General features: G+C 49.0%; 3 long non-coding RNA genes across 8 annotated transcripts; all 3 read right to left on the minus strand.

Annotated features, from left to right (window-relative positions):
• Positions 1–38028: 38028 nt before the first annotated feature.
• Positions 38029–41439, minus strand: LOC148138415 (uncharacterized). Of its 2 annotated transcripts, none has more exons than XR_015753875.1 (2): positions 40482–41439; positions 38029–39234 (listed from the first exon to the last, which is right to left on the minus strand). It is a non-coding gene; the product is annotated as an uncharacterized LOC148138415 (long non-coding RNA). The 2 variants fall into 2 exon arrangements; XR_015753874.1 differs by having other exon boundaries at positions 39990–41439.
• A 170-nt stretch (positions 41440–41609) lies between these two features.
• On the minus strand, positions 41610–195920 carry LOC122546097 (uncharacterized). 5 transcript variants are annotated; one of them, XR_015753871.1, is made up of 4 exons: positions 195751–195920; positions 46522–46581; positions 45409–45548; positions 41610–43987 (listed from the first exon to the last, which is right to left on the minus strand). It is a non-coding gene; the product is annotated as an uncharacterized LOC122546097 (long non-coding RNA). The 5 variants fall into 5 exon arrangements; XR_015753872.1 differs by lacking the exon at positions 195751–195920 and adding an exon at positions 192483–192496; XR_015753870.1 differs by lacking the exon at positions 195751–195920 and having other exon boundaries at positions 41611–43987; positions 46522–46796.
• Positions 47148–138874, minus strand: LOC148138416 (uncharacterized). The gene is made up of 2 exons (XR_015753873.1): positions 137682–138874; positions 47148–50178 (listed from the first exon to the last, which is right to left on the minus strand). It is a non-coding gene; the product is annotated as an uncharacterized LOC148138416 (long non-coding RNA).
• Positions 195921–288358: the final 92438 nt, after the last annotated feature.

Consider the following 288358-nt stretch of genomic DNA (forward strand, 5'->3'; position numbering starts at 1 on the left):
TTATGGTTGGCCACCTCCAGCCACCATCGAAATTGGGCAGTGAATTCCAGTTGCACCATCACCTTCTGAATGAAAGAGTCAACATCATTTCCTCGATAATCCTCACATCATTACATAACACCATTCTTATAAATCTATTACATACTCTTCTCAGTGCAATTCTGTCCTCACTACTTACTGATGACCAGCACTGTGCACTGAACAGCATTCGTAATCCACCCAGTGTCTTCGGGTAAGTTAAAGTATTCTGTATCCGGTTCTCTTTTGTTTGTGTTTCATTCGGTAATCTGCAAATACATTCTGTTTTATTTAAAACCAAGGAATAATGACCAGTTCATCACTTGTGGAATATCCACAGTGCACCTTCTCAAAATAAGTCGAAAGGTAAGGGTCTTCCCGACCACCTTGACATGTTTTGAGAGGCTCTTGCCTGGCCCATAATAATTGTATTAAAAGTAGAAACGTGTTGGTTCCCGATTGGAAAGGAAATCAAAGATATGGGGAAAAGGCAGGAGAATGGAATTAAAAAAATAAATCCATCACGATCAAATGTCAGAGCTCATTCGATAGGTTGAACGGTTTAATTCTGCTCCAACATTCTATTGAGGTATGATGCAAAATGTAACAATATTTAAATATGGATGCAAACATCTTCAGCAGGGAAATAATGCATCCGTGGTTCAAACATAGACGGAAGAACAAGAATTTTGCACTTCTTTCAATATTCCCTGTTTTGTTTCTTCATTAGATGTAGGACTTCGAACTGAAGTAACAGTTCAGTTATCAGGGTGCTAGAGGTACAGTTACAGATAGTTTAATATTTCCCAGGTTGCTGAAATACGCAATTGAGAGCACTCTGTGTGCTATAGAGTTCATCTGTCCGTTTTCATCAGGAGAGTGAGTTTCATGATCAGACATAGACAGAACCACACAAAGAGGGTTACAGAAACACACCCACACCCTAACACGTAAATACACATACACACAGAAACACATCCAATCACAGAAATAAAGTCAAAGTAAGATTTAGGAACATACTGACAAAAAAGCCCACACACACACATATACGCAGAAACAAATCCACACACTCTCACACACAAATGCACAAACATGCAGAAGCACACCCTCACGTAGAAATAAAGTGAGATACTGGAACATACTGATAAACAAAAACACACTGCACGCACACAAACAACTGACACTCATGCACACACGCATAATAATACAGTCAAATTGAAATGTGGGAACACACATACACAAAGACAACAGAAGGAATTTTCACACACTCACAACACGCAGGAGCACAATCAGAGCGCAGAAGGGGTCGAACTTACGTACACATGTGCGTGTGCTCACTGCAGCCCCCCAAAAAACAGACTTATTGAAACATAAAGGAAATCACCTATGCAGGAACATACGTCAACAAACCCAGAAATGCAGTCATACTGAGAGAGAGGAACAAATCTACACACACACACATAAACACCCGCACACATACGTGCATGCACACACAAAACACACACAACCACACAGACAGACACAGACAGACACCTACCCCCACACAAACACCTCCCCCATACACATAAATACAGACATACTGATAGAGAAAGGAACACACCGATATATACCGAATGCACACATATCCATGCACAAAGAAATGCAGTCATACTGAGATGTAGGACCACGCCTCTACACAGACATATAATCATAACCAGACCTCCACACACATATATAAATCAACTCAAATTAAGAGACAGTGCACACCGACCTGCAAGAACTGACATAAACCTCTTGCACACACACGCATATTCAAACATAGTGACTGAGCCGCAACCTCAATGACATATAGGCAGAGAGTGACACTCAAAAACAAACAGACACACACCGATAGAGAGGCCTAGAGAGATCCTACTGGGAGCACAAAAAGATCTTGACAAACGGACAGACAACCAACATAGTCTGAACAACACATTCACCTGCTTAAAGAGCACTGCCAGGCACAACCACATCACGCACTCCCACAATAATAAAATCAAACTCAGAAACACACATACATGGAGCCACAGAATGTTCATGATATGCTGACAGTAAAACCCACATACAACACACGTCCCCACCATCACACAGTCATCGGACTGCAACTCCACAAACAGTTAGTATACAGGCACAAACACAACAGATGCACACCGTGCAAAGCAGACACAGATGCACATTCATGCACACACAGTACCACAGACCTACATTAAAACGGTCACTTTCACAGTAAGACTCTCATACAGAGTGAATAACACTCCGAAGCACATAAACACATGAATATGTAGTCACAGAAATACTTCCCAACACACACAAAGGGAAGCCCAAACTCAGAAGCATAAACATTCATAATTTGTCACAATCAGAGACAACAAAACTGAGGGGCACACGCACCGAATGAGATCCCCTCAATAGCAATGAAGTCTCCCCATCCCCCCACCCCACGCCATACAGACAGACACGCAAATATTTACACACACTGAAAGGGAAACACATGAGCACACCTCCCGCACAGCGACAGAGAAAGGAAAGCGAAATGATCAATGTTCAGCAGACTTGCTTACACTAATATGGCAAGGTATTGCTGGCTCTATGGAGGCACATTGTACTTTGCAAAATGACTGCGTCAGGAAAGGTCAGTGTATGAAAGGATCAGGAAGGGTCAATTAGAGAAAAATGCGCAGAGAGCGAGGGAGGAACACACACACACGGAAAGACAAACAAAGAAGGATATGCATAGAGGCTGACAGAAAGGAGACTGACAGACAAATGAACAGGTAGAGAGACAGAGAACAATATTCACGGGGTGGGGGGAGAGAAGTTATCTCTGTCCAACATCTCCTCTTCAGGTTCATGCAGCAAATGGCTACAAAACGACCACATGTCAAAAAGAAAGTGAACCAGATGGAACAGTCTGTGAGTGCATGAATTAAGATAAAGACATCACTGCACACAGGGGTGAGATCCAGGAAACACCCTCCGTAGTAAAGCTCTTTCAATCGCTCTGATCTCAAAGAGAAAGAACAGTAGATGCTTCAGTGCCATAATCAACAGGCAGCATGTTGCACATTAGAGAGGTTGCACTTTCCCCTTGAAAGAATCAAAATCAGCAGGAAATTAACTGAAAGTGACAGAATATTAGATCCAAAACGAAAGTTACTATCAAACATTCGACATGTCTTCCCAGACAACAATGCGAAGATCTCTGTATCTAACTAGGGCAGGTAATTGACAGATGTAAAAAAGGCATAGTTTTTAAGGTGGATAATAAAAGGTTTGGAAGGTTTTTTTTTTGGAAAACGCTTTCACTCAGAGGGTTGTATGCGCTTTGATAATTCATTGGGCATCCAGTGTAGAGGTTCTGCCCTGATTTTCTGTTCCAAATGCAGCACCTCGCTTTTATCTAAATTAAACTCCATCTGCAACTCCTCGGCCCATTGGCCTGTCTGATAAAGATTCGATTTTACACTGAGGCAACTTTCTTCGCTGTCTCCTGCACTTCAAAGTTTGGTGGTATTTGGAAACTTACTAACTATACCTTCCATATTCACCTCGAAATCATTCATATAATTGATTAAAAAACTGTAATGCAGCACCAATCCTTGTGGTACATCATTGGTCATGGGCCTTCGTTTTGAAAAACAACCATCCACTACCACTCCCTGTCTTCGACTTTTGAGTCAGTTCTGTATTCAATTAGCTAGTTCGCCTCTATTCCATTTGGTCTAACTTTGCTAACTAGTCTACCGTGGGGAACCTTGTCAAACTCCTCACTAAACTCCATTTAGACCACGTCCATTACTCTGCCCTCATCAACCCTGTTAATTACTACTTCAAAAATCTCAATGTTTAGACATGATTTCCCACGTACAAAGCCATATTGACAATTACTAACGAGCCCTCACCTATCCAAATACAGGCTACATATAAATCCTGTCGCTCAGGATCTCCCTCCAACAACGTACCTACCAACAATGCCAGGATCACTTGCGTAAAGTTTGCTGGGGTTTCGTTACCACCTTTCTTAAATAGTGGCACATATGAAGCATCCCCCAGTCTTCTGACCCCTCTCCCGTGATGATCGTTTTTTTCAAGTATTTCAATAAGAGTCCAGCAATAACTTCCCCAGCTTCCCAAAGATCAGGTCCTGGGGATATATCTAACTTTATGCATTATTTGACTTCCAACACATCCTGCTCTGTAACATGGACATTTTCAAGATGTCACCATGTATTTCCCCACATTACATATTTTCCAGTTCTTTCTCCACAGTAAACAACGATACACAATACTCATTTAGTGTCTCATCGCCTCCACCCACACTTTAAGCAGTTGCACATATCGGCTGCCATGCTGACCTTTCAGGGGTCTTCTTCTGTCCTTAGATACCCTTTCATCCTCAATGTGTTTATGATTTCCCTCTGGATTCTGCATAACCATATTTGCCAAAGCTATATTATGACTACTTTTTGTACTCCTGATTTCCCTCTAAAGTACCGTCCGATTGTTTTTATATCATGCTCAGGATTCACGCAATCTCTGCGTCTGTACTTGATATCTGCTTCCTTCTTGTTCTGAACCAAGTTCAGTATCAATCAGCCTTGCTTTACGCCTGAACAGGAGCATAAACATTCTAGAGTCTCATTATCCCATTTCTGAACGCTTCGAATATTCCAGCTGCACATTTACCTGAAAACATCCGCCCCGAATCAACCTTTGAAAAATCTTGCCTCGTTGCCATCCTCCAATTTAGAACTTTGACTTTTAAATGTGATCTGTCTTTTTCCATTTCTATTTTAAACTAACAGTATTGAAGTCTCTGCCCCAAAATGCTCCCCTAACTGGCCCTCAGTCACCTGCCTTGCCTTCTTTCCTAAAAGTAGTTCAGATATTTCAGGTTCTCTCGTGGTAAATTCACATACTGAAATAGAAATGTTTGATATGCACACTTAACAAATTCAACTACATCCCAACTCTTAATAATGGGGCTGTCCCAGTCTATATTTGGAAAATTAACACCCCCTACCATTACCACACTACCATTTTTCCAAACAACTGAGATCCCCTTACAAAGTTGTTTCCCAATTTCCCACTGATGAGTGTGGAATCTTTAGGACCATCCCAATACGGTAATCAGTCCTTTTTTCATTCTCAGTTCCACCCCAAATACCTTCCCCGCATGATTTCCCAAAAATACCCACCCCAAAGCATAGCTGTAATGTTAATCCTTATCAACAAGACTACTCCCACTCTTATCTTGGCCCTTTTCCTTCCTTCCTCCAGCATTTCTATCCTTCGACTTTACGCTGCCAGTCCTATCCATCCCTGAACTACATCTGTGCAATTGCTGTGATATCACAGTCCGATGCTCCTAACCATGTCCCCAGATCACCTGCCTTCCTTGTTGGGAATCTTGTATAGAAATAAATGCAACTTAATTTGTCAGTCCTGCCTCATTCTCTGCTTTGAACTTGCCTGTCCAGACCATTGGACTTACTCCTTTTTCCCAACTGTATCAGTCTCAGACTGATTTCTTTCCTCACTATCACTTTAGCTACACCACCCAACCGTCTTCACCCACCGTATCCGTACCCCCCAGTCCAATCTCATTCGCTTCAATATTACTGAGAATCTCAAGCTATTCTCAGTGGCAGTCAATTAGTTTTCTTCCAATTCAAGTGCAAATTTGTTCTCGTTATACTGGCCACTTCTAGTCCATGAAATATTGCAGTGATCCAAAAAAAGTTAACCCTTCAGTCCCGCACCAGCTGCTCAGCCACGCATTCATCTGCTCTATCCTCCTATTCCGACATTTGCTAGCTCGTGGCGCTGAGAGTGATCCAGAGTTTACGACACGCAAGGGCGTTATTTCTAATTCCTGTCAAATCTCTCGCATTCGCCCTTAAGAATTTCATCCTTTTTCCTTCCAATGTCGTTAGTTCAAACATACACAATGTCCTCCTGCTGCTCCTACTCCCCTTGGACAATATTCTGCACCCTGTCTGAGATATCCTTGATCCTGGCACTAGCGAGGCAACAGTCGCTCTTAGCTTCAGATTAAATCTATCCATGCCTGTAATGAATGAGTCCCCTATCACAACTGATCGTTGATACGTGACGTGACCCGCATTACATTGGAGCCAGTCTTGGTACCAGAAACGTGGCTGTTTCTGCTCTCTTCCTCTAAACGTCCATCACCAGCTACATTTTCCAAATTAACATGCCTTTTTCAAATGGAGATAGCTTCAGGAGGCATCTGCACTACTATCGACCTCGCCTGCCTTTCCTGAAGGTAAAATCACCTACCTGGTTGTGTCTGTTTTTGTTCTCTCTTCCTATAGCTGCTATCCATAACACCCACAGCTCCTGAGAATTGATCATTGTGTATAAATGCTGCCCCAACCGATTCAGGTGATCTGATATGATTTTCAAACCAATACAGCAGCTCATAAAACAAGAATTATTCTTCCAGGGTTTTGTGGAAGTCAGCACTGACACCAACAATATCTCAAAAAAGGAACAGCTCTCACAGCCACAATCTTTTCCCGCCCTCCATTTCGGATTACCAAGAATCGTCAGGTCACTACATTACAAATCACATGATTTGTTGCACTTGAGAAAATGTAATTGGTTGACGAATAATGCTAACAGAGATAAGAAATTTTCATGTCATTATTAAAGGTGCAAGACGCGATCAGAGTACTCTCTGTGACGATAAACTGAGGATATGATAACTCACTGAATCCCTCATAGTGTGTTTTGGAAAGAGAACAATTCCTTGTCAAGTTTAGCAATGCTCTAATGTGGCTGACATTCAGTCAGCAAATAATGCAATGTGCAAGTAGGGAGATGTGACTTTTTTTTGCATTCTCTGCATTATCTGACTCAAAGAGTTTTGCAATTTGTCTGTTGATATTCTATGAATGCAATACACAATACAGAAGAAAATAGTGAATTCACTACTGCAACTACGGAATGTGGCAGCTCCAATCCAATGCATAATAATAAAATATGACATGATAAAAAAAATCAGGTCTCTCTGACTCTCTATTGTTTTATAATCATGTCATGGACAATTCGCATGTAAATTGATAATCCGAATATTCTGCAGTCCATAGGTAATATACGATTTCAAAATGCTTCTTTTAAAAAATCTTTACATTATAATAAAATAACTAAACAAAGTTAGCAATTTCACCCTAATGAATTGGCAAATTATTATGCTCTAACCTTAGTTAACATTATTCCTCCCCACGTAAAATTGCTTTATGCATTATGCAAATTTTGAAGCGACAAAAACTTTTTCAGTGAAAAACTGGAAGGTAGCACTCTTCTATTCAATTTTCCACTCTCCAAATTTCCAGTGTTGGAAATGGACAACACAGAAAAAGGCCATTTAACCTACCAAGTGAATACATTTCAACTCTCCTCAGTCTTTCTGCAAAACCAGAGGAATGCACGAAATTTGTGGCACTGAAAGAAGTCATTCATATCTGCATCAACTAAATCAACCTGCTCAGATCCCATTTTTCAGCACCTGGTCGACAGCACTGAGGTTTTCTGCACTTCATGTGCAGATCTAAGTTTCCCTTATATGAGTTAAAGTTAGTCACCTCAAGCCACCATCAAAACTGGGCAGTGAATTCCAGTCACACTATCATCTTCCGAATGAAATGGTAGACATCATGTCCTTAATAATTCTCCCACCAATGTTTCTCACTCTCTGCCTCCTTGTTAATTGGTTCTCCGTTGAGGGAGTCATGTATTCAATCAACACCCTGATTAATTTGTAATCCCAGTCACGTCAAATCTCATTCGCCTCTGTTTAGGGAAGATGACACGACCCTATGCATCTTTCCTCAATACTGCAGTAATTTCCCCAAACTAACACCATTCTGGGAAATCTCTGTTGCACTCTCCACAGATCAATTCTGTCCTCACTGCTCGTTGATGACCAGTACTATGCACAAAACTGCATGTATGTGAGCCACCCTGTGTCTTGTATCATTTCAGTGTTACAGGTTTGGCAGGGAGTGAGGGATTTTTGTATTGTATTGGCTGTGCTGTAGAGTAAAAGAGGAGTAACTTTGGGATGGGTAATATGGAATTACAACTCATTGCAGATGTCTGATATCGGATCTGCGATATGTAATTGATCTGCATGGATGTAGTTCGGCCCAATTTGTTTGAAGTGTGGCTCCGTTTGTCTGTTCTTCAGGTGTCAGTCGAAGCCTTTAATCGCCTCAGTTCTATTCTGATGCCAGCTGATTAATTACAGAACAAGCCAGACCCGAGACAGAAATCCAGATTGATGAGTGATAACCTTATTTACATTAATTAGCAAACTGATCTCTTGCTGAATCACAAACACATAATGCTGAAAACATTCTTTTTCACACCAAAACAGACGTTTATTGCAAAAGAAATTACAATAATTTAGAATAAATCAAATTACTTACTTATAACGTAGACTCAAACAGAACGAATACAAAGTAAATGTATAATTCTTATTAACTTCAAAACAATGCATCAATGAAACAAAATGACACGACTTTTATATATTCAACAAAACAGACTCCTAATGCAGTTCAAAACAAAACAACCCTCATATAATAGTCATATTAAAATCCCTGTTTGTATCATTTGGTTAAATGACTTGTGACTACGACTTCTATCTAGACTGGGACTGCATTTGGTTTCTTCCTGGAGCTACCACATATATGAGTGTCAATGTACGTGGAATTAAACATTATCTTCAGAGCTTATGTCTCGTCACAACACTTCTGTCTGGGACCAATACAGCACTTTCATTCCAAGACAATGTATTTTAATCAGACTCTCATCTCATTCACGTGAGCACAGAGCTATGCATCCACTCATTTCCAGGTTCTTACAGGATTGAAAATAAATTACAAAAAAAAAATGATTGAAGTGAAAGTAAAGATTTCTCATTTATGGGTTTCTTCCTTAATCACAAATACCGGAACTAGCCAACAAATCATTCAGACTCCATTAATGCCATGCTGGATTGCAAGCATGAAAACTATACAAAGGTTCATTGGTTGACCAAGCCATTCAGCCCGTGGACAAATCTCAAACGTAACTATTAAAACGAATTGCTGTGAAAACAGAAATGCACTCACGTTGACGATTTGTTTCAAATGCAGTCAAGTCCACTGCTTATTCACTCAAAAAGCAGAACCAAACGAAAATTAAATATTATTGCAGTCTCTACATAAAAATACCACCGCTTATATTTTAACAAATAAACTCCTTTTGTTAATTCCACCGAAATTCCCCGTCGTCCCGATTGAAATGGAGATTTCTGAAAGGTTCCCAGAAGTGGTGAATAATCCCCCAGGCAGGTCCTGTGGAATCTGCGGTGGTGGGGATTCCACGAGGTGTCTGTAACCTGAGATTAAATTTTTGATCGTCTGCCACTGTGTGATTTACAGGCAAAACATGTTCATGTACCATTGTTAGTGGCAGAGTGAACGCGCAGATAATTCTCACGCAGATTCACACAAACTCAATGCTGCAGGCTCTTACCAGGAATTGTTGCAAATGGAAGAATCGTGTAAAATATCGTCTACACATGATAAAATGAAAACGTCATTTTCTGCCCGAATCTCTTTGCGCAGGCAATCTGTCTGCACTCAATACCGAGGTGATGCAATCACAAGGCCTTTCATTTATACCTGCTGTCATCGCCTGGAGGATTCTTGCATTACAATGTGGTTCGATGCATTTATTTAAGAATTTTAACAAGCAATTCACAGTGGTGAGTTAACTCCCACTTGTGTTGGAGTATTTTTAGAATTGAGGATTACTGGATGATACAAATCTTAATCGGTCAATAGCAAACTTTGGAAAATGCATGTGGAATAAAATCATAGAATGCATACAATGTGGAAGAGGGTCAATGGGCCCTTCGAAACCAAAACGACCCTGAAAAGAGTATCGCACCCAAATCCACGCGCGGGCAGCCGGGATAATCACTGAACCACCATGCCACCCTATATATCAGCATTGATGCTCCAACACTATCTATCACACTTTGCAATCTTATTTTATTTCAATGTCATCATTTCCTTGCCTTTGACCATTTAGAAAATTTATTCTAGTTGTTGAGTGTCTCTCAAAGAAATGTGCTCCTCAACACTGAGCTGTAGTTTCCCTGGTTATTTGCGGCTATTCTGTGAAGTGATGATAGTTGGTGAATGGAAACTACACATTTTTTTTTTAGTAAATCCAACATCCCAACAGAATTCCTCACTTTGCATGGGTACAGTTTCTGAATCGAATATAACTTCTCCAATTAAGACAATAATTGAATTACGTAAACCAACTGAGTGAAAAATACACTTTACGGTTACATAAGCTCCAATCAGTACAGATTATCCTACCAGGATAAGACTGTTCTGGACATGTTTCAGACCTGACTCTGAGGCACGGACAATCTGAACAGCAGCGCATGGGGATGAATTAATTAATATTCCCTGCAGTGTGCTGCACATGTACAGAAAAGAAACCTGAAACATCTGACTGATGATGAGCTGCAACTGCTCCAAGTGAGATGGTGGAGTGACGGCAGGGAGGGATTTGTGCACATAAGGGTGCAGTAATGTCAAATTCTGGAAATGTTTGAGTGTGTCACTGTTGTCCATGACGTCTGTAGTGATGGGGAAATGTGACTTATTGTGAAAAATGATAAAGGACAGAGAGAAGGAATAAATGTGCCATTTTCATGTTGTCAGGCTGGTATTAGTGAGTCCCACAAGGATGATTACTCCACAAACAATCATTTATAATCTCTAGCAATGACTGTGATGATAGGAGCATGTGCAACGTCTGTTGATAGCACAATGGTAGGTGGAACAGTTAAAGACAAGGAGGACACAGGAGCGCTGATAAAGGGAAGGACAGGTTCATTGAGTGAATAAGCATAGAACTCCGAGGTGTTCTTCATTCATTTCAGTCTTAGACAGACTTCAAGCCATCTATAAACTATTAGATGCTTATCCTAGTCTTACATTAAGAGATATCAGATAGCCTTTCCGTCAATTCATTGCCAGCAGTTTCCATTATTCTCTTGAAAACTGTACTCATCTCAGAACCTCCTAAATTTGAAGAATTCAGACATGTGTGTGCATCATTTCAGTCCCTCATTAGTGAACGCTTGCTGACTGAGCGAATCTACCAGAACCATCAGTCCTGACTAAGCAGAATGCAGGGTGGTGTATTGTCTCAACAGTGCCTCGGGTCGAGAACGTGACAGAACAACATCAGGTAATATTGGGGTGTGGGGTTTTCTGGGGTGGGACAGCAGCAGGAGCGGGAAAGTGTGGAAAGTGAAGAACCCATGGTCCGAGTGCATATTTACACCGACAAATTCTGGGATCGAAATCACTCTCCAGAGGACAGCATCATGTAATTAATCATTCGCTATTTGCAAATGCATCGCTTTTCACAGGAGTCTTCTTCTGTGTCAGCTATTTGGCATCTCACTATCCCTGAAATTCATCTTTCTTTTAAATTTCAGACAGGGCTACCTGATTGGATCAGGTTCGCAGCCCTAATTTGGGAACTCATACCCTATGATATCCAGCTGGCTAATCCCAGGGCAATAACAGGCAGCTATGAATCTTCATCAGTAAAATGCAGAATATCGGGCAAGAAATTGAAAAGCTGATCCCCCATTACGCTGAGTACACATTAGGTCCATGAACATGTGGCTGAAAGCATTGGTTCCAGGAAGAAGGGTTTTAGATGTCTCGATGTTTGGCGAGGTTTCTCGGCCTGGTGTGATCTGAATACATTGGAAACATGGGTTTTGATTTAATTGGATGGCGAATGATACTCTTTTGGGGAAACATACTCCCGCTATTGTGAAATATTTGTTCAATCTTGTCAGAGTTTTGGGAACTTGAAAAAAAAAGCACAGTTAGCAGGGAAATGGCCACTTGAAGGAGGAAATCTGTGAGTGAAAGAGAAAGGCCAGAAAAAGACATTCTGGATCGATGAAGACGTTCTCTTTCAGAATTCCAATCTACAGGTCAAACCCTCCTCTTACATGCCTCACAAATTCAGGGACAGAGTTCTTTCTGATGTCTTACTTTCTCATTTTTAGGATATCCCAAGATTGTATCCAATAAGTCATACACATCCTGTCAACGTCCCACATTTTTTTGTTATTTGTGATTATGCTTGCTTCACGTGGACAGAAATAGATCATTTTAAGGACTAACCCATTCCATCTCACAAGTTTGAATTGATGTGCAACAAGTTAATTTACTTTCTCTAAAACGTACAGACACAATGCAGTAGTATGAATTTACAATATTAATACAGAGGGAAGATTGATTTTAAAATGCTTGAATTGTATATTAAAGTGGAGAATGAAGAATTGGACTCTAAAATTCGGATGCTGAATCTAAATAATGAAGTAATGGATTGAGGAACCTTAGAGAAGAGGTTCTCGTTATATTGATATCTGCTAAAAAGGAAGCAATTCCTGAATGGTTTGCAGCACTGATTCAGCTGCCTCCAGGTCAACAATGTTACAGGAAAGGCGATGGGAGCAGCCCTGCCTGACTATCGATTAATGAAGAAGCTTTCTGTTTCCCACCCATTGATTGAGGCTGCACGAATAATGCTGGTGGACAGCAGTCGGATTCATTGGTGGAATCCCTCCACAAAGCCTAACTTTGAGAGAATATCCTTCAAGAATGTGTGAGAGATCCTGTCAAGGACATCCTTATGCAGGCTGATGAGGCGGGTTTCTGACTCCCCTGTCCTGCATGGAGGCGATTCTGAACTTAAGAATTGTGAGGCTGCCCGTACAGATCAGATCTGTTCGGGGTGAATCACTGACCCCAAAGCAGAACTGAGCCGGTTGGTGATGACCTTATTCAAGAAATTTTAATTTACATTGAGCAATGAAGTGGGTCGTCAGTCGTCCTCTCCCCCTTCTGATTGTAGGTGAGGGGGATGACACCTGTCCTCATGGGTTCACACTGACTACCTGTCAGAAGCCTACTGTTGTCCACTTCAAGCAGGTCCTGGCCAAGCAGGTCTGACACAGTTTAAACAACTAAGTTGGTAAGCTGTCACTTCCTGGTGTCTTACTCGTTTTTAAGGACTCAAGGGTCTTGGTCAGCACATCCAGAAATAACGGTTGCAGCAACCTCCCCCATGTGCTTTCGTCTAAGACCTACATGACAGGGAGCAATGACCGGGAGGTTGCACTCTCTGTGGGCTTCGTGCCATGCAGTCTGACATAAAAGGATTTGCTGATCCTCAGGATTCAGGCTCAGATAACGCTACAGATCCATCTTCTCCCTTCAGGCTCTGAGCACATAGCTCTCTCTGTGCAACCATTCAAAGACCAAACGTGACCACGCCTCCTCCTGCTCCACAATGTGAACCCTGGACTTAGAAAGCATCTTGGAGGCGTCTGAGATAAAGGGTGAGGGTTCCTGGCTGTCCACTTCCTGAATACCTTCCATGACATCAACCTCTATCGTCTACATGATATGAAGATTCTGCAAACGTTTCTGGAGTTTTTACATTCTCCCCGTTTCTCTCTCACCTTCAGAAGACTTTCGACAGAAAGGTCCTCCAGATGTTCCGCTTGACGGTTTCCCATAAGTCAAAGGGTGACTCAAACTGGGGCTTCACGTTTCTCCAGCCGATGGTAACCCTGTTGAATCCTCCATATTTTCTGGGATCAGCAGTTTCACATTCAGTTTCCACGTTCCATTGTAGAGCAGTGGTCAGTGAAGAACACCAGCTTGGCATTGTTGAATTTGTCCGAAACCAATCCCAGCCTCTCTAGTCTCACTTGACGTGTGAATCACTCTAGTCCTGGTGAACCTCGCTCGTAAAATTCTTCCTGAATTTTGTTTTAAGAAGGCTGCATTGGCAAGCTCCTGAGTCCATTTTATTCGAATCACCAGGCCGGGCACATCCTTCTTTTCCCTTGGCTAATCTTCATCATCAACTTCTGCTCCTGTGGCGGCGAACTTGGAGGAATATGGCATCAATAGTATCTGCAGCAGCAGCATTGCGGACCTGGAACAGGAATCTCGGCATCGGTAGTCACTATGGTAGACCTTGGTTCATTATCCAAAATTTTCTTGATTGATTACATTGAACTGGTCTTAATGAAACCATGGAACTGAGATATAAACCGAGGAAGCACTGCCAAATTCAATCAGGCCAGACAGATGCACACGCCTTCAACTTGATTGAACGTGGAATAGGTTGTTGATGAGACATTGCTCCAATATTTTAAGTATCCAATACAGTTTTACATTATATTCTTCCTGCGATAGAAACTAAATTTAACTTAAGCTAATTACATTGTTATGTCAAACAGCTGCTACGCCACTGCTATCAGAAATTACCTGGATAACTGACGAGAAGAAGGTCAGAAATCAAACAAAAGTTTCTGATTTCAAGTAAACTGATTGGACGACAACCTGGTGTTGTGTGACTTGGGACTTAGCCATCCAGGTTCAACGCCAGCACCTCCACATCAAAGATAAATAAGCCACTTAAGTCAGACAGATCTCACACAATCTCCAGACAATATCAGGACAAAGAAGCAGGAAGCTTGGGAGTATAAGGAAAAGCCACAAGTCCAGTTTGATGAGTTATAATTGGGAATTTTAAATAAGGGTGTGGGCATAGACATTTCAGCCTGGCATGTTGCTGGGGATAGTGGAGGAAAAGACTGATTTTTAAAGGTTTTGTGTGTGTGTGTATATGTATATATAAAATATATATATATTATATATATATAAAACCACGTCTCACTCTTAGTGTAAAATAAGGTCCACCAAGCAAGTAGATCAGTCCATTCTGATATGGAGGTGTAGGTACATACTCTTCCTTTAAGGGAGACTGTAACTTTAAGAGACACTGGAAGCTGGCATGGACTTAGAGTGGCACTGGTTGTGCTAATAATTTAAAATGTAACATTTGACTGTGAAACCAATGATTCTGTTCAGTTGCCATGGTATGCAACAAATATTAATTTGGTCAATCAGTTTACATTATGCCCCAAGATACCAAACTTAAATCCAAATTGAATTTAGTGTTTTTATGGCATCAAACCAATGAAATGATCTGATGCTTTGGAGTATAAAACCGGGTTTTTGAATATTTGGGAGAGAACAGAACAGAAAAGAACAGGCGCAAGCACCAAAAGACTGCGAGCTGAATAACTCTCTGAAAGGTACCTGTTCATAAGAAATTTGTGCAGCAAAACACCAAAGCTGATCTAGAGAATTCGACAAATAAATTTCGATATCCAAAGAAGTCAACTGCAATTAAAAGTGATTTGCCATAAGGTTATAATACATTTATTAGACCATTACAGAGGAGTGGGAGGTAAAATGTAGGTTTAAGAGAATGGAGTTCTAAATAGTCTTTTTAATGTTTTGTGTCAGACTTAAAGAATAAAATTGTTAATTTTTACTTGGAGTAGTGAAATCTGGGATAGATGTTTGCCTCTCGAACTTGAACACATTATGGTGCGAGGTGAGCTTCTCTGTGTGTCGGCTTTACATTAGCACAAGGGTTTAGCTCATGTCGTAACAATACAGAAATGAAACGTAAAATGGATATTGTCAATGTTTACAGACAAATGTCCAACATATTGATTAATCATTTTGCCTTAGCATTTTCGAGGAAAATAAAATCAACAAAATTTTCAGTCATGTTCTTTTGGGAAGTAAATTGTCATCCTTATCTAGTCTAGCCTATGTGTAACTCTGGACCGACAGCAATGTGGTTGACTCTTGACTGCTGTCAGGGTTGGGCAAAAAACGTCTGAGACAGACGTTACACTGCAGTTGTACAAAGGGTCGGTTTTCACTTGGAGAACTGTGAGCAGATTCAGGCACAACACCTTAAAAAGGACATATTGGCCTTTGATAGGGTATGATGTCCATTTACAAGAATTATACCTATAGTTTAGGAGCTCAGTTATAGACTGATACTGGACAATTTAGTGTCTTGTTTCTTAACAATTGAGCAGAGAGTGTGTTTAGAGGTAAACTATTTCCACTGTTTGGGGTTTCGAACACAACGGACATACTCTGAGAAATAGGGCCATTGTGTTGCGGAGAGATGTTTGGTAGCACTTCCACACAAAAAAGGTGGGGGATGTTGAGTCCTTTCTTCCACGAAAGACAGTAGGTGCTGGATTCATTATTTATTTTCACTCTGCGACAGATTTGTTTTTTCGTTAAACATAGATAATAAGGGATAAGGTTCAAATACAGGTGAATGGAGTTAGACTACAGAACAGCCATTGAATGTCAGAACAAGCTCACGGGGGTTGAATGGCCTGCTGTTATTTTCCTATTCATCTCCTCCTACAGCCTACCCAAGGCATTGATATCCTTCCTAAAGTGTGGTGTTCAGGAGTGCGCAGACCTCAATTTTAACGCAATACGAGCCATTCGCTTTTCAAGAGTACAATTCCTATCTGTTTCTCCCAACTGTGACTAAAACGGTGAATTATAAAGGTGTGATAGCATTTCCCTTCCCTTTATATTCTAATTCGGTTTTGTAAAGATTATTTTAGACAAACCTGCTCAACCAATCAATTTCCGAAAAGAAATGTTCACCTCCAAGTCTTGATGTTATCATCTCCCCTCCAGAATTGAGTCAGTTAACTTGTATTGCCTTCCTTTATCAAAAAGAATAAAGCTTTCACACTCCCTTCATTATCTGCCATTTGCCTGCCCGTTTTACAGTTTAGTGATATAAAGTTTATCTAGAAATATCCAACGAATGGACAGTGAATAGTTGCAATATCTGGAATACTGCACGGTGCCTTCATTTAAAATATTGCTCAGCGGGGAGGACAGAAAGGCAGAGACGTAATAAATTTCACTGACATTTTATTATTATTTTTATTTCAAAGGACGAAGCATTGCTTAGTTTTCAATGATGGAATGAGTGTGCTATTGGCATAGGTATACCCAGCAACGCTGGAAAAGGAGAACGGTGGAACAGGTGGCTATTCAACTCTGATTTCTCTCTACAAATGCTGTTTGGAATGCTGAGGTTTTCCAGGAATTTCTGCTTTGTTTCTGGTTGAGAGCATCCGTAGTTCTTCCAGTTTTTATTCAGTTCCTTCTCCAGCCTTCCACACAGCAGGAGATCATTGAGCAGTTGGAGGTGATGGCCGAGTGGGATTCTCACTGTACTACTCATCCAACCAACCAAGCCATCTTCTTGGGGCATGGTTTCAAATCGCACTGTCGTAGATGATGGAATTTGAATTCAATGAATGTCCGCAATTTAAGAGTCCAATGGTGAACTCAAGTCGCTTGTCTGTTCGGTAAAGCCTTTTCAAGAGGGAAACGACCATCCTTACCTGGTCAGGAATGCATCTGACTCCAGAACTTCAACCATGTGGTTGACACTTAACAGCTTCGAGGCAATTATGGATAGGCAATAATAAATACTGGCAGCAGACATCCCAATATCACCTCTCACCGAAATTGAGTAAAGCTGGAAATAGTCTCCATTACCCTGTATTTATTCATTTCTAACGTCTTCTATTTGTTCCACTCCATTTCCCTGAATTTAAGCGTTTATGTTTCCCTGTATGCAAATCTTTCCCTGTTCATCGTACTCTGATAACTTTTATGTAACCATACTCCTCATTCTCTCCACATTTCTGTGTCTTTCAACTTCTTTCTCTCTGTATTTAAGCCTCTCCCTGTTAGCCTGTATTTAAGCCATTGTCATAAATCATTCCTCTCTAATCGCTGCCCTGTCTTTAACCCTCTTCCTATTACTCTGTAATTAGTAAATAATAGAATGCCTACATTGTGAAAACACGCCCTTCAGCCCAACAAATTCTCACCAACCCTCTGAAGAGCATCAAACCCAAATCCATTTCACTGCCCTTTTACACAACATTTACCCTGATTAATGTACCTCACGAACACATCCCTGAATACCATGTGTAAATTAGCATGGCCCATTTATCTAAACTGCACAGCTTTGTATTATGGGCGGAAACTGGAACATCTGGAGGGAACGCACTCAGACAGGGGGAGAATGTGAAAATTCCACATAGGCAGTCGCCCGAGTCTGGGTTCGCATCCGGCTTCCGGGAGCTATGAAGGCAACACTGGAAAACTCTGAGCCACCCTGCATCCTATCCTATTCCTCTTTAATAATCCTGTCATTATCCGCTCTTGCTCCTAGCCTGTATTTAACCACCTCTCTCTCACCCTGTTTTCCATCCTCTTCCTGTTAATATCTATTTAATCAGCCCATATTATTCTACACGACTACACTCCACTGAGCCTGCTCCATTTAAACCCCACCCATCACAATATTTAACCATCTCTGTATTCAGCTTTCTCCCCATTGTTCTCTGATTAGCCCACTCACTATTACTTTCTACTTAATGCCCTCAATTATCCTATTCAAACCTCGTCTCATTAGTCTGTTCATATTATTTTCTGCTACTCTGTATTAACTCCCTTCCCTTTCCCCTGCACTTAGCTGTCACCCTGCTCGACGATATTCAACACCCTCCCTATTATTTTCTATTTTCTCCTCTCCCTTTTACTCTGTTAAACTCTCTTCCCTTCCACGTAAGCGAACTCACCCTGCAGTTACTCATACATAGTATGTCACCCTGACCTAGCTGGTTACTGGAGTGTGCTGAAACCCTCACATTCCTCTGTATATCTCTCAGCCAGGACTCCTCAGTGGGCTTGGTTAACAGTCCTAATCAAGGAACTCATATTCAATGAGATCTACCTCACTGCAATTCCCACAGCTTCCACTGTATTTGCTCTCTCTCCGTGCCCCTGCAATCAACACACTTCCTTCACCTCTATGTTCTTCTCCTCCATTACTTTGTATTAAATCCTTTCCCTTTTCTGTCTTCAACTCTCTCCCAGTTACCCTGTTTTCAATGTTCGCGTATTACCCTTATGGGATTTGAAGGCATGCATTATACCTTGGAGAGAAAGAAAAAGCTTTTGAGGTGGCAAGACTTTACAGACACCTGTTAAGTGAATATTTCGCATTATCAGAGTATACTGGAAAATTAGAGGTATGTTACATCTGGCTGCTATGTTAAAATTTAACCAAGAAGTGTTCATGATGCCCAAGAATTACAAACCCCAATCGATTTTGAATGTTACGGTTTTGACAACATTGAACCAATGACAAGATGGATGCCTGGGGTATAAACAAGCCGGAATTTTGGACAGTTAGCCAGAGAGAGCGACCATCCGCCATCATCAGAGTATCTGGTTGCAAAATACTCTCTATCAAAAGTTCCTTTTCATATGAAGCAGCTTTGCCTCAAAAGACCGAAGAAGATGCATGGAATTTTTCAGCTGAAAGAAGATAGACACAGACGGCTGCTGTCTGACTTCGAAGATTAGGTTGACACAATTTAAAGAGGGACTTTTATTTGATCAAAATATTGTCACAGATTTGAAGGTAATTCACAGGCTTTTAACAGAAAGGAGGCTTAGACTTGTATATAGTTGTGTAGAATTCACTTTTAGAGGTAAATGATAAAATTGATATTTTTCTTTAATTCGTGGAATTTGGGACATTCTCTGTCACTCATACATTAACTGCTTATGAGGCGAGGTGACCTTTTTCTCTGTGTTGGCTTAATTAGCAGAAGGGTTCACCACTGTATCATAAAACTCTCCATTCCATCGTCTCTATTCCCTTGTATTGAACTCTCTTCAAGTTACTCTCTGGTTAATACTCTCCGTGCTTTTGGTATTAAATCGTTTCCGTTTCCCCATAGTTAACACTTTCCTCACTCAATTACAAACCATCTTGTTCCAATAAAACTCAATTTAAGCATTTCTCTGTGAGTTTGCATTCAATCCCATCCCGTTATGCTTTATTTTACCCTCTCGCTATTACTTTCTCTTTAAACTTTCTATTATTATTATTGCCTATTTAATCCGATGACTATCATTCTGCATTGAATTCTCTCCCTGTCACAATCTTTAGTCCCTTCTATAACTCTCTCTATCTTCCCGTGATGCTTTTCAATTTTTGTTTTCCTTTCCAGAATGTGTGTTCCCCACACAATAACCAGAGATCGAGTGTCCCTGCTAAATCATTTATCATAACTGCTAACAGGTGATCGCCGCTGCTGTGTGTTACCGCCTCTCTGGCTGGCGCTGGAATTGAAAATGTTCCCAAAGCACCGGAGGGGCTCAGCAGCAAACCACACGTCAGACAACATGTTGCTGATCGGGATGAGGCAGGCATGACTTCAACATATACTATTATTTACATAATAAAAGCAACTGCTCTGATATACAACAAAAATTATGTGCAAAGTGGAACAGTCACAATACAAAGTAATATTCATGGAAATAAACTGAAACAGTTCCAATTCACAACTTCTATATACAAAATGAAACAGCTCCAGTACATTTCAATATTTACATCTCGATATGAACCGGTCCACTCTGCAATATTAAAATATGAACACGAACAGTTCGAATGCACAGCTGTTATACACAATATGAACCATTTTATAACAGCTTCAAGACTGATGTATAAACGTAAATGCTTCAGAAACACAAAATTATTTAAATATAAACATGTGCAGCTGCAACACACATCAATGATTATATATAATAGAAAATACAAAATTGTTTGTTCAGAGATAAACCAATACGTATATACAAGCATGAACAGCTCAGAAACCAAATAGGAATTGAATACGAAGATGAATGCTTTTCAGACACAACTACATTTATCTTTACAAATGAGTAAATATCTTAAATATATTTACATATAAATTGGAACAGCTCAAATCATACAAAAAGTAGTCGATCAGCACAGAAAAAGTTACACTGCACAGAGTAAGAGATATTACACACCAACCTGCAAGAACTGGCAGACACCTTTTATACATATACACAAAACCCCTTAAAAACAGTTACTGAACCATAACCACAATGAGGTATAGACAGGGAACAACACTCAGAAACAAACAGAGACAAAACCATAGAGGAACACAGAGAAATCTGCTGGGGGTAGGAAGATATTGACACATGGACAAACAGCCAAGCACAGTCTGAACAACACACTCACCTGTTTAAACAAGAGCACAGACAGACAGAGCCACACCTTCCATTCCTCAATAATACACCAACAGTCAGAGATTCTCCCACATACAGTCAAGGAACCACCGTGTCATGCTGACGTTAACACACACACACAACTCGAGACACAGACAGAGAGTGACGTCGCCACAAAAAGCAATAAAACATGCCTGAAGAACATGCCTGAATAAAACATTCCTGAAGAAGGGCCTGTGCCCGAAACGTCGAATCTCCTGTTCCCTGGATGCTGCCTGACCTGCTGTGCTGTTCCAGCAATAAAGTTTCAGAATAAAACATGCCCACATATATTGACCCTCACACATCAGAAGTGAAACACAAAAACACGAACTCCCAATCAGTATCAAGTAGAGAGAGAGGGAGATAATAAAAGTGCATGACATGGAGGGGATGTTCATTCACTGAAAGGTAATTAGTATTACGTCAAGGTATTGCTGGTTGTGTTTGTGAATTTTGTGTTTTGCAAGAATCACCTCATCGGGTAAAATCAGTGAATGAAGAAATGTGGAAGTGATTTCAGTCAATTCATTTGAGAAAGTGTTAAACTGAAACTCTACTTATCTGATGTGGAGGAAGTGAGGACTGCAGATTCTGGAGATCAGAATTGACAGTGTGGTATTTGAAAAGCATAGCAGGTCAGGCATCATCCGAGGAACAGGAGAATCGACGGTTCCGACATAAACCCTTCATCAGGAAAAGGGCCTGATGTAGTCAATTTGAGAAAACGAAACAGAGGGTGAGGAATAGATAGGAAGATAAAGCACGAGATAGAGACAAAGGCAGATAGAGAGACAAAGCTAGAGGGAGACAGAAACAGAGGTACTGACAACAAGGACCTTAGAGATAGGGAGAGATAGTGACATTGCGAAAATAGGGAGAGACGGAGGAAGGGCGGACAGAGACAGCAACATGGAGAAAGAGGCAGAGAGACAGAAGGCAATGCCCTTGTAATGGAAATGTACAGGATGAAAACTCAAGAAACAAGGTCAAAACTGAAAACAAAAACGTGCATTAAACAATAACCATATTAGATGAGGGGATCATCAAAACCCAGAGACTTTCTCTTTTGGTAATAAACTGTTTATTGAGAGCTGAACAGAAAGATTCTGGCAGTGATCAGATTGTATCTGTTTTTGTCCCTCACCCTCCTCCTGTGCAGGGTCAATGCAGAGACCCCTCTTAACGGTCTTCAATACTCATCCATAGGACAGTCCAAGATCCCAACGTTCCAGCTGAACCCATCACTCACAGCCAGTCTGTCATTTCCAATCACTGCTGCAGCTTCTTTCCATCCTACCCTGCCCCTGACCGTCACCTCTTCCCCATTTCATGCTGTCCCTTTGTCACGTCCTTCAATGTTTCTAAAGGTGGAGGTGGATAGGATATTGTTAAGCTTGTTAGGTGGTGATCTTTATCAGGGCACAGACAAAAAATGCGGATAAACTTTAGAACTGGATGAGCCACGATCTTCTGGAATGGTCGGCGGACCAAACTCGAAGGGTTGAATGGCTTCCTGCTGCTCATTGTCTGTGTGTCCCATGTTTCACAATCCGTCAGTCAATCAGGGCTAGCAGCGTGTTCCTGTGATGGCGAATGGTGACCCATCCTGTTTCCCCCGCTCCATCCACCGTTGAGTGCTATACTCAGATCCATGTCATTGTGCTGATAGAATCCTGGCTGTACATTTGCAATTCCAGCAGTGGGAACACTGAGGCTGCCTCTGCAGCTCTCTCAGTTATTTTGCTGATTTATTAAGTGAAGAATTTACGTGACCATTTGGTGCACCGCATTCCTGAAATTCGCTCTGAACTTGAGTATAGTTGCTGCATAAAATGTTTGTGCTGCAGCTGAAACCCTTCAGCATTTCTACACTGAACACAAACTTATTTGTAGAACGACTGTACTTTCCAGCAGTTGTGCAGTTAATACTGTAATATAAGAAATTTGCACCGTCCACTAACAACAGAATTATGAAGCTGATGGATAGGGCGAAGAGAGAAATCACTGACTTCCTCCAGCTCCACATCCCTGTGCCTTTGTGACTCTCTCCCTTCCTCTGTCCTCTCAGGCTCTTGCGGACTAGACTGGCCACTGAAATGTACCTGAGGATTTCCTCAAACACCTTGCCCACCAACGACATAAACTCACCAGCCCATAGTTCTCTGGCTCTTCCTTAGCTTCTTTCTTATATAGTCGCAACACTTGAGCCAACCTCCAGCTTTCTGGCAGCTCACCTGTGACCAGCAATGATAAAAGTATCTCAGCGAGTTTCCCAGCAATTACTTCCCTCGCTTCCAAAAGAGTTCACCACAGCAAACTGTAGAATTTGAACTATGAATAAGTCCGAAATTAAAGATGTGAATGATGACCACAAATCCAATGTTGATCGTCGGTTCATTTCTGTAGTTTAGAGAGGGAAAACTCCATCCTTAAGTGGGCAAGAGATGCGGGATTGCAGACCGACGGATATGTGATAGTGAATTGCCCTCCACGCAATTAGGGATGGGCAATAAATATTGGTGCCAGCCTGTGATACCATCTTCCAGTGATTGAATAAAAAGAGTCCATTTCTGAGACCGATGCAAAGGAAGTGGAAGAGGCAATTTAACTAAAGTTTAGATTGTAAAGAGGAATAGCTGAAGGCCAATCATCCCCTCCCATGTGTAAACAGAAACATCAGATGGGCAATACGTCAGAAGGGAAAGGGAAGTTCTCGTGAGTTGGGCATGTGTGAAGTTCAATGTCAATTGGATTGGGAATGAGACAGTAGTCGGTGAGGTGGACACAGGTGATCTTGGGATGCAAAGAACGTCAGAGTCAACTAATGTTGGCAATGACGAAAGGAGAGCCAAGTCTCAATATTGAGGGTTTGAAAATTGAAGGGATGACACCTTATTGTGGTTGCTCATCAGAAAACGATGCCTGCTCCCCCCACCAATTCTCACTTAAGCCTGAAATCATTTATGTTGCCATATATGTAATCCTTCCACAATTCTAAAAATTAATTCTGAGAGGGAGTTTGTGAAGTGATACATTTTCATGAAATAAATCAAAGGCTGTGGATACTGAAAATATGAAACAGAAACAGTAATAACTGACGAAACTCAATAGGTATGGTATCGCCTGTGGAGAGAGAAACAGGTTTGATGCAATCATTCTTCTTCAGAGCACCTTCCTCTCAAAACATCATCTCGGTGTTGTCCTCTCACAAGGCGCTTACTGCAAATAAAGAACAGGGATTGATTTCCAAAATGAAATTAAGATTCAGAGTGTTCATATTAATCTACTATGAAACATTTGTTTGACAGATCTTAGCAGACTGAGCTTGGTTGGAGTCATTGAGATATAGAGCATGGAAACAGTCCCTTTGGTCCAAATCGTCCATGCCGATCAGATATTCGAACATCATCTATCACTATTTGCCCCCAGAACCCCATAAATCTTTCCACTTTCATTTACTCATCCAGTTGCTTTTTAAATGTTGTAATTGTACCATCTTTCTTAATTTTCTGTGGCAGTTCAATTCCATACATGCACTAGTCTTAGCTTTTAACTCTTTCCACTCTCACCCTCAATCTATGCTCTCTCTCTGGTCTCTCATAGACCAGGGAATGTACCCTGTCTGTGTACCTTATCTATGACCCTCATGATTTTTTCAATCTCTATAATATCACCCCTAGCTCCAACGTCCCATTAAAAACTGAACTATTCAGTCTCTCACTGAAGCTCAAACCCTCCAATCCTGGTAATATCCTTGTGAATCGTTTCTGAACATTTTCATGTTTCACACCATCCTTGCTTTCAGAGTGAGACTAGAATGTTTCACGTTTTTTCCCAAAAGAGGACTAAGCGATGTCTTGTACAGCTGCAACATGACCTCACAACTCCGCTAATCAATGGTCTGACCAATCAAGGACCACATACCAAGCGTCTTCCTCACTGTCCTACCTACCGGAGACTCCACTTCTAAGGAACAATGAAACTGCACTCCAAGGTATCTTTGTTCAGTAACACTCCCCAGGATCTTATGATTAAGTGTACCGGTCTAGCCCTGATTTGCCATTCCAATCTGCAGCACCTCACATTTATCTAATTTGAATTCCGTCCACTTTTCCTCGGCCATTGGTCCATTTGATAAAGGTCCCATTGTACTCTGAGGTAACCTTCTTCGCTGACTACTACAGTTTCAAATTTATCTAACCCTTCTCTGTTATGATAAACTAGGGACTTGTCAACACCTAACACCATAATGTAAATATCCTCTTTTCTCTCTGTGCAATTCTGTCTGCACTACTCAGCATTGAGCAGTAGTGTGCACTAAACCACAGCTGTGAGCGATACAATTTCTCATGTATCCCACTGTGACCAATCTGGCAGGAGGTGAGAGAATTTGTCTTGCGTTGGTCGTGGTACAGAGTAAGAGAAGAATAACATTATGGGGTAATATGGAATTGCATATTTGTGGATATCTGATCAGGGTCTGTGGCATATAATGGACGTAAACAGATAGAGTTGGATTCTAATCTTTTTGAAATGTGGGGTTAGTTTTTCAGCTCCTCAGCAGTTCGTATAAGTGTTTAATAGCCTCACTTCTCTTCTGACACCAGCTTTTAAATTACAGAACAAGCCAAATCCTCAATAGAAATACAACTTGATGGATCATAACCTTATTTATTTTGATTTAACAAAGTGGTCTCTTGCTGAATCGCACACGATGCTGCAAATATTGCTTCACAAAAAAAGAAGATTATTCCAAAAGTAATAACGATAAAATGGAATAAACGAATCCATGAAGGTATAACACAGATTCAAAGCTAATCAACATGCAGCCAATGTACTACTCTCATTAACTCAGAACAACGCATAAATAAAACAAAAGGACAGGACTTTTATATATCATACAAAACATGACTCTCAGTGCCATTCCAAAGAAAACAACCTCATATAATAGTCACACCAGATTCCTTGTGTCTGCCAATTCTAAACTGGAACTGCTGTAAATTTCTTCCCAGAGATACCTCATCCCTGAGATTCAGTGTACTCAGCTTAAAACAATTTGTTCAGAGCTTTACCTTGTCCCAACACTTCTGTCTGGGTCTAATATAGCAATGTAATTTACTAAGACTCTCAGTTCCTACGCATGAGCATAAATTTATACATTCACTCAGTTCCAAGCTATTACTGGAACTAAAAGAAATGACAAGAATGATGGAAGGTAAACTACTGCTTTGTCAGTTGAGGGTTTCTTCTTTAATTGCAAATTCTAGAACTCTTCAACCAATCAATGAAGGTAAGCATGCAGGAACAGCTGGTAGTGAAGAAGACCAATAGCATGCTTGCCTTCATCACAAGAGGGACTGAGTATAGAAGCAAAGAGGTTCCTCTGCAGCTGTACAGGACCCTGGTGAGACCACACCTGGAATGTTGTGTGCAGTTCTGGTCTCCAAATTTGAGGAAAGACATTCTGGCTATTGCAGAAGTGCAGCGTAGGTTCACGAGGTCAATTCTTGGAATGGCGGGACTACCTTACGCTGAAAGACTGGAGCAACTGGGCTTGTAAACGCTTGAGTTTAGAAGACTGAGAGGGAATCTGATTGAGACATATAAGATTATTCAAGGATTGGACAGTCTGGAGGAAGGAAACATGTTTCCGCTGATGGGTGAGCGCCGAACCAGGGGACACAACTTAAAAATACGGGCAGACCATTTAGGACAGAGATGAGGAGAAACTTCTTCACCCAGAGAGTGGTGGCTGTGTGGAATGCTCTGCCACAGAGGGCAGTGGAGACCCAGTCTCTGGATTCATTTAAGAAAGAGTTGGATAGAGCTCTCAAGGACAGTGGAATCAAGGGTAATGGAGATAAGGCAGGAACAGGATACTGATTAAGGATTATCAGCCATGATCATAATGAATGGTGGTGCAGGCGTTAAGGGCAGAATGGCCTACTCCTGCACCTATCGTCTATAATCTTTCAGTCTCCCTTTTAACCACGCTGAGTTGCAACCATCGAAGGTTCATTTGTACACAAAGCCATTCAGCCTGTAGCTAAACCTCAAACGCAATTTTTAAAACAATTTCTAAAACTCCAAGTGATATAATTTGGAGTTATCTTACTGATATAATTCCAAGTTAACTATTAACTTCAGATGTGCAGAGAAGCACACAGCTTCTTCACTCAATAGACCAGAGCCAAACTCAAATTAAATAATTTTGCTCTCTCTGCATCAAAATACCAACGCTCATACCTTTCCAAAGTGATTCAGTTTCTTAATTCCAACGAAATTCTCTTCAGCCTCAGTTGGAAATGTAGATTTCTGGAAGGTTCCCAGAAGAGATTAATTCCTGCGGAACTTGCGATGATGGGGATTCCACAGGATGTCTGTAACTTCAAACTAAATTACTGATCGTCTGTCACTGTGTGTGACCTTTGGGCAAAACTTGCCCATGTACCATTCTCAGTGGTCGAGTGACCCCGCAAAGAATCCTCATACAGATTCACACAAATTCAATGGTACAAGGCACCTACCAGGAATTGTTACATTTGGAAGGGTCCTGTAAAATATTCTCTGCATATGATGAATTGAGAACGTCATTTTCTGCCTGAATATCTTTGTGCAGGTAATCTCTCTGCACTAAATGCCCAGGTGATACAATCTCAAAGCCTTTCGTTTATACCTGCTGTCATTGCCGGGGGGACTGCTCCATTATAATGTGGTTCAATTCATTTATTTAAGAATTTTAACGAACAGGTGAAAGTGGTGAGTTAACACCCAGTTGTGACAAAGTATTTTGAGAACTGCATTTTATTGAATCTTAGAAATCTCAATCGGTCAATAGCAAACATTGGAAAATGTATATTAAACAAAGTGAGATAATCCTTACAATATGGAACCAGACCAATGGACCCATCGAGTCCACACCGACGCTGCAAAGAGTATTCCACGCAGACGCACCTGCTGGCCCAGTCAGGCAACAGGGCTAGTCACTGAGCGCCTGTGCCACTCCACATACTATTGCCACCCAACACCATCTATCCAACCTTGAACTTAAATTTTATTTCAGCGTCATCCTTCCCTTGCCTTTGACCATTTGGAAATTAAATTCCGATTGATGAGTGTATCTCTGAGAAATGTTCTCCTCAACACTGGGATGCTGGAAAAGCGCAGCAGGTCAGGCAGCATCCAAGGAGAAGGAGAATCGACATTTCGGGCATAAGTCCTTCTTCAGGAATGCCTGCTTGGCACACCCTCCTCATTCCTGAAGAAGGCCTTATGCCAGAAATGTCGATTCTCCTTCTCCTTGGATGCTGCCTGACCTGTTGCGCTTTTCCAGCAACAGATTTTTAAGCTCTGATCTCCAGCATCTGCAGTCCTCACTTTCTCCTAACACTGGGATGCGGCTTACGTAATTATCAGTGGCTGCTCTATGAAGGAATGATAGTTGGTGATTGGAGGTGCCACATTGTAGGTTTTAATAAATCCAACATCACAGTAGAATACAGTTTCTGAATCAAAAATACCTTTTTCCCAATCAAGGTAATAATTGAAGCAAGTAAAGTAACTCATTAAAAATACCCGACAAGTTATACAAGCTCCAGTCAATACAGGTCCTCCTACCAGGATACGAGTCTCCTTTACATGTTTCAGAGCTGACACAGAGACAAACACGCGATCTATGCAGCAGTACATGGGGATGAGCTATTCCCGATTCCCTGCAGTGAACTGCACATGTATGGAGAAGAAACCCAAAGCATCTGATTGATGATTAGATGGAACAGTTTCAAGCGAGATGATACAGTAAGTTCAGGGAGGGATTTTCATACACAAGGATGCATAAGTGACAAATTCTGGGAATAACATCTGGAAGGCAATGCTGTCAATGAGGCCTATAGTGATGGGGAATGGGACTTGGTGCGAGGAATGATAAAGGTCAGAAATCAGACAGCAGAAATAAATATGGTATGTTCATGTTGTCAGACTGATATTAGTGAGTGCCACAAGGATCATTTCTCCATGCACATCCATTTATAATCTCGTGATGAAGGGCTTTTGCCCGAAGACTCCATTTTCCTGCTGTTCGGATGTTGTCTGACCTGCTGTGTTTTTCCAACACCACTCTAATCTTGACTCTAATCTCCAGCATCTGCAGTACCCACTTCTGCCCAATTATACTCTCCGCCAAAAACATAGATGATGGGATCATGTGTGACGTTGCTGACAGCACAATGTTAGGTGGGACAGTAAAACACAAGGAGTACATAGGAACATTGGAAAGGTCAGGGGCAGGTTCACTGTGAATGATCACAAAATACTCCATGCAATATAATGTCGAGAAATGTGAGGCACTGTTCATTAATCTCAGCCTTGCAATGATTTTAGTCCATTCAATAAAGTTTTAGATGTAAATCCTAGTCCTAAATCAAAAGGCGACAAGACGCCTTTCTGCCCATTTAGTGCCAGGGGTTTCCATCATTCTCTTGAAAGTTTTACTCATCCCAGACCCTTCTAACTTTGAGGAATTCAACCTTGGGTTTGTGTCATTTCACTTCCTCAGCATTGAACCCTTGCTGTCCAGCTATCATACTGGTCAATCGATGCTGCACCGAATGGGCATGGACTCTCAACGTCCCAGTGTATTTCTTATTTTTCCCTATTTATAAAGTCAGTTTGGAGTATTGTTAAAATCAAATCGCAGCAGTGAAGAGAGGTAAAATGAATGACTGATGTTTTCAGAACCATCCGTGCTGAATTGACAGAGTCCGGGATGGTATCTTCTCTAAAAGGTGGCTCGGGGTAAAAACGTCACAGAACAACTTCAGCAAGTCTTGGGAATTGTGGTTTTCTAGAGTGGCACAGCAGCAGGAGCGGGATTGTGTGTAAAGTAAAGAGTCCGTGGTCCTGGTCCAGACTGGCACCGACAATGTCTGGGAGGGAAATCACTCTTCAGAGGCGGGCATCCTTTGTTTCTGAATGCATCGCCTTTGAGAACAGCCTCTCATTCATTCAGACATTCCGCATCTCAATATCCCTGAAATCCATCCTTTTATTTCAGACAGGTTCCCAGAAGCGATCAGCTTCACAGATCCAATCAGGGAACTGATATCTAATGAGGTTTAGCTGGCTGACTTCATGAAAATAATGACAGAAACAGCGATGAATTGCCATCAGTAAAAAGTAGTAAATCGGGCAAGAAATTCAAAAGTTGTTTTCTCCTGTTAGTCTGAGTAAACACCGTGCCGATGAACATGTGGCTGGGAGCATTGATTTCAGTAAGAAGGGCTTTGGACGTATCGATGGTCAATGAGGTTTCTGGGTTTGGTGCAATCTGAATACATTGGAAACGTGGGTTTTGCTTTAATTGGATGGGGATTGCTACTCTTCTGGGGGAACACAACCGCCATGATGGAATATATATGCAATCTTATAATAGAGTGATGGGAACCTGGAATAATGTTCAGTTAGCAGGGAATGAAGCTGGCCACTTGAAGTAGTAAATCTGTAAGTGAAGGAGGAAAGCAACAAAAATACATTCTTGTCCATGAAGATGTTGTGCTGCAGAATCCTAATCTTCAGGATCAACCCCTTCCTCATGCCTCTCAGATTCAGGACAGAGCTCTTTCTGAAGCATTACTTTCTCATTTTAGGGATATCCACAATAGTGTATCCGTTATGTTATACAGTTACTGTTGAAATCTCTCCTTTCTTTATTATTTATGATGATGCTTTCGCTATTTGGACAGAAATAATACATAAAAGAGTAACTCACTTCGAGGGACAAGATGTGCATGCATTTGGAAAGGCAAAAACTGATTAGGGATTCTCAACATGGCTTTATGCGTGGTATATAATGTTTCACAAACTTGATTGCGTATTTTGAAGTTGTCACAAAGAGGATTGAGGAGGGTAGGATGGCAGACGTGATCTATATGGATTTCAGTAAAACGTTTGACAATGAACCTCAAGGGAGACTGATTAGCAAGGTTAGGTTACATGGAATACGGGGAAAACTAGTAAGTAGTAGACAGATTGGGTTGGTGGAGGGTTGTTTTTCAGACTTGAGGCCTGTGACCAGTGGAGTGCCACAAGGATAGGGGCTGGGTTCACTAGTTTTCAACATTTATATAAATGATTTGGATGTGAGTATGAGAGGTATAGTTAGTAAGTTTGCAGATGACGTCAAAATACGTGATGTAGTCGACGGTGAAGACGATTACTCCAGATTACAACGGGATCTTGATCAGATGGGCCAATGGTTTGAGAAGTGGTAGATGAAGTTTAAATTAGATAAAGGCGAGGTGCTACATTTTGGAAAAGCAAATCTTCGCTGGACATACACACTTATTTGTAAGGTCCTAGGGAGTGTTGATGAAAAAAAAGACTTTGAAATACTGGTTCATAGCTCTTGGAAAGTGGGTCTCAGGTAGATAGGATAGTGAAGAAGGCGTTTTGTATGCTTTCCCTTATTGGTTAGAGTACTGAGTACTGGAGTTGGGAGGACATGTTGCAGCTGTACAGGACAATTTGTACAGTCTGAGAGAGACTCAAAATGGGGCTTTGCATTTCTACAAACTGTGGAACCCCTTTTGAGCGAGTGGATGGTTTCTGGGATCAGCACTTTCACATTCAGATTACACGTTCCCTTGCTGACCAGCAGGAGGCAATGGTCAGAGAAGAACACTAGTTTGACATTGTTGAATTTGACCGAAACCAATCCCAGACCCTCGAGTCTCACTTCACAGGTGTAACACACGAGCCCTTGTGAACTTCCCTCGTAAGTTTCCTCGTGATATTATTAGTTTTAATATGGCGGCGGTGACAGGCTCCTGCTCCCATTTGATTCTGATTACCATTTCAGTCACATCAATCTTTCATCTTTGCTGTTTCATCTTCAACTTGGTCTTCTGTTCCTTGTGCCTGTGACGGTGAAGGAAGATGGCATCAGTGTTGTCGATAGCAGCACTGTTGTGAACCTGGATCAGGTATTCTGATGTCGGTAGTGGTGACAGCGTGGTATGCCCATGTATGCAATCCCATTATTTTGATCGATTACATTGAACCGGTGTCAATGAGACAGTGGAACTGAGGTATTAAACTGGGAATCTTGCAGCATTCACCGTCAAATTCAATCAAGTCAGACAGATGTGCAAGCCTTCACCTTGATTGAACATTGAATGGGTTGTTGATGAGATATTGCCACAAAGCTTTAAATACCTAACACTATTTCCTGTAATATCCTTCCTGGGATAAAAAACTAAAGTTAAATCTGCTGCCAAGCTACTGCGTTCGGAAATGACCTGGGCAACTAATTAAAAGTAGGTTAAGAGTCACATAAAATTTTCTGATCTCAAGTGAACCATTTGGATCATAACCTCATGTCGTGTGACTTCAGACTTTTCCCACCCCAGTTCAACACTGGCATCCGCACATCAAGGGTAAACAAGCGACGTAATGCAGAGAGATCGTACACACTCTCCAGAGAACATCATGACAAAGAAGCATGTGCCTTGGTGGTAGGAAGAAAGCCCCAACTCCAGTTCTGTGAGCTGTAATTGGAAATTTTAAACAAGTGCGTGGGCAAAGACGTTTGAGACTAGCCGGTTACAGGGGACAGCAGAGGAAAAACCTGATTTTTTTAAAGGTTGGATTTTTTATATATTGCTTTTCAAAGATAATTAACAACTTCACATTATTAGTGTAAAACGAGTGCCACTAACTAAGCACGGAGATCTGTCAATACTCGTATGAAGGTGTAGGTGCGTACTTTACTTTTTAGAGAGACTGTACCTTTAAGCAACACTGAACAATGACATTGACTTAGAGTGGCACAGGGTGTGCTGAGAGAAATCAACTTACAATATTTGACAGTGAAACCAATAGTTCAGTTGAGTTGCGATGGTACACAATAAATTCAAATTTAGCCATTTAGTTTAAATGATGTCCCAAAATACCAAAATTAAATCAAATTTGAATTTAATGTTTTGATGACATCAAACAAATGATGTTTTGGGGTACAAAGCAGGACATTTTGAACAGTTAGGGAGAAAACAGAAAAGAACAGCCCCAAGCACCAACAGACTCTCAACAAAATTACTCTTTGAAAGGTACATATCTATTAGAAATTTGTGCAGCAGAACATCAAAGCAGACCTAGACAAATCTGCAAAGAAAGTTCGACATCCGAAGATGTCAACGGCAATTGAAAGCGATTTGAGATAAATTTACGAGGGAAGTTATTGGACCAGTAACGTGCAGTTAGATGTAAAAGGTAGATTTAAGAGAATGGAGTTCTAAATAGCGGTTTGAATGTTCTTTTTTGGACGTAAATAATAGAATTATTAACTTTACTTTAAATAGTGAAATATAGGATAAGCCTTTGCCTTTCAAACTTTAACAGATTACGGTGGGAGGTGAGATATTCTGTACGCCGGGTTTAAATCAGCAGAAGGGTTTACCCAAGTTGCAACAATCCGAAAATGAAATGTACATTGGATATTGTCAATGATTACAGAGAAATAACCAACACATTGATTCGGAATTTTGCCTCAGTAATTTCGAGGAAAATAACATCAACAAGAACAGTTTCTCTTATGCCCTTTCGGGAAGGAAATTGCCATCCTTTTCTGGTCTGACCTAATGTGATTTTAAACCGACAGTAATGCGGTTTACTCTTGACTGCTGCCTGGGATGGGCCAATAATGATGTCCGAGCCAATACTGCTCTCATCCCATTTCAGGCCGCAGACGTTATGCTGCTTTTATATAGAACCTGGTTTGTTCGCCCTTGGGAATGAGGGAGCAATCGGTGAGATGGAGAGGGCTGTTCCCAGGACTCAGCGCAACATGGAGGCAACTAATTGCGGGGCTCGACGTGGTGAGAGCCACCGCTCAATGTTAATGTCTGGAAATTTGAAAAGAAGGTAATGCCCAACACCACCTCTCACACAAATTGATTAAAGCTGGAAATAGTCTCGATTTCCCTGTATTTATTCCACTCCATTTACCTGCATTTCAGCGTTTATGTTTCCCTGTATGCAAACTTCCCTGTTAATCGTATCTCTGATACCTTGTGTGTAACCCATATTCTTCCCAAATGTTTCATTCTCAGCTGATTGCTGCGTCATTCACCTTATCTCTCTCTCTGTATTTAAGCCTCTCCCTTTTACCCTGTATTTCAGCTATTCTTGTAATTCAATCCACCCTATTCATTTCCCAGTATTTAATTCTGTTATTATTAGTCTGTAATTAGTAAATCACAGTTTCCATACATTGTGGAAATTGGCCCTTCGCCCCAACAAGTTCACACCAACCCTACAAAGAGTATCACTTTCAAACCCATTTCACTACCCTATTAACTACGTTTACCCCCGACTAATGTGCCTAGCCTACACATTCCTGAAAACTATGCGTAAATTAGCATGGCAAAATCACTGAACCTGCATACATATAAGTTATGGAAGGAAGCTGGAGCACCCATGGCGATCCCAAGTAAACACAACGAGAACGTGCAAACTCCACACAGACAGTCGCCCAAGGCTGGAATCGAATCCGGATTTCTCGCACTGTTTGGCAGCAGTGGAAAACAGTGAACTACCGTCCATGCTACCTTACTACTCTTTAATTAATTCTGTCTTTATCTGCATTCAATATTCTCTATTCTCCTGTATTTAACCATTTCTCTCTTACTCTGTTTTCATTCCTCTTCCTGTTACTCTCTATTAAATCGTCTCAAATCTATGCTCCAATGTACCCGTTACATTTAATCCTAATCCATCTCAATCATTAACCACTTCTGTGTTCAGTTTTCTCCCCATTGCTCTCTAATTAGCTCTCTCGCTATTACTTTATATATATTCCTTTCCACTGTCCTCTTGCCCTTTAGTTAATCCGCTTCCTGTTCTCCTGTATTCAAAAATCACCGAATTAATTGATTGTTTGATTAACCTTTTTATTTAGTTATTTTCGTAATCTATTTATTCTTTTTCCATTTCTCTGCATTAACTCCACTCCCTTTCCACTATACTTAACACTCGCGCTGCTCCACTCCAACAGGCTCCCTGTTATTCTGTGTTTACTTGTCTCCAGATTAAACTGTTGAACTCTCTCCCCTTCCACGTAAGCTGGCTTGCCATTCCAACACACATTCCTGCTCCCATGCTCACAGGTCTGTCTTTGGCATGCTACAATGTTTCAGTGAAGCTCAACGCAAACTGGAGGTACAGCATCTCATCTCCCCACTAGGCACATTACGGCCTGCCGATCTCAACAGTGAGTTCAACAACTTCAGATGATTATCCCATCTCGACCCCTCTGCTTTCATTCTGCTCCGTAATTTTATTTATTTATTTATTTATCTTTTTAATATATTTTCACTGTTCTGTACATCTTATTTCTTGATTGTCTCTCTTTCTCTCGCTCCCCACTCTCTCATCAACTTTTCCCTCTCTTCTTCCCCCTTTTCTACTCTTCTCCACTGTTTTCCATTTTGCCTCTGCTTCACTCTTCCTCCCCCCCCCCCCCCCCCTCCCCATCCCCCACATATTTTGTCACATAGCACTGGCTTCAGCCTTGGTCATTCACATCTCCTAATCTCCCTGTAATCTCCCTATAGACTAGGAGAAAGTGACGACTGCAGATGCTGGAGATCAGAGCTGAAAAATGTGTTGCTGGAAAAGCCGAGCAGGCAGCATCCAAGGTGCAAGAGAATCGAAGTTTCGAGCAGAAGCCTTCTTCAGGAATCTTGAAGAAGGACTTATGCCTGAAACGTTGATACTCCAGCTCCTTGGATGCTGCCTGACCTGCTGCGCTTTTCCAGCAACACATTTTTCAGCTCTCTCTACGCACTGCCATTATCACCTCTGCTTCTGTAGCCATGACTCAACTTCTTTCAGCCTAGTATAAACACCTCCATATTTCTCCCTTTTTTAGCTTTGACAAAGGGTCAGTTGGACTCGAAACAACAGCTCTTTTCTCCCCTGACAGATTCTGCCAGACCTGCTGACATTTCCAGCATTTTCTCTTTCCGTTTCATATTCCAGCATCTGCTGTAATTTACTTTTATCCCATCACCAACTCACGCTGCAGTTACACGTGCATAGTACATCACACTGACCAAGCCGATTCCTGGAGTGAGCTGAAACCCTGACATTACTGTTGATATCTATCACTTCCATGGACCTGGTTAACATTCCCAATCAGGGAACTCATGTTCACTGAGATCCACCTCATTACAATTCCTGCAGGTTTCCCTGTATTTCCCCTCTCCCTGTGCCCCTGCAATCAACACACTTCTTCTTACTCTGCATGCAATTCTCCCCTATTACTTTATATTAAATATTTCCCTTTCCTCTTTTCAACCCACTCCCAGTTATCCTGTTTTCAATTTTCTCCCTATTACTCTTGTTATGAGAGTTGAAGATCTATACTGTACCTTTTAAGAGGGAGCGAACGCTTTTATGGCAATGAGACTTTGTAGATACGTGTCATGTGACTGACTAGCGGTCTCAGAATATATTGGAAAATTGTAAGTATGTAACATTTAGCTGCTCCGTTCACATTTAATCAGTTCAGATTTAATCATGCAGTTTACATGATGCCCCAGTATCTAAACCCCAACGATTTTGAATTTTACTGCTTTGACAACATTGAACCATCAGAAATGCCGATGTTTGAGCTATAAACAAGCTGGCATTTTATTCAATTACCAGAGGGAGCGACCAACTGCCATCATCAGAGCATATGCTCACAACATACGCTCTATTCAAGGTACTTTTTCAAATGAAGCATCTTTGCAGAAAAAGATTGAAGATGACCCATGGAAATCTTCAACAGAAAGAAGACACCAAAGACAACAGACAGCAGTTTTGAACATTAATTGATGCAAATTCAAAAGACTTTTATTGGATCAATATATTGTCATAGAGTTGAAGGTAGACAACAGACCACGAAGAGAAAGGAGGCTTAGACATGTAAATAGTTGATGTTTAATATTACCTTTAGAGTTAAAGAATAAAATTGATGTTTTTCTTTGAATAGTGGAATTTGCGGAGTTCTCTGTCACTCATACTTTTAACAGATTATGAGCCGAATTGAGCTGCTCCCTGCGTTTGGTTTAATTAGCAGAACGGTTCACCACTATGACGTAACACTCTCCATTCCACCATCTGTATTCCCTTATATTGAAATTTCTTCACGTTACTCTCTGCCTAATCCACTTCGTGCTACTTGACATAAACTCCTGGCTTTTCCCCGTAGTCAACCCTTTCCTCGCTCAATTAACTTGAAACTTCTTCCAATAAAATTCCATTTACAACTTTCCTTATTATTTTGCATGAAATTCCATCCCATTATCGAGTATTCAACGCTCTCCCTATTACTCTCCATTTAACCTTCTCATTATTGTTATCTATTTAATCCTATCACCATTGTTCTGAATTGTATTCGCTCTCTGTTACAATCATTAGTCCCCTCTCTAACTCTGTCTGTCTTCCTCTGATGCTCTTCAATTTTGGTTCCCTGTTCCAGAATACGTGTTCCCACCACAAGAACCAGAGTCTCGGAGTCATTACCAAATCACTCATCACAACTGCTAACACGTGAACGTCGCTGTTCTGTGTTGCCGACCCTGTGGCCGGCCCTGGAATTGCAACTTCATTCCAAAGGACTGGAGGGGCTCAGCAGCTGAACCACATGTTAGACACTATATTGCTGATCGGGAGGAGGCAGGCATAACTTCAATATACACTTATATTTACATATAATCAGCAACAGTTCCAATACACAACAATATTTATGTGCAAACTGGAACAGCTCCAATACAAAGTACAATTTATAGACATCAACTGGAACAGTTCAAATTCACAGCTTTTATGTATAACTGAACAGCTCCAGTACACTTCAATATTTACATATAAACATGAACAGTTCTAATATACAATATTTAGATATGAACACAAACAGTTGTAATGCACAATTGTCAAACACAAATATGAACAGTTTCAATACTGTTTCAATATACCACAAGATTTTTATATAAACGTAAATACTTAGCAAATGAAAAATTGTTTACATATAAATATGTGTAGCTGCAACACACAAGTGTTTGTACAAAATAGAGAACAGTTCTGAGATACAACAATACTTATATACAAGCATGAACAGCTCCGAAAAAAAAAAGAAATTGAATACTAAAATGAATATTGTCTAGATCCAACAATACTTATATTTACAAATGAGCAGTTCTAATACTGAATCATATTTATATATAAGCTGGAACTGCCGCAATGCAAAAGAATATTTAGATGTAAACATAAACAGTTACAATGCACAATAATATTTGCATGTAAGCATGATCTGTTCCTTCACACAGCAATATTTGGACAGACACAAACAGCGCTAACATATAATAATCCATAATACTGTGTATCCAATACCTATAAAGATGTAGTACAGTGTATGTGAATGATATAGAGAAAGGAAGTGAACGCGCTGTTGCCAGGTTTGCAGAAGACACATAAATAGTTGGGAGGGCAAGTTCTGTCAGATTCTGAGAATGTCAATGACCCTGAAGCGTTAAATCTGATTTCTCTTCATGTTTGCTGACAGACCTGCTATGATTTTCCAGCAATTTCTTTTATTTTTAGCTGATAAATACATCGTTGCTTCAAACATGGACAAATCGCTGGATTCCAGAAGTGAGGTGAGAGTGACGTCCATGTGGCCCTGACAAAATGACAATCAACACACACTCCCCATGAGTTGATGTCATATCTAGCACATAGGAAGATGGTTGTGCTTGTTGTAGGTAAGTCATTTCAGCTCCAGCCTACCTCAGAGTAGTCTCCTAGGCCCAATCAACTTCAGTGGCTTTGTCAATATCTATCTGTTCATAGTGAATTTAAACATTATTGCTTCAAGAGCAGGTCAGAGGCGAGGAATACGACTCCTGACTCTCCAAAATTCAGAAGATAAAATTCAGAATTTTCATGGAATACTTCACACTTGCCTGGAAGAATGCAGCTCCATCAACGATTAAGAAGCTTGACACAATCCCTAAAAAAAAAGCATCCCCAGTTTGAGTGGCATCACATCCACAATCATCCATTCCCTCAAACACTGACAGGAGCAGAAATATGTCCGTTCTACCAGATACACGGGAGAAAACCATCAAGGCTTTTTAGTCAGTATCAATGCTAAATGCATCAGCTCTGCTGAAAACAATGTGCTTTCTCCAATAATCAGAGGAGACTCATGTTCTTTTTTTGTAGGGAACCATTTTTTGGATACTTACTTACTCAGGATTATCTCACTCTTACCCAGTTGACCTGTTCCCCATATTAAACGCTGTCACTCCTCCCACCTCTCATCAGCATTTTGAAGATTGATGTGTTTATGTGAGTGTTTAAATTCCTATCATGTGTTGACCATAATTGTACACAGTACTTCAGCTAGATCCTCAGCAAAATCCTGCAAAACGCCAACAAACACTCCCTGCTCCTTTCATCTGCAGCACGACTGATCAAGGTATGTAGTGTACACTTTTCCTTCTTAACTACTCTATTAATCTATCATGCTACCATTAGGGATCTGTGGATAAGCATTCTAAGATCCCATTGTTCCTCTGAGCTTCATGGTGCCTTGCCTCTTGTTGAATATCCCCAAGTCTTATTTCACTCATTAGAAAATAGGTCTTTGAAACAAACTAACAGTTGACGTTTCAACACATCCACCCTCACACAAATATACACACAAAAACAGAAACACACCCACATGTACAAATATAGTCAAATTGAGGCATAGGAACTTACTGTTAAACAGAAACCGGAACACGTCCGATCACCCACCTCAACACGTCAACACACAGCTTCAAAACTAAGATATGGGGGGAAATACTGCACACCGACATAGAAACATTCACTCGCTCACACACATACAGAGGAATACAATCAGATTGCAGTGTGTGGCCACACCTACACACAGATACATTAGCAGACTCACACTTCACACACACACTGTCATACTGAAATGCAGGAATAGACCAAATTACAGACAAGGAACACACAGATAGACACATAAAAGTCATCCTGCAATAAAGAAAAACACATTTACACACAGACACAGAATCACACCCACATCCCCACACACATACAGAACTGAATTCATACTGATACGCATTGCACATCAACATGCAAGAACTTACAGAAACGTTCGTATAAACACACATGAGCACACTTAAACAAAGTTACAAAGCCACACATACAATTAGATACAGTCATAGCGTGATACTCAGAGAGACATACCCACAGAGAGGCACAGAGAGATCCTGCTGTGGACACGGAACAATCTTGACCCATGAACAGACAGCCAAATACAGTCTGAACAGCACATTCACCTGTTGAAACAGTAGCACAGCCAGGCAGAGACACACACAGCATTCCATAATAATACACTGACAGTTAGGGACGCACCTATATACAGTCATGGAAACATCATGACATGCTGACGCTCAGAAACACACACACACACACACACACAGTCAGAGGAATGTAACCACGCACACACTGCCTACACAAACATAACAGATGTCGCTGTCAAAACTCACACAGATGCACATTCACATTGGCACATAACAAACAGAAACACAAAGAGACTCACTGGCAACGAACCATTCCCACACAGACTGAATAACATACCCAAATGCATAATTACCGCAATATGTAGTCATAAAATAATTTCCAAAACACAAACACATACACATGCACAGACAATCAGACAGACACGGAAACCAAAACTCAGAAGCAGAAATGCACTCATAATGTGTCAAGGAACATATTTAAAAAAGAGCCGTACACAGAGTGACTTCCCATGAAAGGCAATGAAACATACTCACATACACAGACCCTCATAGACCGAAATTGAAACACAGAATCACAAACTCCCTCACAGAGACAGGGAGAGAGAGAGAGAGAGAGAGAGCGACATTCAAAGTGCAGGAGATGGAGGGATATTTCGTTTACAGAAATGCAACTAAAATTACGTCAAGGTATTGCTGGTTGTGTTTGTGAATTTTTTATTTTGCAAGGACCACCTCGTCAGGTAAAATCAGTGAATGAAGTGATATGGATGTGTTTTCAACCAATTCATGTGAGCAAACTTTAAACTGAAGCAACATGTGTCTGATGTGGAGAAATTGAGTGCAGACACTGAAGATCAAAGTCGACAGTGTGGTGCTGGAAAAGCACAGCACGTCAGGCAGCATCTGAGGACAGGAGAATCGATGTTTTGTAAGCCCTTCGTCAGGAAAAGGGACTGATGTGGTCAGTTTGATCAAAGGATACAGGGTGAGGCGCAGAAAGAGATAGAGATAGAGACTAAGACAATCAGATAAATAGAGATAAAGGGAGATAAATACACACAGAGAGAGAGAGACTGACAGCAAGAACCTTAGAGCTGGGGGCAGTGATACGCAGATATTGTGAAATAAGGGGGAGGGAGATAGAGAAGAGAGGGACAGAGATAATGACATGGAGAAAGAGGCAGAGGAACAGAAGGCAATATCATTGTGATATAAGTATACAGGAGTTGGTCTCATGAAACACGGTCAAAACTGAAAACAAAAACAAATACGCGTGAAATAATAAGCATACTAGATGAGAGGATCATCAGCAACCGGAAACTTTCTCTTGTTGTAATAAAATGTTTATTGAGAGTTGAAGAGACAGAATCTTACAATCATCAGATTGTTTCTGTTTCTGCCCATCCTCCTGCTCCCCTGCAGCGGAAATATGGGACCCGTCCTGTTGGTTTTTAATACTCATTCATGGGGAAGTCAGTGAAGATCCAATGTTCCAGCTGAAAACATCACTTGCAGCCAGTCCGTCATTGCTAATCACTTCTGCAGCCTCATTCGAACCTCCCCTGCCGCAGACAGTTAACTCTTCCCTCCTTACCTGCTGTCCCTTTTCATACCTGTCAATGTTTCTTCAGTTGAAGGTGGATAGATTAATGTTAAGCCTGAGCACTATCGGGGGCAGACAGAAATGTGGATTACACTTTAGAATTGCATGAACTGTGATCTTCTGAAATGGCGGGCGGACCAAACTAGAATGGCTGAATGGCTTCCTGCTGCTCATTGTTTGTGCGTCCCCTTGTGTGTCAATCCGTCAGTCAATCGGAGATAGAAGTATGTTCCTGAGTGTGGTGAAAGGTGACCCATACTGTTAATACACACCCTACCCATTAACTGCCGTGAGTTATACATAAATCCATGTGTTTGTGCTGCTTGAATCTTCGCCGTAGATATGCAATTTCTGCACTGGGAAAACTGTGGCTGCCTCTTGAGCTCTTTCAGTTGTTTTGCTGAGTCATTAAGTGAAGAAGCTATCTGACCAATTGGTGCACTGCATTCCTGAACTTCCCTCTGAACTTGCGCAGAGTCACTGCATAAAATAATGTGTTTGTGCTGCAGCTGACACCCTTCAGCATTTTTGCACCGAACACAAAATTCTTTCGAAAACGAATGTACTTGGCAGCAATTGTTCCATTAATGCTGCAATATAAGAAATTTGCACACTGCACGACCAACAGAAGTATGAAGCTGATGGAAATAAGGAACGAAAAATTACCGACTTCCACTGGCTCTCTACACCTGCATCTTTGTGACTCTCTCCCTTTCTCTGTCCCCTGAGGTTCTTGTGCACTCGACTGGCCACTAAAATGCACTACACGATCAGAGTGTACATCAACAGAATTAACTCGAATTGGATGAACGATGTTGAAATATTATGAGACTGGTTTCATTCCAGCTAACTGGGATCAGTCAAATAATTTGAATTAGTTCTATCGTACCACAGAATATTATCAATTATTATTCTAGGTTTGAAGCAAAAATACAATAGAATGTTTATGTTTAACAGCGCATAATGCCGATTGCAGCCATAGCAACAGCCAAGGCTTTTTCTGTCCAATATTTTCTCTTCATTCTCAGACAGCAAAGGATCAAAGGAGGAAAGAACAGTGAACCAGATGGAACAGTGTGCAGCTGTATGAGGCAGAGCATACAAAGCACTCCACACAGGGCTGAGGTCCAGCAAACCCTTGGAGAATTAAAAGTATTTGAGTTGTCACAGTATGATCTTCATGACAATGAACATTAGATCCGATGTTGCCATAGCCAAAAGGCAGTGCATTGTGCATTTGACAGGTTCCATTTAACACGTGCAAGGACCAAAGTCAGCAAGAAATTCCCTGAAAGTGACACGATGTGAAATGCAAATCGGAAATTAATTATCAAACGTTCTCCGCATCAGACCAGAGAGCAATGGAAGATCTTAATTGGGGCCATTTGAAGGGTTCAGATGTCGAGTTTGAACATGTCAGCTCCAATGGGCTGACCCATTTCGAAGCTCCTCAATCCTGGCTTTGACTAAACGTGGGCAGGCAATCAAGAGATGGCAGGAGGAAATCATTTTTAGGATGAAAGGGAAAGGTTTTAGCGGGGATCCGAGCAAGAGGTTTTCAGCCAGAGAGTGGTGGGGCCTGGTAAATCAGTGCCTGGGAGAATGGTGGAAGCAGGAAACCTCATAAACGTGAAAAACTGCCGAGATGAAAACTTGAAGGAGCACAGCATTCAGGACTACGAGTACAGTTCTTTAAGCTGGAATGAGTGTAGATTTTGTGTCGCTTTAACAGCACAAACTGGATGGACGGAAGGGTCTCTTCTGTACTGTCTGATTCTCTCATTCTTAGAATTCCTCTGTGAGGCAGGTTTGGAAGTGAAGTATTTTAATGAAATAATAAAAGGGATCTATGAAACATAAAAACATGAAACATAATCAGATGTAACTGGAAAAACCCAACAGGTACGGCAATATCTGTGGGGAGAGAAACAGAGTTAATGAAGTAACTCTTCATCAGAACATTTTCATGTGAACATGATTCACTGAACTCAAAACACCATCTTAGGATTCCCACCGCACAAGACCCTATCATTGCAACCAATTCACAAGGATTCATTTCTATCAGGGACCTGAGATTTAAAAAGTTGACATTCACATCTTGATGGAACATTTGTTCAACTGCTCTTCACACACCGGACATAGTTGGAGTAATAGAGATATACAGCATCGAAACAGACCCGTTAGCCTGAATCATCCGTATCGACCAGATATCCTAAATAAATCTGGTCCCATAGGCCCCCATTTCCCTCTCAACCCTTTCTATTCAATTAACAAATCAGCTATCGTCTAAATACTGTAAAGGCCCAGCATCCAACATTCCTTCTGGCAGTTCATTCCATACACAAGCCATCCTCTGCATGAAATTTATAACCCTTACGTGCCTTATAAAAATTTCCCATTTCATCTTAAACCTATGCCCTCTTGTTATGGACTCTCCCACCACAGGGAAAAGACCTTGTCTATTTACTCTGTCCGTGCCCCTCCTGTTTTTATAAAACTCCATAAGATCACCCCTCATCATCCAACTGTCCAGGGAAAACAGTCCCAGCCTGTTCATCCTGTCCATTTCGCCCCAACTCTCCAATCTTGTCAACATCCTTTCTTTTATGCAACCCTTCGAAGTTGCACAACATCCTCCTTCCACAAGTGAGACCACAAATAAAGTCGTAGAGTCACAGAGTTGTACAGCAGAGCAACAGACATTTCGGTTCAAACTCTTCCATGTTGACCAGATATTCCTACCCAATTTCGTTCCATCTGCCAGCACAGGGCACATATGCGTCCATACTCTTCCTGTTGTTATATCCATCCAGATGTCTTTTAAACATTGCAACAGTATTAGCCTCCACCATTGCCACTGGCAGCTCATTCCATACACGTTCCACCCTTTGTGTTAAAACGCTGCCTCTTAGGTGTCTTTTATACAATTCCCTCTCACCAAAACTATGCACTCCAGTTCTGCATTCCCCCGCCCCAGGGAGGAGGTTTTGTCTCTTTATCCTTTCCACGACTTCACGATTTTATAAACCTCTAATGCAAAAGACGCCTCACTAATGTCCTGCATAGTCACAACATGACGTCTCAATTCCTACACACAATGCTCTGACCAATAAAGGGGAGCATACCAAACCTCTTCTTTGAGATGTGATTTTCAACGACTATTAACCTTCATTACAAGGTATCTTTGTTCAGCAAAACTTTCCACTTACCATTACGTGGACACGTCCTGCCCTGATTTGCCTTTCCAAATTGCAGCACCTCAACTTACCTAAATAAAACTCCATCTACGACTCCACGGCCATTGGCCCATCTGATCAAATTCCTTTGTACCGTGAGGTAATCTTCACTGTCCACTGGTTTCATTTGCAAACTGAAAATACCTCCTATGTTCACATCCAAATCATTGATCTAAATGATGAAAGATAGTTGTGATTATGGTGGGTGAGTCACCTCAGCTCCAGGAGATCTCTGCAGGAGTTTGTTAGGCAAGTGTCCGAGGCCCAACACACTTCAGTTGCTTCATTAATGATTTTCTTTCTGTCATTAGGTCAGAAGTGGAGATGTTTGCCGATGTTCTGCACAGTGTTCAGAACAATTCCGGACTCGTCAGATACTGATGCAGTCCATGCTCAATTGCAACATATTCTGGACAATATTCAGGTTTGGGCGAACAAGTGACAAATAACATTCGGCCACACAAAGGCCAGACAATGACCGTGACCAGGAATAGACACTCTAAACACTGCCCCTTGACATTCAACGGTATGACAATCACTGAGTCCCCCACTGTCAAGAATCTTTGGGTTACCATTGACCAGCAACTCGACTGGACCCACCAGATAAACACAATAGCTGCAAGACCAGGTCAGAGACTGGGGATACTGCTGTGAGTAACCCAACTCCTGACATCCCAATGTCTATCCACCATCTACAAAGTACAAGTTAAGAATGTGATGGAACATTCCCCATTTGCCTGTATGGGTGCAAGAAGCTTGATACTATCCAGGACACATCAACCTGCTTGATTGGAATCACATCTATAAACAGTCAATCCCCACCACTGGCGCTCAGTAGAAGCAGCGTGTACTCTCTACAAGATGCACTGCAGAAATTCGCCAAAGATTTTCAGATATCACCTTTCAAACCCGTGACCACTTCCATCTAGAAGGACAAGGACATCAAGTACTTGGGAACGTCACTCCTGAAAGTTCCCCTCCACGCCACTCACCATTCGGATGTGTAAATATGCTGCTGTTCCTTCCCAGTCATTGGATCAAAATGAAGATCCACAACAGAGCAACAGCTTCAAAAACAATAATTACTGTTCTCAGAATTAGAGGAAATCAGCTCTAACACCTAAGATAGCTCAGAAAAGACGCACCTGTTGCAGCCACATTGATTTTCCGTCCTCTTTCTAGGATTACCGACTGTCATCTGGTCACTATATTATAAGAAACATGAGTTATTACATTTGAGAGGATGTAATTGTTCGATGGAGAATTCTAACAGAGCTAAGAAAGGTTTGTTTCATCAATAAAATCACAAGCCACCATTTAAACTCTCTTTGTGATGATAATCTGAGGAACTCTTAACTCAATGAGTCTCTCATAATTTGGTTTGGAAAGTTAACAATTCCTTATCATGTTTCGCACATGTTCTAATTTTACATGTACAACAAAGAAACCAAAGAAACCAAAATGTAAAGAATACAATAAAAACATTACATTTGTAATGTTTTTATTGTATTCTTTACATTGTCTGAATCAAATTGTTTTGGAATGTGCGTGTTGGTATTTCATGAATAAACCACATAATTCAAAACAAAACAGTTCAATACTGCAATCATTGATCACGGCTGCTGCATTCCATGAACAACCCATTATGATATACTGAACATCAGGTTTCTCTGACTCTCTGTTGTGCTCTGGTCATGTCAGGTGCATCTAATACTTAAACTGATCATGTGAATACGTAGCAGGTCATAAACAATACAAGCCTTCACAACTCTTCTTTAAAGGAAAACACTTTATTTTACGATGAGAGTAACAAGTTAAGTAATATTAACCTAATAATCTACTTTACAAATTTTCACATTGTAATCTTCGTTTCAATTATTCCTCCATATGCAACATTACTTTGTGCATTGAAGAAATGTTGACTCCACAAACATTTCTTCGGGAAACACTAGAACGTAGTCACTGTCCTCTGGAATTCACTTTAACACTACACATTATTCCAATGATTCTTTAGAATTGATGGAAACGCGCAGCACAGAAACAGACCATTTAGATCACCAAGTGAATCCACTCTAATCACTTTAGTCTTTCTGAAAAAACGAAGGTGTTTTTTAAAGACTGCATCAACTGAAGATACAAGCTTCTGTTCTTATCGCACTTTCCAGCAACTGTTCCACAAGTTTGAGAGTTACTTCATTTTAGTTGCAGATTACGGTTCCCTTTAAATGTGTTATGCATTGCCAACTCACACACCAACCAAAATGGGACGTGAATTCCAGACGTACCATGAATGAAAGGGTTAGCCCTCATGTCCCTGATAATCCTTCCATGTATTTTTTCTCGCTCTGCATCTCCTGGTAAATGTGTCCTGGATTCTGGATGAGATCTTCATCCAAGACTCTGAATATTTTGGACACATCAAAACAATACCTCTCATTCTGCTCTTTCCTGGAGAAAATGACCCTATCCATCTTTTCGCAGTAACGAAGTAATTCCCAGACACTCTTGTAAATCCCTTTTATTCTCTTCTCAGAGCAATTCTATCCCCATTATGGGGTGATGAACATTACTGTGCACAAAACCTGTGAGCCACTCAGTGTCTCATGTTGTTCCACTATTACAAGACTGGCAGGGGGCGAGGGAATTTGTGTTGCATTGGTTCTGTGCAGAGTGGAAGAGCAGTAACGTTATGAAAAGTAATATGGAATTATGTCTCAGTGTGGATGTCTGATCAGGGTCTGCAGCATATATTGGATGTAGAGGGCTATAGTTGGGGAATCGCCTGAATGAAGAGTGGGGTTAGTTTATCAGTTCCTTACGTGTTGTACTATTTTTTTCACAGCCTCACGTCTGTTCAGATACTAGGTGATTAATTCCAGAATAAGCCAATACCCAGAAGTAAATCTATCTTGCTGGATCATAAACAATATTCTTTTGATTTAACAAATTGATCTCTTGCTGAGCCGGAAAGAACAATGCCTCAAATATTCCTTACACTTCATTACAGAAGTTTATGAATAATGAAATGATGATAAAATTACTTAACTCAACTTGTGTACTTATAACACAGATTCAAAGGCAATGAATACACAGTAAATGCATAACCTCATCAATGTCAAAACAACACATGAAGGAAATGAAAGAAAACGACTTGTACGTATTACACACTCCCAGTACCATTCCAAAGAAAACACCCCTGGAATAATATTCAAAAAATGTAACATTTGGATGAAGACTTGTGACTGCCACTTTTAAACTGTAACTGCAGTGAGCTTCTTCCAAGAGCTACCACACAGCTTCGTGTCAATGTACTCAGCTTTATCTATTCCCTTTAGAGCTTTATATTTATCCAAACACTTTTGTCTGGCATCAAAGCAATTTTTACACCAAGTTAATATAATTGTCTAACAATCTCATTCCCTTCTCATCAGTACAGATCTATACAATCACTCAGTACCAGGTTTTACAAGGACGAACAAACGACAAAAATAAAACGAGAAGTTTATCAGTTAAGGGATTTTCCCTCACCCTCAGTTTTCATAACTTTGAAACAAACTAATGCACTAAACCAAGTGCGAAAAGGAGAGTTATGAATGAATGAATAGAGTTGAAATACAGTAAACAAAGAGTGATGATTCGAGTTATAGGTATGAATGAATGAATGCAATTTTGTTTAACTGCGTTAATGAGAATATTCAGTTTCCTTTGCGAGAGTTCTACAATGCAATATAGTAGTGCACGAGATATATGGAAAATATAAAACTTAGGGGTCGACTTCCACATGAGTTTGATCGATTCATGGCATAAACACGCGTCTATTCATTAATTCCATCAAAACTTTCTGGAGTCTCCAATTGAAATGGAGATTACTGAAAGGTTGCCAGAAGAGGTGAATAATTATGCAATCGAAAATTTAACTTCCCAGGCATTTCTTTTGGAATCTGCAATGATAGGTATTCCACAAGATCTCTGTAGTCTGAGACTAAATCACGAATCGGCTGCGTGACTGTGGCCTCAACCTGCCCAACAATTATTGTCAATTTCAGAGGGAAATCATAGATAACCCTCAGGCAGATTCACACAATTTCAAATCTTCAAGGCAGTCACCAGGAATTGTCACAAGAATTGTGCGAAACATTTTCTCCATCTGATATAATAAAGAATATACTTTCTGCATGAATCTCGACGTGCAGAAATCTCTCCGCACGAAATGCCGATGTGATATCATCACAAAGTTTTCATTTATACCCGATTGGTATCACGTGGGGGGACTGTTCCATTATAACATGGATCAATTTATTCATTTAAAAATTGAACGAACAGGTGACAACGGTAAGTTAACTCCCACGTGACAAAGTACGTTCAGGACTGGGGATGGTTGGATAATACAAATAGGAAACATTAGAAAATGCATTTGAGTAAAATCATAAAATCCTTGCAGTGAAGAAAAAGAACAATTGGTCCATCGAGTCCATTCCGACCCTGCACAGGCATTCCACGCAAGCCTGTCCTTTGGCTCTATGAGTCAGCAGGTTTCTTGTATATTGGAACTTTTCCTACTGATATATCAACACTGTATTAGTTCATATTGAAGATATGCTGTCTCCAGAACATTAGCAAAGGTGTCTATGACCATGTGCAGCAGCTGCTGAGCTTCTCCAGTACTTTGTGATAGATGTGCAGTCTCAGCACTGGCCAGATGAGTGGCAGCACAGAGCAGCGAAAGTCACGTGTTAGCGGTTGTTGGGAATGATTTAGCCGAGATACCCAGTCTCTGGTTATTGTGTGGCGGAACATACATTCTGGAAGAGTCAGATAGTAAATGTCAAGCACGAGGGGAAGAAAAATTATTAAATATAGACAGGGAGATGGTTAAAGTTTGCAATAGGGAGAGAATTCAATGGAGAATAAGGGGCAGAGCATTAAATACACAAGTGGAGAGGGTTAAGTCGAGAGTAACATGGAGAGAGAGCTAAATACATACTGATCTTACTGGGGGGTCACACACTGATCTCACTGAGGGGGGTCACACACTGATCTTACTGAGGTGGGGTCACACACTGATCTTACTGAGGTGGGGTCACACACTGATCTCACAGAGGGGGGTCACACGCTGATCTCACTGAGGGGGGGGACACACACACTGATCTCACTGGGGGGTCACACACTGATCTTACTGAGGGGAGGCACACACTGATCACACTGAGGGGGGGTCACACACTGATCTTACTGGGGGGAATCACACACTTATCTCACTGAGTGGGGTCACACACTGATCTTACTGAGGGGGGTCACACACTGATCTCACTGAGGGGGGGTCACACACTGATCTCACCGAGGGGGGACACACACTGATCTTACAGAGGGGGGTCACACACTGATCTTACTGAGGTGGGGTCACACACTGATCTCACTGAGGGGAGGTCACACACTGATCACACTGAGGGGGGTCACACACTGATCTTACTGAGGTGGGGTCACACACTGATCACACTGAGGGGGGGTCACACACTGATCTTACTGAGGTGGGGTCACACACTGATCTCACTGAGGGGGGATCACACTGAGCACAATGGGGGGGTCACACACTGATCTCAGTGAGGGGGGATGACACTGATCACAATGGGGGGGTCACACACTGATCTCACTGTGGGGGGTCACACTGATCTCACTGGGCGGGGTCATACACTGATCACACTGAGGGGGGTTACACACAGATCGCACTGAGGGGGGTTCACACACTGATCACACTGAGGGGGGTCACACACTGATCTCACGGGGGGTCACACACTGATCACACTGAGGGGGGTCACACACTGATCTCACTGAGGGGGGGTTACACACTGATCTCACTGGGGGGTCACACACTGATCACACTGAGGGGGGGGTCACACACTGATCTCACTGGGGGGGTCACACACTGATCACACTGAGGGGGGACAAACACAGATCTCACTGCGGGGATCACACACTGAAAACACTGAGGGGGGTCACACAATGATATCACTGAGAGGGGTCACACACTGATCTTACTGGGGGGGTCACACACTGATCTCACTGAGGGGGGTCACACGCTGATCTTACTGTGGGGTTCACACACTGATCATACTGGGGGGTCACACACTGATCTCACTGAGGGGGGTCACACACTGATCTTACTGAGGGGGGTCACACACTGATCTCGCTGGGGGGGGGGGTCACACACTGATCTCACTGAGGGGGGTCACACGCTGATCTCACTGAGGGGGGGTCACACACTGATCACACTGAGGGGGTCACACACTGATCACAATGGGGTGTCACACACTGATCTTAATGAGGGGAGTCACACACTGTTCACACTGGGGGTGTCACACACTGATCACACTGAGGGGTGTCACACACTGATCTTACTGAGGGGGGTCACACACACATCTCACTGAGGCGGGGTCACACACTGACCTCACTGAGGGGGGTCACACACTGATCTTACTGAGGGGGACACACACTGATCACACTGAGGGGGGTCACACACTGATCACACTGAGGGGGGTCACACTGAGGAGGGGTCACACACTGATCTCACTGGGGGGTCACACACTGATCACACTGAGGGGGGGGGTCACACACTGATCACACTGAGGGGGGTCACACACTGATCACACTGATGGGGGGGTCACACACTGATCTCACTGGGGGGTCACACACTGATCACACTGAGGGGGTCACACACAGATCTCACTGCGGGGATTACACACTGAAAACACTGAGGGGGGGGGTCACACACTGATCTCACTGAGGGGGGTCACACAATGATCTTATTGAGGTGAGGTCACACACTGATCACACTGAGGGGGTAACACACTGATCTTACTGAGGTGGGGTCACACACTGATCTCACTGAGGGGGGGATCACACTGATCACACGGGGGGGGGGTCACACACTGATCTCACTGAGAGGTGTCACACACTGATTACACTGGAGGGTCACACACTGCTCTCACTGAGAGGGGTCACACACTAATCACACTGAGGGGGGGTTACACACTGATCTCACTGAGGGGGTCACACACTGATCTCACTGAGGGGGGTCACAGACTGATCTTACTGAGGGGGGTCACACACTGATCTCACTGAGGGGGGTCACACACTGATCTCACTGAGGGAGCGTCACCCACTGATCACACTGAGGGGGGTCACACACTGATCACACTGAGGGGGGTCACACACTGATCTTACTGAGGTGGGGTCACACACTAATCACACTGAGGGGGGTCACAGACTGATCTTACTGAGGGGGGTCACACACTGATCTCACTGAGGGGGGTCACACACTGATCTCACTGAGGGGGGGTCAAACACTGATCACACTGAGGGCGTCACACACTGATCTTACTGAGGGGGGTGACACACTGATCACACTGAGGTGTTCACACACTGATCTCACTGAGGGAGGGTCATACACTGATCTCACTGGGGGTTCACACTATGATCACACTGACCGGGGTCACACACTGATCTCACGGGGGTCACACACTGCTCACACTGAGGGGGGTCACAAACTGATCTCACTGAGGCGGGGTCACACACTGATCTCACTGGGGGTCACACACTGATCACACTGAGGGGGGGGTCACACACTGATCACACTGAGGGGGGACACACACTGATCTCACTGAGGGGGGGTCACACACTGATCTCACTGAGAGGGGTCACACACTGATCTTACTGGGGGGTCACACACTGATCACACTGAGGGGGGTCACACACTGATCTTACTGAGGTGGGGTCACACACTGATCTCACTGAGGGGGGATGACACTGATCACAATGGGGGGGTCACACACTGATATCACTGTGGGGGGGTCACACACTGATCTCACTGAGGGGGGGTCATACACTGATCACACTGAGGGGGGTTACACACAGATCGCACTGAGGGGGGTCACACTGATCTCACTGAGGGGGGGTCACACACTGATCTCACTGAGAGGGGTCACACACTGATCTTACTTGGGGGCGTCACACACTGAACTCACTGAGGGGGGTCACACGCTGATCTTACTGGAGGGGTCACACACTGATATTACTGGGGTGGTCACACACTGATTACACTGGGGGGGTCACACACTGATCTTACTGAGCGGGGGTCAAACACTGATCTCACTGAGGGGGTTCACACGCTGATCTCACTGAAGGGGGTCACACACTGATCACACTGAGGGGGTCACACACTGATCTCACTGGTGGGTCACACACTGATCTTACTGAGGGGGGTCACACACTGATCTCACTGAGGGGGTCACACACTGATCTTACTGGGGTGGGGTCACGCACTGATCACACTGAGGGGGGTCACACACTGATCACAATGAGGGGGGTCACACACTGACCTTACTGAAGGGGGTCACACACTGATCTCACTGAGGGGGTCACACACTGATCTTACTGAGGGAGTGTCACACACTAATCTCATGGGGGGGTCACACACTGATCACACTGGGGGTGTCACACTGATCAAACTGGGGTGGTCACACACTGATCTCACTGAGGGGGGTCACACACTGATCTCACTGAGAGGGATCACATACTGATCTCACTGAGGGGGGTCACACACTGATCTCACTGAGGGGGGTCATACACTGATCACACTGAGGGGGGTTACACAAACATCTCACTGGGGGGAGTCACACACTGATCACACTGAGGGGGGTCACACACTGATCTCACGGGGGGTCACTCACTGATCACACTGAGGGGGGTCCCACAATGATCTCACTGAGGGGGGGTCACACACTGATCTCACTGGGGGGTCACACACTGATCACACTGAGGGGGGTCACACACAGATCTCACTGCGGGGATCACACACTGAAAACCCTGAGGGGGGTCACACACTGATCTCACTGAGAGGGGTCACAGACTGATCTTACTGGGGGGGTCACACACTGATCTCAGTGAGGGGGGTCACACGCTGATCTTACTGGGGGGGACACACACTGAGGGGGTCACACACTGATCTCACTGAGGGGGGTCACACGCAGATCTTACTGAGGGGGGTCACACACTGATCTCACTGAGGGGGGTCACACGTTGATCTCACTGAGGGGGGTTCACACACTGATCACACTGAGGGGGTTCACACACTGATCTCACTGAGGGGGGGTTACACACTGATCTCACTGGGTGGTCACACACTGATCACACTGAGGGGGGGGTCACACACTGATCTCACTGGGGGGGTCACACACTGATCACACTGAGGGGGGACAAACACAGATCTCACTGCGGGGATCACACTCTGAAAACACTGAGGGGGGTCACACAATGATATCACTGAGAGGGGTCACACACTGATCTTACTGGGGGGTCACACACTGATCTCACTGAGGGGGGTCACACGCTGATCTTACTGTGGGGTTCACACACTGATCATACTGGGGGGTCACACACTGATCTCACTGAGGGGGGTCACACACTGATCTTACTGAGGGGTGTCACACACTGATCTCACTGAGGGGGGGTCACACACTGATCTCACTGAGGGGGGTCACACGCTGATCTCACTGAGGGGGGGTCACACACTGATCACACTGAGGGGGTCACACACTGATCACAATGGGGTGCCACACACTGATCTTAATGAGGGGAGTCACACACTGTTCACACTGGGGGTGTCACACACTGATCTTACTGGGGGGGTCACACACTGATCACACTGAGGGGTGTCACATACTGATCTTACTGAGGGGGGTCACACACAGATCTCACTGAGGCGGGGTCACACACTGACCTCACTGAGGGGGGTCACACACTGACCTCACTGAGGGGGGTCACACACTGATCACACTGAGGGGGGTCACACACTGATCACACTGAGGGGGGTCACACTGAGGAGGGGTCACACACTGATCTCACTGGGGGGTCACACACTGATCACACTGAGGGGGGGTCACACACTGATCACACTGAGGGGGGTCACACACTGATCACACTGATGGGGGGGTCACACACTGATCTCACTGGGGGGTCACACACTGATCACACTGAGGGGGTCACACACAGATCTCACTGCGGGGATTACACACTGATCACACTGAGGGGGGTCACACAATGATCTTACTGAGGTGAGGTCACACACTGATCACACTGAGGGGGGTAACACACTGATCTTACTGAGGTGGGGTCACACACTGATCTCACTGAGGGGGGATCACACTGATCACACGGGGGGGGGTCACACACTGATCTCACTGAGAGGTGTCACACACTGATTACACTGGAGGGTCACACACTGCTCTCACTGAGAGGCGTCACACACTAATCACACTGAGTGGGGGTTACACACTGATCTCACTGAGGGGGTCACACACTGATCTCACTCAGAGGGGTCACACACTGATCTCACTGGGGAGTCACACACTGATCACACTGAGGGGGGTCACACACTGATCTTACTGAGGTGGGGTCACACACTAATCACACTGAGGGGGGTCACAGACTGATCTTACTGAGGGGGGGTCACACACTGATCTCACTGAGGGGGGTCACACACTGATCTCACTGAGGGGGGGTCAAACACTGATCACACTGAGGGCGTCACACACTGATCTTACTGAGGGGGGTCACACACTGATCACACTGAGGGGTTCACACACTGATCTCACTGAGGGAGGGTCACACACTGATCTCACTGTGGGTTCACACTATGATCACACTGACCGGGGTCACACACTGATCTCACGGGGGTCACACACTGCTCACACTGAGGGGGGTCACAAACTGATCTCACTGAGGGGGGGTCACACACTGATCTCACTGGGGGTCACACACTGATCACACTGAGGGGGGGGTCACACACTGATCACACTGAGGGGGGTCACACACTGATCTCACTGAGGGGGGTCACACACTGATCTCACTGAGAGGGGTCACACACTGATCTTACTGGGGGGTCACACACTGATCACACTGAGGGGGGTCACACACTGATCTTACTGAGGTGGGGTCACACACTGATCTCACTGAGGGGGGATGACACTGATCACAATGGGGGGTCACACACTGATATCACTGTGGGGGGGTCACACACTGATCTCACTGAGGGGGGGTCATACACTGATCACACTGAGGGGGGTTACACACAGATCGCACTGAGGGGGGTCACACTGATCTCACTGAGGGGGGGTCACACACTGATCTCACTGAGAGGGGTCACACACTGATCTTACTTGGGGGCGTCACACACTGAACTCACTGAGGGGGCGTCACACGCTGTTCTTACTGGAGGGGTCACACACTGATATTACTGGGGTGGTCACACACTGATTACACTGGGGGGGTCACACACTGATCTTACTGAGCGGGGGTCAAACACTGATCTCACTGAGGGGGTTCACACGCTGATCTCACTGAAGGGGGTCACACACTGATCACACTGAGGGGGTCACACACTGATCTCACTGGTGGGTCACACACTGATCTTACTGAGGGGGGTCACACACTGATCTCACTGAGGGGGTCACACTGATCTTACAGGGGTGGGGTCACGCACTGATCACACTGAGGGGGGTCACACACTGATCACAATGAGGGGGGTCACACACTGATCACACTGATGAGGGGTCACACACTAATCACACTGAGGGGGGTCACAGACTGACCATACTGAGGGGGGTCACAGACTGACCATACTGAGGGGGGTCACACACTGATCACACTGGGGGTGTCACACTGATCAAACTGGGGTGGTCACACACTGATCTCACTGAGGGGGGTCACACACTGATCTCACTGAGAGGGATCACATACTGATCTCACTGAGGGGGGTCACACACAGATCTCACTGAGGGGTGGTCATACACTGATCACACTGAGGGGGGTTACACAAACATCTCACTGGGGGGAGTCACACACTGATCACACTGAGGGGGGTCACACACTGATCTCACGGGGGGTCACTCACTGATCACACTGAGTGGGGTGCCACAATGATCTCACTGAGGGGGGGTCACACACTGATCTCACTGGGGGGTCACACACTGATCACACTGAGGGGGGTGACACACTGGTCACACTGAGGGCGGGGTCACACACTGATCTCACTGGGGGGGTCACACACTGATCACACTGAGGGGGGTCACACACAGATCTCACTGCGGGGATCACACACTGAAAACCCTGAGGGGGGTCACACACTGATCTCACTGAGAGGGGTCACAGACTGATCTTACTGGGGGGGTCACACACTGATCTCAGTGAGGGGGGTCACACGCTGATCTTACTGGGGGGGGTCACACACTGAGGGGGTCACACACTGATCTCACTGAGGGGGGTCACACGCAGATCTTACTGAGGGGGGTCACACACTGATCTCACTGAGGGGGGTCACTCGTTGATCTCACTGAGGGGGGTTCACACACTGATCACACTGAGGGGGTCACACACTGATCTTACTGAGGGGGGTCACACACAGATCTCACTGAGACGGGGTCACACACTGACCTCACTGAGGGGGGTCACACACTGATCTTACTGAGGGGGGTCACACACTGATCACACTGAGGGGGGTCACACACTGATCACACTGAGGTGGGTCACACTGAGGAGGGGTCACACACTGATCTCACTGGGGGGTCACACACTGATCACACTGAGGGGGGGTCACACACTGATCACATTGAGGGGGGTCACACACTGATCACACTGATGGGGGGGTCACACACTGATCTCACTGGGGGGTCACACACTGATCACACTGGGGGGGGGGGTCACATACTGATCTCACTGAGGGGGGTCACACACTGATCACACTGGGGGGGTCACACACTGCTCTCACTGAGGGGGGTCACACACTGATCACATTGAGGGGGGTTACACACTGATCACACTGAGGGGGGTCACACACTGATCTCACTAAGAGGGTCACACACTGATCTTACTGAGGGGGGTCACACACTGATCTCACTGAGGGGGGTCACACACTGATCTTACTGGGGTGGGGTCACGCACTGATCACACTGAGGGGGGTCACACACTGATCACAATGAGGGGTGTCACACACTGATGAGGGGTCACACACTAATCACACTGAGGGGGGTCACAGACTGACCTTACTGAGGGGGGTCACACACTGATCTCACTGAGGGGGTCACACACTGATCTCACTGGGGGGGTCACACACTGATCTCATTGGGGGATCACACATTGATCTCATTGAGGGGGGTCACACACTGATCTCACTGGGGGGGTCACACACTGATCTCATTGGGGGATCACACACTGATCTCACTGAGGGGGGGCACACACTGATCTTACTGGTGGTGTCACACACTGATCACACTGAGGGGGGCGTCACGCACTGATCTGACTGAGGGGGATCACACACTGATCTCTCTGAGGGGGGGTCACACACTGATCTCACTGGGGGGGTCACACACTGATCACACGGAGGGGGGTCACACACGGATCGCACTGCGGGGGTCACACACTGATATCACTGGGGGGGTCACACGCTGATCACACTGAGGGTGGTCACACACTGATCACACTGAGGGGGGGTCACACACTGATCTCACTGGGGGGGTCACACACTGAAAACACTGAGGGGGGTCACACACTGATCTCACTGAGAGGGGTCACACACTGATCTTACTGGGGATTCACACACTGATCTCACTGAGGGGGCTCACACGCTGATCTTACTGGGGGGGTCACACAGTGATCTTACTAGGGGGTCACACACTGATCTCACTGAGGGAGGCCACACACTGATAGTACTGAGGGGGGATCACACACTGATCTCACTGAGGGGGTTCACACACTGATCTCACTGAGGGGGGTCACACGCTGATCTCACTGAGGGGGGGTCACACACTGATCACACTGAGGGGGTCACTCACTGATCTCAGTGGGGGGTCACACACTGATCTTACTGAGGGGAGTCACACACTGTTCACACTAAGGGGGGTCACACACTGATCTTACTGGGGGGGCATCACACACTGATCTCACTGAGGGGGGTCACACACTGATCTTACTGAGGGGGGGTCACACACAGATCTTACTGAGGGGGTGTCACAAACAGATCTCACTGAGGGGGGTCACACACTGATCTTACTGAGATGGGGTCACACACTGATCTCACTGAGGGGGGATCACACTGATCACACTGGGGGGGGTCACATACTAATCTCACTGAGGGGGGTCACACACTGATCACACTGGGGGGTCACACACTGATCTCACTGGGGGGGTCACACATTGATCTCATTGAGGGGGGTCACACACTGATCTCACTGGGGATTCACACACTGATCACACTGAGGGGGGTCACAGACTGATTTCACTGAGGGGGGTCACACACTGATCTCACTGAGAGGGGTCACACACTGATCTTACTGGGGGGGTCACACACTGATCTCACTGGGGGGGTCACACATTGATCTCATTGAGGGGGGTCACACACCGATCTCACTGGGGGTTCACACACTGATCACACTGAGGGGGGTCACACACTGATCTCACTGAGGGGGGCACACACTGATCTCACTGGGGGGGTCACACACTAATCACACTGAGGGGGGCGTCACACACTGATCTTACTGAGGGGGTCACACACTGAGGGGGTCACACACTGATCTTACTGAGGGGGTTCACACAATGATCACACTGAGGGGGGTCACACACTGATCACACTGAGGGAGGGTCACACACCGATCACACTGAGGGGGGTCACACACTGATCTCAACGAGGCGGGGGCACACACTGATCTCACCGTGAGGGGTGAAACACTGATCACACTGAGGGGGGGGTCACACACTGATCACACTGAGTAGGGTCACACACTGATCACACTAAGGGAGGGTCACACACTGATCTCACTGAGAGGGGTCAAACACTGAACTCACTGGGAGGGGGTCACACACTGATCACACTGAGGGGGTCACACACTGTCTGATCACACTGAGGGGGTCACACACTGATCACACGGGGGGTCACACACTGATCACACTGAGGGGGGTCACGCATGATCTCACTGAGGGGGGATCGCACACTGATCACACTGGGGTGGTCACACACTGATCACACTGATGGGGGGGTCACACACTGATCACACTGAGGGGGGTCACACACTGATCTCACTGCGGGGGTCACACACTGATCACACTAAGGGAGGGTCACATAATGAAAACACTGAGGGGGGGTCACACACTGATCTCACTCAGCGGGGTCACACACTGATCTTACTGGGGGGGTCACACGCTGATCTTACTGGGGGGGTCACACGCTGATCTTACTGGGGGGGTCACACACTGATCTTACTGGGGGGTCACATACTGATCTCAGTGAGGGGGGTCACACACTGGTCTTATTGAGGGCTGTCACACACTGATCTCACTGAGGGGGTCACACACTGTTCACACTGAGTGGGGTCACACACTGATATTACTGGGGGGGTCACACACTGATCTCACTGGGGGGGTCACACACTGATCTTACTGAGGGGGGTCACACACAGATCGCACTGAGGAGGGTCACAAACAGATCTCACTGAGGGGGGTCACACACTGATCTTACTGAGGGGGGTCACACACTGATCACACTGAGGGGGGTCACACACTGATCTTACTGAGGTGAGGGCACACACTGATCACACTGAGGGGGGTCACACACTGATCTTACTGAGGTGTGGTCACACACTGATCTCACTGATGGGGGATCACACTGACCACACTGGAAGGGTCACATACTGATCTTACTGAGGGGGATCACACACTGATCACACTGGGGGGGTCACACACTGGTCTCACTGAGGGGGGTCACACACTATTCACACTGAGGGGGGGTTACACACTGATCTCACTGAGGGGGGTCACACAATGATCTCACTGAGAGGGGTCACACACTGATCTCACAGGTGGTGTCACACACTGATCTCACTGGGGGGGTCACACATTGATCTCATTGAGGGGGGTCACACACTGATCTCACTGGGGGGTCACACACTGATCTTACTGAGGGGGATCACACACTGATCTCACTGAGGGGGTTCACACACTGATCTCACTGGGTGGGTCACACACTGATCACACTGAGGCGGGTCACACACTGATCTCACTGAGAGGCGTCACACACTGATCTTACTGGGGGGCGTCACACACTGATCTCACTGAGGGGGGTCACACGCTGATCTTACTGTGGGGGTCACACACTGATCTTACTGGGGGGGTCACACACTGATCTCACTGATGGTGGTAACACACTGATCTCACTGTGGGGGGTCACACGCTGATCTCACTGAGGGGGGGTCACACACTGATCACACTGAGGGGGTCACACACTGAGTGGATCACACACTGATCTCACTGGGGGGTCACACACTGATCTTTCTGAGGGTGGTCACACACTGATCACATTGAGGGAGGGTCACACACTGATCACACTGGGGGGGGGGGGGGGGTCACACACTGATCTCACCGAGGATGGGGTCACACACTGATCACACTGATGGGGGGTCACACATTGATCTCACTGAGTGGGGTAACACACTGATCACACTGAGGGAGGGTCACACACTGATCTCACTGAGAGGGGTCAAACACTGATCTCACTGGGGGGGTCATACACTGATCACACTGAGGGGGTCACACACTGTCTGATCACACTGGGGGGTCACACACTCATCACACTGAGGGGGGTCAAACACTGATCACACTGGGGGGGTCACACTGATCACACTGGGGGGTCACACTGATCACACTGGGGGGGTCACACACTGATCTCACTGAGGGGGGTCACACTGATCTCACTGAGAAGGGTCACACACTGATCTCACTGGGGGGGTCAACACTGATCTCACTGAGGGGGGTCACACACTGATCTCACTGAGGGGGGTCACACACTGATCACACTGAGGGGGGTCACACACTGATCACACTGAGGGGGGTCACACATTGATCTCACTGAGGGGGGGTCACACACTGATTACACTGAGCGGGGACACACACTTATCTCACAGAGGGTCACAGACTGATTTAGCTGAGAGGGGTCACACACTGATCTTACTGATGGGGTCACACACTGATCTCACTGAGGGGGGTCACACGCTGATCTCACTGTAGGGGGTCACACACTGATCACACTGAGGGGGTCACACACTGATCTCACTGGGCGGTCACACACTGATCCTACTGAGGGGGGTCACACACTGAGGGGGGGTCACACACTGATCTTACTGGGGGGGTCACACAGTGATCTCATTTAGGGGGGTCACACACTGATCACACTGAGGGGGGTCACACACCGATCTCAGTGAGGAGGGTCAAACACTGATCTCACTGAGAGGGGTCACACACTGATCTCACTGGGCGGGTCACACACTGATCTCACTGGGGGGGTCATACACTGATCTCACAGAGGGGGCTCACGCACTGATCTCAGTGGTCGGTCACACACTGATCACACTGAGTGGGGGCACACACTGATCTCACTGGGGGGGTCACACACTGATCACACTGAGGCGGGGTCACACAATGATCTTACTGAGGGGGAATCACACACTGATCTCACTGAGGGGGGGTCACACACTGATCTCACTGGTGGGGTCACACACTGATCACACTGAGGGGGTCACACACTGATCTCACTGAGAGGGTCCACACACTGATCATCATGGGGGGCGTCACACACTGATCTCACTGAGGGGTGTCACACGCTGATCTTACTAGGGGGGGTCACACACTGATCTTACTGGGGGATCACACAATGATCTCACTGAGGGGGGTCACAAACTGATCTCACTGAGGGGGGTCACACACTGATCACACTGAGGGGGTCACACACTGATCACACTGAGGGGGGGTCACACACTGATCACACTGGGGGGGGTCACACACTGATCTCATCGAGGGGGGGTGTCACACACTGATCTCACTGAGAGGGTTCAAACACTGATCTCACTGAGTGGGGTCACACACTGATCACACTGATGGGGGGGTCACACACTGATCTCACTGAGAGGGGTCAAACACTGATCTCACTGGGGGGGTCACACACTGATCACACTGAGGGGGTCACACACTGTCTGATCACACTGAGGGGGTCACACACTGTGGGCGGCACGGTGGCACAGTGGTTAGCACTGTAATCACGGTGGCACGGCAGCACAGTGGTTAGCACTGCTGCCTCGCAGCGCCAGAGACCCGGGCTCAATTCCCGCCTCAGGCGACTGACTGTGTGGAGTTTGCACGTTCTCCCCGTGTCTGCGTGGGTTTCCTCCGGGTGCTCCGGTTTCCTCCCACAGTCCAAAGATGTGCAGGCCAGGTGAATTGGCCATGCTAAATTGCCCGTAGTGTTAGGTAAAAGGGGTAAATGTAGGGGTATGGGTGGGTTACGCTTCGGCGGGTCAGTGTGGACTTGTTGGGCCGAAGGGCCTGTTTCCACACTGTAAGTAATCTAATCTAATCTATCTCACGGGGGGTCACACACTGAGGGGGGTCACGCATTATCTCACTGAGGGGGGGTCACACACTGATCTCACTGGGGTGGTCACACACTGATCACACTGATGGGGGGGTCACACACTGATCACACTGAGGGGGGTCACACACTGATCACACTGAGGGGGGTCACACACTGATCTCACTGTGGGGGTCACACACTGATCACACTGAGGGGGGTCACACACAGATCTCACTGTGGGGATCACATAATGAAAACACTGAGGGGGGGGGTCACACACTGATCTCACTCAGAGGGGTCACACACTGATCTTACTGGGGGGGTCACACACTGATCTCACTGAGGGGGGTCACACGCTGATCTTACTGGGGGGGTCACACACTGATCTTACTGGGGGGTCACATACTGATCTCACTGAGGGGGGTCACACACTGGTCTTACTGAGGGGGGTCACACACAGATCTCACTGAGGAGGGTCACAAACAGATCTCACTGAGGGGGTCACACACTGATCTTACTGAGGGGGGTCACACACTGATCACACTGAGGGGGGTCACACACTGATCACACTGAGGGGGGTCACAAACTGATCTTACTGAGGTGAGGGCACACACTGATCTCACTGAGGGGGGATCACACTGATCACACTGGAAGGGTCACATACTGATCTTACTGAGGGGGATCACACACTGATCACACTGGGGGGGTCACACACTGATCACACTGAGGGGGGGGGTTACACACTGATCTCACTGGGGGGTCAAACACTGATCTTTCTGAGGGTGGTCACACACTGATCACACTGAGGGTGGTCACACACTGATCACATTGAGGGAGGGTCACACACTGATCACACTGGGGGGGGTCACACACTGATCTCACCGAGGAGGGGGTCACACACTGATCACACTGATGGGGGGGTCACACATTGATCTCACTGAGTGGGGTCACACACTGATCACACTGAGGGAGGGTCACACACTGATCTCACTGAGAGGGGTCAAACACTGATCTCACTGGGGGGGTCTCACACTGATCACACTGAGGGGGTCACACACTGTCTGATCAACTGGGGGGTCACACACTCATCACACTGAGGGGGGTCAAACACTGATCACACTGGGGGGTCACACTGATCACACTGGGGGGGGTCACACACTGATCTCACTGAGGGGGGTCACACACTGACCTCACTGAGAAGGGTCACACACTGATCTCACTGGGGGGGTCAACACTGATCTCACTGAGGGGGGTCACACACTGATCTCACTGAGGGGGGTCACACACTGATCACACTGAGGGGGGTCACACATTGATTTCACTGAGGGGGGGTCACACACTGATTACACTGAGCGGGGACACACACTGATCTCACTGGCGTGGGTCACACACTGATCTCACTGGGGGGTCACACACTGATCTCACTGAGTGGGGTCACACAATGATCACACTGGGGGGGGGGGGTCACACACTGATCTCACCATGGAGGAGGTCACACACTGATGGTAGGGTCACACATTGATCTCACTGAGTGGGGTCACACACTGATCACACTGAGGGAGGGTCACACACTGATCTCACTGGGAGGGGTCAAACACTGATCTCACTGGGGGGGTCACACACTGATCACACTGAGGGGGTCACACACTGTCTGATCACACTGAGGGGGTCACACACTGATCTCACGGGGGGTCACACACTGATCACACTGAGGGGGGTCATGCATGATCTCACTGAGGGGGGGTCACACACTGATCTCACTGGGGTGGTCACACACTGATCACACCGATGGGGGGGTCACACACTGATCACACTGAGGGGGGTCACACACTGATCACACTGAGGGGGGTCACACACTGATCTCACTGTGGGGGTCACACACTGATCACACTGAGGGGGGTCACACACAGATCTCACTGTGGGGATCACATAATGAAAACACTGAGGGGGGGTCACACACTGATCTCACTCAGAGGGGTCACACACTGATCTTACTGGGGGGGTCACACACTGATCTCACTGAGGGGGGTCACACGCTGATCTTACTGGGGGGGTCACACACTGATCTTACTGGGGGGTCACATACTGATCTCACTGAGGGGGGTCACACACTGGTCTTACTGAGGGGGGTCACACACTGATCTCACTGAGGGGGGTCACACACTGTTCACACTGAGGGGGGGTCACACACTGATATTACTGGGGGGCTCACACACTGATCTCACTGGGGGGGTCACACACTGATCTTACTGAGGGGGGTCACACACAGATCTCACTGAGGAGGGTCACAAACAGATCTCACTGAGGGGGTCACACACTGATCTCACTGGGCGGTCACACACTGATCTTACTGAGGGGGGTCACACACTGAGGGGGGGTCACACACTGATCTTACTGAGGGGGGTCACACACTGATCTCAGTGAGGAGGGTCACACACTGATCTCACTGAGAGGGGTCACACACTGATCTCACTGGGCGGGTCACACACTGATCTCACTGGGAGGGTCATACACTGATCTCACAGAGGGGGCTCACACACTGATCTCAGTGGTCGGTCACACACTGATCACACTGAGTGGGGGCACACACTGATCTCACTGGGGGGGGTCACACACTGATCACACTGAGGCGGGGTCACACACTGATCTTACTGAGGGGGAATCACACACTGATCTCACTGAGGGGGTCACACACTGATCTCACTGGTGGGGTCACACACTGATCACACTGAGGGGGTCACACACTGATCTCACTGAGAGGGTCCACACACTGATCTCACTGAGTGGTGTCACACGCTGATCTTACTGGGGGGGGGGTCATCCACTGATCTTACTGGGAGATCACACAATGATCTCACTGAGGGGGGTCACAAACTGATCTCACTGAGGGGGGTCACACACTGATCACACTGAGGGGGTCACACAATGATCACACTGAGGGGGGGTCACACACTGATCACACTGGGGGGGGTCACACACTGATCTCATCGAGGGGGGGTGTCACACACTGATCTCACTGAGAGGGTTCAAACACTGATCTCACTGAGGGGGGTCACACACTGATCACACTAAGGGAGGGTCACACACTGATCTCACTGAGAGGGGTCAAACACTGATCTCACTGGGGGGGTCACACACTGATCACACTGAGGGGGTCACACACTGTCTGATCACACTGAGGGGGTCACACACTGATCTCACGGGGGGTCACACACTGATCAACTGAGGGGGGTCACGCATGATCTCACTGAGGAGGGGTCACACACTGATCTCACTGGGGTGGTCACACACTGATCACACTGATGGGGGGGTCACACACTGATCACACTGAGGGGGGTCACACACTGATCAGACTGAGGGGGGTCACACACTGATCTCACTGTGGGGGTCACACACTGATCACACTGAGGGGGGTCACACACAGATCTCACTGTGGGGATCACATACTGATCTCACTGAGGGGGGTCACACACTGGTCTTACTGAGGGGGGTCACACACTGATCTCACTGAGGGGGGTCACACACTGTTCACACTGAGGGGGGTCACACACTGATATTACTGGGGGGGTCACACACTGATCTCACTGAGGGGGGTCACACATTGATCTTACTGAGGGGGGTCACACACAGATCTCACTGAGGAGGGTCACAAACAGATCTCACTGAGGGGGTCACACACTGATCTTACTGAGGGGGGTCACACACTGATCACACTGAGGGGGGTCACACACTGATCACACTGAGGGGGGTCACACACTGATCTTACTGAGGTGAGGGCACACACTGATCACACTGAGGGGGGTCACACACTGATCTTACTGAGGTGTGGTCACAGACTGATCTCACTGAGGGGGGATCACACTGGAAGGGTCACATACTGATCTTACTGAGGGGGATCACACACTGATCACACTGGGGGGGTTACACACTGATCTCACTGAGGGGGGTCACACAATGATCTCAGTGAGAGGGGTCACACACTGATCTCACAGGGGGGGTCACACACTGATCTCACTGGGTGGGTCACACACTGATCTCACTGAGAGGCGTCACACACTGATCTTACTGGGGGGCGTCACACACTGATCACACTGAGGGGGGGTCACACGCTGATCTTACTGTGGGGGTCACACACTGATCTTACTGGGGGGGGTCACACACTGATCTCACTGATGGTGGTAACACTCTGATCTCACTGTGGGGTGTCACACACTGATCACACTGAGGGGGTCACACACTGAGTGGGTCACACACTGATCTCACTGGGGGGTCAAACACTGATCTTTCTGAGGGTGGTCACACACTGATCACACTGAGGGTGGTCACACACTGATCACATTGAGGGAGGGTCACACACTGATCACACTGTGGGGGGGGGGTCACACACTGATCTCACCGAGGAGGGGGTCACACACTGATCTCACTGAGGGGGGTCACACGCTGATCTTACAGGGGGGGTCACACACTGATCTTACTGGGGGGTCACATACTGATCTCACTGAGGGGGGTCACACACTGGTCTTACTGAGGGGGGGTCACACACTGATCTCACTGAGGGGGGTCACACACTGTTCACACTGAGGGGGGGTCACACACTGATATTACTGGGGGGGTCACACACTGATCTCACTGGGGGGGTCACACACTGATCTTACTGAGGGGGGTCACACACAGATCTCACTGAGGAGGGTCACAAACAGATCTCACTGAGGGGGTCACACACTGATCTCACTGGGCGGTCACACACTGATCTTACTGAGGGGGGGTCACACACTGAGGGGGGGTCACACACTGATTTTACTGGGGGGGTCACACAGTGATCTCATTTAGGGGGGTCACACACTGATCACACTGAGGGGGGTCACACACTGATCACAGTGAGGAGGGTCAAACACTGATCTCACTGAGAGGGGTCACACACTGATCTCACTGGACGGGTCACACACTGATCTCACTGGGAGGGTCATACACTGATCTCACAGAGGGGGCTCACACACTGATCTCAGTGGTCGGTCACACACTTATCACACTGAGTGGGGGCACACACTGATCTCACTGTGGGGGTCACACACTGATCACACTGAGGTGGGGTCACACACTGATCTTACTGAGGGGGAATCACACACTGATCTCACTGAGGGGGTCACACACTGATCTCACTGGTGGGGTCACACACTGATCACACTGAGGGGGTCACACACTGATCTCACTGAGAGGGTCCACACACTGATCTTACTGGGGGGCGTCACACACTGATCTCACTGAGTGGTGTCACACACTGATCTTACTGGGGGGGGGTCATCCACTGATCTTACTGGGGGATCACACAATGATCTCAATGAGGGGGGTCACAAACTGATCTCACTGAGGGGGGTCACACACTGATCACAGTGAGGAGGGTCACACACTGATCTCACTGGACGGGTCACACACTGATCTCACTGGGAGGGTCATACACTGATCTCACAGAGGGGGCTCACACACTGATCTCAGTGGTCGGTCACACACTTATCACACTGAGTGGGGGCACACACTGATCTCACTGTGGGGGTCACACACTGATCACACTGAGGTGGGGTCACACACTGATCTTACTGAGGGGGAATCACACACTGATCTCACTGAGGGGGTCACACACTGATCTCACTGGTGGGGTCACACACTGATCTCACTGAGAGGGTCCACACACTGATCTTACTGGGGGGGGTCATCCACTGATCTTACTGGGGGATCACACAATGATCTCAATGAGGGGGGTCACAAACTGATCTCACTGAGGGGTGTCACACACTGATCACACTGAGGGGGTCACACACTGATCACACTGAGGGGGGGTCACACACTGATCACACTGGGGAGGGTCACACACTGATCTCATCGAGGGGGGGTGTCACACACTGATCTCACTGAGAGGGTCCACACACTGATCTTACTGGGGGGGGTCATCCACTGATCTTACTGGGGGATCACACAATGATCTCAATGAGGGGGGTCACACACTGATCACACTGAGGGGGTCACACAATGATCACACTGAGGGGGGGTCACACACTGATCACACTGGGGGGGGTCACACACTGATCTCATCGAGGGGGGGTGTCACACACTGATCTCACTGAGAGGGTTCAAACACTGATCTCACTGAGGGGGGTCACACACTGATCACACTAAGGGAGGGTCACACACTGATCTCACTGAGAGGGGTCAAACACTGATCTCACTGGGGGGGTCACACACTGATCACACTGAGGGGGTCACACACTGTCTGATCACACTGAGGGGGTCACACACTGATCTCACGGGGGGTCACACACTGATCAACTGAGGGGGGTCACGCATGATCTCACTGAGGAGGGGTCACACACTGATCTCACTGGGGTGGTCACACACTGATCACACTGATGGGGGGGTCACACACTGATCACACTGAGGGGGGTCACACACTGATCAGACTGAGGGGGGTCACACACTGATCTCACTGTGGGGGTCACACACTGATCACACTGAGGGGGGTCACACACAGATCTCACTGTGGGGATCACATACTGATCTCACTGAGGGGGGTCACACACTGGTCTTACTGAGGGGGGTCACACACTGATCTCACTGAGGGGGGTCACACACTGTTCACACTGAGGGGGGTCACACACTGATATTACTGGGGGGGTCACACACTGATCTCACTGAGGGGGGTCACACATTGATCTTACTGAGGGGGGTCACACACAGATCTCACTGAGGAGGGTCACAAACAGATCTCACTGAGGGGGTCACACACTGATCTTACTGAGGGGGGTCACACACTGATCACACTGAGGGGGGTCACACACTGATCACACTGAGGGGGGTCACACACTGATCTTACTGAGGTGAGGGCACACACTGATCACACTGAGGGGGGTCACACACTGATCTTACTGAGGTGTGGTCACAGACTGATCTCACTGAGGGGGGATCACACTGGAAGGGTCACATACTGATCTTACTGAGGGGGATCACATACTGATCACACTGGGGGGGTTACACACTGATCTCACTGAGGGGGGTCACACAATGATCTCAGTGAGAGGGGTCACACACTGATCTCACAGGGGGGGTCACACACTGATCTCACTGGGTGGGTCACACACTGATCTCACTGAGAGGCGTCACACACTGATCTTACTGGGGGGCGTCACACACTGATCACACTGAGGGGGGGTCACACGCTGATCTTACTGTGGGGGTCACACACTGATCTTACTGGGGGGGGTCACACACTGATCTCACTGATGGTGGTAACACTCTGATCTCACTGTGGGGTGTCACACACTGATCACACTGAGGGGGTCACACACTGAGTGGGTCACACACTGATCTCACTGGGGGGTCAAACACTGATCTTTCTGAGGGTGGTCACACACTGATCACACTGAGGGAGGGTCACACACTGATCACATTGAGGGAGGGTCACACACTGATCACACTGTGGGGGGGGGGTCACACACTGATCTCACCGAGGAGGGGGTCACACACTGATCTCACTGAGGGGGGTCACACGCTGATCTTACAGGGGGGGTCACACACTGATCTTACTGGGGGGTCACATACTGATCTCACTGAGGGGGGTCACACACTGGTCTTACTGAGGGGGGGTCACACACTGATCTCACTGAGGGGGGTCACACACTGTTCACACTGAGGGGGGGTCACACACTGATATTACTGGGGGGGTCACACACTGATCTCACTGGGGGGGTCACACACTGATCTTACTGAGGGGGGTCACACACAGATCTCACTGAGGAGGGTCACAAACAGATCTCACTGAGGGGGTCACACACTGATCTCACTGGGCGGTCACACACTGATCTTACTGAGGGGGGGTCACACACTGAGGGGGGGTCACACACTGATTTTACTGGGGGGGTCACACAGTGATCTCATTTAGGGGGGTCACACACTGATCACACTGAGGGGGGTCACACACTGATCACAGTGAGGAGGGTCAAACACTGATCTCACTGAGAGGGGTCACACACTGATCTCACTGGACGGGTCACACACTGATCTCACTGGGAGGGTCATACACTGATCTCACAGAGGGGGCTCACACACTGATCTCAGTGGTCGGTCACACACTTATCACACTGAGTGGGGGCACACACTGATCTCACTGTGGGGGTCACACACTGATCACACTGAGGTGGGGTCACACACTGATCTTACTGAGGGGGAATCACACACTGATCTCACTGAGGGGGTCACACACTGATCTCACTGGTGGGGTCACACACTGATCACACTGAGGGGGTCACACACTGATCTCACTGAGAGGGTCCACACACTGATCTTACTGGGGGGCGTCACACACTGATCTCACTGAGTGGTGTCACACACTGATCTTACTGGGGGGGGTCATCCACTGATCTTACTGGGGGATCACACAATGATCTCAATGAGGGGGGTCACAAACTGATCTCACTGAGGGGGGTCACACACTGATCACAGTGAGGAGGGTCAAACACTGATCTCACTGAGAGGGGTCACACACTGATCTCACTGGACGGGTCACACACTGATCTCACTGGGAGGGTCATACACTGATCTCACAGAGGGGGCTCACACACTGATCTCAGTGGTCGGTCACACACTTATCACACTGAGTGGGGGCACACACTGATCTCACTGTGGGGGTCACACACTGATCACACTGAGGTGGGGTCACACACTGATCTTACTGAGGGGGAATCAGACACTGATCTCACTGAGGGGGTCACACACTGATCTCACTGGTGGGGTCACACACTGATCTCACTGAGAGGGTCCACACACTGATCTTACTGGGGGGGGTCATCCACTGATCTTACTGGGGGATCACACAATGATCTCAATGAGGGGGGTCACAAACTGATCTCACTGAGGGGTGTCACACACTGATCACACTGAGGGGGTCACACACTGATCACACTGAGGGGGGGTCACACACTGATCACACTGGGGAGGGTCACACACTGATCTCATCGAGGGGGGGTGTCACACACTGATCTCACTGAGAGGGTTCAAACACTGATCTCACTGAGGGGGGTCACACACTGATCACACTAAGGGAGGGTCACACACTGATCACACTGAGGGGGGGTCACACGCTGATCTTACTGTGGGGGTCACACACTGATCTTACTGGGGGGGGTCACACACTGATCTCACTGATGGTGGTAACACTCTGATCTCACTGTGGGGAGTCACACACTGATCACACTGAGGGGGTCACACACTGAGTGGGTCACACACTGATCTCACTGGGGGGTCAAACACTGATCTTTCTGAGGGTGGTCACACACTGATCACACTGAGGGTGGTCACACACTGATCACATTGAGGGAGGGTCACACACTGATCACACTGGGGGGGGGGGGGGTCACACACTGATCTCACCGAGGAGGGGGTCACACACTGATCACACTGATGGGGGGGTCACACATTGATCTCACTGAGAGGGGTCACACACTGATCACACTGAGGGAGGGTCACACACTGATCTCACTGAGAGGGGTCAAACACTGATCTCACTGGGGGGGTCTCACACTGATCACACTGAGGGGGTCACACACTGTCTGATCACACTGGGGGGTCACACTCTCATCACACTGAGGGGGGTCAAACACTGATCACACTGGGGGGTCACACTGATCACACTGGGGGGGGTCACACACTGATCTCACTGAGGGGGGTCACACACTGACCTCACTGAGAAGGGTCACACACTGATCTCACTGGGGGGGTCAACACTGATCTCACTGAGGTGGGTCACACACTGATCTCACTGAGGGGGGTCACACACTGATCACACTGTGGGGGGTCACACATTGATCTCACTGAGGGGGGGGTCACACACTGATTACACTGAGCGGGGTCACACACTGATCACACTGTGGGGGGTCACAAACTGATCTCACTGGGGGGTCACACACTGATCTCACTGAGTGGGGTCACACAATGATCACACTGGGGGGGGGGGACACACACTCATCTCACCATGGAGGAGGACACACACTGATCACACTGATGGGGGGGTCACACATTGATCTCACTGAGTGGGGTCACACACTGATCACACTGAGGGAGGGTCACACACTGATCTCACTGAGAGGGGTCAAACACTGATCTCACTGGGGGGGTCACACACTGATCACACTGAGGGGGTCACACACTGTCTGATCACACTGAGGGGGTCACACACTGATCTCACGGGGGGTCACACACTGATCACACTGAGGGGGGTCACGCATGATCTCACTGAGGGGGGGTCACACACTGATCTCACTGGGGTGGTCACACACTGATCACACTGATGGGGGGGTCACACACTGATCACACTGAGGGGGGTCACACACTGATCACACTGAGAGGGGTCACACACTGATCTCACTGTGGGGGTCACACACTAATCACACTGAGGGGGGTCACACACAGATCTCACTGTGGGGATCACATAATGAAAACACTGAGGGGGGTCACACACTGATCTTACTGGGGGGGTCACACACTGATCTTACTGGGGGGTCACATACTGATCTCACTGAGGGGGGTCACACACTGATCTCACTGAGGGGGGTCACACACTGTTCACACTGAGGGGGGTCACACACTGATATTACTGGGGGGGTCACACACTGATCTCACTGGGGGGGTCACACACTGATCTTACTGAGGGGGGTCACACACAGATCTCACTGAGGAGGGTCACAAACAGATCTCACTGAGGGGGTCACACACTGATCTTACTGAGGGGGGTCACACACTGATCACACTGAGGGGGGTCACACACTGATCACACTGAGGGGGGTCACACACTGATCTTACTGAGGTGAGGGCACACACTGATCTCACTGAGGGGGTCACACACTGATCTTACTGAGGGGGGTCACACACTGATCACACTGAGGGGGGTCACACACTGATCACACTGAGGGGGGTCACACACTGATCTTACTGAGGTGAGGGCACACACTGATCACACTGAGGGGGGTCACACACTGATCACAATGAGGGGGGTCACACACTGATCACACTGATGAGGGTTCACACACTAATCACACTGAGGGGGGTCACAGACTGACCTTACTGAAGGGGGTCACACACTGATCTCACTGAGGGGGTCACACACTGATCTTACTGAGGGAGTGTCACACACTAATCTCATGGGGGGGTCACACACTGATCACACTGGGGGTGTCACACTGATCAAACTGGGGTGGTCACACACTGATCTCACTGAGGGGGGTCACACACTGATCTCACTGAGAGGGATCACATACTGATCTCACTGAGGGGGGTCACACACTGATCTCACTGAGGGGGGTCATACACTGATCACACTGAGGGGGGTTACACAAACATCTCACTGGGGGGAGTCACACACTGATCACACTGAGGGGGGTCACACACTGATCTCACGGGGGGTCACTCACTGATCACACTGAGGGGGGTCCCACAATGATCTCACTGAGGGGGGGTCACACACTGATCTCACTGGGGGGTCACACACTGATCACACTGAGGGGGGTCACACACAGATCTCACTGCGGGGATCACACACTGAAAACCCTGAGGGGGGTCACACACTGATCTCACTGAGAGGGGTCACAGACTGATCTTACTGGGGGGGTCACACACTGATCTCAGTGAGGGGGGTCACACGCTGATCTTACTGGGGGGGTCACACACTGAGGGGGTCACACACTGATCTCACTGAGGGGGGTCACACGCAGATCTTACTGAGGGGGGTCACACACTGATCTCACTGAGGGGGGTCACACGTTGATCTCACTGAGGGGGGTTCACACACTGATCACACTGAGGGGGTTCACACACTGATCTCACTGAGGGGGGGTTACACACTGATCTCACTGGGTGGTCACACACTGATCACACTGAGGGGGGGGTCACACACTGATCTCACTGGGGGGGTCACACACTGATCACACTGAGGGGGGACAAACACAGATCTCACTGCGGGGATCACACTCTGAAAACACTGAGGGGGGTCACACAATGATATCACTGAGAGGGGTCACACACTGATCTTACTGGGGGGTCACACACTGATCTCACTGAGGGGGGTCACACGCTGATCTTACTGTGGGGTTCACACACTGATCATACTGGGGGGTCACACACTGATCTCACTGAGGGGGGTCACACACTGATCTTACTGAGGGGTGTCACACACTGATCTCACTGAGGGGGGGTCACACACTGATCTCACTGAGGGGGGTCACACGCTGATCTCACTGAGAAGGGGGGTCACACACTGATCACACTGAGGGGGGTCACACGCTGATCTCACTGAGGGGGGGTCACACACTGATCACACTGAGGGGGTCACACACTGATCACAATGGGGTGCCACACACTGATCTTAATGAGGGGAGTCACACACTGTTCACACTGGGGGTGTCACACACTGATCTTACTGGGGGGGTCACACACTGATCACACTGAGGGGTGTCACATACTGATCTTACTGAGGGGGGTCACACACAGATCTCACTGAGGCGGGGTCACACACTGACCTCACTGAGGGGGGTCACACACTGACCTCACTGAGGGGGGTCACACACTGATCACACTGAGGGGCGTCACACACTGATCACACTGAGGGGGGTCACACTGAGGAGGGGTCACACACTGATCTCACTGGGGGGTCACACACTGATCACACTGAGGGGGGGGTCACACACTGATCACACTGAGGGGGGTCACACACTGATCACACTGATGGGGGGGTCACACACTGATCTCACTGGGGGGTCACACACTGATCACACTGAGGGGGTCACACACAGATCTCACTGCGGGGATTACACACTGATCACACTGAGGGGGGTCACACAATGATCTTACTGAGGTGAGGTCACACACTGATCACACTGAGGGGGGTAACACACTGATCTTACTGAGGTGGGGTCACACACTGATCTCACTGAGGGGGGGATCACACTGATCACACGGGGGGGGTCACACACTGATCTCACTGAGAGGTGTCACACACTGATTACACTGGAGGGTCACACACTGCTCTCACTGAGAGGCGTCACACACTAATCACACTGAGTGGGGGTTACACACTGATCTCACTGAGGGGGTCACACACTGATCTCACTCAGAGGGGTCACACACTGATCTCACTGGGGAGTCACACACTGATCACACTGAGGGGGGTCACACACTGATCTTACTGAGGTGGGGTCACACACTAATCACACTGAGGGGGGTCACAGACTGATCTTACTGAGGGGGGGTCACACACTGATCTCACTGAGGGGGGTCACACACTGATCTCACTGAGGGGGGGTCAAACACTGATCACACTGAGGGCGTCACACACTGATCTTACTGAGGGGGGTCACACACTGATCACACTGAGGGGTTCACACACTGATCTCACTGAGGGAGGGTCACACACTGATCTCACTGTGGGTTCACACTATGATCACACTGACCGGGGTCACACACTGATCTCACGGGGGTCACACACTGCTCACACTGAGGGGGGTCACAAACTGATCTCACTGAGGGGGGGTCACACACTGATCTCACTGGGGGTCACACACTGATCACACTGAGGGGGGGGTCACACACTGATCTCACTGAGGGGGGTCACACACTGATCTCACTGAGAGGGGTCACACACTGATCTTACTGGGGGGTCACACACTGATCACACTGAGGGGGGTCACACACTGATCTTACTGAGGTGGGGTCACACACTGATCTCACTGAGGGGGGATGACACTGATCACAATGGGGGGGTCACACACTGATATCACTGTGGGGGGGTCACACACTGATCTCACTGAGGGGGGGTCATACACTGATCACACTGAGGGGGGTTACACACAGATCGCACTGAGGGGGGTCACACTGATCTCACTGAGGGGGGGTCACACACTGATCTCACTGAGAGGGGTCACACACTGATCTTACTTGGGGGCGTCACACACTGAACTCACTGAGGGGGCGTCACACGCTGTTCTTACTGGAGGGGTCACACACTGATATTACTGGGGTGGTCACACACTGATTACACTGGGGGGGGTCACACACTGATCTTACTGAGCGGGGGTCAAACACTGATCTCACTGAGGGGGTTCACACGCTGATCTCACTGAAGGGGGTCACACACTGATCACACTGAGGGGGTCACACACTGATCTCACTGGTGGGTCACACACTGATCTTACTGAGGGGGGTCACACACTGATCTCACTGAGGGGGTCACACTGATCTTACAGGGGTGGGGTCACACACTGATCACACTGAGGGGGGTCACACACTGATCACAATGAGGGGGGTCACACACTGATCACACTGATGAGGGGTCACACACTAATCACACTGAGGGGGGTCACAGACTGACCATACTGAGGGGGGTCACACACTGATCTCACTGAGGGGGTCACACACTGATCTTACTGAGGGAGTGTCACACACTAATCTCATGGGGGGGTCACACACTGATCACACTGGGGGTGTCACACTGATCAAACTGGGGTGGTCACACACTGATCTCACTGAGGGGGGTCACACACTGATCTCACTGAGAGGGATCACATACTGATCTCACTGAGGGGGGTCACACACAGATCTCACTGAGGGGTGGTCATACACTGATCACACTGAGGGGGGTTACACAAACATCTCACTGGGGGGAGTCACACACTGATCACACTGAGGGGGGTCACACACTGATCTCACGGGGGGTCACTCACTGATCACACTGAGTGGGGTGCCACAATGATCTCACTGAGGGGGGGTCACACACTGATCTCACTGGGGGGTCACACACTGATCACACTGAGGGGGGTGACACACTGGTCACACTGAGGGCGGGGTCACACACTGATCTCACTGGGGGGGTCACACACTGATCACACTGAGGGGGGTCACACACAGATCTCACTGCGGGGATCACACACTGAAAACCCTGAGGGGGGTCACACACTGATCTCACTGAGAGGGGTCACAGACTGATCTTACTGGGGGGGTCACACACTGATCTCAGTGAGGGGGGTCACACGCTGATCTTACTGGGGGGGGTCACACACTGAGGGGGTCACACACTGATCTCACTGAGGGGGGTCACACGCAGATCTTACTGAGGGGGGTCACACACTGATCTCACTGAGGGGGGTCACTCGTTGATCTCACTGAGGGGGGTTCACACACTGATCACACTGAGGGGGTCACACACTGATCACACTAAGGGGGGGTCACACACTGATCTTACTGAGGGGGGTCACACACAGATCTCACTGAGACGGGGTCACACACTGACCTCACTGAGGGGGGTCACACACTGATCTTACTGAGGGGGGTCACACACTGATCACACTGAGGGGGGTCACACACTGATCACACTGAGGTGGGTCACACTGAGGAGGGGTCACACACTGATCTCACTGGGGGGTCACACACTGATCACACTGAGGGGGGGTCACACACTGATCACATTGAGGGGGGTCACACACTGATCACACTGATGGGGGGGTCACACACTGATCTCACTGGGGGGTCACACACTGATCACACTGGGGGGGGTCACATACTGATCTCACTGAGGGGGGTCACACACTGATCACACTGGGGGGGTCACACACTGCTCTCACTGAGGGGGGTCACACACTGATCACATTGAGGGGGGTTACACACTGATCACACTGAGGGGGGTCACACACTGATCTCACTAAGAGGGTCACACACTGATCTTACTGAGGGGGGTCACACACTGATCTCACTGAGGGGGGTCACACACTGATCTTACTGGGGTTGGGTCACGCACTGATCACACTGAGGGGGGTCACACACTGATCACAATGAGGGGTGTCACACACTGATGAGGGGTCACACACTAATCACACTGAGGGGGGTCACAGACTGACCTTACTGAGGGGGGTCACACACTGATCTCACTGAGGGGGTCACACACTGATCTCACTGGGGGGGTCACACACTGATCTCATTGGGGGATCACACATTGATCTCATTGAGGGGGGTCACACACTGATCTCACTGGGGGGGTCACACACTGATCTCATTGGGGGATCACACACTGATCTCACTGAGGGGGGGCACACACTGATCTTACTGGTGGTGTCACACACTGATCACACTGAGGGGGGCGTCACGCACTGATCTGACTGAGGGGGATCACACACTGATCTCTCTGAGGGGGGGTCACACACTGATCTCACTGGGGGGGTCACACACTGATCACACGGAGGGGGGTCACACACGGATCGCACTGCGGGGGTCACACACTGATATCACTGGGGGGGTCACACGCTGATCACACTGAGGGTGGTCACACACTGATCACACTGAGGGGGGGTCACACACTGATCTCACTGGGGGGGTCACACACTGAAAACACTGAGGGGGGTCACACACTGATCTCACTGAGAGGGGTCACACACTGATCTTACTGGGGATTCACACACTGATCTCACTGAGGGGGCTCACACGCTGATCTTACTGGGGGGGGGTCACACAGTGATCTTACTAGGGGGTCACACACTGATCTCACTGAGGGAGGCCACACACTGATAGTACTGAGGGGGGATCACACACTGATCTCACTGAGGGGGTTCACACACTGATCTCACTGAGGGGGGTCACACGCTGATCTCACTGAGGGGGGGTCACACACTGATCACACTGAGGGGGTCACTCACTGATCTCAGTGGGGGGTCACACACTGATCTTACTGAGGGGAGTCACACACTGTTCACACTAAGGGGGGTCACACACTGATCTTACTGGGGGGGCATCACACACTGATCTCACTGAGGGGGGTCACACACTGATCTTACTGAGGTGGGGTCACACACAGATCTTACTGAGGGGGTGTCACAAACAGATCTCACTGAGGGGGGTCACACACTGATCTTACTGAGATGGGGTCACACACTGATCTCACTGAGTGGTGTCACACGCTGATCTTACTGGGGGGGGTCATCCACTGATCTTACTGGGGGATCACACAATGATCTCAATGAGGGGGGTCACAAACTGATCTCACTGAGGGGGGTCACACACTGATCACACTGAGGGGGTCACACACTGATCACACTGAGGGGGGGTCACACACTGATCACACTGGGGAGGGTCACACACTGATCTCATCGAGGGGGGGTGTCACACACTGATCTCACTGAGAGGGTTCAAACACTGATCTCACTGAGGGGGGTCACACACTGATCACACTAAGGGAGGGTCACACACTGATCACACTGAGGGGGGGTCACACGCTGATCTTACTGTGGGGGTCACACACTGATCTTACTGGGGGGGGTCACACACTGATCTCACTGATGGTGGTAACACTCTGATCTCACTGTGGGGAGTCACACACTGATCACACTGAGGGGGTCACACACTGAGTGGGTCACACACTGATCTCACTGGGGGGTCAAACACTGATCTTTCTGAGGGTGGTCACACACTGATCACACTGAGGGTGGTCACACACTGATCACATTGAGGGAGGGTCACACACTGATCACACTGGGGGGGGGGGTCACACACTGATCTCACCGAGGAGGGGGTCACACACTGATCACACTGATGGGGGGGTCACACATTGATCTCACTGAGAGGGGTCACACACTGATCACACTGAGGGAGGGTCACACACTGATCTCACTGAGAGGGGTCAAACACTGATCTCACTGGGGGGGTCTCACACTGATCACACTGAGGGGGTCACACACTGTCTGATCACACTGGGGGGTCACACTCTCATCACACTGAGGGGGGTCAAACACTGATCACACTGGGGGGTCACACTGATCACACTGGGGGGGGTCACACACTGATCTCACTGAGAAGGGTCACACACTGATCTCACTGGGGGGGTCAACACTGATCTCACTGAGGTGGGTCACACACTGATCTCACTGAGGGGGGTCACACACTGATCACACTGTGGGGGGTCACACATTGATCTCACTGAGGGGGGGGTCACACACTGATTACACTGAGCGGGGTCACACACTGATCACACTGTGGGGGGTCACAAACTGATCTCACTGGCGTGGGTCACACACTGATCTCACTGGGGGGTCACACACTGATCTCACTGAGTGGGGTCACACAATGATCACACTGGGGGGGGGGGACACACTCATCTCACCATGGAGGAGGACACACACTGATCACACTGATGGGGGGGTCACACATTGATCTCACTGAGTGGGGTCACACACTGATCACACTGAGGGAGGGTCACACACTGATCTCACTGAGAGGGGTCAAACACTGATCTCACTGGGGGGGTCACACACTGATCAGACTGAGGGGGTCACACACTGTCTGATCACACTGAGGGGGTCACACACTGATCTCACGGGGGGTCACACACTGATCACACTGAGGGGGGTCACGCATGATCTCACTGAGGGGGGGTCACACACTGATCTCACTGGGGTGGTCACACACTGATCACACTGATGGGGGGGTCACACACTGATCACACTGAGGGGGGTCACACACTGATCACACTGAGAGGGGTCACACACTGATCTCACTGTGGGGGTCACACACTAATCACACTGAGGGGGGTCACACACAGATCTCACTGTGGGGATCACATAATGAAAACACTGAGGGGGGTCACACACTGATCTTACTGGGGGGGTCACACACTGATCTTACTGGGGGGTCACATACTGATCTCACTGAGGGGGGTCACACACTGATCTCACTGAGGGGGGTCACACACTGTTCACACTGAGGGGGGTCACACACTGATATTACTGGGGGGGTCACACACTGATCTCACTGGGGGGGTCACACACTGATCTTACTGAGGGGGGTCACACACAGATCTCACTGAGGAGGGTCACAAACAGATCTCACTGAGGGGGTCACACACTGATCTTACTGAGGGGGGTCACACACTGATCACACTGAGGGGGGTCACACACTGATCACACTGAGGGGGGTCACACACTGATCTTACTGAGGTGAGGGCACACACTGATCACACTGAGGGGGGTCACACACTGATCTTACTGAGGTGTGGTCACACACTGATCTCACTGAGGGGGGATCACACTGATCACACTGGAAGGGTCACATACTGATCTTACTGAGGGGGATCACACACTGATCACACTGGGGGGGTCACACACTGATCACACTGAGGGGGGGGTTACACACTGATCTCACTGAGGGGGGGTCACACAATGATCTCAGTGAGAGGGGTCACACACTGATCTCACAGGGGGGGTCACACACTGATCTCACTGGGGGGGTCACACATTGATCTCATTGAGGGGGGTCACACACTGATCTCACTGGGGGGTCACACACTGATCACACTGAGGGGGGTCACACACTGATCTTACTGAGTGGGATCACACATTGATCTCACTGAGGCGGGTCACACACTGATCTCACTGAGAGGCGTCACACACTGATCTTACTGGGGGGCGTCACACACTGATCTCACTGAGGGGGGTCACACGCTGATCTTACTGTGGGGGTCACACACTGATCTTACTGGGGGGGGTCACACACTGATCTCACTGATGGTGGTAACACTCTGATCTCACTGTGGGGAGTCACACACTGATCACACTGAGGGGGTCACACACTGAGTGGGTCACACACTGATCTCACTGGGGGGTCAAACACTGATCTTTCTGATGGTGGTCACACACTGATCACACTGAGGGTGGTCACACACTGATCACATTGAGGGAGGGTCACACACTGATCACACTGGGAGGGGGGGGTCACACACTGATCTCACCGAGGAGGGGGTCACACACTGATCACACTGATGGGGGGGTCACACATTGATCTCACTGAGTGGGGTCACACACTGATCACACTGAGGGAGGGTCACACACTGATCTCACTGAGAGGGGTCAAACACTGATCTCACTGGGGGGTCTCACACTGATCACACTGAGGGGGTCACACACTGTCTGATCACACTGGGGGGTCACACACTCATCACACTGAGGGGGGTCAAACACTGATCACACTGGGGGGTCACACTGATCACACTGGGGTGGTCACACACTGATCTCACTGAGGGGGGTCACACACTGATCTCACTGAGAAGGGTCACACACTGATCTCACTGGGGGGGTCAACACTGATCTCACTGAGGGGAGTCACACACTGATCTCACTGAGGGGGGTCACACACTGATCACACTGAGGGGGGTCACACATTGATCTCATTGAGGGGGGCCACACACTGATCTCACTGGGGGGTCACACACTGATCTCACTGGGGGGGTCACACATTGATCTCATTGAGGGGGGTCACACACTGATCACACTGAGGGGGGTCACACACTGATCACACTGAGGGGGGTCACACACTGATCTTACTGAGTGGGATCACACATTGATCTCACTGAGGGGCGGTCACACACTGATCTCACTGGGTGGGTCACACACTGATCACACTGAGGCGGGTCACACACTGATCTCACTGAGAGGCGTCACACACTGATCTTACTGGGGGGCGTCACACACTGATCTCACTGAGGGGGGACACACACTGATCTCACAGAGGGTCACACACTGATCACACTGTGGGGGGTCACAAACTGATCTCACTGGCGTGGGTCACACACTGATCTCACTGGGGGGTCACACACTGATCACACTGGGGGGGGTCACACACAGATCACACTGAGGGGGGTCACACACTGAACTCACTGGGGGGGGTCACACACTTATCTCACTGAGGGGGGTCACACACTGATCTCACTGAGGGGGGGTCACACGCTGATCTTACTGGAGGGGTCACACACTGATCTTACTGGGGGGTCACAGACTGATTTAGCTGAGAGGGGTCACACACATCTTAGTGATGGGGTCACACACTGATCTCACTGAGGGGGGTCACACGCTGATCTCACTGAAGGGGGTCACACACTGATCACACTGAAGGGGTCACACACTGATCTCACTGGGGGGTCACACACTGATCTCACTGGGGGGGGTCACACACTGAGGGGGGGTCACACACTGATCTTACTGGGGGGGTCACACAGTGATCTCACTTAGGGGGGTCACACACTGATCACACTGAGGGGGGTCACACACTGATCTCATTGAGGAGGGTCAAACACTGATCTCACTGAGAGGGGTCACACACTGATCTCAATGGGTGAGTCACACGCTGATCTTACTGGGGGGTCACACACTGATCACACTTAGGGGTCACAGACTGATCTTACTGAGGGGGGTCACACACTGATCACACTGAGGGGGGTCACACACTGATCACACTGGGGGGGGTCACACACTGAACTCATCGAGGGGGGGTGTCACACACTGATCTCACTGAGAGGGGTCAAACAATGATCTCACTGAGGGGGGTCACACACTGATCACACTGATGTGGGGGTCACACATTGATCTCACTGAGTGGGGTCACACACATCACACTGAGGGAGGGTCCCACACTGATCTCACTGAGAGGGGTCAAACACTGATCTCACTGGGGGGGTCTCACACTGATCACACTGAGGGGGTCACACACTGTCTGATCACACTGGGGGGTCACACACTGATCTCACTGAGGGGGGTCACACACTGATCTCACTGAGAAGGGTCACACACTGATCTCACTGAGGGAGGCCACACACTGATAGTACTGAGGGGGGATCACACACTGATCTCACTGAGGGGGTTCACACACTGATCTCACTGAGGGGGGTCACACGCTGATCTCACTGAGGGGGGTCACACACTGATTTTACTGGGGCGTCAGCACTGATCTCACTGAGGGGGGTCACACACTGATCTTACTGAGGGGAGTCACACACTGTTCACACTAAGGGGGGTCACACACTGATCTTACTGGGGGGGCATCACACACTGATCTCACTGAGGGGGGTCACACACTGATCTTACTGAGGGGGGGTCACACACAGAACTTACTGAGGGGGTGTCACAAACAGATCTCACTGAGGGGGGTCACACACTGATCTTACTGAGATGGGGTCACACACTGATCTCACTGAGTGGTGTCACACGCTGATCTTACTGGGGGGGGTCATCCACTGATCTTACTGGGGGATCACACAATGATCTCAATGAGGGGGGTCACAAACTGATCTCACTGAGGGGGGTCACACACTGATTACACTGAGGGGGTCACACACTGATCACACTGAGGGGGGGTCACACACTGATCACACTGGGGAGGGTCACACACTGATCTCACTGAGGGGGGGTGTCACACACTGATCTCACTGAGAGGGTTCAAACACTGATCTCACTGAGGGGGGTCACACACTGATCACACTAAGGGAGGGTCACACACTGATCACACTGAGGGGGGGTCACACGCTGATCTTACTGTGGGGGTCACACACTGATCTTACTGGGGGGGGTCACACACTGATCTCACTGATGGTGGTAACACTCTGATCTCACTGTGGGGAGTCACACACTGATCACACTGAGGGGGTCACACACTGAGTGGGTCACACACTGATCACACTGGGGGGGGGGTCACACACTGATCTCACCGAGGAGGGGGTCACACACTGATCACACTGATGGGGGGGTCACACATTGATCTCACTGAGAGGGGTCACACACTGATCACACTGAGGGAGGGTCACACACTGATCTCACTGAGAGGGGTCAAACACTGATCTCACTGGGGGGGTCTCACACTGATCACACTGAGGGGGTCACACACTGTCTGATCACACTGGGGGGTCACACTCTCATCACACTGAGGGGGGTCAAACACTGATCACACTGGGGGGTCACACTGATCACACTGGGGGGGGTCACACACTGATCTCACTGAGGGGGGTCACACACTGACCTCACTGAGAAGGGTCACACACTGATCTCACTGGGGGGGTCAACACTGATCTCACTGAGGTGGGTCACACACTGATCTCACTGAGGTGGATCACACACTGATCACACTGTGGGGGGTCACACACTGATTACACTGAGCGGGGTCACACACTGATCACACTGTGGGGGGTCACAAACTGATCTCACTGGCGTGGGTCACACACTGATCTCACTGGGGGGTCACACACTGATCTCACTGAGTGGGGTCACACAATGATCACACTGGGGGGGGGGGGAACACACTCATCTCACCATGGAGGAGGACACACACTGATCACACTGATGGGGGGGTCACACATTGATCTCACTGAGTGGGGTCACACACTGATCACACTGAGGGAGGGTCACACACTGATCTCACTGAGAGGGGTCAAACACTGATCTCACTGGGGGGGTCACACACTGATCACACTGAGGGGGTCACACACTGTCTGATCACACTGAGGGGGTCACACACTGATCTCACGGGGGGTCACACACTGATCACACTGAGGGGGGTCACGCATGATCTCACTGAGGGGGGGTCACACACTGATCTCACTGGGGTGGTCACACACTGATCACACTGATGGGGGGGTCACACACTGATCACACTGAGGGGGGTCACACACTGATCACACTGAGAGGGGTCACACACTGATCTCACTGTGGGGGTCACACACTAATCACACTGAGGGGGGTCACACACAGATCTCACTGTGGGGATCACATAATGAAAACACTGAGGGGGGTCACACACTGATCTTACTGGGGGGGTCACACACTGATCTTACTGGGGGGTCACATACTGATCTCACTGAGGGGGGTCACACACTGATCTCACTGAGGGGGGTCACACACTGTTCACACTGAGGGGGGTCACACACTGATATTACTGGGGGGGTCACACACTGATCTCACTGGGGGGGTCACACACTGATCTTACTGAGGGGGGTCACACACAGATCTCACTGAGGAGGGTCACAAACAGATCTCACTGAGGGGGTCACACACTGATCTTACTGAGGGGGGTCACACACTGATCACACTGAGGGGGGTCACACACTGATCACACTGAGGGGGGTCACACACTGATCTTACTGAGGTGAGGGCACACACTGATCACACTGAGGGGGGTCACACACTGATCTTACTGAGGTGTGGTCACACACTGATCTCACTGAGGGGGGATCACACTGATCACACTGGAAGGGTCACATACTGATCTTACTGAGGGGGATCACACACTGATCACACTGGGGGGGTCACACACTGATCACACTGAGGGGGGGGTTACACACTGATCTCACTGAGGGGGGGTCACACAATGATCTCAGTGAGAGGGGTCACACACTGATCTCACAGGGGGGGTCACACACTGATCTCACTGGGGGGGTCACACATTGATCTCATTGAGGGGGGTCACACACTGATCTCACTGGGGGGTCACACACTGATCACACTGAGGGGGGTCACACACTGATCTTACTGAGTGGGATCACACATTGATCTCACTGAGGCGGGTCACACACTGATCTCACTGAGAGGCGTCACACACTGATCTTACTGGGGGGCGTCACACACTGATCTCACTGAGGGGGGTCACACGCTGATCTTACTGTGGGGGTCACACACTGATCTTACTGGGGGGGGTCACACACTGATCTCACTGATGGTGGTAACACTCTGATCTCACTGTGGGGAGTCACACACTGATCACACTGAGGGGGTCACACACTGAGTGGGTCACACACTGATCTCACTGGGGGGTCAAACACTGATCTTTCTGATGGTGGTCACACACTGATCACACTGAGGGTGGTCACACACTGATCACATTGAGGGAGGGTCACACACTGATCACACTGGGAGGGGGGGGTCACACACTGATCTCACCGAGGAGGGGGTCACACACTGATCACACTGATGGGGGGGTCACACATTGATCTCACTGAGTGGGGTCACACACTGATCACACTGAGGGAGGGTCACACACTGATCTCACTGAGAGGGGTCAAACACTGATCTCACTGGGGGGTCTCACACTGATCACACTGAGGGGGTCACACACTGTCTGATCACACTGGGGGGTCACACACTCATCACACTGAGGGGGGTCAAACACTGATCACACTGGGGGGTCACACTGATCACACTGGGGTGGTCACACACTGATCTCACTGAGGGGGGTCACACACTGATCTCACTGAGAAGGGTCACACACTGATCTCACTGGGGGGGTCAACACTGATCTCACTGAGGGGAGTCACACACTGATCTCACTGAGGGGGGTCACACACTGATCACACTGAGGGGGGTCACACATTGATCTCATTGAGGGGGGCCACACACTGATCTCACTGGGGGGTCACACACTGATCTCACTGGGGGGGTCACACATTGATCTCATTGAGGGGGGTCACACACTGATCACACTGAGGGGGGTCACACACTGATCACACTGAGGGGGGTCACACACTGATCTTACTGAGTGGGATCACACATTGATCTCACTGAGGGGCGGTCACACACTGATCTCACTGGGTGGGTCACACACTGATCACACTGAGGCGGGTCACACACTGATCTCACTGAGAGGCGTCACACACTGATCTTACTGGGGGGCGTCACACACTGATCTCACTGAGGGGGGACACACACTGATCTCACAGAGGGTCACACACTGATCACACTGTGGGGGGTCACAAACTGATCTCACTGGCGTGGGTCACACACTGATCTCACTGGGGGGTCACACACTGATCACACTGGGGGGGTCACACACAGATCACACTGAGGGGGGTCACACACTGAACTCACTGGGGGGGGTCACACACTTATCTCACTGAGGGGGGTCACACACTGATCTCACTGAGGGGGGGTCACACGCTGATCTTACTGGAGGGGTCACACACTGATCTTACTGGGGGGTCACAGACTGATTTAGCTGAGAGGGGTCACACACATCTTACTGATGGGGTCACACACTGATCTCACTGAGGGGGGTCACACGCTGATCTCACTGAAGGGGGTCACACACTGATCACACTGAAGGGGTCACACACTGATCTCACTGGGGGGTCACACACTGATCTCACTGGGGGGGGTCACACACTGAGGGGGGGGTCACACACTGATCTTACTGGGGGGGTCACACAGTGATCTCACTTATGGGGGTCACACACTGATCACACTGAGGGGGGTCACACACTGATCTCATTGAGGAGGGTCAAACACTGATCTCACTGAGAGGGGTCACACACTGATCTCAATGGGTGAGTCACACGCTGATCTTACTGGGGGGTCACACACTGATCACACTTAGGGGTCACAGACTGATCTTACTGAGGGGGGTCACACACTGATCACACTGAGGGGGGTCACACACTGATCACACTGGGGGGGGTCACACACTGAACTCATCGAGGGGGGGTGTCACACACTGATCTCACTGAGAGGGGTCAAACAATGATCTCACTGAGGGGGGTCACACACTGATCACACTGATGTGGGGGTCACACATTGATCTCACTGAGTGGGGTCACACACTGATCACACTGAGGGAGGGTCACACACTGATCTCACTGAGAGGGGTCAAACACTGATCTCACTGGGGGGGTCTCACACTGATCACACTGAGGGGGTCACACACTGTCTGATCACACTGGGGGGTCACACACTCATCACACTGAGGGGGGTCAAACACTGATCACACTGGGGGGGTCACACTGATCACACTGGTGGGGTCACACACTGATCTCACTGAGGGGGGTCACACACTGATCTCACTGAGAAGGGTCACACACTGATCTCACTGGGGGGGTCAACACTGATCTCACTGAGGGGGGTCACACACAGATCTCACTGAGGGGGGTCACACACTGATCACACTGAGGGGGGTCACACATTGATCTCACTAGGGGGGGTCACACACTGATTACACTGAGCGGGGACACACACTGATCTCACAGAGGGTCACACACTGATCACACTGTGGGGGGTCACAAACTGATCTCACTGGCGTGGGTCACACACTGATCTCACTGCGGGGTCACACACTGATCACACTGAGGGGGGGGTCACACACAGATCACACTGAGGGGGGTCACACACTGAACTCACTGGGGGGGGGTCAGACACTTATCTCACTGCAGGGGTCACACACTGATCTCACTGAGGGGGGTCACACGCTGATCTCACTGAAGGGGGTCACACACTGATCACACTGAGGGGGTCACACACTGATCTCACTGGGGGGTCACACACTGATCTCACTGGGGGGGGTCACACACTGAGGGGGGGTCACACACTGATCTTACTGGGGGGGTCACACGCTGATCTCACTGAAGGGGGTCACACACTGATCACACTGAGGGGGTCACACACTGATCTCACTGGGGGGTCACACACTGATCTCACTGGGGGGGGTTACACACTGAGGGGGGGTCACACACTGATCTTACTGGGGGGGTCACACAGTGATCTCACTTAGGGGGGTCACACACTGATCACACTGAGGGGGGTCACACACTGATCTCAGTGAGGAGGGTCAAACACTGATCTCACTGAGAGGGGTCACACACTGATCTCAATGGGTGGGTCACACGCTGATCTTACTGGGGGGTCACACACTGATCACACTTAGGGGTCACACACTGATCTTACTGAGGGGGGTCACACACTGATCACACTGAGGGGGGTCACACACTGATCACACTGAGGGGGGTCACACACTGATCACACTGGGGGGGGGTCACACACTGATCACACTTAGGGGTCACAGACTGATCTTACTGAGGGGGGTCACACACTGATCACACTGAGGGGGGTCACACACTGATCACACTGGGGGGGGTCACACACTGAACTCATCGAGGGGAGGTGTCACACACTGATCTCACTGAGAGGGGTCAAACAATGATCTCACTGAGGGGGGTCACACACTGATCACACTGATGTGGGGGTCACACATTGATCTCACTGAGTGGGGTCACACACTGATCACACTGAGGGAGGGTCACACACTGATCTCACTGAGAGGGGTCAAACACTGATCTCACTGGGGGGGTCTCACACTGATCACACTGAGGGGGTCACACACTGTCTGATCACACTGGGGGGTCACACACTCATCACACTGAGGGGGGTCAAACACTGATCACACTGGGGGGGTCACACTGATCACACTGGTGGGGTCACACACTGATCTCACTGAGGGGGGTCACACACTGATCTCACTGAGAAGGGTCACACACTGATCTCACTGGGGGGGTAAACACTGATCTCACTGAGGGGGGTCACACACTGATCTCACTGAGGGGGGTCACACACTGATCACACTGAGGGGGGTCACACATTGATCTCACTAGGGGGGGTCACACACTGATTACACTGAGCGGGGACACACACTGATCTCACAGAGGGTCACACACTGATCACACTGTGGGGGGTCACAAACTGATCTCACTGGCGTGGGTCACACACTGATCTCACTGCGGGGTCACACACTGATCACACTGAGGGGGGGGTCACACACAGATCACACTGAGGGGGGTCACACACTGAACTCACTGGGGGGGGGTCAGACACTTATCTCACTGCAGGGGTCACACACTGATCTCACTGAGGGGGGTCACACGCTGATCTCACTGAAGGGGGTCACACACTGATCACACTGAGGGGGTCACACACTGATCTCACTGGGGGGTCACACACTGATCTCACTGGGGGGGGTCACACACTGAGGGGGGGTCACACACTGATCTTACTGGGGGGGTCACACGCTGATCTCACTGAAGGGGGTCACACACTGATCACACTGAGGGGGTCACACACTGATCTCACTGGGGGGTCACACACTGATCTCACTGGGGGGGGGTTACACACTGAGGGGGGGTCACACACTGATCTTACTGGGGGGGTCACACAGTGATCTCACTTAGGGGGGTCACACACTGATCACACTGAGGGGGGTCACACACTGATCTCAGTGAGGAGGGTCAAACACTGATCTCACTGAGAGGGGTCACACACTGATCTCAATGGGTGGGTCACACGCTGATCTTACTGGGGGGTCACACACTGATCACACTTAGGGGTCACACACTGATCTTACTGAGGGGGGTCACACACTGATCACACTGAGGGGGGTCACACACTGATCACACTGAGGGGGGTCACACACTGATCACACTGGGGGGGGGGTCACACACTGAACTCATCGAGGGGGGGTGACACACTGATCTCACTGAGAGGGGTCAAACAATGATCTCACTGAGGGGGGTCACACACTGATCACACTGATGGGGTGGTCACACACTGATCTCACTGAGTGGGGTCACACACTGATCACACTGGGGGGGTCACACACTAATCTCACCGAGGAGGGGGTCACGCACTGATCACACTGATGTGGGGGTCACACATTGATCTCAATGAGTGGGGTCACACACTGATCTCAGTGATGAGGGTCAAACACTGATCTCACTGAGAGGGGTCACACACTGATCTCAATGGGTGGGTCACACACTGATCTCACTGAGGGGGCTCACACACTGATCTCACTGGTCGGTCACACACTGATCACACTGAGGGGGGGTCACACACTGATCTCACTGAGTGGGGACACACACAGATCTCACTGGGGTGGTCACACACTGATCACACTGAGGCGGGGTCACACACTGATCTTACTGAGGGGGATCACACACTGATCTCACTGGTGGGGTCACACATTGATCACACTGAGGGGGTCACACACTGATCTCACTGAGAGGGGCCACACACTGATAGAACATAGAACATAGAACAATACAGCACAGAACAGGCCCTTCGGCCCACAATGTTGTGCCGAACTTCTAACCTAGATTAAGTACCCATCCATGTACCTATCCAAATGCCGCTTAAAGGTCGCCAATGATTCCGACTCTACCACTCGCACGGGCAGCGCATTCCATGCCCCCACCACTCTCTGGGTAAAGAACCCACCCCTGACATCTCCCCTATACCTTCCACCCTTCACCTTAAATTTATGTCCCCTTGTAACACTCTATTGTACCCGGGGAAAAAGTTTCTGACTGTCTACTCTATCTATTCCTCTGATCATCTTATAAACCTCTATCAAGTCACCCCTCATCCTTCGCCGTTCCAACGAGAAAAGGCCGAGAACTCTCAACCTATCCTCGTACGACTTCCTCTCCATTCCAGGCAACATCCTGGTAAATCTTCTCTGCACCCTCTCCAAAGCTTCCACATCTTTCCTAAAGTGAGGCGACCAGAACTGCACACAGTACTCCAACTGTGGCCTAACCAAAGTCCTGTACAGCTGCAACATCACTTCACGACTCTTGAATTCAATCCCTCTGCTAATGAACGATAATACTCCATAGGCCTTCTTACAAACTCTATCCACCTGAGTGGCAACCTTCAAAGATCTATGTACATAGACCCCAAGATCCCTCTGTTCCTCCACCTGACTAAGAACCCTACCATTAACCCTGTATTCCGCATTCTTATTTGTTCTTCCAAAATGGACAACCTCACACTTGGCAGGGTTGAACTCCATCTGCCACTCCTCAGCCCAGCTCTGCATCATATCTAAGTCCCTCTGCAGCCGACAACAACCCTCCTCACTGTCCACAACTCCACCTATCTTCGTATCATCTGCAAATTTACTGACCCACCCTTCGACTCCCTCATCTAAGTCATTAATAAAAATTACAAACAGCAGAGGACCCAGAACTGATCCCTGCGGAACTCCACTTGTAACTGGGCTCCAGGCTGAATATTTACCATCTACCACCACTCTCTGCCTTCGACCGGTTAGCCAGTTTTCTATCCAATTGGCCAAATTTCCCTCTATCCCATGCCTCCTGACTTTCCGCATAAGCCTACCATGGGGAACCTTATCAAATGCCTTACTAAAATCCATGTACACTACATCCACTGCTCTTCCCTCATCCACATGCTTGGTCACCTCCTCGAAGAATTCAATAAGACTTGTAAGGCAAGACCTACCCTTCACAAATCCGTGCTGGCTGTCCCTAATCAAGCAGTGTCTTTCCAGATACTCATAAATCCTATCCCTCAGTACCCTTTCCATTACTTTGCCTACCACAGAAGTAAGACTAACAGGCCTGTAATTCCTGGGGTTATCCCTATTCCCTTTTTTGAACAGGGGCACAACATTCGCTACTCTCCAGTCCCCTGGTACCACCCCCGTTGCCAGTGAAGACGAGAAGATCATTGCCAACGGTACTGCAATTTCCTCTCTTGCTTCCCACATAATCCTAGGATATATCCCGTCAGGCCCGGGGGACTTGTCTATCCTCAAGTTGTTCAAAATGTCCAACACAAGTTGGATCTTACTGGGGGGCGTCACACACTGATCTCACTGAGGGGTGTCACACGCTGATCTTCCTGGGGGGGTCACACACTGATCTTACTGGGGGATCACACACTGATCTCACTGAGGGGGGTCACAAACTGATCTCACTGCGGGGGGTCACACGCTGATCTCACTGAGGGGGGGTCACACACTGATCACACTTAGGGGTCACACACTGATCTTACTGAGGGGGGTCACACACTGATCACACTGAGGGGGTCACACACTGATCACACTGAGGGGGGTCACACACTGATCACACTGATGGGGTGGTCACACACTGATCACACTGAGTGGGGTCACACACTGATCACACTGGGGGGGGGTCACACACTGATCTCACCGAGGAGGGGGTCACACAATGATCACACTGATGTGGGGGTCACACATTGATCTCACTGAGTGGGGTCACACACTGATCACACTGAGGGAGGGTCACACACTGATCTCACTGAGAGGGGTCAAACACTGATCTCACTGGGGGGGGGTCACACACTGATCACACTGAGGGGGTCACACACTGTCTGATCACACTGGGGGGTCACACACTCATCACACTGAGGGTGGTCAAACACTGATCACACTGGGGGGGGTCACACTGATCACACTGGGGGGGGTCACACTGATCTCACTGGGGGGGTCACACACTGATCTCACTGAGGGGGGTCACACACTGATCACACTGGGGGGGTCACACTGATCACACTGGGGGGGGTCACACTGATCTCACTGGGGGGGTCACACACTGATCTCACTGAGGGGGGTCACACACTGATCTCACTGGGGGGGTCAACACTGATCTCACTGAGGGGGGGTCACACACTGATCTCACTGAGGGGGGTCACACACTGATCACACTGAGGGGGGTCACACACTGATCACACTGAGGGGGGTCACACATCGATCTCACTGGGCGGGTCACACACTGATCTCACTGGGGGGGTCATACACTGATCTCACTGAGGGGGTTCACACACTGATCTCACTGGTCGGTCACACACTGATCACACTGAGGGGGGGTCACACACTGATCACACTGAGAGGGGTCACACACTGATCTCACTGGGGGGGGTCACACACTTATCTCACTGCGGGGGTCACACACTTATCTCACTGAGGGGGGTCACACACTGATCATACTGGGGGACATCACACACTGATCTCACTGAGGGGTGTCACACGCTGATCTTACTGGAGGGGTCACACACTGATCTTACTGGGGGGTCACAGACTGATTTAGCTGAGAGGGGTCACACACTGATCTTCCTGATGGGGTCACACACTGATCTCACTGAGGCGGGTCACACGCTGATCTCACTGAAGGGCGTCACACACTGATCTCACTGGGGGGTCACACACTGATCTGACTGAGAAGGGTCACACACTGAGGGGGGTCACACAGTGATCTCACTTAGGGGGGTCACACACTGATCACACTGAGGGGGGTCACACACTGATCTGAGTGAGGAGGGTCAAACACTGATCTCACTGAGAGGGGTCACACACTGATCTCACTGAGGGGGCTCACACACTGATCTCACTGGTCGGTCACACACTGATCACACTGAGGGGGGTCACACATTGATCTCACTGAGTGGGGGCACACACTGATCTCACTGGGGGGGTCACACATTGATCACACTAAGGGGGAGTCATACACTGATCTTACTGAGGGGGATCACACACTGATCTCACTGATGGGGTCACACACTGATCACACTGAGGGGGTCACACGCTGCTCTTACTGGGGGGGTCACACACTGATCTTACTGGGGGGGTCACACGCTGATCTCACTGAGGGGGGTCACACACTGATCACACTGAGGGGGTCACACACTGAGGGGGTCACACACTGATCTCACTGGGGGGTCACACACTGATCTTACTGAGGGGGTCACACACTGATCACACTGAGGGGGGTCACACACTGATCACACTGAGGGGGGTCCCACACGGATCACACTGGGGGGGTCACACACTGATTTCACTGAGGGGGGTCACACACTGATCACACTGAGGGGGTCAGAAACAGAGGGGGTCACACACTGATCTCACTGGGGGTCACACACTGATCTTACTGAGGGGCGTCGCACACTGATCACACTGAGGGGGGGTTACACACTGATCTCACTGAGGGGGGTCACACACTGATCTCACTGAGAGGGATCACACACTGATCTTACTGAGGGGGATCACAAACTGATCTCACTGAGGGGGGGTCACACATTGATCTCACTGGGGGGGTCACACACTGATCACACTGAGGGGGGTAACACACTGATCTCACTGAGGGGGGGCACACACTGATCTCACTGGGGGGGTCACACACTGATCACACTGAGGGGGGTAACACACTGATCTCACTGAGGGGGGGCACACACTGATCTCACTGGGGGGTCACACACGCATCACACTGAGGGGGGGCGTCACACACTGATCTTACTGAGGGGGATCACAAACTGATCTCACTGAGGGGGGGTCACACACTCATCTCACTGCGGGGGTCACACACTGATCACACTGATGGGGGGTCACCCACTGATCTCATTGAGAGGGGTCACACACTGATCTTACTGGGGGGCATCACACACTGATCTCACTGAGGGGGTCACACGCTGATCTTACTGGGGGGGTCTCACACACTGATCTTACTGGGCGGTTCACACACTGATCTTACTGGGCGGTTCACACACTGATCTCACTGAGAGTGGTAACACACTGAACTCACTGAGGGGGGTCGCACGCTGATCTCACTGAGGGGGGTCACACACTGATCACACTGAGGGGGTCAACACTGATCACACTGAGGGGGGGTCACACACTAATCTCACTGAGTGGGGGCACACACTGATCTCACTGGGGTGGTCACACACTGATCACACTGAGGCGGGGTCACACACTGATCTTACTGAGGGGGATCACACACTGATCTCACTGGTGGGGTCACACATTGATCACACTGAGGGGGTCACACACTGATCTCACTGAGAGGGGCCACACACTGATAGAACATAGAACATAGAACAATACAGCACAGAACAGGCCCTTCGGCCCACAGTGTTGTGCCGAACTTCTAACCTAGATTAAGTACCCATCCATGTACCTATCCAAATGCCGCTTAAAGGTCGCCAATGATTCCGACTCTACCACTCGCACGGGCAGCGCATTCCATGCCTCCACCACTCTCTGGGTAAAGAACCCACCCCTGACATCTCCCCTATACCTTCCATCCTTCACCTTAAATTTATGTCCCCTTGTAACACTCTGTTGTACCCGGGGAAAAAGTTTCTGACTGTCTACTCTATCTATTCCTCTGATCATCTTATAAACCTATATCAAGTCACCCCTCATCCTTCGCCGTTCCAACGAGAAAAGGCCGAGAACTCTCAACCTATCCTCGTACGACTTCCTCTCCATTCCAGGCAACATCCTGGTAAATCTTCTCTGCACCCTCTCCAAAGCTTCCACATCTTTCCTAAAGTGAGGCGACCAGAACTGCACACAGTACTCCAACTGTGGCCGAACCAAAGTCCTGTACAGCTGCAACATCACTTCACGACTCTTGAATTCAATCCCTCTGCTAATGAACGATAATACTCCATAGGCCTTCTTACAAACTCTATCCACCTGAGTGGCAACCTTCAAAGATCTATGTACATAGACCCCAAGATCCCTCTGTTCCTCCACCTGACTAAGAACCCTACCATTAACCCTGTATTCCGCATTCTTATTTGTTCTTCCAAAATGGACAACCTCACACTTGGCAGGGTTGAACTCCATCTGCCACTCCTCAGCCCAGCTCTGCATCATATCTAAGTCCCTCTGCAGCCGACAACAACCCTCCTCACTGTCCACAACTCCACCTATCTTCGTATCATCTGCAAATTTACTGACCCACCCTTCGACTCCCTCATCTAAGTCATTAATAAAAATTACAAACAGCAGAGGACCCAGAACTGATCCCTGCGGAACTCCACTTGTAACTGGGCTCCAGGCTGAATATTTACCATCTTCCACCACTCTCTGCCTTCGACCGGTTAGCCAGTTTTCTATCCAATTGGCCAAATTTCCCTCTATCTCATGCCTCCTGACTTTCCGCATAAGCCTACCATGGGGAACCTTATCAAATGCCTTACTAAAATCCATGTACACTACATCCACTGCTCTTCCCTCATCCACATGCTTGGTCACCTCCTCGAAGAATTCAATAAGACTGGTAAGGCAAGACCTACTCTTCACAAATCCGTGCTGGCTGTCCCTAATCAAGCAGTGTCTTTCCAGATACTCATAAATCCTATCCCTCAGTACCCTTTCCATTACTTTGCCTACCACAGAAGTAAGACTAACAGGCCTGTAATTCCTGGGGTTATCCCTATTCCCTTTTTTGAACAGGGGCACAACATTCGCTACTCTCCAGTCCCCTGGTACCACCCCCGTTGCCAGTGAAGACGAGAAGATCATTGCCAACGGTACTGCAATTTCCTCTCTTGCTTCCCACATAATCCTAGGATATATCCCGTCAGGCCCGGGGGACTTGTCTATCCTCAAGTTGTTCAAAATGTCCAACACAAGTTGGATCTTACTGGGGGGCGTCACACACTGATCTCACTGAGGGGTGTCACACGCTGATCTTCCTGGGGGGGTCACACACTGATCTTACTGGGGGATCACACACTGATCTCACTGAGGGGGGTCACAAACTGATCTCACTGCGGGGGGTCACACGCTGATCTCACTGAGGGGGGGTCACACACTGATCACACTTAGGGGTCACACACTGATCTTACTGAGGGGGGTCACACACTGATCACACTGAGGGGGTCACACACTGATCACACTGAGGGGGGTCACACACTGATCACACTGGGAGGGGTCACACACTGAACTCATCGAGGGGGGGTGTCACACACTGATCTCACTGAGAGGGATCAAACACTGATCTCACTGGGGGGGGTCACACACTGATCACACTGATGGGGTGGTCACACACTGATCTCACTGAGTGGGGTCACACACTGATCACACTGGGGGGGGTCACACACTGATCTCACCGAGGAGGGGGTCACACACTGATCACACTGATGTGGGGGTCACACATTGATCTCACTGAGTGGGGTCACACACTGATCACACTGAGGGAGGGTCACACACTGATCTCACTGAGAGGGGTCAAACACTGATCTCACTGGGGGGGGGGTCACACACTGATCACACTGAGGGGGTCACACACTGTCTGATCACACTGGGGGGTCACACACTCATCACACTGAGGGTGGTCAAACACTGATCACACTGGGGGGGGTCACACTGATCACACTGGGGGGGGTCACACTGATCTCACTGGGGGGGTCACACACTGATCTCACTGAGGGGGGTCACACACTGATCTCACTGGGGGGGGTCACACACTGATCTCACTGGGGGGGTCAACACTGATCTCACTGAGGGGGGGTCACACACTGATCTCACTGAGGGGGGTCACACACTGATCACACTGAGGGGGGTCACACACTGATCACACTGAGGGGGGTCACACATCGATCTCACTGGGCGGGTCACACACTGATCTCACTGGGGGGGTCATACACTGATCTCACTGAGGGGGTTCACACACTGATCTCACTGGTCGGTCACACACTGATCACACTGAGGGGGGGTCACACACTGATCACACTGAGAGGGGTCACACACTGATCTCACTGGGGGGGGTCACACACTTATCTCACTGCGGGGGTCACACACTTATCTCACTGAGGGGGGTCACGCACTGATCATACTGGGGGACATCACACACTGATCTCACTGAGGAGTGTCACACGCTGATCTTACTGGAGGGGTCACACACTGATCTTACTGGGGGGTCACAGACTGATTTAGCTGAGAGGGGTCACACACTGATCTTCCTGATGGGGTCACACACTGATCTCACTGAGGCGGGTCACACGCTGATCTCACTGAAGGGCGTCACACACTGATCTCACTGGGGGGTCACACACTGATCTGACTGAGAAGGGTCACACACTGAGGGGGGTCACACAGTGATCTCACTTAGGGGGGTCACACACTGATCACACTGAGCGGGGTCACACACTGATCTGAGTGAGGAGGGTCAAACACTGATCTCACTGAGAGGGGTCACACACTGATCTCACTGAGGGGGCTCACACACTGATCTCACTGGTCGGTCACACACTGATCACACTGAGGGGGGGGTCACACATTGATCTCACTGAGTGGGGGCACACACTGATCTCACTGGGGGGGTCACACAAAGGGGGGGTCACACACTGATCTTACTGAGGGGGATCACACACTGATCTCACTGAGGGGGGTCACACACTGATCACACTGAGGGGGTCACACGCTGCTCTTACTGGGGGATCACACACTGATCTTACTGGGGGGTCACACACTGATCTCACTGAGGGTGGTAACACACTGATCTCACTGAGGGGGGTCACACGCTGATCTCACTGAGGGGGGTCACACACTGATCACACTGAGGGGGTCACACACTGAGGGGGTCACACACTGATCTCACTGGGGGGTCACACACTGATCTTACTGAGGGGGTCACGCACTGATCACACTGAGGGGGGTCACACACTGATCACACTGAGGGGGGTCCCACACGGATCACACTGGGGGGGTCACACACTGATCTCACTGAGGGGGGTCACACACTGATCACACTGAGGGGGTCAGAAACAGAGGGGGTCACACACTGATCTCACTGGGGGTCACACACTGATCTTACTGAGGGGGGTCGCACACTGATCACACTGAGGGGGGGTTACACACTGATCTCACTGAGGAGGGTCACACACTGATCTTACTGGGAGGGTCAGATACTGATCTCACTGAGGGGGGTCACACGCTGATCTTACTGGGGGGTCACACACTGATCTTACTGGGGGGTCACACACTGATCTTACTGAGGGGGGTCACACACTGATCTCACTGAGGTGAAGTCACACACTGATCACACTGAGGGGGGTCACGCACTGATCTTACTGAGGTGGGGTCACACACTGCTCTCACTGAGGGGGGTCCCACACTGATCACACTGACGGTGGGTTACACACTGATCACACTGAGGGGGGTCACACACTGATCTCACTGAGAGGGGTCACATACTGATCTCACTGGGGGGTCACACACTGATCCCACTGAGAGGGGTCACACATTGATCTCACTGAGTGGGGTCACACACTGATCTCACTGGGGGGTCACACACTGATCACACTGAGGGGGGTCACACACTCATCTCACTGAGGGTGGGGCACACACTGATCTCACTGGGGGGGTCACACACTGATCTCACTGAGGGGGGGTCACACACTGATCTCACTTGGGGGTCACTCACTGATCACACTGAGCGGGGTCACACACTGATCTCACTGAGAGGGGTCACACACTGATCTGACTGGGGGGCATCACACACTGATCTAACTGAGGGGGGTACCACGCTGCTCTTACTGGGGGGGTCACACACTGATCTTACTGGGGGGTCACACACTGATCTCACTGAGGGTGGTAACACACTGATCTCACTGAGGGGGGTCACACGCTGATCTCACTGAAGGGGGTCACACACTGATCACACTGAGGGGGTCACACACTGAGGGGGTCACACACTGATCTTACTGAGGGGGTCACACACTGATCACACTGAGGGGGGGTTACACACTGATATCACTGAGAGGGGTCACACACTGATCTCACTGGGGGTTCACACACTGATTTCACTGGGGGGTCACACATTGATCTCACTGAGAGGGGTCACACACTGATCTCACTGGGCGGGTCACACACTGATCACACTGAGGGGGGTAACACACTGATCTCACTGAGGGGGGGCACACACTGATCTCACTGGGGGGTCACAGACGGATCACACTGAGGGGGGCGTCACACACTGATCTTACTGAGGGGGATCACAAACTGATCTCACTGAGGAGGGGTGACACACTCATCTCACTGAGGGGGGTCACACACTGATCTCACTGCGGGGGTCACACACTGATCACACTGAGAGGGGTCACACACTGATCACACTGGGGGGTCACACACTGATCACACTGGGGGGTCACACACTGATCTCACTGAGGGGGGTGACACACTGATCTCACTGTGGGGGTCACACACTGATCACACTGAGGGGGGTCACACACTGATCACACTGAGGGGGGTCACACACTGATCTCACTGAGGGGGGGCACACACTGATCTCACTGGGGGGTCACACACTGATCACACTGAGGGGGGTCCCACATGGATCACACTGGGGGGGTCACACACTGATCTCACTGAGGGCGTCAGAAACTGAGGGAGTCACACACTGATCTCACTGGGGGTCACACACTGATCTTACTGAGGGGGGTCGCACACTGATCACACTGAGGGGGGGTTACACACTGATCTCACTGAGGGGGGTCACACACTGATATCACTGAGAGGGGTCACACACTGATCTCACTGGGGGTTCACACACTGATTTCACTGGGGGCTCACACATTGATCTCACTGAGAGGGGTCACACACTGATCTCACTGGGGGGGTCACACACTGATCACACTGAGGGGGGTAACACACTGATCTCACTGAGGGGGGCACACACTGATCTCACTGGGGGGTCACAAACGGATCACACTGAGGGGGGTGTCACACACTGATCTTACAGAGGGGGATCACAAACTGATCTCACTGAGGGGGGGTCACACACTGATCACACTGGGGGGTCACACACTGATCTCACTGGGGGGTCACACATTGATCTCACTGAGGGGGGTCACACACTGATCTCACTGGGTGGGTCACACACTGATCACACTGAGGGGGGGCACACACTGATCTCACTGGGGGGTCACACACGGATCACACTGAGAGGGGGTCACACACTGATCTCACTGAGGGTGGTAACACACTGATCTCACTGAGGGGGGTCACACACTGATCTCACTGAGGGGGGGCACACACTGATCTCACTGGGGGGTCACACACGGATCACACTGAGGGGTGTCACACGATGATCTTACTGGAGGGGTCACACACTGATCTTACTGGGGGGTCACAGACTGATTTAGCTGAGAGGGGTCACACACTGATCTTCCTGATGGGGTCACACACTGATCTCACTGAGGGGGGTCACACGCTGATCTCACTGAAGGGGGTCACACACTGATCTCACTGGGGGGTCACACACTGATCTGACTGAGAAGGGTCACACACTGAGGGGGGTCACACAGTGATCTCACTTAGGGGGGTCACACACTGATCACACTGAGGGGGGTCACACACTGATCTGAGTGAGGAGGGTCAAACACTGATCTCACTGAGAGGGGTCACACACTGATCTCACTTAGGGGGGTCACACACTGATCACACTGAGGGGGGTCACATACTGATCTGAGTGAGGAGGGTCAAACACTGATCTCACTGAGGGGGCTCACACACTGATCTCACTGGTCGGTCACACACTGATCACACTGAGGGGGGGGGTCACACATTGATCTCACTGAGTGGGGGCACACACTGATCTCACTGGGGGGATCACACATTGATCACACTAAGGGGGGGTCACACACTGATCTTACTGAGGGGGATCACACACTGATCTCACTGAGGGGGGTCACACACTGATCACACTGAGGGGGTCACACGCTGCTCTTACTGGGGGATCACACACTGATCTTACTGGGGGGGTCACACACTGATCTCACTGAGGGTGGTAACACACTGATCTCACTGAGGGGGGTCACACGCTGATCTCACTGAGGGGGGTCACACACTGATCACACTGAGGGGGTCACACACTGAGGGGGTCACACACTGATCTCACTGGGGGGTCACACACTGATCTTACTGAGGGGGTCACGCACTGATCACACTGAGGGGGGTCACACACTGATCACACTGAGGGGGGTCCCACACGGATCACACTGGGGGGGTCACACACTGATCTCACTGAGGGGGGTCACACACTGATCACACTGAGGGGGTCAGAAACAGAGGGGGTCACATACTGATCTCACTGGGGGTCACACACTGATCTTACTGAGGGGGGTCGCACACTGATCACACTGAGGGGGGGTTACACACTGATCTCACTGAGGAGGGTCACACACTGATCTTACTGGGAGGGTCAGATACTGATCTCACTGAGGGGGGTCACACGCTGATCTTACTGGGGGGTCACACACTGATCTTACTGGGGGGTCACACACTGATCTTACTGAGGGGGGTCACACACTGATCTCACTGAGGGGGGTCAGACGCTGATCTCACTGAGGGGGGTCACACACTGATCACACTGAGGGGGAAACACACTGATCGCACTGGGGGGGAAACACACTGATCTTACTGAGGGGAGTCACACACGGTTCACACTGAGGGGGGGTCACACACTGATCTTACTGGGGGGGACACACACTGATCTCACTGACGGGGGTCACACACTGATCATACTGAGGGTGGGGGTCACACACAGATCTCGCTGAGGGGGGTCACACACTGATCTCACTGAGAGGGGTCACACACTGATCTTACTGAGGGCGGGTCACACACTGATCACACTGAGCGGGGTCACACACTGATCACACTGAGGGGGGTCACACACTGATCTTACTGAGGTGAAGTCACACACTGATCACACTGAGGGGGGTCACGCACTGATCTTACTGAGGTGGGGTTACACACTGATCACACTGAGGGGGGTCACACACTGATCTCACTGAGAGGGGTCACACACTGATCTCACTGGGGGGTCACACACTGATCCCACTGAGAGGGGTCACACATTGATCTCACTGAGTGGGGTCACACACTGATCTCACTGGGGGGTCACACACTGATCACACTGAGGGGGGTCACACACTCATCTCACTGAGGGTGGGGCACACACTGATCTCACTGGGGGGGTCACACACTGATCTCACTGAGGGGGGGTCACACACTGATCTCACTTGGGGGTCACTCACTGATCACACTGAGCGGGGTCACACACTGATCTCACTGAGAGGGGTCACACACTGATCTGACTGGGGGGCATCACACACTGATCTAACTGAGGGGGGTACCACGCTGCTCTTACTGGGGGGGTCACACACTGATCTTACTGGGGGGTCACACACTGATCTCACTGAGGGTGGTAACACACTGATCTCACTGAGGGGGGTCACACGCTGATCTCACTGAAGGGGGTCATACACTGATCACACTGAGGGGGTCACACACTGAGGGGGTCACACACTGATCTTACTGAGGGGGTCACACACTGATCACACTGAGGGGGGGTTACACACTGATCTCACTGAGAGGGGTCACACACTGATCTCACTGGGGGTTCACACACTGATTTCACTGGGGGGTCACACATTGATCTCACTGAGAGGGGTCACACACTGATCTCACTGGGCGGGTCACACACTGATCACACTGAGGGGGGTAACACACTGATCTCACTGAGGGGGGGCACACACTGATCTCACTGGGGGGTCACAGACGGATCACACTGAGGGGGGCGTCACACACTGATCTTACTGAGGGGGATCACAAACTGATCTCACTGAGGAGGGGTGACACACTCATCTCACTGAGGGGGGTCACACACTGATCTCACTGCGGGGGTCACACACTGATCACACTGAGAGGGGTCACACACTGATCACACTGGGGGGTCACACACTGATCACACTGGGGGGTCACACACTGATCTCACTGAGGGGGGTGACACACTGATCTCACTGTGGGGGTCACACACTGATCACACTGAGGGGGGTCACACACTGATCACACTGAGGGGGGTCACACACTGATCTCACTGAGGGGGGGCACACACTGATCTCACTGGGGGGTCACACACTGATCACACTGAGGGGGGTCCCACATGGATCACACTGGGGGGGTCACACACTGATCTCACTGAGGGCGTCAGAAACTGAGGGAGTCACACACTGATCTCACTGGGGGTCACACACTGATCTTACTGAGGGGGGTCGCACACTGATCACACTGAGGGGGGGTTACACACTGATCTCACTGAGGGGGGTCACACACTGATATCACTGAGAGGGGTCACACACTGATCTCACTGGGGGTTCACACACTGATTTCACTGGGGGCTCACACATTGATCTCACTGAGAGGGGTCACACACTGATCTCACTGGGGGGGTCACACACTGATCACACTGAGGGGGGTAACACACTGATCTCACTGAGGGGCGCACACACTGATCTCACTGGGGGGTCACAAACGGATCACACTGAGGGGGGTGTCACACACTGATCTTACAGAGGGGGATCACAAACTGATCTCACTGAGGGGGGGTCACACACTGATCTCACTGCGGGGGTCACACACTGATCACACTGAGAGGGGTCACACACTGATCTCACTGGGGGGTCACACACTGATCTCACTGGGGGGTCACACATTGATCTCACTGAGGGGGGTCACACACTGATCTCACTGGGTGGGTCACACACTGAGGGGGGTCACACACTGATCTCACTGAGGGGGGGCACACACTGATCTCACTGGGGGGTCACACACGGATCACACTGAGAGGGGGTCACACACTGATCTCACTGACGGTGGTAACACACTGATCTCACTGAGGGGGGTCACACGCTGATCTCACTGAAGGGGGTCACACACTGATCACACTGAGGGGGGTCATACACTGATCTCACTGAGAGGGGTCACACAGTGATCTTACTGGGGGGCATCACACACTGATCTCACTGAGGGGGGTCACACGCTGCTCTTACTGGGGGGGTCACACACTGATCTTACTGGGGGGGTCACACACTGATCTCACTGAGGGTGGTAACACACTGATCTCACTGAGTGGGTCACACGCTGATCTCACTGAGGGGGGGTCACACACTGATCACACTGAAGGGGTCACACAATGATCTCACTGGGGGGTCACATACTGATGTTACAGAGGGGGTCACACACTGATCACACTGAGGGGGGTCACACACTGATCACACTGATGTGGGGGTCTCACACTGATCACACTGAGGGAGGGTCACACACTGATCTCACTGAGAGGGGTCAAACACTGATCTCACTGGGGGGTCACACACTGATCACACTGAGGGGGTCACACACTGTCTGATCACACTGAGGGGGGCGTCAAACACTGATCACACTGAGGGGGTCACACTGATCACACTGGGGGGGTCACACACTGATCTCACTGAGGGGGGTCACACACTGATCTCACTGAGAGGGGTTACACACTGATCTCACTGGGGGGGGTCACACACTGATCTCACTGAGGGGGGTCACACAATGATCTCACTGAGGGGGGTCACACACTGATCTCACTGGGGGGTCACACACTGATCTTACTGGGAGGGTCAGACACTGATCTCACTGAGTGGGGTCACACGCTGATCTTACTGGGGGGTCACACACTGATCTCACTGAGAGGGGTCACACACTGATCTTACTGGGAGGGTCAGACACTGATCTCACTGAGGGGGGTCACACACTGATCTCACTGGGGGGTCACACACTGATCTTACTGAGGAGGGTCAGACACTGATCTCACTGAGTGGGGTCACACGCTGCTCTTACTGGGAGGGTCAGACACTGATCTCACTGAGGGGGGTCACACGCTGATCTTACTGGGGGGTCACACACTAATCTTACTGAGGGGGGTCACACACTGATCTCACTGAGGGGGGTCACACACTGATCTCACTGAGGGGGGTCAGACGCTGATCTCACTGAGGGGGGTCACACACTGATCACACTGAGGGGGAAACACACTGATCGCACTGGGGGGTCACACACTGATCTTACTGAGGGGAGTCACACACGGTTCACACTGAGGGGGGGTCACACACTGATCTTACTGGGGGGGACACACACTGATCTTACTGAGGGCGGGTCACACACTGATCACACTGAGGGGGTTCACACGCTGATCACACTGAGGGGGGTCACACACTGATCTTACTGAGGGCGGGTCACACACTGATCACACTGAGGGGGTTCACACGCTGATCACACTGAGGGGGGTCACACACTGATCTTACTGAGGTGAAGTCACACACTGATCACACTGAGGGGGGTCACACACTGATCTTACTGAGGTGGGGTCACACACTGATCACACTGAGGGGGGATCACTCTGGGGGGGTTACACACTGATCTCACTGGGGGGGTCACACACTGATCTCACTGAGGGGGGGTCACACACTGATCTCACTTGGGGGTCACTCACTGATCACACTGAGCGGGGTCACACACTGATCTCACTGAGAGGGGTCACACACTGATCTGACTGGGGGGCATCACACACTGATCTAACTGAGGGGGGTACCACGCTGCTCTTACTGGGGGGGTCACACACTGATCTTACTGGGGGGTCACACACTGATCTCACTGAGGGTGGTAACACACTGATCTCACTGAGGGGGGTCACACGCTGATCTCACTGAAGGGGGTCATACACTGATCACACTGAGGGGGTCACACACTGAGGGGGTCACACACTGATCTTACTGAGGGGGTCACACACTGATCACACTGAGGGGGGGTTACACACTGATCTCACTGAGAGGGGTCACACACTGATCTCACTGGGGGTTCACACACTGATTTCACTGGGGGGTCACACATTGATCTCACTGAGAGGGGTCACACACTGATCTCACTGGGCGGGTCACACACTGATCACACTGAGGGGGGTAACACACTGATCTCACTGAGGGGGGGCACACACTGATCTCACTGGGGGGTCACAGACGGATCACACTGAGGGGGGCGTCACACACTGATCTTACTGAGGGGGATCACAAACTGATCTCACTGAGGAGGGGTGACACACTCATCTCACTGAGGGGGGTCACACACTGATCTCACTGCGGGGGTCACACACTGATCACACTGAGAGGGGTCACACACTGATCACACTGGGGGGTCACACACTGATCACACTGGGGGGTCACACACTGATCTCACTGAGGGGGGTGACACACTGATCTCACTGTGGGGGTCACACACTGATCACACTGAGGGGGGTCACACACTGATCACACTGAGGGGGGTCACACACTGATCTCACTGAGGGGGGGCACACACTGATCTCACTGGGGGGTCACACACTGATCACACTGAGGGGGGTCCCACATGGATCACACTGGGGGGGTCACACACTGATCTCACTGAGGGCGTCAGAAACTGAGGGAGTCACACACTGATCTCACTGGGGGTCACACACTGATCTTACTGAGGGGGGTCGCACACTGATCACACTGAGGGGGGGTTACACACTGATCTCACTGAGGGGGGTCACACACTGATATCACTGAGAGGGGTCACACACTGATCTCACTGGGGGTTCACACACTGATTTCACTGGGGGCTCACACATTGATCTCACTGAGAGGGGTCACACACTGATCTCACTGGGGGGGTCACACACTGATCACACTGAGGGGGGTAACACACTGATCTCACTGAGGGGCGCACACACTGATCTCACTGGGGGGTCACAAACGGATCACACTGAGGGGGGTGTCACACACTGATCTTACAGAGGGGGATCACAAACTGATCTCACTGAGGGGGGGTCACACACTGATCTCACTGCGGGGGTCACACACTGATCACACTGAGAGGGGTCACACACTGATCTCACTGGGGGGTCACACACTGATCTCACTGGGGGGTCACACATTGATCTCACTGAGGGGGGTCACACACTGATCTCACTGGGTGGGTCACACACTGAGGGGGGTCACACACTGATCTCACTGAGGGGGGGCACACACTGATCTCACTGGGGGGTCACACACGGATCACACTGAGAGGGGGTCACACACTGATCTCACTGACGGTGGTAACACACTGATCTCACTGAGGGGGGTCACACGCTGATCTCACTGAAGGGGGTCACACACTGATCACACTGAGGGGGGTCACACACTGATCTTACTGAGGGCGGGTCACACACTGATCACACTGAGGGGGTTCACACGCTGATCACACTGAGGGGGGTCACACACTGATCTTACTGAGGTGAAGTCACACACTGATCACACTGAGGGGGGTCACACACTGATCTTACTGAGGTGGGGTCACACACTGATCTCACTGAGGGGGGATCACTCTGGGGGGGTTACACACTGATCTCACTGAGGGGGGTCACACACTGATCTCACTGAGAGGGGTCACACACTGATCTCACTGGGGGGTCACACACTGATCACACTGAGGGGGGTCACACACTGATCTCACTGAGGGTGGGGCACACACTGATCTCACTGGGGGGGTCACACACTTATCTCACTGAAGGGGGGTCACACACTGATCTCACTTGGGGGTCACACACTGATCACACTGAGCGGGGTCATACACTGATCACACTGAGCGGGGTCATACACTGATCTCACTGAGAGGGGTCACACGCTGCTCTTACTGGGGGGGTCACACACTGATCTTACTGGGGGGCATCACACACTGATCTCACTGAGGGGGGTCACACGCTGCTCTTACTGGGGGGGTCACACACTGATCTTACTGGGGGGGTCACACACTGATCTCACTGAGGGTGGTAACACACTGATCTCAATGAGGGGGGTCACACGCTGATCTCACTAAAGGGGGTCACACACTGATCACACTGAGGGGGTCACACACTGAGGGGGTCACACACTGATCTCACTGGGGGGTCACACACTGATCTTACTGAGGGGGACACACACTGATCACACTGAGGGGGGTCACACACTGATCACACTGAGGGGGGTCCCACACGGATCACACTGGGGGGGTCACACACTGATCTCACTGAGGGGGTCAGAAACTGAGGGGGTCACACACTGATCTGACTGAGGGGGGTCGCACACTGATCACACTGAGGGGGGGTTAAACACTGATCTCACTGAGGGGGGTCACACACTGATCTCACTGAGAGGGGTCACACACTGATCTCACTGGGGGTTCACACACTGATTTCACTGGGGGGTCACACATTGATCTCACTGAGAGGGGTCACACACTGATCTCACTGGGGGGGCCACACACTGATCACACTGAGGGGGGTAACACACTGATCTTACTGGGAGGGTCAGACACTGATCTCACTGAGGAGGGTCACACACTGATCTCACTGGGGGGTCACACACTGATCTTACTGGGAGGGTCAGACACTGATCTCACTGAGTGGGGTCACACGCTGCTCTTACTGGGAGGGTCAGACACTGATCTCACTGAGGGGGGTCACACGCTGATCTTACTGGGGGGTCACACACTGATCTTACTGGGGGGTCACACACTGATCTTACTGGGGGGTCACACACTGATCTTACTGAGGGGTCACACACTGATCACACTGAGGGGGGTCACACACTCATCTCACTGAGGGTGGGGCACACACTGATCTCACTGGGGGGGTCACACACTGATCTCACTGAGGGGGGGTCACACACTGATCTCACTGAGGGGGGTCACACACTGATCTCACTGAGAGGGGTTACACACTGATCTCACTGGGGGGGGGTCACACACTGATCTCACTGAGGGGGGTCACACAATGATCTCACTGAGGGGGGTCACACACTGATCTCACTGGGGGGTCACACACTGATCTTACTGGGAGGGTCAGACACTGATCTCACTGAGTGGGGTCACACGCTGATCTTACTGGGGGGTCACACACTGATCTCACTGAGAGGGGTCACACACTGATCTTACTGGGAGGGTCAGACACTGATCTCACTGAGGGGGGTCACACACTGATCTCACTGGGGGGTCACACACTGATCTTACTGAGGAGGGTCAGACACTGATCTCACTGAGTGGGGTCACACGCTGCTCTTACTGGGAGGGTCAGACACTGATCTCACTGAGGGGGGTCACACGCTGATCTTACTGGGGGGTCACACACTAATCTTACTGAGGGGGGTCACACACTGATCTCACTGAGGGGGGTCACACACTGATCTCACTGAGGGGGGTCAGACGCTGATCTCACTGAGGGGGGTCACACACTGATCACACTGAGGGGGAAACACACTGATCGCACTGGGGGGTCACACACTGATCTTACTGAGGGGAGTCACACACGGTTCACACTGAGGGGGGGTCACACACTGATCTTACTGGGGGGGACACACACTGATCTTACTGAGGGCGGGTCACACACTGATCACACTGAGGGGGTTCACACGCTGATCACACTGAGGGGGGTCACACACTGATCTTACTGAGGGCGGGTCACACACTGATCACACTGAGGGGGTTCACACGCTGATCACACTGAGGGGGGTCACACACTGATCTTACTGAGGTGAAGTCACACACTGATCACACTGAGGGGGGTCACACACTGATCTTACTGAGGTGGGGTCACACACTGATCTCACTGAGGGGGGATCACTCTGGGGGGGTTACACACTGATCTCACTGAGGGGGGTCACACACTGATCTCACTGAGAGGGGTCACACACTGATCTCACTGGGGGGTCACACACTGATCACACTGAGGGGGGTCACACACTGATCTCACTGAGGGTGGGGCACACACTGATCTCACTGGGGGGGTCACACACTTATCTCACTGAAGGGGGGTCACACACTGATCTCACTTGGGGGTCACACACTGATCACACTGAGCGGGGTCATACACTGATCACACTGAGCGGGGTCATACACTGATCTCACTGAGAGGGGTCACACGCTGCTCTTACTGGGGGGGTCACACACTGATCTTACTGGGGGGCATCACACACTGATCTCACTGAGGGGGGTCACACGCTGCTCTTACTGGGGGGGTCACACACTGATCTTACTGGGGGGGTCACACACTGATCTCACTGAGGGTGGTAACACACTGATCTCAATGAGGGGGGTCACACGCTGATCTCACTAAAGGGGGTCACACACTGATCACACTGAGGGGGTCACACACTGAGGGGGTCACACACTGATCTCACTGGGGGGTCACACACTGATCTTACTGAGGGGGACACACACTGATCACACTGAGGGGGGTCACACACTGATCACACTGAGGGGGGTCCCACACGGATCACACTGGGGGGGTCACACACTGATCTCACTGAGGGGGTCAGAAACTGAGGGGGTCACACACTGATCTCACTGGGGGTCACACACTGATCTGACTGAGGGGGGTCGCACACTGATCACACTGAGGGGGGGTTAAACACTGATCTCACTGAGGGGGGTCACACACTGATCTCACTGAGAGGGGTCACACACTGATCTCACTGGGGGTTCACACACTGATTTCACTGGGGGGTCACACATTGATCTCACTGAGAGGGGTCACACACTGATCTCACTGGGGGGGCCACACACTGATCACACTGAGGGGGGTAACACACTGATCTTACTGGGAGGGTCAGACACTGATCTCACTGAGGAGGGTCACACACTGATCTCACTGGGGGGTCACACACTGATCTTACTGGGAGGGTCAGACACTGATCTCACTGAGTGGGGTCACACGCTGCTCTTACTGGGAGGGTCAGACACTGATCTCACTGAGGGGGGTCACACGCTGATCTTACTGGGGGGTCACACACTGATCTTACTGGGGGGTCACACACTGATCACACTGAGGGGGGTCACACACTCATCTCACTGAGGGTGGGGCACACACTGATCTCACTGGGGGGGTCACACACTGATCTCACTGAGGGGGGGTCACACACTGATCTCACTTGGGGGTCACTCACTGATCACACTGAGGGGGGTCACACACTCATCTCACTGAGGGTGGGGCACACACTGATCTCACTGGGGGGGTCACACACTGATCTCACTGAGGGGGGGTCACACACTGATCTCACTTGGGGGTCACTCACTGATCACACTGAGCGGGGTCACACACTGATCTCACTGAGAGGGGTCACACACTGATCTGACTGGGGGGCATCACACACTGATCTAACTGAGGGGGGTACCACGCTGCTCTTACTGGGGGGGTCACACACTGATCTTACTGGGGGGTCACACACTGATCTCACTGAGGGTGGTAACACACTGATCTCACTGAGGGGGGTCACACGCTGATCTCACTGAAGGGGGTCATACACTGATCACACTGAGGGGGTCACACACTGAGGGGGTCACACACTGATCTTACTGAGGGGGTCACACACTGATCACACTGAGGGGGGGTTACACACTGATCTCACTGAGAGGGGTCACACACTGATCTCACTGGGGGTTCACACACTGATTTCACTGGGGGGTCACACATTGATCTCACTGAGAGGGGTCACACACTGATCTCACTGGGCGGGTCACACACTGATCACACTGAGGGGGGTAACACACTGATCTCACTGAGGGGGGGCACACACTGATCTCACTGGGGGGTCACAGACGGATCACACTGAGGGGGGCGTCACACACTGATCTTACTGAGGGGGATCACAAACTGATCTCACTGAGGAGGGGTGACACACTCATCTCACTGAGGGGGGTCACACACTGATCTCACTGCGGGGGTCACACACTGATCACACTGAGAGGGGTCACACACTGATCACACTGGGGGGTCACACACTGATCACACTGGGGGGTCACACACTGATCTCACTGAGGGGGGTGACACACTGATCTCACTGTGGGGGTCACACACTGATCACACTGAGGGGGGTCACACACTGATCACACTGAGGGGGGTCACACACTGATCTCACTGAGGGGGGGCACACACTGATCTCACTGGGGGGTCACACACTGATCACACTGAGGGGGGTCCCACATGGATCACACTGGGGGGGTCACACACTGATCTCACTGAGGGCGTCAGAAACTGAGGGAGTCACACACTGATCTCACTGGGGGTCACACACTGATCTTACTGAGGGGGGTCGCACACTGATCACACTGAGGGGGGGTTACACACTGATCTCACTGAGGGGGGTCACACACTGATATCACTGAGAGGGGTCACACACTGATCTCACTGGGGGTTCACACACTGATTTCACTGGGGGCTCACACATTGATCTCACTGAGAGGGGTCACACACTGATCTCACTGGGGGGGTCACACACTGATCACACTGAGGGGGGTAACACACTGATCTCACTGAGGGGCGCACACACTGATCTCACTGGGGGGTCACAAACGGATCACACTGAGGGGGGTGTCACACACTGATCTTACAGAGGGGGATCACAAACTGATCTCACTGAGGGGGGGTCACACACTGATCTCACTGCGGGGGTCACACACTGATCACACTGAGAGGGGTCACACACTGATCTCACTGGGGGGTCACACACTGATCTCACTGGGGGGTCACACATTGATCTCACTGAGGGGGGTCACACACTGATCTCACTGGGTGGGTCACACACTGATCACACTGAGGGGGGTCACACACTGATCTCACTGAGGGGGGGCACACACTGATCTCACTGGGGGGTCACACACGGATCACACTGAGAGGGGGTCACACACTGATCTCACTGACGGTGGTAACACACTGATCTCACTGAGGGGGGTCACACGCTGATCTCACTGAAGGGGGTCACACACTGATCACACTGAGGGGGGTCATACACTGATCTCACTGAGAGGGGTCACACAGTGATCTTACTGGGGGGCATCACACACTGATCTCACTGAGGGGGGTCACACGCTGCTCTTACTGGGGGGGTCACACACTGATCTTACTGGGGGGGTCACACATTGATCTCACTGAGGGTGGTAACACACTGATCTCACTGAGTGGGTCACACGCTGATCTGACTGAGGGGGGGTCACACACTGATCACACTGAAGGGGTCACACAATGATCTCACTGGGGGGTCACACACTGATGTTACAGAGGGGGTCACACACTGATCACACTGAGGGGGGTCACACACTGATCACACTGATGTGGGGGTCTCACACTGATCACACTGAGGGAGGGTCACACACTGATCTCACTGAGAGGGGTCAAACACTGATCTCACTGGGGGGTCACACACTGATCACACTGAGGGGGTCACACACTGTCTGATCACACTGAGGGGGGCGTCAAACACTGATCACACTGAGGGGGTCACACTGATCACACTGGGGGGGTCACACACTGATCTCACTGAGGGGGGTCACACACTGATCTCACTGAGAGGGGTTACACACTGATCTCACTGGGGGGGGGTCACACACTGATCTCACTGAGGGGGGTCACACAATGATCTCACTGAGGGGGGTCACACACTGATCTCACTGGGAGGGTCAGACACTGATCTCACTGAGTGGGGTCACACGCTGATCTTACTGGGGGGTCACACACTGATCTCACTGAGAGGGGTCACACACTGATCTTACTGGGAGGGTCAGACACTGATCTCACTGAGGGGGGTCACACACTGATCTCACTGGGGGGTCACACACTGATCTTACTGAGGAGGGTCAGACACTGATCTCACTGAGTGGGGTCACACGCTGCTCTTACTGGGAGGGTCAGACACTGATCTCACTGAGGGGGGTCACACGCTGATCTTACTGGGGGGTCACACACTAATCTTACTGAGGGGGGTCACACACTGATCTCACTGAGGGGGGTCACACACTGATCTCACTGAGGGGGGTCAGACGCTGATCTCACTGAGGGGGGTCACACACTGATCACACTGAGGGGGAAACACACTGATCGCACTGGGGGGTCACACACTGATCTTACTGAGGGGAGTCACACACGGTTCACACTGAGGGGGGGTCACACACTGATCTTACTGGGGGGGACACACACTGATCTTACTGAGGGCGGGTCACACACTGATCACACTGAGGGGGTTCACACGCTGATCACACTGAGGGGGGTCACACACTGATCTTACTGAGGGCGGGTCACACACTGATCACACTGAGGGGGTTCACACGCTGATCACACTGAGGGGGGTCACACACTGATCTTACTGAGGTGAAGTCACACACTGATCACACTGAGGGGGGTCACACACTGATCTTACTGAGGTGGGGTCACACACTGATCTCACTGAGGGGGGATCACTCTGGGGGGGTTACACACTGATCTCACTGAGGGGGGTCACACACTGATCTCACTGAGAGGGGTCACACACTGATCTCACTGGGGGGTCACACACTGATCACACTGAGGGGGGTCACACACTGATCTCACTGAGGGTGGGGCACACACTGATCTCACTGGGGGGGTCACACACTTATCTCACTGAAGGGGGGTCACACACTGATCTCACTTGGGGGTCACACACTGATCACACTGAGGGGGGTCATACACTGATCACACTGAGCGGGGTCATACACTGATCTCACTGAGAGGGGTCACACGCTGCTCTTACTGGGGGGGTCACACACTGATCTTACTGGGGGGCATCACACACTGATCTCACTGAGGGGGGTCACACGCTGCTCTTACTGGGGGGGTCACACACTGATCTTACTGGGGGGGTCACACACTGATCTCACTGAGGGTGGTAACACACTGATCTCAATGAGGGGGGTCACACGCTGATCTCACTAAAGGGGGTCACACACTGATCACACTGAGGGGGTCACACACTGAGGGGGTCACACACTGATCTCACTGGGGGGTCACACACTGATCTTACTGAGGGGGACACACACTGATCACACTGAGGGGGGTCACACACTGATCACACTGAGGGGGGTCCCACACGGATCACACTGGGGGGGTCACACACTGATCTCACTGAGGGGGTCAGAAACTGAGGGGGTCACACACTGATCTCACTGGGGGTCACACACTGATCTGACTGAGGGGGGTCGCACACTGATCACACTGAGGGGGGGTTAAACACTGATCTCACTGAGGGGGGTCACACACTGATCTCACTGAGAGGGGTCACACACTGATTTCACTGGGGGGTCACACATTGATCTCACTGAGAGGGGTCACACACTGATCTCACTGGGGGGGCCACACACTGATCACACTGAGGGGGGTAACACACTGATCTTACTGGGAGGGTCAGACACTGATCTCACTGAGGAGGGTCACACACTGATCTCACTGGGGGGTCACACACTGATCTTACTGGGAGGGTCAGACACTGATCTCACTGAGTGGGGTCACACGCTGCTCTTACTGGGAGGGTCAGACACTGATCTCACTGAGGGGGGGTCACACGCTGATCTTACTGGGAGGTCACACACTGATCTTACTGGGGGGTCACACACTGATCTTACTGGGGGGTCACACACTGATCTTACTGAGGGGGGTCACACACTGATCTTACTGGGGGGTCACACACTGATCTTACTGGGGGGTCACACACTGATCTTACTGAGGGGGGTCACACAGTGATCTTACTGAGGGGGGTCACACACTGATCTCACTGAGTGGGGTCACACGCTGCTCTTACTGGGAGGGTCAGACACTGATCTCACTGAGGGGGGTCACACGCTGATCTTACTGGGGGGTCACACACTGATCTTACTGGGGCGTCACACGCTGCTCTTACTGGGGGGGTCACACACTGATCTTACTGGGGGGGTCACACACTGATCTCACTGAGGTTGGTAACACACTGATCTCACTGAGGGTGGTAACACACTGATCTCAATGAGGAGGGTCACACGCTGATCTCACTAAAGGGGGTCACACACTGATCACACTGAGGGGGTCACACACTGAGGGGGTCACACACTGATCTTACTGAGGGGGACACACACTGATCACACTGAAGGGGGTCACACACTGATCACACTGAGGGGGGTCCCACACGGATCACCCTGGGGGGGTCACACACTGATCTCACTGAGGGGGTCAGAAACTGAGGGGGTCACACACTGATCTCACTGGGGGTCACACACTGATCTGACTGAGGGGGGTCGCACACTGATCACACTGAGGGGGTTTAAACACTGATCTCACTGAGGGGGGTCACACACTGATCTCACTGAGAGGGGTCACACACTGATCTCACTGGGGGTTCACACACTGATTTCACTGGGGGGTCACACATTGATCTCACTGAGAGGGGTCACACACTGATCTCACTGGGGGGGTCACACACTGATCACACTGAGGGGGGAAACACACTGATCATACTGAGGGGGATCACAAACTGATCTCACTGAGGAGGGGTCACACATTCATCTCACTGAGGGGGGTCACACACTGATCTCACTGCGGGGGTCACACACTGATCACACTGAGAGGGGTCACACACTGATCTCACTGGGGGGTCACACACTGATCTCACTGGGGGGTCACACATTGATCTCACTGAGGGGGGGCACACACTGATCTCACTGGGGGGGTCACACACGGATCACACTGAGGGGGGCGTCACACACTGAGCGTACTGAGGGGGATCACAAACTGATCTCACTGAGGGGGGTCACACACTCATCTCACTGAGGGGGGTCAATCACTGATCTCACTGCGGGGGTCACACACTGATCACACTGAGGGGGGTCATACACTGATCTCACTGAGAGGGGTCACACACTGATCTTACTGGGGGGCATCACGCACTGATCTTACTGGGGGGTTCACACACTGATCTTACTGGGGGGGTCACACACTGATCTCACTGAGGGTGGTAACACACTGATCTCACTGGGTGGGTCACACGCTGATCTCACTGAGGGGGGGTCACACACCGATCACACTGAGGGGGTCACACACTGAGGGGGTCACACACTGATCTCACTGGGGGGTCACACACTGATCTTACTGAGGGGGGTCACACACTGATCACACTGAGGGGGGTCACACACTGATAACACTGAGGGGAGGTCACGCACGGATCACACTGGGGGGGTCACACACTGATCTCACTGAGGGGCGTCACACACCGATCACACTGAGGGGGGTCACACACTGATCTTACTGAGGTAAGGTCACACATGGATCACACTGAGGGGGTCAGAAACTGAGGGGGTCACACACTGATCTTACTGACGGGGGTCACACACTGATCTCACTGAGGGGGGTCACACACTGATCTCACTGAGGGGGGTCACACACTGATCACACTGAGGAGGGGTTACACACTGATCTCACTGAGGGGGGTCACACACTGATCTCACTGAGAGGGGTCACACACTGATCTCACTGGGGGGTCACACATTGATCTCACTGAGGGGGGTCACACACTGATCTCACTGGGGGGTCACACTGATCACACTGAGGGGGGTCACACACTGATCACACTGAGGGGGGTAACACACTGATCTTACTGAGGGGGATCGCAAACTGATCTCACTGAGGAGGGGTCACACATTCATCTCACTGAGGGGGGTCACACACTGATCTCACTGCGGGGGTCACACACTGATCACACTGAGAGGGGTCACACACTGATCTCACTGGGGGGTCACACATTGATCTCACTGAGGGGGGTCACACACTGATCTCACTGGGGGGTTAACACACTGATCACACTGAGGGGGGTCACACACTGTTCTCACTGAGGGGGGGCACACACTGATCTCACTGGGGGGGTCACACACGGATCACACTGAGGGGGGCGTCACACACTGATCGTACTGAGGGGGATCACAAACTGATCTCACTGAGGGGGGGTCACACACTCATCTCACTGAGGGGGGTCACACACTGATCTCACTGCGGGGGTCACACACTGATCTCACTGCGGGGGGTCATACACTGATCTCACTGAGAGGGATCACACACTGTTCTTATGGGGGGCATCACGCACTGATCTCACTGAGGGGGGTCACACGCTGCTCTTACTGGGGGGGTCACACACTGATCTTACTGGGGGGGTCACACACTGATCTCACTGAGGTTGGTAACACACTGATCTCACTGGGTGGGTCACACGCTGATCTCACTGAGGGGGGGTCACACACAGATCACACTGAGGGGGTCACACACTGAGGGGGTCACACACTGATCTCACTGGGGGGTCACACACTGATCTTACTGAGGGGAGGTCACACACGGATCACACTGGGGGGGTCACACACTGATCTCACTGAGGGGCGTCACACACTGATCACACTGAGGGGGGTCACACACTGATCTTACTGAGGTGAGGTCACACACTGATCACACTGAGGGGGTCAGAAACTGAGGGGGTCACACACTTATCTCACTGGGGGTCACACACTGATCTTACTGAGGGGGGTCACACACTGCTCTCACTGAGGGGGGTCACACACTGATCACACTGAGGAGGGGTAACACACTGATCTCACTGAGGGGGGTCACACACTGATCTCACTGAGAGGGGTCACACACTGATCTCACTGGGGGGTCAGACACTTATCTCACTGGGGGGTCACACATTGATCTCACTGAGGGGGGTCACACACTGATCTCACTGGGGGGTCACACACTGATCACACTGAGGGGGGTCACACACTGATCTCACTGAGGGGGGGCACACACTGATCTCACTGGGGGGTCACACACGGATCACACTGAGGGGGGCGTCACACACTGATCTTACTGAGGGGGATCACAAACTGATCTCACTGAGGGGGGTCACACACTCATCTCACTGAGGGGGGTCACCCACTGATCTCACTGAGAGGGGTCACACACTGATTTTACTGGGGGGCATCACACACTGATCTCACTGAGGGGGTCACACGCTCATCTTACTGGGGGGGTCTCACACACTGATCTTATGGGGCGGTTCGCACACTGATCTCACTGAGGGTGGTAACACACTGAACTCACTGAGGGGGGTCGCACGCTGATCTCACTGAATGGGGTCACACACTGATCACACTGAGGGGGTCACACACTGAGGGGATCACACACTGATCTCACTGGGGGGGTCACACACTGATCTTACTGAGGGGGGTCACACACTGATCACACGGAGGGGGGTCACACACTGATCACACAGGGGGGGGTCACACACTGATCTCACCGAGGGCGGGGTCACACACTGATCTCACGAGAGGGGTCAAACACTGATCTCGCTGAGGGGGGGTCACACACTGATCACACTGATGGGGGGGTCACGCACTGATCTCACTGAGAGGGGTCAAACACTGATCTCACTGGGGGGGTCACACACTGATCACACTGAGGGGGTCACACACTGTCTGATCACACTGAGAGGGTTCACACATAGATCACACTGAGGGGGTCACACTGATCACACTGTGGGGGTCACACACTGATCTCACTGACGGGGGTCACACAATGATCTCACTGAGAGCGGTCACACACTGATCTCACTGGGGGTTCACACACTGATCTCACTGAGAGGGGTCACACACTGATCTCACTGAGGGGGGGTTCACACACTGATCACACTGAGGGGGGTCACACATTGATCTCACTGAGGGGGAGTCACACACTGATCACACTGAGCGGGGTCACATACTGATCACACTGAGGGGGGTCACAAACTGATCTCACTGAGGGGGGTCACACATTGATCTCACTGAGGGCGGTCACACACTGATCTCACTGAGAGGGGTCACACACTGATCTGACTGAGGGGGGGTCACACACTGATCTCACTGGGGGGTCACACACTGATCACACTGAGGGGGGTCACACACTGATCTCACTGCGGGGGTCACACACTGATCACACTGAGGGGGGTCACACATTGATCTCACTGAGGGGGGTCACACACTGATTACACTGAGCGGGGACACACACTGATCTCACAGAGGGTCACACACTGATCACACTGTGGGGGGTCACAAACTGATCTCACGGGCGTGGGTCACACACTGATCTCACTGCGGGGTCACACACTGATCACACTGAGGGGGGGGGTCACACACAGATCACACTGAGGGGGGTCACACACTGATCTCACTGAGAGGGGTCAAACACTGATCTCACTGGGGGGGTCACACACTGATCACACTGAGGGGGTCACACACTGTCTGATCACACTGAGAGGGTTCACACATAGATCACACTGAGGGGGTCACACTGATCACACTGTGGGGGTCACACACTGATCTCACTGACGGGGGTCACACAATGATCTCACTGAGAGCGGTCACACACTGATCTCACTGGGGGTTCACACACTGATCTCACTGAGAGGGGTCACACACTGATCTCACTGAGGGGGGGTTCACACACTGATCACACTGAGGGGGGTCACACATTGATCTCACTGAGGGGGAGTCACACACTGATCACACTGAGCGGGGTCACATACTGATCACACTGAGGGGGGTCACAAACTGATCTCACTGAGGGGGGTCACACATTGATCTCACTGAGGGCGGTCACACACTGATCTCACTGAGAGGGGTCACACACTGATCTCACTGGGGCGTCACACACTGATCTGACTGAGGGGGGGTCACACACTGATCTCACTGGGGGGTCACACACTGATCACACTGAGGGGGGTCACACACTGATCTCACTGCGGGGGTCACACACTGATCACACTGAGGGGGGTCATACACTGATCTCACTGAGGGGGTCACACGCTTATATTACGGGGGGGGTCTCACACACTGATCTCACTGAGGGTGGTAACACACTGAACTCACTGAGGGGGGTCGCACGCTGATCTCACTGAGGGGGGTCACACAATGATCTCACTGAGAGGGGTCACACAATGATCTCACTGAGGGGGGGTTCACACACTGATCACACTGAGGGGGGTCACACATTGATCTCACTGAGGGGGAGTCACACACTGATCACACGGAGGGGGGTCACACACTGATCACACAGGGGGGGGTCACACACTGATCTCACCGAGGGCGGGGTCACACACTGATCTCACGAGAGGGGTCAAACACTGATCTCGCTGAGGGGGGGTCACACACTGATCACACTGATGGGGGTGTCACACACTGATCTCACTGAGAGGGGTCAAACACTGATCACACTGAGGGGGTCACACACTGTCTGATCACACTGAGAGGGTTCACACATAGATCACACTGAGGGGGTCACACTGATCACACTGTGGGGGTCACACACTGATCTCACTGACGGGGGTCACACAATGATCTCACTGAGAGCGGTCACACACTGATCTCACTGGGGGTTCACACACTGATCTCACTGAGAGGGGTCACACACTGATCTCACTGAGGGGGGGTTCACACACTGATCACACTGAGGGGGGTCACACATTGATCTCACTGAGGGGGAGTCACACACTGATCACACTGAGCGGGGTCACATACTGATCACACTGAGGGGGGTCACAAACTGATCTCACTGAGGGGATCACACATTGATCTCACTGAGGGCGGTCACACACTGATCTCACTGAGAGGGGTCACACACTGATCTCACTGGGGCGTCACACACTGATCTGACTGAGGGGGGGTCACACACTGATCTCACTGGGGGGTCACACACTGATCACACTGAGGGGGGTCACACACTGATCTCACTGCAGGGGTCACACACTGATCACACTGAGGGGGGTCACACATTGATCTCACTGAGGGGGGGTCACACACTGATTACACTGAGCGGGGACACACACTGATCTCACAGAGGGTCACACACTGATCACACTGTGGGGGGTCACAAACTGATCTCACTGGCGTGGGTCACACACTGATCTCACTGCGGGGTCACACACTGATCACACTGAGGGGGGGGTCACACACAGATCACACTGAGGGGGGTCACACACTGATCTCACTGAGAGGGGTCAAACACTGATCTCACTGGGGGGGTCACACACTGATCACACTGAGGGGGTCACGCACTGTCTGATCACACTGAGAGGGTTCACACATAGATCACACTGAGGGGGTCACACTGATCACACTGTGGGGGTCACACACTGATCTCACTGACGGGGGTCACACACTGATCTCACTGAGAGGGGTCACACACTGATCTCACTGAGGGGGGGTTCACACACTGATCACACTGAGGGGGGTCACACATTGATCTTACTGAGGGGGAGTCACACACTGATCACACTGAGCGGGGTCACATACTGATCTCACTGAGAGGGGTCACACACTGATCTCACTGGGGCGTCACACACTGATCTGACTGAGGGGGGGTCACACACTGATCTCACTGGGGGGTCACACACTGATCACACTGAGGGGGGTCACACACTGATCTCACTGCGGGGGTCACACACTGATCACACTGAGGGGGGTCATACACTGATCTCACTGAGGGGGTCACACGCTTATATTACGGGGTGGGTCTCACACACTGATCTCACTGAGGGTGGTAACACACTGAACTCACTGAGGGGGGTCGCACGCTGATCTCACTGAGGGGGGTCACACAATGATCTCACTGAGAGGGGTCACACAATGATCTCACTGAGGGGGGGTTCACACACTGATCACACTGAGGGGGGTCACACATTGATCTCACTGAGGGGGGTCACACAATGATCTCACTGAGGGGGGGTTCACACACTGATCACACTGAGGGGGGTCACACACTGATCACACTGAGGGGGGTCACAAACTGATCTCACTGAGGGGGGGTCACACATTGATCTCACTGAGGGGGGTCACACACTGATCTCACTGAGATGGGTCACACACTGATCTCACTGGGGCGTCACACACTGATCTCACTGAGGGGGGGTCACACACTGATCTCACTGGGGGGTCACACACTGATCACACTGAGGGGGGTCACACACTGATCACACTGAGGGGGGTCATACACTGATCTCACTGAGGGGGTCACACACTGATCTTACTGGGGGGGTCTCACACACTGATCTTATGGGGCGGTTCGCACACTGATCTCACTGAGGGTGGTAACACACTGAACTCACTGAGGGGGGTCGCACGCTGATCTCACTGAGGGGGGTCACACAATGATCACACTGAGGGGGTCACACACTGAGGGGATCACACACTGATCTCACTGGGGTTCACACACTGATCTTACTGAGGGGGGTCACACACTGATCACACGGAGGGGGGTCACACACTGATCTCACCGAGGGCGGGGTCACACACTGATCTCACTGAGAGGGGTCAAACACTGATCTCACTGAGGGGGGGTCACACACTGATCACACTGATGGGGCGGTCACACACTGATCACACTGAGGGAGGGTCACACACTGATCTCACTGAGGGGGGCACACACTGATCTCACTGCAGGGGTCACACACTGAGGGGGTCACACACTGATCTCACTGGGGGGTCACACACTGATCTCACTGAGGGGGGTCACACACTGATCTCACTGAGGGGGTCACACACTGATCCCACTGAGGGGGGGTCACACACTGATCTCACTGGGGGGTCACACACTGATCACACTGAGGGGGGTCACACACTGATCTCACTGCGGGGGTCACACATTGATCTCACTGTGGGGGAGTCACACACTGATCACACTGAGGGGGTCACACAATGTCTGATCATACTGAGGGGGTTCACACATTGATCACACTGAGGGGGTCACACTGATCACACTGTGTGGGTCACACACTGATCTCACTGAGGGGGGTCACACAATGATCTCACTGAGAGGGGTCACACACTGATCTTACTGAAGGGGGGTCACACACTGATCACACTGAGGGGGAGTCACACACTGATCACACTGAGCGGGGTCACACACTGATCACACTGAGGGGGGTCACAAACTGATCTCACTGAGGGGGGTTACACATTGATCTCACTGAGGGGGGTCACACACTGATCTCACTGAGAGGGGTCACACACTGATCTCACTGGGGGGGTCACACACTGATCTCACTGAGGGGGGGTCACACACTGATCTCACTGGGGGGTCACACACTGATCACACTGAGGGGGGTCACACACTGATCTCACTGCAGGGGTCACACACTGGTCACACTGAGGGGGGTCATACACTGATCTCACTGGGGGGGTCACACACTGATCTCACTGCAGGGGTCACACACTGAGGGGGTCACACACTGATCTCACTGGGGGGTCACACACTGATCTCACTGAGGGGGGTCACACACTGATCTCACTGAGGGGGTCACACACTGATCTTACTGAGGGGGTCACACACTGAGGGGGGTCACACACTGATCACACTGAGGGGCGGTCATACACGGATCACACTGGGGGGGTTACACTGATCTCACTGAGGGGGGTCACACACTGATTACACTGAGGGGGGTCACACACTGATCTTACTGAGGTGAGGTCACACACTGATCACACTGAGGGGGTCTTAAACTGAGGGGGTCACACACTTATCGCACTGGGGGTCACACACTGATCTTACTGAGGGGGGTCACACACTGCTCTCACTGAGGGGGGTCACACACTGATCACACTGAGGGGGGGTTACACACTGATCTCACTGCGGGGGTCACACATTGATCTCACTGTGGGGGAGTCACACACTGATCACACTGAGGGGGTCACACAATGTCTGATCACACTGAGGGGGTTCACACATTGATCACACTGAGGGGGTCACACTGATCACACTGTGTGGGTCACACACTGATCTCTCTGAGGGGGGTCACACAATGATCTCACTGAGAGGGGTCACACACTGATCTCACTGGGGGGGTCACACACTGATCTCACTGAGGGGGGGTCACACACTGATCACACTGAGGGGGAGTCACACACTGATCACACTGAGCGGGGTCACACACTGATCACACTGAGGGGGGTCACAAACTGATCTCACTGAGGGGGGTTACACATTGATCTCACTGAGGGGGGTCACAAACTGATCTCACTGAGGGGGGGTCACACATTGATCTCACTGAGGGGGGTCACACACTGATCTCACTGAGATGGGTCACACACTGATCTCACTGGGGCGTCACACACTGATCTCACTGAGGGGGGGTCACACACTGATCACACTGAGGGGGGTCACACACTGATCACACTGAGGGGGGTCATACACTGATCTCACTGAGGGGGTCACACGCTGATCTTACTGGGGGGGTCTCATACACTGATCTTATGGGGCGGTTCGCACACTGATCTCACTGAGGGTGGTAACACACTGAACTCACTGAGGGGGGTCGCACGCTGATCTCACTGAGGGGGGTCACACAATGATCACACTGAGGGGGTCACACACTGAGGGGATCACACACTGATCTCACTGGGGTTCACACACTGATCTTACTGAGGGGGGTCACACACTGATCACACGGAGGGGGTCACACACTGATCTCACCGAGGGCGGGGTCACACACTGATCTCACTGAGAGGGGTCAAACACTGATCTCACTGAGGGGGGGTCACACACTGAACACACTGATGGGGGGGTCACACACTGATCACACTGAGGGAGGGTCACACACTGATCTCACTGCAGGGGTCACACACTGATCTCACTGAGGGGGGGTCACACACTGATCTCACTGGGGGGTCACACACTGATCACACTGAGGGGGGTCACACACTGATCTCACTGAGGGGGTCACACACTGATCTCACTGAGGGGGGGTCACACACTGATCTCACTGGGGGGTCACACACTGATCACACTGAGGGGGGTCACACACTGATCTCACTGCGGGGGTCACACATTGATCTCACTGTGGGGGAGTCACACACTGATCACACTGAGGGGGTCACACAATGTCTGATCACACTGAGGGGGTTCACACATTGATCACACTGAGGGGGTCACACTGATCACACTGTGTGGGTCACACACTGATCTCACTGAGGGGGGTCACACAATGATCTCACTGAGAGGGGTCACACACTGATCTTACTGAGGGGGGGTCACACACTGATCACACTGAGGGGGAGTCACACACTGATCACACTGAGCGGGGTCACACACTGATCACACTGAGGGGGGTCACAAACTGATCTCACTGAGGGGGGTTACACATTGATCTCACTGAGGGGGGTCACACACTGATCACACTGAGGGGGGTCACACACTGATCTCACTGCAGGGGTCACACACTGGTCACACTGAGGGGGGTCACACACTGATCTCACAGGGGGGGTTACACACTGATCTCACTGCAGGGGTCACACACTGAGGGGGTCACACACTGATCTCACTGGGGGGTCACACACTGATCTCACTGAGGGGGGTCACACACTGATCTCACTGAGGGGGTCACACACTGATCTTACTGAGGGGGTCACACACTGAGGGGGGTCACACACTGATCACACTGAGGGGAGGTCATACACGGATCACACTGGGGGGGTTACACTGATCTCACTGAGGGGGGTCACACACTGATTACACTGAGGGGGGTCACACACTGATCTTACTGAGGTGAGGTCACACACTGATCACACTGAGGGGGTCTTAAACTGAGGGGGTCACACACTTATCTCACTGGGGGTCACACACTGATCTTACTGAGGGGGGTCACACACTGCTCTCACTGAGGGGGGTCACACACTGATCACACTGAGGGGGGGTTACACACTGATCTCACTGCGGGGGTCACACATTGATCTCACTGTGGGGGAGTCATACACTGATCACACTGAGGGGGTCACACAATGTCTGATCACACTGAGGGGGTTCACACATTGATCACACTGAGGGGGTCACACTGATCACACTGTGTGGGTCACACATTGATCTCTCTGCGGGGGGTCACACAATGATCTCACTGAGAGGGGTCACACACTGATCTCACTGGGGGGGTCACACACTGATCTCACTGAGGGGGGGTCACACACTGATCACACTGAGGGGGAGTCACACACTGATCACACTGAGCGGGGTCACACACTGATCACACTGAGGGGGGTCACAAACTGATCTCACTGAGGGGGGTTACACATTGATCTCACTGAGGGAGGTCACACACTGATCTCACTGAGAGGGGTCACACACTGATCTCACTGGGGGGTCACACACAGATCACACTGAGGGGGGTCACACACTGATCTCACTGCAGGGGTCACACACTGACGGGGTCACACACTGATCTCACTGGGGGGGGGGTCACACACTGATCACACTGAAGGGGGTCACACACTGATCTTACTGAGGTGAGGTCACACACTGATCACACTGAGGGGGGTCACACACTGATCTTACTGAGGTGGGGTCACACACTGATCTCACTGAGGGGGGATCACTCTGGGGGGGATCACACACTGATCTCACTGAGGGGGATCACACACTGATCACACTGGGGGGGGGTCACACACTGCTCTCACTGAGGGGGGTCACACACTGATCAATCTGACGGTGGGTTACACACTGATCTCACTGGGGGGGTCACACACTGATCTCACTGCAGGGGTCACACACTGAGGGGGTCACACACTGATCTCACTGGGGGGTCACACACTGATCTCACTGAGGGGGGTCACACACTGATCTTACTGAGGGGGTCACACTCTGATCTTACTGAGAGGGTCACACACTGATCACACTGAGGGGGGTCACACACTGATCACACTGAGGGGAGGTCATACACGGATCACACTGGGGGGGTTACACTGATCTCACTGAGGGGGGTCACACACTGATTACACTGAGGGGGGTCACACACTGATCTTACTGAGGTGAGGTCACACACTGATCACACTGAGGGGGTCTTAAACTGAGGGGGTCACACACTTATCTCACTGGGGGTCACACACTGATCTTACTGAGGGGGGTCACACACTGCTCTCACTGAGGGGGGTCACACACTGATCACACTGAGGGGGGGTTACACACTGATCTCACTGAGGGGGGTCACACTGATCTCACTGAGAGGGGTCACACACTGATCTCACTGGGGGGTCACACTGATCTCACTGGGGGGTCACACACTGATCTCACTGAGGGGGGTCACACACTGATCTCACTGGGGGGGTCACACACTGATCACACTGAGGGGGGTCACACACTGATCTCACTGAGGGGGGGCACACACTGATCTCACTGGGGGTCACACACGGAGCACACTGAGGGGGGCGTCACACACTGATCTTACTGAGGGGGATCACACACTGATCTCACTGAGGGGGGTCACACACTCATCTCACTGAGGGGGGGTCACACACTCATCTCACTGAGGGGGTCACACACTGATCACACTGATGGGGGGTCACCCACGGATCTCACTGAGAGGGGTCACACACTGATCTTACTGGGGGGCATCACACACTGATCTCACTGAGGGGGTCACACGCTGATCTTACTGGTGGGGTCTCACACACTGATCTTACTGGGCGGTTCATACACTGATCACACCTGAGGGTGGTAACACACTGAACTCACTGAGGGGGGTCGCACGCTGATCTCACTGAGAGGGGTTTCACACAATGATCACACTGAGGGGGTCACACACTGAGGGGATCACACACTGATCATACTGGGGTTCACACACTGATCTTACTGAGGGGGGTCACACACTGCTCACACGGAGGGGGGTTACACACTGATCACACTGATGGGGGGTCACCCACGGATCTCACTGAGAGGGGTCACACACTGATCTTACTGGGGGGCATCACACACTGATCACACTGGGGGGGGTCACACACTGATCTCACCGAGGGCGGGATCACACACTGATCTCACTGAGAGGGGTCAAACACTGATCTCACTGAGGGGGGGTCACACACTGATCACACTGATGGGGGGGTCACACACTGATCACACTGAGGGAGGGTCACACACTGATCTTACTGAGGGGGATCACACACTGATCTTACTGAGGGGGATCACACACTGATCTCACTGAGGGGGGGTCACACACTGATCTCACTGGGGGGTCACACACTGATCACACTGAGGGGGGCGTCACACACTGATCTTACTGAGGGGGATCACACACTGATCACACTGAGGGGGTCACACTGATCACACTGGGGGGGTCACACAATGATCTCACTGAGGGGGGTCACACACTGATCTCACTGAGAGGGGTCACACACTGATCTCACTGGGGGGGTCACACACTGATCTCACCGAGAGGGGTCACACACTGATCTCACTGAGGGGGGGTTCACACACTGATCACACTGAGGGGGGTCACACATTGATCTCACTGTGGAAGAGTCACACACTGATCACACTGAGGGGGGTCACAAACTGATCTCACTGAGGGGGGTCACACATTGATCTCACTGAGGGGGGTCACACACTGATCTCACTGAGAGGGGTCACACACTGATCTCACTGGGGGGGTCACACACTGATCTCACTGGGGCGGTCACACACTAATCTCACTGAGGGGTGTCACACACTGATCACACTGAGGGGGGCGTCACACACTGATCTTACTGAGGGGGATCACACACTGATCTCACTGAGGGGGGGTCACACACTGATCTCACTGAGGGGGGTCACACACTGATCTTACTAGGGGCATCACACACTGATCTCACTGAGGGGGGTCACACGCTGATCTTACTGGGGGGGTCACACACTGATCTTACTGGGCGGGTCACACACTGATCTCAATGAGGTTGGTAACACACTGAACTCACTGAGGGGTTCACACGCTGATCACATTGAGGGGGGCGTCACACACTGATCTTACTGAGGGGGATCACACACTGATCTCACTGAGGGGGGGTCACACACTGATCTCACTGAGGGGGGTCACACACTGATCTTACTGAGGGGTGTCACACACTGATCACACTGAGGGGGGCGTCACACACTGATCTTACTGAGGGGGATCACACACTGATCTCACTGAGGGGGGGTCACACACTGATCTCACTGAGGGGGGTCACACACTGATCTTACTGGGGGGCATCACACACTGATCTCACTGAGGGGGCTCACACGCTGATCTCACTGAGGGGTGTCACACACTGATCACACTGAGGGGGGCGTCACACACTGATCTTACTGAGGGGGATCACACACTGATCTCACTGAGGGGGGGTCACACACTGATCTCACTGAGGGGGGTCACACACTGATCTTACTGGGGGGCATCACACACTGATCTCACTGAGGGGGGTCACACGCTGATCTTACTGGGGGGGGTCACACACTGATCTTACTAGGCGGGTCACACACTGATCTCACTGAGGGGTTCACACGCTGAACTTACTGAGGGGGGGTCACACACTGATCACACTGAGGGGGTCACACACTGAGGGGATCACACACTGATCTCACTGGGGGGTCACACACTGATCTTACTGAGGGGGGTCACACACTGATCACACTGAGGGGGGTCACACACTGATCACACTGAGGGGGGTCACACACTGATCTCACCGACGGGGGGGTCACACACTGATCTCACTGATGCGGGGTCACACACTGATCACACTGAGGGAGGGTCACACACTGATCTCACTGAGAGGGGTCAAACACTGATCTCACTGGGGGGGTCACACACTGATCACACTGGGGGGGTCACACAAAGATCTCACTGAGGGGGGTCACACACTGATCTCACTGAGAGGGGTCACACACTGATCTAACTGGGGGGGTCACACACTGATCTCACTGAGAGGGGTCACACACTGATCTCACTGAGGGGGGGTTCACACACTGATCACACTGAGGGGGTCACACATTGATCTCACTGAGGGGGAGTCACACACTGATCACACTGAGGGGTGTCACAAACTGATCTCACTGGGGGGGTCACACACTGATCACACTGAGGGGGTTCACACACTGATCTCACTGAGGGGGTCACTCACTGATCACACAGAGGGGGGTCACACACTGATAACACTGAGGGGGGTCACACACTAAAATACTGGAGGGTCACACACTGATCTCACTGAGGGGGGTCACACACTGATCACTCTGAGGGGGGTCACACACTGATCTCACTGCGGGGGTCGCACACTGATATCTCTGCGGGGGTCACACATTGATCACACTGAGGGGGTCTTAAACTGAGGGGGTCATACACTTATCTCACTGGGGGTCACACACTGATCTTACTGAGGGGGGGGCACACACTGCTCTCACTGAGGGGGGTCACACACTGATCACACTGAGGGGGGGTTACACACTGATCTCACTGAGGGGGGTCACACACTGATCTCACTGAGGGGGGTCACACACTGATCTTACTGAGGTGAGGTCACACACTGAGGGGGGTCACACACTGATCACACTGAGCTGGGGTCACACACTGATCTCACTGAGGGGGGAATCACACTTGGGGGTCACACACTGATCTCACTGAGGGGGGTCACACACTGGTCACACTGGGGGGGTCACACACTGCTCTCACTGAGGGGGGTCACACACTGATCACACTGAAGGGATTTACACACTGGTCTCACTGAGGGGAGTCACACACTGATCTCACTGAGAGGGGTCACACACTGATCTCACTGTGGGGTCACACACTGATCTCACTGGGGGGGTCACACATTGATCTCACTGAGGGGGCTCACACACTGATCTCACTGGGGGGTCACACAATGATCACACTGAGAGGGGTCACACACTGATCTCACTGGGGGGGCACACACTGATCATACTGAGGGGGTCACACACTGATCTCACTGGGGCGTCACACACTGATCTTACTGAGGGGGATCACACACTGATCTCACTGAGGGCAGTCACACACTGATCTCACTGGGGGGTCACACACTGATCACACTGAGGGGGGTCACACACTGATCTCACTGCGGGGGTCACACACTGATCACACTGAGGGGGGGGTCACACACTGATCTCACTGAGAGGGGTCACACACTGATCTTACTGGGGGGCGTCACACACTGATCTCACTGAGGGGGTCACACGCTGATCGTACTGGGGGGGTCACACACTGATCTTACTGGGGGTGTCACACACTGATCTCACTGCGGGTGGTAACACACTGATCTCACTGAGGGGGGTCACACACTGATCTTACTGAGGTGAGGTCACACACTGATCACACTGAGGGGGGGTCACACACTGATCACACTGCGTGGGGGTCACACACTGATCTTACTGAGGGGGGGCACACACTGATCTTACTGAGGGGGGGCACACACTGATCTCACTGAGGGGGGTCACACACTGATCTTACTCAGGGGGGGCACACACTGATCTTACTGAGGGGGGGCACACACTGATCTCACTGAGGGGGGTCACACACTGATCTTACTGAGGGGGGTCACACACTGATCACATTGAGGGGGGTCACACACTGATCTCACTGAGGGGGGTCACACACTGATCTTACTGGGGGGGTCACACACTGATCTCACTGAGTGGGGGTCACACACTGATCTTACTGAGGGGGGGCACACACTGATCTCACTGAGGGGGGTCACACACTGATCTTACTGAGGGGGGGGTCACACACTGATCACACTGAGGGGGGTCACACACTGATCACACTGAGGGGGGTCACACACTGATCTTACTGAGGTGAGGTCACACACTGATCACACTGAGGGGGGTCACACACTGATCTTACTGAGGTGGGGTCACACACTGATCTCACTGAGGGGGGAATCACACTGGGGGGTCACACACTGATCTCACTGATGGGGGTCACACACTGGTCACACTGGGGGGGTCACACACTGCTCTCACTGAGTGGGGTTACACACTGATCACACTGAGGGGGGGTTACACACTGATCTCACTGAGGGGAGTCACACACTGATCTCACTGAGAGGGGTCACACACTGATCTCACTGGGGGGTCACACACTGATTTCACTGGGGGGGTCACACATTGATCTCACTGAGGGGGCTCACACACTGATCTCACTGGGGGGTCACACAATGATCACACTGAGAGGGATCACACACTGATCTCACTGGGGGGGCACACACTGATCATACTGAGGGGGTCACACACTGATCTCACTGGGGCGTCACACACTGATCTTACTGAGGGGGATCACACACTGATCTCACTGAGGGCGGTCACACACTGATCTCACTGGGGGGTCACACACTGATCACACTGAGGGGGGTCACACACTGATCTCACTGCGGGGGTCACACACTGATCACACTGAGGGGGGGTCACACACTGATCTCACTGAGAGGGGTCACTCACTGATCTTACTGGGGGGCGTCACACACTGATCTCACTGAGGGGGTCACACGCTGATCGTACTGGGGGGGTCACACACTGATCTTACTGGGGGTGTCACACACTGATCTCACTGCGGGTGGTAACACACTGATCACACTGAGGGGGTCACACACTGCTCTCACTGAGGGGGGTCACACACTGATCTCACTGGGGGGTCACACACTGATCTATTTGGGGGGGTCACACATTGATCTCACTTGGGGGGGGTCACACACTGATCACACTGAGGGGGGTCACACACTGATCACACTGGGCGGGTCACACACTGCTCTCACTGAGGGGGGTCACACACTGCTCTCACTGGGGGGTCACACACTGATCTATTTGGGGGGGTCACACATTGATCTCACTGAGGGGGCTCACACACTGATCTCACTGGGGGGGTCACACACTGATCACACTGAGGGGGGTCACACACTGATCTCACTGGGGGGGCTCACACTGATCTCACTGAGGGGGTCACACACTGATCTCACTGGGGCATCACACACTGATCTCACTCAGGGGGATCACACACTGATCTCACTGAGGGGTGTCACACATTGATCTCACTGCGGGGGTCACACACTGATCACACTGAGGGGAGTCACACACTGATCTCACTGAGTGGGGGTCTGTTTTAAAAAAAATTCTCAAGGTCAGGTTCGTAGGAGAGTAGTCTGACACAGAACAAACGACCAAGAGGCGAGACTGCTAGAATATGGGCATTTTATTCCCCGCAGTGTCGCACAACGGGTCTGGCTTATACTCACTCTACATGTTACAAAAACTGGGAGCCGTCAGTTCTCGTGGAGCGGTTGCCAACAACCCACGCTCGGCGGTTAAACGTAACCCCGGAGCAGACTCACCGAACTGGAGACTTTTCCAGCTGATATACTCCCTTCCAGATATAAACATTCATGTGAACAGCAGAGCAAGGCTAAAAAACACATTCCATTCTGGTTACATACAGATAAGAAGATTCACACGGGACTAAGCAACACCTCCATTCCGGTTAGATTCACACATGTATTGGGACATAATTTTTAACCGTTTCACCACATTCCACTGCTTGGAATTTTACACCACATTCCACTGCTTGGCCCAATACATGTGTTACATTATGCTTAATTCAGTTCAATTTGTTTCAGTTAATTTCAGTTCAGTCAATTCAGTGTAATTCAATTCAGTTCCGTCCATTTCAATTCAATTTAGCTCAGTTCCATTTTGTTCCGTTCAATTTGATTCACTTCAGTTCCACTCAGTTCAGTTAACTCCGCTTCAGCCTTTTGGACATGCCCACATCCTCCGCTGTACCCCAGGCAAGGGGTTCTTCGGCAGGACTGGGATCCTTTCTCAAACAAACTGCCACGTACATGCCCACATCCATGCCATCCCGGGACGGTCGGGACCTCCACAGTTTGTTCTTCTGGTTTCTTAGTCGTTTTCCAAAACATTGTTCTGTATCAAAATCTCTCCTCAATTGCGATTGACCCTGCTCGACTACGCCAAATGTTTTTAAAAAAATTCTCAAGGTCAGGTTCGTAGGAGAGTAGTCTGACACAGAACAAACGACCAAGAGGCGAGACTGCTAGAATATGGGCATTTTAATCCCCGCAGTGTCGCACAACGGGTCTGGCTTATACTCACTCTACATGTTACAAAAACTGGGAGCCGTCAGTTCTCGTAGAGCGGTTGCCAACAACCCACGCTCGGCGGTTAAACGTAACCCCGGAGCAGACTCACCGAACTGGAGACTTTTCCAGCTGATATACTCCCTTCCAGATATAAACATTCATGTGAACAGCAGAGCAAGGCTAAAAAACACATTCCATTCTGGTTACATACAGATAAGAAGATTCACACGGGACTAAGCAACACCTCCATTCCGGTTAGATTCACACATGTATTGGGACATAATTTTTAACCGTTTCACCACATTCCACTGCTTGGAATTTTACACCACAGGGTCACACACTGATCTTACTGAGGGGGGGCACACACTGATCTTACTGAGGGGGGGCACACACTGATCTCACTGAGGGGGGTCACACACTGATCTTACTGAGGGGGGGTCACACACTGATCACACTGAGGGGGGTCACACACTGATCACACTGAGGGGGGTCACACACTGATCTTACTGGGGGGGTCACACACTGATCTCACTGAGTGGGGGTCACACACTGATCTTACTGAGGGGGGGCACACACTGATCTCACTGAGGGGGGTCACACACTGATCTTACTGAGGGGGGGTCACACACTGATCACACTGAGGGGGGTCACACACTGATCACATTGAGGGGGGTCACACACTGATCTTACTGAGGTGAGGTCACACACAGATCACACTGAGGGGGGTCACACACTGATCTTACTGAGGTGGGGTCACACACTGATCTCACTGAGGGGGGAATCACACTGGGGGGTCACACACTGATCTAACTGATGGGGGTCACACACTGGTCACACTGGGGGGGTCACACACTGCTCACACTGAGGGGGGTTACACACTGATCACACTGAGGGGGGGTTACACACTGATCTCACTGAGGGGAGTCACACACTGATCTCAATGAGAGGGGTCACACACTGATCTCACTGGGGGGTCACACACTGATTTCACTGGGGGGGTCACACATTGATCTCACTGAGGGGGCTCACACACTGATCTCACTGGGGGGTCACACACTGATCATACTGAGGGGGTCACACACTGATCTCACTGGGGCGTCACACACTGATCTTACTGAGGGGGATCACACACTGATCTCACTGAGGGCGGTCACACACTGATCTCACTGGGGGGTCACACACTGATCACACTGAGGGGGGTCACACACTGATCTCACTGCGGGGGTCACACACTGATCACACTGAGGGGGGGTCACACACTGATCTCACTGAGGGGGGTCACACACTGATCTTACTGAGGGGGGGGTCACACACTGATCACACTGAGGGGGGTCACACACTGATCACACTGAGGGGGGTCACACACTGATCTTACTGGGGGGGTCACACACTGATCTCACTGAGTTGAGGTCACACACTGATCACACTGAGAGGGGTCACACACTGATCTTACTGAGGTGGGGTCACACACTGATCTCACTGAGGGGGGAATCACACTGGGGGGTCACACACTGATCTCACTGATGGGGGTCACACACTGATCACACTGAGGGGGGGTCACAAACTGATCTCACTGAGGGGGGTCACACACTGATCTTACTGAGGGGGGGTCACACAGTGATCTCACTGAGGGGGGTCACACACTGATCACACTAAGTGGGGGTCACACACGGATCTCAGTGAGGAGGGTCACCGATTGATCTCACTGAGAGGGGTCACACACTGATCTCACTGGGGGGGTCACACACTGATCTCACTGGGGGGGTCACACACTGATCACACTGAGGGGGGTCACACACAGATCACACTGAGGGGGGCGGGTCACACACTGATCTCACTGGGGGGTCACATACTGATCACACTGAGGGGGGTCACACACAGATCACACTGCGGGGATCACACACTGAAAACACTGAGGGGGGAGTCACACTCTGATCTCACTGAGAGTGGTCACACACTGATCTTACTGGGAGGGTCACACAATGATCTCACTGAGGGGGGTCACACGCTGATCTTACTGGGGCAGTCACACACTGATCTTACTGGGGGGTCACACACTGATCTCACTGAGGGGGGTCACACACTGATCTTACTGAGGGGGGTCACACACTGATCTCACTGAGGGGGGTCACACGCTGATCTCACTGAGGGGGGTCACACACTGATTTTACTGGGACGTCAGCACTGATCTCACTGAGGGGGGTCACACACTGATCTTACTGAGGGGAGTCACACACTGTTCACACTGAGGTAGGTCACAAACTGTTCTTACTGGGGGGGTCACACACTGATCTCACTGAGGGGTGTCACACACTGATCTTACTGAGGGGGGTGACATACTGATCACACTGAGGGGGGTCACACACTGATCACACTGAGGGGGGTCACACACTGATCTTACGGAGGTGGGGTCACACACTGATCTCACTGAGGGGGGTCACACACTGATCTTACTGGGGGGGTCACACACTGATCTCAATGAGGGGGGTCACACACTGATCTTACTGAGGGGGGTCACACACTGATCACACTGAGGGGGGTCACACACTGATCTCACTGAGGGGGGTCACACACTGATCACACTGAGGGGGGTCACACACTGATCTTACTGGGGGGGTCACAAACTGATATCACTGAGGGGGGGGCACCCACTGATCTCACTGAGGGGGGTCACACACTGATCATACTGAGGGGGGTGACATACTGATCACACTGAGGGGGGTCACACACTGATCACACTGAGGGGGGTCACACACTGATCTTACGGAGGTGGGGTCACACACTGATCTCACTGAGGGGGGTCACACACTGATCTTACTGGGGGGGTCACACACTGATCTCACTGAGGGGGGTCACACACTGATCTCACTGAGGGGGGGTCACACACTGATCTTACTGAGGGGGGTCACACACTGATCACACTGAGGGGGGTCACACACTGATCTTACTGGGGTGTCACACACTGATATCACTGAGGGGAGGGTCACCCACTGATCTCACTGAGGGGGGTCACACACTGATCATACTGAGGGGGGTCACACACTGATCACACTGAGGGGGGTCACACACTGATCACACTGAGGGGGGTCACACACTAATCTTACGGAGGTGGAGTCACACACTGATCTCACTGAGGGGGTGATCACACTGATCACAATGGGGGGGTCACACACTGATCGTACTGGGGGGGTCACACACTGATCACACTGAGGGGTGTCACACATTGATCTCACTGCGGGGGTCACACACTGATCACACTGAGGGGAGTCACACACTGATCACACTGAGGGGAGTCACACACTGATCTCACTGAGTGGGGGTCACACACTGATCTTACTGAGGGGGGGCACACACTGATCTTACTGAGGGGGGGCACACACTGATCTCACTGAGGGGGGTCACACACTGATCTCACTGAGGGGGGGTCACACACTGATCTTACTGAGGGGGGTCACACACTGATCACACTGAGGGGGGTCACACACTGATCACACTGAGCGGGGTCACACACTGATCTTACTGGGGTGTCACACACTGATATCACTGAGGGGAGGGTCACCCACTGATCTCACTGAGGGGGGTCACACACTGATCATACTGAGGGGGGTCACACACTGATCACACTGAGGGGGGTCACCCACTGATCTCACTGAGGGGGGTCACATACTGATCTCACTGAGGGGGGGATCACACTGATCACAATGGGGGGGGTCACACACTGATCTTACTGGGGGGGTCACACACTGATCTCACTGAGGGGTGTCACACATTGATCTCACTGCGGGGGTCACACACTGATCACACTGAGGGGAGTCACACACTGATCTCACTGAGTGGGGGTCACACACTGATCTTACTGAGGGGGGGCACACACTGATCTTACTGAGGGGGGGCACACACTGATCTCACTGAGGGGGGTCACACACTGATCTTACTGAGGGGGGGTCACACACTGATCACACTGAGGGGGGGTCACACACTGATCACACTGAGGGGGGTCACACACTGATCTTACTGGGGGGGTCACACACTGATCTCACTGAGTGGGGGTCACACACTGATCTTACTGAGGGGGGGCACACACTGATCTCACTGAGGGGGGTCACACACTGATCTTACTGAGGGGGGGTCACACACTGATCACACTGAGGGGGGTCACACACTGATCACACTGAGGCGGGTCACACACTGATCTTACTGAGGTGAGGTCACACACAGATCACACTGAGGGGGGTCACACACTGATCTTACTGAGGTGGGGTCACACACTGATCTCACTGAGGGGGGAATCACACTGGGGGGTCACACACTGATCTCACTGATGGGGGTCACACACTGGTCACACTGGGGGGGTCACACACTGCTCTCACTGAGGGGGGTTACACACTGATCACACTGAGGGGGGGTTACACACTGATCTCACTGAGGGGAGTCACACACTGATCTCACTGAGAGGGGTCACACACTGATCTCACTGGGGGGTCACACACTGATTTCACTGTGGGGGTCACACATTGATCTCACTGAGGGGGCTCACACACTGATCTCACTGAGAGGGGTCACACACTGATCATACTGAGGGGGTCACACACTGATCTCACTGGGGCGTCACACACTGATCTTACTGAGGGGGATCACACACGGATCTCACTGAGGGCGGTCACACACTGATCTCACTGGGGGGTCACACACTGATCACACTGAGGGGGGTCACACACTGATCTCACTGCGGGGGTCACACACTGATCACACTGAGGGGGGGTCACACACTGATCTCACTGAGGGGGGTCACACACTTATCTTACTGAGGGGGGGTCACACACTGATCACACTGAGGGGGGTCACACACTGATCACACTGAGGGGGGTCACACACTGATCTTACTGGGGGGGTCACACACTGATCTCACTGAGTTGAGGTCACACACTGATCACACTGAGGGGGGTCACACACTGATCTTACTGAGGTGGGGTCACACACTGATCTCACTGAGGGGGGAATCACACTGGGGGGTCACACACTGATCTCACTGATGGGGGTCACACACTGATCTCACTGGGGCGTCACACACTGATCACACTGAGGGGGGTCACACACTGATCTTACTGGGGGGGTCACACAGTGATCTCACTTGGGGGGGGTCACACACTGATCACACTAAGTGGGGGTCACACACGGATCTCAGTGAGGAGGGTCACCGACTGATCTCACTGAGAGGGGTCACACACTGATCTCACTGGGGGGGTCACACACTGATCTCACTGGGGGGGTCACACACTGATCACACTGAGGGGGGTCACACACAGATCACACTGAGGGGGGCGGGTCACACACTGATCTCACTGGGGGGTCACAGACTGATCACACTGAGGGGGGTCACACACAGATCACACTGCGGGGATCACACACTGAAAACACTGAGGGGGGAGTCACACTCTGATCTCACTGAGAGTGGTCACACACTGATCTTACTGGGAGGGTCACACAATGATCTCACTGAGGGGGGTCACACGCTGATCTTACTGGGGGAGTCACACACTGATCTTACTGGGGGGTCACACACTGATCTCACTGAGGGGGGTCACACACTGATCTTACTGAGGGGGGTCACACGCTGATCTCACTGAGGGGGGTCACACACTGATTTTACTGGGGCGTCAGCACTGATCTCACTGAGGGGGGTCACACACTGATCTTACTGAGGGGAGTCACACACTGTTCACACTGAGGGGGGTCACACACTGATCTTACTGGGGGGGTCACACACTGATCTCACTGAGGGGTGTCACACACTGATCTTACTGAGGAGGGTGACATACTGATCACACTGAGGGGGGTCACACACTGATCACACTGAGGGGGGTCACACACTGATCTTACGGAGGTGGGGTCACACACTGATCTCACTGAGGGGGGTCATACACTGATCTTACTGGGGGGGTCACACACTGATCTCACTGAGGGGGGTCACACACTGATCACACTGAGGGGGGTCACACACTGATCTCACTGAGGGGGGTCACACACTGATCACACTGAGGGGGGTCACACACTGATCTTACTGGGGGGGTCACATACTGATATCACTGAGGGGGGGGCACCCACTGATCTCACTGAGGGGGGTCACACACTGATCATACTGAGGGGGGTGACATACTGATCACACTGAGGGGGGTCACACACTGATCACACTGAGGGGGGTCACACACTGATCTTACGGAGGTGGGGTCACACACTGATCTCACTGAGGGGGGTCACACACTGATGTTACTGGGGGGGTCACACACTGATCTCACTGAGGGGGGTCACACACTGATCTCACTGAGGGGGGTCACACACTGATCACACTGAGGGGGGTCACACACTGATCTTACTGGCGTGTCACACACTGATATCACTGAGGGGGGGGTCACCCACTGATCTCACTGAGGGGGGTCACACACTGATCATACTGAGGGGGGTCACATACTGATCACACTGAGGGGGGTCACACACTGATCACACTGAGGGGGGTCACACACTGATCTGACGGAGGTGGAGTCACACACTGATCTCACTGAGGGGGGGATCACACTGATCACAATGGGGGGGGTCACACACTGATCTCACTGAGGGGGTCACACACTGATCTCACTGAGGGGGGTCATACACTGATCACACTGAGGGGGGTTACACACAGACCTCACTGAGGGGGGGTCACACACTGATCTCACGGGGGGTCACACACTGATCACACTGAGGGGGGTCACACACTGATCTCACTTGGGGGGGTCACACACTGATCTCACTGGGAGGGTCACACAATGATCACACTGAGGGGGGGTCACACAATGATCACACTGAGGGGGGTCACACACTGATCTCACTGAGGGGGGTCACACGCTGATCTCACTGAGGTGGGTCACGCACTGATCTAACTGAGGGGAGTCACACACTGTTCACACTGAGTGGGGGTCACACACTGATCTTACTGAGGGGGGGCACACACTGATCTTACTGAGGTGAGGTCACACACTGATCACACTGAGGGGGGTCACACACTGATCTTACTGAGGTGGGGGTCACACACTGATCTCATTGAGGGGGGAATCACACTTGGGGGTCACACACTGATCTCACTGAGGGGGGTCACACACTGGTCACACTGGGGGGGTCACACTCTGCTCTCACTGAGGGGGGTCACACACTGATCACACTGAGGGGATTTACACACTGATCTCACTGAGGGGAGTCACACACTGATCTCACTGAGAGGGGTCACACACTGATCTCACTGGGGGGTCACACACTGATCTCACTTGGGGGGTCACACATTGATCTCACTGAGGGGGCTCACACACTGATCTCACTGGGGGGTCACACACTGATCACACTGAGGGGGTCACGTACTGATCTCACTGGGGCGTCACACACTGATCTTACTGAGGGGGATCACACACTGATCTCACTGAGGGGGGTCACACACTGATCTCACTGAGGGGGGACACACACTGATCTCACTGAGGGGCGTCACACACTGATCTCACTGAGGGGGGTCATACACTGATCACACTGAGGGGGGTCACACACTGATCATACTGAGGGGGGTCACACACTGATCTCACGGTGGATCACACACTGATCACACTGAGGGGGGTCACACACTGATCTCACTTGGGGGGGTCACACACTGATCTCACTGGGAGGGTCACACACTGATCACACTGAGGGGGGTCACACACTATCACATTGAGGGGGGTCACACACTGATCTCACTGAGGGGGGTCACACGCTGATCTCACTGAGGGGGTCACACACCGATCTTACTGGGGCGTCAAACACGGATCTCACTGAGGGGGGTCACACACTGATCTAACTGAGGGGAGTCACACACTGTTCACACTGAGAGGGGGTCACACACTGATCTTACTGGGGGGGTCACACACTGATCTCACTGAGTGGGGGTCACACACTGATCTTACTGAGGGGGGGCACACACTTATCTCACTGAGGGGGGTCACACACTGATCTTACTGAGGTGAGGTCACACACTGATCACACTGAGGGGGGTCACACACTGATCTTACTGAGGTGGGGTCACACACTGATCTCACTGAGGGGGGAATCACACTTGGGGGTCACACACTGATCTCACTGAGGGGGGTCACACACTGGTCACACTGGGGGGGGTCACACACTGCTCTCACTGAGGGGGGTCACACACTGATCACACTGAAGGGATTTACACACTGATCTCACTGTGGGGTCACACACTGATCTCACTGGGGGGGTCACACATTGATCTCACTGAGGGGGCTCACACACTGATCTCACTGGGGGGTCACACACTGATCACACTGAGGGGGGTCACACACTGATCTTACTGAGGTGAGGTCACACACTGATCACACTGAGGGGGGTCACACACTGATCTTACTGAGGTGGGGTCACACACTGATCTCACTGAGGGGGGAATCACACTTGGGGGTCACACACTGATCTCACTGAGGGGGGTCACACACTGGTCACACTGGGGGGGTCAAACACTGCTCTCACTGAGGGGGGTCACACACTGATCACACTGAAGGGATTTACACACTGATCTCACTGTGGGGTCACACACTGATCTCACTGGGGGGGTCACACACTGATCATACTGAGGGGGGTCACACACTGATCTCACGGTGGATCACACACTGATCACACTGAGGGGGGTCACACACTGATCTCACTTGGGGGGGTCACACACTGATCTCACTGGGAGGGTCACACACTGATCACACTGAGGGGGGTCACACACTATCACATTGAGGGGGGTCACACACTGATCTCACTGAGGGGGGTCACACGCTGATCTCACTGAGGGGGTCACACACCGATCTTACTGGGGCGTCAAACACGGATCTCACTGAGGGGGGTCACACACTGATCTAACTGAGGGGAGTCACACACTGTTCACACTGAGAGGGGGTCACACACTGATCTTACTGGGGGGGTCACACACTGATCTCACTGAGTGGGGGTCACACACTGATCTTACTGAGGGGGGGCACACACTGATCTCACTGAGGGGGGTCACACACTGATCTTACTGAGGTGAGGTCACACACTGATCACACTGAGGGGGGTCACACACTGATCTTACTGAGGTGGGGTCACTCACTGATCTCACTGAGGGGGGAATCACACTTGGGGGTCACACACTGATCTCACTGAGGGGGGTCACACACTGGTCACACTGGGGGGGGTCACACACTGCTCTCACTGAGGGGGGTCACACACTGATCACACTGAAGGGATTTACACACTGATCTCACTGTGGGGTCACACACTGATCTCACTGGGGGGGTCACACATTGATCTCACTGAGGGGGCTCACACACTGATCTCACTGGGGGGTCACACACTGATCACACTGAGGGGGGTCACACACTGATCTCACTGGGGGGGCACACACTGATCTCACTGAGGGGGATCACACACGAATCTCACTGAGGGCGGTCACACACTGATCTCACTGGGGGGTCACACACTGATCACACTGAGGGGGGTCACACACTGATCTCACTGCGGGGGTCACACACTGATCACACTGAGGGGGGGTCACACACTGATCTCACTGAGGGGGGTCACACACTTATCTTACTGAGGGGGGGTCACACACTGATCACACTGAGGGGGATCACACACTGATCACACTGAGGGGGGTCACACACTGATCTTACTGGGGGGGTCACACACTGATCTCACTGAGTTGAGGTCACACACTGATCACACTGAGGGGGGTCACACACTGATCTCACTGAGTTGAGGTCACACACTGATCACACTGAGGGGGGTCACACACTGATCTTACTGAGGTGGGGTCACACACTGATCTCACTGAGGGGGGAATCACACTGGGGGGTCACACACTGATCTCACTGATGGGGGTCACACACTGATCTCACTGGGGCGTCACACACTGATCTCACTGGGGCGTCACACACTGATCACACTGAGGGGGGTCACACACTGATCTTACTGGGGGGGTCACACAGTGATCTCACTTGGGGTGGGTCACACACTGATCACACTAAGTGGGGGTCACACACGGATCTCAGTGAGGAGGGTCACCGACTGATCTCACTGAGAGGGGTCACACACTGATCTCACTGGGGGGGGTCACACACTGATCTCACTGGGGGGGTCACACACTGATCACACTGAGGGGGGTCACACACAGATCACACTGATGGGGGCGGGTCACACACTGATCTCACTGGGGGGTCACAGACTGATCACACTGAGGGGGGTCACACACAGATCACACTGCGGGGATCACACACTGAAAACACTGAGGGGGGAGTCACACTCTGATCTCACTGAGAGTGGTCACACACTGATCTTACTGGGAGGGTCACACAATGATCTCACTGAGGGGGGTCACACGCTGATCCTACTGGGGGAGTCACACACTGATCTTACTGGGGGGTCACACACTGATCTCACTGAGGGGGGTCACACACTGATCTTACTGAGGGGGGTCACACGCTGATCTCACTGAGGGGGGTCACACACTGATTTTACTGGGGCGTGAGCACTGATCTCACTGAGGGGGGTCACACACTGATCTTACTGAGGGGAGTCACACACTGTTCACACTGAGGGGGGTCACACACTGATCTTACTGGGGGGGTCACACACTGATCTCACTGAGGGGTGTCACACACTGATCTTACTGAGGGGGGTGACATACTGATCACACTGAGGGGGGTCACACACTGATCTCACTGAGGGGGGACACACACTGATCTTACGGAGGTGGGGTCACACACTGATCTCACTGAGGGGGGTCACACACTGATGTTACTGGGGGGGTCACACACTGATCTCACTGAGGGGGGTCACACACTGATCACACTGAGGGGGGTCACACACTGATCACACTGAGGGGGGTCACACACTGATCTTACTGGGGTGTCACACACTGATATCACTGAGGGGGGGGTCACCCACTGATCTCACTGAGGGGGGTCACACACTGATCATACTGAGGGGGGTCACATACTGATCACACTGAGGGGGGTCACACACTGATCACACTGAGGGGGGTCACACACTGATCTTACGGAGGTGGAGTCACACACTGATCTCACTGAGGGGGGGATCACACTGATCACAATGGGGGGGGTCACACACTGATCTCACTGAGGGGGTCACACACTGATCTCACTGAGGGGGGTCATACACTGATCACACTGAGGGGGGTTACACACAGACCTCACTGAGGGGGGGTCACACACTGATCTCACGGGGGGTCACACACTGATCACACTGAGGGGGTCACACACTGATCTCACTTGGGGGGGTCACACACTGATCTCACTGGTAGGGTCACACAATGATCACACTGAGGGGGGGTCACACAATGATCACACTGAGGGGGGTCACACACTGATCTCACTGAGGGGGGTCACACACTGGTCACACTGGGGGGGTCACACTCTGCTCTCACTGAGGGGGGTCACACACTGATCACACTGAGGGGATTTACACACTGATCTCACTGAGGGGAGTCACACACTGATCTCACTGAGAGGGGTCACACACTGATCTCACTGGGGGGTCACACACTGATCTCACTTGGGGGGTCACACATTGATCTCACTGAGGGGGCTCACACACTGATCTCACTGGGGGGTCACACACTGATCACACTGAGGGGGTCACGTACTGATCTCACTGGGGCGTCACACACTGATCTAACTGAGGGGGATCACACACTGATCTCACTGAGGGGGGTCACACACTGATCTCACTGAGGGGGGACACACACTGATCTCACTGAGGGGCGTCACACACTGATCTCACTGAGGGGGGTCATACACTGATCACACTGAGGGGGGTCACACACTGATCATACTGAGGGGGGTCACACACTGATCTCACGGTGGATCACACACTGATCACACTGAGGGGGGTCACACACTGATCTCACTTGGGGGGGTCACACACTGATCTCACTGGGAGGGTCACACACTGATCACACTGAGGGGGGTCACACACTATCACATTGAGGGGGGTCACACACTGATCTCACTGAGGGGGGTCACACGCTGATCTCACTGAGGGGGTCACACACCGATCTTACTGGGGCGTCAAACACGGATCTCACTGAGGGGGGTCACACACTGATCTAACTGAGGGGAGTCACACACTGTTCACACTGAGAGGGGGTCACACACTGATCTTACTGGGGGGGTCACACACTGATCTCACTGAGTGGGGGTCACACACTGATCTTACTGAGGGGGGGCACACACTGATCTCACTGAGGGGGGTCACACACTGATCTTACTGAGGTGAGGTCACACACTGATCACACTGAGGGGGGTCACACACTGATCTTACTGAGGTGGGGTCACACACTGATCTCACTGAGGGGGGAATCACACTTGGGGGTCACACACTGATCTCACTGAGGGGGGTCACACACTGGTCACACTGGGGGGGGTCACACACTGCTCTCACTGAGGGGGGTCACACACTGATCACACTGAAGGGATTTACGCACTGATCTCACTGTGGGGTCACACACTGATCTCACTGGGGGGGTCACACATTGATCTCACTGAGGGGGCTCACACACTGATCTCACTGGGGTTCACACACTGATCACACTGAGGGGGGTCACACACTGATCTTACTGAGGTGAGGTCACACACTGATCACACTGAGGGGGGTCACACACTGATCTTACTGAGGTGGGGTCACACACTGATCTCACTGAGGGGGGAATCACACTTGGGGGTCACACACTGATCTCACTGAGGGGGGTCACACACTGGTCACACTGGGGGGGTCAAACACTGCTCTCACTGAGGGGGGTCACACACTGATCACACTGAAGGGATTTACACACTGATCTCACTGTGGGGTCACACACTGATCTCACTGGGGGGGTCACACACTGATCATACTGAGGGGGGTCACACACTGATCTCACGGTGGATCACACACTGATCACACTGAGGGGGGTCACACACTGATCTCACTTGGGGGGGTCACACACTGATCTCACTGGGAGGGTCACACACTGATCACACTGAGGGGGGTCACACACTATCACATTGAGGGGGGTCACACACTGATCTCACTGAGGGGGGTCACACGCTGATCTCACTGAGGGGGTCACACACCGATCTTACTGGGGCGTCAAACACGGATCTCACTGAGGGGGGTCACACACTGATCTAACTGAGGGGAGTCACACACTGTTCACACTGAGAGGGGGTCACACACTGATCTTACTGGGGGGGTCACACACTGATCTCACTGAGTGGGGGTCACACACTGATCTTACTGAGGGGGGGCACACACTGATCTCACTGAGGGGGGTCACACACTGATCTTACTGAGGTGAGGTCACACACTGATCACACTGAGGGGGGTCACACACTGATCTTACTGAGGTGGGGTCACACACTGATCTCACTGAGGGGGGAATCACACTTGGGGGTCACACACTGATCTCACTGAGGGGGGTCAAACACTGGTCACACTGGGGGGGTCACACACTGCTCTCACTGAGGGGGGTCACACACTGATCACACTGAAGGGATTTACACACTGATCTCACTGTGGGGTCACACACTGATCTCACTGGGGGGGTCACACACTGATCTCACTGAGGGGGCTCACACACTGATCTCACTGGGGGGTCACACACTGATCACACTGAGGGGGGTCACACACTGATCTCACTGGGGGGGCACACACTGATCTCACTGAGGGTGATCACACACTGATCTCACTGAGGGGGGTCACACACTGATCGCACTGGGGGGGTCACACACTGATCTCACTGAGGGGGGTTACACACTGATCTCACTGAGGGGGGGTCACACACTGATCACACTGAGGGGGGTCACACATTGATCTCACTGAGGGGGGTCACACACTGATCTCACGGGGGGTCACACACTGATTACACTGAGGGGGGTCACAAACTGATCTCACTGAGGGGGGTCACAGACTGATCTCACTGGGGGGGTCACACACTGATCATACTGAGGGGGGTCACACACTGATCTCACAGTGGATCACACACTGATCAGACTGAGGGGGGTCACACACTGATCTCACTTGGGGGGGTCACACACTGATCTCACTGGGAGGGTCACACACTGATCACACTGAGGGGGGTCACACACTATTACATTGAGGGGGGTCACACACTGATCTCACTGAGGGGGGTCACACGCTGATCTCACTGAGGGGGTCACACACCGATCTTACTGGGGCGTCAAACACGGATCTCACTGAGGGGGGTCACACACTGATCTAACTGAGGGGAGTCACACACTGTTCACACTGAGAGGGGGTCACACACTGATCTTACTGGGGGGGTCACACACTGATCTCACTGAGTGGGGGTCACACACTGATCTTACTGAGGGGGGGCACACACTGATCTCACTGAGGGGGGGCACACACTGATCTTACTGAGGTGAGGTCACACACTGATCACACTGAGGGGGGTCACACACTGATCTTACTGAGGTGGGGTCACACACTGATCTCACTGAGGGGGGAATCACACTTGGGGGTCACACACTGATCTCACTGAGGGGGGTCACACACTGGTCACACTGGGGGGGTCACACACTGCTCTCACTGAGGGGGGTCACACACTGATCACACTGAAGGGATTTACACACTGATCTCACTGTGGGGTCATACACTGATCTCACTGGGGGGGTCACACATTGATCTCACTGAGGGGGCTCACACACTGATCTCACTGGGGGGTCACACACTGATCACACTGAGGGGGGTCACACACTGATCTCACTGGGGGGGCACACACTGATCTCACTGAGGGGGTCACACACTGATCTCACTGGGGCATCACACACTGATCTTACTGAGGGTGATCACACACTGATCTCACTGAGGGGGGTCACACACTGATCTCACTGAGGGGGGTCACACACTGATCTCACTGGGGGGTCACACACTGATCACACTGAGGGGGGTCACACACTGATCTCACTGCGGGACACACACACTGATCTCACTGGGGGGGGGACACACACTGATCTCACTGGGGGGTAACACACTGATCACACTGAGGGTGGTCACATACTGATCTGACTGAGGGGGGGCACACACTGATCTCACTGGGGGGGTCACACACTGATCACACTGAGGGGGGCGTCACACACTGATCTTACTGAGGGGGATCACACACAAATCTCACTGAGGGGGGTCACACACTGATCTCACTGAGGGTGGTCACACGCTGATCTCACTGAGGGGGGGTCACACACTGATCTCACTGTGAGGGGTCACACACTGATCTTACTGGGGGGCATCACACACTGATCTCACTGAGGGGGGTCACACACTGATCACACTGAGGGGGGGTCACACACTGATCTCACTGTGAGGGGTCACACACTGATCTTACTGGTGGGCATCACACACTGATCTCACTGAGGGGGGTCACACGCTGATCTTACTGGGGGGTCACACACTGATCTTACTGGGGGATCACACACTGATCTCACTGAGGGTGGTAACACACTGATCTCACTGAGGGGGGTCACACACTGATCACACTGACGGGGTCACACACTGAAGGGGTCACACACTGATCTCACTGGGGGTTCACACACTGATCTTACTGAGGGGGTCACACATTGATCACACTGAGGGGGGTCACACACTGATCTCACTGGGGGGGCACACACTGATCTCACTGAGGGTGATCACACACTGATCTCACTGAGGGGGGTCACACACTGATCGCACTGGGGGGGTCACACACTGATCTCACTGAGGGGGGTTACACACTGATCTCACTGAGGGGGGGTCACACACTGATCACACTGAGGGGGGTCACACATTGATCTCACTGAGGGGGGTCACACACTGATCTCACGGGGGGTCACACACTGATTACACTGAGGGGGGTCACAAACTAATCTCACTGAGGGGGGTCACAGACTGATCTCACTGGGGGGGTCACACACTGATCATACTGAGGGGGGTCACACACTGATCTCACGGTGGATCACACACTGATCTTACTGAGGGGGTCACACATTGATCACACTGAGGGGGGTCACACACTGATCACACTGAGGGGGGCGTCACACACTGATCTTACTGAGGGGGATCACACACAAATCTCACTGAGGGGGGTCACACACTGATCTCACTGAGGGGGGTCACACGCTGATCTCACTGAGGGGGGGTCACAAACTGATCTTACTGTGAGGGGTCACACACTGATCTTACTGGGGGGCATCACACACTGATCTCACTGAGGGGGGTCACACACTGATCACACTGAGGGGGGGTCACACACTGATCTCACTGTGAGGGGTCACACACTGATCTTACTGGGGGGCATCACACACTGATCTCACTGAGGGGGGTCACACGCTGATCTTACTGGGGGGTCACACACTGATCTCACTGGGGGGTCACACACTGATCTCACTGAGGGTGGTAACACACTGATCTCACTGAGGGGGGTCACACACTGATCACACTGACGGGGTCACACACTGAAGGGGTCACACACTGATCTCACTGGGGGTTCACACACTGATCTTACTGAGGGGGTCACACATTGATCACACTGAGGGGGGTCACACACTGATCACATTGAGGGGGGGTCAAACACTGATCACACAGGGGGGGATCACACTCTGATGTCACCGAGAGGGCGGTTCACACACTGATCTCACTGAGAGGGGTCAAACACAGATCTCACTGAGGGGGAGTCACACACTGATCTCACTGATGGGGGGGTCACACACTGATATCACTTAGTGGGGTCATACACTGATCACACTGAGGGAGGGTCACACACTGATCTCACTGAGAGGGGTCAAACACTGATCTCACTGGGGGGTCACACACTGAGGGGGTCACACACTGTCTGATCACACTGAGGGGGGTCACACACTGATCACACTGAGTCGGGGTCACACACTGATCACACTGTGGGGTCACACTGATCACACTGTGGGGGTCACAAACCGATCTCACTGAGGGGGGTCACACACTGATCGCACTGGGGGGGTCACACACTGATCTCACTGAGGGGGGTTACACACTGATCTCACTGAGGGGGGGTCACACACTGATCACACTGAGGGGGGTCACACATTGATCTCACTGAGGGGGGTCACACACTGATCTCACGGGGGGTCACACACTGATTACACTGAGGGGGGTCACAAACTGATCTCACTGAGGGGGGTCACACACTGATCTCACTGGGGGGGTAACACACTGATCATACTGAGGGGGGTCACACACTGATCTCACGGTGGATCACACACTGATCACACTGAGGGGGGTCACACACTGATCTCACTTGGGGGGGTCACACACTGATCTCACTGGGAGGGTCACACACTGATCACACTGAGGGGGGTCACACACTATCACATTGAGGGGGGTCACACACTGATCTCACTGAGGGGGGTCACACGCTGATCTCACTGAGGGGGTCACACACCGATCTTACTGGGGCGTCAAACACGGATCTCACTGAGGGGGGTCACACACTGATCTAACTGAGGGAAGTCACACACTGTTCACACTGAGAGGGGGTCACACACTGATCTTACTGGGGGGGTCACACACTGATCTCACTGAGTGGGGGTCACACACTGATCTTACTGAGGGGGGGCACACACTGATCTCACTGTGGGGGGGCACACACTGATCTTACTGAGATGAGGTCACACACTGATCACACTGAGGGGGGTCACACACTGATCTTACTGAGGTGGGGTCACACACTGATCTCACTGAGGGGGGAATCACACTTGGGGGTCACACACTGATCTCACTGAGGGGGGTCACACACTGGTCACACTGGGGGGGTCACACACTGCTCTCACTGAGGGGGGTCACACACTGATCACACTGAAGGGATTTACACACTGATCTCACTGTGGGGCCACACACTGATCTCACTGGGGGGGTCACACATTGATCTCACTGAGGGGGCTCACACACTGATCTCACTGGGGGGTCACACACTGATCACACTGAGGGGGGTCACACACTGATCTCACTGGGGGGGCACACACTGATCTCACTGAGGGGGTCACACACTGATCTCACTGGGGCATCACACACTGATCTTACTGAGGGTGATCACACACTGATCTCACTGAGGGGGGTCACACACTGATCTCACTGGGGGGTCACACACTGATCACACTGAGGTGGGTCACACACTGATCTCACTGCGGGACACACACACTGATCTCACTGGGGGGGGGACACACACTGATCTCACTGGGGGGTAACACACTGATCACACTGAGGGTGGTCACACACTGATCTGACTGAGGGGGGGCACACACTGATCTCACTGGGGGGGTCACACACTGATCACACTGAGGGGGGCGTCACACACTGATCTTACTGAGGGGGATCACACACAAATCTCACTAAGGGGGGTCACACACTGATCTCACTGAGGGTGGTCACACGCTGATCTCACTGAGGGGGGGTCACACACTGATCTCACTGTGAGGGGTCACACACTGATCTTACTGGGGGGCATCACACACTGATCTCACTGAGGGGGGTCACACACTGATCACACTGAGGGGGGGGTCACACACTGATCTCACTGTGAGGGGTCACACACTGATCTTACTGGGGGGCATCACACACTGATCTCACTGAGGGGGGTCACACGCTGATCTTACTGGGGGGTCACACACTGATCTTACTGGGGGATCACACACTGATCTCACTGAGGGTGGTAACACACTGATCTCACTGAGGGGGGTCACACACTGATCACACTGACGGGGTCACACACTGAAGGGGTCACACACTGATCTCACTGGGGGTTCACACACTGATCTTACTGAGGGGGTCACACATTGATCACACTGAGGGGGGTCACACATTGATCACACTGAGGGGGGCGTCACACACTGATCTTACTGAGGGGGATCACACACAAATCTCACTGAGGGGGGTCACACACTGATCTCACTGAGGGGGGTCACACGCTGATCTCACTGAGGGGGGGTCACACACTGATCTTACTTTGAGGGGTCACACACTGATCTAACTGGGGGGCATCACACACTGATCTCACTGAGGGGGGTCACACACTGATCACACTGCGGGGGGGTCACACACTGATCACACAGGGGGGGATCACACACTGATCTCACGGGGGGTCACACACTGATTACACTGAGGGGGGTCACAAACTGATCTCACTGAGGGGGGTCACACACTGATCTCACTGGGGGGTCACACACTGATCACACTGAGGAGGGTCACACACTGATCTCACTGGGGGGGTCACACACTGATCACATTGAGGTGGTCACACACTGTCTGATCACACTGAGGGGGTCACACTGAGCGGGTCACACACTGATCTCACTGAGGGGGGTCACACACTGATATCACTGAGAGGGGTCACACACTGATCTCACTGGGGGGTCACACACAGATCTCACTGAGCGGGGATCACACACTAATCACACTGAGGGGGGATCACACACTAATCACACTGAGGGGGGGTCACACACTGATCTTACTGGGGGGGGTCACACACTGATCTCACTGAGTGGGGGTCACACACTGATCTTACTGGGGGGGGGCACACACTGATCTCACTGAGGGGGGTCACACACTGATCTTACTGAGGGGGTGTCACACACTGATCACACTGAAGGGGGTCACACACTGATCTTACTGAGGTGAGGTCACACACTGATCACTCTGAGGGGGGTCACACACTGATCTTACTGAGGGGGGTCACACACTGATCTTACGGAGGTGGGGTCACACACTGATCTCACTGAGGGGGGTCACACACTGATCTTACTGGGGGGGTCACACACTGATCTCACTGAGGGGGGTCACACACTGATCTCACTGAGGGGGGGTGACACACTGATCTTACTGCGGGGGATCACACACAAATCTCACTGAGGGGGGTCACACACTGATCTCACTGAGGGGGGTCACACGCTGATCTCACTGAGGGGGGGTCACACACTGATCTTACTGTGAGGGGTCACACACTGATCTTACTGGGGGGCATCACACACTGATCTCACTGAGGGGGGTCACACACTGATCTCACTGAGGGGGGTCACACACTGATCACACTGAGGGGGGGTCACACACTGATCTCACTGTGAGGGGTCACACACTGATCTTACTGGGGGGCATCACACACTGATCTCACTGAGGGGGGTCACACACTGATCTTACTGGGGGGGTCACACACTGATCTTACAGGGGGATCACACACTGATCTCACTGAGGGTGGTAACACACTGATCTCACTGAGGGGGGTCACACACTGATCTCACTGGGGGTTCACACACTGATCTCACTGAGAGGGGTCAAACACAGATCTCACTGAGGGGGAGTCACACACTGATCTCACTGATGGGGGGGTCACACACTGATATCACTTAGTGGGGTCATACACTGATCACACTGAGGGAGGGTCACACACTGATCTCACTGAGAGGGGTCAAACACTGATCTCACTGGGGGGTCACACACTGAGGGGGTCACACACTGTCTGATCACACTGAGGGGGGTCACACACTGATCACACTGAGTCGGGGTCACACACTGATCACACTGTGGGGTCACACTGATCACACTGTGGGGGTCACAAACTGATCTCACTGAGGGGGGTCACACACTAATCGCACTGGGGGGGTCACACACTGATCTCACTGAGGGGGGTTACACACTGATCTCACTGAGGGGGGGTCACACACTGATCACACTGAGGGGGGTCACACATTGATCTCACTGAGGGGGGTCACACACTGATCTCACGGGGGGTCACACACTGATTACACTGAGGGGGGTCACAAACTGATCTCACTGAGGGGGGCCACACACTGATCTCACTGGGGGGTCACACACTGATCACACTGAGGGGGGTCACACACTGATCTCACTGGGGGGGTCACACACTGATCACACTGACGGGATCACACACTGAGGGGGTCACACACTGATCTCACTGGGGGTTCACACACTGATCTTACTGAGGGAGTCACACATTGATCACACTGAGGGGGGTCACACACTGATCACATTGAGGGGGGGTCAAACACTGATCACACAGGGGGGGATCACACTCTGATGTCACCGAGAGGGCGGTTCACACACTGATCTCACTGAGGGGGGTTACACACTGATCTCACTGAGGGGGGGTCACACACTGATCACACTGAGGGGGGTCACACATTGATCTCACTGAGGGGGGTCACACACTGATCTCACGGGGGGTCACACACTGATTACACTGAGGGGGGTCACAAACCGATCTCACTGAGGGGGGCCACACACTGATCTCACTGGGGGGTCACACACTGATCACACTGAGGGGGGTCACACACTGATCTCACTGGGAGGGTCACGCACTGATCACACTGACGGGGTCACACACTGAGGGGGTCACACACTGATCTCACTGGGGGTTCACACACTGATCTTACTGAGGGGGTCACACATTGATCACACTGAGGGGGGTCACACACTGATCACACTGAGGGGGGCGTCACACACTGATCTTACTGAGGGGGATCACACACAAATCTCACTGAGGGGGGTCACACACTGATCTCACTGAGGGGGGTCACACGCTGATCTCACTGAGGGGGGGTCACACACTGATCTTACTGTGAGGGGTCACACACTGATCTTACTGGGGGGCATCACACACTGATCTCACTGAGGGGGGTCACACACTGATCACACTGAGGGGGGGTCACACACTGATCTCACTGTGAGGGGTCACACACTGATCTTACTGGGGTCATCACACACTGATCTCACTGAGGGGGGTCACACGCTGATCTTACTGGGGGGTCACACACTGATCTTACTGGGGGATCACACACTGATCTCACTGGGGGTGGTAACACACTGATCTCACTGAGGGGGGTCACACACTGATCACACTGACGGGGTCACACACTGAAGGGGTCACACACTGATCTCACTGGGGGTTCACACACTGATCTTACTGAGGGAGTCACACATTGATCACACTGAGGGGGGTCACACACTGATCACATTGAAGGGGGGCCAAACACTGATCACACAGGGGGGGGATCACACTCTGATGTCACCGAGAGGGCGGTTCACACACTGATCTCACTGAGAGGGGTCAAACACAGATCTCACTGAGGGGGAGTCACACACTGATCTCACTGATGGGGGGGTCACACACTGATATCACTTAGTGGGGTCATACACTGATCACACTGAGGGAGGGTCACACACTGATCTCACTGAGAGGGGTCAAACACTGATCTCACTGGAGGGTCACACACTGAGGGGGTCACACACTGTCTGATCACACTGAGGGGGGTCATACACTGATCACACTGAGTCGGGGTCACACACTGATCACACTGTGGGGTCACACTGATCACACTGTGGGGGTCACAAACTGATCTCACTGAGGGGGGTCACACACTGATCGCACTGGGGGGGTCACACACTGATCTCACTGAGGGGGGTTACACACTGATCTCACTGAGGGGGGGGTCACACACTGATCACACTGAGGGGGGTCACACATTGATCTCACTGAGGGGGGTCACACACTGATCTCAAGGGGGGTCACACACTGATTACACTGAGGGGGGTCACAAACTGATCTCACTGAGGGGGGTCACACACTGATCTCACTGTGAGGGGTCACACACTGATCTTACTGGGGGGCATCACACACTGATCTCACTGAGGGGGGTCACACGCTGATCTTACTGGGGGTCACACACTGATCTTACTGGGGGATCACACACTGATCTCACTGAGGGTGGTAACACACTGATCTCACTGAGGGGGGTCACACACTGATCACACTGACGGGGTCACACACTGAAGGGGTCACACACTGATCTCACTGGGGGTTCACACACTGATCTTACTGAGGGGGTCACACATTGATCACACTGAGGGGGGTCACACACTGATCACATTGAGGGGGGGTCAAACACTGATCACACAGGGGGGGATCACACTCTGATGTCACCGAGAGGGCGGTTCACACACTGATCTCACTGAGAGGGGTCAAACACAGATCTCACTGAGGGGGAGTCACACACTGATCTCACTGATGGGGGGGTCACACACTGATATCACTTAGTGGGGTCATACACTGATCACACTGAGGGAGGGTCACACACTGATCTCACTGAGAGGGGTCAAACACTGATCTCACTGGGGGGTCACACACTGAGGGGGTCACACACTGTCTGATCACACTGAGGGGGGTCACACACTGATCACACTGAGTCGGGGTCACACACTGATCACACTGTGGGGTCACACTGATCACACTGTGGGGGTCACAAACTGATCTCACTGAGGGGGGTCACACACTGATCGCACTGGGGGGGTCACACACTGATCTCACTGAGGGGGATTACACACTGATCTCACTGAGGGGGGGTCACACACTGATCACACTGAGGGGGGTCACACATTGATCTCACTGAGGGGGGTCACACACTGATCTCACGGGGGGTCACACACTGATTACACTGAGGGGGGTCACAAACTGATCTAACTGAGGGGGGTCACACACTGATCTCACTGGGGGGTCACACACTGATCACACTGAGGGGGGTCACACACTGATCTCACTGGGGGGGTCACACACTGATCACACTGACGGGGTCACACACTGAGGGGGTCACACACTGATCTCACTGGGGGTTCACACACTGATCTTACTGAGGGGGTCACACATTGATCACACTGAGGAGGGTCACACACTGATCACATTGAGGGGGGGTCAAACACTGATCACACAGGGGGGGATCACACTCTGATGTCACCGAGAGGGCGGTTCACACACTGATCTCACTGAGAGGGGTCAAACACAGATCTCACTGAGGGGGAGTCACACACTGATCTCACTGATGGGGGGGTCACACACTGATATCACTTAGTGGGGTCATACACTGATCACACTGAGGGAGGGTCACACACTGATCTCACTGAGAGGCGTCAAACACTGATCTCACTGGGGGGTCACACACTGAGGGGGTCACACACTGTCTGATCACACTGAGGTGGGTCATACACTGATCACACTGAGTCGGGGTCACACACTGATCACACTGTGGGGTCACACTGATCACACTGTGGGGGTCACAAACTGATCTCACTGAGGGGGGGTCACACACTGATCGCACTGGGGGGGTCACACACTGATCTCACTGAGGGGGGTTACACACTGATCTCACTGAGGGGGGGTCACACACTGATCACACTGAGGGGGGTCACACATTGATCTCACTGAGGGGGGTCACACACTGATCTCACTGGGGGGTCACACACTGATCACACTGAGGGGTGTCACACACTGATCTCACTGGGGGGGTCACACACTGATCACATTGAGGTGGTCACACACTGTCTGATCACACTGAGGGGGTCACACTGAGCGGGTCACACACTGATCTCACTGAGTGGGGGTCACACACTGATCTTACTGAGGGGGGGGCACACACTGATCTCACTGAGGGGGGTCACACACTGATCTTACTGAGGGGGTGTCACACACTGATCACACTGAAGGGGGTCACACACTGATCTTACTGAGGTGAGGTCACACACTGATCACACTGAGGGGGGTCACACACTGATCTTACTGAGGTGGGGTCACACACTGATCTCACTGAGGGGGGAATCACACTGGGGGGTCACACACTGATCTCACTGAGGGGGGACACACTGGTCACACTGGGTGGGTCACACACTGCTCTCACTGAGGGGGGTTACACACTGATCACACTGAGGGGGGGTTACACACTGATCTCACTGAGAGGGGTCACACACTGATCTCACTGGGGGGTCACACGCTGATCTATTTGGGGGGGGTCACACATTGATCTCACTGAGGGGGCTCACACACTGATCTCACTGGGGGGTCACACACAGATCACACTGCGGGGATCACACACTGAAAACACTGAGGGGGGAGTCACACTCTGATCTCACTGAGAGGGGTCACACACTGATCTTACTGGGAGGGTCACACACTGATCTCACTGAGGGGGGTCACACGCTGATCTTACTGGGGGAGTCACACACTGATCTTACTGGGGGGTAACACACTGATCTCACTGAGGGGGGTCACACACTGATCTTACTGAGGGGGGTCACACACTGATCTCACTGAGGGGGGTCACACGCTGATCTCACTGAGGGGGGTCACACGCTGATCTCACTGAGGGGGGTCACACACTGAATTTACTGAGGGGAGTCACACACTGTTCACACTGAGGGGGGTCACACACTGATCTTACTGGGGGGGTCACACACTGATCTCACTGAGGGGTGTCACACACTGATCTTACTGAGGGGGGTGACATACTGATCAGACTGAGGGGGGTCACACACTGATCACACTGAGGGGGGTCACACACTGATCTTACGGAGGTGTGGTCACACACTGATCTCACTGAGGGGGGTCACACACTGATCTTACTGGGGGGGTCACACACTGATCTCACTGAGGGGGGTCACACACTGATCTTACTGAGGGGGGTCACACACTGATCACACTGAGGGGGGTCACACACTGATCTCACTGAGGGGGGTCACACACTGATCACACTGAGGGGGGTCACACACTGATCTTACTGGGGGGGTCACACAATGATATCACTGAGGGGGGGCACCCACTGATCTCACTGAGGGGGGTCACACACTGATCATACTGAGGGGGGTGACATACTGATCACACTGAGGGGGGTCACACACTAATCACACTGAGGGGGGTCACACACTGATCTTACGGAGGTGGGGTCACACACTGATCTCACTGAGGGGGGTCACACACTGATCTTACTGGCGGGGTCACACACTGATCTCACTGAGGGGGGTCACACACTGATCTCACTGAGGGGGGGTGACACACTGATCTTACTGAGGGGGATCACACACAAATCTCACTGAGGGGGGTCACACACTGATCTCACTGAGGGGGGTCACACGCTGATCTCACTGAGGGGGGGTCACACACTGATCTCACTGTGAGGGGTCACACACTGATCTTACTGGGGGGCATCACACACTGATCTCACTGAGGGGGGTCACACACTGATCACACTGAGGGGGGGTCACACACTGATCTCACTGTGAGGGGTCACACACTGATCTTACTGGGGGGCATCACACACTGATCTCACTGAGGGGGGTCACACGCTGATCTTACTGGGGGGTCACACACTGATCTTACTGGGGGATCACACACTGATCTCACTGAGGGTGGTAACACACTGATCTCACGGAGGGGGGTCACACACTGATCACACTGACGGGGTCACACACTGAAGGGGTCACACACTGATCTCACTGGGGGTTCACACACTGATCTTACTGAGGGGGTCACACATTGATCACACTGAGGGGGGTCACACACTGATCTCACTGGGGGGTCACACACTGATCACACTCAGGGGGTCACACATTGATCACACTGAGGAGGGTCACACACTGATCACATTTAGGGGGGGTCAAACACTGATCACACAGGGGGGGATCACACTCTGATGTCACCGAGAGGGCGGTTCACACACTGATCTCACTGAGAGGGGTCAAACACAGATCTCACTGAGGGGGAGTCACACACTGATCTCACTGATGGGGGGGTCACACACTGATATCACTTCGTGGGGTCATACACTGATCACACTGAGGGAGGGTCACACACTGATCTCACTGAGAGGGGTCAAACACTGATCTCACTGGAGGGTCACACACTGAGGGGGTCACACACTGTCTGATCACACTGAGGGGGGTCATACACTGATCACACTGAGTCGGGGTCACACACTGATCACACTGTGGGGTCACACTGATCACACTGTGGGGGTCACAAACTGATCTCACTGAGGGGGGTCACACACTGATCGCACTGGGGGGGTCACACACTGATCTCACTGAGGGGGGTTACACACTGATCTCACTGAGGGGGGGTCACACACTGATCACACTGAGGGGGGTCACACATTGATCTCACTGAGGGGGGTCACACACTGATCTCACGGGGGGTCACACACTGATTACACTGAGGGGGGTCACAAACTGATCTCACTGAGGGGGGTCACACACTGATCTCACTGGGGGGTCACACACTGATCACACTGAGGGGGGTCACACACTGATCTCACTGGGGGGGTCACACACTGATCACACTGAGGTGGTCACACACTGTCTGATCACACTGAGGGGGTCACACTGAGCGGGTCACACACTGATCTCACTGAGGGGGGTCACACACTGATATCACTGAGAGGGGTCACACACTGATCTCACTGGGGAGTCACACACAGATCTCACTGAGGGGGGATCACACACTAATCACACTGAGGGGGGATCACACACTAATCACACTGAGGGGGGGTCACACACTGATCTTACTGGGGGGGGTCACACACTGATCTCACTGAGTGGGGGTCACACACTGATCTTACTGAGGGGGGGGCACACACTGATCTCACTGAGGGGGGTCACACACTGATCTTACTGAGGGGGGGTCACACACTGATCACACTGAAGGGGGTCACACACTGATCTTACTGAGGTGAGGTCACACACTGATCACACTGAGGGGGGTCACACACTGATCTTACTGAGGTGGGGTCACACACTGATCTCACTGAGGGGGGAATCACACTGGGGGGTCACACACTGATCTCACTGAGGGGGGACACACACTGGTCACACTGGGTGGGTCACACACTGCTCTCACTGAGGGGGGTTACACACTGATCACACTGAGGGGGGGTTACACACTGATCTCACTGAGAGGGGTCACACACTGATCTCACTGGGGGGTCACACGCTGATCTCACTGAGGGGGCTCACACACTGATCTCACTGAGGGGGGTCACACACTGATCACACTGAGGGGGGTCACACACTGATCACACTGAGGGGGGTCACACACTGATCTTACTGGGGGGTCACACACTGATCACACTGAGGGGGGGTCACACACTGATCTCACTGAGGGGGGGTCACACACTGATCTCACTGAGGGGGGTCACACACTGATCACACTGAGGGGGGTCACACACTGATCATACTGAGGGGGGTCACATACTGATCACACTGAGGGGGGTCACACACTGATCACACTGAGGGGGGTCACACACTGATCTTACTGGGGGTCACACACTGATCACACTGAGGGGGGGTCACACACTGATCTCACTGAGGGGGGTCACACACTGATCACACTGAGGGGGGTCACACACTGATCATACTGAGGGGGGTCACATACTGATCACACTGAGGGGGGTCACACACTGATCACACTGAGGGGGGTCACACACTGATCTTACGGAGGTGGAGTCACACACTGATCTCACTGAGGGGGGGATCACACTGATCACAATGGGGGGGGTCACACACTGATCTCACTGAGGGGGTCACACACTGATCTCACTGAGGGGGGTCATACACTGATCACACTGAGGGGGGTTACACACAGTCCTCACTGAGGGGGGGGTCACACACTGCTCACACTGAGGGGGATCACACACTGATCTCACCGGGGGTCACACACTGATCTCACTGGGAGGGTCACACACTGATCACACTGAGGGGGGTCACACACTGATCTCACTGAGGGGGTTCACACGCTGATCTCACTGAGGGGGGTCACACGCCGATCTTACTGGGGCGTCAAACACGGATCTCACTGAGGTGGGTCACACACTGATCTAACGGAGGGGAGTCACACACTGTTCACACTGAGTAGGGGTCACACACTGATCTTACTGAGGGGGGGCACACACTGATCTCACTGAGGGGGGTCACACACTGATCTTACTGAGGGGGGATCACACACTGATCACACTGAGGGCGGTCACACACTGATCACACTGAGGGGGGTCACACACTGATCTTACTGAGGTGAGGTCACACACTGATCACACTGAGGGGGGTCACACACTGATCTTACTGAGGTGGGGTCACACACTGATCTCACTGAGGGGGTATCACACTTGGGGGTCACACACTGATCTCACTGAGGGAGGTCACACACTGGTCACACTGAGGGGGGTCACACACTGATCTTACTGGGGGAGTCACACACTGATCTCACTGAGGGGGGTCACACACTGATCTTACTGAGGGGTCACACACTGATCTCACTGAGGGGGGTCACACACTGATTTTACTGGGGCGTCAGCACTGATCTCACAGAGGGGGGTCACACACTGATCTTACTGAGGGGAGTCACACACTGTTCACACTGAGGGGGGTCACACACTGATCTTACTGGGGGGGTCACACACTGATCTCACTGAGGAGTGTCACACACTGCTCTTACTGAGGGGGGTGACATACTGATCACACTGAGGGGGGTCACACACTGATCACACTGAGGGGGGTCACACACTGATCTCACTGAGGGGGGTCACACACTGATCTTACTGGGGGGGTCACACACTGATCTCACTGAGGGGGGTCACACACTGATCACACTGAGGGGGGTCACACACTGATCACACTGAGGGGGGACACACACTGATCTCACTGAGGGGGGTCACACACTGATCTTACTGAGGGGGGTCACACACTGATCACACTGAGGGGGGTCACACACTGATCACACTGAGGGGGGTCACACACTGATCTTACTGGGGGGGTCACACACTGATATCACTGAGGGGGGGGCACCCACTGATCTCACTGAGAGGGGTCACACACTGATCATACTGAGGGGGGTGACATACTGATCACACTGAGGGGGGGGGTCACACACTGATCACACTGATGGGGGTCACACACTGATCTCACTGAGGGGGGGTTACACACTGATCTCACTGAGAGGGGTCACACACTGATCTTACTGGGGGGTCACACACTGATCTTACTGGGGGGGTCACACACTGATATCACTGAGGGGGGGGCACCCACTGATCTCACTGAGGGGGGTCACACACTGATCATACTGAGGGGGGTGACATACTGATCACACTGAGGGGGGTCACACACTGATCACACTGAGGGGGGGGGTCACACACTGATCACACTGAGGGTGGTCACACACTGATCTCACTGAGGGGGGGTCACACACTGATCTCACTGAGAGGGGTCACACACTGATCTTACTGGGGGGTCACACACTGATCACACTGAGGGGGGGTCACACACTGATCACACTGAGGGGGGTCACACACTGATCACACTGAGGGGGGTCACACACTGATCTTACTGGGGGGTCACACACTGATCACACTGAGGCGGGGTTACACACTGATCTCACTGAGGGGGGTCACACACTGATCACACTGAAGGGGGTCACACACTGATCTTACTGAGGTGAGGTCACACACTGATCACACTGAGGGGGGTCACACACTGATCTTACTGAGGTGGGGTCACACACTGATCTCACTGAGGGGGGAATCACACTGGGGGGTCACACACTGATCTCACTGAGGGGGGACACACACTGGTCACACTGGGTGGGTCACACACTGCTCTCACTGAGGGGGGTTACACACTGATCACACTGAGGGGGGGTTACACACTGATCTCACTGAGAGGGGTCACACACTGATCTCACTGGGGGGTCACACGCTGATCTCACTGAGGGGGCTCACACACTGATCTCACTGAGGGGGGTCACACACTGATCACACTGAGGGGGGTCACACACTGATCACACTGAGGGGGGTCACACACTGATCTTACTGGGGGGTCACACACTGATCACACTGAGGGGGGGTCACACACTGATCTCACTGAGGGGGGGTCACACACTGATCTCACTGAGGGGGGTCACACACTGATCACACTGAGGGGGGTCACACATTGATCATACTGAGGGGGGTCACATACTGATCACACTGAGGGGGGTCACACACTGATCACACTGAGGAGGGTCACACACTGATCTTACTGGGGGTCACACACTGATCACACTGAGGGGGGGTCACACACTGATCTCACTGAGGGGGGTCACACACTGATCACACTGAGGGGGGTCACACACTGATCATACTGAGGGGGGTCACATACTGATCACACTGAGGGGGGTCACACACTGATCACACTGAGGGGGGTCACACACTGATCTTACGGAGGTGGAGTCACACACTGATCTCACTGAGGGGGGGATCACACTGATCACAATGGGGGGGGTCACACACTGATCTCACTGAGGGGGTCACACACTGATCTCACTGAGGGGGGTCATACACTGATCACACTGAGGGGGGTCACACACTGATCATACTGAGGGGGGTCACATACTGATCACACTGAGGGGGGTCACACACTGATCACACTGAGGGGGGTCACACACTGATCTTACGGAGGTGGAGTCACACACTGATCTCACTGAGGGGGGGATCACACTGATCACAATGGGGGGGGTCACACACTGATCTCACTGAGGGGGTCACACACTGATCTCACTGAGGGGGGTCATACACTGATCACACTGAGGGGGGTTACACACAGTCCTCACTGAGGGGGGGTCACACACTGCTCACACTGAGGGGGATCACACACTGATCTCACCGGGGGTCACACACTGATCTCACTGGGAGGGTCACACACTGATCACACTGAGGGGGGTCACACACTGATCTCACTGAGGGGGTTCACACGCTGATCTCACTGAGGGGGGTCACACACCGATCTTACTGGGGCGTCAAACACGGATCTCACTGAGGTGGGTCACACACTGATCTAACGGAGGGGAGTCACACACTGTTCACACTGAGTAGGGGTCACACACTGATCTTACTGAGGGGGGGCACACACTGATCTCACTGAGGGGGGTCACACACTGATCTTACTGAGGGGGGATCACACACTGATCACACTGAGGGCGGTCACACACTGATCACACTGAGGGGGGTCACACACTGATCTTACTGAGGTGAGGTCACACACTGATCACACTGAGGGGGGTCACACACTGATCTTACTGAGGTGGGGTCACACACTGATCTCACTGAGGGGGGAATCACACTTGGGGGTCACACACTGATCTCACTGAGGGGGGTCACACACTGGTCACACTGGGGGGGTCACACTCTGCTCTCACTGAGGGGGGTCACACACTGATCACACTGAGGGGATTGACGCACTGATCTCACTGAGGGGAGTCACACACTGATCTCACTGAGAGGGGTCACACACTGATCTCACTGGGGGGTCACACACTGATCTCACTTGGGGGGTCACACATTGATCTCACTGAGGGGGCTCACACACTGATCTCACTGGGGGGTCACACACTGATCACACTGAGGGGGTCACGTACTGATCTCACTGGGGCGTCACACACTGATCTTACTGAGGGGGATCACACACTGATCTCACTGAGGGGGGTCACACACTGATCTCACTGAGGGGGGACACACACTGATCTCACTGAGGGGCGTCACACACTGATCTCACTGAGGGGGGTCATACACTGATCACACTGAGGGGGGTCACACACTGATCATACTGAGGGGGGTCACACACTGATCTCACGGTGGTTCACACACTGATCACACTGAGGGGGGTTACACACTGATCTTACTGGGGGGGGTCACACACTGATCTCACTGAGTGGGGGTCACACACTGATCTTACTGAGGGGGGGGGCACACACTGATCTCACTGAGGGGGGTCACACACTGATCTTACTGAGGGGGGGTCACACACTGATCACACTGAAGGGGGTCACACACTGATCTTACTGAGGTGAGGTCACACACTGATCACACTGAGGGGGGTCACACACTGATCTTACTGAGGTGGGGTCACACACTGATCTCACTGAGGGGGGAATCACACTGGGGGGTCACACACTGATCTCACTGAGGGGGGACACACACTGGTCACACTGGGTGGGTCACACACTGCTCTCACTGAGGGGGGTTACACACTGATCACACTGAGGGGGGGTTACACACTGATCTCACTGAGAGGGGTCACACACTGATCTCACTGGGGGGTCACACGCTGATCTCACTGAGGGGGCTCACACACTGATCTCACTGAGGGGGGTCACACACTGATCACACTGAGGGGGGTCACACACTGATCACACTGAGGGGGGTCACACACTGATCTTACTGGGGGGTCACACACTGATCACACTGAGGGGGGGTCACACACTGATCTCACTGAGGGGGGGTCACACACTGATCTCACTGAGGAGGGTCACACACTGATCACACTGAGGGGGGTCACACACTGATCACACTGAGGGGGGTCACACACTGATCTTACTGGGGGGTCACACACTGATCACACTGAGGGGGGGTCACACACTGATCTCACTGAGGGGGGGTCACACACTGATCTCACTGAGGGGGGTCACACACTGATCACACTGAGGGGGGTCACACACTGATCATACTGAGGGGGGTCACATACTGATCACACTGAGGGGGGTCACACACTGATCACACTGAGGGGGGTCACACACTGATCTTACTGGGGGTCACACACTGATCACACTGAGGGGGGGTCACACACTGATCTCACTGAGGGGGGTCACACACTGATCACACTGAGGGGGGTCACACACTGATCATACTGAGGGGGGTCACATACTGATCACACTGAGGGGGGTCACACACTGATCACACTGAGGGGGGTCACACACTGATCTTACGGAGGTGGAGTCACACACTGATCTCACTGAGGGGGGGATCACACTGATCACAATGGGGGGGGTCACACACTGATCTCACTGAGGGGGTCACACACTGATCTCACTGAGGGGGGTCATACACTGATCACACTGAGGGGGGTTACACACAGTCCTCACTGAGGGGGGGGTCACACACTGCTCACACTGAGGGGGATCACACACTGATCTCACCGGGGGTCACACACTGATCTCACTGGGAGGGTCACACACTGATCACACTGAGGGGGGTCACACACTGATCTCACTGAGGGGGTTCACACGCTGATCTCACTGAGGGGGGTCACACGCCGATCTTACTGGGGCGTCAAACACGGATCTCACTGAGGTGGGTCACACACTGATCTAACGGAGGGGAGTCACACACTGTTCACACTGAGTAGGGGTCACACACTGATCTTACTGAGGGGGGGCACACACTGATCTCACTGAGGGGGGTCACACACTGATCTTACTGAGGGGGGATCACACACTGATCACACTGAGGGCGGTCACACACTGATCACACTGAGGGGGGTCACACACTGATCTTACTGAGGTGAGGTCACACACTGATCACACTGAGGGGGGTCACACACTGATCTTACTGAGGTGGGGTCACACACTGATCTCACTGAGGGGGTATCACACTTGGGGGTCACACACTGATCTCACTGAGGGAGGTCACACACTGGTCACACTGAGGGGGGTCACACACTGATCTTACTGGGGGAGTCACACACTGATCTCACTGAGGGGGGTCACACACTGATCTTACTGAGGGGTCACACACTGATCTCACTGAGGGGGGTCACACACTGATTTTACTGGGGCGTCAGCACTGATCTCACAGAGGGGGGTCACACACTGATCTTACTGAGGGGAGTCACACACTGTTCACACTGAGGGGGGTCACACACTGATCTTACTGGGGGGGTCACACACTGATCTCACTGAGGAGTGTCACACACTGCTCTTACTGAGGGGGGTGACATACTGATCACACTGAGGGGGGTCACACACTGATCACACTGAGGGGGGTCACACACTGATCTCACTGAGGGGGGTCACACACTGATCTTACTGGGGGGGTCACACACTGATCTCACTGAGGGGGGTCACACACTGATCTCACTGAGGGGGGTCACACACTGATCACACTGAGGGGGGTCACACACTGATCACACTGAGGGGGGACACACACTGATCTCACTGAGGGGGGTCACACACTGATCTTACTGAGGGGGGTCACACACTGATCACACTGAGGGGGGTCACACACTGATCACACTGAGGGGGGTCACACACTGATCTTACTGGGGGGGTCACACACTGATATCACTGAGGGGGGGGCACCCACTGATCTCACTGAGAGGGGTCACACACTGATCATACTGAGGGGGGTGACATACTGATCACACTGAGGGGGGGGGTCACACACTGATCACACTGATGGGGGTCACACACTGATCTCACTGAGGGGGGGTTACACACTGATCTCACTGAGAGGGGTCACACACTGATCTTACTGGGGGGTCACACACTGATCACACTGAGGGGGGGTCACACACTGATCACACTGAGGGGGGTCACACACTGATCACACTGAGGGGGGTCACACACTGATCTTACTGGGGGGTCACACACTGATCACACTGAGGGGGGGTTACACACTGATCTCACTGAGGGGGTCACACACTGATCACACTGAGGGGGGTCACACACTGATCTTACGGAGGTGGAGTCACACACTGATCTCCCTGAGGGGGGGATCACACTGATCACACTGAGGGGGGTCACACACTGATCACACTGAGGGGGGACACACACTGATCTCACTGAGGGGGGTCACACACTGATCTTACTGAGGGGGGTCACACACTGATCACACTGAGGGGGGTCACACACTGATCACACTGAGGGGGGTCACACACTGATCTTACTGGGGGGGTCACACACTGATATCACTGAGGGGGGGGCACCCACTGATCTCACTGAGGGGGGTCACACACTGATCATACTGAGGGGGGTGACATACTGATCACACTGAGGGGGGTCACACACTGATCACACTGAGGGGGGGGGTCACACACTGATCACACTGAGGGTGGTCACACACTGATCTCACTGAGGGGGGGTCACACACTGATCTCACTGAGAGGGGTCACACACTGATCTTACTGGGGGGTCACACACTGATCACACTGAGGGGGGGTCACACACTGATCACACTGAGGGGGGTCACACACTGATCACACTGAGGGGGGTCACACACTGATCTTACTGGGGGGTCACACACTGATCACACTGAGGCGGGGTTACACACTGATCTCACTGAGGGGGGTCACACACTGATCACACTGAGGGGGGTCACACACTGATCTTACGGAGGTGGAGTCACACACTGATCTCACTGAGGGGGGGATCACACTGATCACAATGGGGGGGGTCACACACTGATCTCACTGAGGGGGTCACACACTGATCTCACTGAGGGGGGTCATACACTGATCACACTGAGGGGGGTTAGACACAGTCCTCACTGAGGGAGGGTCACACACTGCTCACACAGAGGGGGATCACACACTGATCTCACCGGGGGTCACACACTGATCTCACTGGGAGGGTCACACACTGATCACACTGAGGGGGGTCACACACTGATCTCACTGAGGGGGTTCACACGCTGATCTCACTGAGGGGGGTCACACACCGATCTTACTGGGGCGTCAAACACGGATCTCACTGAGGTGGGTCACACACTGATCTAACGGAGGGGAGTCACACACTGTTCACACTGAGTAGGGGTCACACACTGATCTTACTGAGGGGGGGCACACACTGATCTCACTGAGGGGGGTCACACACTGATCTTACTGAGGGGGGATCACACACTGATCACACTGAGGGCGGTCACACACTGATCACACTGAGGGGGGTCACACACTGATCTTACTGAGGTGAGGTCACACACTGATCACACTGAGGGGGGTCACACACTGATCTTACTGAGGTGGGGTCACACACTGATCTCACTGAGGGGGGAATCACACTTGGGGGTCACACACTGATCTCACTGAGGGGGGTCACACACTGGTCACACTGGGGGGGTCACACTCTGCTCTCACTGAGGGGGGTCACACACTGATCACACTGAGGGGATTTACGCACTGATCTCACTGAGGGGAGTCACACACTGATCTCACTGAGAGGGGTCACACACTGATCTCACTGGGGGGTCACACACTGATCTCACTTGGGGGGTCACACATTGATCTCACTGAGGGGGCTCACACACTGATCTCACTGGGGGGTCACACACTGATCACACTGAGGGGGTCACGTACTGATCTCACTGGGGCGTCACACACTGATCTTACTGAGGGGGATCACACACTGATCTCACTGAGGGGGGTCACACACTGATCTCACTGAGGGGGGACACACACTGATCTCACTGAGGGGCGTCACACACTGATCTCACTGAGGGGGGTCATACACTGATCACACTGAGGGGGGTCACACACTGATCATACTGAGGGGGGTCACACACTGATCTCACGGTGGTTCACACACTGATCACACTGAGGGGGGTTACACACTGATCTCACTTGGGGGGGTCACACACTGATCTCACTGGGAGGGTCACACACTGATCACACTGAGGGGGGTCACACACTGATCACATTGAGGGGGGTCACACACTGATCTCACTGAGGGGGGTCACACGCTGATCTCACTGAGGGGGGTCACACACCGATCTTACTGGGGCGTCAAACACGGATTTCACTGAGGGGGGTCACACACTGATCTAACTGAGGGGAGTCACACACTGTTCACACTGAGAGGGGGTCACACACTGATCTTACTGGGGGGGTCACACACTGATCTCACTGAGTGGGGGTCACACACTGATCTTACTGAGGGGGGGCACACACTGATCTCACTGAGGGGGGTCACACACTGATCTTACTGAGGGGGGATCACACATGATCACACTGAGGGGGGTCACACACTGATCACACTGAGGGGGGTCACACACTGATCACACTGAGGTGAGGTCACACACTGATCACACTGAGGGGGGTCACACACTGATCTTACTGAGGTGGGGTCACACACTGATCTCACTGAGGGGGGAATCACACTTGGGGGTCACACACTGATCTCACTGAGGGGGGGTCACACACTGATCACACTGAGGGGGGTCACACATTGACCTCACTGAGGGGGGTCACACACTGATCTCACGGGGGGTCACACACTGATTACACTGAGGGGGGGTCACAAACTGATCTCACTGAGGGGGGTCACACACTGATCTCACTGGGGGGTCACACACTGATCACACTGAGGGGGGTCACACACTGATCTCACTGGGGGGGTCACACATAGATCACACTGACGGGGTCACACACTGAGGGGGTCACACACTGATCTCACTGGGGGTTCACACACTGATCTTACTGAGGGGGTCACACATTGATCACACTGAGGGGGGTCACACACTGATCTCACTGAGAGGGGTCAAACACAGATCTCACTGAGGGGGAGTCACACACTGATCTCACTGATGGGGGGGTCACACACTGATATCACTTCGTGGGGTCATACACTGATCACACTGAGGGAGGGTCACACACTGATCTCAGTTGAGGGGTCAAACACTGATCTCACTGGGGAGTCACACACTGAGGGGGTTACACACTGTCTGATCACACTGAGGGGGGTCACACACTGATCACACTGAGTCGGGGTCACACACTGATCACACTGTGGGGTCACACTGATCACACTGTGGGGGGTCACACACTGATCGCACTGGGGGGGTCACACACTGATCTCACTGAGGGGGGTTACACACTGATCGCACTGAGGGGGGGTCACACACTGATCACACTGAGGGGGGTCACACATTGATCTCACCGAGGGGGGTCACACACTGATCTCACTCAGGGGGGTCACACACTGATCTCACGGGGGGTCACACACTGATTACACTGAGGGGGGTCACAAACTGATCTCACTGAGGGGGGTCACACACTGATCTCACTGGGGGGTCACACACTGATCACACTGAGGGGGGTCACACACTGATCTCACTGGGGGGGTCACACACTGATCACATTGAGGTGGTCACACACTGTCTGATCACACTGAGGGGGTCACACTGAGCGGGTCACACACTGATCTCACTGAGGGGGGTCACACACTGATATCACTGAGAGGGGTCACACACTGATCTCACTGGGGGGTCACACACAGATCTCACTGAGGGGGGATCACACACTAATCACACTGAGGGGGGATCACACACTAATCACACTGAGGGGGGGTCACACACTGATCTTACTGAGGGGGGGGCACACACTGATCTCACTGAGGGGGGTCACACACTGATCTTACTGAGGGGGTGTCACACACTGATCACACTGAAGGGGGTCACACACTGATCTTACTGAGGTGAGGTCACACACTGATCACACTGAGGGGGGTCACACACTGATCTTACTGAGGTGGGGTCACACACTGATCTCACTGAGGGGGGAATCACACTGGGGGGTCACACACTGATCTCACTGAGGGGGGACACACACTGGTCACACTGGGTGGGTCACACACTGATCACACTGAGGGGGGTCACACACTGATCTTACTGAGAGGGGTCACACACTGATCTCACTGGGGGGGTCACACGCTGATCTATTTGGGGGGGTCACACATTGATCTCACTGAGGGGGCTCACACACTGATCTCACTGGGGGGTCACACACAGATCACACTGCGGGGATCACACACTGAAAACACTGAGGGGGGAGTCACACTCTGATCTCACTGAGAGGGGTCACACACTGATCTTACTGGGAGGGTCACACACTGATCTCACTGAGGGGGGTCACACGCTGATCTTACTGGGGGAGTCACACACTGATCTTACTGGGGGGAACACACTGATCTCACTGAGGGGGGGTCACACACTGATCTTACTGAGGGGGGTCACACGCTGATCTCACTGAGGGGAGTCACACACTGTTCACACTGAGGGGGGTGACACACTGATCTTACTGGGGGGGTCACACACTGATCTCACTGAGGGGTGTCACACACTGATCTTACTGAGGGGGGTGACATACTGATCACACTGAGGGGGGTCACACACTGATCACACTGAGGGGGGTCACACACTGATCTTACGGAGGTGGGGTCACACACTGATCTCACTGAGGGGGGTCACACACTGATCTTACTGGGGGGGTCACACACTGATCTCACTGAGGGGGGTCACACACTGATCACACTGAGGGGGGTCACACACTGATCACACTGAGGGGGGTCACACACTGATCTCACTGAGGGGGGTCACACACTGATCACACTGAGGGGGGTCACACACTGATCTTACTGGGGGGGTCACACACTGATATCACTGAGGGGGGGCACCCACTGATCTCACTGAGGGGGGTCACACACTGATCATACTGAGGGGGGTGACATACTGATCACACTGAGGGGGGTCACACACTGATCACACTGAGGGGGGTCACACACTGATCTTACGGAGGTGGGGTCACACACTGATCTCACTGAGGGGGGTCACACACTGATCTTACTGGGGGGGTCACACACTGATCTCACTGAGGGGGGTCACACACTGATCTCACTGAGGGGGGGTGACACACTGATCTTACTGAGGGGGATCACACACAAATCTCACTGAGGGGGGTCACACACTGATCTCACTGAGGGGGGTCACACGCTGATCTCACTGAGGGGGGGTCACACACTGATCTCACTGTGAGGGGTCACACACTGATCTTACTGGGGGGCATCACACACTGATCTCACTGAGGGGGGTCACACACTGATCACACTGAGGGGGGGTCACACACTGATCTCACTGTGAGGGGTCACACACTGATCTTACTGGGGGGCATCACACACTGATCTCACTGAGGGGGGTCACACGCTGATCTTACTGGGGGGTCACACACTGATCTTACTGGGGGATCACACACTGATCTCACTGAGGGTGGTAACACACTGATCTCACTGAGGGGGGTCACACACTGATCACACTGACGGGGTCACACACTGAAGGGGTCACACACTGATCTCACTGGGGGTTCACACACTGATCTTACTGAGGGGGTCACACATTGATCACACTGAGGGGGGTCACACACTGATCACACTGAGGGGGGCGTCACACACTGATCTTACTGAGGGGGATCACACACAAATCTCACTGAGGGGGGTCACACACTGATCTCACTGAGGGGGGTCACACGCTGATCTCACTGAGGGGGGGTCACACACTGATCTTACTGTGAGGGGTCACACACTGATCTTACTGGGGGGCATCACACACTGATCTCACTGAGGGGGGTCACACACTGATCACACTGAGGGGGGGTCACACACTGATCTCACTGTGAGGGGTCACACACTGATCTTACTGGAGGGCAATACACACTGATCTCACTGAGGGGGGTCACACGCTGATCTTACTGGGGGGTCACACACTGATCTTACTGGGGGATCACACACTGATCTCACTGAGGGTGGTAACACACTGATCTCACTGAGGGGGGTCACACACTGATCACACTGACGGGGTCACACACTGAAGGGGTCACACACTGATCTCACTGGGGGTTCACACACTGATCTTACTGAGGGGGTCACACATTGATCACACTGAGGGGAGTCACACACTGATCTCACTGGGGGGTCACACACTGATCACACTCAGGGGGTCACACACTGATCTCACTGGGGGGGACACACACTGATCACACTGACGGGGTCACACACTGAGGGGGTCACACACTGATCTCACTGGGGGTTCACACACTGATCTTACTGAGGGGGTCACACATTGATCACACTGAGGGGGGTCACACACTGATCTCACTGAGAGGGGTCAAACACAGATCTCACTGAGGGGGAGTCACACACTGATCTCACTGATGGGGGGGTCACACACTGATATCACTTCGTGGGGTCATACACTGATCACACTGAGGGAGGGTCACACACTGATCTCACTGAGAGGGGTCAAACACTGATCTCACTGGGGGGTCACACACTGAGGGGGTCACACACTGTCTGATCACACTGAGGGGGGTCACACACTGATCACACTGAGTCGGGGTCACACACTGATCACACTGTAGGGTCACACTGATCACACTGTGGGGGTCACAAACTGATCTCACTGAGGGGGGTCACACACTGATCGCACTGAGTGGGGGTCACACACTGATTACACTGAGGGGGGTCACAAACTGATCTCACTGAGGGGGGTCACACACTGATCTCACTGGGGGGTCACACACTGATCACACTGAGGGGGGTCACACACTGATCTCACTGGGGGGGTCACACACTGATCACATTGAGGTGGTCACACACTGTCTGATCACACTGAGGGGGGTCACACACTGATCTCACTGGGGGGGTCACACACTGATCACATTGAGGTGGTCACACACTGCCTGATCACACTGAGGGGGTCACACTGAGCGGGTCACACACTGATCTCACTGAGGGGGGTCACACACTGATATCACTGAGAGGGGTCACACACTGATCTCACTGGGGGGTCACACACAGATCTCACTGAGGGGGGATCACACACTAATCACACTGAGGGGGGATCACACACTAATCACACTGAGGGGGGGTCACACACTGATCTTACTGGGGGGGGTCACACACTGATCTTACTGAGGGGGGGGGCACACACTGATCTCACTGAGGGGGGTCACACACTGATCTTACAGAGGGGGTGTCACACACTGATCACACTGAAGGGGGTCACACACTGATCTTACTGAGGTGAGGTCACACACTGATCACACTGAGGGGGGTCACACACTGATCTTACTGAGGTGGGGTCACACACTGATCTCACTGAGGGGGGAATCACACTGGGGGGTCACACACTGATCTCACTGAGGGGGGACACACACTGGGTGGGTCACACACTGCTCTCACTGAGGGGGGTTACACACTGATCACACTGAGGGGGGGTTACACACTGATCTCACTGAGAGGGGTCACACACTGATCTCACTGGGGGGTCACACGCTGATCTATTTGGGGGGGTCACACATTGATCTCACTGAGGGGGCTCACACACTGATCTCACTGGGGGGTCACACACAGATCACACTGCGGGGATCACACACTGAAAACACTGAGGGGGGAGTCACACTCTGATCTCACTGAGAGGGGTCACACACTGATCTTACTGGGAGGGTCACACACTGATCTCACTGAGGGGGGTCACACGCTGATCTTACTGGGGGAGTCACACACTGATCTTACTGGGTGGTAACACACTGATCTCACTGAGGGGGGTCACACACTGATCTTACTGAGGGGGGTCACACACTGATCTCACTGAGGGGGGTCACACGCTGATCTCACTGAGGGGGGTCACACACTGATTTTACTGGGGCGTCAGCACTGATCTCACTGAGGGGGGTCACACACTGATCTTACTGAGGGGAGTCACACACTGTTCACACTGAGGGGGGTCACACACTGATCTTACTGGGGGGGTCACACACTGATCTCACTGAGGGGTGTCACACACTGATCTTACTGAGGGGGGTGACATACTGATCACACTGAGGGGGGTCACACACTGATCACACTGAGGGGGGTCACACACTGATCTTACGGAGGTGGGGTCACACACTGATCTCACTGAGGGGGGTCACACACTGATCTTACTGGGGGGGTCACACACTGATCTTACTGGGGGGGTCACACACTGATCTCACTGAGGGGGGTCACACACTGATCACACTGAGGGGGGTCACACACTGATCTTACTGAGGGGGGTCACACACTGATCTCACTGAGGGGGGTCACACACTGATCACACTGAGGGGGGTCACACACTGATCACACTGAGGGGGGTCACACACTGATCTTACTGGGGGGGTCACACACTGATATCACTGAGGGGGGGCACCCACTGATCTCACTGAGGGGGGTCACACACTGATCATACTGAGGGGGGTGACATACTGATCACACTGAGGGGGGTCACACACTGATCACACTGAGGGGGGTCACACACTGATCTTACGGAGGTGGGGTCACACACTGATCTCACTGAGGGGGGTCACACACTGATCTTACTGGGGGGGTCACACACTGATCTCACTGAGGGGGGTCACACACTGATCTCACTGAGGGGGGGTGACACACTGATCTTACTGAGGGGGATCACACACAAATCTCACTGAGGGGGGTCACACACTGATCTCACTGAGGGGGGTCACACGCTGATCTCACTGAGGGCGGGTCACACACTGATCTCACTGTGAGGGGTCACACACTGATCTTACTGGGGGGCATCACACACTGATCTCACTGAGGGGGGTCACACACTGATCACACTGAGGGGGGGTCACACACTGATCTCACTGTGAGGGGTCACACACTGATCTTACTGGGGGGCATCACACACTGATCTTACTGAGGGGGGTCACACGCTGATCTTACTGGGGGGTCACACACTGATCTTACTGGGGGATCACACACTGATCTCACTGAGGGTGGTAACACACTGATCTCACTGAGGGGGGTCACACACTGATCACACTGACGGGGTCACACACTGATCTCACTGGGGGTTCACACACTGATCTTACTGAGGGGGTCACACATTGATCACACTGAGGGGGGTCACACACTGATCACACTGAGGGGGGCGTCACACACTGATCTTACTGAGGGGGATCACACACAAATCTCACTGAGGGGGGTCACACACTGATCTCACTGAGGGGGGTCACACGCTGATCTCACTGAGGGGGGGTCACACACTGATCTTACTGTGAGGGGTCACACACTGATCTTACTGGGGGGCATCACACACTGATCTCACTGAGGGGGGTCACACACTGATCACACTGAGGGGGGGTCACACACTGATCTCACTGTGAGGGGTCACACACTGATCTTACTGGGGTCATCACACACTGATCTCACTGAGGGGGGTCACACGCTGATCTTACTGGGGGGTCACACACTGATCTTACTGGGGGATCACACACTGATCTCACTGGGGGTGGTAACACACTGATCTCACTGAGGGGGGTCACACACTGATCACACTGACGGGGTCACACACTGAAGGGGTCACACACTGATCTCACTGGGGGTTCACACACTGATCTTACTGAGGGGGTCACACATTGATCACACTGATGGGGGTCACACACTGATCTCACTGGGGGGTCACACACTGATCACACTCAGGGGGTCACACACTGATCTCACTGGGGGGGGACACACTGATCACACTGACGGGGTCACACACTGAGGGGGTCACACACTGATCTCACTGGGGGTTCACACACTGATCTTACTGAGGGGGTCACGCATTGATCTCACTGAGGGGGGTCACACGCTGATCTTACTGGGGGGTCACACGCTGATCTTACTGGGGGGTCACACACTGATCTTACTGGGGGGTCACACACTGATCACACTGACGGGGTCACACACTGAAGGGGTCACACACTGATCTCACTGGGGGTTCACACACTGATCTCACTGGGGGGTCACACACTGATCACACTCAGGGGGTCACACACTGATCTCACTGGGGGGGACACACAATGATCACACTGACGGGGTCACACACTGAGGGGGAGTCACACACTGATCTCACTGATGGGGGGGTCACACACTGATATCACTTAGTGGGGTCATACACTGATCACACTGAGGGAGGGTCACACACTGATCTCACTGAGAGGGGTCAAACACTGATCTCACTGGGGGGTCACACACTGAGGGGGTCACACACTGTCTGATCACACTGAGGGGGGTCACACACTGATCACACTGAGTCGGGGTCACACACTGATCACACTGTGGGGTCACACTGATCACACTGTGGGGGTCACAAACTGATCTCACTGAGGGGGGTCACACACTGATCGCACTGGGGGGGTCACACACTGATCTCACTGAGGGGGGTTACACACTGATCTCACTGAGGGGGGGTCACACACTGATCACACTGAGGGGGGTCACACATTGATCTCACTGAGGGGGGTCACACACTGATCTCACGGGGGGTCACACACTGATTACACTGAGGGGGGTCACAAACTGATCTCACTGAGGGGGGCCACACACTGATCTCACTGGGGGGTCACACACTGATCACACTGAGGGGGGTCACACACTGATCTCACTGGGGGGGTCACACACTGATCACACTGACGGGGTCACACACTGAGGGGGTCACACACTGATCTCACTGGGGGTTCACACACTGATCTTACTGAGGGGGTCACACATTGATCACACTGAGGAGGGTCACACACTGATCACATTGAGGGGGGGTCAAACACTGATCACACAGGGGGGGATCACACTCTGATGTCACCGAGAGGGCGGTTCACACACTGATCTCACTGAGAGGGGTCAAACACAGATCTCACTGAGGGGGAGTCACACACTGATCTCACTGATGGGGGGGTCACACACTGATATCACTTAGTGGGGTCATACACTGATCTTACTGGGGGGCGTCACACACTGATCACACTGAGGGGGGTTCACACACTGATCTCACTGAGAGGGGTCACACACTGATCTTACTGGGGGGCGTCACACACTGATCTCACTGAGGGGGGTAACACGCTGATCTTACTGGGGGGGTCACACACTGATCTTACTGGGGGTGTCACACACTGATCTCACTGCTGGTGGTAACACACTGATCTCACTGAGGGGGGTCACACGCTGATCTCACTGAGGGGGATCACACACTGATCACACTGAGGGGGTCACACACTGAGGGGGTCGCACACTGATCTCACTGGGGGGGTCACACACTGATCTAACTGGGGGGGGTCACACACTGATCACACTGAGGGGGGTCACACACTGATGACACTGAGGGCGGGTCACACACTGATCACACTGGGGGGGTCACACACTGATCTCACTGAGGGGTGTCACACACTGATCTTACTGAGGTGAGGTCACACAATGATCACACTGAGGGGGTCACACACTGAGGGGGTCACACACTGATCTCACTCGGGTGTCACACACTGATCTTACTGAGGGGGGTCACACACTGCTCTCACTGAGGGGGGTCACACACTGATCTCACTGAGAGGGGTCACACACTGATCTCACTGGGGGGTCACACACTGATCTCACTGAGGGGTCACACATTGATCTCACTGAGGATGGTCACACACTGATCTCACTGGGGGGTAACACACTGATCACACTGAGGGTGGTCACACACTGATCTTACTGTGGGGGGGGGGCACACACTGATCTCACTGGTGGGGTCACACACTGATCACACTGAGGGGGGCGTCACACACTGATCTTACTGAGTGGGATCACACACAAATCTCACTGAGGGTGGTCACACACTGATCACACTGAGGGGGGTTCACACACTGATCTCACTGTGAGGGGTCACACACTGATCTTACTGGGGGGCATCACACACTGATCTCACTGAGGGGGGTCACACACTGATCTTACTGGGGGGGTCACACACTGATCTCACTGAGGGTGGTAACACACTGATCTCACTGAGGGGGGTCACACACTGATCACACTGACGGGGTCACACACTGAGGGGGTCACACACTGATCACATTGAGGGGGGGTCAAACACTGATCACATTGGGGGGGGATCACACTCTGATGTCACCGAGAGGGGGGGTCACACACTGATCTCACTGAGAGGGGTCAAACACAGATCTCACTGAGGGGGGGTCACACACTGATCTCACTGATGGGGAGGTCACACACTGATATCACTTAGTGGGGTCATACACTGATCACACTGAGGGAGGGTCACACACTGATCTCACTGAGAGGGGTCAAACACTGATCTCACTGGGGGGTCACACACTGAGGGGGTCACACACTGTCTGATCACAGTGAGGGGGGTCACACACTGATCACACTGAGTCGGGGTCACACACTGATCACACTGTGGGGTCACACTGATCACACTGTGGGGGTCACATACTGATCTCACTGAGGGGGGTCACACACTGATCGCACTGGGGGGGTCACACACGGATCTCACTGAGGGTGGTAACACACTGATCTCACTGAGGGGGGTCACACACTGATCACACTGACGGGGTCACATACTGATCTCACTGAGGGGGGTCACACACTGATCGCACTGGGGGGGTCACACACTGATCTCACTGAGGGTGGTAACACACTGATCTCACTGAGGGGGGTCACACACTGATCACACTGACGGGGTCACACACTGAGGGGGTCACACACTGATCACATTGAGGGGGGGGTCAAACACTGATCACATTGGGGGGGGATCACACTCTGATGTCACCGAGAGGGGGGGTCACACACTGATCTCACTGAGAGGGGTCAAACACAGATCTCACTGAGGGGGGGTCACACACTGATCTCACTGATGGGGAGGTCACACACTGATATCACTTAGTGGGGTCATACACTGATCTCACTGGGGGGTCACACACTGAGGGGGTCACACACTGTCTGATCACACTGAGGGGGGTCACACACTGATCACACTGAGTCGGGGTCACACACTGATCACACTGTGGGGTCACACTGATCACACTGTGGGGGTCACATACTGATCTCACTGAGGGGGGGTCACACACTGATCACACTGAGGGGGGTCACACCTTGATCTCACTGAGGGGGGGTCACACACTGATCTCACGGGGGGTCACACACTGATTACACTGAGGGGGGTCACAAACTGATCTCACTGTGGGGGGTCACACACTGATCTCACTGGGGGGCACACACTGATCACACTGAGGGGGGTCACACACTGATCTCACTGGGGGGGTCACACACTGATCACATTGAGGTGGTCACACACTGTCTGATCACACTGAGGGGGTCACACTGAGGGGGTCACACACTGATCTCACTGAGGGGGGTCACACACTGATATCACTGAGAGGGGTCACACATTGATCTCTCTGAGGGGGAGTCACACACTGATCACACTGAGAGGGGTCACCCACTGATCACACTGAGGGGGGTCACACACTGATCTCACTGGGGGGGTCACATACTGATCACACTGAGGGCGGTCACACACTGATCTCACTGCGGGGGTCACACACAGATAACACTGTGGGGGGTCACACACATATCTTACTGGGGGGGGGGTAACACACTGATCTCACTGAGGGGGGTCACACACTGATCACACTGAGGGGGGTCACACCTTGATCTCACTGAGGGGGGGTCACACACTGATCTCACGGGGGGTCACACACTGATTACACTGAGGGGGGTCACAAACTGATCTCACTGTGGGGGGTCACACACTGATCTCACTGGGGGGCACACACTGATCACACTGAGGGGGGTCACACACTGATCTCACTGGGGGGGTCACACACTGATCACATTGAGGTGGTCACACACTGTCTGATCACACTGAGGGGGTCACACTGAGGGGGTCACACACTGATCTCACTGAGGGGGGTCACACACTGATATCACTGAGAGGGGTCACACATTGATCTCTCTGAGGGGGAGTCACACACTGATCACACTGAGAGGGGTCACCCACTGATCACACTGAGGGGGGTCACACACTGATCTCACTGGGGGGGTCACATACTGATCACACTGAGGGCGGTCACACACTGATCTCACTGCGGGGGTCACACACAGATAACACTGTGGGGGGTCACACACATATCTTACTAGGGGGGGGTAACACACTGATCTCACTGAGGGGGGTCACACACTGATCACACTGAGGGGGGTCACACACTGATCTTACTGAGGGGGGTCACACACTGATCACACTGAGGGGGGTCATACACTGATCACACTGATGGGGGTCACTCACTGATCTTACTGAGGTGGGGTCACACACTGATCACACTGAGGGGGGTCGCACCCTGATCTTACTGAGGTGGGGTCACACACTGATCTCACTGAGGGGGGGATCACACATCACAATTGGGGGGGTCACACACTGATCTCACTGAGAGGGGTCAAACACTGATCTCACTGGTGGGGTCACACACTGATCACACTGAGGGCGGTCACACACTGTCTGATCACACTGAGGGGGTCACACTGATCACACTGGGGTGGGTCACACACTGATCTCACTGAGGGGGGTCACTCACTGATCTCACTGAGAGGGGTCACACACTGATCTCACTGGGGGGGTCACACACTGATCTCACTGAGAGGGGTCACACACTGATCTCACTGAGGGGGGATCACACACTGATCACACTAAGGGGGGTCACACATTGATCTCACTGAGGGGGAGTCACACACTGATCACACTGAGCTGGGTCACACACTGATCACACTGAGGTGGGTCACAAACTGATCTCACTGAGGGGGGTCACACACTGATCACACTGAGGGGGGTGTCACACACTGATCACACTGAGGGGGGTGTCACACACTGATCTCACAGGGGGGGTCACACACTAATCACACTGAGGGGGGTCACACACTGATCTCACTGTGGGGATCACACGCTGATAACAACGAGGGGGGGTGACACACTGATCTTACTGGAGGGGTCACACACTGATCTCACCGAGGGGGGTCACAGACTGATCACACTGAGGGGGGGTCACACACTGATCTTACTGAGGGGAGTCACACACTGATCTCACTGAAGGGGGGTCTCACACTGATTTCTCTGAGGGGGGGTCACACACTGATCTTACTGAGGGGGGGTCACACACTGATCTCACTGAGGGGGAGTCACACACTGATCACACTGAGCTGGGTCACACACTGATCACACTGAGGTGGGTCACAAACTGATCTCACTGAGGGGGGTCACACACTGATCACACTGAGGGGGGTGTCACACACTGATCACACTGAGGGGGTGTCACACACTGATCTCACTGGGGGGGTCACACACCAATCACACTGAGGGGGGTCACACACTGATCTCACTGCGGGGATCACACGCTGATAACACCGAGGGGGTGACACACTGATCTTACTGGAGGGGTTACACACTGATCTCACCGAGGGGGGTCACAGACTGATCACACTGAGGGGGGGTCACACACTGATCTTACTGAGGGGAGTCACACACTGATCTCACTGAAGGGGGGTCTCACATTGATTTCTCTGTGGGGGGTCACACACTGATCTTACTGAGGGGGGGTCACACACTGATCTCACTGAGAGGGGTCAAACACTGATCTCACTGAGGGGGGTCACACACTGATCAAACTGATGGGGGGGTCACACACTGATCTCACTGAGTGGGGTCACACACTGATCACACTGAGGGAGGGTCACACACTGATCTCACTGAGAGGGGTCAAACACTGATCTCACTGGGGGGGTCACACACTGATCACATTGAGGTGGTCACACAATGTCTGATCACACTGAGGGGGTCACACACTGATCTCACTGAGGGGGGTCACACACTGATATCACTGAGAGGGGTCACACACTGATCTCACTGGGGGGTCACACACAGATCTCACTGAGAGGGGTCACACACTAATCTCACTGAGGGGGGATCACACAGTCATCACACTGAGGGGGGTCACACATTGATCTCACTGAGGGGGAGTCACACACTGATCACACTGAGCGGGGTCACACACTGACGGGATCACAAACTGATCTTACTGAGGGGGGTCACACACTGATCACACTGAGGGGGGGGTCACACACTGATCACACTGAGGGGGTCACACACTGATCTCACTGGGGGGGTCACATACTGATCACACTGAGGGGGGTCACACACTGATCTCACTGAGGGGTTCACACACAGATAACACTGTGGGGGGTCACACACTGATCTTACTTGGGGGGGTCACACACTGATCTCACTGAGGGGGGTCACACACTGATCACACTGAGGGGGGTCACACACTGATCTTACTGAGGGGGGTCACACACTGATCTCACTGAGGGGGGTCACACACTGATCACACTGAGGGGGTCATACACTGTTCACACTGATGGGGGTCACTCACTGATCTTACTGAGGTGGGGTCACACACTGATCACACTGAGGGGGGTCACACACTGATCTCACTGATAGGGGTCAAACACTGATCTCACTGGGGGGGGTCACACACTGATCACACTGAGGGGGTCACACACTGTCTGATCACACTGAGGGCGGTCACACACAGATCACACTGAGGGGGTCACACTGATCACACTGGGGGGTCACACACTGATCTCACTGAGGGGGGTCACTCACTGATCTCAATGAGAGGGGTCACACACTGATCTCACTGGGGGGGTCACACACTGATCTCACTGAGAGGGGTCACACACTGATCTCACTGAGGGGGGATCACACACTGATCACAATGAGGGGGGTCGCACATTGATCTCACTGAGGGGGAGTCACACACTGATCACACTGAGCTGGGTCACACACTGATCACACTGAGGTGGGTCACAAACTGATGTCACTGAGGGGGGTCACACACTGATCACACTGAGGCGGGTGTCACACACTGATCACACTGTGGGGGGTCACACACTGATCTCACTGGGGGGGGTCACACACTGATCACACTGAGGGGGGTCACACACTGATCTCACTGCGGGGGTCACACACTGATAACACCGAGGGGGGTCACACACTGATCTTACTGGGGGGGTCACACACTGATCTCATCGAGGGGGGTCACAGACTGATCACACTGAGGGGGGGTCACACACTGATCTTACTGAGGGGGGTCACACACTGATCTCACTGAGGGGGGGTCTCACACTGATCTCTCTGAGGGGGGTCACACACTGATCTTACTGAGGGGGGGTCACATACTGATCACACTGAGGGGGTCATACACTGATCACACTGATGGGGGTCAATCACTGATCTTACTGAGGTGGGGTCACACACTGATCACACTGAGGTGGGTCACACACTGATCTTACTGAGGTGGGGTCACACACTGATCTCACTGAGGGGGGAATCACACTGATCACACTGAGGTGGGGTCACACACTGATCACACTGAGGGGGGTCACACACTGATCACACTGAGGGGGGTCACACACTGATCACACTGAGGGGGGTCACGCACTGATCTCACTGAGGGGGGGTTCACACACTGATCACACTGAGGGGGGTCACACACTGATTTCACTGAGGGTGGCGTCTCACACTGATCTCACTGAGGGGGGTGTCACACACTGATCTCACTGAGGGTGGGGTCACACACTGATCTCAATGAGGGGGGTTACACACTGATCTTACTGAGGGGGGTCACACACACTGATCTCACTGAGGGGGGTCACACACTGATCTTACTGGGGGGGTTACACACTGATCACACTGAGGGGGGGTCACACACTGATCTCACTGAGGGGGGTCACACACTGATCTTACTGGGGGGTCACACACTGATCTCACTGAGGGGGGTCACACACTGATCTCACTGAGGGTGGGCTCACACACTGATCTCACTGAGGGGGGTCCCACACTGATCACACTGAGGGGGGTCACACACTGATCTCACTGAGGGGGCGTCACACACTGATCACACTGGGGGTGGGTCACACACTTATCTTACTGAGGGGGGGTCACACACTGTCTGATCTCACTGTGGGGTCACACACTGATCACACTGAGGGGGGTCACACACTGATCTCACTGAGGGGGGGTCACAAACTGATCACACTGAGAGGGGGGTCACACACTGATCATACTGAGGGGGTCACACACTGATCTTACTGAGGGGGATCACACACTGATCTTACTAAGGGGGGGTCACACACTGATCACACTGAGGGGGGGGTCACACACTGATCACACTGAGGGGGGTCACACACTGATCTCACTGAGGGGGGGTCACAAACTGATCACACTGAGAGGGGGGTCACACACTGATCATACTGAGGGGGTCACACACTGATCTTACTGAGGGGGATCACACACTGATCTTACTAAGGGGGGGTCACACACTGATCACACTGAGGGGGGGTCACACACTGATCACACTGAGAGGGGGGGGGTCACACACTGATCACACTGAGAGGGGGGTCACACACTGTCTGATCTCGGGGGGAGGGCGGTATAAACTGTCGGATGTTATAATTTGGCTCCAAAGCCGCACCCGGACCTCCTTTAGCAGTTCATGCGTTAAGTATAGAACATTAATACAATATATCACCACAGTGTTAATCCAATAAACCATTCACACTGACGCTCTGTGAAGATTAAATAAATTTCTCACCGTCACCAACAAACAAAACACATAACTGCTTCACCTCTGGTAAGTGCGCATGCTCGGTAGCGGGTTATACGCACGCACACTCGCTGTGGGACTGCCCATTGTCCGTACCGCGCGCCCAAGGGGTGTTGGCGGACATGCGCACTGTACAGATTTTTAACTTCCTCCACCCGAGTCCCACACCGGCGCCTCCAATTCTTCACAGATTCCCGTTGTTTTCCCGCGTGGGCGGCCCGGCTCGCGCGGTGACAGTTGAACCGCCGAGCCCGCGCGCTGCTTAGGGCGAATTTGTTTGTGCGGCCTAGGTAAAAACAATGACTGCAGATGCTGGAAACCAGATTCTGGATCAGTGGTGCTGGAAGAGCACAGCAGTTCAGGCAGCATCCGAGGACAGGCAAAATCGACGTTTCGGGCAAAAGCCCTTCATCAGGAATAAAGGCAGAGAACCTGAAGCGTGGAGAGATAAGCTAGAGGAGGGTGGGGGTGGGAAGAGAGTAGCATAGAGTACAATAGGTCAGTGGGGAAGGAGATGAAGGTGATAGGTCAGGGAGGAGAGGGTGGAGTGGATAGGTGGAAAAGGAGCTGGGCAGGTCAGACAAGTCCGGACAAGTCAGGGGATCGAGTTGCTGGAGGTTAGAAGCTAGGATGAGGTGGGGGAAGGGGAAATGAGGAAACTGTTGAAATCCACATTGATGCCCTGGGGTTGAAGTGTTCCGAGGCGGAAGATGAGGCGTTCTTCATCCAGGCGTCTGGTGGTGAGGGAGCGGCGGTGGAGGAGGCCCAGCACCTCCATATCCTTGGCAGAGTGGGAGGGGGAGTTGAAATGTTGAGCCACGGGGCGATTTGGTTGATTGGTGCGAGTGTCTCGGAGATGTTCCCTAAAGCGCTTTGCTAGGAGGCGCCCAGTCTCCCCAATGTAGAGGAGACCGCATCGGGAGCAACGGATACAATAGATGATATTAGTGGATGTGCAGGTAAAACTTTGATGGATGTGGAAGGCTCCTTTAGGGCCTTGGATGGAGGTGAGGGAAGAGGTGTGGGCACAGGTTTTACAGTTCCTGCGGTGGCAGGGGAAAGTGCCAGGATGGGAGGGTGGGTCGTAGGGGGGGCGTGGACCTGACCAGGTAGTCACGGAGGGAACGGTCTTTGCGGAAGGCGGAGAGGGGTGGGGAGGGAAATATATCCCTTGTGGTGGGGTCTGCTTGGAGGTGGCGGAAATGTCGGCGGATGATTTGATTTATGCGAAGGTTGGTAGGGTGGAAGGTGAGCACGAGAGGCGTTCTGTCCTTGTTGCAGTTGGAGGGGTTGGGTCTGAGGGCGGAGGTGCGGGATGTGGATGAGATGCGTTGGAGGGCATCTTTAACTACATGGGAAGGGAAATTGCGGTCTCTAAAGAAGAAGGCCATTTGGTGTGTTCTATGGTGGAACCGCTCCTCCTGGGAGCAGATACGGCGGAGGCGGAGGAATTGGGAATACGGGATGGCATTTTTTGCAAGAGGTAGGGTGGGAAGAGGTGTAATCCAGGTAGCTGTGGGAGTCGGTGGGTTTGTAGAAAATGTCAGTGTCAAGTCGGTCGTCACTGATGGAGATGGAGAGGTCCAGGAAGGGGAGGGAGGTGTCAGAGATGGTCCAGGTAAATTTAAGGTCAGGGTGGAATGTGTTGGTGAAGTTGATGAATTGCTCAACCTCCTCACGGGAGCACGAGGTGGCGCCAATGCAGTCATCAATGTAGCAGAGGAAGAGGTGGGGAGTGGTGCCGGTGTAATTACGGAAGATCAACTGCTCTACGTAGCCAACAATGAGACAGGCATAGCTCATTGGTCTGGAGGAAGTGGGAGGATTCAAAGGAGAAATTGTTAAGGGTGAGGACCAGTTTAGCCAAACGAATGAGAGTGTCGGTGGAGGGGTGCTGTTGGGAACGTCTGGAGAAGAAAAAACGGAGGACTTGGAGGCCCTGGTCATGGCGGATGGAGGTGTAGAGGGATTGGATATCCATGGTGAAGATGAGGCGTTGGGGGCCGGAGAAACGGAAGTCTTGGAGGAGGTGGAGGGCGTGGGTGGTGTCTCGAACGTATGTGGGGAGTTCCTGGACTAGGGGGGATAGGACAGAGTCGAGGTAGGTAGAGATGAGTTCAGTGGGCAGGAGCATGCTGAGACAATGGGTCGGCCAGGGTGGTCAGGCTTGTGGATCTTGGGAAGGAGGTAGAACCGGGCAGTGCGTGGTTCCCAGACTATGAGGTTGGAAGCTGTGGATGGGAGATCTCCTGAGGTGATGAGGTTCTGTTTGGTCTGGGAGATGATGGTTTGGTATTGGGGGGTGGGGTCATGGTCAAGGGGGCGGTAGGAAGAGGTGTCCTCGAGTTGGCGTTTGGCTTCAGCGATGTAGAGGTCAGTGTGCCAGACTACCACTGCGCCCTCTTTGTCCGCTGGCTTGATGGTGAGGTCAGGATTGGAGCAGAGGGATTGGAGGGCCGCGCGTTGTGAGGATGAGAGGAGTGGGGGAGGGGGGTCGACAGGTTGAGGCGGTTAATGTCCCGGCGGCAGTTGGAAATGAAGAGGTCGAGGGCAGGTAATAGGCCAGCGCGGGGTGTCCAGGTGGATGCAGTGTGTTGGAGGTGGGTGAAGAGGTCCTCGGAAGGTGGGCGGGAGTCCTGATTGTGAAAGTAGGCTCGGAGGCGGAGGCGACGGAAGAATTGTTCGATGTCACGGCGTGTATTAAATTCATTGATGCATGGACGGAGGGGGACGAAGGTGAGTCCTTTGCTGAGGACTGATCGTTCGTCCTCAGTAAGGGGGAGGTCTGGGGGGATGGTGAAAACTCGGCAGGGCTGGGAGCTGGGAGCTGGTGTGGGTGTAGAGCTGGGAGTGGGGTCGGAGCCAGTACCTGGAGTGGGTGTGATGGTGGGGGGAATGGGGGTAGAGTAATGAGCAGGGGTAGTGTTCCCCTCGGGGTTCTGGGGGGTGGGGATAGTGACAGTGTGGTCTGTGGGGGGCGTGTCAGCAGAATGCAGGTGAGTGGCTCTGGTGGTGGCAGACACGGCAGTAGGGGTGGCAGAAGTCACTGAGCGTGTGGCATCGGCGATGATGTGAGGGCCGGAAGTGGCTGTGGGAGTGGCCATGATGGGGGCAGAAGTGACATCATCAATCAGCGTGGGGGTGGTAGCTGCATCAGCTGCATGGCTAATGGCGTTTCCGAGGCCAGGGGAATCTTCTGGAATGTTCGAGGAGCACTGGTTATGGAGGTGGGTAGATAAAAGTTTGTTGTACTTACAGTTTTTGATGTTTGAGATTGAGTTGAAGTACTCTTTGTTGAGAGTATGAATTCTCCTGAGGATGTAGTACAGAGTGGGTCCTTTGCAATTCTGAGAGAGTGTGGCCCTCAGCTGAGGCAGGGCAGACTGTAGAGAGGTTAGTTACCGTCACATTGCTGCAAGCAGCCTGTCTCGATTTGTTCGGTCAACCTCCATTTAGACCAGTTAAGCCAATGGACAGCAGGACCGCTTATTGCGTCATGTGTATCTGGGCGGCAGAACCCGGGCATGTTTTTGTTGTTGTTGTTGCTCTGAGTGACCCCGCCTTGGAGGCGGTTCAGGGCGGGGTTTAGGTTTAAACTTGGAATGCAACCAATGTTGGGGTGCGGTTGAGGGGAGACCACATGAGGGAGTCCATTTCCCTGCTCCACTGTATTCAATCATGTCAGAAATGGAGAAGTGTGTTGTTTTCGCAGATATAGCAAAAAAGGTAGTGATAATGAGCTTGAGTATAGTGCTGATAAATCGAGCTACAGACAATGATTAAATCAGCAAGCACTAGGGAAATGTATAATTGGGTACTAACTTTAGTGCACAATTATTCTAGCAAATAATTTAGTCTCAGCAAAATAGCTGAGATAGCTGAAGCACATAAACTAGGCAAGAAAAGAAATGTATATTCAGGAATGGAATGTACCTATGAACAATTAGATTATGTTACAGGCCCTTTCGGCCCAACAAGTCCACACTGACCCGCCAAAGCGCAACCCACCCATACCCCTACGTTTACCCCTTACCTAACACTACGGGCAATTTAGCATGGCCAATTCACCTGACCCTGCACATCTTTGGACTGTGGGAGGAAACCGGAGTACCCGGAGGAAACCCACACAGACACGGGGAGAACGTGCAAACTCCACACAGTCAGTCACCTGAGGTGGGAATTGAACCCGGGTCTCTGGCGCTGTGAGGCAGCAGTGCTAACCACTGTGCCACCGTGCCGCCCACAATGGAAGATGTTACAAGCAAAACAGATAAAGTGAAAGGAACATCAAGATCCAAGTTTAGCAAAATCTCCCATATGGCTGCACTTCCACTGAGAAAGGTCGCCAACTTGGAGAAGGGGGGGAAATAATAAGAGCGGATCGCAAGTTAGTTGGAGAATAAATTCTGGATCAGTGGTGCTGGAAGAGCACAGCAATTCAGGCAGCATCCCACGAGCAGTGAAATCGACGTTTCGGGCAAAAGCCCTTCATCAGGAATAAAGGCAGAGAGTCTGAAGCGTGGAGAGATAAGCTGGAGGAGGGTGGGGGTGAGGAGAGAGTAGCATAGAGTACAATGGGTGAGGCGGGGAGGACCTGGGAGTTGCAGTGGGAGAGGGACTCCCTGAGATTCTTCTTGCAGAGAGAGGATTCGCAGTAGGGTTAAAATCAACGAGGTAAAAACAATAACTGCAGATGCTTGCAAGGATGCCTGCTCTGGTCAGACCGTGTTTGGAATATTCTGAGCAGTTTTGTACCCTGTATCGAAGGAAGTCTGTGCTGGCATTGGAAGTTGTCCAGAGGATGTTTACAAGAAAACCACATTCACCTACTTCCCATATTAAACTCTGCTACTGTTCCCACGTTTCAGCAGCATTTTGAGGTTTAATGTGTCTATATGAGTATATATATTACCATAATGTGTTCACCAGAACTGCACACAGTGCACCAGCTGTATCCTCACCAAAGTCCTGGAAAGCTCCAACATGACCTCCTATAATCAGCACCATGATTGATATAACATGTGTCCCGAGTGCCTTTTGAACTAATCTGCTAAACTATCATGCCACTTTCAGGGATCTGTGGGCAAGCATCCCAAGATCCCACTGTTGCTCTGAGCTTCCTTGTGCCCTGCTTTTCATTCAATATTTCCTTGTCATGTTTAGTTAGCTTGACTTGGGTTTTTGAACCAAGTAACAGTTCAACTTTTAGGGTTTCTGGGGTAAATATACTGATATTTAGATCTTTTTCCAGGTTCTCAGAAATATTCCATTGAAAGTGATCTGTGCACCATAACTTGATGTAGGGTTCACTCAGCCATTTTTAGGAGAGGAAATGTCATTATGAGACAGAGACATAGCCACAGCCTGAAGGGCACAGAAACAGACCAACACAGAGAAATACACTCAGACTGAGATATAGGAACATACTGACAACAGAAACACCCCCAAACACGCTTGCAATCCCCCCCACACATACACAAACTCACACAAATCCACACAAAAGCACACCCCGCCCACACGCAAACACACACACACACAGGCAAACATACACACTGAAACTACCCCCTTCCATCCCACACTTGCATGCAAGCACACACACGCACACAGACAAACTGAGATATGGGTTCACACAGACACAGAAACACACCCACACACAGAAATACAATCAGACTGAGGCATAGGAATATACCATGAAACAGGAAGGCACTCAAACCCACACACATATGCACACAGACACGGACACACACAGACACACAAACACAAAAACTCTCTCTCACACACACACACACACACAGATATGGGAACACACTAACACAGAAACACACACGATCCCACAGACACACAGAGGAATACAGATATACTGCAGAATGCAAACACAGCAACACACAGACACATTAACGCAACCACACCTTCACACTCACACACAGAGAAACACAGTTATACTGAGATATAGGAACAGATGGGCACACAGACTGGGAACACACACACACACACACACACAAAAAGTCATCCTCTATTATAGGAACACATTTATTCACAGACACTGAATCACACCCAGATCCTCACTCACATATAAAACATATATACTAAGAAACATTACACACCTACCTGCAAGAACTCACAGAAGCATTCCTGTATGCACATACGAGCACACATACACAGCCACAGAACAATACACACTGTCAGATACAGATAGAGAGCAACACTTTTAAACAAACACAGAGACGCACCCATAAAGAGGCACAGAGTGATCCTGCCAGAGGCACAAAAAGATCTTGACATGCAAACCAAAAGCCAAACACAGTTTGAAAAATACATGCACCTACATAAACAGGTGGACAGCCAGGCAGAGACACACCCTGCATTCACGCAATAATGCACCTGCACTCAATGACAGGCACACATCGAGAAATTGAACCAGTATGACACGCTGACACACACAAGCAAAAACAGCATATACTGTGCACAGATAGAAATGCAACATAGACAATATGCAAAACATACATAATACACACAGCAACATAGCCAAAGACAAAAACTGAGGAACATGCACACAGTGACATTCCCACAAAGGCAATGAAACATACCCACACATAGACATACACACACACCCTCACACAATGGAAGAGAAATGCACAGGAACACACACACACACACACACATACATGCAGATGTAAACAATCAAAGTGCAGGAGATGGAGGGACAGTGCACTCACAGAACTGTAATGAGTATTGTGACAAGATATTGCTGGCGGGGTGCATTTGTGTTTTTGCAGAATTACATCCTGGGGTAAAATCAGAGAATGTAAGGATCAGGAATGGATTTGAACCAATGCACATGAACATATACAAGTATCTGACATAGTCGATGATAGCAAGATCTTTCAGCAAACACAGATACACACCCATAGAGAGGCACAGAGACATAGAGAGAGACAGAGGTAGACAGAGAGAGAGAGAAAGAGACAGAGGAAGAGGAGAGCAAGAGAAAGACAGACAGGAAAAGTGAATAAGAGAGGGACAGAGAGAGAGAGAAAGAGACAGTGAGGCACACAAAGAGACAAAAATTCAGAGATGGGGAGAGAGAGAGATACAGAGACAGAGAAAGGGAGGAAGGGAGGGACAGAGACGAAGATACACAGAAAGAGGGAGAGGAATAGAGAGAGGGCAACATCCTTGTGATGGGAGGAGCCAGGAGCTGGGCTCAAGAAACTCTCTCAAAAATAAAGAAAAGTGAATGGAATAATAACCAACTCAGATGAGGGGATCACCAGCACCAAGAGACTTTCTCTTGTTGGAATAAGGTGTTTATTGTGAGCTGACAGAGAGAGTCTGACAATTATCATGGTTCAGGAGGGACTGTTTCTGACCCTCCCCCTCCTCTGCTGCAGGGGAAATGCAGAGATCCCTCCTGCCGGTCTTTAACACTCATCCACAGGGCAGTCAGTGAAGACCCAATGTTCCAGCTGAACCCATCACTCACAGCCAGTCTGTCATTTTGAATCACTCCTGCAGCCACTTTTCATCCTGCCTGCCCCTGACAATCACCTCTTTCTCCCTTACCCGCTGTCCCTTTGTCACATCCTTCAGTATTGTTGAAGGTGGAGGTGTATAAATTCTTTTTCAGATGTTTGGTAGTGGGTATGTGAGTTGGTTGTGGATGGTCCTCAAGTGCACATGGAAATGTGGGTTTGATGTTACAGTTGGATGAGCTGAGGTCTTCTGGGCTGGCAGGAGGACCAGACTCGAAGGGCTGAATGGCCTCCTACCGCTTATTGTCTGTGTGTCCCCGTGTGTCTCAATCCGTCAGTCAATCAGGGATAGCAGTGTGTTCCTGAGCATGGTGAATGGTGACCCATCCTGTTCCCCCCTCCCCATCCACAGCTGGGTGTTATAGTCAGATCCATGTGATTGTGCTGATGGAATCCTGGCCGTACATATGCAATTCCTGCACTGGGAACACTGCGGCTGCTTTTGGAGCTCTCTCAGTTGTTTTGCTGAGTCATTAAGTGAAGAATTTACATGAGGAGTTGGTGCACAGCATTCTTCACCTTCGCTCTGAATTTTGACAGAGTTACTGCATAAAATACTGTGTTTGTGCTGCAGCTGAAATCTTTGAGCATTTCTCCGGCCCATGTAAATTGGGTTAGAGACCTGCTCCTCCAACGATCTACTCCTTTAATGCTAAAATACAGGATATTTGCACCGTGCATTATCCACAGAAGTATAAAGCTGATGGATATGGTGAAGAGGGAAATTACCGACTTTTTCCGATTCTCCATCTCTGCGTCTTTGTGACTCTCTCCTTTCCTCTGACCCCTCAGGCTCTTGCGGACTCGACTGCTCACTAAAATGTACCTGACCGTCAGAGAATTCATCAATAGGATTAACACAAATGGGATGAAAGGGGTTAAAATGATACCAAACCACTTAAACCCGAGCCACCTGGGATCAGTAAAATAACTTGACCTTATTTGGCAGAACCACCGAATATTGCCAATTATCCTCCTAGGTTCAAACCGAAAATAGAAAGGAATGTTTTTTGAACAGAGCAAAATGCCAGTTGTAGCCAGAGCCACAGCCAAGGTCTTCTCTGTTTAATATTTTCTCTTCACTTTCAGGCAGTAGATGGCCACAAAACGATCAAAGGAGAAAAGAACAGTGAACCAGACGGAACAGTCTGAAGCTGCACTAACCAAGACAAAAATAGCACTGCATGCAGGGGTTCGGCCCAGATAATTCCATTGGTAGTAAAGGTCTTTGAGTCGCCACAGCATGATGTGCATGATAATGAACAGTACATTGCCATAGCCAATAGGCAGCGCGTTGTGCAGTTAGAGAGGCCGCATTTTCCCTGTGAGAGAACCAAAATCATCAGGAAATTAACTGAAAGAGACAGGAGGTAAAATACAAATCAGAAATTACTGATCAAACATTCTCTGAATCTGCCCAGAGAGCAATTGAAGATCTTCATATTCACATTGGGCATGGAATTGACAGATGGCAAGGAGGTATACTTTTTAAAGTGGAAGGTTAGAAGTTTGGATTTGAGGAAAAGGCTTTCACCCAGAGTGTGGTGGGGGTTCTGCTAATTCAGTGCTTGGGACAGTAGTTGAGGCAGGAAACCTCACAACCTTTAAAAATTACTTGGGACGAGATTAGATTTTGTCTAGTCTTGATAGCACAAGCTTGATGGACTGACAGTCCTCTTCTGTACATTCAGGTTCCATGCTTCTACGAATTACTTCTGGGAGGTAGGTGGGGATGTGAAACATTTTCATGTGATAAATCAAAGGCTGGGGATACTGGAAATATGAAACAGAAACAGAAATAGCTGGTGAAATTCAACCGGTATAGTAGTATCTCTGGAAAGAGAAACAGAGTTAATGCAACCATTCTTCAACAGACCACCTTTGTATGAACACTTGTCAAGGAACTCAAAACATCAACTCGGTTTTCACCTTGCACATGGCCCTATCATTGAAAACAAAGGACAGGGATTGACTTCTAAAAGGGAATTGAGATTGAAAATGTTGATATTACTCTACAATGGAACATTTGTTTGACTGCTCTTAACATAATGGAAGTAGTTAGAGTCAAAGAGATGGAGAGCACAGAAACAGACCCATTGATCCAACTCATCCAATTGACCAGATATTCTAACCTAATCTCTTCCCATTTGCTCCCATATCCCTCCAAACCTTTACTCTTCATTTATCCATCCAGATGCCTTTTAAATGTTGTAATTGTATGAGGCTCCATCATTTCCTCGGGCAGTTCATTCCATACATTCGCCATCCTTTGCGTGAATAAAGTATTACCTTAGGTCCTTTTTAAAACTTTCCCCCTTCACTGTAAGCTTATGCTTTCTATTGCTGGGCTCCTCCACCACCCAGGGCAAAAACTTTGTTTATTTATCCTGTACGTGCCCCTCATGATTTTATAAACCTCCGTAATGTCACCTCCTCAGCCTCCAACCCTCCATTAAAAACAGACCCAGAGTCTGCAGTACCCACTTCTGCCTAAAAACAGACCCAGCCAATTTAGCCTCTCCCTATAGCTCAAACCCTCCAACCCTGGCAAGGTCCTTGTAAGTCTTTTCGGAACCCTTTCCAGCTGTCACTTTCCCTGTAAACATCTGCCCCCCCAATCAACTCTTGAAAGTTCTTGCTCATATTATCAAAATTGGACTTCATCCAATTTAGATCTTTAACATTTAGATCAGTCTCTACTTTTCCGTCACTATTTTAAACTAGTAGTATTCTCACCGCTGGCCCCCACCTCTACCTCAGTCACTTGTCCTGCATTATTTCCTAAGAGGAAGTCAAGTTTTGCACGTGCTATTGTAGGTGTATCCACATACTGAATCAGAATATTACCACATACACATTTAACAAATTCCTCTCCATCTAAACTATTCATAATGTGGTAGACCCCGTTTGTGCTTGGAAAGTTAAAATCCCCGACCATTACCACCCTATTAATCTTACAAATAACTGAGATCCCCTGACAAACTTGTTTCTCGATTTCCCACTGACTATTGAGAGGTCGAGAGTGCAATCCCAGTGAGGTAATCATCCCTTTCTTAATTCTCAGTTCCACCCAAATGACTTCCCTGGATCTAGTCCCAGGAATATCCTCCCTACGTTTTGCCATAAATTTTTCCCTGATCAAAAACGCAACCCCCCCCCCCCTTCTCTCATCCCCTTTCTTTCCTCCCAACAGCATTTCTATCCTGCAAGTTTAAGCTGCCATTCCTGTTTATCCCTGAGCCACATCTGTGAAATTGCCATGATACGCCAGTCCCGTGTTGCTAACTATGCCCTCAGTTTATCTGCCTTCCCTGTTAGTCCTCTTATATAGGAATAAATGCAATTTAAATAGTCACTCTTGCCTCATTCTCTGCTTTGTTCCTAACTCTCCTGACTGTTTGACCTGCTGCTTTCTCTTTTGGATTCCAACGATCCACAAATGTGAACCATTCTGCCCTGCACCAGCTCCTAGACCATGCATTCATCTGCTCTATCTTCCTATTCCTATCCTGACTAACTCGGAGCTCCTGGAGTAATCCAGATATTACTATCCTCGAGAATCTCCTCTTACTTTTCTATCTAACTTCCTGCTTTCTCCCTTTAGAATCTCATTTGTTTCCCTTTCAATGTTGTTAGTTCAGATGTGTACTATGAATTCCTGCTGGTCCCACACCCCTTTGAGAATATTCTACTCTCTCTGAGATATCCTTGATCCTGTCACCATGGAGGCAACACCTCATTCTGATTCCTCGCTGTTGGCCGCAGACATACATGCCTGTGCCTTTGACGAGAAAGTCCTGTATCAGAACTGATCATTCGGAACCTGACATAACCTCAATGCATTCGAGCAATACTCGATACCAGAACCTTGGCTGTTCCTGCTACGTTCCCCTGAGATTCCATTACCCCCTACATTTTCCAAACCAGCATATTTGTTTGAGACGGGAATAGCCACAAGAGACTCCTTCAGTATCAGCCTCTCCTACCTTTCTTGGAGGTAACCTAACCGTATCTGAGATTTTTCTCTCTTACTATAGCTGCTATCTGTCACACCCTCGAGCTCCTGTAAATCCCTCATTGCCTGTCACTGTTGCTCCAACCGATCCATGCGATGTGATAGGATTTGCAGCCAAACACACTTACTGCAAACATAATCATCAGTAACATGGAAGCTCTCACTAATCTCCCACATCCGACCGGAAGAGGACATCAGTCTAGTGAAGGCTATTTTTGCACATGAATTATCTACAGACACAGAAAATACCACTGTCTTACTGCTCTAAAAGACACAGCTCCAGGCTAATGTAGTGCCTACGTTTTATATTTTTACATTTTAATCAAGACACAGATCTCAATAAAACCTATAACCAAAAAGAACTAACTCTACTCACTCTTGTCGATTTACACAAAACATGTCAGCAAGGTTACATTTAAAAACCATGCACTTATCTGCTCTGTGCTGTGAACTCTCCCACACAGGTTCCTCCGGGGTCAGCTGTGATTTTTGCTGTTTGTTAATTTTTCTCAGGTGCACACCGATGCCCAGAAGTACATGAACTCAAACAGCAAAAGCAGTAGCTGTGCGGATTCATGGGTGTGTCCGACAGCAGTGTCAGTTTCTTTCTCTTCTCTCTGTCTCACTGACCATGTGCTCTCCAACATTCTCTCTTCCTCCTTTTTAAACTGTTGTTGCTTTGATCTTTCTTTTCCCCAAATTTCCAAAACAATGCAGTTTATAAAACAATGATTACTCTTCCAGGAATTAATGGAAATAATCTCTGATACCTAAAATACTGCAAAAACGGATCAGCTCTAACAACCACAATCTTTTCTTGTCTCCCAATTAGGATTATTGAGAATCGCTTGCGCACTATATTACAAAAGCATGAGTTGTTGCACTTGAGAAAATGTAATTATTTGATGGAGAATGTTAACAGAGCTGAGAGAGCTTTGTTTCCTCATGAAAGGTACAAGTCATGATCTAAGCCTTCTCTGTGAAGGTAAACTGATGAACGGTTAACTCACTGAATCCCACATAGTTTATTTTGGAAAATGAACAATTCCTTGCCATGTTTTAATTTTGCTTGTACATTCAGTCAACAAATAATGCAAAATGCAAGTAGGGCAATGTGACTTTTTTTTCTTGCATTCTCTGCATTCTCTGACTTAAATGATTCTAGAATGTGCTTGATAGTATTTTATGAATAAGCTACACACTGCAAAATAAAACAGGCAGTTCACTACTGCAATTACTGAATGTGACAGCTCCAATCTATTGTATAACAAAAGGTGATATGATAAAAATCAGGTCTGTCTGACTCTCTGTTGTGTTCTGATCATGTTGGGGCAATTAACATTTAAAGTGATAATCTGAATACTCAGCAGTTCGTAGTCAGTATAAATACTTATTTTTTAAAATAAACACTATATTTTGTGAAGAGAATAGCTAAACAAGGCAAGCAATATTAACCTAATGAATTGATAAGTTCTTATGTTCTAAACTTAGTCAATATTATTCCTCCCCATGTAAATATTTTTATGCATTGTAAAACTCTGAAACTACAAACATATCTTCAGAGAACAACTGGAAGGTAGCCATAGCCCTCTGGAGTTTACTTTTAAAATCCACAGTGTTCCAGTGTTGGAAACAGACAACACAGAAACAGGCCATTCCGCCCACCAAGTGAATTCACATTAACGTTCCTCAGTATTCTACAAACCCAAAGAACCGCAGGAAGATTATGACACTGAACAAGGTCATTTATGTCAGCATCAACTGAATAAACTAGCTATCTGCTCTGAACCCATTTTCCAGCACCTGGTCCACAGAGTTGAAGGTTTCTCTACCTCAGGTGCAGATCCAAGTTCCTTTTAAATGAGTTGAGGGTTGCCACCTGAAGACACCCACCCAAACTGGGCAGTGAATTCCAGGCACACCATCACCTTCTGAATGAAAGGGTAGGCCTCATGTCCTCGATAATCCTTCCATCAGTTTTTCTCACTCTTTGTCTCCTGGTGAATGGTCCTGCATTTGGGGTGACAGGTTTCCATCTAAGTCCCTGATTATTTTGTACATCTCAATCACGTCAACTCTCATTCGCCTCTGTTCTAGGGAAACTTCCCTCAATGTTGCAGTAATTTCCATATACTAACTCCATTCGTGTAAATCTCTTCTATACTTTCCTCAGTGCAATTCTGTCTTCACGGTGAGGTGATGACCAGGACTGTACACAAAACCGCAGCTGTGAGCCACACGGTGTCTCATGTCGTTCCAGCATTACAGGTCTGGCAGGGGATGAGGGAATTTGTTTGGCATTGGCTGTGGTGCAGAGTGACACAGTAGTAACTTTGGGAGAGGTAATATGGAATGACATCTCAGTGTGGATGGCTGATCAGGGTCTAGGGCACCTCATGGATCTGGATGGATGTCGTTGGGGCGCAATCTATTTGAAGTGTGGGGTTACTTAGTTTCAGGAGTCAGTCTAAATGTTTCATAGCCACACGTCTGTTCTGACACAGGCTGATTAATTACTGAACAAGTCAGAGACTAGACAGAAATCCAGCTTAATGGATCATAACCTTATTTGTTTTGATTTAACAAAGTGATCTCGTGAATCACTGCAAATATTGCTTCCACAGCAAAACAGAAGTTTATTGCAAAAGAAATGATACAATAGAATAAACCAAACTCCATACTTATACTGCATATTCACAGGCAATGAACACGCAGAAAATCTATAATTCTCATTAACCTCAAAACAATGCATAAATGAAATGAAAGAACACAACTTTTATACATAATATAACACCCGACTCCAAGTGCCATTCAAAACAAAATAACCCTCATGTAATATTCACCCCAGAATCCCTGAATCGAACACTTGGTTAAATGACTTGTGACTGCCACTTCTGAACTGGGACTGCAGTAAATTTCCTCCTGGAGCTACCGCGTACCTAAGCTTTAAACAATCTCTTCAGAGATTTTTTTCATCCCAACACCTCTGCTGGGACCAACATACTTTCATTCCAAGGCGTAATTTACTAAAACTCTTACTTCCTTTGCATGAGCACAGCTTTATGCATTCACTCAGTTCCAGGGTCTTACAGGAACTAAAAGAAATGACAAAAATGATAAAAATGAAAGTAAAGCTTTCTCAGCTCAAAATTTCTTCCTTAATTACGAATTCCAGAACTCTCCAACAAATCTTTCATGCTCCATTAATACCATGCTGGGTTGCAAACATCAAAAATAATCAAAGGTTCACTCATGCACAAAGCCATTCAGCCTGCAGCCAATCCTCAACTTATCTGCAGTATAAGTATGGAGTTTGGTTTATTCTATTGTAGCATTTCTTTTGCAATAAACTTCTGTTTTGTTGTGGAAGCAATTTTTGAAAAAACATTTCTGTGATTTATAGAAATAACTCCAAGTTAGCCATTAACTTCAGATGCACAGAGAAGCCCATTGCTTATCCACTGAACAAACCAGAACCAAACTCAAAGTGAATGATTTTGCACTCTTTATATCAAAATACCATTGCTTATATATTTTTCCAAAGAGATCCCTTTTCTTAATTCCATCGAAATTCTCTGCAGTCTCCGTTTGAAATGGAGCTTTTTGGAACGTTCCCAGAAGAGATGAATAATTTCCCAGGCAGTTCCTGCGGAATCTGCGATGATGGGGATTCCACGGTGTGGTGTAAAATTATGTCCCAATACATGTGTGAATCATAATGTAACACATGTATTGGGCCAAGCAGTGGAATGTGGTGAAACGGTTAAAAATTATGTCCCAATACATGTGTGAATCTAACCGGAATGGAGGTGTTGCTTAGTCCCGTGTGAATCTTATTACGCACCTCCCCGTGTGAATCTTCTTATCTGTATGTAACCAGAATGGAATGTGTTTTTTAGCCTTGCTCTGCTGTTCACATGAATGTTTATATCTGGAAAAGAGTATATCAGCTGGAAAAGTCTCCAGTTCGGTGAGTCTGCTCCGGGGTTGCGTTTAACCGCCGAGCGTGGGTTGTTGGCAACCACTCTACGAGAACTGACGGCTCCCAGTTCCGGGAACATGTAGAGTGAGTATAAGCCAGACCCGTTGTAAGTATGAGACCTGGTTGTGGCGACGCTGCGGGGAATAAAATGCTCATATTCTAGCAGACTCGCCTCTTGGTCGTTTGTTCTATGTCAGACTACTCTCCTACGAACCTGACCTTGAGAATTTTTTAAAACATTTTGGCGCTGCGAGCAGGGTCAATTGCAATTGAGGAGAGATTTTGAAACAGAACAATGTTTTGGAAAAAGACTAAGAAACCAGAAGAACAAACTGTGGATGTCCCGACCGTCCCGGGATGGCATGGACCGTGGCATGACATGGCAGTTTGTTTGAGAAATGGTGGGGGGCGACCGGAGGAACCCCAGGGTCGCTGCTGTCCACCCTTGAGAGGATCCCAGTCCTGCCGAAGAACCCCTTGCCTGGGGTACAGCGGAGGATGTGGGCATGTCCAAAAAGCTGAAGCGGAGTTAACAGAATTGAATGGGATTGAACTGAACTGAACTGAGTGGAACTGAAGTGAATCAAATTGAACGGAACAAAATGGAACTGAGCTAAATTGAATTGAAATGGACGGAACTGAATTGAACACAATTGAATTGAACTGAACAGACCTGAACTGAGCTGAATTGAACTGAACTGAAATTAACTGAAACGAATTGAACTGAATTAAGCATAATGTAACACATGTATTGGGCCAAGCAGTGGAATGTGGTGTAAAATTATGTCCCAATACATGTGTGAATCATAATGTAACACATGTATTGGGCCAAGCAGTGGAATGTGGTGAAACGGTTAAAAATTATGTCCCAATACATGTGTGAATCTAACCGGAATGGAGGTGTTGCTTAGTCCCGTGTGAATCTTCTTATCTGTATGTAACCAGAATGGAATGTGTTTTTTAGCCTTGCTCTGCTGTTCACATGAATGTTTATATCTGGAAGGGAGTATATCAGCTGGAAAAGTCTCCAGTTCGGTGAGTCTGCTCCGGGGTTACGTTTAACCGCCGAGCGTGGGTTGTTGGCAACCGCTCTACGAGAACTGACGGCTCCCAGTTTTTGTAACATGTAGAGTGAGTATAAGCCAGACCCGTTGTGCGACACTGCGGGGAATAAAATGCCCATATTCTAGCAGTCTCGCCTCTTGGTCGTTTGTTCTGTGTCAGACTACTCTCCTACGAACCTGACCTTGAGAATTTTTTTTAAAACATTTGGCGTAGTCGGCAGGATCAATCGCAATTGAGGAGCGATTTTGATACAGAACAATGTTTTGGAAAACGACTAAGAAACCAGAAGAACAAACTGTGGAGGTCCCGACCGTCCCGGGATGGCATGGATGTGGGCATGTACGTGGCAGTTTGTTTGAGAAAGGATCCCAGTCCTGCCGAAGAACCCCTTGCCTGGGGTACAGCGGAGGATGTGGGCATGTCCAAAAAGCTGAAGCGGAGTTAACAGAATTGAATGGGATTGAACTGAACTGAACTGAGTGGAACTGAAGTGAATCAAATTGAATGGAACAAAATGGAACTGAGCTAAATTGAATTGAAATGGACGGAACTGAATTGAACACAATTGAATTGAACTGAACAGACCTGAACTGAGCTGAATTGAACTGAACTGAAATTAACTGAAACGAATTGAACTGAATTAAACATAATGTAACACATGTATTGGGCCAAGCAGTGGAATGTGGTGTAAAATTATGTCCCAATACATGTGTGAATCATAATGTAACACATGTATTGGGCCAAGCAGTGGAATGTGGTGAAACGGTTAAAAATTATGTCCCAATACATGTGTGAATCTAACCGGAATGGAGGTGTTGCTTAGTCCCGTGTGAATCTTATTACACACCTCCCCGTGTGAATCTTCTTATCTGTATGTAACCAGAATGGAATGTGTTTTTTAGCCTTGCTCTGCTGTTCACATGAATGTTTATATCTGGAAAAGAGTATATCAGCTGGAAAAGTCTCCAGTTCGGTGAGTCTGCTCCGGGGTTGCGTTTAACCGCCGAGCGTGGGTTGTTGGCAACCGCTCTACGAGAACTGACGGCTCCCAGTTCCGGTAACATGTAGAGTGAGTATAAGCCAGACCCGTTGTAAGTATGAGACCTGGTTGTGGCGACGCTGCGGGGAATAAAATGCTCATATTCTAGCAGACTCGCCTCTTGGTCGTTTGTTCTGTGTCAGACTACTCTCCTACGAACCTGACCTTGAGAATTTTTTAAAACACACGGGGTCTCTGTAATCTGAGACGACATGACTGATTCTCTGCCACTATGTGACTTTTGGACACAACATGCCCATGTATCATTGTCAGTGGCAGAGCGAACCAGCAGAGAATCCTCACACAGATTGACACAAATTCATCGGTACAAGGCACTTACCAGGAATTGTTACAAATGGAAGGGTCGTGTAAAATATTTTCCGCACATGATGAATTGAGAACGTCATTTTCTTCCTGAATCTCTTTGTGCAGGCAATCTCTCTGTACTCAATGTCGAGGTGACACAATCTCAAAGCCTTTCCTTTATACCTGTTGCCACCGCCTGGGGCACTGTTACATTACAATGTGTTCGAATTCATTTATTTAAGAATTTGAGCAAACGAGAGACAGCAGTGAGTTAACTCCCAGTTGACAAAGAGTACTTTTAGAACTGAGGTATACTGGATGATACAAATCTCAATCTGTCAATAACAAACATTGGAAAATGCTTATTAAATAAAATCATAGAACTCTTACAAAGTGGAAGCTGGTCAAGTGGCCCATCGAGTCCACACTGACCCTGCAAAGAGCATCCCACCCAGACACACCCGCTGGCCCTGTGAGGCAGCGGGACTAACCACTGAGTCACTGTGCCACCCTGTATACCAGCACTGACACCCCAACACCGTCAATCCAACACTATAATCTAATTTTATTTCAGTGACTATTGGGAAATTAAATTCCAGTTGTTGAGTGTCTCTCTGAGAAATGTTCTCCTCAACACTGGGATGTAGCTTCCCCAGTTATCAGCAGCTGTTCTGTGAAGGGCTGATAGTTTGTTAATGGAGATGACACATTGTAGGTTTTAATAAATCCCACATCTAATAGAATTGCTAACCTTGCACGTATAAAACATTTGAATTAAATGTAACTTCTCCAATTAAGGTAATGATTGAAAGAAGTAAAATAAGTCACTGAAAAATAGCTTCATAAGCTTCAGTCAATATTGATCTGTTGAAAACTTTACTCATCTCAGACCTTTCTAAATGTGAGGAATTTAACCCTGTGTTTGGACCACTTCACTCCATCATGATTGAACCCTTACTGTTTTTCCCTATTTGTTGGCAAGTCAAACATGTGTGTTGTACCTTTAAGAGAGCATGAAGTCTGTTTTGGCAGTGAGAATTTGCAGGCACCTGGCATATGACTGAATAGCAGTTCCAGAAAAATCTCTCAGACAAGACTACCAATAGAAAATTGAAGATATGTAACATTTGGCTGTTATGTTCACAATGTTTTTAATTTAACCAGTTTAAATTATACACGATAGTACTAAAATACAACCGTATTTGAATTTTACTGTTTTGACAACATTGAACAAACAAGACAATCTGATGTTTGGGTAAATAAAAAAACAGACACTTTGAAAGCCAGAGAGATAGTGACAAACTGCCATCTAGTGAGAGACTGCTATCCAAAACATTCTCTACCAAAGGTACCCTTTTCATATGCAACATCTTTGCAACAAAAGCCTGAAGGCTCCCCAAAGAGCTCTATAGATGAAAGATTATAGACACTGACGATGACAGCTGTTGCCTGGTTTTGAAAGGTAAGTTGATGTCATTTTAATAGGGCTATTTTGTGGATCAGTATATTGTTATAGAGTGAGAGGTAGACAACAAACATTTAAGAGAAAGGAGGCTTGGAGTTATAAATCATTGTTGTTTAGTGTTTGCTTTTAGTGCTAAAGACTAAATTGATATTTCTTTCATTAAGAATTGGAAGTGAGTTTGCTGTCACTCATACTTTAGCAGATTATGAGGTGAGGTGAACTATCCTGCATGTTTGATTTTATTAGCAGAAGAGTTCAAGCTGTATTCTAACAGTTTGGGTGCTTGACCAGGATTTGAATCGAGTTCGATGGATCAAGTCTGAGATTTGCACAGATATGGGGTAGAAAAAAATCCCAGCAGATTTAAACAGTTGTCGATTAGTGTCCTAGATCTTTAAATAAAACGCAGGTGAGACAATTTGTTTAATTTCAGTGACTGGTGTTTGCTTCAATTAAAAGTGAGAAAAATGGCTCTGAGGGTTGCGAAAGAGGTCCACTATGTGAAGAAGATTCCTAAATTTGCCAAGAAAATGTAGAAGGACAGAAAAAGACCATTCGTTTAGAATCAGCAAATAGGATAGAATTAGGTTTGACCAAGGACAAAAGTAAAGGTGAAATTGTTGAGAGTTACTCAACCACTTAGGGGTATCAGAGCAACAGACAAGTGCAGTAGACTTAGAAAAAGCTTAAATTACAATTGAGGAAAATAGAGTCAACATATAAACAAAGAGACAAAGAAAAAGAGTAAGAGAAGAAAGAGAGAGAGGAAAAAGAAAGAGAGAGAAGGTACTTAGCTGAGCAAAGACAGAGAGAAGAAAGGGAGAGAGAAAAAGGGAGAAAAGAAAAAGGAGAGAGAATTTGAAGGTCTGAATGTGACTTAGTTCGGTAGTTCAAGTTAACAAGATGGAGATGAAGAGAGAAGGCAGTGATATTTAAATATATTAAAACTGCTACATTTTGATGTGAAAGATGTCGAAAATGTCTTTATTTCTTTTAAATAATTGGCCAGACAGATAGAGTGGTCAGAGGACTTGTGAGTAATGCTGGTTCAGACTAAGCTGGTAGGCAGAGCTAGTGAGGTATTTGCTGTGCTGTCGGATGAGGGGGCAAGAGATTATGAAGAAGTCAAACAGGCTGTTTTGAGTGCTTATAAACAGGTACCAGAAGCATATAGACAGCGGCTCAGAAACATAAAGAAGGAACCAAGTCAGACATATGTTGAGAAGGAAAGAGGTAAATGTGGTAATTTTGACAGATGGGTATGGACCTTCAAAATAGCTGTATGAGAGATTATTCTGCTGGATGAGTTTAAAAACCCACCTCCAGATGTGATCAGAATTCATGTGGTCGAACAGAAAGTTCAGGAAGTGCGAAGAGCAACAGAGATGGCAGATGAATGCACATTGGTGTATAAGTCACAGTTTCTGGCACGAATTTCACCCTGTGAGGGACAGAAGTTGGGAGAAGGAGAACTGCTACGCTAACAAAGAGTAGAGAATGCCGGAAAATGTTTACCACAAGTTAAAAAACAAGACCAAGAGGGTGGAAAGGAGGTGAAAGGCCTCAGAAGTTTTCACTTAACAGAGTGGGACACACAAAACTACAGTGACAGTGGTTTCCGAAGGACACTGAGAAAAGGAGTTTTCACTGCCAGAAGGTGGGACATGTACAATCACCTTGCTGCTGGTTAAAGGGAGGCACTGGGGGAAAAGATTTGATTGTGAAGGTCCCCTCCTGAGAACTAAATGTGGAAACCAATTATTGCTAACCATAATAGATGTGGTTAGAGTAAATCTGCAAGATTTCTGGAGGCAAATCCATTACGGGGTATTACATCAAAAGGCTGGAAGAGGAGTTAGTAGCTTTCTTCACGTGGTATGGGTGCCCCAGAGAGATGCAGTCATACCACGGGTCTAAGTTTACTTCAAGGCTGTTTAAGAAAGTCATGGATAGCTCAGGCAGCGAGAACTTTAAATCGTGTGAAACATCCTGAATCCCAGTGAGCTTTAGATTAGATTCAATTCCCTGCAGAGTGGAAACAGGCCCTTCAGCCCAAAAAAGCCAAACACCGACCCTCCGAAGAGTAACCCACCCAGACCCATTTCCCTCTGACTAATGCAGCTAACACTGCGGGCAATTTAGCATGGCCAATTCACCTGACATTCACATCTTTGGAGCAAACCCACGCAGACGCAGGGAGTATGTGCAAACTCCACACAGACAGTCACCCAAGGTAGGAATCAAACCTGGGACCCTGGTGCTGTGAGTCAGAAATGCTAACCACTGAGCCACTGTGCCACCCCTTTAGGAAGGTGGCATCAGACCCCGACGAACATGTTGAGAGCATACTCTCAGGATTACCCGAATGATGGGGAGAATGGTATTCCATTCATATTGTTTGCCATTGGAGATGCCCCAAATGGAATCAACTCATTTTGAGTTAATATGCAGATACGAAGTGAGAGGCCCTTTGAAATTAATTAAAGCGAAATTGACAGGACCAAAGTCAGAGATCTCGCATTTGGATTATGTATCAGAGATGAGGGAGAGATTAATTCGAGTCGGTGAGTTAGCTAAACAGCACCGAAAGAGGGCACATTATAGAATGACAAAGGGTCAGTTAGACTCGAAAAGTCAGCTCTTTTCTCTGCTGCCAGACCTGCTGAGATTTTCCAGCATTTTCTCTTTTGAGAAAAGAATGAAACAGGTAGCAGATAAGAACACTGAGATTTGGATGTTTTCCTGAGGGCATGACATATTAGTATTATTACCAGTGATAGGAGATCCCTTCAAAGCCAGGTTTAGTGGTCCCTTGCAAATTGCGAAAATGTTAAGTCAGGTGAACTGCCTGGTAAAGATGCCAGATAAAAACAAAACTGTATCAGATATGTCATATGAACTTACTAAAACCTTATTATAACAGGGAGAAGTATTTGGAGAAACAGGTCTTAGTCACTGTCCCACAGAGTGCAGAATCAAATCCAGGTGTTGTGGAACTTGATCTGCCTCAAAATATATTAAATAATGAGGAAGGCCTTGAGAAGTGGGTTAGGTTTATAAACTATCTGTCTCGGGAACAAAGAACACAGTTTAAGTGTTTGTTCCAGCAGTATGAGGACACATGCAGGAATAAGTAGGGAGGACTAATGCCATTTTTGATGAGGTAGATGTAGGAAATGCTGTTCCAATAAAAGAACACCCCTATAAGCTTAATCCTTTCAGAGCCAGGCGATGCTCAATGAAGATATCATCGAACCATGTCAGAGCGAGTGGAGATCAATGATTATGTTAGTTCCCAAATCCAACAGGACTCAACAATTTTGCGTGGACTATCAGAAGGTCAACACTGTAACAAAATTGGATTCATATCCAATAGCGAGATTGAAGGACTGTAGAGCGAAAGTTGGACAAGCCAGTTACATCACAAAGTTGGACTTACTGCGTGGTTAATGGCAAGTACCTTTATCAGAGACAACAAAAGAAATTTCTGCATCTGTACTCCCAAATGGGTGATATCAATTCAAAGTGATGCCCTTTGGAATGAAGATACACCAGCCACATTCCAAAGACTCATGAGCAGAGCTGTGGCTGGGTTAACAAACTGTGCAGTCTATTTGGACGATGTATTGATCTTTACTGAGTCCTGGAAAGATCACATAATAGAATTGGCAGAGCTCTTTGAATGACTACGAGAAGCAAAACTAGTTCTAAACTTAAACAAAACAAAATTCGCAAAAGCAGAGGTAACATTCTTCAGGCATAACATCGGCTGTGGAAGTTTATTCCCTCAGGATCCAAAATCGAATGTGATCGAGGAATTTTCACGATCAAACTTGAATAAAGATGTGCTTCGCTTTTTGGGACTAAGCAGATTCTACCGAAAGTTTGCTCCAAGCTTCAGCAGTTCAGTGGCACTGTTAACAGATTTGCTGAAGAAGAACACAGTGTTTTGGTGGACAGAACAATGCCAGGAGGCATTTGACAATTTTAAAACAATATTAACCTCAGCATCAGTTTTAGCAACACCGAAATTTTATCCCCTTCAAAGTTGCCATCAATGCTCGTGACACAAGGGTTGGAGCTGTGCTGTTACAGGAAGGTGATGATGGAATCAAACTGCCAACTGGTTACTTTCCAAAGAGACACAACACCCACCAAAGAAAATACTGTACGGTTAAAAAGAATGATTGAATTTGGTACTGGCCTGACAACATTTTAATGGTTTTGTCACGAACAATGTGTCAGAGACATTTGTGCACACAGGTCACAATCCTCTTGCATTCTTGGAATGAATTAAAAACAAGAATATGAGAGTATAAGATTGGAGTCTCATGTTACAGACTCATAATTTATAAATCGTACATGTTGCGAGTCGTAAGATTGTAATAACAGATATGTCATCACGGATTTAACCAACAAAAATGCAGACGTGCTTGAATAGAGACCAATGTTATGTGTGTGTATATATATGTGTGGACAGAAGTTAATATGAGCTTAGATTAATTATTTTTAATTAAAGAATTAGAATCCCTACAGTTTGGAAACAGGCCATTTGCTCCAACAAGTCCACATCGATCCTGCAAAGAGTGTCCCACACATACACAATCCCCTACACCTGTTATTCTACATTTCCTTGAACTAACGCACCTAACCTACGCACCCCTGAACACTGTGGGCAATTTCACAAAGACACCAGTATGAATGAAGCCACCAATACCAATGTAACGTATCTGAAAAAGATTTTAAGTAATTAATCCTAGTATATGTGAGTAATTAATTTCGAGACCTCCATTTTATAGCTTAAAAAAGACTTAACTGTTTAATAAATGCACAACAACATTAGCATAGAGAAAATTGAACAACTTAGTAATTTCCTTAATGTCTGGCTCCACCCTTACAGATAACATCTTATCGAGGATTCAATTATAACTTAATGACTGCCATCTGTTTCAGCATAGGGTACCTTCCAGACTTGCCAGAATCAATTCCTATGGGTTGTGGGACCTCATTAACAGCTATCTGGTTAAAAACGATGCTCTTCCCAGTGGTCGCTCTGTCTGTAGAAATCAAAACTGAGCCTACAATTAGCCTCCAGGCCTGGCCTTACAAACAAACAAAGCTGGTTTGGTCTGTTCTGTTTGCCACTAGCTGTCTCAAAGGCCACAAGTTATTTGCAGCCAGAAGTTTACAGTTCACACCAGTTTCAATGAAATAACATAATGAAAAGTCAATGAAAGTTCTACCACCTGTGTTCCCTGTTGTTTTGGGTATGTTATTCATGCTCTCCTTTGTGATGTCTGGATGGGTATATGAACAGGAAGGATTGAAAGGATTATGGGCCAGATGGGAATGGATTAATTCAGGGTGTCTGGTCGGCATCAATGAGTTGGACCGAATTGTTTCTGTGCAGTGTATGTCTATGCTTCCATGATTCAAAGTCTGAATTTAGTTTCTCAGCCATTTCTTTTCTCCCCATTGTGCCCTTTTCTGGCTGTGAAGGCCATATATTGGCTTTCACCAATTTTGTTTTCTTTAAATACAGATTGAACCAGATCCAGAAATGTTTACATTGATATTATCTCTGCAAGCTTACTCTCAGCCACAGAAAATGGGGGAGATACTAAATGAATATTTTGCACCAGTATTTACCGTGGAAAAGAATATGGAAGAGATGGACTGTAGGGAAATAGATGGTAACATCTTGCAAAATGTCCAGATTACAGAGGAGGAAGTGCTGGATGTCTTGAAACGGTTAAAGGTAGATAATTCCCCAGGACCTGATCAGCTGTACCCGAGAACTCTGTGGGAAGCTAGAGAAGTGATTGCTGGGCCTCTTGCTGAGATATTTGTATCATCGATAGTCACAGGTGAGGTGCTGGAAGACTGGAGGTTGGCAAACGTGGTGCTACTGTTTAAGAAGGGGGGTAAAGACAAGCCAGGGAACTATAGGCTGATGAGCCTGACCTCAGTGGTGGGCAAGTTGTGGGAAGTAATCCTGAGGACTGGATGAACATGTATTTGGAAAGGCAAGGACTGATTCGGTAGAGTAATCATGGCTTTGTGCATGGGAAATCATGTCTCACAAACTTGATTGAGTTTTTTGAAGAAGTAACAAAGAAGATTGATGAGGGCAGAGCAGTAAATGTGATCTATATGGACATTGGTAAGGCGTTCGACAAGGTTCCCCATGGAGACTGATTAGCAAGGTTAGATCTTGTGGAATAAAGGGGGATCTAGCTATTTGGATACAGAACTGGCTCAAAGGTAGAAGACACAGGTGGAGGGTTGTTTTTTCAGACTTGGAGGCCTGTGACCAGTGGAGTGCCACAAGGATCGGTGCTGTGTCCTCTACTTTTTGTCATTTCTTTAAATGATTTGGATGCGAACATAGGAGGTACAGTTAGTAAGATTGCAGATGACATGAAAATTGGAGGTGTCGTGGACAGTGAAAAGGGTTACCTCAGATTACAACAGGATCTTGACCAGATGGGCCAATGGGCTGAGAAGTGGCAGCTGGAGTTCAATTCAGATAAATGCGAGGTTCTGCATTTTGTGAAAGCAAATCTTAGCAGGACTTATACACTTAATGGTAAGGTCCTAGGGAGTGTTGCTGAACAAAGAGACTTTGGAGTGCAGGTTCATAGCTCCTTGAAAGTGGAGTCGCAGTTGAAGAAGGCGTTTGGTATGCTTTCTTTTATTGGTCAGGGTATTGAGTCCAGGAGAAAATGAGGTCTGCAGATGCTGGAGATCAGAGCTGAAAATGTGTTGCTGGAAAAGCGCAGCAGGTCTGGCAGCATCCAGGGAACAGGAGAATCGACGTTTCGGGCATAAGCCCTTCTTCAGGAGTACAGGAGTATTGAGTACAGGAGTTGGGAGTTCATGTTGTGGCTGTACAGGACATTGGTTAGGCCACTGCTGGAATATTGCGTGCAATTCTGGTCTCCTTCCTATCGGATTGATGTTGGGAAACCTGAAAGGGTTCAGAAAAGATTTTCAAAGATGTTGCCAAGGTTGGAGGATTTGAGCTATAGGGAGAGGCTGAACAGGCTGGGGCTGTTTTCCCTGGAGTGTCCGAGGCTGAGGGGTGACCTCATCGAGGTTTGCAGAATTATGAGGGGCATGGATAGGATAAATAGACAAAGTCTTTTCCCTGGTGTCGGGGAGTCCAGAACTAGATGGCATAGGTTTAAGGTGAGAGGGGAAAGATATGAAAGAGTTCTAAGGGGCAACATTTTCACACAGAAAGTGTTACGTGTATGGAATGAGCGACCAGAGGAAGTGGTGGAGGCTGGTACAATTGCAACATTTAAGAGGCATTTGGACGGGTATATGAATAGGAAGGGTTTGGAGGGATATGGGCCTGGTGTTGGCAGGTGGGACTAGATTGGGTTCTCTGGTCGGCGTGGAGAGGTTAGACCAAAGGGTCTGTTTCCATGCTGTACATCTCTATGACTCCACGACTTCATTCTTTCCATTCTTAATAAACCCCTTGGTTTTCCTTTGCTGACTGCTGAAGTGTTCCCAATTGTCAGAGCTATGTTTGTTTCTTCCACTTTTTTTTATAAACATTACTAACTCTAATTTCCCTCGTAAGGCAGCTTTTGGCCACTGTTCTGTTTGCACTCTGGCACCAAACAGGAATAGATAATTGTTGCAGTTCAACACGCTTGAGAAGTTCTTCAAGAGAAAGAAATTCGTTTTGGAAGTGGAAACGGGGAGACAAGGGAGGATTCACAGGAGAGAATCAAGAGAGTTCGATTGGCATCATGAAAACGAAATCATGTCTGACTAACTTATTAGGGATATTGGATGAAATCTCAACTGGAGTGGATAGAGCAGAGCCAGCAGATGTGTTGTATTTGGACTTCCAGAGGATATTGAACAAGGTACCACACAAAAGGTTAAATCATACAATTAAAGACCACGATATTAGAGGTAGTACAGCAGTGTGGATATAGAAATGAATAATGGAAGGAAACAGTGAGTGGGGATAAAGGATACTGCTTCAAATTGGCAACTCGTGATCAGTGGGGTTTCACAGGGGTAATTTCTGGGAGAACAAATGTTTACAATATATTTATGACATGGAGGACGAAAACGAATCTACTGCAGGCAAGTTTGCAGAGGACGCAACATAAGTGGAACGGCAGGTTGCAAGAGGATTACGAACAGTTTACAGAGAGGTATTGACAGGCTAAGCAAATGTGTAAAAAGATGGCAAAAGGAGTATAATGTGGGAAAACACAAATTAGGTCCCTTTTAAATGCATCACTTCTCACCTTAAACCTCTGCCGTCTAGTTCTGCACTCCCCTACCCTGGGGAAAAGCCCTTGGCTATTTTCCCTATCCATCCCACTCATGATTTTATAGACTTCTATAAGGTCACCACTCAGCCTCTGAGGCTCCAGGGAAAATAGCCTCAGCCTATTCAGCCTATTCCTGTAGTTCACGCAGCAACCTCGACCTGAAGCGACAGAATCAATGGAGGAAGAGGAAATGAAGTGGTGGTGGTGGGGGAGGAGGGGGTGGGGGGGGGGGGGGGGGTTGGAATGAATGCCGCTGAGAAACAACTGAAAAAGGGAAACACATTGCCTGCCACCTCTCCACCCCATTCCACAGTAAAACAGGAAGAGGAAGCTGCATGATGGACACACCAGCAGCATCTCAGAAAATGAAGATTTGTGGAGGGATGGCCACCAACAGAAAAAGAGACAGCACCGTGAGTGAGCAGGAGAGGATTCCACTCCAAAAACAGAAACCTCAGAAGTCCCGAGGGGTCCAGTGAAGCCCAGCCAGCAGGCATCGTGATCCAAGGAGTTCCAATTACACCAAACGAACAGGAAGCAACGAGGAGAGCATGACCGTTCCTCTGTCTGACTCAGAGTTGAATCATACCCGGCTTCATTCTTGTCCCGACGACGCTAGCACAGAGCACCACTCCCACCCCCACCCCCCACCCCGGGAGACATCTACCTCAGTACGGAGAGTGTCCCACACCACGGAGATACAGTGTGTCCCCCGGTGATCAGAGCGCGGAGTCTGGGTCTCTCGCTAAATCCATAAACTCCCAAAGTGGGTTTCAAATTGCTGGTACTGCCTGGCCAACGTGAAGGCGGGCCTCCTGTTTTCTCAGGTAAAAACAATGACTGCAGATGCTGGAAACCAGAGTCCACAGTGGTGCTGGAAAAGCACAGCATCCGAGGAGCATCTGAGGAGCAGTAAAATCGATGTTTCGGGCACAGGGCTTACGGTAGCTTCCATTCTGGCCTGTGCATTCTGCTGCGAGGAGGCAACTTCATCATCTCCGAGGTTAAGGAGGTGGCTGCAGCTGGGCTTCTCCTCATAGCAGAGGCTACGTACAGAAACACCCCCGAGACTACTTGACATGCACGCCCCGATGGTAAAGAGTGAGCAGCTAGATGTCCAGGAGCAGTTCCCACTGCTGCTGGCAATGCCCAGGCCAGACATTCTGGGCAGAGACTATAACTGCATCATCGATGCAGATGGAAAATGTTGACAGCAAACCAGACAGCACGGCCAGATCCCTGATGGAAACAGTTAAAGCTGCATGACATCTTCAGCAACCCCCTGCAGATGGAGGGCAGCCTGGATACACCTTGTCTTGGCCAGATGGGTCTATCTGCTCAAGGATAGATTTCCTGTTTGTATCCGGCATGTTCTCGATCAGATCCACCGACTTCATGCTGATGTTCTTCTCTGACCACTGCCTCCTATTGGCCAACAAGGCAACTTGGAATCTGAATGTAAACCTCCTGACCCCAGAAAACGTTGAGAAGCTCAAAATTGATTTCATAGGTTGAAGAACTGTGAAGACCGTCTTTGAGGTTCCATTAGACGTGTGGGAAACTGTCAAGGAGATCAACAAGAGGTTCCTTATCCTCAAAGGTGTTGAAAAGTTGGGATAGATGGGAAATATTGTCCAAACTCCAGAAAAGCATGTCGAGCCTACTCCTACTGCAGACAATGGGGATTGATGTCACAGACGATCTCCAACAGGTGAACTTCAAAAGCAGTTTTTAAAATAAATTGCTCTGATTACATAAATTCTTACGAGTTGAATATTAACTTCAGAAGCACAGAGAAGCTCACTGCTTATTTACTCAAAGATTTGTTAGTGACTTCTTGAATCTGCAATTAAGGAAGGTACCCTTAACTGAGGAACGTTCAGTTTTACTTGAATAATTTTTGTTATTTCTCTTAGTACTTCTAAAATCCTGGAATTGGGTGGAAGTATAGAGTTGTGCTCATGAGAAGGGAATGAAAGATTTAATCAATCACTTGACTAATGAGTGAAAAGTTCGTGTTCACTGCAGACCAGAAGGGTTGGTTTAAAATAAAGGTCTGAAGAGATTACTTAAAGCTGAGTACATTGATACTCAGCTGTGTCTTAGCTCCAGGAAGAAGTTTAATGGAGTTCCAGTTTAATAGTGGAAGTCACAAGTCACTTAACCAAGTATAAGATTCTGCTGTGAGTATAATACAAGGCATGTTTTCTCTGCAATGGCACCGGAAGTACTGCATAGATAAAAGACAATTGATCTCTTTTCATTTATGCATTTCTTTGAAATTAATGAGATTATACATTTATTGCGTGTTCATTGCCTTTGAATCTTCATCAGAAGTACGTAGCTTTATTTATTCTATTGTATCATCATTTCTTTTATAACAAATTCCTGTTTTTTGCTGAAACAATATTTGCAGCATTGGGCGTGTGCAATTCAGGAACAGATCACTTGGTTAAACCAAAACAAATCAGATTGTAATCTATCAAGCTGTATTTCTATTTGGGGTCTGGCTTGGTCTGTGATTACATCATCTGGTATCACAACAGAGGTGAGACTATTAAACACATCATCTAACTTGTGAGGAACTGATTAACTAACCCTGTACTTCGATCAGAGTGTGCCCCAACAGTTCCATTATATACCCTAGATCCTGACCAGACATCCATGCTGAGACATAATACCATATTACCATCCCCAAATTACTGTCCGGTCAGCCTGCACCACAGCCAATCCACAACAAATTCCCTCTCCCCCTGCCAGACCGGTAACACTGGAATTACATGAGACATTGGATCACTCAGCTGCAGTTTTATGCACAGCTCTGGTGACTACCGAACAGCGAGGACAGAATTGCACTGAGGAGAGAACAGGGGTGTTTACAAGAATGTTGCTAATACATGGAAATTAGTGCAGCATTGAGGAAAGAAGGACAGGTCAGGTTCAGTTTCCCCAGAATAGAGGAGAAAGAGAGGTAATGTGATTTAGCGTCCAAGTAATTTGCATCTTGAATGGAGACCTGTCACCCTGAATGGAGGATCATTTTCCAAGGGTACAAGAGGTATACTGATTGATGGAAGGGTTACAGGGGACATGAGGACTAATCTAAACATCCAGAATTCACTTGCCAGTTTTGGGAGGAGGGGATGCTTCAGCTGGCAAAGTTCAACTGATTTAAAGTGTTCATCCAGGTAATTATGAGATACCCCTCACTCTTTGATTGAAAACCCTTCCCTCCAATCCCCTCGAAACTGCTTACTTTTCACCTTAAAAATTATACCACCTTCTCGCCTGTCAATTGCCTCTGCCCAGTTAGTAAAAGCCAGGAGTGAGGAGCTTTGAAATAGGTCAGGCTTGAGCTGTGATATTTAAACGTGACATCTGAACCCTCCCTCCTGACCCAGTTAGGTGCTAAGATCTTCCATTTCTCTCTGGGCAGACACGGATATTGTCTGATCTGTAATTTCCAATTTCCATTTTATCTTCTGTCTTTTTCAGTTAATTTCCAGGTTGATTTGGTTCTCTCACAGGGACAGTGCAGCCTTTCTAACTGCACAAGACACTGCCTTTGGCTATGGCAGCAGGGGATCTACTGTTCATTCTCTCTAACATCACACTGCTCCAACCCAAATACTTTGACACCCCAAGGTGTTTCCTGGACCTCACCCATTTGTGCAGTGCTGTCTGTACCTTGGCTTGTGCAGCCACAGACTGTTCCATCTGGCTCACTGTCCTTTTCTCCTTTGATCATTTCGTGGCCATGTGATGCTGGAAAATGAAGAGAAAATGTTGATCAAAGAAAGTCTTGGCTGTGGTTCTTGCTGCAACCAGCATGTTGTGCTGTTCAAAAAATATTCCCTTATATTTTCGATTTCACCCTAGGTGAGCAATTGACAATGTTCCATGGTACTGCAAAACAAAGTCAAGTTATTTACTGATCCCAGGTGGCTGGGCTTTCAGTGGTTTGGTATCGTTTTACACCCTTTCATCCCATTTGTCTTAATTCTGTTGATGAACACTCTGACGGTCAGGTACACTTTAGTGGCCAGTTGAGTCCGCAAGAGGCTGAGGAGTCAGAGGAAGGGGGACAGTCACAAAGACACAGAGATGGAGAGCCAGAAGAAGTCAGTGATTTCCCTCTTTAACATATCCATCAGCTTTATACTTCTGTGGGGAGTGAAAGGTGCAAATATCTTATACTTTGACAATAAAGGAAGAAATCATGAGAAGTACTATTTTCTCGACATTCTTATATACATCAGAGATATGCTGAAGGATTTCAGCTGCAGCACAAACAAATTATTTTGTGCAGTCACTCTGTCCAAGTTCAGGAATGTTGTGCAAGAATTGGTCATGTTAATTCTTCATTTAAGGACTCAGCGAAACAACTGAGAGAGCTCCAGAGGGAGCTGCAGTGTTCCCAGTGCAGACAGGATTCCATCAGCACAATCACATGGATCTGAGTATAACACCCAATGGTGGATGGGGTTGGGGAAAAAGGATGGGTCGCCATTCACCACGCTCAGGAATATGCTGCTAACCCTGATTGACTGACAATTGACACACACGGGGACACACAGACAATGAGCAGCAGGAGGCCATTCAGCCATTTGAGTGTTGTCTTCCTGCCAACCCAAAGGATCGCGGCTCATCCAATTGTAACATCAAATCCACATTTCCGTGTGCACCTGAGGACCATTTACATCTAACCCACGCACCTACCACTGAAAACATGAACGAGAAATTATCCACTACCACATTCAGCAATATTTTCTGCAACATTCCTGAGGACGTTAACATTAATTGCAAAAGTCCGGCTAAAATTTCCTTTCCCAAAATGCAGCACCTCGCATTTATCTAAATTAAACACCATGTACAACTTCTCAGCCCATTGTCCAATCTGATCAAAATCCTGTTGTCATCTGAAGTAACAATTCCACGACATCTCCAATTTTGGTGTCATCTGCAAGCTTGCTAACTATACCTCTTCTGCCCAAATCCATATCATTTATATAAATGACGAAAAAGAGTTGACCCAGCACCAATTCTTGTGGCAGTCCACTGACCACAGACCTCCAGTCTGAAAATGAATCCTCCAACATCACGCTCTGTCTTCTACCTTTGAGTCAGTTTTGAATCGATATGGCTAGTTTTCCCTGTATTCCATGAGATCTAACTTAGCTAAGGTCCCATGGGGAACCTTGTCGAGTGCCTTACTGAAGTCCATAGAGATCACGTCCACCATTCTGCCCTCATCAATCCTCTTTGTTATTTCTTAAAAAAAACTCAATCAAGTCTGTGAGGCATGATTTTACACACAAAAAGGCATGTCGACTATTCCTATTCAGACCTTGCCTTTCCAGATAAATGTACATCCTGTCCCTCAGGATTCCCTCCAACAATTTTCCCACGATCAACGTCAGGCTCACCGTTCTATAGCACACGGGCTTGTCCTTACCTCCCTTCTGAAACGGTGGAGCCACGTCAGCCAACTTCCAGTCTTCCAGCACATTGATGACACAAATTTCTCAGCAAGGGGACCAGCAATCGCTTCCCTCGCTTTGCACAGAGGTCGAGGGTACACCTTTTCAAGTCCTGAGGATTTATCCACTTTTATGCATATCAAGACATCCAGAACTTCCTCCTCTGTAATGTGGATGTTTTCAAGGTGTCATCATCTATTTCCCTACATTCTATATCTTCCGCGTCCTTTTCCACAGTGATACTGTTGCAAAATACTCGTTTAGTATCTTTCCCATCTCCTGCCGTTCCACACAAAGCGTGTCTTGCTCATCTTTGAGGGGGCCTATTCTCTCCTAGTTACCCTTTTGTCCTTAATGTATTTGTAAAAGCCCTTTGGATTTTCCTTAATTCCATTTGCCAAAGCTATCTTATGTCCCCCTTTTGACCTCCTGATTTCCCTCTCAAGTATACTCCTACAGCTTTTATACTCTTCTAAGGATTCATTCGATCTATCCTGTCTATACCTGGCATATGCTTCCTTCTTCTTCTTAATGAAACCCTCAATTTCTTTAGTCATTCAGCATTCCCGCCACGTACCAGCCTTTCCTTTCACCCTAACAGGAATATATTTTCTCTGAACTCCCGTTATCTCATTTCTGAAAGCTTCCCATTTCCAAGCCTTCTCTTTCCCGCTGAACATCTGCCCCCAAACAACTTTTGAAAGTTCTTGCCTAATACCAACAAAATTAGCCTTCCTCCAATTTAGAACGTCAACTTTTATATCTGGCCTCTCCTCTTCCATCAGTAATTAAAACTAATAGTATTATGGTCGCTGGCACCAAAGTGTTCCTCCACTGACTTCTCAGTGACCTGCCCTGCCTTATTTCCCATAGTAGGTCAAGTTTTGCATCTTCTCAAGGGGTTACATCCCCATATTTGAATCAGAAATTTTTCTTGTACCCACTTAGCAAATTCCTCTCCATCTAAACCCGATTACATTCTAATACTCTGCATTTCATCATTTTTCTATTTCCCATTATTTACTAATCTCTATTACCCTGTATGTAATTCAGTCTCTTCCCCAGTGTTTAATTCTCTCCTGATTACTCTGTCTTTCACTTGTTTCTCTCACTGTATTTAAGCTTATAACTGTGTTCCATCCCCACTCCGCACTCTCTTGTAATTACTCCTCTCTCTACCAGACTGAATTGAGCCTCCACTATTATTCTTTAATCAACCCGATCGCTATCTGTGTTTGATGTTCTCTATTTCCTTGTAGTTAACCGACTCCGTTTCTTTGTATTCAATCCTTTCCCTGTTACTCTCTTTTTAATGCTGTTCCGAATTTTATATTTTCACACTTACTCTCTATAGCACCCGGTCCATTTAAACTGCACACATGCCAACCATTAATCTTTATTCTGCATTCAACTTTCTCCCTATTACTCTCTAATTCGCCCTCTCACTATTGTTCTTTGTTTAATCCTTCCCACTCTGGACGTATCCATTCTGTTCCCCTGCATTTTACCCTGTCCCTGCTATGCTGTATACAACACTGTCCTGATTAGTCTCTACTTGTTTCTTTTTCTGTTGCTCAGTGTTAACGCCCCTTACTTTTCTCCTTATGTAACGCCCTTGTGTTCAACTCTCTCCCTCCTATCCTCTCAAGTTCCGCAAAGGTGGTAATCCATCATCAAATCACTCTGCATTCACACTTGCAGAACCAGCCAATACAAAGATGGCTCATTGATTGAGCATAACCCTTGACAGTCCTGTTTATATCTGTCAGCCAGGAGTCCCTGATGTTAGCAGGGTAACAGCCACAATCAGGGGACTCATATTCAATGAGATCCATCTGACTGACTTCAACGCAATCCCTGCAGCTTACCCTGAGTTAACCCTCTTCCTGTATCCCTGTAATCTGGACTCTCCTGCTTATTCCATGTATACTTCTGCCCCTATTAATTTCCATTAAATGCTCTTCCTTTTCTGTATTTAACCCTCCCCCTTTTCCTGCATTTAAACCTCTCCCTAATATTCTCCACTTTACTCCCTTCCGTTGTCTATTAATTCTCTCCCCATTATTCTCTCCCTATTGCAATTTTTAACCATCTCTCTATCTGTATTTATTCATCCCTCTTTTCCAATTGCTGTTTTATTATTGCCCTCCACCCTCACCTCCTTTCCAGAATATGTGTTTAATCTCTACGATTACCAGAGACGGTTTTCCCGACATGATCATCTCGCACATCCGCTCAAACGCGACCGCCACTGCTCTGTGCTGCCGCCCCTCTGCCCAATGCTGGGACTGCAAATACATCCCAAAGTGTATCCCAAAGGAGCACAGCAACAGCCCCACACCATCAGATACAGTATTACTGATGGGAAGTAGAAAGGCACAACTTTAACATTAACTAATACGATGTTGATGTATAAATAGGAACGGCTACAATACACAACAGGATTTACATAAAAACCAGGAACACTTGTAATATGCAAAATATTTCAATATAAACTCAAACATCTTCAATACAATCAATATTTAAGTTCCAATGCACAATAATATTCCATGTAAACACAATCAGCTCCAATACACAACAATATTTGTCCAGACAAAAAAAGCTTCAATATATCAAATGAAATAATGTGGATATGAAGGACTTGCAGGAATGCACTGTTGGTAAATTTGCAGATGACCCAACAAAATGCAAGGGAAGGCATGTTGTGACATTGTATGTGCTTTCTTAGGTACAGGGATGGTGGTGGTCTCCTTGAAGGAGATGGGAACTTCAGCTTGTTGGAGGGAGAGTTAGAAAATGTCGGTGAATTCCTCCACCAGTTGCACAGGATCTAGGCACAAGGCCAGGGACTCCATCCAGGCCTGTCGCGTTCCTTGTGGTGCCTCTCAGTAAAACTGTTTTGACATATGCAGCAGTAACCGAAGGAACAGGTGTGTCTGGTGCTGTTGGGGCAGGTGTCACTGCGCCACTGGCATTCTGCTCAAACAGAGCAGAGAAAGCATTGAGCGCCTCAGGGAGGAATGTGCTTTTGTCTGCTATCTTTCTCTGCTGTATTTTTCATCCAGTAATGTTCATTAGTCCTTACCATACTTGGCGGGATCTGTTTAGTAGGTATGGGCCTCTCACGTCTGGTACTCCTTCTTAGCATCCCTGATGGCCCTGTGAAGATCAGATTTGGATTCCCCATTTAAGTCTGGCTATTCCCACTTAAATCTTGCCTGTCTTGTCTTCAGTCGGGAGTGGATTTCCTGGTTCACACAAGGTCACACTTGGGGAACACTCAGATTGACTGATTCAATATGCAGTCTTCCACGCATTTGCTAATAATGTCCGTGATGGTGGTTAGACATCCAGGTTTTCTTCTTAATACTTGAACAAGGTCGAGTCCACCGATTCTAAGCAGTCCTGTAGACTGTCATTCACAGCCTCAGATCGGCATTGTAGTTCCTTTTGTGAAGCATCCCCCCATTTCAGTTTCTGCTTGTAACTTTTCCACATGTAGGAGAGACTACAACCTGAGGGCACAGCCTCAGAGCGAAGGGACGAGCTTTGGAATTGAGATGAGGATTAATTTCTTCAGCCAAAGGATGGCTAATCTAAGGACATCATTGCTGTAGAGGGCTGTAGAGGCCAGGACATTGAGTGCGTGATGATGCTGCTCCTTCACTCAGGTTTTGATGTCCTTTGGGTTTTTTCTTAGAATGTTTCTAAATGCAGCGCTTCTGGGATGTCGAGTGTGCATGGGTTGGAGGGCCAATGTCATGTTAGCTAACAGCTAGTGCCGCAGCCAAAAGGCTTTCTAGTGTAATAACATTTTTTCCAATGAAAGGGGAGTGGCCAATTCTCCCAGCTCAGTCAGATTTAGATTCATTTGGTATTAGCAAGCTGTGAGGTTTTTTTTAGACTGTTGTTCAAAGTAACAGCTGCATGGAAGAAGTTGTTCCATGCTGAATCTCTCTCTGACATCTCTCCTGTAAGACCCTGTGTTTGATTTTACCTTGTGTGGCAAACGGTGTTTATGGGGATTGTTAGAACATAGAACATAGAACAATACAGCACAGAACAGGCCCTTCGGCCCACGATGTTGTGCCAAACATTTGTCCTAGCTTAAGCACCTATCCATGTACCTATCCAATTGCCGCTTAAAGGTCACCAAAGATTCTGACTCTACCACTCCCACAGGCAGCGCATTCCATGCCCCCACCACTCTCTGGGTAAAGAACCCACCCCTGACATCTCCCCTATACCTTCCACCCTTCACCTTAAATTTATGTCTCCTTGTAACACTCTGCTGTACCCGGGGGAAAAGTTTCTGACTGTCTACTCTATCTATTCCTCTGATCATCTTATAAACCCCTATCAAGTCACCCCTCATCCTTCGCCGTTCCAACGAGAAAAGGCCTAGCACTCTCAACCTATCCTCGTATGACCTGTTCTCGATTCCAGGCAACATCCTGGTAAATTGTCTCTGCACCCTCTCCAAAGCTTCCTCATCTTTCCTAAAGTGAGGCGACCAGAACTGCACACAGTACTCCAAATGTGGCCATCCAAAGTCCTGTACAGTTGCAACATCACTTCATGACTCTTGAATTCAATCCCTCTGCTAATGAACGCTAATACACCCTAGGCCTTCTTACAAGCTCTATCCACCTGAGTGGCAACTTTCAAAGATCTATGAACATAGACCCCAAGATCCCTCTGTTCCTCCACCTCACTAAGAACCCTACCATAAACCCTGTATTCCGCATTCTTATTTGTCTTTCCAAAATGGACAACCTCACACTTGGCAGGGTTGAACTCCATCTGCCACTCCTCAGCCCAGCTCTGCATCATATCTAAGTCCCTTTGCAGCCGACAACAGCCCTCCTCACTATCCACAACTCCACCTATCTTCGTATCATCTGCAAATTTACTGACCCACCATTCGACTCCCTCATCCAAGTCATTAATAAAAGTTACAAACAGCAGAGGACCCAGAACTGATCCCTGCGGAACTCCACTTGTAACTGGGCTCCAGGCTGAATATTTACCATCTACCACCACTCTCTGACTTCGACCAGTTAGCCAGTTTTCTATCCAACTGACCAAATTTCCCTCTATCCCATGCCTCCTGACTTTCCGCATAAGCCTACCATGGGGAACCTTATCAAATGCCTTACTAAAATCCATGTATACTACATCCACTGCTCTACCCTCATCCACATGCATGGTCACCTCCTCAAAGAATTCAATAAGACGTGTAAGGCAAGACCTAAACTTCACAAATCCGTGCTGGCTAAACCTAATCAAGCAGTGCCTTTCCAGTAACTCATAAATCCTATCCCTCAGTATCCTTTCCATTACTTTGCCTACGACCGAAGTAAGACTAACTGGCCTGTAATTCCCGGGGTTATCCCTATTCCCTTTTTTGAACAGGGGCACAACATTCGCCACTCTCCAGTCCCCTGGTACCACCCCCGTTGACAGTGAAGATGAAAAGATCATTGCCAACGGTACTGCAATTTCCTCTCTTGCTTCCCACATAATCCTAGGATATATCCCGTCAGGCCCGGGGGACTTGCCTATCCACAAGTTGTTCAAAATGTCCAACACATCTTCCTTCCTAACAAGTATCTCCTCTAGCTTACCAGTCCGTTTCACACTCTCCTCTTCAACAATACGGTCCCACTCGTTCGTAAATGCTGAAGAAAAGTACTCATTCAAGACCTCTCCTATCTCTTCCGACTCAATACACAGTCTCCCACTACTGTCCTTATTCGGACCTACCCTCGTTCTCGTCATTCTCGTGTTTCTCACATACGCATAAAATGCCTTTGGGTTATCCTTGATCCTATCCGCCAAAGATTTTTCATGCCCTCTCTTAGCTCTCCTAATCCCTTTCTTCAGGTCCCTTCTGGCTATCCTGTATCCCTCCACTGCTCTGTCTGAACCTTATTTCCTCAACCTGATGTAAGCCTCCTTCTTCCTCTTTACAAGACATTCAACCTCCCTCGTCAACCAAGGTTCACTCACACGACCATTTCTCTCCTGCCTGACAGGTACATACGTATCAAGGACACGTCGTATCTGTTCCTTGAAAAAGTTCCACATTTCCACGACATCCTTCCCTGACAGCCTATGCTCCCTACTTATGCTCCTCAGATCCTGTCTTACAGCATCGTAATTACCCTTCCCCCAGTTGTAAAACCTACCTTGTTGCACGCACCTATCTCTCTCCATAACCAAGGTGAAAGTCACAGAATTGTGGTCACCATCATCAAAATGTTCACCCACTAACAAGCCCATCACTTGTCCCGGTTCATTACCGAGTACCAAATCCAATATGGCCTCCCCTACATACTGAGTTAGAAAAGCTTCCTGGACACACTGCACAAACACCGCCCCATCCAATCTACTTGATCTGAAGAGCTTCCAATCAATATTTGGGAAGTTGAAATGGCCGATGACTACTACCCTGTGGCTTCTGCACCTTTCCAATATCAGTTTCCCAATCTGTTTCTCCACATTTCTGCTGCTATTGGGGCCCTATAGTAAACACCCAACAAGGTGACTGCACCTTTCCTATTTCTGACTTCAGCCCATACTACCTCCAAAGGCAGATCCCCCTCGAATAGCTCCCTTTCTGCAGCCGTTATACCATTTCTAAATAGCAACGCCACTCCCCCTCCTTTTTTACCACCCTCCCTCATCTTACTGAAACATCTTTAACCAGGAACTTCCAACAACCATTCCTGTCCCTCTTCTATCCACGTTTCTGTGATGGCCACAACATCGTAGTCCCAGGTACCGATCCACACCTTTCGTTCACCCACCTTATTTCTGATACTCCTTGCGTTGAAGTATACGCACTTGAACTCATCTCTGTGTCCGCAAGTATTCCCTGTCAGTGCTACCTTCTTTACAGCCTCCCTATATTCTTGGACATCCTGACAAACAGCTAGCCGACTTTCTGGACAACAAGTCTGGATCCCATCCCCCTGCCAAATTAGTTTATAACCCCCCGAAGAGTGCTAGCAAACCTACCCCCCAGGATATTGGTGCCCTTCTGGTTCAGGTGCAACTCGTCCTGCTTGTACAGGTCCCACCTTCCTCAGAATGTAGTCCAATTGTCCAAATACCTGAAGCCCTCCCTCCTACACCATCCTTGCAGCCACGTGTTCAACTGCACTCTCTCCCTATTCCTTGCCTCACTGTCACGTGGCATCGGCAACAACCCAGAGATGACGACTCTGTCTGTCCTAGCTTTTAGCTTCCAGCCTAACTCCCTGAGGTCTTGAATGACCTCCCCACCCCTCTTCCTACCTATGTCATTGGTGCCAACGTGCACCACGACTTCTGGCTGCAAACCCTCCCCCTCCAGGATTCTGAAGACATGGTCCGAGTCGTCTCGGACCCTGGCACCCGGGAGGCAACAAACCATGCGAGAGTCTCGCCCATGTCCACAGAACCGCCTGTCCGTCCCTCTAACTAGAGAGTGTCCTATAACTAGCGCTCTCCTCCTCTCCCGCTTTCCCTTCTAAGTCTCAGAGCCAGACCTCGCGCCACAGACCCGGTCACTGCAGCTTACCCCTGCTAGGCCGTCCCCCCCAACAGTATCCAAAGCGGTATACTTATTGTTTCGGGGAACGACCACAGGGGATCCCTGCACTGCCTGCTTCCTCCCCTTCCCACCTCTAACTGTTACCCAGCTACCTCTGTTCTCTGGCGTAGCTATGTCCCTGTAGCTTCTATCTATCACCCTCTCAGTCTCTCGAATAATCCTCAGTTCATCCAACTCCAGTTCCAGTTCCCTAACTCGTTCTGTGAGGAGCAGGATCTGACTGCATTTCCTGCAGATGAAGCCGGCAGGAGTATCGGTTGTCACCCCTACCTCGAACATCCTGCTGGAGGAACATTCCACTGCCTGCGCTGCCAGTACTCTACACCTCGTCTTCAAAACAAGAACACTGTGTAGCTGACCTGTGGACTTTAAAATTAGGTTAGAGGAGGAGGATGGGAGGGAGGCCCTACTATGTAGGGCCTGGGGTCTAGAACACACCCACTCAAATATCAATCACTTACCTTCCAGACCAGCTCTGCGCTCTAACCTCACTTCCTCCCAGCTCGTGCCGCTCTCTGCTGCGAAAAGCAGGAATTTAGAGAAATCATTAAGTTGGGGTAGTCTGTTGGGTTTTCTGATAGGTTAATTATTCTATATTCTATTCTCTTTTGTTTATATTCTCTTTTGTTTGTGTTTTATTTGGTAATCTGTGAAGAAATCCTGTTTTCATTAAAATTGAGGAATGTTGAACAGCTCCATCACTCCTGGAATATCCTGCTCAAAACAAGTCAAAATGTTAGGATCTGGGCCTCCAATTTGAAACGTTTTGAGAGCGTCTGGCCTGGTCCATAACAAATAAATTAAAACTAGATATATATAGGTTCCTGATTGGCAAGTGAATCAAAAGGCATGGGGAGATGGCAGAAGAATAGAATTGAAAAATAGATCCTTCATGATGAAATGGCAGAGCTGACTCAATGGGCGAAATGGCCTAATTCAGCGCCTACATTGTAAGGCCTCATGATCCAAGAAGTAACAAAATTTATGTGTGGACACAAACAGCTCCGACATAAAATAAAAATTGTTGCATCCTTGGTTCAAACATGGATAAAATAAATCGAATCCTGCCTTTCACTGAATATTACTCTGTCTTCTTTCGTTCATTGGGCTTAGGTCATTGAACTGAAGTAACAGTTCAGCTATCAGGGTGTAGGAGGTACAGATGCTGATATTTAGATATTTCCCAGGTTGCCAGAAAAATGCCATTGAAATCAATCTGTGCATCGTGATCTGCTGAATGCTCATTTGCGATTTATTCAGGAGAGGGAGTCGCATGATCAGACAGAGACAGAACCACACCGTAGATTGTCCTCACGCACGCATTGAAGAAAACAGCAGCTGCAATTCTCTAGGCTAGCAGAAGGACCAGACTCGAAGGGCGGAAAGGCCTCCTGCTGCTCCTTATCTGTGTAAGCCTGTGTCTGTCAATCCGCAAGTTAATCAGGGATAGCAGCGTGTTCCAGGTGTGGAGAATGGTGACCAATTCTGTTTCATACGTCCCCACCCACCACTGTATGTTTCTCCTCAGACGCATGTAATGGTGCTGATGGATTCTTGGCCGTACATATACAATTCTTGCACTGGGAACCCTGCGGCTGCCTCTGGCTCTCTCTCAGTTGTTTTGCTGAGTCATTAAGTGAAGAATTTACGTGACCAGTTGGTGCACTGCATTCATGAGCTTCGTTCTGAACTTGGGCAGAGTCACTACGTAAAATAATGTGTTTGTGCTGCACCTGAAATCTTTCAGCATTTCTCCGACGTACGTAAAAACGCCTAGAAATCTGTACTTCCCACCATTTGTCCCTTTAAAGTTAAAGTATAAACTGTTTGCACCGTTCACTGACCACAAGTATGAAGCTGATGGATATAGTGAAGAGGGAAATCACCGACTTCCTGTGGCTCTGCGTCTCTGTGTCCTTGTCACTCTCTCAATTCCTCTGACCCTCAACTTCTTTTGAACTCGACTGGCCACCAAAATGTGCTTGACCATCAGAATGTTCATCAAAAGAATTAACAGAAATGGGATGAAAGAGGTTGAAATGATATCAAACCACTTAAACCCCAACCACCATGGATCAGTAAAATAACTTGGGTTTATATCGCAGTACCATGGAACATTGTCAACTGTCCTCCTAGCTTGAATATGAAAATAGAAGCGAATATTTTTTGAACAGAGCAAAATGCCAGTTATAGCTAGAAATGCAGCCAAGGCTTTCTCTGTCCAATATTTTCTCTTCAGTTTCAAGCAGCAAATGACCACAAAATGATCAAAGGAGAAAAGGACAGTGAACCAGATGGAACGCACTGTGGATGCACTGACCAGAACAAATATAGCACTGCACACAGGCGTGATGTCCAGGAAAAACCTTGGAAAGGTAAAGTGGTTGAGTTGCCACAATGAACAGTAGATCCGACGTTGTCGCAGCCAACAGACAGCAAGTTGTGTATTTAGAGAGGCTGCACTTTCCCCATGCAGGAACCAGAATTGCCAAGAAATTAACCGGAAGAGACAGAAGGTAAAATGGAAATTGGAAATTACAAATCAAACAATCTCCACTCTGCCCAGAGAGCAATGGAAGATGTTACCACCTAACTAGGTCAGGAGAGAGGATTCAGATGTCACATTTAAACACTACAGCTACAAGGATGACTCGTTTCAAAGCTGATCGCTCCTGGCTTTAACTCATTGGGCAGAGGCAATTGACAAGACGAGAAGGGGCATAATTGTCAAGGTGAAAGGTAAGCAGTTTCGAGAGAATTGGAGGAAAAGGCTTTCAACGAGAGAGTGAGGGGCATCTTGTAATTCAGTGCTTCAGACTTTACCTAGATTAACATTTGAATTGTCATAACATTGAAGATGATGAGTATGATTCCAAGAATTGCTGCGGGGAGGCAGGTTGGGAACTGAAATATTGTAATCAAATCAATCAAAGAACCGTGGTTGCTGATAACATGAAACATAATCAAAGGTAACTGGTTAAACTCAGCAGGTACGGCAGCATCTGTGGAAAGATAAACAACGTTACCAGAATCACTCTTAACCAGGATATCTTCATCTGAAAATGGGTCACTCGATTCTAAACATCATCACAGCTTTCTCTTGGCACAAGATCCATTTGTTGGAAGCAAAGGAGAGGCATTCATTTCAAAAAGGGAATTGAGTTTCAAAGTGTTGATATTAATCTACTATGAAACATTTGTTCGACTGCGCTTAGCATACCGGGGTTTGGCCTGGGTGCTGTATTACGAAAAAAGATGAGGTTTTGCACTTGAGAAGATGTAATTATTCGATGGAAAATGCGAATACAGCTGACAAAGTTTTGTTTCTTCATTCAGGGCACCAAACATGATCTAGGCCCGCTCTGTAATAATAAAGTGAGGAACTGTTAACTTACAGAGTCCCTCATGGCATGTTTTGGAAAGTCAACAATTCCTTATAATGTTTAGCAAATATTCTAATTTTGCTTGGAAATTGAGTCAACAAAGGGCACAAATTTCAAATAGGGAAATATAACCTTTCTCTTGCATTTTATGCATTGCCTGACTTTTTTTTAATTGAAAATGTGTTGCTGGAAAAGCGCAGAAGGTCAGGAAGCATCCAAGGAGCAGGAGAATCAGGATTCCTGAAGAAGGGCTCATGCCCGAAACGTCGATTCTCCTGCTCCTTGGATGCTGCCTGATCTGCTGCGCTTTTCCAGCAACACATTTTCAGCTCTGATCTCCAGCATCTGCAGTCCTCACTTTCTCCTAGTTTTTTTTTGAGTTGGCTTGTTGACGTTTCTTGAATAAAGTACACAATGCAAAACAAACAGACAGTCCACTATTGCAATTACTGAATTTGGCTGTTCTAATTCGTGTATAATAAAATATATGATATAATTCCGAACTCGCATACTCCCAGTTGTGTTCTGGTCATGTTAGGAGTAATGACAATATAAACTGATAAATCCGAATACACAGCAGTTCATGGTTAGAACGTGATTTCACAATATTTCTTTAACAAATAACTTCAGTTCATAATGTGAAAGACTAAACAAGGCAAGCAATATTAACCTAATGATGAAATTGATGGATTCGTGTGTTCTAAACTCTGTTAAAATTGTTGCTCCTCTTCATGCATCGTAAAACTTACGAGGCTGCAGTCATTTCTTTAAGGAGCAACTGGAAGGTAACCACAGCCTCTGGAATTTACATTATCAACACAGTGTTCCAACCATTCTTGAGAACTGCTGGAAATGTACAGCAGAGAGACAGGCCAGTCAGCCCACTAAGTGAATTCGCTTTAATGCCCCTCAGCCTTTCTCCAATCCCAAACAACCGCAGATTAGTTATGGCATTGAAAGAGTTCATTCACGTCTGGATCGACTGAATAAGCGATCTACCTGTTCTCATCCCACTTTCCAGCAGATTGTCCCTTGACGATAACTTCATTTCAGATGCAGATTCATGTTTGCTTTAAATCAGTTGACCTTTGCCAGCTGACGCATCCCCACCTCATGAAACTGGGAATTGAATCACCCTTTGGAAGAAATGGTTAGTCCTCATGTCCCTTGTAACCCTTCCATCAATTAGTATCCCTCTTGGACCCTAGAAATGATCCTGCATTCAGTAACAGGTCTCCATTCAAGACGCTAAGTACTTGGACAACTCAATCACATCACCTCTCTTTCTCCTCTGTTCTGGGGAAAATGAACCGAACCTATCCTTCTTTCCTCTATGCAGAGGTAATTTCCGCATAATAGCAACATTCTTGTAAAACTCTCCAGTTCTCTCCTCGCTGCAACTCTGTTCTCACTGTTAGCTGGTTATCAGAACTGTGCAGAGAACAGCAGCTGTGAGTGACCCAACGTCTCATGTACTTCCAGTGTTATAGGTCTGGCAGGGGGAGAGGGAGATGGGTTGGCCCAGGTGCAGGCTGACGGGGAAGTAATTTGCGGAGGGGAAACATGATATTATATCTCACTATGGATGCACAGTCAGGATCTAGGGTGTATGATGAAACTGGAGGGGTGCAGTCATGGCATAGTCTGATCGAAGTATGAGGTTAGTTAATTAGTTCCTCACGAGTTAGACGATGTGTTTAATAGCCTCACCCTCTGTTGTGACACCAGCTGATGTAATGACAGAACAAGCCATACACTAGCTGGAAGTCAAGCTTGTTAGATTACAACTTTATTTCTTTTGAATTAACAAAGTGACCTTTTCCTGAATTGTACACACCCAATGCTGCAAATATTGTTTCAGCGAAAACCAGGAGTTTATTAGAAAATAAAATGATGATACAATAGATTAAAACAAGTTATGTACATATGATGCAGCCTCAAAAGCAATGAACACGCAGTAAATTTATAATCTCATTAATCTCAAAACAATGCATAAATGAAATGAAAGAAAACGTATTTTATATATTGGCCAGAACAATATTCTCGGTACCATTACAGACAAAACACCCCTCACATAATACTCACACCAGAATCCCTGTATCTAAGACTTGTTAAGTGACTTGTGACTTCCACTATTAAACTGGAACTCCATTAAACTTCGTCCTGGAGCGAAAACAAAACTGAGTGTCAATGTACTCAACTTTAAGTAATCTCTTCAGAGCTTTTTATTTCAACTAACATTTCTGGTCTGAAGTGAACACGAACTTTACACTCCACGGTAAAGTGGTTGATTAAATCTCTCATTGCCTTATCATGAGCACAGATCTATTCATCCGCCCAGTTCCAGGATCTTAGAAGGGCTAACAAAATAACAAAAATGACAAAAGTGAAACTGAATGTTTCTCAGTTACGGGTACTTTCCTTAATCTCAAATTCCAGAAATCATTCACAAATCTTTGAATCTTTGTTAATAATTTGTGGTTTTCAATCAAACATAAACAAAAGTTCATTTGCACCTAAATTCTTTCAGCCTACAACGAAACTTCAAAAGCACTTTTGAAGAACAAATTGATATGATTACAAAAATACCTACAAGTTGACTACTAACTTCAGAAGAATAGAAAAGCCTGTTGCTTATTTACTCAAAAACCAAACCCAAACTTAACCTCAATGTCATTGCACTCTATACATAAAGTAAAATTGTTTTTAATTTTCTGAAGTGACGACTTTGCTTAATTCCATTGAAACTCTACGCAATTTCCAATTGAAAGGGAGATTTCCCAAAATTTCCCAGAAGAGCTGAAAAGTTATGCAGAAGAAAGTTCAAATTCCCAGGCAGTTCCTTCGGTAGCCGCTGCGATGGGGATTCTGCAGGGTCCTTGGAATCTGAGACTAAGTCATCAATCACCCACCCTTGTGTGAAGGTGGCCTCAACATGCCCAGGTATCATTGTCAGTGGTAGCGTGAAACTACAGAGAATCCTCAGACAGATTCACATCAATTCAATCATGAAAGCCACTTACCAGGAATTACTACAATCGGAAAGATCGTGTAAAACATTTTCTGCACATGATTAATATAAAACATCATTTTCTGGCTGAATCTCTTTGTGTTGGCAATCACTCTCTACTCACTGCTGAGATGATACAATCTCAAAGTCTTTCATTAATACCTGCGGACATCGTCTGGAGGACTGTTACATGACAATGTGGTTCAATTCATTTTTTAAAAGATTCAACAAGCAGGTGACGACGGTGAGTTAACTCCCAGTTGTGACAGAGTACTTTTAGAACTGAGGTTTATTGGTTCAAATCTCAATTGCTCAATGGCAAATATTGTAAAATGCGTATTGGGTAAGTTGAAAACATCACTACAGCATGTAAGAAGGCCGATCGAGGCTACACTGACTCCAGAAAGGGATCTCTCTCAGACCCACCCCCTGATACTGTGAGGCAGCAGAGTGCCACCCCATATGTCAACATGGACAAAGCAACACTATCCAGCCCAATTTACAATCTTCTTTTAGTTCAGTTCATCGTTCCCTTGCCTTGGACCATTTGGAAATTAAATTCCGGCTGTTGAATATCTCTCTGAGAACTTTCTCACCAACACTGGAATGTGGCTTCCCTGGTTATCAGCGGCTATTCTGTGAAGGGTTGGTTAATGGAGATAACACATTGCAGGTTTTAACAAATCCGACACCTTGCATGATTACAGCTTCTCAATCGAACATAACTTCTTCAATGAAGGCAATACTTGAAACAAGTAAAATATTCACTGAAAATTGCCCTCAAAGGTTACATAAACTCAAATCAATACAGATCCTCCCACCATGACCAGACGGTCCTGGAGATGTCTGCGATCTGACTCTGACACTCACACGATCTATGCAGCAGCAAATAGGCGTGAATGTAACCTGCACTGTACTGCACATGTATAGTGAAGAAGCCGAAAACATTTGACTGAAGATGCGATGGCACTGTTTGAAGGGAGATGGAGAGGTGAGGCCAGGGAGAGATTTGCACACAGACTGGTGCAGAAATGTCAAATTCCAGAAGTGTTTGTTCGGGAGTGAGTACTGCCTATGAGGCCTGAAGTGATGGGGAAATGGGACTTGGTGTGAAAAGATAACGGAGAGAAAACAGAGAGCAGGAATACATATATCATTATCAGGTAGTCAGGTAAGTATTAGTGAGTCCCACAGGGACTGCTACTTGAGACACAGTCAGCGAAATTCTCTATCAATGACTGAGACGATGCAATCATGTGTTACACTGGCTAACATAATATTTGGTGTGACATTAGAAGACAAGGAGGACAAAGGATCGCTGAGAAGGGGAAGGAATGGTTCAGTGAGTGAATGAGCACAAAATAGGCCGTGCAATATAATGTGGAGAAATATGATGTATTGTTCCTTCATTTCAGTCTTGGAAAGCTTTCAGGCCATTGATAAATGTATACATTGTTAAGTTAGTTCTAAATCAAGAGCCAACAAGAAACCTCTCTGTCCATTCAGTGCGAGTAAATTCCAATATTCTCTTTAGATGCTTATTCCTCTCAGATCTTTCTAAATTTGAGGAACACAACACTGGGTTTGTGCCATTTCACTTCCTTGTCATCAAACCCTTGCTGTCCAGCTATCATTCTGGTCAACCAATGCTGCACTCAAATCGACATGGACTCTCAATTCCCCAGGTGTTGTTTTTTGTTTTTTCCTTTTTATAAAGTCAGGATCGATCCTGTGCTAACATCAGATGGCAGCAGTGGACAAACCCTAAATAGCTGACTGACTAAGAATCCTCTGTCCTGACTTGACAGAGTCCAGGATGAAATATTGCCTCAACAGTGTCCAGGGTGAAGGACGTCCCAGACCAACTTCAGCACATCTTGAGTGTGGAGTAGGCTTGGGGTGAGAAAGGGACACGAGCTGGATAGTGTGGAATGTGAAGACCGAGAGGTTCTGGTCGGCATTGTCGCCAGAATTGTTTGGCAACGTCGTAACCCTTCAAAATCCAGCATCCTATCATCAATCACCCTTCATCTCGAAATCCGTCATCTTTCACAATAGGCTTTCACTGAGTCAGGGATTCAGCATCTCAATATCCCTGACATTCACCCTATGACATCAGCTCGGTCTCCCTGACTGGACCCAAGTAACAGCACCAGTCAGGGAACACATATCCCATGTGGTCCTGCTGACTGACCTCATTATGATGACAAATAGAAGCAGGAATGAATTTTTGGAAGTATAAGTCTGCTAATCGAGGAAGAGATTGAAAAGCTGATCCCCAGTTACTCTGTGTGCTCATTTAGGCTGATGAACGTATGGTGAGAAATGTTGGTTCCAGGAAGAAAGGCTGTGGACGTCTCAATTATTGGTGATGTGTCGGGGACAGGCGCAAAGGAATACATCGGAAACGTGGCTTTTTGTTTGCCTGGGGTGGGGATTGCTATTCTTCTGGGGAGATATGGTTCCGCCATTATGGAACATTAGATCAAACCTGTCAGAGGGTTGGGAACCTGGGATCAAACTGAATTAACAGGGATGTGAAGCTGGGCATGGGAAGTCGACATTCTGCGAGTGAAAGCGAAAAGCAGCAGAAACACGTTCTGGATCTGGAAAGATGTGCTGCTAAAGAATCTTGGTCTTCTGCATCAAACACTTCCCTCACATGGCTCACAGATTTGGGAACATGATTCCTTCTGGAGTGTTTTTTTTTAATTTTCGGGAGATCCTCAACACCATATGAATTAAGTGATACAGACACTGTTGAAAGCTCACCATTATTATTTATTAGTTGTGATGATGCGTGAGGCATTTGATCTGAAAAAGATTGAAAGAACATGTCAAAACCATGAACTGCTTATAATCAGTCAAGACCTTAAAGCCACATGGCACATTGAAATGACTAATTCCAGGGTGGTGTGGTAGTTCCGTGGTTTGCTCTGCTGCCGCACAGCACCCGGGACCCAGGTTGCGATTCCAGCCTCAGGGAACTGTCTGGGAGGTGTTTGCACACTCTCCCTGTTTCTCTGCGGGTTGCCTCAGGTTTCTTTCCACAATCCAAAGGTGTGCAGGTCAGGTGAATTGGCCATGCTAAGTTGCCCAATGTGTTCAGGGGCACCAGGTTGTTTGCATTAGCTCTTGGAATGGGTTTGGTTGTGATGCTCTTGGACAGTTGGTATGGTCTTGTTGGGCTGAAGGGCCTGTTTCCACACTGTAGGGATTCTAATTAGTCACATCTTGCAGCACTGAGTCAATACAAGATCACAGGTGCAGCAGGTAGCAAATTTTCATTCTTTCTTTAAAAATTATGAACACCATGCGATAGCATTATTGTGTTGGGAACAGTGATCTCAGAATCCTCGTTATTGTTAAGATGGAGAATGAAGAAATTAATTCTGAAACCCAGCTCCTGAATCTAAACAAAGAGAAAAACAAGGACTTGATGCATAAATGGGCAATGATGGATTGAGCGATCTCACGAAAAATGTAGTCTGTGCGTAGGCATTAGTTAAAGAATAAGAAAAGGAAAACAATTATTCACTGCCCTCTCATGCAACAATAAAACAGGAAAGGGGAGAGTGAGCAGCACTGCCTGACTCTAAATCTGATCAGAAAACTTTGTGATTCCCATCCATGTATTGTGACTGCACTAACGATGTTGATGTCGAGCAGTCAGATATATTCGCAGGTTCCATCCGCAAAGCCCAGTTTGGAGACGTGCGATATCTTATTGAAAGCCTTCTCTTCGTCCAGGTTGAAGAAGTAGGCGTCCACCTCCCCATCCTGCACATGGACGATCCTATCCCTTAGGAGCACGAGAGTCTCACAGGGCATCCTGCCCGCGACAGATGACCTTAGACAGGATTCTGGAAACTGTATTTAGCAGTGAAGCACGTTTCATCAGTCGTTCCTCTCCCCTTTCTGATTGTAGGTGAGGTGGATGATACCTTTGCTCATGGGATCACACAGGCTACCTATTCGAAGCAGACTATTGTACATTTTTCAGAAGGTCCTGGTCAATAAGTCCCACAGAGGTAAATACAATTCGGCAGATAAGCCATCACTTCAGGGAAATTTACTCATTTCTAAGGACTCCAGGGCCATGGTCAGCTCATGCAGAGCTGGTTAAGCCTCTCCTGTGGGCTGTTGGCTAAGAACTCCATGATAGAGTACCGGAATGATTGGGATGGCTGAGCGGTCTATGGGCTGCATGCCATGTAGTCTGGCATAAAAGCATTTGCTGATCCTCAGGATGTCAGATTGGGATTACTGTTCTTCTTTTAGGCTGCAGAGCACAGAGCTCTCCCTGTGTATCTTCTGGATGAAGAAAGGTGAGTACGTCTCATCCTGCTCTGCACTGGGAGATTACCTTGGAGGCTTTTGAGGTAAGAGTGAGGCTGACAGGCTCTTCACCTTCTGGAGATCGTCTGTGACATCGATCCCCATCGCCTGTAACAGGAGCACCCTCTGCACACTTTTCTGGAGTTTGGACAGTTTTTCCCGTCTCTGCCACCTTTTCAACGTCTTTGTGGATAAAGAACCTCCTATTGTCCCCCTTGACAGTTTCCAGCACTCTAATATAACCTCAAAGACTGGCTTCACAGTTCTCCAAACAATGAAATCCATTTTCCTCAACGGTTTCTGGGTTTAGCAATTTTACGTTCAGATTCTGCGTTCCCGTGATGGCCAGTAGGTGGCAGTGGTCAGACAAGAACGTCAGCTTGAAGTGGAGGGATCTGAGCGAGAACACGGGGAAAGTGCGGACTGCACATGCTGCAGATTAGACTCAAGATCAGAGTGGTGCTGAAAAAACACAACAGGTCAGGCAGCATCGAAGCAGCAGGAAACTCGACGATTCGGCAACAGCCCTTCATCAGGAATTGCTTCAGGGCAGAGGATAATAGGTTGCAGTGAGAGAGACACTCACTGAGATCTTTGTGGAGAGAGGGGGAGAACTTCTTCAAGTTTGGCATCCTTGCAAGAGGATTCGCAGTAAGGTTAGAATCAACTAGGTGAAAGTGAGGACTGCAGATGCTGGAGATCTGAGACTTGATTAGAAGTGGTGCTGGAAAAGCACAGCAGGTCAGGAATCCTGACGAAGGCCTCCTGCCCGAAACGTCGATTTTCCTTCTGCTCGGATGCTGCCTGACCTGCTGTGTTTTTCAGCACCACTCTAATCTTGACCCTGAGCGAGCATATGCCAGATACATACAGGAAATCTATCCTTGTGCAGAGAAATTCGGCTGGCCAAGACCAGGTGTATCCAGGCTGCGCTCCATCTGCAGCGGGGGGCTGAAGTTATCATGCAGCTTTAACCGTTTACATCAGGAATCTGGACGTAGTATCTGGTTCATTGTCAGCATCGTCCATCTGCATCAATGATGTAGTTGAAGTCTCTGCCCAGAATGACTGGCCTGGGAATCGCCAGCAGCAGTGGGAGCCGCTGCAGGACATCCAACTGCGTACTCTTTCCCATCGGGGCATACACATGAATTAGTCTCAGGGGAGTGTTCCTGTACGAAGCCTCTGCAACAAGGAGGAGCCCCATTACCACCACCTCCTTAACCTCGGAGATGGTGAAGTTGCCATCTCACAGCAGAATGCACAGGCCAAAGGAACGGTATTGTGTTCCCCCGATCAGATCGAAGATCTGTTGCACAATAAGCTCGACCCTTTCCTGGAGCTGGTGCGGTGGTGAATCCAACACTCCTGCAGAAACAGGAGGTCCGCCTTCAAGTTGGCCAGGTGAAACCGGCAATTTCAAACCCCATTTTGGGAGTATATAGAATTACCAAGAGACCCAAACTCTGTTCACCCACGGTCTGGTCACCAGGGGACTCGCTGCATCCCAGTGTGATGTGGGCGAACGTTTAGACAGTCGCCAGACTGAGTCAGTTGTCTCCCGGGGTGGTGCTCTGGTCACCGGGGAGCTCCCTGTATTCCCTTGGTATGTGGGCAAATGTTGGAGTCTGTCTGCACTGAGGTAGCTGTCTCTCGGGGTGGTGTTCTGGTCATCAGGGGACTCCTGCATCCACGTGGTGTGGGGGTGAACGTTCCGAAACAGTCCACACTGAGGTAACTGTCTCCCGGAGTGGGTGGGGGTGGGCTCTGGCCACCGGGGGACTCCTTGTATTCCCGTGATTTGCGGGTGAACGTTCGGACACTCTCCACACTGATGTAGCTGCCTCCCGGGGTGAGGCTCTAGTCCCTGGAGGATTCTCTGTATCCAGGTGGTGTGGAGATGAAAGTTCCGAAACTCTCTGCACTGAGGTAGCTGTCTCCTGGAGCGGCTGCTCTGTGCCAGTGTCACCTGGACAAGAATGAAGCCGGGTATCTTCCGACCCTCTGTCAGACAGAGGGACAGCCGTGCTCTCCTCTGGATTCGGAGCATCCCAGTTTCCCGGAACGGTGGTGCAGTCGAACAGAGTGGGGAGGTGGCAACCAATGTGTTTCCCTTTTTCAGTTGTTTCTCAGTGGTATGCACCCCCCACCCCCCACCCCCGCCTACTTCATTTCCTCTTCCTTCATTGATTCGGTCTGTTCCGGTCGAGGTTGCTGTGTGAACTAAAGGGAGAGGCTGAATAGGCTGGGGCTACTTTCCCTGCAGCCTCAGAGGCTGAGTGGTGACCTTATAGAAGTTTATAAAATCATCAGTGGGATGGATAGGGTAAATAGTCAAAGTATCTTTCCTAGTGTAGGGCATTCCAAAACTAGAAGAGCAGCGGTATAAAGGGAGAATTGATACATTTGAAAGGGACCTATTTTGTATTTTCCCACATTATACTCCATTTGCCATCTATTTACACATTTGTTCAACCTGCCAATATCTCTCTGTAGACTGTTGGTAATCCTCTTGCAACCTGCCATTTCACTTATGTTCTGTCGGCTGCATATTTGCCTACAGTAGATCAATTTTCTTCCTCCAAGCTGTTTGCCCTGTAAAACTCCAATGATCACGAGTTGCCAACCTGTAACAGATTTATTTATAACCCTCACTGTTTCCTGTCCATTATTCATATCCGTACCCACACTGATGGACAACCTCGAATATCGTGGGATTTTATCTTCTGATTTAACCTTTTGTGAGGTATCCTTTACAATATACACGGAAGTCCAAATTAAATATCTGCTGGCTCCCCCATCCACTCAAGTTGAGATTTCCTCAGAAGATAACTCATAAATTAATCAGACATGATTTCATTTTCCTGATGCCAAGCTGACTGTTTGACCTTCTCCTGCGAATCTTTCCTTATCTTCCTGTTTCTATTTTCAAACCCAGTGTCTTTACCATGAACGACAAGAGTGTTCAACTACAGTAATTGTCTACTCCTGACTTACGTCAGAGTGCAAACTGAACAGTGGCCAAAACCTGGTTGACGATGGAAGTTAGAGGTAGTATTGGATGCAGAACAAGTGGAAGAAACAAGTATAGCTCTGACAATTGGGAACACACTAGAGGTCAGCAAATGAGAACCAAAGGGTTTGATTAAGAAGCGGTAGAATGGAGTATGAGAGTAAGCTGGCAGAGATCATATCAAAGTAAACTTTTCTGCATTAGGTTCGATCAGTATTCAAAGAAACAAAATTGGTGAACTTAATTCCTTGACAGTCAGAAATGAGCAAAAGTACAATGGGAGAAAAGAAATGGCTGAGAAACTAAATTCAGACTTTGAGTCATGGAATCATTTACATGTACAGCGCAGAAAGAACTCGGTATAACACATCCATGCCGACCAGATATCCTAAATTAATCCAGCCCCATTTGGCCGATGTCCCTCTAATCCGCTCCTGTTCATATGCCCATCCAGACATCACAAAGAAGAACATGAATAACATACCCAAAACAACAGGGAACACAGGAGATAGAACCTTCACAGAACTTTTTTTTCATTAAAACTGGTGTGAACTGTAAACTTCTATCCAAAAATAACTTGTGGCCTTTGAGACAGCTTGTGGCAAAAGGAACAGACCAAAGCAGATTTGTTTGTTTGCAAGGCCAGGAACGGAGACTAATCGTAGGATCAGTCTTGATTCGTGTAGACAGAGAGACCACCGAGAAGAGCATCGTGTTGAACCAGATAGCAGAAGTTGGCTGTTAATGAGATCGCACAAACATGAGAATAGGTTCTGGCAAGTCTGGAAGGTACACTATGCTGAAATAGATGGCAGTCATTGAGTTGTAATTGAATCCTCAGGTAGATGTTGCCTGTCAGCGTGGAGCCAGACATTAATTAAATTACTTTGCCGTTCAATTTTCTCTGTGCTGAAGTTATTGTGCATGCAATAAATAGTTACGTTATTCGTTTAAATATACAATGGGTGCCTGGTAATTAATTACTCGAAAGTGCTGGGATTGATGACTTAAAATCTGATTTAAAAACATTTGAGTAATTACTGGTGTCTTCGTCCATCATGTTGGCTTTACTAATTTGCCCATAGTGTTCAGGGTGTGCAGGCTAGTTGCATTAGTTAGAGGAAATGAAGAATAATAGGTGGAAGGGAGTGGATCTGGGTTCGATACTCTTCAGAGGGTCGTTGTGGACTTGTTAGGCCAAATGGCGTCTTTTCCCAATGTAGGGATTCTAATTCTTTCATTCAAAAATTAATCTATGTTCAAATTAACTTCTGTCCATACATATATAAAACATTGATATCTAATCAATTACATCTCGTTTGTCGGTTAAATCAGTGATAATATATCTGCTATTACAATCCTACGACCTGCAACATGCACGATTTGCAAATTAAGAGTCTGCAACATGAGACGCCAATGAAATAATCTCATATTCCTGTTTGTAATTCGTTCCAAGAACGTAAGAGGATTATGATCTGTGTACGCAACCATTTCCGCCACATTGTTCGTGACATAAACATTAAAATGCTGTCAGGCCAGTACCATACCCAATGATTCTTATTCGATCGTAGAGTATTTTCTTTGATGGGTTTTGAGTCTGTTTGAAAAGAGACCAACTGACCGTTTAATTCCAACATCCCCTTCCTGCAGTACCACAGCGCCAACCCTTGTGTGACGAGCGTCGATGGCAACTTTGAAGGGTTTCAAAACTTTCTGTGTAGCTAAAACTACACGACGGTTAACATTGTTTAAAATTGTCAAATGCCTCCTGGCCTTGATCTGTCCACCGAAATTGTATTCTTCTTCAGCAAATCTTTTAACAGTGCCATGACACTGCTGAAGCTTGGAGCAAACTTCCGGATGAATCCGAATCGTCCCAAATATTGAAGCCCGCCTTGCTTCGAGTTTGATTGTGCAAATTCCTCAAAAGTCTTCACCTTAGCGTTCCGTGGGGTTAACCTTCGATGGCCGAGGTAATGTCTAAAGAACGTCACCTCTGCTTTCGTGAATTCAGTTTTGTTTAAGTTTGCAACTAGTTTTGCTTCTTGTAGACGTTTAAAGACCTCTGCCAATTGTACCACGTGGTCTTTCCAGGACCCAGTAAAGATGACTGCATTGTGCAAATAGACTGCACAGTTTTTTTAACCCAACCACAACTCTGTTCATGAGTCTTTGGAATTTGGCTGATATATCTTCATTCGAATAGGCATCACTTTGAATTGATAACGCCCATTTGGGGCGGCAAACGCAGAAATGTATTTCGCTGTCTCTTATAAAGGTACCTGCCAATAACCACGCAGTAAGTCCAACTTTGTGATGTAACTGGCTTGTCCAACTTTCTCTCTACATTCCTACAATCTCACTGCTGGATATGAATTCAATTTTGTTAAAGCATTGAACTTCCAATAGCCCACGCAAAATTGTTGAGTCCCATCACGTTTGGGAACGAACCCGATCAGTGAACTTCACTTGCTCTGACACTGTTTGATGAATACTTCATTGAGCATCGCCTCCACTTCCTTCTGGACCTGTCTAGCTTTGAAAAGTTGAAGCTTTTGGAGGTGTTCTTTTCAGAGAACAGCATTTCCTACACCTACGTCATGTAAAATAGCATTAGTCCTCTTTATGTATTCCTGAAATGTCCTCACACTGCTGTAACAAACATTTCAACTATTTTCTTGACTCCTGAGACAGATGGTTTACTCACCTATCCCACTTCTCAAGAACTTCCTCATTATTTAATATTTCTTGAGGCATATCGAATTCCACAACACCTGGATTTGGTTCCTCACTTTGTGGGGCAGTAAATAACACCTGTGTCTCCAATTCCTTCTCCCTATTATGATAAGTCTTCAACATGTTCACATGACATACCTGATACGGTTTTTTTTCCATCTGGCGTCTTTGCGAGGCAGTTCACCTGACTCAGCTTTTTCTCAATTTGTTCAGGACCACTAAACCTGGTTTTGAAGGGATCTCTTATCGCTGGTAACAGTACTAATATGTCATCCCCATGGGAAAAGATCTGAATCTCAGTACTTCTATCTTCCAAATGCTTAATTCTATACTGTGCCCTCTTTAGGTGCTGTTTACCTAGCTCACCTACTCAAATTTATCTCTCCCTCACATCTGATACGTAATCCAAGTGTGAGATCTCTCTTTAATTAATTTCAAAGGGCCTCTCACTTCATATCTGAATGGTAACTCAAAGTAGGTAGATTCCATTTGGGGTATCTTTAATGGCAAACAGTAAGAATGGATACTGCTATCGCAATAATTCGGATAATACTGAGAGTCTGCTCTCAACATGTTCTTCAGGGTCTGATGCCACCTTTCTAAGGCTTCCTGAGATTTAGGATTATTCGCACTTGATTTAAAGTTCTCTATACCCAAGCTGTCCATGACTTCCTTAAACAGCCTCGGACTAAAATTAGACTCTTGGTCTGACTGAATCTCTCTGGGTTGCCCATATTACATGAAGAATGCTATTAACTCCTCAACCACCCTTTTTATGGAATAGTCTGTAATGGAGTTGCTTCCAGAAATCTTGTAGACACATCTATGATGGTTAGCAGGAACTGGTTTTCCAATTTAGTTCTCCAGAGGGGACCCACACAATCAATCATAACCCGCGTGATTATTTCTTCAAATGAAGGAATTGTCAACAGAGTTGCTGGTTTTATTACTGCCTGTGGCTTACCTACAATTTGCATGTCTGACATGTATGGCAAACGTTAACCGTATCCTTGTGCATTCCAGGCTAATAGAAAAGCTTTTGTGCCTTACCCTGAGTCTTTCGTACACCTAAGTGACCTCCTACAGTAATTCATTTGCTTCCCGTAACACGTCTTATCTGTATGGTCCTGGCAACACAATCTGTTGCACTTCAGCCCACTTCTCCTCTGCACTCACCTGCTGTCGTCTCCATTTTCATCTTAGGATGCCACCTTTCAGATAATAGACCTCCGGAATATTCTCTGCTTCCTTTTCTGAGTGCACAGCAACATAAATATATTTTATTGTCTCGTCTTCTGTTGCAAGTTTCTCAGCCTTTCAGGACTAGCCACTTCTGTCTCCCCCTCTAACTATCCAGGTATTTCCTGCAGCATTACATCAAATGTGGCCTCCACTAACTGAACCTCAAATCCTTCATCTTTCTGTTTAGTTCTTGCTTCATGCTGTAACTCATGATAGCGGGATCTTGTTACTGCACACTCTGGAAAAATATATCAGGGCATTTTTCTTTTAACTCGTCAGTTCCCTGGTCTTTATTGGGCTTCTCCACAATAAGGTGTGTTACTTCCACCTTGGACCCTGCTAAATCTTTCCCAAAAACAGCCTGGATTCCTGACACTGACACTCTGTGGGTCACTCCCACTATTAGTGCCCCAGGCCTGAGTTGGCACTCCAACCTGATGTTACACATGAGACTGCTGAATTTCTGTCCATTTATTCCACAAATGACCACTCTCTTGGGTAACAGGTCAGAAAGAGTGCAAATGCGTTCATCTCTTACTATTAGAGGCTGGTGACATCCTGTATCTCCCCAAATTACAACGTCTTTCCCTTCTCCCTCTGTTTTTTTCTGACTAATCTTTACCCACAGAGGCAAATTCATTATTGAGCTCAGGCACTGACTCCATACCCAGCCCCTGCCCAGGCTCCTGCAGCTCCAAGACTTTCTTGTGGTTTCCTTTACTCCTTTCACTAATTCCACTGGCTTAACTTCTTTTAACACATCTTTTTCCACAGTTCCATTATTTAATGACCAGCACTGTGATTTTACGTTTCCTACTTTCTGGCAGTGAAAGCACCTTTTCCAAGTGCTCTTTTGAAATCACCGTCACTATAATTTTGTGTGTCCCACTCTATTACAGTGAAAACACCGGAGGGCTTTCACCTACTTTCCTTTCTCTTGGTCTTCTTGTTTTTGACCTGTGGTAAACAATTACCAGTGTTGTCTACTCTTTGTTAGTGTAGCATCTCTCCTTCTCACAATGCCTGTCCCTCACAGGGTGAACTTCTTGCCAGAAGCTAAATCGTGTTTTATGCAGTGTATTCATTTGCCATCTGTGCTGCTCTGCTCACTTTCTGAACTTTCTGTTCATCCACGTGAATTCTAATCATTTCTGGAAGTGAGTTTTTAAACGTCTCCAGCAGAATAATCTCGCATGGAGCCTCATAAGTCTCAGCTATTTTGAAGGCCTGCACCCATCTTTCAAAATGACCACATTTATCTCTTTCGGTCTCAGCATGAGTCCTTATCAACATAGTTCCTTCTTTATGTTTCTGAACCGCTGTCAATACGTTTGGGGTACAAGTTCATAAGCACTCAGAGTAGTTTGTTTGACGTCTTCATAATCTATTGACCCCTCATCTGACCTGCTGAAAATACCCACTCGCTCTGCCGAACAAGCTCAGTCTGAACCAGCATTTCCCACAAATCCTCTGACCACTCCGTCTGACTGGCCAATTTTTCAAACGAAATAAAGAAGGTTCCAACATCTTTCTCATCAAAATGTAGCTGTTTTAACAATTTAAATATCACTGCCTTCTCTCTTCATCTCCATCCTGTTAACTTTACTTCCCTCACTAAGTCATAATTTCGACGTTCAAATTCTGTCTCCTTTTGTCTTGCTTTTCTCTCTTTTTTCTCTCTGCCTTTCTGCTCTCTCTTTGCTCAGCTAAGAACCTTCTCTCTCTTTCATTTTCCTCTCTCCCTCTTTCTTCTCGACCTCTTTTTCTTTCTCTCTCCCTTTCTTTTTCCACTTTCTCTCTTTGCTTAAGTTCTAACTTAATTTTCCACAATTGTAATCTGATTTTTTTCGAAGTCTACTGCGCTTGTCTGTTTGTCTGACACCTTTAAGTATTTAAGTAACTCCCTTAAAATTTCAGCTTTACTTCTGTCCTTGGTCAAACCCAACTCTATCTTCGTTGCTAATTCTAAAAGTATGTCCCTCTAAACATTCTTGGCAAATATGGGAATCTTCTTCAAACCCCAGAAACTCTTTAGCAATCCTCAGAGCCATTTTTTCCCACTTTTAATTTAACCAAACACAAGTCACCGAAATTAAACAATCTACGACCGTTATCGACAACTCTTTAAATCTACTGGGATCTTTTCTACCCCAAATCTGTTCAGATCTGTCCAAAGCTCAGACTGGATCTGCCTAAAGCTACCAAATCCTGTACAAGCACGCAAACTGTTACAACACAGTGGTGGACCCGTCTGCTAATTAAATCAAACAAACAGAAAAGTTCACCCCGCCTCGTCATCTGCTAAAGTATGAGTGACAACGAACTCACTTACACGACTTAAAGATAAAAAAAAAACAATTTATCCTTTAGCGCTAAAAGTGAACATTAAACAACAACGATTTACAACTCTAAACCTTAAAGGCTTGTTATCTACCTCTCACTCTATGACAATATACTGATGCACAAAAAAAACTCCTCTTAAAATTACGTCAACTTACCTTTCAAAACCAGGCAGCGGCTGTCATCGTCAGTGTCTGCATTCTTACAGCAGATCTACCTGTGTACCCTTCAGGCTCTTGCTGCAAAGATGTTTCATGTGAAAAAGGTACTATTGATAGAGAGTATTTTGGATAGCAGTTTCTCTCCAGATGGCAGTTTGTCACTATCTCTCTGGCTTTCACAATGTCTGTTTTTTTTTTGTGTTCCTCAAAGATCAGACCATCTTATTGCTTCAATGTCGTCAAAACATGAAAATTCAAATATTGTTGCATTTTAGTATTGTTTAAACTGGTTGGTAAAATTAAAACTGTTGTGAACAAAGCAGCCAAATGTTACATATTTTCAATTTTCCAGTACACTCTGAGACTGCTGGTCAGTCACATGACAGTTGTCTGCAAACTCCCACTGCCAAAACAGCCTTTAATCTCTCTTAATGGTACAGTAAACGCGTTCAACTTGAAAACAAATAGGGAAAAATAAACTACTGGGACATTGAGAGTCCATGTCCATTAGAGTGCAGCATCAATTGATCAGAACGATGTCTGGACAGTAGAGTTCAAAAATGAGGGAGTGAAATGTTTCAAACCCAGGGGTGAATTCCTCAAATTTAGAAGGGTCAGAGGTGCGTAAAGTTTTCAACAGATCTGTATTGATTTGAGCTTATGGAACTGTTGAAGGTATTTTTCAGTGACTTATTTTACTTCTTTCAATCATTATCTTAATTGGAAAAGTTATATTTGATTCAGAAGCTGTATGCATGCAAGGTGAGGAATTCTATTGCGCTGTGGGATTTATTACAACCAACAATGTGTTGGCTCCATTAACCAACATCATCCCTTCATAGAACAACCGTTGATAACCAGGGAAGCACATCCCAGTGTTGACGAGAACATTTCTCCGAGAGACACTCAAAAACTGGAACTTGTTTTCCAAATGGACCAAGGCATGGGAAGGATGACACTGAAATAAAATGAGATATCAAAGTTGAATAGATGGTGTTGGGGTCTCAATGCTATTATATAGGTTGGCACAGTGGCTCAGTGGTCAGACCTGCCACCTCATCGGTCCAGCTGGAGGGTTTGGGTTGGACACCTTTTGCAGGGTCAGTGTAGACTCGATGGGCCCATTGATCTGTTTCCACATTGTAAGGTTTCTATGATTTTATTCAACATACATTTTACAATGTTTGCCTTTGACTGATTGAGATCTGTATCATCTAATAAACCTCAGTTCTAAAAATACTTTTTGACAACTGGGAGTTTACACACTGCTGTCACCTGTTTGCTGAAATTATTAACTAAATGAATTGAACCACATTGTAATGTAACAGTCCCCCAGGCGATGCCAGCAGATATAAATGAAAGGCTTTGAGATTATGTCACCTCGGCATTGATGACAGAGAGATCGCCGACACAAAGAGATTCAGTCAAACAATGATGTTCTCAGTTCAACATGTGCAGAGAATATTTGTTATAACACTTCCAATTGTAACAATTCCTGGTAAGTGCCTGGCACCATTGAAGTTGTGTGAACCTGTGTGAGGATTCTCTGTGGATTCACTCTGCCACTGGCATTGAAACATGGGCATGTCGTGCCCAAAAGTCACACAGTGGCAGAGGATCAGTAATTTAGGCTTAGATTAAATACATACCGTGGAAACCCCTTCATGACAGATTTCGTAGTAATTGCTTGGAAAATTGTTCATTTCTTCTGTGATCCTTCCAGAGACCTTCATTTCAATCAGAGCCTACGGAGAGTTTCGGTGGAATTAAGAAAGGGACTCACTTTGGAAAATAAAAGCGGTGGTATTTTTATGTCGAGAGAGGAAAATCGTTTAGCTTGAGGGTTTTTGTTTGAGTGAGTAAGCAGTGGGCCTCTTCTCTATGCATCTGAAGTTAATGATTAACTTAGAGTTACTTTTCTAATCACAGAAATTTGTTTTAAAAATTGAGTTTGAGGTTTGGCTACAGGCTGATTGGCTTTGTGCATGAGTGAGTCATTGTTTATTTTTGATGCTTGCAACCCAGCACGGAATTAATGGAAACTGAAAGATTTGTTGGAGAGTTCTGGAATTTGCGATTAAGGATGAAACCCTTAACTGAGAAAGCTTTACTTTCCCTTCAATCATTTTTGTCATTTGTTTCAGTTCCTCTAAGACCCTGAAACTGAGTGGATGAATAGATCCATAGTCATGCAAAGTAAATGAGAGTTTCAGTAAATTACATTGCGTTGGATTGAAAATGTTTTGTTGGTCCTAGACAGAAGTCTTGGATAAGAAACAGTTGTGAAGAGATTGTTTAAAGCACAGTATATTGGCAGTCCAGTGTGCGGTAGCTCCATGAAGGAATTTACTGCAGTTTCAGTTTCGAAAAAGCAGTCGCAAGTCATTTCACAAAGTGAGAGATACCGGGACTCTGGTGTGAATACTATATGAGAGTTGTTTTCTTTTGGAACGGTACTGCGAGTCATGTTTTGTTTAATACATGAAGGTCGTGTCCTTTTGTTTCATTTATGGATTGTTTTGAGGTTAATGAGCATTATGCATGCACTGCGTATCATTGCATTTGAATCAGCGTTATAAGTACGTAGTTTGATTTGTTCTCGTTTATCGTCACTTCCTTTGCAATAAAATTGTTTTGTTGTGTAAACCCCAATATTTGCAGCATTGCTTGTTAGCGATTCAGCAAGCGATCACTGTGTTAAATCAAGCCAAATCAGGTAGTTATCCCATCAAGCTGGTTTTCTGTCTGGTTTCTAGTTTCTTCTGTAATTAGTCAGCTGGTGTCAGAACAGATGTGATGCTATTAAACACAGACTAACTCCTGAGGAACTGATGAACTAACCCCACTCTTCAAATAGATTGTGCCCGAACTACATCTGTCAAGATCCATTATATGCCCCAGATCCTGATCAGACATCCACACTGAGAAGTAATTCCATATTAGCCCTCCCAAATTACTACCCTCTCACTCACACAGACAACACAAAACAAATTCCCTCACCACCTGCCAGACCTGAAATGCGGAAATTATATAAAACACTGGCTGGCTTACAGCTGTGAGGACAGAATTGCACTGAAAAGTGTTTAGAAGAGATTTACGAGAATGGCAGTTTTATTTTCCCGAAATCGAGGCAAATGATATTTGATGTGATTGGGATAGACAGAATAAAAAGTGTCTTCGATGGAGACTTGTCTCCCCGACACAGAGTGAGAACAATTGACGGGAGGATGATCGAGAACATGAGGCCTACCCTTCCATTCAGAAGATGATGGTACGACTGGAATTCACTGCCCAGTTTGGGTGCTACTTGAGGTGACCAAACTTAACTCATTTAAAGGGAACTTCGGATCTGCACGTGAGGTGTAGAAACCCTCAAAGCTGCGGACCAGGTGCTGTAAAGTCGGATCAGAACAGGTAGCTTGTTTATTCACTTGATGCAGGCATGAATGACCTCTTTAAGTGCCAGAAGTTTCGTATAGTTCTGCGAGATTGCAGAAAGACTGAGGAGTGTCAATGTGTATTTACTTGGTTGGTTAACTAGCCTGTTTCTGTGTTGTCCATTTTCTACCACTGGAACACTGTGGATTGTTAAAGTGAGTTCCAGAGGCTGTGGCTATCTTTCAGTTGATTTTTGAAGAAATGTTGTAGCTTCATAATTTTTACAATGCATGAAGCAATTTTACATGGGGAGGAATAATATTGGCTAAGGTTCGAACATAAGGATTTATTAATTCATTAGGTTAATATTGCTTACTTTTTTGAATTATTTGCATAACAAACATAAAGGATTTTTCCGACAAGTATTGTGAAAACTTGTACTGTCTGTGAACTGCTGAGTATTCGGATTATCACTTCAAATGTTAATTGCCCCGATTTCAACTGAACAGAGAGACCGGATTTTTTTCACATTGTATTTTATTATACAATGGACTAAAGTTGTCACATTCTGTACTTGCATTTGTGAACTGCCTGTTTCATTTTGCATTGTGGACTTTATTCACAAAATATCAACAAACACATTCCAAAATTATTTGAGCCAGATAATGCAGAGAATGCAATTAAGAAGTCACATTTCCCTACTTGTGTTTTGTATTATTTACTGACTTAATGTACAAGCAAAATTAGAACATTTGCAACACATGACAAAGAATTGTTTACTTTCCAAAACAATTATGAGAGATTCAGCGAGTTATCAAATCCTCAGTTTATCATCACAGAGGCAGGCTTAGATCCTGGTTTGTGCCTTTCATAATGAAATAAACCTTTCTCAGCTTTGTTAGCATTATCCTCCAAATAATAATAAATTCTCAATTGCAACAACTCATGGTTTTTGTATTACACTGACCAGTCGATTCTAGGTAATTCCTTCTGAAGGGTAGGAAAATATTGTGGCTGTGAGAGGTGCTCCTTTTATGCGCTACCCTCAACAGCAAATCCTGCGCACACCCTCTCCCTCACCTCCATCCAAGACCCCAAAGGAACCTTCCACATCCATCAAAGTTTCACCTGCACTTCCACACATGTCATTTACTGTATCCATTGATCCTGATATAATCTCCTCTACATTGGAGAGACAGGACGCCTCTTCACAGAACACTTCAGAGAACATTTCTGGAACACTCGCACCAACCAACACCACCACCCTTTGGCCGAATACTTCAATTCCCCCTCCCACTCTGCCGAGGACATGCAGGTCCTGGGCATGCACCATTGTCACTCCCTTTTTACCTGACGCCTGGAGGAAGAATGCCTTAGCAACAACCAATCCTCAGCATCAATGTGGAGTTCACCAGTTTCCTCTTTCCAGTTCCCCACAACCTTATCCCAGTTCCAGCCTTCCAGCTCAGCACTGCCCTCCTGTCCTACTTGTCTATCTTTGTTCTCACCTATTCATCCCATCCTTCCTTCTGACCTATCACCTTTACCCCAACCTCCATCCATCTATCACACTTTCAGCTACCTTCCCCTCGTCCCAGCCCCTTCCCATTTATGTCTCCACCCCAAGGCTCCCATCCTCATTCCTGATGAAGGACCTTTGCCTGAAGAGTCGCTTTTCCTGCTCCTCGGATGCTGCCTGATCTGCTGTGCTTTTCCAGCATCACACTCTCGACTGTATTCCTCGGAATACGTCCTGGGAAGTTATTTGGGTTGAACTGAGAAATAAGGAAGCAACGATCACCTTATTGGGATTGTATGGCAGAGCCCCCGCCCAGGAACACAGTGGTCAGTGGGAATTTGAGATAAACATTTTTTTAGGGAGATCTCAGTTATCTGTAACAATTATAGGGTGGGAATGGGAGGTAATTTTAACTTTCTAGTTACAGACTCAGACTTCTGTAGTGTTAAGGGTTTAGATGGAGTGGAATTTGTTAAATGTCTAGAAGAAAAAATTCGGATTCAGTATGTGGACGTACCTACTAGAGAAGGCACAACACTAGATCAACTCTGAGGAAATAACTTAGGTTAAGTGATTGAGGTGTGAGTGGTGGAGCACTTTGGGTTCAACGAGAATAATTGTATTCGTTTAAATATTCTGATGGTAAAGCATAGACCAGAACTAAAATATGAAAATCTAAATGATAGGAAAGCCAATGTAGATGGTACCCGGCAAGAACTTTCAAAGGTTGACTGGGGCAGATGTTCTCTGGTGAAGGGACAGATGGAGAATGGGAAGCCTTGAAAAATGAGGCAACGAGAGTCCAGAGGATGTATGTTCCTGTTTGGGTGAAAAGCAAGGCGGGTAGCTTTCGGGAATACTGGATGATGAGAGAAATTGAGGTTTTGGTAAGAAAAGGAAGGATGCATATGTCCGATATAGACAGCAAAGATCGAGTGAATACGAGAAGAGTATAAAGGAGTAGGAGTATACTTAAGAAGGAAATCAGGAGCTCAAAAAGGGGACATGAGATAGCTTTGGCAGACAGGGTTCAGGAGAAACCAATGGGGTTGCATATATACATTAAGGACAAAAGTGTAACTCAAGATAAAATAGAAACCCTCAAAGATCAGGAAGGCAGGAGATGTGTGTGCAACTAAAAGAGATACAAATTGGGTATTTTTGCATCACTATGTACTATGGAGAAAGACATGGAAGATACAGAATGTGGGGAAATAGATGGTGACATCTTGAAAAATGTCCCTATTGCGGAGGAGGCGGTGCTTTATGTCTTTAAACGTATAAAGGCGGATCAATCACCAGGATCTGATCAGATGGACCCTAGAAATGTTTGGGACCTAGGGGAAGTGATTGCTGGTCCCAATGTTGAGATATTTGTATCATTGCTGGCCATGGGTGAGATGCTGGAAGACTGGAGGTTGGCTCAGGTGGTGCCACTATTTTAGAAATGTGGTAAGGAAACGCCAGGGAACTTTGGACTGGTGGGTCTGACGTCAGTGGGCAAGGTGTTAGAGGGAATCCTCAAGGACAGGATTTACACGTATTTTGATTGGAAAACACAGAATAAGCACTGCCAACATGACCTTGTGCGTGGGTAATCATGTCTCACTAACTTGATGTGCATTTTGAAAAAGTTATGAAGAGGATTGATGAAGGCAGAACTTTAGACGTGATATATATGGACTTCAGGAAGGCATTGAACCAGATTCCTCATGGTAGAGTAGTTAGAAAGGTTAAATCACATTAAACTAAGGGAAACCCAGCGTATGGGTCAGAAGTGGCTCGAGGTAGAAAACAGAGTTTGGTGATGGAAGGTTGGTTTTGAGACTGGAGGCCTGAAACCAATGATGTGCCACAAGGATCAGTGCTGGATCCACAGCTTTTCCTCATTCATATAGATGACTTGGATATGTACACGGGAGATACAGTTAGGAAGTTTGCAGATGACACCAGAATTAGAGTGGGAGTGGGCAGCGAAGAAGGTTCCCTCAGTGCACAACGGGATCTTAATCAGATGGGCCAATTGGCCAAGGAGTGGCCGATGGAGTTTAATTTAGATGAATGTGAGGTGCTGCATTTTGGAATGGCAAATCAGAATAGGACATATACTGTTAATGGCAAGGTCCTGAGGAGTGTTGCTGAACAAAAAGATTTTGGAATGCAGGTTCGTAGTTCCTTGAAAATGATGTGTCAGGTAGACAGGATGGTGAAGAAGACATTTGGTATCCATTCCATCATTCGTCACAGCATTGAGTATTGGAATTCAAAGACAATGTTTTGTCTGCACAGGACATTGGTTCGGCCATTTTTCGAATATTGTGTGCAATTCTGGTCTCGGTCCAGAATGTCTTGAAACTTGAAAGGATTCAGAAATGATTAATCAGGGCGTTGCAAGTGGTAGAGTACTTGAGCTATAGTGAGAATTTGAAAAGGCTGGGGCTTTCCTCCGTGGAGTATAAGAGGCTGAGGAGTGACCTTGTGAAGGTTTATCAAAACATAATGGGTAAGGACAGGGTAAATAAACAAGTTCCTTTCCCTGGGTTGGCGGTGAGTCCAAAACTAGAGTGGATAGTTTTAAGGTGAGTGGAGAAAAAATTAGAAGAGACCTAAGGGGCAACTTTTTCATGCAAAGAGTGGCGTGTGTATGGAATGAACTGCCAGAGGAAATACAAAGGGTTTAGACCGCTATGGGTGGACATGGGACTAGATTAATTTCGGATATCGGGTCAGCATGGACAATTTGAGCTAAAGAGTCTATTTCTGTGTTGTACATCTTAATTGCTCCAACTATGCCCCTGTATTCACCGACTCTGGAACCTTTGGTAGAGCAATCTAACAAATGTTTCATAGTATGTAAATATCAACAGTTTAAATCTCAATTCCTTGTTTGAAATGAATCCCTGTCTTTTGGTTGCAAAGATAGGGGCTTGTGCGGGAAGATACCTGTGATGATGTTTGAGTTCAGTGGCCCATATTCAGATGAAGATGTTCTGATGAAAAGTGATTCCATTAACTCTGTTACTCTCCCCACAGATGCTGCCATATTTGTTGGCTTTTGCCAGTAATATCTGATTCTGTCTCATGTTTTCATCATTCTAATATATTTCATTTATTTTTTGAAAACGATTCGCTTTCCAACTTGCTTCCCAGAAGGAATTCTTATAATCAAAGAACCAGAAGACGCCCTGCGTTCCATCCACTTTGTGCTGTCAAATCGATACAAAATCTACACTCATCCCAGCTTCTAGCACTAGTCTCGTATTCTCGAATGTTATGATGCTTCAAGTGTTCAAGGTCGTTTTAAAAGTTTGCGAGGTTTCCTGCTTCCACGACCCTCCCAGGCACTGATTTACCAGACTCCAACCACTCTCTGAGTGTAAACATCTTCCTCAGATCCCGTCGAAACGTCTTTCCTTTCATCGTAAAAATTATACCACCCTGTCATCTGTTGATCGCTTGCCCACACTTCGTCAAACCCAGGAGTGAGCAGTTTCGAAATGGGTCAGGCCACTGGACCTGTCCTGTTCAAACTCGACATTGGAAACCTCCCAACTGACTCAGTTGGGTGTTAAGATCTTCCATTGCTCTCTGGGCCGACGGAAGAATGTTTGATCATTAATTTATGATTTGCATTTCACCTCTTGTCTCTTTCAGCTAATTTTCTGGTGATTCTCGTCTTCATACGTGGGAATTACGGTCTCTCTAAATGCACAACACGCTGCCTGTTGGCGATGGCAACATCGGATATAATGTTCGTTCTCACAAAGATCATACTGTGGGAACTCACTCTTTTTTACTTCCCAAAGTGTTTTCTGGACATCACCCCTGTGTGCAGTGCTGTCTATGCCCTGGCTCGTGCAGCTACAGACTGTTCGGTCTGGTTCACTGTCCTTTTCTCCTTTGATCGTTTTGTGGCCATTTGCTGCATGGAAATGAAGAGGAAATATTGGACAGAGAAAGCCTTGGCAGTGGTTATGGCTACAACTGCCATTCTGGTCTGTTCGAAAAGCATTCCCTTCTATTTTCGGTTTAAACCATGGTCGATAACTGACAATGTTCTGTGGTACTGTATTACAAAGTCAAGTTACTTTTTTGATCCCAGATGGCTGGCGTTTAAGTGGCTTGATATCATTTTAACTCCTTTAATCCCATTTGTATTAATTCTGTTGATGAACACTCTGACGGTCAGGTACATTTTAGTGGCCAGACGAGTCCACAAGACAGTGAGAGGTCAGAGGAAGGGAGGGAGTCACAAAGACGCAGAGATTGAGAGCCGGCAGAAGTCAGTGATTACCCTCTTCACCATATCCATCAGCTTCATACTTCTGTGGGTAGGGTACGGTGCAAACATCTTACACTTTTACATTAAAGGAACATATCGTTGGACGGACAAGACTCTCTTCGATTTTACATGCTATGCAGAAATTCTGAAGGATTTCAGCTGCAGCACGAACACATTATTTTATGCAGCGACTCTGCCCAAGTTCAGAACGAAGTTCAGGAATGCGGTGCATCAACTGGTCAAGTAAATTCTTCACTAAATGACTCAGCAAAACAACTGAGGGAGACCCAGAGGCAGCTGCAGTGTTCCCAGTGCAGGAATTGCTCATGTACGGTCAGGATTCCATCAGCACAATCACATGGATCTGAATATAACACCGAGCGGTTTATCAGGTGGTCAGGTAACAGGATGGCTCAGGAACAGGCTGCTAATCATGATTGACTGAAGGATTGATACACAGAGCGACACACAGACAATGAACAGCCGCAGACCATTCAGCCCTTCATATCTGATCCTCCTGACGGCCCAAAAGATCGTGGCTTCATCCAATTGTACCATCAAACCGCCATTTCCCTGTGCACCTGAGTAGCCCCACCGCTCGGCACATCATCACCCAAAACTTGAATAAGAAAATGTCTACATCACCCTTCAAACAATACTGAAGTACTTGAAAAGGGACATCAGGTTAGGGAGCAAGAGGTGACTGTCAGGGGCAGGGCAAGATTTAAAGAGGTTGCAAGAATGATTCGAAATGACGGACTGGCTGTGAGAGATGGGTTCAGCTGAAACATTGGGTCTTCACTGACTGATGTGTGGATGAGTGTTCAAGACCAACAGGAGCGGACTTTGCATTTCCTCTGCAGAGGAGGAGGGGGAGGGACAGAAACAGTCCCTCCTGTACCCTGATGAATGTCAGATTCTCTCTGTTCGGCTCACAATAAACACTTTAATACAACAGGGGAAAGGCTCCTGCTGCTGATGATCTCCTCATATCAATTGGTTATTGGAGAAGCACGTTTGCTTTTGAAAGAGTTTATTGAGTCTACCTTCTGTCTACTCCATGCACAAGGATATTGTTTTCTGTGTCTCTCTGCCTCTTTCTATCTGTCTTTGTTTATTCCTCTCTTTCTCCCTCGTGAGGTGCCCCACTTCTCAGCTTCTTGCTCAGTCTCTCTCACACTTTCTCTGTCTCACTCTGTGTGTTTCCCTGCCTGTATCGTTCTATCTCTGTTTCTCTCTCTACCTATCTGTCTGTCTGTCCCTCTGTCTTCCACTATGTTTATCGTTCTTGTCTCTGTGGCTAGCTCATTCTCTGTCTGTCTCTGTCTCTCTCGCGCGCTGTCTGTGTCTTTTTCACACATTGTCTCAGTTTAGTACGTACTCACTTGCATTGATTCAAATCCCTTCCTGATCCCTTCATTCACTCTCCTTTGTCAGGAATTGATTTTGGAAAATACAATGTACGCAGATACAGCCAGCAATACTTTGACACATTAAGTAAGTCTGCTGAACTTTGATCATCCCCCTTTCCTCTCGCTGTGGCTGGGAGCGAGGTGTGTTCATGTATTTCCCTTTCATTGTGTGAGGGACTGTGTGTGCTCTGTGTGGGGTTTGGGGTTTCATTGCCTATGTGGGGATGTCACTCTGTGTGTCATAGAGTCATAGAGTCATAGAGATGTACAGCATGGAAACTGACCTTTCGGTCCAATCTGTCCACGCCGACCAGGTATCCCAATCCAATCTCGTCTCACCTGCCAGCACCAGGCACACATCCATCCAAAACAGTTATATTCATATACCATCCAAATGCGTCTTAAACGTTGCAATTATACCAACCTCCATCACATCCTCTGGCAGCTCATTCCAAACACGTACCACTCATCGTGTGAAAAAGTTGCCTCTTAGATCTCTTTTATATCTTTTCCCTCTCATTCTAAACCTACGCCTTCTAGTTCTGGACTCCCTGATCCTAGGTAAATGATTTTGTCCATTTATCTTATCCATGCCCCTCATAATTCTGTAAAACTCCATAAGTTCACCCCTCAGCCTCTAACGCTCCAGGGAAAATAGCCCCAGCCTGTTCAGCCTCTCTCTATCGATGAACTCTTCCAACCCTGACAACATTCATGCAAATCTTACCTTTCAAGTTTCATAACATCTTTCTGATAGAAAGGAGACCAGAATTGCATGCAATATTCCAACAGTGGCCTAACCAATGTCCTGTACAGCCGCAACATGACCACCCAACTCCTGTACTCAATACTCTGACCAATAGAGAAAAGCATACCAAACGCCTTCTTCACTATCCTATTTACCGGCGCCTGCAATTTCAAGGAGCTATGAACCTGCACTCCAAGGTCTCTTTGTTCAGCAATCCTCCCCAGGACCTAACCATTAAGTGTATAAGTCCTGCTAAGGTTTGCTTTCCCAAAATGCAGCACCTCGCATTTATCGAAATTAAACTCCATCTGCCACTTCTCAGCTCATTGGTCCATCAGGTCCAGATTCTGTTGTGATCTGAGGTAACCCTCTTCGCAGTCCACTACACCTTCAATTTTGGTGTAATCTGCAAACTTACTAACTGTACCTCTTATGCTCGCATCCAAATCATGTATGTAAATGACAAAACGTATTGGACCCAGTACCGATCCTTGTGGCACTCCACTAGTCACAGGCCTCCAGTCTGAAAAACAACCGTCCACCATCACCCTATGTCTTCTACCTTTGAGCAAGTTATCTGTCCAAATGGCTAGTTCTCCCTTTATTCCATAAGATCTAACCTTGCTAACAAGTCTTCCATGGGGAACCTTCTCGAACGCCTTACTGAAGTACATATAGATCACATCTACTGCTCTGCCATCATCAGTCCTCTTTGTTACTTCTTCAAAACACTCAGTCAAGTTTGTGAGACATGATTTCCCATGCACAAAGCCGTGTTGAATATCCCTAATCAGTCCTTACCTTCCTAAATACATGTACATCCTGTCCCTCAGGATTTCCTGCAACATTTTCCCCACCACTGAGGTCAGGCTCACTGATCAATAGTTCCCAGGATTGTCTTTACCACCCTTCTTCAACAGTGGCATCACGTTTGCCAACCTCCAGTCTTTCGGCACCTCCCCTGTGACTATCGATGATACAAATATCTCAGCAAGAGGCCCAGCAATCACTTTTCTAGCTTTCCATAGAGTTCTCGGGTACACCTGATCAGGTCCTCGGGAATTATCTACCTTTAACCGTTTCAAGACATCCAGCACTTCCTCCTCTGTAATCTGGACATTTTGGAAAATGTCACAATCTATTTCCCTACCGTCTATATCTTCCATATCCTTTTTCCATAATATCTACTGATGCAAAATATCCATTTAATATCTCCCCCATTTTCTGTGTCTCCAATCAAAGGCCGCGTTGTTGATCTTTGAAGGAAACTATTGACTCCCTAGTTACCCTTTTGTTTTTAATATGTTTGCAAAAACCCTTTAGATTCTCCTTAATTCTATTTGCCAACGCTATTTCATGTCCCCTTTTCATTTTCCTGATTTCCATCTTATGTATACTCCTTCTTCCTGTATACTCTTGTAAGGATTCTCTCGATCTATCCAGTCTATACCTGACATATGCTTCCTTCTTTTTCTTAACCAAACCCTCAATTTCTTTAGTCATCCAGCATTCCCTATACCTACCAGCCTTCCCATTCACCCTGCAAAGAATATACTTTTTCCATATCCTTGTTATCTCATTTCTGAAGTCTTCTCATTTTGCAGCTGTCCCTTTACCTGTGAACATCTGCCTCCAATCAGCTTTCGGAAGTTCTTGCCTAATACTGGCAATGTTGTGTGTGTGCGTCCCTCAGTTTTTGCCCTTGGAGTGTTTTACATTATGAATGTGTTTATGTATCTTTGTGTGGGTTTATATTTGTATGTATCGGGAGGTGTTTCTGTGATTTCACATTCATGTGTTTATATGTTTGTGAATGTTATTCACTCTGTATGAGGGGGTTCTGTGAAGTTGAGTTTTTTATGTGGGTGTATGTTAGTGTGCCGATGTGGTACTTGTTGTGTGTGTGTGTGTGTGTGTGTGAGTGTGTGTGTGTGTGTGTGTGTGTGTGTGTGTGTGTGTGTGTGTGTGTGTGTGTGTGTGTGTGTGTGTGTGTGTGTGTGTGTGTGTGTGTGTGTGTGTTTGTTATTGTCAGCATGGCATGATGGTTCTGTGACCCCATGTGTTTGTGTCTCTCTGAGTGCCAGTGCATAATTATGGGAGTCCGGGGTGGGTCTCTGCCTGGCTGTGCTCTTGTTTAAGCAGGTGAGTGTATTGTTCAGAGTGTACTTGACTATCTGTCCGTGTGTAACGGTCTTTCTGTGTCCTGAGCAGGATGTCTCTATGCCTTTCTGTGGGTGTGTCTCTGTTTGTTTCTGTGAGTCGCTCTCTATCGATATTTAATTGTGGTTTGGTTCAGGAACTGTGTTTGAATGTGCTTGTGTATATGCATAAGATGTTTCTTTCAATTCTTGCAGATTGATGTGTCATGTCTATTACTTTGAATTCGTTTATGTATGTGTGTGAGGTGTGGTTGTGATCCTGTGTCTGTGTGGAGATGTGTTTCTATAGCTCAATATGAATGTATTTCTGTGTGTGTGGATATGTGTGCATTCGGTATGCACATAGGTGTGTTCCTAACTCTTTCATTATGTCTGTATGTTTGTGTGTATGTGCGTGCAGCTTGGTTTCTCTCTCCCAGTATGACTGTATTTCATTATGCGTGGATGTGTGCATTCTGTCCATACATGAGTGTGTTCCTATATGTTTTAGTACGTCTATGTTCATGTGTGTGTGTGTGCGTGCAAGCATGTGTGAGTAGATGTGCCCCTCTTCTGTGCTCTGATTGTATTCCTGTGTGTGCGGTGTGAGGGTGTGGGAATGTTTCTGTAGTCTTTGTGTTTGTGTGACCTCACATTTCATTTTGACGGTATCATTGTGTGTGCGAGTGTGTGTGTGTGCATGTTTATGAGTTGAATGTGTGAGCATGTCCATGTATTTTTTTTTTGTCATTGTGTTACTATATCTAACTTCGACTGCAGTTCTCTGTGTGGGTGTGCTTCTCCTTTTATGTGTATGTGTGTGTGTGTGAGGGCGTGGGTTTGTTTCTGGATGCCTCGAGGTGTGGTTATGTGTCTGTTTGATTATTCAACTCCTCCTGAAAACGGACAAGTGAACCCTTCAGTAGGTCACGGTGCACAGTTTGCTCCCAATTGCGTATTTCGGCAACCTGGGAAAAATCTAAATATCAGAATCTGTACCTCCTGCACACTGATAGCTGAACTGTTACTTCAGTTCAAGGACCTACGTCCAATGAATGAAGCAAGACAGGGGAATTTTCAATGAATGGCAGGATTCCGGTTGTTTCATTTATGTTTCAACAAAGAATGCAATATATACATTTGTTTTCATGTTGGAGCAATTTGTATCCATGTATAAATGTTGTTATACATTGGATCATAACGCCATGCAATGTAGGAGCGGAATTAGGCCATTCAGCCCATCGAGTCATCTCTGCCTTTTTTTGGTGAAGGAACGATTTCTCAATTCTATTCTCCGGCCTTCTTCCCATAACATTTGATTCCCTTAATCAATCAAGATCCCATATTTCTCTACTTTTAATACTTTGATCACGGACCAGGCCAGACCCTCTCAAAATATTTCAAGATAGTTGCACAGATCCGCATTTTGCCATTGGTTTTGAGCAGGTGTAAAATGTATATTCCCGCAGTGATGGAGCAGGTCAACATTCATCAGTTTTACATAAAACAGAGTTTATTTACAGAGTACCAAATGAAACCCAAACAAAAGAGAACCAAATATAGAATAACTTAATGTATCCTAAAACCCAACAGACGATCTCAATTTAAATATTGCTTCAAGTTCCTGCAACAATCCCCATAAACACCACAAGGCAAAATCGGCAAAATCAAAATCACGTAATTATAGGAGAGATGTCAGCGAGAGATTCAACATGGAACAACATGTCGTGGTTCCTTTTACCAGCAGTCTGAAAAACTGACTGATTTGTAACACCAAATCAAACTAAACCAGACCAGAGAAAAGCTGAGCAAGAAGAATTCCCACTCATCTTTCATTCTACACGCTTTAACATTTGAAAGTCCTTTTCCCGAGACAGTATCCATTCGCTATCATGAAACTGGCCCTACAATCCAACCAAACTGGACACCCTGGAACCGCTGAAGGACAAACACTCCATGAAATACACCAAGGACAACACAACCTTTGTAATGGAGCATCATCATCACACACATAATGTCCTGACCTCCACAGCCAAAGGTGACAATGATTTCCACAGTTTAACACCCCCTCTGGTTGAAGAAATTCATTTCCATCTCAGTTCGAAAGGTGGTCCCTTCACTCGAAGGCTGTGCGCTCAGACCCTAGTCTCTCCTGCGTGTGGAAACAGCACACAAGCACAAACTGAAATGGGAGGACCCTTCACAAAAGGAAGTACAATGCTGCTCTGAGGCTGTGAATGACAGATTCTGGGACTGCTTGGGATTGGTAGACTGTACCGTGTTCAAATTTAATCCGGTTGTTCCCCAAACGTAAACCTTGTGTGAACCAGGAAATCCGTTCCTACTGGAGACAAGACAGGCAACATCCAAGTGGGAAGAGCCAGTTATATACAGCGAATCCATATCTGACCTCCACCGGGCCATCAGAGATGCCAAAAGGGAGTACCAACCACATGAGAGGTCCTTAGAGGTGAACACACTCGACTGGTAAGGCATCACTTCGGGGAAGTGTAGTATTATCTGTGGACTCAAGGGCTCTGGTCATCTTATTCAGCGATAATGGCTAGTCCTTCTTGTACCATGTGCAGTTGCCTTTGACCTCCACAGAGAGGACTGGAATGATGGAGGGGTCACACTGTCTGTGGACTTCATGTCATGGCGTCTGGCAGAAAAGGATTTGCTGATCCTGAGGATCACAGACTATGAGATGGTATTGAGCCATCATGTCTCTTCAGGCTGCTGAGCAAATTGCTCTCCCAGTGCACCTCCGAGAAGGAGAAGCATGAGCACATCTCATCTTTCTCCGCAGTGTGGAGTCTGGATGTGGAGATTATCATGGAGGCTTCTGAAGTGAAGAATGAAGCTTACTGGCTCCTCACCTTCTGGAGATCATTCATGGCATCAACCCCAACCGTCTGCAACATAGTAGGTTCTACACACTTTTCCGGAGTATTCTCCATTTCTCTCACTTCTTTAGACAAACTTTGAGTATAAACATCCTCTTGATGTTCCCATTGGCAGATTCCCACCAGTCTGATGGAGACTTAAAGAGGGGCTTCGCGTTTCTCCAACTTGTGGAACCCTTTTTATCTCCTCCATGTTTTCTGGGATCAGCAGCTTCACGTTCAGATTCCACGTTCCCTTGAAGTCCAGCAGGAGGCAGTGGTCAGAGAAGAACACTAACATGACATCAGTGGATTATCTGAAATCAAATCCAGCCTCTCCAGTTTCAATCCACAGGTGAAACACTCGGGTGCTTGGCAATCTCCCTTGTCCTCTTCAAGGTGAATTTTCTTTTTCAGCTGGCGCTGGTGGCTGCGAAGACAGTCTTTAGAACCCTGAGTCCATTCGCTTCTGATCATCAGGCTGGTCGCAACTTCTTTCTTCTTTTCTCTCTCGTCTTCATCTTGGTCTTCTGTTCCTTGTGGCGGTGACGGTGGAGGAAGACGTCATCAGTGGTGTCTATAGCAGCAGCGTTGTGAACCTGGATCCTGGTGTTGGTAATGGAGTAGGTGTGGTAGGTCCAGGTACACAATCCCATAATCTTGATTGATTACATTGAACCAGTGTTAATAAGACAGTTGAACTGAGACGTGAAAGCAGGAAGCTCGCAGCATTCATTGTCAAATTCAATCAAGCCAGACTGATACACAAGCCTTCACCTTGATTGCCCATTGAATGGGTTGTTGATGAGACATGGTCACAATATTTGGGGTGGACCACGATCTGATTTTCAGTTGAACTATTTTTGAGATGGGTCTATTAAAAAGGGTAACTTAAAATAGCAAAAACTGTCTTATGTAACATCCTTCCTGAAATAGAAACTGAATTTAAATTATGCTAATTACGTTGTTATATTCGAATATTGCTAAGCTAATAAATTTGCAAATGACCTGATTAACTAGCTCAAAGAAGGTCAGAAATCGCACGAAATCATGTGGTTTCAAATAAATTGTACAATAACCTGATGTTGTGTGATTTCCGACCTTGTCCACGCAAGTCCAAACCAGCACCTCCACATCATCGCTAAAAGAAGCCACTCACACCAGAGAGATCCCCCACACACTCCAGAGAATATCTGGACAAATAAGGAGGAACCTTGGGAGGAGGAAGAACAGCCCGATCTCCTGTTCGACAAGATGTAATCGAGGATTTTAAACTAGTGTGTGAGCATAGGCATTTCAGAACTGGAACGTTACTCGGGAAATTCCAGGGAAACACTGGTTTTGTAAAGTTGGATATTTATCTGTCTTGTATTTCAAAGAAATAATAAACTAGTTTCACTATTAGTGTAAAACGAGGCCCAATAACTAAACAAGTCGATCAGATCAATCAGAAATGAAGCTTACGGGTATATTGTCAGTGTCTACAGAGTAATGGTCAACATGCTGATGAATCATTTTACCTCAGTATTTTTCAGGTGGAGAGATCAATAAGTAAAGTTTCACTAATGCCCATAAGGGAAGTAAACAGCCATCCTTACCTGTTCTGAGCTGTATGTGACTCCAGCAATGTGTTGACTCTTAACTGCCCTCTGGAATGGGCATTAAATGCTGTGCTGACAGTGAAATTCTCATACTCTTTAAGGCCACGGACGTTTTGCTGCAGTTATAGAAAACCTGTTTTTAAAATCTCACTTGAAATACTGTGAGCGGAAAGAGCCATGTACTCCAACTTTGGAAGTATATATTGGCCTTGGAGGGAGTAGAGCAGACATTTGTAAGAGTTATGTGTGGCCTTAAGGGATTTAGTTGTGAAGTGGAAACGTACAAATCAGGCATTATTTCTGCAGAGACTAGGACAATTTGTAGATAATGACAAACTCTTTCCTTTGTGTGTGGCTTCCCAAACAAAGGGATGATTCGGAGATGCCGGTGTTGGACTGGGGTGTACAAAGTTAAAAATCACACAACACCTGGTTGGACTATAACCTGGTGTTGTGTGATTTTTAAGTTCAAACAAAGGGACATAGTCTGTGAATTTGAGCCAGTGCGATCAGGAGCGATGTTGGAAAGCACTCCTAGACTGAAAAGCTGGTGGAGTTTGTAACTCTCTTGCACAAACAGCATAGACTCTGGATCAGTTGTTAATTTTAAATGTGTTATAGTTTTTGTTTGTGAAGCGTAGTATTAAGGGATAAGGCACAAGTACAGGTATATAATGTTAACTTACAGATCAGCCACTGATTGCCAGAACAGGCTCGTGGGGCTGAATGGCCCGTTGTTATCTCCCAATGACGATGAATCTCCTGTCAGAGCCATGACAAGGCATTAACATCCTTCCAAAAGTGTGGTGCTCAGAAGTGGGCAGAACTCAATTTTAACCCATTACAAGCGTTTCTCTTTCTAAGAGTTCAAATCAGACCTCTTTCCCCCAACTGTGACTGAAACAGTGAATTATAAAGGTTTCACAACATTTCCCGGACCTTTGTGTTCTCACTGGACTTTGTATGGCTTTTTACAAGACTACCCAATTTCCTACTTCCCAAAAATAAAAGTGCATCTCCAATTCTTGATGCTAATATATCCACACCAGAATAGGGCCACTTTATTTGTATTATCACTCCTTGTCAACCTGATGAAAGCTTTCTCACATCCTACATGATCTGCCGATTGCCTGCCCCTTTCACTGCTTAACTGTATAACATGCATCCATAAATATCCCACTAACTAACAGTAATAGCTGCAATACTTCGAAAAATGCAAGCAATGCTTATTTAAAGCACTGTTCAACAAAACAGAGAGCCAGAGACTTGAAAATTTCACCCCAAATCTTGTTTTTAATTCAATGGAATTACTTAGATTTCAATGATTAAATGTGTGTCCTGTTAGCATAGACAAACACAACAGCACTGGAAGGGTAGGAGGCCATTCGACCCCTTCTCTGTCCTGTCCCATATGAACAGGCAGCCATTCAGCTGTGATGTTTCTCCACAGCTGCAACCAGACATGCTGAGCTTTCCCAGCAATTTCTGTTTTTGTTTCTGATTTACAACATCTGCAGTTCTACTGGTTTTTATTCAGTCCCTTCTCCAGCTTGTTACACAGGAAGAGGTCATTCAGCAGGGGGAAGCAAGGCCTAGTGGAATTATCACTGGACCTGTTCATGAAAGCGTACAGGTAATGTTCTGGGGAATTTGAATTCAATACAAGCCTGGAAATAAAGAGTGCAAGGATGACGACAAATCCAATGCTGATTGTCCGTTCATTTGCATCCTTTAGAGAGGGCTACTACTATCCTTACCTGGTCTGGATGACATGTGACTGCATACTGGTAAAAATGTGGTTGAATCTTAACTGCCCTCTGGAGGGCATTAAATGCTGTGCTGACAGTGAAACTCTCATTGCATATAAGGACACAGGCGTCTTGCTGCAGTTACAGAAGAGCCTTTTTAGGTGTCACTTGAAGTACTGTGAGCGAATCCAGACACCTCAGTTAAGGAAGGATATTTTGACCTTGGAGGGAGTGCAGTGTAGATTTGCAAAAATGATACCTGGACTTTAGGGATTTATGAGGTGGTACTGTACAAATTAGGCCTTATTTCTCTAGAGATTGGGAGAAAGAGTTGATAAAGGTCGACTATTTCCACTGTTTGTGGATTCCACAATTATGTGACTCAGTCTGTGAATTTGAGCCAGTGCGATCAGGAGAGATGTTCAGAAGCACTCCCACACAGAAAAGCTGGTGGAGTTTGTAACTCTTTTGCACAAACGGCATGAATTCTGGATCAGTTATTAATTTTAAATCTGATTTTTTTTTTGGTTAAACCTAAGTATTAAGGGATAAGGCACAAGTACAGGTGTATGATGTTAACTTGCAGATCAGACATTGGCAGCTGGAACAGGCTCGTGGGGCTGAATGGCCTGTTGTTATATTGCTATGAAGATTAATCTCCTGCAAGAGCCTTACCAAGGCATTAACATCCTTCCTAAAGTGTAGTGCTCAGAAGTGGGCAGACCTCAGTTTCAACCTCTCACAAGCCATTCGCCTTTCAAGAGTTCAAATCAGGCCTCCTTTCCGCAACTGTGCCTGAAACAGTGAAATCTAAAGGTTTAGGAACATTTCCCTGATCTTTATATTCTAACTGGAATTTGCATGTTTTTTTACAAGCCTACCCAACTGCCCAGTCACTGCCCAAAAATAAAAGTACATCCCCAATTCTTGATCTTAGTATGTCCTCTCCAGAATAGGGCCACGTTATAGATAGTATCCCTCCTGACCAACCAGATTAAAGCTTTCTCACTTCCTAAATGATATCTGACATTTGCCTGCCCCTTTCACTGGTTAACAGTATAAGATGCACCTATAAATATCCCACTAACTGACAGTGAATAGCTGCAATATTTAGAATACTGCAAGCAGCCCTTTTCTAAAATACTGTCCAACAGGAGATCAGATAGCCAGAGATTGAAAATTTCACTCCAGATTTTGTTTTTAATTCAATTGACAAAGCATTGATTAATTTTCAGTGATTGAACGAATGTGATTTTGGCTTAGATATACCCAACAACACTGGAATAGGACGAGGCCATTCACACCGTTTTTTGGCATTTCCACTGGAACAGGCAGCCATCCATCTGCGATTTCGCTCCACGGTTGCTGAAAACTCGCTGAGTTTTCCCAGCATTTTCTGTTTTTGTTTCTGATTTACAGCATCTGCAGTTCTTCTGGTTTTCATTCAGTCCCTTCTCCAGCCTGTTACACAGGAAGAGGTCATTCAACAGGAGGAGGCATTGACCTGGACTGTTCATGAAGGCGCCCAGGTCATGTTCTGGGGAACTTGAATTAAATACAAGTCTGGAAGCAAAGAGTGCAAGGATGACCACAAATCTGCTGAGTGTCGGTTCATTTGCGGTCATAGCCTTTAGAGAGGGCTACTGCTGTCCTTACATTGTGAGGACGACATGTGACTCCATACCGACAACAATATGGTTGAAACTTAACTGCCCTAAAGGTAATGAGGGATGGACAATAAATGCTGGCACAAGCCAGTGACTCCCTCATCCCATCAATGAATAAAAAAGCCACTTTTAACGTTCAATACAGAGTAAAGAGAGGAGGCAATTAAGTTTAATTTCAGAAAGTAAAGAGGAGCAGCAGAAAGCCACTTGTCCCCGCTCATGTGAGTACAAGACGAGTAGAAGGGCATTACATCAGTCCACACTGTTCTACATGAAAAACACGAAGGCAGGAGAGAAAGGGTAAGTATGAGGAGTGGGTGGTTATATGAGGTGCAATGGCAGTTGGATGGGGAATGAGGGAGTGGTCAGATATCCCAACTGAATCCAGTTCCACCTGCCAGCATCCGGCTCATATCCTTCCAAGCACTTCTTATTCAAACACCCATCCAGATGCTTTTTAAATATTACAATTGTACGAACCTCCACAACTTCCTCTGTCAAATTATTCCGTACACATACCACTCTCTGCGAAAATGTTGCCCCCTCGGTCTCTTTTATATCTTTCCCATCTCACCCTAAACATTTGCCCTCTAGTTTTGGACTCCACCAGCCCAGGGAAGGGACTTTGCCTTTTTCTCCTATCCATGCCCCTCATGATTTTATAAACCTCGATAAGTCCACTCCTTAGACTCAAGGGAAAACAGCCCTTGCCTATTCAATCTTTCCTTATAGCTCAAATCATCCAGCCCTGACAATATTCTTGTAAATCGTTTCTGAACCCTTCCAAGTTTTGCAACATCCTTCTGATAGGAAGGGAGACCAGAAATGCACGCAATACTCGAAAAGTGGCTGCAAAAATGTCCTTTACGGCCGCAACGTGACCTCCCAAATCTTGTACTCAATACTGTGACCAATAAAGGATGCATACTAATGGCCTTATTCACTATCTTTTCCACCTGTGACTCCACTTTCAAGGAGTTATGAACCTGCACTTCAAGTTATCCTTGTTCTGCAACACTCCCTAGGAGCTTAGAATTAATTGCATAAGTCCTGCTAAGATTTCCCAAAATGCAGCACGTCGCATTTATCTAAATTAAACACCATCCTCCACTTCTCAGCCCATTGGCGAATCTGATCAAGATGCATTTGTATTCTGAGGCAACCCTCTTCGCTGTCCACGACTTCTCCATTTTTGGTGTCATCTCCAAACTTATTAACGATACCACTTCTGTCCAAATCCAAGTCATTTATATAAATCACGAATAGGAGTTGACCCAGCACCAATCCTTGTGGAAGCCCACTGGTCACAGGCCTCTGGTCTGAAAATGAACCCTCCAACATCACCCTCTGTCTTCTCCTTTGAGCCAGTTCTTAAACGAAATGGTTATTTTGCCCTGTCTTCCATGAGATCTAACTTACCTAACCAGTTCACCATTGAGAACCTTGTCAGACGCCTTACTGAAGTCCATATAGATCACGTCCACCATTCTGTCCTCATGAATCCTCCTTTTTACTTCTTCAAAAAACTCAATCAAGTCTGTGAGGCATGATATTACACACACAAAGCCATGTCGACAATTACTAATCAGTCCTTGCCTTTACAAATACATGTGTCTAGATTAGAGTGGTGCTGGAAAAGCACAGCAGTTCAGGCAGCATCCGAGGAGCAGGAAGATTTGCGTTTCGGCAAAAGCCCTTCATCAGGAATAGAGGCAGGATGCCTGCAGAGTGGAGAGATAAATGAGAGAGGTGTTGGGGTGGGGGAAAGTAGCATAGAGTATAATTGGTGAATGGGAGGTGGGGATGGAGGTGATAGGTTAGAGAAGAGAGTAGAGAAGGTAGCGATGAGGAGTACAATGGGTGAATGTGGGTGGGGATGGAGGTGATTGGTCAGACAGGAGGGTGGAGTGGATAGGTGGAAAGGAAGTAAAGCAGGTAGGACTGGTCATCGGGACGGTGCTGAGCTGGAAGGTTGACATCAATGTGGATTACACCCGTTTCTTCATTTCCCCTTCCCACCTCACCCCAGCTTCAACCTGCCAGCACAGCACCATTCCCATGACCTGTCCTACATGTCTATCCACCTATCCACTCCCCCTCCTCTCTGACCTATCACCTCCATCCCCACCTCCATTCACCAATTGTACTCTCTGCTAGATTCTCCCCACCCCCACCCTCTCTCATTTATCTCTTCACACTGCAGGCACGCTGCCTCTATTCCTAATGATGGGCGTTTGCCCAAAACGTCGATTTTCCTGCTCCTCGGATGCTGCCCGACCTGCTGTGCTTTTCCAGCACTACTCTAATCTAGACTCTGGTTTCCAGTATCTGCAGTCTTTATTTTTATCCTTTTCTAAATTCATGTACATCCTGTCCCTCAGGATTCCATTCAACAATTTGCCAAAAATCGACGTCAGACTCACCGTTCTATAGTACACTGCCTTGTCCTTACCACCCTTCTGAAACAGTGGCCCCACGTCAGCAAACTTCCAGTTTCCAGCAGATTGATGACACAGATTTGTCAGCAAGGGGATCAGCAATCACTTCCCTAGCTTTTCACAGATGTCTAGGGTACACCTTTTCAAGTCCTTAGGATTTATTCACTTTTATGCATTTCAAGACATCCAGTACTTCCTCCACTATAATGTGGACATTTTCAAGGTGTCGCCATCTATTTCCCTACATTCTATATGTTCCATGTCCTTTTCCACAGTGAACACTGTTGCAAAATACTCGTTGAGTTTCTCCCCCATCTCCTGCAGCTCCACACAAAGGCTGCCTTGTTCATCTTTGAGGGGCCCAACTCCCTACCTAGTTACCCTTTTGTCCTTAATGTATTTGTAAAAGCCCTTTGGATTCTCCTTAATTCTATTTGCCAAAGCTATCTCATTTCCCCTTTTTGCCCTCCTGATTTCCCTCTCAAATATACTCCTAATTCCTTTACACTCTTCTAAGGACTCATTTGATCTATCTTGTCTATACATGGCATATGCTTCCTTCTTCTTCTGAACCAAACCCTCAATTTCTTTAGTCATACAGCCTTCCCAATTCCCGCCAGCCTTTCCTTTCACCCTAACAGGAATACACTTCCTCTGAACTCTCGCAATCTTATTTCTGAAGGCTTCCCATTTTCCAGGCTTTCCTTTACCGCCAAACATCTGCCTCCAAACAGCTTTTGAAAGTTCTTGCCTAATACCATCAAAATTAACCTTCCTCCAATTTAGAACTACAACTTTTAGAGCTGGTCTCAGTATTGAAAACTAATACACTTATGGTCGCTGGCGCCAAAGTGCTCCTCCTCAGTGACCTGCCCTCCCTTTTTTCCCAAGAGAAGGTCAAGTTTTGTACCTTCTCTCGTCGGGACATGCACATACTGAATCCAAACATTTTCTTGTACCCACTTAACAAATTCCTCTCCATCTAAACCTTATTGCACTCTATTAGTCTGCATTTCATCATTTTTTCTATTTCCCATTATTTAATAATCTCTATAAACCTGTATGTAATTCACTCGCTTCCCCAGTGTTTAATTCTCTCCCGATAAGTCTGTCTTTCCCTTCTCTTCCTCTCTGTATTTAAGCCTTTATCTGTGTTCCATCCCCACTCTTCACTCCCTTGTAATTACTCCTCTCCCTTTCAGTCTTAATTTAGCCTCCACTATTATTCTTTACTCAACCCAATCAATCTGTGTTTGATCTTCTCCATTTCCTTGTAGTTAACCGACTCCATTTCTTTGCATTCAACCCTCTCCCTCTTACTGTGTTTTTAATGCTGTTGCGAATTTTATATTCTCACACTTACTCTCTATAGCACCCGGTCCATTTAAACTGCACACATGCCAACCATTAATCTTTCCACTGTATTCAACTTTCTCCCTATTACTCTCTAATTCGCCCTCTCACTATTGTTCTTTGTTTAATCCTCCCCACTCTGGACTTAGCCATTTCTGTTCCTCTGCATTTAACCCTGTCCCTGCTACGCTGTGTACAACGCTCTCCTCATTATTCTATATTTATTTGTTTTTCTGTTACTCAGTGTTAGCACCCCTTCCTTTTCTCCTTCCGTAACTCCCCTGTGTTCAACTCTCTCTCTCCTATTCCGTGTTATATCCTCTCACGTTCCGCAAAGGTAGTAATCCATCATCAAGTCACTCTGCGTTCACACTTGCATAGTACATGCTGCTGACCCAGCCAATACAAAGCTGGTTCATTGATTGAGCATAACCCCTGACAGTCCTGTTTACATCTATCAGCCAGAACTCCCAGATGTTAACAGGATAACAGCTCCTAACAGGGGATTCATATTCAATGAGATCCATCTGGCTGACTTCAGTACAATCCCTGCAGCTTGCCCTGAATTAACCCTCTTCCTGTGTCCCTGTAATCTGGAATCACCCGCTTATTCCATGTATGCTTCTACCCCTATTAATTTACTTTAAATGCTCTCCCTTTTCTGTCTTTAACCCTCCCCTTTTCCTGCATTTAACTGTCTCCCTATTATTCTTCAATAAACCCCCTCTTTTATCTATTAATTCTCTCCCCATTATTCTCACCCTATTGCAATATTTAACCATCTCTCGCTCTGTATTTATCCATCCCTCTTTTCAAATTGCTCTTTAATTATTGACCTCCACCCTCACCTCCATTCCAGAATATGTGTTTACCCTCTACGATTACCAGAGACGGTTTTCCCGACATGATCATCACGCACATCCGCTAAAACGCGACAGTCACTGCTCTGTGCTGCCACCGCTCTGCCCAATGCTGGAACTGCAGATCCATCCCAAAGTGCTGCAGGAGCTCAGCAGCAACCCCACACCATCAGATACAGTATTACCGATGGGACGTAGAAACACACAACTTTAACATGAACTAATACAATGATGATGTATAAATAGGAACGGCTACAATATACAACAGGATTTACATAAAAGCAGGAACAGTTGTAATGTGCGACAATATTTCGATATAAACTCAAACATCTTCAACACAAACAAACTTAAGATCCAATGCACAATAATATTCCATGTAAACACAATCAGTTCCAGTACACTACAATATCTGTCCAGGCACAAAACGCTTCAACATATCACATGAAATAACGTGTATATGAATGACTTGCAGGAAGTATGTGAATACACTGTTGCTAAATTTGCAGATGACACAAAAAAATAGTGGGACGGCAAGTTGTGACATTAGATGTGCTTTCTAAGGTATAGGGTTGGTGGTGGCCTTCTTGAAGGAGATGTGGACTTCAGCTTGTTGGAGGGAGAGTTAGAAGATAGCAGTGAATTCCTCCACCTGTTGCACAGGATGGAAGCACATGATCAGGACTCTATCCATGCCCGTCGCGTTCCTTCTGTTGCCTCTCAGTAAAACTGTTTTGATATGTGCTGCAGTAATCGAAGGAACAGATGTGTCTGGGGCTTTTAGCCAGGCATGACTGCGCCACTGGCATTTTGCTCAAACCGAGCAGAGAAAGGATTGAGCGCCTCAGGGAGGGATGTGTTTTGTCTGCTATCTTTCTCTGCTGTATTTTGCATCCCCTAATGTTCTTTGGTCCTTGCGATAGTCGGCAGGATCTGTTTAGTAGGTATAGGCTTCTCACATCTGGTACTCCCTCTTAGCATCCCTGTTGGCCCTGTGATGAGCAGATTTGGATTCCCTATTTAAGTCTGGCTCTTCCCACTTGAATCTTGCCTGTCTGGTCTCAGTCGGGAGTGGCCTGGCCTGGTCCATAACAAATGAGTTACAACTAGAGATATATGGGTTCCTGATTTGTCAGGAAATCAAACGTTATGGGGAGACGGCAGAAGAATAAAATTGACGGAACAGTTCTGCTCTCAGGGTGGAGGCGGCACAGATACTTATATTTAGATATTTCCCAGATTGCCAGATATACGCAATTGAGATATACGTTCACTTGCACTTTGTTCAGGAGAGGGAGTCAGACAGCGACAGAACCACACCCAGAGGGATACAGAAATATACCCACACCCTTACAGGCACATAGACACATGCACGCAGAAGCACACCCACACAGAAATGCAGTCAAAGTGAGATATAGGAACATACTGGCAAACAAAAACACACGTACACGCATACACATGCAACTCACACACATGCACACATGCACAATAACACAGTCAAACTGAAATGTGGGAACACATCTACACAAAGACTACAGAAACATTCCCACACGCTCACAAAACGCACAGGCATACAATCAGACTGCAGAAGGAGGCACACCTACTCACACATGCATGCACACACACAGAGAGACATGAAAACAGACATACTGAGACATACAGGAGCATATCTATGTACCGATAGATTGCAGACACACCCGCACATAAAGAAATACAGTCACACTGAGATATCGGAACAAATCGACACACACACACACGCACTGGCACCCATGAAAGCACAGACATACTGACAAAGAAACGAACACATACATGCACATCTCGAATGCACACATACCCATACACAGAAATACAGTTATACTGAGATCTCGCAACAGGCACAGAATCACACACATAACCTGGCACACATATGTCATCAAACTCAGATTAAGAACCATTACACTCCAACCTGCAAGAACTGTCAGAATCTTCTTATGCACACACAAGCACATTCAAACACAGTGACGGAACCACAACCACAATGAAATATAGACAGAAAGTGACACTAAGAAACAAACAGAGATGCACCCACAGAGAGGTACAGAGAGATTCCACTGGGGACACAGAAAGATCTTGACACACCGGCAGACAGCCAAACATAGGCTGAACATCACACTCACATGCTTAAAGAAGAGCACGGCCAGGCAGAGGCACACAGCGCACTACAAAATAATACACTGACACTCAATGACGCACACATGTAGAGTTACGAATCATCATGATGTGCTGATGTAACACACACACACACACACACAGTCATAGGACTGTAACACCATCAACAGCACACACTCAGGCACAAACACAACAGATGCACATGTGCAGAACAAACACAGATACACAATCACACAGCAACATGTAACATCGACCCTCATACAAGCATTCACCTACACATAAACACTCTCATACGGACTGAATAACATTCCATTATACATTAGCATTTGAATTTGATGTCACCAAAATACATGCCAATACACACAAAGGGAAGCCGACACACACGGTCTGTGACATATCCACCGACAAAAACCCGAGGGACGCACGCACAGACTGACATCTCCACGAAGGCAATGAAGCCCCACCTCCCCACACAGTATCCCTCACACAACGAAAGCGAAACGCATGAAAACACCTCCCGCCTGGTCACTGGAAAAGGAAAGGGAGATGAGCAAAGTTCAGCAGACTTACTGACAGTAATGTGTCAAAGTATTGATGGCTGTGGCTGTGCGCATTGTATTTTGCAAATTCACTGCCTGGGGACAGATCAGTGAATGAAAGGATCAGGAAGGGATTTGAGTCATTGCAAGTGAGCGGATGCGAAACTGAGACTAGTGTCTGACATGGTCAATGTGAGAAAAAAGTCACAGAGAGCGATGGAGAGACAGATAATGTGCCAAACAAAGAGACAAAGAAGTTTGAACGCAGAGGGAGACACACAGGTAGACTGACAGACAGATAAGCAGGTAGAGAGAGAGAGAGAGGACAATACAGACAGGGAGGGACACAGAACGGGACAGACAGAGATTGATCAAAAGTTGAGGGATGGAGGAGAGCGTGAGAGAGGAAAAGAGGAACACAGACAAAGACAGAAAGGAACAGAGAGACAGAAAGCAATATCCTTGTGATGGGAGTGGGCAGGAGGTGGACTCAGTAAGCTCTTTAAAAAACTAACGTGCATGGAACAATAACCAATTCAGATGAGAGGATCACCAGGACACGGACCCGTTATCTTGTTTTAATAAGGTGTTTATTGTGAGCTGAACAGAAAGAGTCTGACAATCATCATGGCACAGAAGGGACTGTGTCTGCCCGTCTCCGCCCTCTCCTGCAGGGGAAATGCAGAGACACCCCGTTGGTCTTTAACACGGGGCAGTTCGTGAAGACGCAATGTTCCAGCTGAACCCATCACCCATAACCAGTCCGCCATTTCGAATTTCTCCTTTCCTTCCCACCCTGACCCCGACAGTCGCTCTTGATCCCTTACCTGTTGTCCCTTTGTCACGTACTTCAATACTGTTGATGGCGGAGGTGGATAGACTCCTTTTCCGGTTTTTCATGGTGGGACTCTGGAGTGCACGTGGATTGTCCTCAGGTATGCATGATAAAAAAAAAACGGTAGCCACGGTCTTCTGCGCTGGGAGGAGGACCAGACTTGAAGGTCTCCTGCTGCTCATGTCTGTACAACCACGTGCGTGTCAATCCGTCAGTCAATCAGGGATAGCAGCGTGTTCCTGAGCATGGAATGGTGACCCATCCTGTTTCACACTTCCACATCCACCGCTGTGTGTTACATTCAGATCCATGTAATGGTGAAGCTGGATTCTTGGCCGTACATATACAATGTCTGCACTGGGAACACGGCGGCTGCCTCTGGAACTTTCTCAGTTGTTTTGCTGAGTCATTAAGTGAAAAATTTACATGACCAATTGGTGCACCGCATTCCTGAACTTCGCTCTGAACTTGGGCAGAGTCATTACATAAAGTGTTTATGTTGCAGCTGAAATCCTTCACCATTTCTCAGACGTCTGTAAAAAATACCTAGATATCTGTACTTCCCACCAGTTGGTCCTTTAATGTTAAAATATAAAATGTTTGCATTGTCCACGAACCACAAGTATGAAGCTGATGGTTATGGTGAAGAGGCTTATCACCGACTGCCTTCGGCTCTGCATCTCTGCATCTTCGTGACTCTCTCCCTTCCCCTGTCTTTCGGAGTCGACTGGCCACTAAAATGTGCCTGACCGTCAGAGTGTTCATCAAAAGAATTATCAGGAATGGGATGAAAGGGGTTGAAATGTTAGCAAACCATTTAAACACTAACTACCTTATATCAATAAAATAACTTGAGTTTATATAGCAGTACCATGGAATTTTGTCAACTGTCCTCCTTGCATGAAACCGAAAATAGAAGAGAATATTTTCTGAACAGAACAAAATGCCTGTTATAGCTAGAAACACAGCCAAGGCTTTCTCAGTCCAAAGTTTTCTCTTCAGTTTCAGGCAATAAATGCCCACGGAACGATCAAAGGAGAAAAGGTGAACCAGACGAAACAGTCTGTGGCTGCACTGACCAGAAAAAATAGCACTGCATACGGGGGTGATGTCCAGGAAACACCTTGAAAAGTAAAAGTGGCTGAATGGCCACAGTATGATGTTAGTGACAATGAACAGTAGATCCTACGTTGCCACACCCTAAAGCAGCATGTTGTGCAGTTAGAGAGGCTGTACTTTCCCCATGAGAGAAACAAAACCACCAGGAAATTAACTGGAAAAGACAGGAGGTAAAATGGAAATTGGAAATTACTGATCAAACAATCTCTGCTCTGCCCAGAGAGCAATGGAAGATGTTAACACCTAACTGGGTCAGGAGGGAGGGATCAGATGCCACGTTCCAACATGGCAGCTCCAAGCCTGACTCGTTTCAAAGCTGCTCACTCCTGGCTTTAATTAATTAGGATGAGACAATTGACAGAGGAGATGGGGGCATAATTTTAAAGGTTAAAGGTAAGCAGTTTTGAGCGATTTGGAGGATCAGGATTTTTACTCAGCGCTGCAGTATTTTCCACGTTGTCGCAACAGTCTTGTAAAACTCTTCAGTCCTCTCCTCGGTGCAACGCTGACCTCACGATGAGCTGGTGATCAGAACTGTGCACAAAACTGCAGCTGTTAGCAATCTAACGTCTCACGTACTTCCATTGTTATAGCGCTGGCAGGGGGAGAGGGGGATGGGTTGACTCTGGTGCAGGTTGACGGGGTAGTAATTTGGGGAGGAGAAGTATGGTACTCTGCGCAGTTTCTAATTGAAAGGGTGAGATCCCGAAATTTCATGGAAGAGCTGAAAAGATAAGCAGAAGAAAGTTCAAATTCCCAGGCAGTTCCTTCAGTATCCACTGTGAGACGAATTCACCAATTAATCTCCCTTGTGTGAAGGTGGCCTGAACAGGCCAGGTATCACTGTCAGTAGCAGCATGAAACTGCAGCGAATCCTCAGACAGATTCACAGCAATTCAATCATGACAGCCAGTTACAAGGAATTGCTACAATCGGAACATTCGTGTAAAACATTTTCCGCACATGATTAATACAAAACATCATCTTCTGCCTGAATCCCTCAGTACTCAGTGCTGAGGTGATACCATCTTAAAACCGTTCATTAATACTTACTGACATCGCCTGGGTGTCTGTTACATTACAAAGTGGTTCAATTCATTTTTAAAGTAATTGTACAAACAGGTGATGACGGAGAGTTAACTCCCAGTTGTGGCAGAGTATTTTTAGTACTGAGTTTTATTGGTTCCAATCTCAATCGGTCAAAAGCAAACTTTGCAAAATGCGTATTGAGTAAACTCGAAACATCACTACAGTGTGCAAGTCGGAAATTGGCCGATCGAGGCTACCCTGACCCGACAAAAGGATCCCACTCAGACCCACCCCCTGACACTGTGAGACAGCAGAGTGCCACCCGATGCAACAGCATTGACAACGCTACACAATACAGCCCACTTTGAAATCTCCTTTTAATTCATTTCGTCCTCCACTTGCCTTTGACCATTTGGAAATTAAATTCCAACTCTGAGAACTTTCTCATCAACACTGGGATGTGGCTTCCGTGGTTATCAATGGCTGTTCTGTAAAGGGATGACAGTTGATAATGGAGATGATATATTGCATGTTTTAACAAATCCAGTATCGCAATAGATTTCCTCACCTTGCATGAATACAGTTTCTAAATCGAACATAAGTTCTTCAGTGAAGGCAATACTTGAAACAAGTAAAATACTCACTGAAATTTGCCCTTAAAGGTTACTTAAGCTCAAATGAATACAGATCCTCCTACAGATCACCACAGCGTCTGTGATGGTGGGGAAATGGGACTTGGTGTGAAGACTGATAACGGGCAGAAAATAGAGAGCAGGAATAAACATACCATTATAAGGTAGTCAGGTAGTTATTAATGAGTCCTAAAAGGGACTGCTACTTGAGACACACTCATTGAAATTCTCTATCAATGACTGAGGTGATGCGATCATGTGTTACGTTGGCTAACATAATGTTGCCTGGGACAGTATAATACAAGGAGGGCCTAAGATCGCTGGGAAGGGGAAGGAAAGGTTCAATGAGAGAAAGAGCACAAAATAGTCTGTGCAATATCATGCGGAGAAATATGAGGCATTGTTCCTTCATGTCAGTCTTGAAAAGATTTCAGGCCAACGATAAGTGTATAGATCCGTAAGTTTGTCCTAAATCAAGAGCCACCAAGAAGTCACTCTGTCCATTCGGGGCGAGTGAATTCCAATATTCTCTTTAAATGTTTATTCCTCTCAGATCTTTCTAAATTTGTGGAACACAACACTGGGTTTGAGCCATTTCTCACCTTGCTGTACAGCAATCATTCTGGTCAATCAATGCTGCACTCAAATAGGCATGGACTCTCAATTCCTCAGGTTTTTTTTTGTTTTTCCCTGTTTATAAAGTCAGGGTAGGTGCTGTGTTAACATCAAATGGCAACAGTGGACAATCCTAAAATAGTTGTCTGACTCAGAATCCTCGGTTGTGATTTGATAGAATTCAGGATGGTATATTGCCTCAACAGTGCGCAGGGTCAAGGACATCACAGAACAACTGCAGCACATCTTGCTTGTTGAGTGCGATTGGGGTGGGATTGGGGTTGGACAGGGACAGGAGCTAGATAGTGTGCAAAGTAAAGACCCAGTCATCCTGGTCCACATTGGCAACAGCAATGTTTGGAAGCATAATAACCCTTCAAAGTCCAGCATCCTATCATAAATCACCCTGTATTTCGAAATGCATCACCTTTAACAATAGCCTTTCACTGATTCAGAGATTCAGCATCTCAATATCCCTACCATTCACCCTTTGCCAGCAGCTCGGACTCCCTGATTGGACCCAAGTAACAGGCCCAGTCAGGGAACTCATATCCTATGGGGTCAAGCTGGCTGACCTCCTGACAATGACAAGTAGAAACAGCAATGAATTCCTGTCAGTAAAATTCTGCAAATCGGGCAAAAGAATGAAAAGCTGATCCCCGGTTACTTCGTGTGCACATTAGGGCATATGAACGGATGGCGAGCAATATCGGTTTCTGGAGGAAGGTTTGTGGCGATCTCGATTACTGGTGAGGTTTCGGGGCTGGTGCAATCTGAATGCATCGGAATCGTGGGTTCCTGTATAACTGGATGCGGATTGCTACTCTTCTGGGGAGCTATGCCACCGCTGTTATGGAATATTAGATCAGATCTGTCAGAGGGTTGGGAAACTGGGATTCAGCTGAGTTAGCAGGGATGTGAAGCTGGGCTTGGGAAGTAGACAATCTGTGAGTGAAAGGGGAAAGCAGCAGAAACACGTTCTGGATCTGGAAAGATGTTCTGCTTCAGAAGCCTGGCCTTCCACATCATACAATTCCCTCACATGTCTTACAGAGTTGGGAACAAGGTTCTTTCTGGAGCGTTTTATGTTAATTTTCGGGAGATCGTCAATAACATAAGCATTAAGTCATACAGCTAATGTTGACAGCTCACCAATATTATTTATTATTTGTGATGATGCGTGAGGCATTTGATCAGAAACAGATTGGAAGAACATGCCAAAATCTTGAACTGCTTATAATCAGTCAAGACCTTAAAGCCACATGGCACATTGAAATGACTGCTTCCAGGGTGGCGTGGTCGCTCCGTGGTTTGCTCTGCTGCTCACAGCACCCGGGACCCAGGTTTCCCAATCTCAGGGAACTGTCTGTGAGGTGTTTGCACATTCTCCCTGTGTCTGTGCGAGATGGCTCAGATTTCTTTCCACAATCCAAAAATGTGCAGGTCAGGTGAACTTGCCACGCTAAATTGCCCATTGTGTTCAGGGGCACCAGGTTATTTGCATTGGCTCGTGTAATGGATTTGGGTGTGATGCTTTCTGGAGGGTTGTTATGGACTTTTGGGGCCGAAGGGCCTGTTTTTACATTGCAGGGATTCTAATTTGTCACATCTTGCAGCACTGAGTCAGCACAAGAGCACAGATCCAAACAGGGAGACATTTTTTCATTCTTTCTTCAAAAATTATGAACACCATGAGATAACATTCTATTAAAGTATTATTGTCTTGCGAACAGTGATCTCAGAATCCTCGTTATTTTTAAGACGGAGAAAGAAGGAATTGATTCTGAAATCCAGGTCCTGAGTCTAAATAAAGAGAACAACACGGAATTGATGCATAAATGGGCAATGATGGATTGATCAATCTCAATAAAAATGTACTCAGTGCGTCGGCATTAGGTAAACAATAAG

The sequence above is a fragment of the Chiloscyllium plagiosum genome, unplaced genomic scaffold (genome assembly GCF_037043375.1).
Source record: "Chiloscyllium plagiosum isolate Xiang-an unplaced genomic scaffold, Cpla_swu_hap1 HiC_scaffold_40, whole genome shotgun sequence".
NCBI classification, from domain to species: Eukaryota; Metazoa; Chordata; class Chondrichthyes; order Orectolobiformes; family Hemiscylliidae; genus Chiloscyllium; species Chiloscyllium plagiosum.